The 288358-nt window shown below is 36.3% G+C and overlaps 1 protein-coding gene and 1 non-coding gene across 2 annotated transcripts; one reads left to right on the forward strand and one right to left on the reverse strand.

Annotated features, from left to right (window-relative positions):
• Positions 1–3385: 3385 nt before the first annotated feature.
• On the forward strand, positions 3386–166320 carry LOC150041659 (AF4/FMR2 family member 2-like). The gene is made up of 3 exons (XM_090327182.1): positions 3386–3486; positions 158031–158151; positions 165436–166320. Exons 1-3 carry the CDS (start codon positions 3440–3442, stop codon positions 166318–166320), a joined length of 1053 nt encoding a protein of 350 aa, XP_090183308.1. The 5' UTR covers positions 3386–3439.
• Positions 166321–257018: 90698 nt separating this feature from the next.
• Positions 257019–257146, reverse strand: LOC150041660 (small nucleolar RNA SNORA68). Its single transcript, XR_016533937.1, has one exon. It is a non-coding gene; the product is annotated as a small nucleolar RNA SNORA68 (small nucleolar RNA).
• Positions 257147–288358: the final 31212 nt, after the last annotated feature.

Genomic DNA, 288358 nt, shown 5'->3' on the forward strand with positions numbered 1-288358 from the left:
ACGTGATTGGGTCAGCTTTGAATGTGTTCTATTGGGAAAAAATGGTCCAGTAGATCTCTCAGCAGATTCTTTTCAGTAAAAGTTTGGGAATGCAGGAGATTGGCAGAGGTAGAGAGGGGGTTAGTCAGAATGAGGGAAGAGACAGAGAGGGGATGATTAGGAAGAGAGATAAAAGTCTACACTTTGTAAATATTGGTTTGAAAGGTCAAAATAGTGCTTTTTCGGGCCAAAGGCAGAGCAAGTAGTACAGAGGAGTATTTCACCTTAGGTAAGATGAGCCATGAGCCAGCCGAGGTGTGGAATTAGGTGGGGAAGAACTGCACTTCCTAGAAAATAAAAGGTGTAGTTGCCAATGCCAGTGGGCTGTTTCCAGAAAGCCTTTACACTCCTTGCTACTTGTCTCTGAAACCTACACTCCTTTCTCTTCTGCCAGATTTTGATGGCGGAAACATGGTGTAGATGCAAAATTCTAGTGCATATATCTGAGGACTGTAGTCGAAAGCATCTGTTGCCCTCAGAGGCAGGGGTGGGCAGGAGGAAGGAAGAAAGCTCACTATGGATTAACAAAGAGAAAGCTCCTACCCTGTCCAGTAATAATCGTTACCCCATGAATATGTTGTGGGCCTTGACTGGCTGGCATATGGAACAGTGTGCATTCTTGCATGTGGCCTCTTTCCTGTCAGAGGAGGGTTGCTGGGGGGCAGGCCGCTCATTCCCCATACCCCAGCCTTTCCTGCTTAGTTTTGATCTTAGGTAGGAAAAAACCCCTGCCCCTGTTTGAAGCAGCAGCCTGCACCACTTGCCTCTTCTCTCCTTCCCGCAGGCACTTCTGTTTAGAGTGTGGCCTCTTGCTGGCTCCTTCTGCTTTTGCTCAGTCCTCCTGCTGATTGGGAAGAAAGTGCACCAGTGGCATGACAGGGGTCTGGAACACTTAAAGGAGCAGTTTGATTTCAGTTGAAAGTGTATCACCTAACATTTTCTTATGTCTTTATCCCTAATAAATGTATTCCATGTGAGTAAAGAAAACTACAATTGGAGTGACCAAAATCAGCGTTTAAATGTTAATTGTAGTTGTGCTGGTTTTCTGTGAGGTGTTTTAAGCAGATCTAACAATAACTGTGGTGCTAATCATTATTAGAGATCAAATTTAATTGGAGCATTGTTTATTGAGGGGTCTAATGTTTGAGGGGCCCAGATCTGAGTGAGGCTGTCCTTGTTATCTTAAGGGTTCACAGACTTGCTCTAAAGATAGATAAAGGGAAAGATAATTTGCAAACCACAGTATCATTTTTGCCAATACGTCTTGCAGCAGTGTTTGCTCAGATGAGTTAACAAGTAGGCAAATCGACAAAGCAATTTGAGATTTGGTCTCCTTTTGCCTGCCCATTGGTTGATTTTGTGTCACTCATTTAAGGTCTGTTGAAGACTTTGTCCCATGAAAAATAGTGTTGTGGAAAGCTGTATTAGACACTAGAGTTCCAGGATCTTACAGTCTTTTTCTAGATAGCAATATGTGTTTTCACCATACAAAGAATGAAAAAAGATAGTGGTGTGCCCCTTCTGGTTCAGATTCTCAAGTAAGTTGTTCCTGGCTTTTTCCACTTGGTCATGTTTTCAATGGCTTGCCAAGTTCCAAGTTACAATCTGAATTTACTGTCTAGGGAAAATATTTTATTGAGCAAATTATTCAGCAGAGATGTTAGTCCATTCCTGAGCCAAAAAGTAAAGGAAATGTTAGTTGAATGATTTTGAGAATATGAGGTAATATGAATTTCGAAGATTATTCAGAGTGGGAAATGGTACAGCAGAGAATAGAATGAGCTAGAAGACTGCTGGGTGCTGTGTGGTTTTCCAAAGAAAAAAAGTGAGGTCTATAGAGATCCGTTTTTCCATTGGCATAAGACCCATCAAAGTGCTCTGTCTGTGTTGCATCTACAGTAGATGATATGCACAATGGAGTTCCTGAAGTCTCAGGTATGGCTTCATTTGTTCCTGGAGCCCTCTTTCCTAAGTAGGAGAGGGAAGTTTTTCATTGAGGGAATTCATAGCTTGTGTCTTCCTTGGAGTATAAATACAGGCTTAAAGCGAGTGGGAGTGTATGCTATCCTCTGTGTGCAGATAGATTCACAAACCAGAAAGTAGACAAACATGCTGTGCTGTGGGATTGTGGGTACACTCGCAGAGGATTTTCTTTTTTCTTAGCGGGAAAGCACACACGGATTTTGTCCAAGGTGTTTTGCGGATGGTCAGTGTGTAAGTTTCATTGCCTATCGTATAACTCCAAAGCCAAGGACCACTGAGAGGCTGTTGTTTGTGAGTAATGTGTGAGCTCACTGTGTGCAGGATTCTCAGCTATCTGACCTACTAAGTGCCTGTCGGTTCGTGAGTCCAGTAGGGCATTGCAGTATATAGTTGAGCAGGGATGCAGAGCCGAGCACTGCAGGCACGGTGAAGGTGACCGCCCTGTCCTCCATGCACTCGCGTGTTCTGTGATGCAGAGGAGAGGGAAGCTTAGGACGGAAAAGTTTGCAGGGTGATCACCTTGAGAGAGCATGTGTGAGCAGGGCAGTGCGTGTGCACACTTGGAGTGGACCGTATCCCTGTGTAGTTGTAGAACCTTTTTGGTTGATATATACTTCATTGTCAGTGGTGGGGAGTGAGAAATGGGGACCAATGTTTTTAGTCCCTGTGGTTGATCTTCCTGTCCGCCTCTTGTATTCGTGCAAGTGTGGGTATTTAGCAGGGTGTGTGTGTCTGGCTTGATTGCCATTGCTATCAGCTGGGTTTGAGTGGGCGCAGGGTCGTGGGTGGGCCAGCCATGCGGGGGCGCGTGGCTGCCAGATCCAAGGAAGATAACGTGCCTGCTCCATGTCGCGGCTTTGAGCTGTCCAGGCTCCGCCCCCTGTGAGTGTGTAAGTGTGTGATGCTGCCGCGGCCCCACCACCGCCGCTTGTGCAGCTGCCGCCGCCACTGCCGCCGCCGCTGCTGCCGCCCCGACTGCCGCGCCACGCCGTGCCGCTGTCGTTTCACCGCTCGTCCCCGCCTCCGCTGCAGCCACTCACCTACAGCCAGCCAGGCGGGCGGTCCTGCCGGGGTCCGCGCCGGCCGCTGCCGCCGCCGCAGCCTCAAGGCGCTGGGCGCGCGGGCAGCCAACGACTGAGCGGTCCCAAACCAGCGGGTTTGCCAAGTGCTAGCCCGCCCCGTGCCATCGCCACCACAGTGCACTGGCAATCACCGCAGTCGCCAGCACTCCCGGGCGCGGGATCAGGCACCTCTGCCACTCGCGGTTGCTGCAGATGCGGTCAGGACACTTTTAAGCAGGCGAGAGGGCCGGAGAGCCACGCCAGCCGCCCGGAACAGGGAAGCAGTCGCGCCCGAGAGCAGCGCCAGCCCGCAGCGAACAGGGACGGACGCCGCTCGCCCCAGCCACTCGTTCGCGATGGATCTATTCGAGTTTTTCAGGGACTGGGAGTTGGAACAGCAGTGGTAGGTGTTCAATTTTCCTGTTTCTTTTGCTGAGCGGGTCCCCGGTGGGGTGCGGGCGTTTGGTCTTTGTTAAAGAGAAAGCAAAGCTAGGGTGGCGGACCCCCACATCCCGTGTCATCTCGTCCCCGCAGTGGATGCGGTGACTACTGGCGGGGCGGTCGGGACGGAGCGAGCTGCGGGAAGAGGGAGCGGTGCACGGGGACAGCGTGTGTTGCGGGGCACAGAGAGTTGTCTGTTGCCCCTGGCGGATTCGTTGCCGGCATCGCGGGGCTGCCGCCGTGCCTCTCCTACCCCTCGCGTTTCTCCGCCGCGGCTCCCGGGGTCTCCTGTACTCTTGATGCCCCGAATGCCGCCCTGTTCTAGGGCCCGAACTTTCAGCGCCCACGACGGCAGGATGAAGGCAAAAAAGGCTAGGTACCCCGGCCTAGCCGCCGATTCATCGGTGGCCACAGCACCCCACTTGTACCACTTGCACCCCGCGGTTGTAGCGAGCACACCGTCCGGAACCCCCTGCTCAGCGCAAGTTCCCTGCACGCACGCACACACTCAATGGACACACTCCCATGACGGTGTGCAAGGCGGCCGCTACTGTGGCGCTTGCTTTTCACAACTGGGGTTTTGAAAACTTGCCCTCCCCCCTTGAAGTTGGGTAGTAAGGTATCAATGCATATCTCATGAGGGTTTGCACCCCGCTCGGTCTCCGTGGGAAATCATCATAGCTTTGTGTCATGGACACACAAGTTACATTTCAACCTTTATTACACTCCACACAATATCCAAAAGTCGCACGCACATGCTTGCTCGAAGTGATGTACGAGCGCGCGTGCAGAAATGCAGACACACGTATCGATTAAGTTTGGAAAAACTTCCTCAGTCATTTATCACAAGACTGAAACTCGTTCCTTCATTCCTCCTGCAAACCCAAGGAAGCACATACGCACACAGGGCGCGGCAACGCTGACTTGCACTGGCACTCCTCCTTGATTTCTTAAAAAAAAAAAAAACATTTACACTAATATGCACTGCACACCAACAATTCAAAATATGCAATATTCACCAATCACTGACCGTCGCCTATGAATGCTGTCTATTTCTTCTTACAAGTATTTCTCCTTTTGACGTGATATTTTAGCCGATTTCTTTAAAAAAACACTTATGTACTTAGCGTCATTTACCAATCATGCCTCCTTCACTTCCGTATGCAACATAACCAAAACGTATATTTCATTTCAAAGGAATTCTAAATACATACTTCAAGCACACATCATGTTTTATCAGTATCCACCTGTAAGACGTTTTAGAAAACATGACAAGTTTTATCACCTCTGCAAAAATATACTATGTATTTTCTTTAAAAAAATTTCCTTGCAATTACTTAAAACCAAAAATCACAGTAAAAGTACTTTGCAACCAAACATCATCCTTCCAAAACATCCTTTACTTTCCCTTACTAATTTAATTTGCAGACAAGTGAAAAACACTCCCTACAATGGGCCTGATACGTGATGTGCCTAACATCATTAATTCAATAAATATTCAAACAATTCACATCATGGGCACCCTTCAAATATACAAACACAAAGCATAACATTTCTAAAGTCTATATTACATTTTAATTCTCATTTAATCTTACCAATATGCAAATACATACATTTTAACTTTAATTTCTGATTTTTAAATAAATGTCTTCTCTTCCTTTTAAAAACCTATCTTTTCTTAAAAAAATACAAAATCCATTTTCTTCCACATCCAGAACTGATTCACATCACATAAGCAACATGCCACCTTGATCACTTGGTGTCTATATTCTAAAACAATATGAATTTACCTGACATCCTTGAGTAAACAAACTTACCTTCTTTCTATGGGAACATGATTCAGGAAAACCACTTCTTCCTATACTTCCATCGTTAAGGGGCAAATCTTATATATCTCTGTTAATAAACCTCACCAATATACTGATGCTTCTGTCTAGCCTATACCTTCATAGCAAAAAGCATCACAAATGTGACAGAGACACATTAACTAAAAAATCTCCACATTCTCTTCAATAGCATTCGTACCTATTTAAATTTTCTTTGGATCATAATAAATACCATTTCAATATTCACTGTATATCCACTTTTATTCCTTAACAATCTATATCTATATCTATATCTATATCTATATCTATATCTATATCTATAGCTACTTAAACTGATAGCACACATTTCCCCTAACCACTCAAAAGGACAGAGAAGGGCAAATTTCGTTGCAAACTTAAAGAGCTCATTTACATTGAAACTATTCACTTGTGAAATGGTAAGTTTCCTCCTCTACTGTAAACCAACATATATCCAAAATAGTGGATCTGGACAGCTTGCAAACAAACTGCTTTCTCTAGACATAATAAAGAAATAATGGACACCAGGAAAACTATGCATAATATATATATAATTTATATATACATATATATACATTTGCAAGTATTTGATTATAATAAATAAACAATAAGGGCCAATTTATAAACATACACAAATGCACATGCAAAGGACAGGATATGAATGATGCAGAAAGGTGCTGCACTGTCCACATACCTAATGCAACACATCACTGAATTTTTACAGACTGCAACAATAACTGAGTAGGTCACGCTTTGCACTCCATTAAAGGTACAGATCACAACTGCTTTAAAGATTGCTTGGCATATGAGCATTGTTCACCTGGATTTCAGTTTAATATGAATCCTTCTATGAAGTGAAAGGAAGGCAACTATGTGCACGTGTGCCAAACACACTGCTTTCTATAGAACAAAGCTAAAAATATTTATTGAAAAAATCAAATTCCTTGTTAAAATAATTCCATAGATTAGCCTGTGCTGATCAATTAAGTGAATTGTTGAAGTATCCGTAGGTCACATGGCTAGGTTTGGACTGTTTACTAGCAATGATAAAGTCGTTAATCCCACTTAAAAGGCACAAAAAAGAAATTCAGAAAAGTCTATGAATTATGCAAAGTCCCAGGTCTGGAAGCACCCACACTCACAGAATTCATTAACTATGGTTTTCTAATTGGCCAAGGCTCATTTTGAAACATTTATCTTTTTTATTATAAAACACAGAAATATGAAAGAACAGAAGAAAAATGTCTACAACTATACCTTTTTAAGACTGAAGAAGTAAAAATAAAATAGTTATGGTACAAAACCAAAAGTTTCCAAACTATGGTGAAAATCGTACGTAAGGGGTGTGACACTGGCTTGCTTTTCACGGAAAAGGACTACATCAGTTGTTTGTGGTTTTATGTGCTGTCTCACAAGTAGCCTAATTAGGGGCGAGATTGCTAGTGGGCAGTTATACAGGAAGAGACTAAACTCACTAAACTGTTATATAAATAGAAAGTTCAAAGGTCTCTGTAGAACCTTCAAGGCTGAGAAGGGGCCATGTGCAGGCCAGGCTTCTCCTTCTTGGATGAAGCTGCCCCCAGGGCCTGGCTGAATAGCTTCCACTTTCCCCACTTTTCCTGACCTTGTTGCAACCAGCCAGGAGAGGGTCTGCACTCTAGACAAAAGTGAACTGTTCCAGTTCCAGCTGGGCAGGGCCCATGTACCCCAGAACTCCTGCTGTTTCCATGCATGCATTCCTCATCCCTGTGCATAGGCCTTCTGAGGCTTTCTTAGCTGCGTCCTCCAGTTAAGCTAAACAGCACTGCCCAAGAATGGGAAAGTGTGGAAAATAAAGGAAACATAACCTTTAGCAATTAGGGGCTGTGACTGTTGAGGACAAGTTCTCGTTTTCATTAAAGCTTGGAGATTCCCAGGATTTCTGTTTTCCATATTCTTTCCTTTCTTTCTCTCTAGCTTCGGTGGCTCATTAAAAGGAAAACTTTCTATGGTCTGTACCTTTTCCTCATTCAATATGTATTTTCCAGTGTAATTGAATATTCACTCAGCAAACCATTTTTGTGTAAATTTTCTTTAGGGAATGAACAGGAAGGAGCGATTGAAGACTGGTGAAATTAGCTAGTGATAAGCCTCTCTCTACTGCCTCCCACAACCCACTGCCTATTTTAGTAAATCTTAAAAGGCACAAGGAAAGGGCAAGGAAGAAAATTATCTCATGTTAGAAATCAATTTAATGATACATGAATTGTTTTGCTAATGATTCAGTCAAGCATTTAACAACTTTAAAGTATACAAATCAAGACTGAAAATGACTGCGGCAAAACTGTCATTATGGACATAAATGAGATCCAAAACATTTAAGCATTTTGTAGATGGATAAAAAATATATTGTATTTAAACATGCTAATTCTTACAGAAAAGTGCTTTAATGTGATGAACTTTTATTTCATGCTCAACATTTTTAGCTAAAAGTACTTATTGCACACAAAATCTGCACATATTTAGCATGATTTCAAAATTCTCTAATAAACTGGCAATCTCTGGAAAAAAATCTAGAAGCCTATAAGCCTAAGAGTTTAGAACTGCAGGTCATGTATCTAACAGGGCATGCACTTGATTAGCTTGTCATGTAGACACAACAATTCATGCAGTGATTACATTTTTCAGTTTTAATTTTGTCTTTCTTTTTGTGGTTGCTGTAGAATAAAGGACAAGGGATTGTTTACTGGTAAATGGAAAGCAGTATGCTTGCTGCTGATTAAAAAGTCAAGACCACACATTGGAGAAGGGAGTTTCTGCCTCTTACCTGCAGTATAGCTCATTTTCACCATCACTACTGTAATTTGAGTATTTACGTTCCACTCCTAGCTCTAGACCACATTTGAAAAACATTCAACCTCACTTAGTCATTCAAAAATGTAGAAAACAGGACCTGTTATGATGATTTTCAAAAGATCATTGCTACTTCAATTCCCATTTCAGCCTAGATGGAAGTGACTCCAGAGGCTTTACCATCAAACAAGGACATTTTTGATTGTGAGCCTTTCCAACATGTGGAATATTCTTCCTTCCACATGGCATCTCAATTGATCATTTTGAGTGAGAATGTACAGCTGTTATTGCTATCTTTATAAATGAACATACTGGATCTCACAGAATCCTGTGACATGTCTAAGTACGTACAACCTGTTACACAGCTTGCTCATAAATCCACAGCTTCCAAGTTCCATATTATTTTCCATGAAACCTTACTGAATAAAAATTTATTGTGTGGATATTTAGCTATCTGAAAAATGGGTACACTGTATATTATACTTGTGTAAAATAAGATTCTGGGGCTTGGCATATAATTGGCCAGGCCCAGAAATTAGTTTTTGTCCTTGTAATTAAAAAAGAACAAATTGTGTACTAGTGCAATCTTCTGGCACTTATTTTTCCCTTTTGCTTATCGGTGTATATAAACTTTACAAAATAATGTGTTTTAATATGACATTTTCATGCCAATACCTAGATCATGTTCACCCTTAATTACCACTTTTTATAGATAATCTTTTCATGAGAATGTTTAAATGAACTATGGGCATGCATACAAACAGTATGTACATAGTACATATATTTGTCATCATATCTTTTCCAGAATTGGAGTACTGAAACAGTCAAATTATAGTAGGGATGAAAATCACACACACACCCACACACCCACACACACACACACACACACACGAACAAAGAAAAAGAGTTTGCAAACTTTCCATTTAAATTTGAGTGCTCAGATATTGAAAATTTGGTATTTGACAATAAAAATGACCTTAGTCTACTAGACTTGAAGCCTCAAAGCTGGGGATAGAAAGATTTTTTTTTACCATTTTCTGCTAAATATTTCTTTTGAATTTGCAACATTCATTATTTACTTTGATCTCCATCAGGAGCTTGTGAGCCTCATATTATCTTATAGATAAGAAAACTGAAGTTCAGAGAGGTTACATGACTAAGTTTACACAGTAAATGCCTCGTTTTTGGCTATGTGTTTATTGTTCTTGCTATATGACCATTTGTGCATTAGGATATGTATGGTTAAATACCCACCTTGCTTTGGTAGAACATTATGTGATGACCTCTTACATCATCTAACTAAGACTGTCATATTGCAGGTGCTCAGTTAGCATTCAGCAATTGATCTTAGAGGCACAATTGGTTCAAAAAATGTTTCATGAAAATAACTAGGTCTATCAATTTTTAAATACATCTGATGATAGTACTGGCCCTGTGCCTGTATTTTCATTGTTTTTGTTCCTTTTATGTCTTAGCATTCTAATTTCTTTTGCAGAAAAACGAAAAGAAAAAACAATAGTTTCAAAAGCATCCCAATAGGAAAACACGGAATTACAAGCAATGTTATAGGTGTCATCGAAAATAGAATTTCTATGAATTCTAAACAACATTTAGGAAAAGGAAATGTGAAGTTATAACTTCTAAAGCATTGGGATACCAGAATCAAAGAGTGGTATTGTGTCTCAATCCATACAGAGAATGTTAAAGAAGAATGTGTGACAAAAATCTGTAGAAGAGATGAGTGATCGGAGGGTTGGGATTCCTTCAGCTTTCCTTGAGTTCAACCTTTATGACTTGTATTTCATCATGAGAAAGCCGTTTTTCTACTTAACTGTAGCAGATCCACACCATAAATTATCATGACTATTAAACAAAGGTCCAGCACTGGGTTCTTCTAATGTTAAACTTTTATGTTGCACTTTAATGAAATTTTATATGCATGTTCAAAGCAAGCCACACTACACTGTGGAGAGGTGATACTCTGAATTGGTGAATTTATTTTAAAGTAAATCTTTTCAATGACCTTAGCTGCTAATATCTACCTACTTATTGAGCTAAGAAAAATTATATGAGAGTTTAAATAAAATGGTATGGTTGAAACAGAGCTGACAATAGCACTAGCACTACAGGCAGAACCTGATTTTGATTATGGATTTATTGGTTTATAGAACGCTATTTAAATACACACACACACACACACACACACACACACACACACACACACACACACACACACCCCTGTGCATTTTGCTTCAATTGAAAAAGAAAACCAACTATTGATTTAAGATAATATTTGACTTGATTCTTCAGTCAGCATGGTACATGAGGGTATAAAAGCCATACATTTGGAAATATGTTAAGGAAATGGGCTTTGTTTTCATTACAAAGTCAACATCCCTCATCTGCTTATTTTCTCAATGTTCCTTTAACTGGTAGAAAAGAAAAGAAAAAAGCCCACATTAGTTCCATTTATTGAAGATTGGTTTATTTTCTTAAATGTCCAAATAATCATTCCCAGCATCATCTCTCTTCTTCAGGGAAAGCCAGATCTCAGAAGCAGGCACTGTTTCCCTTGGTGACTTTTATGAAACACTATTTCTGGTATCAGAGTTTTCTAGGCAACATGTATTTTGGAAGTAATATTGAGATGGGTTTTGTTTTTGCATAAATAAATATAACTGTACTGCTTTAAATGCGAGGCAGAAAGTGTATTCTAAGCTTCACCAATCAAAGGAAGATATAGCTGTCTAAGTCTGATAACTTCCGAGTTGGGGGATTTCTAGTTTGCTTTGATCAAATGAACCATTCAGAAGGAGTATATTATTAGGTCAGTTTAACCTTCTGACTGTGGCAACATGTACTTGATGGGCTAACTATCTGTTGAACAATGAAAAGTGCACTCCCATAGGCTTTATTTTCCTCTCCAGGATGTCAGTCAACTAATTTTTGAACAAATTAATTTTCCAAAGGGACCCGTTTTTTTCATTCCAGGTCGGCATAGCCATAGTAACAAAATTAGATTTAACATGATGGATGTCTTTGATGAAGTGTCATGGAGAGGTCTCATCAATTAGCTATTATTTATTTGCTAGCAAAATCCTTGACTCTAGTGTGTAGGCAGTTATCAATTCCTAGAGCACACTGTTTAAAGGCGGGAGGGTCCTTCAAAGTCATCTGGTTTCATGTTCTCATAATACAGATGAGAACACTGAGGTCCAGCATCAGAGGACAACTTGTTTAGAACGTCTAGCCATTTGGTAGTCAATTTTATTTTATTCATTTATTTTTTGCCAGTCCTGGGTTTGAACTCAGGTCCTGAACAATGTCCTTGGACTTTTTCAATGCTACAGCTCTACCACGTGAGCTTCAGGACCACTTCTGGCTTTTTTCTATGTACGTGGTGCTGAGAAATCAAACCCGGATCTTCGTGCATGCTAGGCAAGCACTCTACCACTAGCCCAAACTCCAGGCCCTTGCTAGTCAATTTTAGAAGGATATGAAGACAATATAAAAAATGACCTCTTGCCTCATATACCAGACACTGGAGTATAGATTTAGACTTGTGGAAATAGAGTAAAATAACAGTTCAAGAAAATGGAAGGTCCTTTACATTCTTAGCTAAGCTAATTCCTAGGTACTTTATTTTCTTTGAGGCTATTGCTAAAGGAGTTGCTTTCCTGATTGTTGCCTTAGTCCTCTCACTATTGGCATATAGGAAGGCAGTTGATTTTTGAGGGTTAATTTTATACCCTGCTACCTTTCCAAAGTTTTGAATCAGCTCAAGGAGCTTGGGAGTAGAGTCTATAGGATTCTTTAAATACAGAATCATGTCATCTGCAAAGAGGGAAAGTTTTACTTCCTCTTTCCCTATTTGGATCCCCTTTATGCTTGCTTCTTGCCTTATTGCACTGGCTAGGAATTCTAATACTATGTTAAAGAGGAGTGGAGAGAGTGGGCATCCTTGTCTCATTCCTGATTTTAGAGGGAATGGCTTTAGCTTTTCGCCATTAAGTATAATACTAGCTGTGGGTTTCTCATACACAGCCTTCATTATATTGAGGAATGTTCCATGGATTCCTAGTTTCTCCAGAGCTTTTAACATAAAGGGGTGTTGGATCTTGTCAAAGCCTTTTCCGCATCTATTGAGACAATCATGTGATTTTTGTCCTTGTTCCTGTTGATGTGTTTAATTATATTAATTGATTTGCATATGTATGTTGAACCAGCTTTGCCTCCCCGTGATGAAACCTGTTTGATCATAGTGTATAATTTTTTGATGAGTTGTTGTAGACGGTTGGCCAGTATTTTGTTGAGAAGTTTTGCATCGATGTTCATCAAAGAAATAGGTCTATATAAGTGGGACTGCATTAAATTGCAGAGCTTTGTATGGCAAAAGACATAGCTAGCAAATTAATCAGGAAGCCTACAGAGTGGGAGAAGATCTTCACCAACCAAACAACAGACAAAGGCCTCATATCTAAAATATATCAACAGCTCAAAAAATTGACATGTGAAAGGGTATCAATGTATGTGAATTAATGTACCTTCTATCTGGCAAATATCATGTAACCCTTTTACTAATTACAATAAAAAATGTGAAAAAAATTGAATCACTCCAAACTAATCTCCAAAGTAACAACCATCCCATTAAAAAATGGGCCAAAGACTTAAAGAGAGTCTTCTCTGAAGAAGAAACAAAAATGGCCTATAGACACATGAAGAAATGCTCAACATCTCTGGTCATAAAAGAAATTCAAATCAAAACAACGCTAAGATTCCACCTCACTCCAGTTAGAATGGCCAGTGTCAGGAAAACTAATAACAACAGGTGCTGGAGGGGATATGGCCAGGAGGGATCACTATTACCCTGTTGGTGGGAGTACAAACTCGTTCAACCACTATGGAAAGCAGTGTGGCAGTGCCTCAAAAGACTAAACATACAACTCCCCTATGACCCAGCAATTCCACTACTTGGCATTTACCCAACCACCCAGAAACAAGGACATACTAAATCCTCTAGCACAATAATGTTCATTGCAGCATTATTCACCATAGCAAAGATATGGAACCAACCTAGATGTCCCTCAGTTGATGAGTGGATCAACAAGTTGTGGTATTTGTACACAATGGAATTCTATGCTGCTGTCAGAAAAAACGACATCGACCCATTTGTTAGGAAATGGAAAGAAAGACTTAGAAAAAATCATATTAAGTGAAGTAAGCCAGACTCGAAGGAACTTTGGCTCAATGGTTTCCCTCATTCGTCATAATCTGTAGAAACCTTGTGCTCTACTAGCAGAGATTTGCAATAAAGCAAAACCTTGATATATAAGGCCATTTAGTATGAAGCTAATTGAAAGGACCTCCAGGATATTGAAACAAAAGCCATATAATGAATGATTGTTGTTCTTAATGTAGTATGTTATCTCTCATCTCCTTTGCTGTCCCTTGGTTATCTCATATTGGTATAGTATCTCACTTTGTTATCTGATATATTGAATTTATTTGTATTTGGTTATTTGAAATTTGATAGGGAAGGGGGGAAAACCAAGATGGGTGGGGGGGTGTGGGGGGTAGGGTAATGGGGACCAAGACATGTGAAAGGGTATCAATGTATGTGAATTAATGCACCTTCTATCTGGCAAATATCATGTAACCCTTTTATTAATTACAATAAAAAATATTAAAAAAACAGAAAGATCTGGAGGGCAAGGATTACTATAATTTCATGAAAAAAAAGAAAATGGAAGGAAATTGTGATAGAGGAAGGGACGTAATTGTTCAAGCCCAAGAAACACAATCCAGACAGAAACAGAATTGCAGAAATTTGGAAGACTTGGACCATCCAATAGTCAACCTGAGACAGTTGCCTTTGAGCTGTAAGTTACCTACTTTTACAGTAGTTAATATTCACCATGCAACAACCAGTGTTCCTCTTGCTATGGGAACAGGGTATTATCACCAACACTCACAAAGGTTTGCTGAAGAATGACCACAAAACTCTCAGTGACTGTCCAGACTAACATAAGAAATATTTACTCAAAGTATATTAAAAAAAGTATCAAATTAAAATTTATTTGCCTAAGACAATCACAAGAAACATATAAATTTGCACAGTTATGGGCAAAATAAGTGTATATTGTGGCTCTTCAGACATATCCAAATGTATTGCATCATTCGTTCTTTCTCCTTTTCTAAAAAAGAATCAAGCTTTTTTTTTTGATATGTGTCCATATAATATTGTATGCATTTCTTTTTTTTTCCTGGAAAGTAAGTTGATCCCATCTGATTGGTGTTGACTTCTGTGTTTCAATTACTTATTTGGCTACCAAATAATTATTGATTTGGCTAGATCATCTTTCATAGCATAGCTCTACTTTTGGGAAGCAGCAGTCCTTCAGCTTCCTGTACACATAAAACTCATATATTCCTTTCCACTATAGTCAGACTTGTCATCCTCTGTGCTTGTACACTGCACTGAACACCCATTTATCTAAGGTGGATGATGACTTCTTACTTTCTTAATCCCTGCACCCATCTGTGCTTATGTTAGTAATGAGAATATGTCTATTTCTTTGTTTTTAGACACTGGCCCTGAATAGTAACCTAATGCCACCATGCCAGATTGCAGCCACAATCTATTTATTTAAATTCTTCTGTTCCTATTCAGTTAAGTCCAAAATATTAAGTCAAGGAGAGAGAATGAATTAATAGTAATACTACTATGGCTGCTAATATTACTGTCACTTGTAAGAATAATAAATTAAATATAATAGTAATGATAATTTCCTGTATTCATACTATCACTTATAAGCCTCTAGTAAAAATAATATGAATAATAATTTCCTCTGTGATCTATTCTTCTTTTTTGATGGAATTTTTTTTTCTATTTTGAAGGAATTCATACAAAAGGCTTTAGCATCTTCCACAAGATTTTGTGGGCAATATGTTCTAGAGCTTGAATTAATGTCCAGACTATGTGAATTCTTAGACACTCTGCTCATCCATAATGATAAACTAGGAAACATTAAAAAAAAACGGGACCAGCCCTGCTTTCTTAGAGATTTCACATTGGGTTGACTGAGTCTACTGCCACTCATCTTCAGAGGTTTATAAATCAATGCTAGGTTTAAATTCATAATCATACATTAGGCACAATCAATCAGGTATCTACTCTAATAAGAAACAAACACGTCTGCTCCTCTTTGTTATAAGCAATGTATTCTTTGCTTGGGAGGAGGTTCACTGTCCTATAAACTCGAACTTAACCCATACTTGAGCATTGAGTCCAATGAGAGTAGAGTTTTTAGTTTTATTTATCTAGTGTTGCCTCTTCAGTGCTGGAAAAATTAAGTAATTGTTGAATTGACTTAATTAAGTAATTGTTGCTTGAATAATTAAGTGTTGAATAATTAAGCAATATACAGTAACTTCCTTAATACTTTGTGATCAAATAATTCAAATGTGTAAGACTAAGGTCAAAGAAGTACTAGAATCATTATAGCACAGGTAGGTATAGATTGGTAACTGCCTTTTATCATCATATATTTTCTTGAAATATAGGGCTTACTAAAGTTTTATAAAATGAAATTTACTTAGGTGAAACTCACATGCCAGAAATTCTTCCATTAGTACATTGCTGACAAATAAAATATACCCCAAATATCAGTAAATATATTACATTGTGTGTTTTAGATTTTTATATATAGTATTACCTTGTCATAAGGTATACCTACACTTAGCATGCATCACAATATTGTTAACATAAATTTCAGTCTTCTGTTTAACAAGGGATTCTTAACTTACCATCACTGAACTCAGGCTCTCCTAAAGCACAAAAGGGAAAAAGAACGTAACTTCAACGTTTACTGAGTATTTTTCCTCCACGTTCTTTATGTCTTTATCTCCTCTAAACTAGATGCCTTTTAAAATTATTCCTTCTTTGTAGGATAACCTAGGATTTGAGTTTTCTTACCATATACTTTTAGATGAAACACATCTTCTGTTTATGCTTTTGGAAGGTTCAGATTATAATTTCATCCCAAGGATATTCAGTGTAGAGTTTTAAGAGCTCTATAATATTAAATTGATAGATTAAATTGTGCATATTTACAGAACATCAGGGTGTAGACTACTTACACATCAACTCCTTGAAAAAATACTCTAAAAGTTTATTGCTTTTATCTCATTTTTTCCAACCAGGAATCTGAGTAGAGAAGCACAACTTTAGCCTTCCAAAACTTCCATAGCCAACTGTGAGACCCCAAAGAAAACTCAGGTTTTTGAGAACCAAAACACATTCCGCTAAACATACCCCCCCCACACGTACATATACTCATGTAGTAGTAGTGTTAAAGCAATCTTGACTAAAACGTTAAAATTTATTTATTATTTTTTGCCAGTCCTGAGACTTGAACTCAGGGCCTGGGCACTGTCCTTGGGCTTTCTCAAGGCTAGTACCCTACCACTTGAGCCACAGCACCATGTCTGTCTTTTTCTGTGTGTGTGTGGTAAAAAGGAATCAAACTCTCAGCTTTGTGCATGCTTGGAAAGCACTCTACCAGATAGAAGGTGCATTACTTCATAAACATTGATACCCTTTCTCATGTCTTTGTCCCCATTTCTCTCCCCCCACCCCCTCCCCTCATCTTGTTTTTTCCCCCTTCCCTATCCAATTTCAAATAACGAAGTACGCATATATACAATATATCAGATAACAAGGTGAAATACTGTAACAATATGAGATAACCAAGGGACAGCAAAAGAGATAACATAGTACATTAAGGACAACAATCACTCATTATATGGCTTTTGTATCTATATCCTGGAGGTCCTTTCATTTAGCGTCATACTATATGGCCTTATGTACCTCGGTTTTGCTCTATTGTAAATCTCTGCTACAAGAGCTCTCCAGGCCCTATTTTATTTTATTTTATTTTGCTAGTCCTGGAGCTTGAGTTCAGGGTCTGGGCACTGTCGTTGAGCTTTCTCAAGGCTAGTATTCTACCACTTGAGCCAAATATTACTTTTGGTTTTTACTGTGTATGTGGTACCAAGAAATTGAACCCAGGTCTTTGGGCATGCTAGGCAAGCAGTCTCCTAGGCCCTGTTCGTGTCCTCTATTTTATTATTTTTACAATGTAAAATTAAATGGGCAACAGACATGAAGGTCAGGACATACACAGGAAGAGAACAAATGAAGACATATAAGAAATTTCAGTGGAGGCAGAACATCCAAACTTTGATGAATCAGATGTTATGGTACATATTAAGAGGGCAGACAGCAGATATTTAATTGGTTTTTACTGTTACCTAAAGATCCAGGGAAAGCACAAGAGCCATGATTTTTAAAATGAATTGGTAAATATCGGCTGTTTCCCTTTAGGACAATTAGACATTTTGGTCATTTAGTTTTGAAGTTCTGTAACGCTTTAAACTTCCACAATGCAAACATATTGAGACAGCAAGTGAAAACAAACCTTCCATCAAGAATGATGAAGACCATTTCATTGGACTCTGATTACTATCTTAGCCAGAAATTACAATGAAATGACAATGCATACTTGAGTGGCACTGAAAAATGCATCCATGTCACACTTCTGCCACACAGGCTATAGTAAACAAAGTGATTCATATATCTTAAACAAAAAAATAGAAATTTGATAAAATTGAAAGCCTTTGCAAAGTTAAAGTGAATTCTAAATGTAGATTAGTAGCAAATGATGACAGCTAAACCAGCATTGCCTCAATTGATTAATTTATAAGGGTGCTAGTCAATGATTTTAACCAACAGCTATACACAGTAGAATCCTCATGTGATCTGTCTGTGAAAATTGCATAAAGTAGGGTATATGATTTATTTCAGAGTTTCTCCAAGCTCAATTTTAACTTCATACAAATAATGCATTAGTCACCCAGGATAAATGACACATTGAATAAAGTTGTGATTTTGTCTGCTTCTCATAATGTGATTTAGAAAAGGATTACATCTGTCTTTGTAGCTTATTCCTGTCCCAAGTACTTGTAAGTAGACTGGGATCCTCATATCTCCTGTTTCAATTCCCATTAGATAACATCAAACCATGAAGTCCTTTCTTTGCTTTTAGGATTCTGGGAGGGATGTATAAAGAACTCTGATATTGGTCTAATATTAAAAATTACAGATGTATTAACTGAAATATGATACATTCAAGGGATAACTCAGTGTAATCCTTAGAAAGTCATAGCGATCTTTCAACAAAAAATACCAGGAAGTAGGTGCTTGAATGTTGAGGGAAATAGAGTCAAAGGCACAAGGCTGGATGAATGAAGAGGAGAAGATGGGGTGTGGATGGGAGGTCCGAGAATGAATTCAAGAATCCAATGTACACTTATAGAATTAAGAAGAGTTAAGAAAGGGGTAGGTTGGGATGGATAGGTGTGAATGTTGATATGGGTGAGATCAAGATGCATTCTATTCATAAACTGTTTTGTTAAATAGCAACTCCTTTGTACAACTAGTTATTGATATAAACAATTAAAAAATCTTATCTATAGTAAGCCAGGTGAAGAGATTGAAAGACACTGTTGTGTTTTTTAACCGAGAATGCTTATTATTATAAAACATACAGACTAATTTAACACTAACATTTGAAAAATTCACTAAAACATAGTAAAATGTAGGAGACTACCAAAATTTGCCTAGGCCCACTCTGACCCTCTATTGACAGCAATCATGAACTTGACCCTGGAATAGAAACATTGTCCTTAAGCTGTTGCTTCTTAGGTATGCATTTTTTTGAGCCTAAGAGTTTCAACTCAGGTAGGATTTCAGTGCCAAAACATGGCTATTGTTTACATTGTGATCACATTTATATCAGTTTTTTTTTTATTTTATTCACTTCTTTAATATAAGATGCAAGGGTAAGTTTGCTCAATCAAAACTTAGAAATTTCATGTAGATTTGCATACCAAGGGCAAGAATGACATTCAAGATTAAATAGAAATGTGTGTTCATATATATATATATAAAAATTATGAGTGTGTGTGTGTGTGTGTGTGTGTGTGTGTGTGTGTGTTAGTTTTGGTCTTGGGGCTTGAACTTAAGTCCTGGCCACTGTCCCGGAGCCCCTGAGCTCTTTTGGTCAATGCTAGTGCTCTACCATTTTGAGCCACACCTGTACTTCCTTTTCTGGGACTTTTAGTCTCATGGACTTACCTGCCTGGGGTGGCTTTGAACTGTGACCCTCAGATCTTAGACTCCTGCGTAGCTAGGATTACAGGTGTGAGCCAGTGGTGCCCTGCCCGAGGGTTCCTATTTTTAAGTTTTACAAAATACTATGATTATCAGCACTTATATAGAACTCTCTAGGCATCAAATAACTTTTAAAACTTAAGGTGAATTATGAAGTATGGGATACATTTCCTTAAATTGAACATCATCATAAAAGCAATACATTCTGTAAAATTTATGAGATTTTTTTTCCTGTAGTGGGGTTGAGTTTGCATAACTTGACAACCCCCAGTCATCTGGCTTGGCACATTCCTGGGTGTAATGAGAACCTTATGGAGTACTGGGCCTTGATTTTGTTAGGCAGGACTTGTTTCCCAAGGGTATCGTAAATGATACACAAGTCAGAAACTTCATGGCTCATGGCATTTCTCAGAGATGTTTTAGTTTAACTGCCCCACCCAGCTAAAAGGGGCTAAGATGAGAAGAGAACATGCTCATAAATCTTAACTGAGTTTTAATTATTACTATTTTTGTTGCTTATTGGACTTAAGGGTAAAGACCAACTGAATGAACTTACATGCTATCACAGCCCAGGTGATTGGAGTGGATGTGATTCTTACCACTTAATAGGATATTTACTTACTAATGGTAACAACTAAAACAGCAGAGAAATGTAATTGCCACTAGTGAAGCCTGAAATACACAAAACCTCACTTGAGAATTTGGACCAGCCATTTGAGGATAATCACAGCGGAAGTGGATGGTAGATTATGAAATATGCATTTGTAAATCTGTATTTGCTCAAAAATTCTGGCACCTGAATTTCCTGAATATAATACTGATGTGCTTTTGTTCTCAAAGGAAAGATTTTCAGCAGTGATGGAGTGAAATGAAGGCAGAGAAATTTTTATGCTGAATTGTCTTGGGTAATGTTGATCTTTCCATCTGCCACTGGGTCCTTTGTGAACAGAGCCCAGTGGTCTTCAATAACACTTGGGGACACACCTTGCTGTTACTTCTAAAGACACAACCTTCCCTTTCTATCCCCTACATTCTTTTTTGACTATCTTGTAAATTCCTGCCAATTCATGCTATACGTGACTTGGTAGTTAGTATTTTATTTATTTGGGTAGATGCTACAGGTTTGATAAATGATAGCCCACAACCTCAGTATTATTGTCTTCTTTCATTATCTTCCATTGAATCATATTGGCTACTTCCAATGAGTTTGCTGAGATTTTTCCTAGCCTTTATTTATGATCTAGGATATTTATCTGTATTTTAAGAGGAGAAAAACACTACTGTTGTTTAGGGCCATTTCACTAATTTTTTTTCAGATTAGTATGTGCAGTTTTTGAGGAAAATGTTTCAAAGGTAATGAATGAGGCAGTCTACAGAGTGGTTGAGGAGATTAGAAAGAATGAAACATTATTTAGAAGAAAAGTAGCAATTTTTACTGTCCATAAGTTCATTCTGAAAGGTAATACACAAATTGTTCTGTTTCCTCACTGGTAGAAAATAGAAAATAACATATTCAGGAGACAGAAGCGTTTAATATCTTGCAAGCTGCTACAGTATATTCAAATTGCAGGTCCAAAATTGTTTTGGTTCGTGTTGATTTATGATCCATCAAGTTAGAGTATCCAAGGAAGCATCTTGATTTCAAATTTCTGCATTATTAGAGCTTAATTTTCAAGTAAAGGGAAGATGCTGGATATTCTTGCTGTATCACTTTGGCAAATAAAACCATATTTGTTTATATTTTTTAGTATTTAACAGTAAGGCTGGATTTTAATCAATAGACAAAACACAACCAAGCCTTTTAGGTCTAGTGATATTCGGTCACTTAAGAAGTGACAAGTAGGGGCCGGGAGTTTGGCCTAGTGGTTAAAGTGCTTGCCTAGCATGCATGAAGACCTGGGTTCGATTCCTCGGTACCACATATAGAAAAAAAAAGCCGGAAGTGGTGCTGAGGCTCAAGTGGTAGAGCTCTAGCCTTGAGAAAGTCCAAGGACAGTGCTCAGGCCCTGAGCTCAAGCCCAAGACTGGCAAAAAAAAAAGAAGTGACAAGTAACCATCACAAAAGCTATACAAATATGAGAAGAAATATAATCAATTTCAGTGGTGTTTATTAACAATAATAAATATATGTTCAATTCTCACCTAGAAGTCCCTATTAGTTCTGGAGTGTGTCCCAGAAGTAGTGGAGAATATCAGACTTACCAACTGGAAGATCCTTAAGAGGGATCAGATCTAGTTCTGTACATTCTTCAGTGTCCCCACCAGAACTTGACCACTCAGCTTCGTCCAGTCTAAAGAAACAGGAAGATAACTATAGCTGCCTCTCGAGTCAAGTCATTTCTTTCCATTTAGATACTTCTAAAATAACTTTTGTTTTATGTGGGAAAAAATCCTTAGAGCATTGAGTCCTTGGTTGTAGTTCTGCTCTAAAAACTGTACAGAACACTCTCAGCACTTTACTTCACATTAGTTTCCCTATGTCTATGGGCAGATAACCACCTCCTAGTCACTGTGTTCTCATTGCTCATGGAAAAATGCCCAAGCCTAGAGACACAAAGGCAGCTGTCCCCCACATCTTCAGGTGGGAGATGCCTACACTGCCCTGTATGTTTTCATTCTTCTTTTCTGAATAGATGGAGGACAAAGGGCATCATTAACTCTTCTGTGCAGACTGGTTGTAGTTCAGGGGAACTTGGACTAAGAAGCAGATCCTCAACTTCCTTCTTTTAGAGAACCCTCCTTCAAGAAAGTCTGTCTTTTATTGGCTATATTATGGGAGCTCTAGGAGAAATAAAAACTAATATGTTTTGGGCTCAGAGCATGGCCAAATGATAGAGTACTCACCCAGCATGCATGAAGCCCTGACTTGGATTCCTCAGTACCACATACACAGAAAAAGCCAAAAGTGAGTCTGTGGCTTAAGTGGCAGAGCAGTAGCCTTGGGCAAAAGGTATCCAAGGACAGTGCCCAGGCCCTGAGACTGACAAAACAAAACAAAACAAGAAAAACTAACACATTCTCTAGGAATAATCATATAAGAATATTGAACACTGGTGCTTCTTGGAAAACTATATACATTTCTCAACATTTTTTATATTCGTGTGCACTTGGCAGATGACAGTGTTGCCAAGTTGAACAACTGTAATATTCCAGACATTTGCCTAAACATTTTTCACACCAAAACTCTAGTAAATCTCTTAGAGAGTAGACAAGTTTATTTTCATTTTCTACAGCAAGTAAACTGAGGCCCACAAAAACAGACTCATTTACTTATGATCACATAGGTTTCCTCTGAATAAGCTACTATTTGGATGCTGTGAAAAGCAGGTTTTCTTCTTGCTGTGACCACTGATTTGTACATCAAGATGGAGAATAGGTCTGAGTCTCACATCACTCTGACTATCACCTCAACTAGTCATGGTCACCTGGCAGTCTGTGTGGTAGTCAGATTCACTTATGACATAAAAGGGATCTAAAGTCTGGTCAAAACCCAGCACTGGTGACATTGTGTTACATTGTTCATTACCACAATGTTTCTGTTATTATTCAATAAGTTTTCCTGTATTGCACTACTGAGGAATTATTATAAACCTCTTAATTCAATTGTATGGTATTGAATATCACTTCATTTTTCTCAATGGTACTATTTTATTCTAGAGAGCTACCTTTCTTAGGAGGGTGAATGACAAATGAGGGCCTTTGTGGTGAGAATTTTACTGTGTTTTCTTGGGCACTGGTGTGTTGCATGCATTAGACGTTATTAGCATGTCTTCCTTATGCAAGGGAAGTTGTACACACCATATGTCATGTACTGATTGGTGAACACCTTTAAGAACCAATGTCCTGTAGCAATGATTCCACCTGTGACTTTTTTTGTGGGACATGGGGCTTGAGCTCAGCCTGGGCACTGTCCCACAGCTCTTCAGCTTGAGACTACCACCATGCCCCTTGAGCCATATCACCATTTCCCGTTTTCTAGAGGGTAACTGGAGATAAGAGTCATTGAACCTTGATCCTCAGATCTTAGCTTCCTGAGTAGCTAGGATTACAGGCGTGAGCCACCACGGGCTACACCAGCTAAAGTTGTAGCCCAGACTGGTCTCGATCTCATGATCCTCCTGCCTCATCCTCCTGCTTGATTAGCTAAGTGTACCACCATGGCCAACTGCTTTATTAGGGAATGGAAGGGATGGCTTGAGATTTTCAAGGACCCTCCACATGAATGGAGGTTACCTGCTGAAGTGTAAGGTAGAATGTATATCTTTAAGAAAAGACAAGGTTACTATTAGGCATGCTGTAGATAGGATTCCAGAATTAGATAAAGGTTGAACTAGGTGACCTTTGAGGTTATTTCAGGTGCTAAAGTTTTCTCCCTTAGGAGAAAATCTGCAGTATAGTTCATTTATGGGCTTTACATTTTAAGGTTGATGGTATATTATATATACATTCATTTGTTTATTTGTAGTAGGGAAGGGAAGGGGGAAAACAAGATGATAAGAGGGGTTGGGGGAGGGAAATGGGGACAAAAACATGAGAAGAGTTGTCAATGTGTGAGAAGTAATGCACTTACTACCTGACGAATGTAACTGTAACCCCTCTATACATTATCCCAATAATAAAAAAAAAGATAAACTATACAACTTGGGGGAAAGGGGGTGGGGAAGGGAAACACTGGGAGAATATGAGCGGCGGTGTCACACTGCTTAAAAAGAAATGTACTAAATACCTGACTATACAATTGTAATCCTTTTGTACATTCCCTGTACAATAAAATTATTCAAAATTAAAAAAAATAAATTTCAAGGTTGAAATAGTACAAAAAATACTTCAAGCAAATCATGTTAAATTCACTTGAAGTTTTAGAAATATATGTCTTTAGAAAATGGATTATGGATTATAACTCTTGCCCGAGAGAGATCAGTTTACAGTGGAGAATAAGGGAAACATTATTATAACATAAACTATACCAATGAAAGGAGCATTACATTTACAAAGTAATTTTTCCAAAAGTTATAAATATTAAGAGCTGTTTATCTATATATGGCCTTATTTTCATTATTGGCTTATTTGCAGCTTCAGCAAATTGAGCCTCTTAATATCTATCACTCTTTGTTGCCATGTTAATGACACGTAAAGAGAGATAGTGAACCTATTCACTGTGTTTCCCAGCATCCTCATTTTTGCACCCTTCCTTGCTTATTGGCATTGGTTATTACAAACATAGGCTAACTATTCTTCTCCAGGTCAGAAGTGAGACAATAATATTCTCAAGATGAAGAATATGTTTCTCCTTCTTATCTACTCATTTTCTTTGTGCTTGAAGAATAAAACCTACACATATTATTCTTTGTTCCCAATATCATGAACTAAATATTATAGTTAAACATATTCTCAGTTAAACCTCTTGCAATACTTTCTGGTGCAGTTTCACTTGTAATAAATATCTCTCACTTATAGATGTGAGAATCATACTAGGCAAAGGAAACTAAGGCAAATCAAACCAAACATAATTATAACCAAACCAACCAATCAAATTAAAGAGAGAACTTCTAAATTCATAAGAGAATTAAAATTCTTTCATGTGCCATTCATTATGGCACAAAATATGAATTTGGCCTCATTTAATGATTTTAGAACTGACCAGTGGCCTGAGGAAGTTAGTTGGTAATAATATTAATCTGTTTTTATGTTATGTATGCAAATATATTTATATATGTGTCTGTACTTATATAAACATATATGTACATATATTTATACTCATGCACATATATAAATACATACATATATGATTTATGTTATTTATTGTGGAATTTTGCAAAACTTGTTCTGTTAATGTATAGAGTTCTAATACTTCAACCCAATCTCTCTTCGTGGAATATACAAATAAGCTTTTATACTTTTAGCCTTTCTGGTCTCATTCAGGACTGTTTTGTCTAAACAAATTATGCCATTATTTTTATTTTAACCATCCCTTTTTGGAAAGAAATAATCAATGCCAGCTGCCCTGAACATTTGCACATTTAAAAGGAAAAATAATATAAAATTAGATTGCATCTGAGATGCATCAAAGAAGAGACTTCAAATATCAAACATTTGAAACAACCTATAAAGTGTCTTAATGTCCAAGATGGACACACCCAGCTTTATCCTGGGCCTGGGGCTCCTCTATATCTCCATTCAAGTGCTTTGGGATTCAGGGGGAAAAAAAACAAATGCATATTGCCTCAAGGTCTTTTCCCCTCTTTAATTTTGAGACTCCTGTGTATTTGGAGGGAAATGTAATCCATATGTTTCAGAGTCATTTACACTGAACTCATCAAAATGTTGTTTTGTAAGAACCATTTGATGTTCTAAAAGTTTTCATGCTTAAAAAAATAAGGTCTTAAAAAGTTTCTCCACAAACCCCGTTCCCACTTTCCATCAAAACGTCTGACTTTGCTTAAGCTCACAAATGCCCAACAAAGTTGAGTTCTTAATTGCCTGGGCATTGTGTGCCAGGGTGTCCCAGGTGGCAGGCACCAGGCCCCCAGGTTTCTATGCTGGTCTAGTTGACTAGCTTGGTTAGATATAATTCTCTTGGTTCTGCTTATCTCTGGCCCAGCTGTCTCTGTTTTGCATGCTGACAAATTTCCATATAACAGGAAATTGATTCCTGTTAATCAGAACTTTCATTGAGTGGTTCACAGAAGAGAGACCTTTGTCTGAATTTGTCATTTAGAAGAAAATATCATAAACTGAGAGTAGCATCTGTATTTCAGCCCATGTTTTACTTTAGACATTCCATATCTGATGAAATTACAATGACTCCCTTTTCCCCATTTAATAAAGAATCTGATATACTGTAATCAAGCATAGTTTTGAACTATCTCTTTGATGGTGATTGGTGGCTCCAACCCTTTCCGAAAGTTTTTGTTTATGGATATGATTACAAAGCCCTCTGATAACCCCATTGCATATTAACTGAAATAGTTGCTGTGAGAAGTCTTTAATGGAGGTCAAACTGTACTGAAGCATGAAAGCAGAAGACATTCCTACAGTCTGGACAGCCACTTAGGATTACATGGTCTGCTCTGCACAGAAAATGAACTTCGATAGAAGTTATTCCAGTCCCAGTCTGCTTCCTCCTCACAACGATTTGGCTTGAGAGAAGTAGAATTTTAAAGTCACACTCATGTGTCATTGAATCACTAAGTACTATTGGTAGGGAACCTTAGACGGGGTCATTGTCACTCTTCTTACACCTTGTGACAGTGGAACAGGCTGGCCAATTACTAACTCAGTCTTGCCTCTACTAGATATTTAATTTTTAAGAAATATTTAGATATTACCCCAAATAATTCCATAGTCTGAGAAGAAAACCAAACAAATATTTACCATGCTCTTGCAAAAAGAAAGTCTTCTTCTAAAATAATGCATCTATCTTCTGTAATTAACACTAGAGCTTGTTTTCTATGCTCTTTTTTGGTCATCAAGATACAGTCCTCTTCTGTCTCATAAACTTTAAGGAGACATTGAAACATTACATAGATTATACATTTATTTATCTAGTCATCTGTTCTATGTATTCTGTATAGCAGAATATTGCCAATCACTAGTTTGGTCCTGATGTTAAAACTAGGAACTGATTACCTAGTCTCTCAATTGGGGCCACAGAGAATTGTTCACAAATATTTCAGAACACTTGGGAGCCAATCCTAATCTCATACAATGTGAGTGTGAATTCAGTGTGAAAAGTGAAGAGAGAAATCAAACTAATTGTATCTGGAGCCCTTATATTGAAGGTGTAAAAATAACATTGTTCCATGAATTGGACCTTGTAATCTCCATGGACTCCACCATTGTTACCATTTTCACGCTTTTGTGGAGTTCATGCCATTTCAACCTCAGGGAAATAAACTGGAGTAGAAAGCATCTGATGAAGTATCTACCAGACTGAAATTCTTCATCACCATATTGCTCATGGCTATTCAAGAATATGAATTTTACTATACAAGGCCACAGTGTGTTCCATCTGGCCTTTGAGCTCCTCTTACAAGCTCCATAGTTGTTCTTTTACAGGCTATGACCTGAACATTTTTTCTGATGCAAAATAGTCAAACTAAATCTGTTGCTGGACACCTGTACCCATTACAAGAGGAACATAGGTTGTCTCTGCTGGACCTAAGTCTTCACTTCTTCTTCAAGGACATCAGGTGCACAATGCTATATTTAACTGTGGTGAATGTCACAGAAGCACATAGAAGCAGTTGAGAGAGTTTGCATATGCACTTGTGTGGGACAGTGATCATTGATTGTCTCCAGTCCATCTGGTGACAGGGCCATTTGGCATGATTTGCAATTTCTTGCATATTTTTATTAACAGGGAAGTACAGGTTTTCTGGGTATTACACTTTCATGTTTATGAAGATAGGTATATATTGTGTCTAAAAAGAAGAATGAAGAAAGGGAGTTGGGAGAGGGGAAGGAAGTTCAGTTTCTTCCTGCTTGCAGAATGCACTGCTGGGCCCATGTTGCTCTCATATTTACTGTTTTACTATTTGCTCTGAAACTATATTGGGTGGGAGTTAAATTTTAATCATATCATGTCTTTCCAAATACTTGCTGAAACCATTATCTAATAGGATTGTGAAACTGCACAATAATTACTTAAGATTGATTATTGATGTGTGTTCTGACTCATACTAGTCAGAAGTGGTGCCAACAAACACTGTCTAAATTTAAGAATACCCACAAATCTTATTTTAGTAACATTTCTATCTTGATATTGTCACATTTATACTTCTGTTTATTATAATGTAAACATCCTAGGACATGGTCATTTATAAACCGCCCTAATACTTTCACATAAAGGACTAATTTGTATGATCACTCACTCAGGCATATACATACTAATGAAAGGAGGCCTGTTTTTCATTAAAATTTTTTATTGCAAAGGTGATGTACAGAAGGGTTAGAGTTATGTAAGTAATGTAATGAGTACATTTCTTGTCAAACACTGTTACACATGCTTCCTTTTTTTTCTCTCATTCCCTGCTCCCCTATTCCCCATCTCAAGTTGTGGAGTTCATTTTCAACCTAATGTCTTGTGAGTGTCGTTGTTACATTGGTTCATTTTGTCCCTTGTCTCACCATTTTGTTATTCCCCTTACCGTCCCCAAATCAGATAAACATTTATACAGGGACCACACTTCTAAATGCAAAGGTATATATTTCTGCACGTGCATTACAATCAAAGTGGCAACAATGAATGATAATAATTTTCAATATTAATAACCAAATGGTTAAAATCAGGCATGTAGATAGAAGTTCTATACATGATTAAAATTGTCTTCATTTTTACTGGAAAACCTGATTAGATGATTTTCACTGGATTTGTAAGAGTGACACACATGTCTATGATACCCCAGTCATGTAATTAAATCAGGTACTCAAACATATTGTTAAAAAATCTTGGAAATGTGTGTGATAGAGGGTAAATTAACTCTCAAAAGTTTGTTAGTCTATTTCACTGTGCATACGTTCTTCCATGTATGATTTGTGACAGCATAAGGACAGATGGCTGAGTAATTTACAACGCTTTCAATTATATATCGTGTAGTTCAAGTGAAAATAACTCTCTTGCAGCACAGATAGAGATGTTAGGAACCACTTTTTTAAAAAGACTTTTTGAAATTAGAATCAAAAGTCCTAGGCTATTTTGTTTGATTTCATGTAAAAAGTTGGACGCTTGCTCACCAAAATAATTTCTGAATATTAATCTTGCTTCCTTGGCAAATTTTAAATTGTACATATTGAAAAATGAATTATAACTGCTCTTCGTTTCTCTTTTGAGTGTACGGCAGATGCATCAGGCTTGTCCGTTCTCCAGAAACTCTTTGCATCCAGCTCCTTTAAATTGAAAAGTAATGACATCCTCCTTAGGTCAATCATGTGCGTAGCGATGAGGAAACAGTGTGTGTTTTTACTTGGAAAGACCCTTATCTCATTGTTTTAGTTCAAAGTGTTTCTTTGTTGTTATGCAGTATGATTATTGTTCAAAGCATTGGACACTATAGAAAAAACCTGCCAGTAAAACTTAACTGTCCAACTTCTCTTGAATCCATGGATGTGTGGACATGGTGTTTGTGTGTGTGTGTGTGTGTGTGTGTGTGTGTGTGTGTGTGTGGTGTGTGTGTGTGTGTGTGTGTGTATGTGTTTAGTGATGGTGTTGATAGGTTAAGAATCATCTGTATACTCAGTCTATGAACTTTTAATGTGAACAGAGAGCACACAGATAGATGAGAAAGTAATGTATATTTGACCTTTCTATTTTTAATTCCTTCATTTGAAATTCTGTTCCATTAGGGTTTGCATGAATATGTTTTCCAGAAAATATTCTATATTTGTAGACTAATGGTTCAATTCCCTTCTCATTTCTTCATTGCCTTTCAGATAAGTTCTTCTGCACTTACTTGGCATTAAAATTTGACTTTCCAAATGTACCACATGGAATTCCCAAAGTAAATTATTTTGAAAGTGTCAATCCCACTTATTAATTTGGCTGTAGAGCTGAGTTCTAGCACCACCCTACCCCAATATAAAACATTTTCATAAATAAAGATGCAGAGGGGCTAAAAAATCTCTGGATACTTTATTTCTATTAAGACTTCATGGAAAAAATTTTCAGAATCTCTAAAGGGAGTGTGTGTGTGTGTGTGTGTGTGTGTAAGTGAGTGTGTGTAAAACAGAAAGGGCAAGGAGGAGGAGTAACTTAGGAGAAAGACAGCAGAACTTAGCGGCTGAGAGTTTGGCCTAGTGCTAGAGTGCTTGCCTAGCATGCACGAAGACCCGGGTTCGATTCCTTGGTTGTCACATACATAGAAAAAGTCAGAAATGGTGCTGTGTTTCAAGTGATAGAACACTAGCCTTGAGAAAGCCCAAGGATAGTGCCCAGGCCCTGAGTTCAAGCTCCAGGACTGGCAAAAAAGGAAAAGATATGTCAAAGACAGAGACAGAAATATTGGAGGAAAGTTAGACATTAATCAAGTCTAGAATCATGGCACGTACACAAAGGAGGTAGGAATATGTTAAGTAGCATCACACACACATACACACACACACACACACACACACACACACATGCTGCACACAGTGTGATGTGGCAAAAGAGAGCTTACTGAACCAATTAAGCATGTGATAATTTCCCTTTTTTTTCCCTATCACCAAGCTAAAGACATCAATATAGCTTTGACATAGCATTTAAAGTCTAAACCTCAGCCAAAGTCAATATCATATAGCTAATATTGACTTTAATCAAAAAGGTTTGTGTGATTTGAAAGCTTATAAGAACAAACAAAATTACAACACTTATTCTTGAATTCCCACTCCACAGTGTGATGGTGATAATCTCAGTTCAGTAAATGAACCAACTCTCAACAGATAATGGAATTTTGGTCTTATGACTTTCAACTTTAACATTTTGAAAATATGTATACAGAGGAGGTGGCATTTAACAAAGCAGTTTATTAATACAATGTATCTATATTAGTGCCACCCCTCTCAACAACTCACCCCTTTTGACCTTACTTTCAACTTATTTATGTTACTTGTAAATAGTTTATAGTTTACTAATCAGAATATGACATTACACGAATATATATTAGGCTTGAGATGATAGGTTTCTATCACTATTTATTTATAAAGCTAGAGATAGGTATTAAATGTACTGTTTTCTTTTTTTTTGTCAGTCCTGGGGATTGATCTTGGGCTATCCTCAGGCTCTACCATTGAGCCATAGCACCACTTCTGTTTTTTCTGTGTGGTACCAAGGAATTAAACCCTGGTCTTCATGCATTCTAGGCAAGTACTCTACCACTAGGCCAAATTCCTGGCCCAAATGTACTATTTTCTGAAAGAAATTTTATAACATAAAAAATATCACATCTAGTAATGATTTGTTGTGAATATATGTTGTGAAAAATTAAAATATTAGAGAAGTACTTGAATTGTAAAATCCCTAGAAATGCAACAGGAATATTCCAAATAATGTATCTACTTGTACATAAATTAAGGAATTATCAATGCTATGTTATGTATATATACATATGTATATATGCATGTGCAATCGTGTAATACTTTCTTGGTAGTGGATGTTCTATTAGTGGGCTAAAAAGATATCCAAGAATTTTGCAGATCCTGAGAGTTCTGTGTGCTAAAATCTTCACATGGCTCCAAATTTGTTTAAAACTTTAAATGATTTGAACTAGGCAAGAAAGACCAATCACACATCACAGAAATACATTACCAGGTCTTGATGAAAGGTCCACTTTTTTCCAGAGCTATTTAACTCAATAAAATGGTATCAGTAAGAAGGAGTGGGCACAAATATGAATGGTAGAGTCTACCACTTATACCATGAGAAAGAGCTTTTTCCTTTTAAAACCTACTTACCTAAAGAGTATGTTATTTAGTTTACAATACATTGTCAGCCTATATTATTAATTTTGAAATGACTGTACATTGATGCAGAGTTGCAACATATAAACTGACCATTGTACGCTTTATCAGTTTTTCACAATGATAATATCATTTTATTTTCACAGAAATTGTCCCAGATTTGAGCAACAACGTCTTCAAATTGGCTCCTGAACGTTCTTTTACTTTTATACATCATTAGTTTCTGGTACAAGTTCATCTTGTACTTTCCCTTCCACACTTTTAGAATATTTATTCTTTGAGGTTTTGCTTTCTTTCATTGGAAAATAGTTCTCTGAGAATAAGTTATGCAGGCAATTGACTTTTCACTATCAATGTATCATTGTTTGTAGGGCATCTCATCAGGTAGATCTGGGAAATACACACATATGCATACATAAACATACATCTGTGTCCTTTTGTACACATGGATAGATACATATGTATTCCAAAACTGATGACAAAATTTGAATTATATACCACATTCCAGTCTTTCTCCTCTCTGACAATTCCCTTCTCTGTAATATACAGAAACTAGATCTCATTTTCTACAATATGTCCAATCATTTGCTCAGTCTAAATATCGCAACAACCACTAGTGTGACTAACATTGTTACATACAAGGACCATCATGTGATGCTAAAGTAGGTAATGAAAGTTTGAGGACTAACAGAAGATGATTTTACCTTCCACTCGCACTCTTTCTCCTAACAAACTTCTTAGCGGAACTAGTTACAAAACAAAACCGTACCTTATTGGTGGAGCCACGTGGCTGGCATCACTCTAACTCAGTGATCAAAGTAGCCATTGATGTGATTCAATGACCTTATGCACCTTCTTTATGGCGCATTATGCAAGGGACACAGTATCATTTGCATCTAGTCCAGAGACTAAGATGACACAACAAACGGAATACAAGGTGAAAATCTGCATAACTGAAATTGAATTCTGGACCAATGTTTATTTTGTTAGAAAAGTTTCTGATGCGATCGCTTTAGATTAGAAAACCACACAGCGTCATCAGCACTTTCCAAATTTTGATAGTTGGCTTGTGAATTTACAGAACATTCTTCTTTCAAGCAATATGTAATAGAATATGTAGAGGTGTTGCTATGCACAGTTATATCACCATTCTCTTCTGGCATTTTCTGCACCAAGAATCCAGATTCCTCCAAGGCCTCAGGAGCTCATTTTGCCTGTTTGTCCTAAATCTAGCTTTGTTGGGGACCAGCCTTCCTCCTTGCAGGCTAACCCAAGTCTTTTTGCAATTCCTTTCCTCTCCTGACTGTAATCGAGGGAGAGTGCACACTTTTGTTTTAACCTTTCATTAACTCTATTCCCCAGTCTTCCTTTGACTAGTTCCCCCTAACTGACAAAGATAGTAACTATGCTGTCTACTATATACAACTGGTGTCCCATAATTGCATATTTCAACCTTCTTAATGGGCCCAAGTTGCCTAAGATAAATAATAGTTTATGCCTGAGATAAAAGCTGAGACTATTGCAATTCATTTTTATTCCCAAGTTTACCTATAGAAAAGAAAGGACAAGAAAACAAAAAAAATACTCTACAGGTTCATTAATTTGTTAATTTATTTTATGCCTTTAAATATATACTTTATATATTTTATACATTTTTGGGAAAACTTTATCATATTAGCAAACTGCCATACTACTTTGATTTATCACATTGGACTTCCCAATTGAAGGAGACATGAAATCATTTAAAAATATCACCCTTTCCTACATTTGATAAAATAATTTCAGTTTTCATATGCTTTTAGATGTGAAATGGAAAGATGTTTTCCAGAGATCCTCACGGTGATTTAGTGTGCAGTCTTATATTTTAAATAAACTCTAGTGACATGATTTGAAAGCCAGAAAGTGGTCCTTTGTGCTGGTTATTATATTATGGGAATCAAGTGGACCAGGAAATCTTATAGAACTCGTGAGAGAATGTGCTTTCCCAAATCTTATGTAAGTTTACATTTTGGATTAATTTCAGTTGACTGTTTCCTAAGCAGTAAGATAGTGAAAAATAATAAATGTGTCTGAGGTATTTCCTTCCTCACATAAACCAAAATATTAAAAATGTTACATATTATTTTCATTTGAAAAATTACACTGCTGTGAATAGAATTTGCTTCAACTTCAGCATATTGATTATTCTCAATATTTTCTAGTTATCTGATCACATCCAAATACCTCTAAAAATGCATTGAAATAAAATCACTGTCAAGTTCTGCTATATCCTTTAGGAAATTCCTTTAGGAAATTCTTCAGTGTTCCTTTTTGTTCATAAAGTAAATCATAACATAAATTTATATATTGGTAAAACTTTTAGCCCAGTGCCTACATCTGAAATCTTACTAAAAATGGGCATTTATACAAACCACTAGGAAGAAATTAAGCTGTTGTCTGCTTCAGGGATGTTATTGGAGGGACAGGACCATATCGTGCCAAAAGTATTTTGTGTGTGCTCTTTTAGGGCTGTCTTGGTGGCTTGGATGAATGGCTGGCCACATATGATCTTCTGATTCTAGCTACCCTCCTGCAACTACCTTTCCTTTACCAATGTGCAAGGAGGCAGTGTGCTGTTATTACACAGGCATCCCAAAGAACTGTCACTCAGCTTTTCTGTGTCTCTTAAAGGGGATTTTTAAACACTAGCACAAAGTAGACATAAAGACAGCTACAGCAACTGGCTAATCAGTAAATCAGTATATTGTGCCTTTGTTGACATTTTTGTTCTCAACCTAATCATTTGTGTAACTGGTGGTTGTTAACTTATCAAAACTGAGCTTGAAAAAGTGATACATTGGCTGAATGCTCTTTCTCACGTTGCAAATATAAAATGATTTTCAACAATATCTTTTAATGTGTACAAGTCTCCATGAGGTTCAATGTATCCATAAATTATTCCAAAGGTACAACCAGGTTTCTCAGGTGGCCATAAAAATTATATTTAACTAAAACTGGGAGATTTTTCTTTATGTGTGTTTTTTGGGGGGAGTAGAAAGCCATAATCCCTCAGTTGGAACCACCAGAAAGATGAGGAAGCAGAAACTGGATCCACATTGTCACATTTGTGCCAATTGCAGCTTTACCACATAGCTGTGTCATATTGAACAAGTCATATGTGGTCTTTAAGCCCATCTGCACGTCTGTAAGAAGACTTGTTATGCTTTTCACACAATTTAGTATGTGCAGGGTTGAGAAGAGTACCTGGCAGGTAAAAGTAGCCATACCTGCTTAGGAGGGCCCTCAGGACTAGAGGTATCCATACCCATTAAACACTTAGAATCCTACCTACACTCACATTATGCATTCAGAAAATGACAGCTCTGTCATTATTATCATTCTCAGATCATCTGTTGGCAGATTGGCTACTTTTTATTTCAAGAGTATACAATATATGGTAATTAGTGCTGTGTTGTAATATTTGTATAATACACAATTCATGGTGAATATATATCAGTGTCATTACTATGATTATTATTATACAATGGAAATGATTCAGTATCTTCCATTTGATTGAACCTACAGCGTTTTTCAAGCTTGAGGTCTTAGAGATGCAGCCTTGGGGTGATTGCATGGATTGCTCATAACCTCAATGCATCTGCTCACATCCCATGCTTTTCTTTGGTCACATGAATAGTCCTGTGCTTTGACTTATCCTAGTGGCAGCTCTTGTAAATTAGTTCCTCTTTTTAGCTTACCTGCAAATCTTGCATAATTAAGATGTGATTCCCTATGTCACCAGTAGGTGCTGATAACTAGCTCTATATGTATCAAACTCCAAAATTTTAAGATGAGGAGTTAAGGATTTGGGAATAGTGGGTAATGAGCATGGTGAACATTGTATAAAATAAATTGACCTATAAGAAGTAATGCTTGTAGGTGTGATATTTTGATTGCTCTTGGGAAACAATTTAAAACCCACTTAGACTGAATTACAGTTAGTAAAAGTCAGAGAACCTCTATGAGATTCTCTCACCTGAAGGCTATAGGTAACACTGATGAGGACAAATGTTTAGGTCTTTTCTTTTTTCTATAAGCACATATGTAGAACAATGTTCAAAGAATTTTTCAATGGTACTTCATTCCAAAAAAACCAGATTCTGTCTATTAAACGGACTTATGATACGAAAGGTACACTGGAAAAAATGAACACAAAGCAGTGCATGATAAAAAAAACAACTTTACTGAACAGACCATTATATTTGGGCTGATGAAGGGGAGGCAAATTGAGACACCATGATTTTTCCTGTTTCACATCTGAGATAGTCTTCTAAAACAGAGTGAAGACTAAATACTCAACTTCACACACAGAAAAACTAAATTTAGTAGTGATCTAAATAAAATGAAATGTCATGGTCTAGAAGACAGAATATTTATGTAAGTTACTGAGAAAAGGTCACCTTGGTAAAATATGGTTTGTTTATCATTGTTACTTGGAAAGTACAGTAAGAAAAGAAGAGATCCAGAACTCGAGATTTCGTCTTCTGGGAAATTATCGTGAGTTCTATTGGGACAAGAAAATGTAAGTATGTATTTATGTGTGCATGGTTCAGTTAACGCTCAAATTACAGAGAGGAATGTAAGACTTCTTTGAGCCTCAGTGTCTTCATCTGTGTAATGGAGTTTTTGTAAGGCCCCCAGGGGAAACTGTGGATGGATGGTTGAAAGTTAGTGTTCACAAATGCATTAGCTATACTGTCTGCCCACATAGTAAACCAGAAATATTAGTTTTCACCAGGGATCAAGTATTTAGTTGCTTTTAAATCTACAGAACTAAGTTGGATTTCCTCATTTTAACTTATTTATTTGGAAGAATGTGTTTACAAATGAATATGAATTGTCCTTTTAAAAGACATGTAATATTGGACTAGCATCTGCTCATCCTATTTCTGATATGCTGTTAACACACTTCAATGGTGATTTTTAATCAGTTCATTATTGCCAAAAATACCTCACTGAGATCTAGATTTAGTAACCCAGCAAAGACAGAATATACAAATTAACAGTTGTGTGTTTCCTTGATTCCAGTTTTGTACAAAGCTAACTTAAGATGCCAGTGACTCACAAAGCATATTGTTTAAACATGCTTCGATTGCTAACAGACCATACTGTTATGCCTTTTTGATTCCAATAAACCATATGAAAATGCTAATTATTGAGTCTACATTAATTTGTATAAATTATGTAAATTGAGTAGCAATTAAGCACTACTGTGGTTGAGGTGGATTCCATGCTATTTTTTAACTTAATGTTGGACTGACACAGACTCTGCTCACTAAAATAAATTGTTTTATTGTTGAATGTTTACAAAGCAATTGCTGATGGTAATTGATTATAGATGACACTATTGTGCATTTCAGTAAGATTTATTTAACTGCATGCACACAACCAACACACGCAGAACAGGAAAAATGACTATGATAGTCCATTCAGAAAAATATTGGTATTTTTTATTTATAAAGCAGGCATTCTTTATGAATCTTTAAAGCAGTGAGTGAACAAAAAGTTCAAATCATTGGGAGAGGTGTAGTTAAGGACAAAGTCAAAGAAGAAATAGAATTTAGCAAGCAATAAAGGCATCTTATTTCATCTTCTCTGCTAATAATGGGGAAGTAATTGTAATTTTAGCTGCCTTTTTGGTATTAGGATGAGAAACACAGCTCTATGTTGGTCCTATATGTTGTGTACATTTTACTTTTGCCATGGCACACAAATTGTTGGACTCAAATCACTTGGACATACATAAAGATTTTAACCAGAGAACATTCATGCATGTGTGTGTTTGCCACTCTTCATTTAGCCAAACATTAGCTAAACGATGAAATGTTGGCATCTGGGAAGCAGGTCAGACTATTTCAAGTGGTGCTTCACTGAAGACTAACTCTGGCAGATCTCATCTGAACTGATTTCACTAGAAATCAAAAGGCTGTAATTATGTCTCATCTCCACACAAGAGAGCTCAAGGCCACTCTCTAGCTCGGGGATTAGAATTGGTTTTGTACATATAAAGGTTAAACCAATTAACACAAAAATTATGAAAGGAAAGTAAATCTTTCTTCTCTTAAAAAATAAGTGTGTGCAAGAGTGTGTAAATTATTTTTTTCAAATACAATACCAGCTTTAATGCTGACTGTGAGATAAAAAATATGAGTAGACTGTGTCAGCCCTGTATAATTTATTTCATTTTGGTTTTTTTCTAATTGACAATGAATTTGTGGAATGTTGATTTATAGCAAGTGATTTTCCTCAAAGTTTAAACAAAATAGAATGTGTTACAAAATTACTGCTAAGCTCATATTTATGTCTTTATTCTAATAAGAATTTGAGTAAGACAAATCTAGAAGTTGATTAGTTTTACTGGCTTCATAAATTTACTTTCCATAATCTTAAAACTCATTTTCACTTGCCTTGACTTAAAATATATCATCATCCAGTAAAAAAAAATTTGAGGAGTAAATTATTAACTTCTGTATTTATTATTTAATATCTTAATAATTAATAATAAATCTTCTAAAGGATTTTTCCAGTTTAAACTTAATGGTTTAAAATGCCCATCATAAAATCTTCACTTTCCTTTTACAATCCTTGCTGAATTGCAATTCTCATTGTTACTTTTGCCAGATTTTCATTCCCCTAACAAACCTGTCAAGGAAAAGTGAGATTTTTAAGGAAATTCAGTACTTGGAAATTTTAATTCACTCTGACTCACTAGATCCTACAGTATCAAGGAATTCATATTTAATTGCTCCAGCAAGAGCAGAAAAATAGTGCATAGGGACATATCACAAGCTTCCAATGATACACTTGTACCAATCTTCCACCCAAAAAGCATTTAATAAAGTTGACTTGTTACCACTGGGATATATTATAACAATGATATTTTTTCCTGTGCCAGAGATGTCTTACAAAGGATTGCTTTTTTGTGCATTCCTTAGCTAACTAGAAGTTTAGGTCTTCAAATAAGTCTTCATTGAGTTATCTGGGCTATCCTAAATTTGTCAATACGATTTTCTCAAAATCATATATCTGGCCTTGCTTCCTTAATAGTTGAATGGTTCCAAAAATGATATCCTGAACTATTGAGCAGGGAAATGATAGAATCATTTTATTATCAGAGAGATGTGATTTTTACATGTCCTTAACTTGCCATGTTACTATGTAAAATTTCATTGGCTCTGTTTCTTCATTTATATATTACATATATTCTTAGAACCTAAATCATAGGATACTTAGTTGAGATATAATCTATGCAAAGACTTGGCTTGTTATACCTATTTAACATTATGGTATCTACTCCTTCCATACTGAGAGCATTATTATGGTGAGATAATTATGATTAAGAATTACTTTCATACCTACATTACATCTTCCAGAATATCATCTACTTCTATTTCCTTCCTTACAAAATAATTACCTTACATTGGGCTATTCCCTATCCCAGTGGTGGAATGCCTGGATGCTTCTCACTTGCCCCAGTGCCTCTAGAGTGTTGTTAGCTTTGCTGATAAGTCATCAATGACTGCTAGTTGAAGACTGCTAGACTTGGAGAACCAGAAACATCATGGCTCCTTTCAGTAATTTTCATAATGGCAGAAATAAATGAAGATCTTTTAATACTAAACTAAAAGAATTTGTAACTCCTTGTATTGAAACTTTAACAAGAGACTGACAAATGGATTCATATATAAATGTATTAACTACTGCCAAGGTATGTTTTTTCATTTGTAACCTAGTTTCATAGAGATAGTTTCAAAAGCAAAAGAAGAGTCATTGAAGTGGCATAGTTATTTACTGAGTAGCTGTGTATTTTGGGAATCATAGTTTTTGTATGTGAGTCTTGAATACCCATTGTGATAGTTGCACTTTTGTCTAAAAGATATTAAGCCAATAGATTTGAAAAAAGATCTTTACCCATGTCAGTGAGCAGTGAAATCTGAATCTATAGCTCGCAATTCAGACTACTTTATCCTCAAAGCCTTTGAGAGCTGTTACTCAGTCTGGTGTAGACAATTTATTGTTGAAGTCTCAGAATATTTGCATTTTAATTAAAGAAATTTTTAATTAAATTTGAAACTTTGCTGAGAAAACACAAGTTTGAGCAATAGTACACTTGCTTACTAAGGCATCTATTTGGAGATGATGCATACTTCAGGAACTTTGTCCTCCGTGACATTTAAATAATAAAATAGAATATTAGCTTTTCATGTTAAATTATTTAGTAACCTCTCCTCCATTGAGGACTCTCTCCAGAGGGAGTTGAGGGAGGTTTTTCCTATACATGTGCATATATGTAGATGTCTATATGTATGTATATGGATACTGACCTATATGTAACTCTAATTGCATAATTTTGGTGCAGCGAGGGAAGTTGGGCAGTACAAAAGGAAACAGTTTTTTCCTAGTACTAGGTTTTGAAATCAGGGTCTTGCACTTGTCAGGCAAGTATTCTAACACTTGAGCTGTACCTTTGCTCATCCCCTCCCCTTTTATTCACAGTCCTCCTATTCCTTTCAGTTTAGTTTCATTTTAGATAGGGTCTCATTTTGGTTTTGGTTTACAGGTTTGGCCCCAATTAGTATCCTTCGACATATATCGCTCACATAACAGAGATTGAAAGAATTTAAACAGCATACCTTACATTATTTGCTGAGATGAAATCCCACTAACGTTTTCATTGGGTTGGCCTAAAACTGTAATCCTTTTAAGTTTTATCTTCTGCATAGCTGAAACGAAAAGTGTAAGCCACTGCCAGGTATTAGAAACAATCTTTTTTTTTTCTTTTTTGCCAGTCGTGGGGCTTGAACTCAGTGTCTGAGCACTGTCCTTGGACTTTTCTCAAGGCTAAAGCTTTACCACAGCACCACTTCCAGCTTTTTTCTGTGTATGTGGTACCAAGGAATCAAAGTTGGGTCTTCGTGCATGCTAGGCAAGAACTCTACCACTAGGCCAAACTCCCAGCTCAGAAACAATCTTAATGAAAATACTTTTATGTATTTATGACTATCTGAATATGAGAAATTAGTTAGACACTACTGTGGGTATTTGTTGTTTAATGTGTCCTAGAAGCTTGGAAGTAGCCTCCAGGTAGATCTACAATAAGAAAACTACATTGTGGCTTAGGTCTTGCCCACAGGAAAACTATGAACTTGACAGATCAAAGAGGAAAGATAGTCATGAAAGCATCTTTCTTGACCTGAGGTGACTTTGCAGTCACATGCAAATGATTGCATGTACCTTTTCAACATAGACCATTTCTGATCATTTCCTAACTTTCACATTGCTAATAGTAATATGGTCAATTAACCATAATCTTAACAATAATGTGAAAGATGGTAACTGAGTTGTTGTGAACACAGTCACAAAACTGAAAAAGTTTCCTAATATCCTGAAAGCAAGTACAGTGCAAATTGGAACAGATGTAAACAAAGACATTGCATAGACATGTTTATTGGCTACAAGGATTTCTGGCACACCTTCTAGGTGTTAGGCACTAGGTAAACTTGAGATTTACTTAAGTGCTTCATATGGCCACAGAATAAGTTGTTAAAGTGAGCCTGTTTTGCAATGGTGTAGCTAGCTAGCTGTGGGAATAGAAATGAAAGGAGGAAAAATTTACTTCTAAATTTTGAGTTTTCCCCACAGGTATTCTTCCCCTCTAGCTAATGCTTATATAATTGGAGCCCCTTGGATCCTGCCATTATACTCTAGGGAAAATAACACACCATGTAGGTACGAATCAACAAGAGCTAGTTTCCAGCATTATTTCTTCAGGTCTATTCACTGTCCCTTCCCTGGCTGTGTATGTTACTTTTCCTCCCTGCTGTTTTGCTTCTAGCTTCTGAGAGAGTTCAGCTTCATTTTGCGAGGTCAAAATAAATGAGGGTGCCGTTTTATTCTTTCCTGAAATGAAGCTCTGATAGCAGAGGGTGACAAGCAGTAGTTCAGGGAGAATCCGAGATAGCCCCATCAGTACCAGCAAGATTAAACAATTCTCCCATCTAATGGTAGGAAATGAAGCATTTTCTGTAAGGTGAGCCTTAATAACTGAATCCATGTGGTGCCACACAGGATGTCCATGGATGTAAGTGGTTTGTAAAAAAATAACAAAACAATAAGCAAGTTCAGAAACAGGCCCAGACATGGTGTCTCTCTTACCCACAAAGATGGCCTCCAATGTCATTAGACCAATATCCTTCCTGAATCTCTTACACAAACACACCTACTGATATTTGACTAAATCCAAAAGAATGTACAATTTCAAATCAAGTTACCGAGTCATGGAATTAAATCAAAGCAATAGAATGCCTTGTTAGACAGTTGTTTTCCGCTGAGAGGGGGCACAAAAATGGTGAAGCCCCTAGAAACACAGCTTGCTGGGCCTTGCATCCACAGGTTTAGGAGGCCTTTTTGCTGGTTTCTAGAGTGCACGTGCACTAATGATGTTAAAGGGTATGGTATATATACACAAGTCATCAGGCTAGGGTGAAAATACAGGCTGTGACACACGGATCTGGAAAAGTGCTGGCTGAATCTTCTTGACCAAAATGTGTGTAAAAGGAAAGCTTGTGTACTTGCTAACCTGAAAAATTTGATTTAGAGCTAAAATCTGGTGGCTTACACCTGTAATCCTAGCTACTTAGGAGGCTGAGATCTGAGGATCATGGTTCAAAGCTAGCCCAGGCGGGAAAGTTAACCACCAGAAAGGCTGAAGTGTCAGTGTGTCTCAAAGTAGTACAGAACTAGCCTTGAATACAAAAAGCTTAGGGACAGAGCCCAGATCTTGAGCTCAAGTTCCGTGATTGACAAAAACAAAAAAAAGTAAGAATTGCATTAAGAAAAAGAAAAAGAAAGAAGGTTATTGATTCCAATAACCATAAGTGATGACAATCCTTATTTTCCTCATTTTATCATTGAGAACACAAAGACTCGGAGAGGTCATTCCAGTCACATAGAGACTATAATGGCAGCCTTCTTACCTGAACCAACATATGACTGAGTTTAAAGCTCCATGACTTCTCTTTGAAACTATGCTCTCCTTTAATAACTTCTCACAATATATACCCTGAAGATATTAATTTGTCCTTTATGCTATCTGTCTTCTGTCAGTCATATTCCTTCCTGCTCCATTCTTTGACTTGTTTTACTAACCATTATATTTTTAATCTTCCAATAAACATGGGCTGAACTACAGAGTTGTAATTTCATGTTGAATTTTGGGAAATATTTGAAATTAGTACGTCCTAAGACAGTTACAGGAAGACAAAATAGTGCAACTTATTAAACACTTATGTATGTGGGTGCTTTATGCCTATTGACTTTTGTACACCCCACTTTCCTAAAGGAAACATTTAATTTCCTCACTTTAAAAATGATATTTTGGGACATTTACTAATCTGTAAAGCATTACATAACTCAAATAAGAATTGTGTGTGAAGGATTCCAAAGCTATGCTGAACAATGTAATCAGCTCTAAAATGAAGGGAATAATACCCATTAAACAGATGTGCAACTGTTTTATCATAGGCAAATTATATAGTACATATACACAATGGAGTATCACCCATGCACAAAGAATGAAATTGTTGCTTGCATAAAAATGACACAGATAGCTTGTCTTAGAATTACATTCATGATATGACAATTTTGAGGAGACCAGTGCAAGAAATGAGGTGGGGGTAGCAGATCTAAGTATGTACATCCATTGCATGCGTGTATGGAAGTATCACAATGAAATCCCTTCACATAAATAATATATAAGAATAAAAATATCCATCACATAGAAAACATCATAATGCCTTAGATCAACTACATGTACAATATGGTAACTATTATCTTTAATATTTTGATCATAATCAAGAACTAGAAGCAATATAGCAGCCCCCAAATTCTATCTTCCATCATTTTTCTCTATTCTCTCTCTATTGTCCCTAGTCAAGGGTCTCTAAAATTGAAATGCATCTTACCTAGAATACAGAAATTCTCAGGTTAATACCTTTCACCCTTGCCCTCACAATTTCCAAGAAGGATGCCATTTAGTTCACATTAGTTCAGGTCAAATACTACCTGTCAGTTTGAAACTTTTGGTATTAGAATAGATCTATAGCCCTGGTTTAGATTGACATGATCTAAGTTGTCTGATACAAGGCATCATTTCTTTTCTGCTAGTCTTAAATATCAGCTTGCTTTAATTATAAGTAACCGTAAGGCATCTGCTGAAAATATGTGTACATATTCCTTAATCTGGAGTTACTTAACAGAATGGAAAAGAGGGGTTCTATATTATATTTGCTAATAAAGAGAAATGTTAAATATAAACAGCATTCCAAGATGAGGATGAAAATGAAATCTCTAAACATTTTCCAGGTTCACCTGGCTTACATTTACATTGCCAGAAGGAAAGATTAGGCAAGTACCACAGGTGTACAACACCTTCTACCATCTTAAAATAAAACAGATAAATCGATATCTGAAATGAGCTGCATGCCAGAGGGGAGGACAGAGAACAATATGAGCAGGAACAAAGACTAGTTAAACGTTGACCTTTAAAAAATTGTCTCCAAATCTCAGAGTGGAATCCCATGAAAATGCACTATAAAATAGTAACTGAATATAACAAAGAAATGCAAATGCATCAGAGTTGCAGATGGTAAGCTTATATTCACTACAACAGAGATTGTTCTTTTAAAATCATTCACATCAACCCAGCTTTCCTCTTGCACATACACTTCTTGGGAGTAAATGAAGCATTTTTGGTAGCTGCTTTCCCAGTTGGTCTCAGGCCACTAGGGTCTCATTTAGTGTGATGGTTCCTTGGAACACTTACTGGTTTCCATTGGCCTATAAATGAATGAATGCTGCTCCTAAGAAATCTGAATATCTAGAAGTTGCGTGTGCTGGAGGAAAAGGCAAAATGCATGCAAGAAAATGCTTCTGAAATTTTAAGATATGGTTATGTCAAGTGCAAAGCAGGAAAGGGGCCATTTTTCTCACTTTCCTTAATGAAAAGCATTGACATCCTTGGCAAAAGTAAAATTTCCCACTCACTCTGAGCTTCCCTCTCCCAAAGCCAAGATGAGAGGGAAAAGATGTCTACAAATTGACAATCTGTAGCTATGCCAGATGCTTTTGAAAAGAAACAGCTCACTCATTCCAACAGCCTGATTTTTATGAAGTGACATTTTAGATTATGATATGACATTGTAGGTTTGACACGATTGTGCTAATTGTGAGAAAATATGTTACTTTGATCAAAGTAGAATGAAGGAAATAAAAAGACATTGTGGTTCAACTTGTAATAAAGTGGAGCTCATCTTCTCAGCTTTTGATTGTTGCTATAGTTATCTATTCACTGTAAGATGTACAATAGTTGGCATTTCATTATCAGTAGCCTGTTGCGTACTTACTGTCACCAAAAATTTAACATACATGCTCTCCTGTAGGCTGTTTTCCTACTTCTACTTCCCCATGCTGTCTGCCTTGAGAAAGGAAGCTAGATTGTATTTAACTCATTTTATTGTGACGTGACCATGATGGATGAGACGAGGGCCTCTATTATTCTCTAGGGAGTGTGGCCGTTAATGAAGCCATTAGCTGAGCTAAGGCAAGTGAAGAAAATAGGGAAATTACCATTATTCCAAAGCCATTAAGTTGTAATCCACCACTTTCCCTCCTTACTCAAAAAGGCATCTTCTTTTTAAGGCCTCCGTGACTGTCCTTTAAAGATTCATTAATTCATTAACTTTCCTCGGAGATGGGGGTGGATGACATAGTTGAAATTTTAATCAGTCCAGCGTATCATAGTATTAGCATTATCACTGTGGTGGTGTTCATAGTTGAAGCACATCAGGTTAATTTTAAACAAACCATATTACAGCAGATGGCATTGTGTTTTGTGAGTCACAATCAAATTTGATTTGGAGGATGTTTTGGGTTTTACAATGCTCCCTCATGTTTAGTAGACATATAGAGAGAGCACTGTGTGACCCTACTTTACAGATCACCGAACTGAGGCTAAGGGAAACTAATAACCTGAGGAATGAAGATAAACCAGTTGCTAGAAAGCTTCACATTGAACTTTCGTATTGTGAGCTGTTTTATGTATACGTACATATACATATATGTACACACATATTACACACATACATACACATACAGACAATCACACACACACACATACACACACACACACACACACACACACACACACACACGAAGCAGGCATAGGCATTATCACTTAGCTTTGCAGCTCAAGGCTGATGGTGTACCACCTGAGACAGAGCTTCACTTCTGTTTTTTGCTGGACAACTGAAAATCATAGTCCCATGGACTTTCTAGCCTGAAATAGCTTTGACTCTTGATCCTCAGATCTCAGTCTCCTGGATATCTATGATTATAGGTGTAACTCATCAGTGCCTGGATTCCATGTATATTCTTTGCTGAAAAGTGAAGTGACATCTAGTGAACATAATTCTTTTGAAAGTTCTCCAGAGAGCATGTCAACACTCTTGAAATAGCTGTTTAGACATAGCTAATCAGGGCTTTGCTGATTTGTTTAACAGTAGCACTTCACTGTGTTGGGCATGGTGTGCTGCTTCTGTCATGGTTGTGACAAAAAGCAAATGCTTGTTGTGCAAGTCATATATGTCTTAAGCAGTACCAAAAGCTCAATGTGTGGTTTCAGTCCCCACAAAAAATAGTTAGCTGTGCAAAATTGAGTGAAGTCTACTTCTTTGCAAAGTACAATATTCTAAAAGACAGAAGCATTGGTGTTATGGCCCTTAGAAAACTCAACCTTTCCCAAGCACAACTAAACATAATTTCTCCTTCAGAGGTGTAGTGAGGGAAAGCCCATGCCTGAGCAGCCCTTGATGTTTGAGGGAAATCTTTCTTCAGTCAGTGCTTTAGTTCACTCATCATGGTACATACCCAAATGTATACCTCTTCAGGTATGGCGCAGAAACACTTGTTACATATTTCAGTGTCCAAGTGGGCAGAAAATACAAAGTTAATTTTCTCCTATGATGCCTCCATACAGGTGGGCTAGCCACTGGGTAGACTACTTGGCTTAGTATGCAGTCATGCATGCATTTGACCATAGGCTGGAGGAATGTCAGATTAAGGCCAACATAGGAGAGAAGGCAGTGGAATGAAAAAAATATGTCTTATTTTTATCTGATCAGATGATCTAGGGCTAAAAACACAGGAGAAATCTGATATGTATATTTTTGGCCATTCCTGGGGCTTGAAGTCAGGGCCTGAGCACTGTCCTTGGACTTTCTCAAGCCTAGAGATCTGCCACTGGAGCTACAGCACCACTTCTGGCTTTTTCTATGTATGTGGTACCGAGGAATTGAACCCGGGCCTTCCTGCATGCTAGGTGTGCACTCTAGCACTAGGCCAAACTCCCAGCCCAGTATTTGTTGTTTTTTTTAAGTAGACAAAGAAAAGGGTTGTTTGCACTCTTTGGCACTATCCATAGATGTGGAGCTTTGTCCTCATGTAACTGGTGGGGAGAGCCATACAAAAATCTGCAACAGGTGATCGTTCTTGCCTACAATCTTAGCTACTCAGGGGGCTGATAGCTGAAAACCACCTGCCTGGGAAGGACTGTCCATGATACTTTAATCTCTAATTAGTCACAAAGTGGAGCTCTGGCTAGAGTGGTAGAACACCAGCCTTGAGTAAAATAGCCCATGAATAGCACCCAGGTCCTGAGTCGAGCCCTAGGTCTGACAGTGTATATGGGAGAATAGAGGGGAGGGATCATATGGCCTTGCTGTGTGCCTTAGATCATAGTTCTGTGAGAGCTTCATAACAACAGTTAGTAGTCTGGAAGACAGAGTCAGGGTCATAATGCAGGCTTTCTAAATTGTAGATTTTGACATTCAAAGCGGACCTCATGATCTCTCTTTAGAGCTAGCTTCTTAGAAAATGCCCAATCTCATATCCTAGCCAGAGCTCCTGTATCTAAGTCTGCAGTGTCACAAGAGCCCCATGGGACACAGATACACAATAAGAAGAGACTTGCTAGTATCTGTACAATGCTGACAAGGCTTGGCAGTAAAGATTGTGTATACTTTTGCAAAAGAAGAAGAAGGGCACTGATTTTGATTAAGCTCCTACCCTGTGCCGGTAACTTGCCATGTAATAACATCTGTGCACAGCTATTCAGTAAGATGAACATTGTCTTCCTCATCTGTCACACAAGAATTGAAGGCTGAAAGACAGAATGACTTCTACAAGGTCACAGGGTAATTGTCCAAGCACAGATCTAACTCCCAGATGGTGTGATTTCAAAGGCTTCCCACGACAGCCCACTGGGAGGGTACAAAGAGAACAGATAGGAAGGTATTGGACTTTTCCTGTCCTTCAGACTTCACGAACAATTTTATTTTTGCTATTCAATAACTCTAATTATTATCATGAGAATTTTTTTACACTTCTTCAGCATCTCCTGATAAACATGAAGGAAAGAACTTATATTTATTGTGTGGAAAAATAACATTGAGTTGGAAGATGATTTAAGTTAAGATACTTCCATTGAGTGTGTATCTTTCTTTTGCCTTTTTCCTAAGAGGGTTGAAGTAGGTGAACAAGTCCTTTGCTGCAACTATTCCTGTCACTTATTTATTTTTGTCCCTATGTCTTCCACAAAGGCAGAAGTCTTTTAAGCCACAATAGCTAATTACCTCCCCAGGGAGGAAGCTGAAAAGATGAGAACATGGGAAAGGTCATTTCAGTTTAAGCTAGTGATTTGACACAGTGTGAGATGAGGTGGGAACTTTGAACTTGCAATGAATGGTCAGACTGAGCCCAGGCTCAGAATGGGGGACTTTCCCTCCCCTACCAAGGGACACACAGCTGCATCAAGCATTGGTTCATTTCGTGGCTTCCCTAAGTTCACGAAATAGGTATCTTTTCTCTGTGTAAAACACCAGGGAAAATATAAACAAGTTTAAAGTACTTTGGAATTTACCATTTGAATTACCCACATAACTACTTGTGTGTACATTTATGACTTTCTTAAAAGTTTCACAGGTAGTATCTAAATTGGTGCTCTAAGGTGAAGAAAACAAATAGGTTACCTTCATTCAGACAAATGAACTCTCATGATTTGTGTATGGGTACATGTATGAGTATGTACAGTTGTGTCCCATTTGGTTTCTGTTTTAAGAACTAGTACATGGCAAAACATGGGCCTTTATGCATTCTCTGACCTCAGTCTTCCTGCACGGCCAAGTCAGCAGTTGTCAAGGTTTGATTTCTTATGTGCCAAACATCATAGTTACAATTCACTTGGGAACAGATACTGTAAGGCTAAAAATTCTCTCATGAGCTTTAAATATTTTAGCTACTAACTTTAGCATTCATAGGTAGATGATACCTGCAAAAATTAGAATATTGATGTTTTAATGGTGATATTGTTTCACCGACACCCTCTCATTCTATTTTTATTGTTATTGGAAAGTGATGTGCACAGGGGTTGCAGGACACAGGTCAGGTAATGAGTACATTTCTTTTTGAATGGTGTCACCTCTTCCCTCATTTCCTCTCAGATTTTCCTATCCCCTTCCCCACCCCACACACTGTGTAGTTCATTTTCACCATAGTGTCTAGTGAATATCACTGCTAAATTTCTTCATCCTTTGTCACTTAATTTCTGTCCCTCACTCTTACCCTCCTCAAAACAAGTAAACTTACATACCAAGACAAAAGGGACAAAAGTAAAAAAGAGCAACAAAGGAAGAAAAAAAAACAGAAAGCAAAATAACAAACAACCTCTTGTTTTATTTATTGGAAACAGTAAACATCAATTTTTGTAATATTCTAATATATGTACAGGATATATTTGGTCTAGTAGAAATACCTAGTGAACCAGTAATGAGAGTCTTATAAGGAATTCTGTGGGCAGACTCCACAAACGTCAATTCCTCTTGGTCTGGCCTCTGAGGACAAAGTCAGATAGAGCTTCTGGAAACTTATGGAATCATTTTCTTTCGAATCAATTCTACAATATAGTGATAATTGCGAGTCAGGATCAGCTACTTTCTATGTTTCATACAGTATCCATTTCAGGTTCAAAATAGAATAAGGTTGAATTTCATAAATTTGTCAGAATAAAAACAAAGTCATCCCATCCTACTACCCAACTAATAATGTTCATAAGTTCTATCAGATGCTTAATGCTTGCATATAGGGATAAAGGAACTTTTATTCGTTTATAGAGACGTAGTGGTGATACAAAGGTAAGATAGTAATAATAGCATTCCTGATTATATCTTATAAAAAACTGACTTCAACATTTCCAGGTACAGCTGGGTACTGGTGACTCACACCTGTAATCCTAACTACTCAGGAGATTTGAACTATGAAGACTGTGGTTCCGAGTGAGTCAGGACAGGAAAATCCATGAAACTCTTATTTCCTGTATACCCTGAAAATAAGCTAAAAGTGGAGCTTTGCCTCAAGTGGTAGGGTGCCAGCCTTAAGCAAAGGATCCCAGGGATAGTACCCAGACCCTGAATTCCAGCCTCAGATCCAGAAATATATAGTCTTTAGTATCTGATGTAGCAGCATTTCATTTGAAAATAACATGTAAGCCATGCAAACTTTTCTACTCTATGACCTCTCAAATTGCCAGTAACCTTAACAGTTTTAAATTTAAACACATACAGAGCTTCTAGGAGAGCTAGCCTTTTCCATTCTATGTAACAGTACCTTAAGGGACAGATTAACAGCTGCCCTTCTAGAGGGTCCAGATTATAACCTTTGTATCTGAGGAAATAAAGAAGGCTTTATGCTGTGTTGCTTCTATCAAAAGTACAGAAAACAGATATGTGTATTTTGTTCACATATTGCTAATGAGAGTAAAAATTTAGGCTATGTCTTTCATTTTAGCTTTATCTTGATAGAGGTTACTGTTTATCAATGATATCTCCAGCTTTTAGGTGAATGCCTGATGCTTTCGGCTTCACTCTGTATTACAACAGAGAAATATATATGAACAATATAATGCTGAGTATAATGACACTTGCCTGTAATTATAGCACTTGGAAGGCTAAGGAAGGAAGATCAAGAGTTTAAGGCCTTAGGGTTAGGAGTTTGGCCTAGTGGTAGAGTGCTTGCCTAGCATGCACGAAGACTGGGGTTCGATTCTTCAATACTACATGGAAAAAGCCAGAAGTGGTGCTGAGGCTCAAGTGGTAGAACTCTAGCCCAAGGACAGTACTCAGGCCCTGAGTTCAAGCCCCAGGACTGGCCAAAACACAACAAAAAATACACATATTAAGAGGCACTATACTCATAAACTGACACTTTGGATTAAAACTCCTTTGTACAACAACTTGATATTAGTAATAAATAAATAGAACAAAGAGGAAAAGAAAACAACACAAATGCCGAACTTCAGACTCAGCTTGTATTATTGATTCCTGCTACTTCCATATTGTCATTTCTCTAACATTTCATTACGTTGTTACTGACTCAATAATGTTATAAAGATAAAATATTTCATTTGTCTCCAAAGGAGAGAATTCCTTCAACTGGTGTATTTCCATGGGTTTAATCATATAATCCATAACAATTCAAGACTTGTAAAACTTATAGCTCACTTTTTTTCTTCACAACTCAGGCATATTTCGTATTTTGGTGAGCATATGTGTGAAATTCTTTTGTGCTTGTGAGTATATTGTATTATATATGAAAAGATATTACTGCTTTATCATTGATGAAATCTTGCTCGTGTGATGTTAGGCAGCCATTTATTGACCAGCAACTAAGTGAAATGGGCTATGAGTAATCACCACGTGACTACAATGCTGACTGACCTTGCTCTCCAGGAATTTTTAGTCTTGACAGAGAGATAATACATAGCCACAAAAACCACACGAAGTAGATTTGACTTAGAGTTCTGTGAGCTGCAGAGAACATTATGTGAATTCAAAGGAAAGACTATTTCCTTCCCACTGTGAAGGGTCAAAAAGCGGCCTTGAGATTGATTTTGTACGTGATGGGATGAGAAACGACATCTGAGTGGAAGATATGGGAAAAAGACAAAACAAACAAAAGAATGTCCAAAGATCTGATATGTAGATCTTGTGGGCTGGTTTCAAAACAGGAAATGCTGTAGGAAGCCATGTCAGTGGGGCCAAAAGTACTAGAATGACTGCAAGATAGGCTGCAGCAGAAAATAAGAGCATGGCATGGCCCTGTGGCCCTATTGTTGGCAATTTTGCCTTTGGGCAGGGCATAGCAAATGGGTTCTGCACACATTGAAAGCAAATGAAAGGGGAAAATGCTGTGCTCTAGAATGATAGAGTTGGATGTCTAGGTTTAGAGGAACTAGACCAGGGAATCCAGTTAGGAAGCCAGTAATGGATATATATATATATATTCATATATATATGCAATATTTTTAGTAACCAATTCTAAGCAAGAGTGCAATGTTTGGAATATCCTTGTGCTTTAGTGTGAAACTTTTTTATCAGTGAATATCTTTACTTGAATTTATATTAGTACAGATAGCAGACTAGTACTGTACAAACTATAATTAGTATGTAAATGCTCTTACACAGCACACATACTGCAAAAGATACAAGATCTAGAATAGGAACTTTATATTTGCTTAGGTTTCTTCTAAAATGCATCCTATAGGTTGATTCCCAAACTCTAGTGCGCCTAAGGATTCTCTCTTGAGAGAAATTCAAAGGCTGTGAAGAAAAAGTGAAGCATGGAGAGGTGGTCTAGGCAAATGGTGTGCTTGTCTGTTGACAACATTTACAGAAATATTTTCTGACCATTGTGCTATTACTGAGCTGCTTCCAAATAGGCAGGAGAAATCTGCAATGTAAAACAAGCCATCAGAGCTTTTAAATGTTACATTTATTACACTAGGTATCCAAAACACCTTGTCTATTTAATCCTCAGAACTGTATTCTCACCTGAAGATAGGGACTGTGAATGTTATTTGGAGAAAAGCCTCCAAAGTGTACACAGGAGAATTAAACGAGAGAGCAGTTTCCATGACCAATGTTCCCTATACAATTCAGAAGTTCTCAAAATAATTTCTGAGAAGAAAAGGCTCAACTTCCTGTGTCCACTTGTTAACCACCTTTAAACAAGGAAAAAGCCCTTTGTCATTGAACTCTATTTCAGCTAAAGATGTTGCCTTCTGTTTAGGCCTGAGTACCAAGGAAAAGTTCAAATTGCCTCTTTTTTTTCCTTTTTCTAACATTCTGCATTTCTTAAAGTCTTCCCAATTCTGTCACCCCTGTACTTTTTTTTTTTTTTGCGAGCCCTGGGACCTTAACTAAGGGCCTGAGCACTTGGACATTCCCAAGGCTAGCACTCTACCACTTGAGCCACAGCACCACTTCCGGCTTTTTTTTTCTGTGTATGTGGTACCGAGTAATCAAACACGCGGTCTTTGTGCATGCTAGGCAAGCACTCTACCACTAGAACAAACTCCTGGCCCCACCCCTGTACATTTATTTCTGACTTAGCTAAGGTCATGAACTTGGAAGTGCACTGCAGTCTTGAGTGCACCCTTATACTAAGCCATGTTGGCTGTGGTTTCCTAAAATACTTTTACCCAGCTTTGTGCTGCACTTGTTACACAATTTGGGCTATGGGTAGTAAAGAGATCAACCCTGCTTTACCCACTCACAGCCATTGAACAGTTTTCTGTGCCTAGTGAGTTCTTGCAGGCATTCTGTTCTGGGGATATAGGCAAAAATATTGGAGTTCCCAATGCTTTGCCATACTTAAAGGTCTCCTTATTGAGCAATTGCAAAGTCCATTCACACCTAAGGATTGAGCCGTTGTTTCTTATTTACATTGAAACACACCTTCTAGACTTCTGTGTCCACATTGCCATACACTAGGTATACATTTGATACAATGAATTCTAAGTAATTGGCTCATGGAATTAAAAGGACAAAAATTTAATTTTACAATACACACATGCTGGATGCATCTTTTGTGTTTGTTATGCAAATTACTTTGCATTTTCATATTTACTTTTAAATTTACTTTTTAATTATATTTTATTGTAATTAGTAGAAGGGTTATATACAATCGCCAGATAGAAGGTGCATTACTTCACAAACATTGATACCCTTTCTCTTGTTTTTGTCCTGATTTCCCGCCCCCTTCCCCCTCCCCTCATCTTGTTTTCCCGATTCCTTATCTTATTTCAAATAAACATACATACAATATATCAGATAATAGGGGCCGGGAGTTTGGCCTAGTGGTTAAAGTGCTTGCCTAGCATGCATGGAGACCCGGGTTCGATTCCTCGGTACCACATACATAGAAAAGTCAGAAGTGGTGCTGAGGCTCAAGTGGTAGAGCTCTAGCCTTGAGAAAGTCCAAGGACAGTGCTCAGGCCCTGAGCTCAAGCCCAGGACTGGCAAAAAAAAAAAAAAACAAAAAAAAACAGTATATCAGATAACAAGGTAAGATACTGTAACAATATGACATAACCAAGGGACAACAAAAGAGATGAGAAATAACGTAGTACATAAAGAGCAATCACACATTATATGACTCTTGTTTCTATATCCTGATGTTCATTGCAATACATATTTACTTTTGATGATTTTCTTTGTTTTAGTTACTAAGGACCATATAGCTAAGAAAGACTTTTGGAGCCTTGATAATTTGTTCTAACAATACAGTCAGTAGCCTTTCTAACCTAATGAAATATAGTTTCCAATGATATCCTAAAATAATAATTTTTACAATCCTGAGTGTAGTGTTTTACTGATTATCTAGCTATCATCATAGGTTGCCTAGAAAAAAGTAAAGGCTCAACAAGTACTTTTTGAATGAGTGAAAGAGTCTTTGTTGGAATTTCATTTAATTGGCTACCAAGTAATTTGTGCAGAAAGAGCAGTAGGGAACTTTCTGATGTGGTTATTTTATGTTTGTATGTTCTCATGTTACCAACCGAAATTTGTTTCTTTTTAGGTTGTGAACTATGTGTTCACTCGACAAGTTACTTTTCTCACAATGTTTGAAGGAGGCTATCAACTTTTTTCTCTGTCTACTTTTCCTGTGGTGGAGTAATCACAGCCTCCTTTACCCTTCCTCATAGATTATTTTTTTTGAAGCCTGTAAGTCTCTATGGCTGTCTGATTCCCCAGGAGTATCATACTTGTGGAGCCCAGGCCTTGATATGCCAAAGTAAGATTTACAGAGGCATAGGGAGCATTTTCCATCTAAACCTGGATGATGACAATCACAGACTTCATTAGTGGATAAAGAAAATAATAAGACAATAGAGGTGTTTTTTTTTTGAAATTGTGGTGGTTTTTTCAAAATCTTGGTTGGCCATTCTCTTTCCTACACTTCCTACCACTTGCTATTTCTGGAACTCACAGTAGTGATTCAGCAGAATCAGAAAAGGAAGCCACTCCTTTCACTCTTGATTATTGAAAACAATATGTCTAATTGTTTATTGGGCATTTTCAAATAGTTTCCTCTAAGAAATGGATAAATATTTCACCTTGTGTACAAGTCTGTGGCTCAGAGAATGTCCTCCAGCTTGAAAATATTGATTTGCTATTGTTGAACCACCAAGGGAGTACTTTTTATCTCTAAGACTGAATTTTTGTTACAATGAGAGTTGACAGAATTCAGATTTAGTTAAGTGAAGTATGTCAGGGTTGGTAAAATGTTAAAGAGTATGAACAAATGGGATGTTAACCCAGAAAATCCTATCTGAATTTCGTGAATAAAAGCTATTTCAGGATTCAAGATCTTTGTTGTATACATTTGCAGAGGATAATTGTTAAAATGTCCAAGTCTCCTAGTGCAGAGAAGTGGTTTTCTGTATGTTAGGTTGATTAAATCATGAAGCAAGCCTAAAATATAAAACAGTATGAAGTTCAATATTCAAAGATGAATTATATAACATTTATAATATTCATATATTGAATATATTTTTTCTTATTTTGTACTTTTTTGAAATATTTAATTATGTTTTATAATGACCCTGTGTTATTTTTTATGTCTACATATAATAAAAAAATACTTAAATATATCGAATATGCTCCCAATTGAGTAAAGTCAGAAGTTCATGTATACATACACATGCATGGTAAAACGTAGAAACAAGTACATCAAAATGTAATGTGTTCATGGTTATTGTCAGTTATAATGTCAGTGGGATATTTATTTGTTGTTCTCTATATTTTACAATTTTTTGGAACAATAGATAAATGTGAATCCAAGTTTCTCAACTTTGCCAGTGCTGAAGTTTACACCTGATCTGAAGTCCTGAGCTTTCTGACCTCTACCCACTTAGGCAACCAAAAATATCTTCAGACATTGCCAAATGTTATGTGGAGAGTAAATCAGTTCCAATTGAAAGGTACCTATGGATATAGTTACATTAATTCTTTACAAAGAACCATCAAGCCACATAGAAATGAAATTAAGAAGTATGCTTCCTCTCCCTGCTCTGACATAAGCAATAAGACATAAGCAATATGGCAATGAAGATTTCTTCAATGTGCAGTAATTGAATTATACTTAATGTATGTTTAATAATTACCTCTTAGTGAATTAATAAAGGACTGTGAGTCCTTCTCTTTTACGGTAAATTCTCTTCTGGCTACTGAGAGGTGCTAAGAGAAAGGAAAAAAAGAATTGAGCAGAAGTTCAGGCTCTGAGTCTCTATTGCTGGGAAGTCCAAATCTGTTTCCTTCTGTAGACCACCTCTATTGCAAAGATCCTATTCAAATAGTTCTCCTTTCTGGAACCTCTGTGCAATAAAGGGTTAACACTTATGGATTGGCGTATTTAATTCCTGAATATTTCAATGAAATGTATAGTTCTTGACTGAGTCCTGAAAAGTAACCTTTAAGCCTTTGATAAATTCTAGGTAATAAGGGTGTCTTTGTAATCTGAGGCAATGGGCCATAGAAGATAGTTTATGCAAACAAGGTGGGTTACGATAGAATCCATTAGCCATCTAGATTCCTGTTGACCACTGTAAGGGTTGGGTACTGAATGACTAAGGTCCCTTATTTAGATGTTGCATGCCTATGATTGACTACCAATTAAAGCCTGGAGAGTACACTCAGGAGACTTTTTCTTGTACCTTTTCAGTAGTCAGTGTCTTCATAGGTCAAGTGCATGTTAGACCCCAAGGACATGATTGAGGGAAAGCTGCACAGTATGTCTGGGTCTGCTGATACTGTTGGCCAGTATCTTCTTCCCTTGGAGTTACTCTTGTGGGTGCCCTTGCAAAGCTCTCCTTGACTGAGTAATCATAAGAGGTACACACCTCAATTCTCTTTGGAGCAGTACACCCAAGCTTATTGGTCTTCTCACTTTTCTTTTAAATTTCAAATCACAGATTCCTTTTTGTGAATGAAAATGTTAAATTAAGATAAATGGAAGGGCTTGGTGGCCTTCGTGTTTCTCTAACATGTTTTATTTAAAACTTTTGTATTTCTAGATGTGTATATGGGACCTGGTTTACTTTCTGCCTCTGTAGTTATAATTACTCCTAAGTTATCCATGTGTACAGTTCCATTCTGGTTCTTTATTACTCTGGGATGTGAAACAAAACTATGAGTGACTTAACTCTGGTAGTAAGGAAATTGCACTAAAGACCTGAAGTATGAGAATTTAAACAGTGACCTAGAGGGCTCTTACATTATGCAGAATCTCATTTGTTTTCTTCTTTGAGACAGGTTCTCCTTTTGTAGCTTAGCTTGATCCCAAACTCACTATCCTCCTGCACAGTCTTGTAACTGCTGATATTAACACCATTGCCACTCCCCACACCCAACTCCCCAACACATTCTTTGGTGATGATAAAAAGGAAGACTCATTAATAACTTCTATTTGATGTGTATGTGTGTTACGCATTAGGGTATGTGTACAATTGTTTAAACTATAAGTGATATAAAACAAATGTACAATTCTTAACATTTCATTCAGTTAAAAAACCGCATTCATTCAAGTAGTAAGCCTTTCAAAACGAGATATAGAGCAGTTTTGTCCAATAGCACTACCATTTAAAGAAGCTACAGCTGCAATTCTAAATGTTGTGGTGGCTGTATTACGGAAATAAAATGAAACAGGTAAAATCAACTTTTACACTGTAGTTTTAACCTAGTGTGTGGTGAAGGCACTATAATTTAGAAATGTAATCACTATAGAAATTGTAATAGGAAAATTTTCATTTTGTTTATGACAAATCTTTGTCATAATTTAGTGTATACTTTATAATTACAAACATCTGAATTGAAAACTGGTAAGACACACATAGTATAGCATATTTTTCTGTAGGCATGTGAATTACTGAAGTCAAGACTGAAGAAGAGTCAGCTCAAAGAGTACACTCTCTTGTGGTTACTACTTTCTAGCAATGCTGAGTTCTGGATCATTTTGGCAGATGGTACAATTCTCTTGGAACATGATATGAAGATTGTAGCTACATCGTGCCTCAATCTGTTCCCCTAATCTATTATTTTTGTACATTTTCCCCATCGCTGTCCCATAATTTCCTTCCTATATGACTGAGTGTTTACAATGTACAGAATACTCTACATTGTTATCCCAATAGGAATATAATGATATTGTTCTATACTTTTGGTATCTTACTACTCAGTGGATGAACATACTCCCATATCTCAGAGAATCAAACAGCCCTCAGGTTAGAGAATGCTTCTGAAAGATGAGGCCTAACCTTGAAATATGGTTAAAAACTGAACAGGCAAAGATGGGTCCATTAGAAAGAATAGCAACAGAGAATGAGTAGATTGTGATGTACCAGTCACACAGATGGCTCACCCGTCAATAAGATGTACTATCATGGGTCAATAGATTCTTCACCTCTCTGTATCTTCTCCTTCTCACCTGCAAACCAGGCCAAACAGCACCTAGTTATCAGAGTTATCAAAAGTCAAACACAAAATATTAAGCATTTATTTCTATAACTGCCTCAATCATTCCTTTAGTAAATGAAAAATTGACAATACCAGGTAATAGGATAGATGATAAAAGTATGACAGCAAATGAGTCAGACATGGTTTGTATTATTGTAAAGCTTGATATCCACACGTGGTATTAAATTTCCCAGTAGTGGTTGTGAGGGGAGATTGATTTGAAAAAGGCCTTGGTGCATTTAGGAAAGTTTGTATAATAGTTCTGTGTCCCTGAGGGCAGAGTAGATTGAAGGTTAGCGGAGGGAGATAAAAATGGAGATGACTAAAGCTACTAGCACAAAGATGTTCATTGCAGCACTATTTACAATAGGTAAGTTATGGAACCAGCCCAGATGCCCCTCAGTACATGAATGGATCAAGAAGATGTGGTACTAGAACTCTTCTAGCAGAGGATAAAAATAGCTCAAAAGCTGTGTGCATAAGGTTATACAGGTTGAGTCTAATCAAAATGAACACTAGGTTAATGAAACAAGAGGTTAAATTTGTGATTGTTGTTCTTAATGTACTATGGGAAGTTATTTCTTTTCTTTTTTTTCTTCCACTTATGGGTTAATTTCATGAGGTTACTGTATCTGACTTTGTTACCTGGTATATATACACTTATTTGTTTATTTGAAATAGGGACGTGAAGGGGGAAATCAAGATGACTGGGGAAGGGAAAGGGGGACAACAACACAAAAAGGGGTATCAGGTTTGAGAAGTAATGTACCCACTACCTGACGAATGTAACGGTACCCCATCTAACACTTTATACCAAAAATAAAATGCAATAAAAAATGGAGATGTAGCATGATCCCTATCCACAGTATTATTCCTGCTGAAAATGTTTCTTCAGTATATTTTTCAACACTTTGGATTATTCCAGTATTTAAATGAAACCAAAATTGGAATCCTGTAGGGGATATAAGGGGAGACATTTTGGTTTAATTTACATTTGCTATGTCTCACCATCAAAGTTTTACTCTTTAAGGTTGATGAAGATGGTGTCATCGAAGTTTTCTTTGTGTGCCTCTTTTGTAGCCCAGACTTGTTCCAAACTTGCAATGTAGCGTAAGCTGGCCTTGAACTCATGATTTTCCTAACTCAACCTCCTGAGTGATGAGATTACAAGTATGTGCCACCAAACTCACATTCATCCTGATTCATTGCATGCAGAGCAACAGGCCTGGCACAGCATGACTGTTTCAAAGATAGGAATTGAATGGATGCACTGGTGCCCATGACCATCAGCCTGTTTCTCCTCAGGCTCTCCCATATGTCGCCCCTGCAGAAGAGAGGCATGTGTCCACTTAACAGAAGAATCCCTTATCTACAAGTCAGGGTGTTGAACTGGTTGTCCAATCTGTGCCGTTCCTTTAGCTTGTGATCTTGATCAAGCCACTTAATTCTCCCAGGCATATTGCCCAATCTGAAAAATACTGAATTTTGACTAAGTTCTCTTCACGTTTCATATTCCATGATTGTCTAGTTCCCAAGGTCCATTTTCTCCCCTTCCGCAGTCCCTGACACCTACTCACACTAGCCTGCAGTTTAGGGAACTGAACTCAAACCAATTAAAACAGAGCACACTGCCAAGAGTTTCAGCAGAGATGTCTGATCCCATTGTTGCTACCACGGATAGTGAAGAGGCAGTGAGAGGATTATGGTCTCTGCTGGAACCTGTGTTTAATTCTTTGTTCTTTTTCCTGTCTTTTCATCATCTACCCACTGAGCACTTGATCATTGATGTGTGTTATGAAGGGGAAGAATTAACCCCCAGCTGACCCGCATTTAAAAGATACATCTTAGTATTGACCTAAAGTGATTCTAAGTCCTGCCCTGATAAGACAGCTTCTCCCTCCTTTTTGATCTATAACACATTCTACTAGTGATTTGAGCACTACACTTGAGTTTGTCAAGGCATGGCCCTCAGCGATATTGGCATTTTTTGGACAGTTACTGATTAAGTCGACAGCCTTGAGGACAAGAGCATGGAAAAGTAACCTACCAGCAGGAAACCTGACAGTCAGTGATGATGGTACCTTTCCCAGCCCATTTCATTCAACCTACACAAAACCGAAATCATCATAGAAAGTCTTAGTGCATATGTAAGAGTCTGCGATTTCAACCCTGGAATATTCATTCAGATTTATGCATCAGATTATGCACATACAAATAACCCTCTAATTTATGGACGCTTGCTATTAGGTTTTGTTTAAATGAGCACCTTCCGAAAGAAACCAGCCTTCTGTTCAGAAGAAATGAATAAACCACATGAGGTGAATTTCCCCATAACTGATTTCAAATGTGCAGTATTTAGGGTGTAATTTAGATGTAGCTGTGGCACTTTATGACCACAGAATGTGAAGGTGTGTGGGTAGCAGACTATAAGGATGTGTACATGTAAATAAATGATGGTGGAGCCAGAGGGCAGTGAGAAAGAGGCAGTGGTATGGATTTCAGCTCAGTTTCACATCTCTACCCTCAGGCATTAGATGTTGCTAATTCTTCAAAGGCCAGAGATTTGTTTTACAGAAGAAATTCTGATTTGATTAAGATATTGCTTCCAGACCTAATGTTCCTTTAGCAAATCATGACTACATCCATGATTGGAAATAAACTGCATGTTATCTAAGCATAAAAAAGCCGCATGATTTGGAACCATTCTACAGAAGTAACATTTAGTGTAATTATAGTACATTTAGATTAATTATAGCCCCGGTTCCGGGCGCCACCATACTTAAGGTCGTATCAGCATTTTTGTTATTAACCCTGTATAGAGCAAGTTTCTCTTCTGGGGGAGTACTTTTTCTACCAGAATAGTTTTGAGTTCAACATTGTGCTTAATAAAAACAATTTTGGTTCTATGCTTATAATAACTTTTAAAACTTAATTTCAGAGGGATTCTTGTCTTTAGGATTGCAGTTTGTGTGTAAATGAGACAGAATAATTTTCAAAAAGTGGAAAATGTTGTGATGTTTACTTAGGACCCTAGCTTAGTATGAATGGCTTTAAAAACCTCTATAACATTGACTACAAAATAAAGACTGGCTGATATTTAAGTGCCAGGTCCCAAATTTACCAATCCTGTTTCATATTAGCTCCATTCAACATGGCATCTGGGGATTCCCCTGCCTAATTCGACCAGTGCTGTTGGATATGACTGGTAACCGTTCACAGTTCCATCTTTGTGAGTAGCCTTGGGAAACTGTGGCTGGTTCATGTTTAATATCGTTCATTATAGGTCTCAGATTGCTATCTCATGAAAGCAATGGTAACTTTTTTGTGGAACCTCCAAAAGGTTTTTTAAAGCAGATCATAGGAGTAAAGAGTCTCATAAGATGAAATTTACATTTTCATAAAAGTTGTGCTGTGGCTCTAAAATTAAAAAAAATCATTTTCATGAATGGCTCATAACTGCAGTTCAAGGTAGTTCTCTCAGAGGACTTCCAGACTCTATTCAGCAACACCTATCTCCTTGAAAATGGTGTGATGTTCTGAAGGAATACTTGACATTCATTTCAATGTTGAATTTCTGGGAGCTTATAAGATGAACTCTTAATATGTCTCAGTTCTACTAAATATAAGTTTATATTTATTAAAATAGAAAAGGTTCTATTCTAATAGACTATAGTAGAGCAATCAAAATTCCTACGTTACTGACATTTATTAAATACCTTATGTAAATAAATCTGAACATTCTCAAAAATTCATTTGTGCTAGCTAACAGTTTGCTAAAAGCTAGCTATCATTTGTAGCTATAATTATATTGAGCACTTCTCAGTAATCAGGCAATGTTTTCTGTTATATTATTTCGATAGCTTTGCATTTTATTTCAAATAGTGGAGGTTATATTTACAGCGATGTTCAGAGACTTACATACGATATGCAGCTCATGAAACACTGAGCAGGAATTAGAAGTTTGTTGATCTGACTCACAGGCTGTATATTTCACCAATGCTTTGTTACCTTTGATACATACCTAACAGATAAAGTCACAGTTTACTGTTGCCAATATCCTAGCTGTTTTCTTGGTAGATGGAGGTAAAAAGAAGGTCTGTTCAGCCATATTTTACACAGCAAATTCTATTAAATGAACAAAAGAATCAGGGCAGTGAATTTTTCAAGTTCTCAGTTTTATTTTTCTTTTCCCTTTCTATTTTGCCCCGGAAGGTAATATTTTACCTTTTCCTGGTAGACTCATGCAGGAGAGCGGCTCTTATCAAATGAGGCCATAAATCTAGAGTAAAATCAATGAGGTTCTGAACTCTAATAGTGAAATGCAGTTGGGGGTTGGGGGACAAATGTTTTCCATACTTAACACATTCCACCTGGGTAGTCAAAAGCCAGAGACATGGGTACTGTTCCACTAGAGCTCTCTCATGTTTCAATATACAGACCTGCACATAGCAGTTTCTCACCACTCTGGGTCCCCAATATCCATCTTGTCTTTCTCCAGAAGTACATATGCTCCTCTATCTTCAAATATATAAGAAAAGAAAGAGAAGAGGATGTGCCAAACAAAACCACCTCTTGGTAATAACACTGCAATGTCAAAATTATAGCTTCGAATTCGTGCAAGTGGTTCCACCCCTCAGAGACTGGCACCAACTCTTCAGCTTTACTCAGCTAAAAGGAACTGATTTATTAGTGCCAAGTGCATTAATTTAGTAAAAGTCAGAAAAAATAGCAATGGGTCCCATTCAGCTTTGTTATGGTTGGGCATGGCTATTTTCAGGAATATTAAATTCATTGAGCACACACCAGGTGTTCCAGACAGGAGGTGTGAGTCAGGGAGATGGCGCTTAAGTGCTGTGGCTTCTCTTCTCATTCTGATATGCTAAATAGTTGAAGACCAGGAAGAATGGTCAATTTCAAGGAGGGCTTCCAATTTCAAGGAGAAAAGTTCACCCCCAAGGGCAAAGCTAATTTGATAGTAGAACTTGGTCTGTATTAGGTGACTGGGTGGAAAAATGGGTTTATCTCCTATTCTTTCAAACAGGTTGCGTGACATAGGGAAGGATGACAACTAGGGACACAGTATTTTTAAAATAAAACACCTACTAATCAAGATGAGCAAGAATGTTAGAATGGAATTTAAAACACCCAAAATCAATATGAAATGTACACAATGAACAAAAAATGAATTTTAACATAGAGGATGGATGTACAGCATTAGAATTCTCAACCATGTAGGGGCCTCAGGAAAAGAAAAAAATATAAAAATCGATTATTTTTTTAAACATAGTGCATTAAATTGTATTTATCCTGATGAGGACTTTTTGTCCTTGCAACTCATACTCACTTTCAGTCCTCAGCTGTAAATCCATGTCTGATGTTTACCTGGATTTCTCTCTATACCATGCCCCCATTTCAATGAGAATCAATTTTACCTCTGGATCTCACAGCACTTTCTGTAGATCTTCTTACAGTTATTGCCATAAGAAACCATTGTTATATATTTGGAGTAGTCTCCTTTTAAAGAAAAACATTGTGTTTTTTAACGTAAAACTATGTCTTTTTTGTTTGTGCTTTGTATATAAAATGCTAGTAAGATGTTCTCTGGAAACTCAAAGCATTGCTGTGGTTGTTGAAAACAATAAAGGAATGAATGAATGCATGAATGAATGAATAAAGTGAGAAAATTAATGGTAAATGGTTGTTATTCCAACAGTTGTTTCTAGGTATAATCTCATATGAGTCTGTTTGTCCAGCAATTTGAGAAACGGAGAGCCCATGGAGAGCACTGGGTGTGGAATGTTTTCCATTTCATCCATATAGAAGGGAATCCTGTTTACCAGAGGAAATGCTAAAGTCTACTCCATGCTTCCATCATTGTTGGGGTGGAGGTGTGGGAGAGTTGAGAAATTCAAGGAAAATCCAGCCTCTCTCATGCAATGTCCGAAAACAATGCATGAGGTCAGGTGACAGTGACCAGTTGATTGTCAGTACATCTGAGTCAAGGTGCTTCCTTCCCCAGGGCATGGCCTCAGAATTAGGCTGACCTGGGCTGGATTTACTTCAAGAAGTCTAAGAAGCATTCCTGTGGCCCAGCTCACCACTATGGAACCAGAATCTGTAGGGGATGACTTCTCTACTGGCTTGGACAAAAAAATGTCAGCCTGGAATGCTATACACCAGAAACCTTAAGAATCTCCCTGAGCATTCAATGAGGTTAAGGCCTCATTCTCCAGATTTTTTTGGTATTTATTGTTGGAGGAATGTATACAGGGCTTACAGTTATAGTTGTCAGGTAGTGGGTGTATTACTTCTTCAACATTGATAATGCTTCCCCTGTTTTTCTCCCACTTGCCCTCCCTCCACCCCCTTCCAGTCATCTTGTTTTCCCCTTTACCTTCACTATTTCAAATAAGCAACTTAACATATACACTATATGCTAAGTACCAAAATCAGATACAGTAAAAACATGAGCTGGGGGGAAGAGAAAAGAAAAAACTTTGCATAGGACATTAAGAACAACAATCACAAAGTTTAAATCTCTTGTTTCCATATCCTGGAGTTCATTTCACTTATCCTCATCCTACATGGCCATATGCACATAGCTTTTAAATTACTGTGATCCTCTGCTAGGAGAATAACAGACATGTACTAATTATTACAAATGAGGAAAATCATGGAGCCTATGTTTCATTGGTTCTGGCTTACTTTACTTAATATGATTTTTTCCAATTCTTTCTACTTCCTTATGAATGTTATACTTTCTGTTGGCAGCATAGAATCCCATTGTGTATAAATACCCCCACGCAATGGTGATATGGCCTTAATCACTTTAACAATTTAAACAATCAACAAAAAGCCATGTAATATTAATAACCATCAGCTTGGCTCTGTTCACCTGATGTCAAATGACTGGTCTGACTGATTACATTTTTAATCACATTTAATCAATTGGCAGATTGTTTGGGCCTTATGTAGACATAAACTGAGCCATCCCGTGTATTGATTTAGTGTTAAGAAGCCATTGTTGAGTGGTACATAAAAGTCATGCACTGGCAAAGTAGGAATCCTAGGAAAGAATGGAGGCACATAATCAAAATCATTGTATGTTTCATTTTGCCAAATGTGTTCAGGAAAGCGGCATGTCTTCCTTTGATCCTTTGTTTTCTGCAAGCAGCTCTCAAAAATATGTCAAACTTTCCTCATATCCATATGTCTCAAGCCACCAACAGATCTTAGACCTAACCCCTGGCTTGTGGAGTCGAGCAAACAATCTGCCTAAATATGCTTGTTTTCCTGCCCCCAAGTGTTCTGACCACTGACATAGATCAAGTTAACCTGAAAACAACTGCATTCAGGTTGAAGGTTATTTTATCGTTATTCCCAGGACTAATAGATGTAACACCTATTTCTTCTTCCTTTTTTCCCTTCTCTGCCCATGTAAGGGCCCTGCACAATGCCAGTGCTTTACCCTGCTGAAATCCCATTGACGAGCATGGTGTTTCCTTTCTTACTTTTTTATGTGACTAGAATACAAGAAAATGTCAATAAAATACTACAGTGCAATTTCATATTTTGATAAGTAATTTGAAGAAACTAAAAGAAATGTGATTATGGAAGTGAAAGCAGAAGAGACTGAATTTAGACTGGATGATTTGAGAAGGCTCACTCTGAGTTGTCATTTGAATGGGGAGAAGCCCTTCACAAAGTGAACTTCTCAGGGAGGCATTTCCAGATGATAGTGACACAATTTCAAAAGACCCTGAGGTAGGAACACACCTGACTTAATTTTGGAACAAAGGGGATCTTTGAAATAGGGAGATGGTACCTAGAATGAGATTAGGGAGACAGGCTATGAGAGCTATGGCTACTTTGAAGGCCTGTATGAACTATTTGAATCTTATTCTACTTTAAATGAGAAGTTGGAGATGTTTAATGGGTGACCATGATGGACATTTGGAAAGGACACACAGCTTCTCTGTTTATAACATACGTATAGAGGCTGACAAAAGCCGGATAGGTCAAGCATGAGGCTCTTATAATGGTAAAGCCATGGTCCTAGCTAAGGAGAATGGAAGAGAAAGGAACTACAGGTAGGATGGAGGTGAGTTGGCAGATGTTACTGATAGGTATTGTGCTTGCATGTACATTATTATGTGTACAAATACTAGGGATGGAAAGCTGAGTGAAATGAAAGAATTTGTATCTCCCCTTTTCAGTTTTCAATACCATTTATTGTGCCTTATGTTTATTTGAGTGGAGAGTCCTTTGAGAAGATTCTTTGTCAAACTTTTATCTTGAGTAAGACAGCAATAAAGAAAAAGGAACGGTGACCCAGGAGTTTGGCCTAGTGGTAGAGTGCTTGCCAAGCAGGCATGAAGAGCAAGGTTCAATTCCTTGTTACCGCATACATAGAAAAAAAGCCAAGAGTGGTGCTGTGGCTCAAGTGGTAGAGCTCTAGCCTTGAAGAAAAAGTCCAAGGACAGTGCTCAGGCCCTGAGTTCAAGCCCCAGGAACGGCCAAAAAATGTGAAAGGAAAACAAATGAGATAAAACAGAATAATGCAATACAATAAAATAGAAATATTTATATCACTTCCTTGTAGCATTCATTCGTTCTCCATTCCACACTATCACCAGGAGGAATTCTGAAATCTGGGGGCTCCATTTTAGAGTGGGATTGCCTTGGAAACCATGAACTGTTAAACTGTAAACAAGACTCTGATTCCTCATACTTTTTATGTCATCTATGTCGCTATTTAGCCTATGACATACATTTTGTGAATGCTTTTTCCGTGGAAAGGAGGAAAGAAAAATTCCCATCTCTAAAACTTGTATACCTTTTATATCCTGTGCTCATCCTGCCAAGGAAAATATATACAAAGGGACATACGATAAGATTGTGAATAGAACTTGGATATATCCACCAGTGAAAAATGTGATACAAAATAAAACAACCAAATTTCAGTAATTTTCCATTATGCTGTGTAAATATTCAGTAAATTTAAATCATATTAAGTGAAGTAAGCCAGACTCAAAGGAACATAGGCTCAATGGTTTCCTTCATTTATCATAATCAGTAGAAACCTTGGGCTCTCCTAGCAGAGATTTGCAAGAGAGCAAAACCTTGATACAAAAGGCCATATACTAGGATGCTGAATGAAAGGATCTCTAGGATATAGAAACAAAAGCCATATAATGAGTGATTGTTGTCCTTAATGTACTATGTTATCTCTCATCTCTTTTGCTCTCCCTTGGTTATCTCATATTGTTACAGTATATTTGTATTTGGTTATTTATAATTGGATAGGGAAAGGGGGAAAACAAGATGAGGGGTGGGGATGGAGGGAGGGAAATGGGGATCAAGACATGTGAAAGGGTATCAATGTATGTGAATTAATGTACCTTCTATCTGGCAAATATCATGTAACCCTTGTATTAATTACAATAAAAATGTATGGAAAAAAAGAAAAAAATTCAGTAAATTTTAGAGATTCTCATCTATTTAGTGATATCATAGAATTTAGGATTAAATTTTAATTCAATCTCTTGAATTCAGTCCTAGGCATACTATATATATGTATATATATATATATTTCATTCATGCCTAAGATATTCAGCATGACACATGTAGTATATTTACTCTACAGTCCGTAACTAATGAAAAAATTATTGTGGAGTAGATATCCAAAATGCCTATATAATTATACAGGAGTTGTTTAATTTGTTCAATGCAATAGAATCAGTGAGTTCCTTGGGGTTAAAACTTAATATCGCTTGCATTTTTCCTGATGGTAAGGTTGCAAAGCAAGGTTTTATACTTGCAATACTGGTACTCTACCAATTGATCTTTGTCTGTAGTCGTTTTGTGTTTTAGTTTTTTTTTTTCAGCTAGGTGCTCATATTTTTACTTAGGTTTGGACTGGTTTACAGTTATATCCACACTTCAGCTGTGAGTAAAACTACAGGCTCCTCTTACACAGTCTGTCTTATTTTTTGAGTTGGAGTGTTGGTAACTAGATTGGAGGCTGGCTTTGAACTGAAATCCTTTGAACTTCTGCCTCCTGAGTTGCTGGAACCACCATGCTAGAATCTTTTTTGGAGGTAATCATGACATTCTCTTACTTGTCTTTCCTCTTCTTCTCACCCTCCACTGTGCCATTTTACAGCATTTACCACTCTTAATTGCTTGCTCTTTATCTCTCCCCTGTGTCTTAGATCTCGTTCTTCCAGTGAGCAGAAGAAATCTCCCTCACACTTTTCATTTTTAGTACCCTAATTAGCCTTCAGTGCTCAGCTCAGAAGCAACCTCTTCTAGTCTTTCCTGATTTCCAGAGACTTCATTCACAGTCTTCCTCAGTTTCTCTTTCTGTTATAGGCACGTTTAATGAAACTTTTCCATATCTATAGTCTTGAAATAGTACATTTCATACAATAATACTAAAAATTATACAAAGTGGAATGACATCATTATTATATATATCAAAAGGGGGATGTATAAAGAGTTGCTTTCTTTGTAACTGGCTATTCAAAGCACATCAAAATTAGTCAAAAATTTGACACAGCACATGTAATTGTAATTAAGAGGAAATAAAACTAATCTTTTTATGAATGCTAATATAGGCATATAGGGAAAGGCTGGGTTAAAGGAAGCACTCTTTAACTCATTTTAATTATCTTTAAGTAGTTACATAAAGAAGTTGTCATTTAACAAAGCAGTTTATGAATACAATGCATCTTAATCAGTGTTACCCCTGTTATCATTCTCATCCATCCAGCCCAACCCCACCTTTCCTTCACTCTTATTAATTTTCTAGAACATACATTGGATTCTTTTTTTCATTATGGAGATAATGTATAAAGGGTTTACAGTTACATTTGTCAGATAGTAGGTGCATTACTGCTCAGACATTGATACTCCTTCTTATGATTTTTTCCTCATTTCTCTCCCCCTACCCCTCCCAATCATCTTGGTTGTCCCCTCTTCCTTTCCCTATTTCAAATAAACAAATAAACATATATACAATATACCAGGTAACAAAGTCAGATATAGTAACAATACGAGATTAACCAAAGAGCAACAAAGGAAAAGAGAAATAACATAGTACATTAAGAATAACAGTCACTCAAGGTAAAGTTCTTTTTTTCTATATCCTGGAGATCCTTTCATTTAGTCTCATCCTATATGACCTTATGTATCTAGGATTTGTGCTGTTGTAATCCTCTGCTAGGAGAGTCCTAGATATACATTGGATTCTTGACTGCATTTTCTCCTGTTCTCCTCTTGACCCATCTCCACCTTCCCCCTATATCCCACCCCACTCCTTTCAAGTACCAGCTTCCTGATATTTTATTTTGTTGAACTTTTACCCTCCTCCCTTCCCTCCTTCCTTTCTTTCTCCTTTGTCCATTGTGGAGCTTGAACTCGTCCAGGTAGCTGTCCCTGAGCTCTTCAACTCAAGGCTAGCAGTCTACCACTTAAGCTACAGTGCCACTTCCAGTTTTCTGGTGCCTAATTGAAGAAAAGAGTCTCATGGACTTTTCTACCCGAGCTGCCTTTGAACTATGATCCTCAGATCTCACCCTCCTGAGCTAGTATTACAGTTGTGAGCCACTGGTGTCCTGCGATTTTCTCTTTCTAAGGAATTACACTATTTGAGATGTCCTTAAAGCTATGGCATTTCAGTTAATATATTTGTATATGTTTGCATACCACCCAACAAGTTTACTTATGAAACAAATCCAGCTTCCACATATGAGGGAAAATGGATTCTTTGCCTTTCTTGTCATGACTTACTACATCAACCCAGGAATCTAACAGTTCCTGGCTTTGTGAAAACGACTGAAGATTGTACCAGAGTATGTAGTTCAATAGTTCAATATATTTCTGCATTTGGAAGACTAATTCCTGATTCATGTCTAGATTTTTTAAAATATACTTTTATAAGAAAATATATTATTTTCCTGTATTCTATGTTCTTAGATCAAAAAATTGACTTTCAAGCACTTTATTCAATATTTTCCCCAAAGGCATGAGCAGAAGAAATTCATGAATATTTTCATTGGCGATAATTTGGATTTTATTGCTAGGAAAGAGAACTCGAAAAAGTTTAAGGTATTAGCCATAATAGTCTTAAATACATAGTTGTTTAAATATATTAGGTTTACCTTTTAGGTTCTCTGCTATCTTTAGCATTTCCTATTTTAAATTAATAATGATAAAAATAAATTTTACATTTATTAGCTTTTTCATTGTAAGATATGTAACAAAGTTTAGGAGTGTGATTATATTGTACTATCACCTCTGTTTTCTCATAAATTTATGGCTTGAAGAGCACCATTTGATTACAATAATTTTGATCTCTGCAAAATTTCTCTCAATGAGCAGAAAAATTGTATCCAAGGTCACTGGAATAATACGCTTTAATATGTCTTTAGAAGTACAATTTGTATTTCCAAAATTCTTGGTTTATTCTTTTTCATTCCTTTCAGCAACTATTTGTTGCACAGAAGATAGGTGTTGGGTTCAGAGATCATTACTGGAGGTAAAAAAAGATTAATAAAATTGATATGTATATATGTGTGTATATGAATATATGTGTACATAAGTATTCATATATCAAAAATGTGGAAACATGTAAATATTTGTGTATAGTTAGAAGTACATGTAAATGAGAAATTTTCAGATATGTGTACAATTTCTTATTAATTTTCATTCTCTGAATGCCTGTCTCTGCTAAGGACTGTGCTAAATAGTTTACCTGATTTATCTCATTTAATACTTGCAACAATGCCATGAATTGTCATTATCTTCAAGCTAAAGATAAAAAGAAAGATAGTGTGCATTTTTTGCTCAAATTTACAGTGAATATATGGCATAACTAACCTAAGTCTAATTGCTTTCTATTATTAAACACTCAAGTACCTTTGATCTAGCCAAATATCACTTTTTTCCCTCCAAAAATCCAGATGATTAAAGGGTGACAATGATGAAAACACATTGGTACTCATAAACTGAGATGTTGAGTTGAAACCCCTCTACACAACTACTTAAAGATAATATAAAAGAGGAAGGCGAACAAGAATGAATTGTTTTCAAATGAACAAAAGTATGAAAAGGATTGCTTAATTTCACACTGGTGGGCATGGAAATATTGCATCTCCCTATGTTATAGGATGCATGCTTTGCTGATCCTGAGTATGAGGAGAGTGAGCCCTCAGATTTTGGCTCTCCTTTTTGAGTAGGAACAAGGAAATGTAGCATGACAGAGAAAATCACATGCCGCTTCTCTCCTTAATTGAAGCCTGACCAACTTGCTAATGAATTCCTCTATGGTATATATGTCAGTTGATAAGAAGAAATCTCCAAACTTAGAATATGTTAGGATACCATATGAGCCACCCCTGAAATCTGTGAAGCTCTCATTCGTGAGACTTTCTGGACAGAGCTGCCCTACTGACTTCTTAACATTTCTGGTAGTTTTAGGATTTTTACAATATATATAAAGTTTCAAGCAAATTAATCCCTGTGGGTTTTTTTTGTCAGTCCTAGAACTTGTACTCAGGGCCTGAGCACTGTCCTTGGGCTTTCCCAAGGCTAGCGTTCTGCCACTTGAGCCACAGCAACACTTGTGACTTTTTCTATATATATGTGGTACCAAGGGATTGAACCCAGGTCTTTTGTGCATGGTAGGCAAGCACTCTACCACTAGGCCAAACTCCTGGCCCGATCCTGTGGTTTTTAATTAGACTTCCTATTATGCAGGAGTGATACTTAATATTTTTTAACATGTCTTACTCTTTGTAATACATGAATCACTTTTGTAGTTATTTGTGTGTGTCTGTCTGTCATACTGGATATAAACTCTAGGTACAAAGGAATTCTGTATGCACTGTTCAGTATTGCACATTACATGCCCAGTTTTCAATGGCAGGAAAATAGTAGATTGTCAACAAATATCCATTGAAGGAACAATGCATGAATGGAACAGAAGACTAGATGCATGAACTATGTTGTGAATTTGATATTGAGTTATTCTAGAGATACCTGTTCTTGATTTTTAAGCACAGTCCTAGTTAAATACTTATTTTAGGATCTATCAGCTCTGAGGGTTTATGTGACAGAGGGCAAGGCTGTTTGCTTGTGATTATGAGTACAATATTTACTAGTTTTAACAACTCCTGAGCAAATGTATTCCCTGGAGAAGGCCACACAGTAATAAAAGAGGGCAATCTAGCCCTTGGAGTCAAGCAAGGCCATACAGGCATCAAGACTGTGGCTTGGGTTCTTGTGGTCAGTAGCCCAGAATCTGTCAAGGATAATTTATGGTAACACTGATGTGCCAGAGTTCATTTAAATACTCTAACTGCTGAAGTATTCCAAAGTGAAAAAGTCAACTCATGGTTAAGTAAATACCTTGTTGACCCCTTTTAGATCTTTGATACATGATTGTTTCAAAGATTTTACACTAAAATACAAGAATCTGAAGTCCCAACCTGACCCAGAAGAGAGGAGCTGAACATGTTGCTTCAAAACATGTACGATTTGCTTTCTTAGAATGATGCTTGCACTCTTCTTTACTCAGCCCATTGTTCTTTGATCGGTTAAATGATGCTGTAAATGGAGGACTGTGATAGAAAAAAAAAGTAAATGTTTTATACAGTGCTAAGGAGACAAAAAGCTTTAGGGGAAAATTTTACCAAAAAGAACAGATTCCTTCTGTTTCTATAGAAACCAGTCGTGATTAGGAGGAGCAAGGTGTTCTTTCAAGTGCACATATTAGTAAGGCCAGCTCCACAGGCCCTGGCATACTGGAGAGCTGCAGTAAAAAGCCCACTAGCTGAGGGAGTGCTTCTGTCTGTGTCTTTCTGATCTCAGTGGTGCTGAGGGTAGCAGATATGTGGCTGGATATTCCTGGTTCCTTACAAGCCCAGTAGGGCTAGTCCACAGTTGTCCAGCATCACAGACCCAGAAAGGCTCTGAGCAGGAATCTCCCGCCAAAGGGAGAAAGAAAGATAAACATCAGCAAAGCTCAATATCAAATGTCCACACGCCTTGAAGCTTGTCCCTTGCCTGTGAACAATGAGTGGCCTGCTTATTTCCTACCTAAACACTGGTTAATGGCTGCAAAACAAAACATTTGGACCCTTAGAAGCTATATCAAAATGTTAACCTTTCAAACTGTCTTCTTTGCACAAAACCTGTTTATACTGAAATGTGTGCTAACTACCTGGTATTAGCTTAATATGTAGAGTTGCTGCATTCTTGACTAGTGAGTGATAAGCATGAGTTACAATCAGTTGCCAAGGAATATACTTTTCTAAAGCCTAATCAATACTACAGCTTTAAAATGATTTCTCTAGTCTTTTAAATGAAGTTCAGGTCAAATGTAATGACACAACGAAGCAGATGTGTTTTCCTTCAATTTGACATGTCTCTGAAGGTAAAAGGAATATCTTGTAACTGACAAAAGAATTTTCCCATTGCTTGACATTTTCTTTGTATGTAAACAATCTAGAGTATTGGCATATTAGTTGCTGTTGGAGCAAAGCATGATGTGAATGTAAATAGTATTTCTTCCTTTTCAAAAATACACACACTTGATCAACAAGAGAACATTTATTGCAGACTTGCTTTACAGTTGGCAAAGAGGAATGAATCATTTTGAAATACAAACTTCCTCAAATTTAAAATATATCACAGGAAGACAAGACACAAGGAGAGTTGATTATGAAATAAAAAAGAATATATTTATTATCTATGGATTATAATCATTATGGAATTATAGAGAGATAATAATATGGGATCCCAAATATAGCTGATGACATATTTGTGACTTGATGCTGAAAGCGCTTTGATTTCCTACAAGCTGTCTTTTGGTGTGGCCCCATTTGCTGTGTGTTCTCAGATAAATCACTTCTATCTGACTTCCAGTTCTTTATATCAGTAATAAGGTGATAGTGATGATGATGATGATGATGATGATGATGATGACGATGAGGAGGAGGAGGAGGAGGAGGAGAAGGAAGTGGAGATTTATATGTCTCTTGGGGTGCTATAAGGCGGACACAAGAAAATTCTAGAAAATTCCATGGACAGGAAGTATGCAATGTGAGTTATCAGCCACTCTCTTTTCCCTATGAATAAACCACATTGATATTTACCAATTTTGTTTTTTAGCAAATTATCAGCCATCATCTCTCCTATTAAATGAAAGGTAAAATATACTTTGGCAGAACGGAAAAGAGGCGTCTCTAATGGTGGATCAGTTCACATTTTCTCAATGTATTTTATTCAACTATTTTCTCCCTTGGGAACAAAACATCTTTAAGATCTTTTTAATAATTTAAAATTTAGAAATCTAGAGATTTCCTGTGATAGACTTTCTGGATTTCTGAGAACTGTATGAGTGTGTGTGTGTGTGTGTGTGTGTGTGTGTGTGTGTGTATCTCTGGGATGAGGTCATGATTCATCTGATATTAGTATTTGGAAATTCTTTCTATGCATGAGTGAATTTTCCGTGCCTGGATGAGAATGTGGCCAATAAGAGAGGAGCTACGAATAACTGTTGCATGCATTAATGAAAAGAACAGGTAATGCTTGCCAATCCAATCTGAATAATTTTAAGTGAGTCTCTTCTACCAAATCATGTGAGATATCAGAACATGTGTATTATATGAGAAAGGCATAACCATCAGTGACATGTAAATAATCTTTGTCTCTATTTCACTGCTTGATTGATATATACTAATAGCTAGCATTTTGCAGACATGTTACTTTAAATGATTTGATTAATATTTGACTTAATTTTGGATTGAGATGCAAACTACTTTCAATTTGTACTTACTCAAAGGGCTCAGCATATGTTCGTGTTGATCTGTAAGCTCCAACCTGTCATCATCATCATCCAGCCTAATTTAAACCCCACTATCAACATGCCATCACAATGTCTGCATAGTTACAGATCTTCAATCTGTTTATAATGAAATTTCATATCACTGAAAAAAGCTTTCTTCACATTTATAAAGGTTGAATCAGGGACAAGGAGGTAGTTGTGATTGATTTATTGGCTTATTTAGCTCATCAACTCATGAACTTGACCCAAACAACTATAACTCTTCCTTTATGATACATCATACATGCAATTAGCCAAAGTATTGAAGTCTGTGTAGTTGTGCAGTGAAAATGTACAGCATTAGAGAAGTGTGGGTTATATATTCTGCATTACGCTTTGCTAAAAGCTAGTGCGTCTGATAATGCTAATGATTTGGGCATATCAGTATGACTGCAATGGCCAATCACATTTTGACAACTACTCTACATAGCACAAGGAAATATCCCCTGTACATAATTCTTAAAGATTTAGGGATGAAAACACAAAAAAATCCACAATATTTTGCGGCTTAATCTAATACATTTACTGTTTCTCATTTCTGTGGTTCACAATCAAACAATGCAGAATTTATGAGAGAGCATGTAGTTCTCATATTTTCTGTCTTCGCGTCACTGTTTTTATCCTGTGTCTTCATATTATCTTTCCTGTGTAAGTGCTTGTCTCTATGCTCAAATTTCTCCTTTTAATAAATACCACTGCTCATGTTATATTACCTCATGTGAACCTGACCACCTCTGAAGATCCTATATTCAAATGAGGTTATATTTTAAGATGTTGAAATCAAGAAGGGCTTTACATTTTTATCTTTCTGGTGAGAACAGAATTCAGTCCATAGTGTTCTTCTCAAATTTTGTGTTTTTTATTGTATTGTTGGGGTAACATATAGAGTGGTTACAGTTAGAGTTGTCAGGAAGTACGTCAGGTTGTGGGTGCATTATTTCTTGAACATTGATACCCCTTCCCATGTTTTTCTCCCACTTTCCTTCCACAACCCCTCCCAATCATCAAATTGTATGTTTTTTTTTCCAGTCCTGGGCTTGAGCTCAGGGTCTGAGCACTGTCCTTGGATTTTCTCAAGGCTAGAGCTCTACCACTTGAGCCTCAGCACCATTTCTGGCTTTTTTCTATGTATGTGGTACCAAGGAATCGAACCCGGGTCTTCGTGCATGCTAGGCAAGCACTCTACCACTAGGCCAAACTCCCGGCCCCCAAATTGTATGTTTTGCATACACTTCTAACATTTGTCTGGATAAACACTTTGTTTTTGTGGATACTTAAAGATGACACTTTATTCTCACATCTATGATGGCCATATTCGAATGGTGATGGCATTACTTACCAGCTATTTTAGAACTGGGATTTGTACCGACTTTGCATCACCATCCATACTTTTCTCTTACCATTGTGATTAATCTAGGTCACTTCTTTAAGCAGATATGAAAAACCTAAAATTTAAAGTTCTTGGTAAATTTTAAGTGCAAAACATATTTCAGAACTGTTGGTTAAAGCACAGAATCTAAAATCCTGCAACTAAAATTTTATTAATCTGGAAAAAGCTGCTAAACCAAGCCTTCCTAGCTAAATAATTTGTATTTAAAAAAAAACAACTGCCGAATTCATTGTGTTGATATACAATTGACATCTATCAACCTACAACTTAACAGCATACACTAATCTTATGCTATCATCATTTTAGAAATACTAAAACTTTCTCAGGAGCTTGAGTAGTCTCATCCTAAGGGCAGTTGGACACTAGATAAAATGTTGCCCAATCTGAGAATGAACACCTACCTAACGAGACGGCCAATGATAGATAGTAGGACTAATATATCTATGTTCACCTAGTTACAGGAAGCACTTTCTAGAAATTATGAAGAGCAGATTATTCAGCCTCAAGCATTAGTAATTATTTTGATTAAAGATTGATAGAAGCTTTAGAGGGCATAATCAGGAAGTGAGGAAACATCTTATCAGATGAGAGAAAATACAGTAAGTTCCTAGTATCAATGATAAAGAACAGTTGTAAGTCTTATAATCAGAAATAACAGGTTAAAGTGGACTGCTATTCCTTCAAAGAACATATAGATATGCTAATAAATAGATGAAAAGACGCTTAGCATCTTATTCATCAGGGAAATGTAAATCAGAACCCTAATAGATTATTACTCATTACGATGGCTACTCTTTTCATCACACACACACACACACACACACACACACACATGCACGCACACGCACACACGAACAAGTGTTGGTAAGGATGCAGAGAATTTGGAGCCCTCAACTCCTGCAATTATAAAGTGCAGAAAGGCATTGTGGAAAACAATGTTTCCTCAAAAAATTAAATGAAGCTTTATTACTTTACCCAGGAATTCAACTGAATATATATCCAAAAATACTTAAGCATATAATGCGGTGTTCATATAAACATTGTTTATAATTGCCGAAATGAAAAAGTCCCTGAAAGGTATTTCACTTTATGAATAAGTGCATTTTTTCTATTCACACAAAAATTGAAACAAAGCATTTGTCTCTGCTACAGGTTAGAAAAACCTGGAAAGGGCCAAAAATCCTATATATTGTGTGGTTCCATGCATATACTGTGTATACATTCACTATGCAAATCTGTAGCTGAAAATAATGAGTATATAGAGTCTTCATAGGGCAATACAAATTCTTAGTAATTAAATGGTGATGTGTTAATTGTTCATATATATATGTATATATATATATATATATATATGAAACTACTGAAATACACAATTTACATGGCAGGCACTACTGCATATGTATTATATATCAGTAAGGATATTACACAAAGTTTTACTCACTAGATTTCTCATTCCCTGATGATTCATGGAAGCATCTCAATGAGATCCATGGTTTAAAACAATTATTTTAGGAAGAGATATTTTATCACTGGAATTTAAAAATGCAATTACACAGTGATACTAAAGGGAACTCAGAAAGACCAGTAGAGGGTTTGAATATAATCGAATATGTTATACAAATGCATGAACTAAAACAATGAAATCATATATTGTAAAGTTTGTGTAAAATATTGAAAAACATTGATGAACTTCTGCTAGAATACATGGATCACTTTAACAAATCATCTTGCTTCTTGAAAAGGTAGAAATGTTTCAGTTCAGGACCATGCAGTAGAGATGATCAGCGCATCAGCACTCTCCTTTGCTATTGGCAGCGCAGTCTTCTACTCCTCCTTAGAACCTTTGGGACACCGTGGTCCCCAGTGCCTCCACTACTGGACACGAGAGACACAGTACAAGTGCAGTGAGAACCGTGGACATTTTTTCTGTTGCCATCTTATCAAAAATACTAGAATGTTAGGAACTTGAGACAAATATTTTCCTGCTGTCATGTGTGATTGTAGAAAGTAACGGTAAACATGTATCTTGTTTTCATTAAAACTGATAGATATAATTTTTTATTATCTAGGTAATATATAAAGGGGTTACAGTTGCATTCGCCAAGTGCATTACTTCTCACACATTGATACCCCTTCTCATGCTTATTTCCCCATTTCCCTCCCCCCACCCCCTCCCAATCATCTTGTTTCCCCTCCCCATTCCTTTCCTATTTCAAATAAACAAACAAATGTATATGCCATACACCAGTTAATAAAGTCAGATACAGTAATATGAGATTAAAAAAGAGCAACAAAGGAGAAGAGAAATAACGTAGTACATTACGAAAAACAATCACACAAGGTAAAGCTCTTGTTTCCATATCCTGGAGATCGTTTCATTTAGTCTCATCCTGTATGACCATATGTACCTAGGTTTTGATCTATTGTAATCCTCTGCTAGGAGAGTCCTAGATGTGTACGAATTATTGCAAATGAGGGAAACCATTGAGCCTATGTTCCTTTGAGTCTGGCTTACATCATTTAATATGATTTTTTTCAAGTCTTTCCATTTCCTTACAAATGGCCAATGTCATTCTTTCTGATGGAAGCGTAGAATTCCATTGTGTATAAATACCAATCATCTACTTGCCGGGGCCTACCGGCAGCAAATTGGGGTTCCTGAAATAGGGGGCAGGGACTGGAAAAATTAGAAGAGAGACAAACACATCGGGTCCGGGAGGTCTGCAGCACAGGCAAAAACTGCAGCCCTCGTTTATTCTCAACTCAAAGCTTATATCCCCTCCCCAGACCAGGGCACTCCCAGGTGTTACATCCAGATGGTTAATCAGGGAACTGTTGGGGGTTACATTCATATGGTAAATCTCAGATCAATAGAACAAGAGAAGGCCAAAAAACAATAAGACAATCAAGCAATTATCTGATGCAAATCAAAGTACAGTTTGATTCCACTCTTGCTCCTGACATCTACTGAGGGACATCTGGGTTGGTTCCATGTCTTCGCTATGGTAAATAATTCTGCAATGAACATCACTGTGCTGGTAGCTTCAGTATGTCTTTGTTTGTGGAAGATTGGGTAAAAGCCAAGTAGTGGAATTGCTGGGTCATAGGGGAGCTCTATGTTTAGTCTTTTGAGGAACTGCCATACTGCTTTCCATACTGGTTGAATGAGTTTCCACTCCCACCAAATGTGTAGTAGTGATCCCTCCTGGTCACATCCCAAGCAGCATCTGTTGTTATTAGATTTCTTGATCCTGGCCATTCTAACTGGAATGAGGTGAAATCTCAGAGTTGTATTGATTTGCATTTCCTTTTTTTTTGCCAGTCCTGGGGCTTGAACTCAGGGCCTGACCATTGTCCTTGTGCTTTCCTCAAGGGTCTACCAGTTGAGCACAGCGTTGTTCCTGGCTTTTCTGATACCAAGAAATTGAATCTGGGTCTGGATGCTTGCTGGGCAAGCACTCTACCACTAGGCCAAACTCCTGGACCCAAGCCTTATCAATATTATACTAGTAGTTCATGAAATTAATCGGTCATCTGAAATATTTCATTTTCTCTCACTAATATTAATAATGATCTGATGTATAGATTATTTTTGTTCTCAATCCTACTGAATAGCCCTTTATATGATGTGGGTGTTGAAAAATTTAGTGGTTTCTTCATTATGATTCATGACCCCTTGTGGGCAGAAGAAGTTGGAAGTCTGGTTGCTTTGATCCCACTCAGTGACCAAAAAAAAAATCTCTCTTAATAATAATAGCCCCAGATTCATCCTGTAGTACATCAACTTGTTCATTCCTGTTTGGATTACACTGTTCAAGGCGGAGGATCTAACCGAGCATATTAGACCGTAGAACAGGTGATGGTGGATTGAAGTTGGGGTGTTTACTCCTTGCCATTGTGTTTCAGGAGGCAATTGATATTTTAGTGCTGGGTGGTGTTGGCCTAAGTGTTTAACTCTCTACTAATATTAATAGTTCCTAAAAGCAAGTACCTGTCACTGGGTACTAGACTGTGACTTTCACTTACTTTGTCATTTGATCTTCTGGAAAATGCTAAGTACATATTATTGTTTCTATTTTAGGTATAATGAAATTTGATAACTTTGTAGAAGTAGGACCATTACCTGCCCCTGTTTGGAAAATGTACAAATTCATAAATAGATACATGTTGCTGGTAAAGTATTTGGGATGTGTATGTATATGTACACATGTGTACATGTGTGTTATTGAACGTCATGCTCGGGACATGTGAAGTCCTTAGAAAATGAGAATCATGCATCTTTTGTCTTGCATAGCATTTAGTATATTGCCAATCCCTAACTGGTTCAATACTTAGTGATGAATTAAATTAAAATCTCACTAAATAAATTTTGCAAGTTGACTTTCCTTCTGTAATTAGCTTTCTGACAATTTCAGTGGTAATTGGTAGATGGAAATAATAATTAATAATAAAGGTTGTTTATCTGTGGGGTGAGCATTTATCACTGTTTTTACACTTTTTCACCCAGATTTACTTCACTAAAAGAATTACAAGGTAACTACAGAGAAATATTATTATTTAATATTGGATAGTAATTATAACACATGCTATGTTTTTTCTTTAATTAGCACAGAGAGTATTCATTATGTTTTTAGATAATTGTTATGTATCATTTGATTTTATTTCTTTATCATTTGTGGTAGGTGATTACATTTCTACAGGGTATAATTTTTTATCACATTATTTTGAAATTTGATTGCAAGATTATGCAGTACAGAATTCAGTGTATTCAAATCACTCTGAGTTCTCCCACATGAGCTTTGCTTCTGTAAAATGTACCCTTGGTTCCTAGTCCCACAAGTGCCTGTTAAATAAAGATTCAACATCAGCAAAACCAATAATGATGTCCATTTCGCTTATATCTCAAATTTAGAGATCTTTAAATTTCAGAAGTTCAACTAGGGTCCCATTACAATAAAATATAATATCTTATATGGTTATAATCTAATATTATGTATAACCAACACAGATGTTCTAAGCAACTCTGCATCCTGAAGACACTCAATTGCATGTAGCCTCTAGACTTCTGTCCTGCTTGAATAATTGGGCTGATAATGCCCTTCATTACTGCTTTGGATTGACACTGCAAGTTTAGCTATGACAGGAAATCAGTAATAGTGCACGTGTTTCTTGAACACAGACAGACTTCCTTCCTTGTGCTTTGTAATATTATTTATGGAGAAGGCAAGATCAAAATTATTATGATATGGTACTCTAGCATCAGAGGATGCCCTGTCACAATAGGACTTAAGAAAAAGGATGAATCAGTGTAACAGTGATATTCACAAGACAATATATTGGAAATGAACTTTACAAATTGGGAGGGAGTGGGGGAAGCGAAAGTGGGAGAAAAACATGGGAAGAGGTGACAGGGTTCAAGAAGTAATGTACTTACAAGCTTATGACTGTAACTATAACCCCTCTATCCAACACCATGACAATAAACTAAGATTTAAAAAAGAGACAGAGCTAAAAAAACAGAATTTGATTTTGTGATTTCACTACAAGGTCTTAAATTTCTAAATGGCAGCCTTCGGTGCAAAAGTGTCTTGGAGTGAACATTGATATATGCGAGGCAGCCAACTTGGTTTAAAATATGATCCTATCAGTGAAATGAACAGAGGCTCCAATTACACATAAGGTCTTGCCAAGATTGTGAAGATATTAAATGTGAGCAAAACACTTGCATCCCCTCATTTCATTTTGTTCTGAGTAGTTGAAATTATATTGCTTAATGCTATCCAGGATAATGACAGTACTTCTAGGGAATAACTTTTCTATTTAGATTTGGTCATGCAGTCTGTTTAACAGCTATTCCCTTTATAAAGGCATGTTGCCTTTCCCAGCATTCCTTAGGGCACACAGGGAGAATGGCATGGACCTCTTGAATAATTAATGTTTTTTTTTAGAGCAGTAGTCATGGAAACACAAGCAGTGTCACATATTTGGATTATAAGAACTAGGCACATTTTGAATATTACATTTAACCAAAAGAGGTGGCTATCCCCCAAAGACAAAGCATTCTTATCCAATTCCCCTAGTTTAGTGGGATGAATGTGAGTGTGTGTGTGTGTGTGTGTATGTGTGCATGTGTGTGTGTGTTAGAGAAGAGAGAGAGAGAGAGAGAGAGAGAGAGAGAGAGAGAGAGAGAGAGAAGTGAATACATGCTTCATTATAAAATTTTTTTATAGTTTGTGTTTGAATTGCTTAATTGGTTCCCTTTGCTCTCTATTTGCATTCTCTGTTTAATAGAGATGTTTTCTGCATGAGAGTTAATGTTTTCATGCTTTACACAGTACTGTTCAGTCACAGGTTATTACTTTTTATTTAAGAGAAAATATAGAACTTAATTTACAATAACATATAGACTACTCATTGAGGTATCTCTAAGGTATCCCATCCTTTAGAATGTTGACTCAAAATTTTGACAGCATTAGGATGTAAGATTCCCCAGGGCATTTAGACAATTGTTTGTCACCCAAAAGATGAAGGCATTACCATGAAGTTTCTAGAACTGCTCTGTTAGATCAGTTTTATGGTTCTTTCATTTGTTTCCAAAAGTGCCTGTTGAGAATCAATATTGTCATTACCTTGGAGGGTGTGTGTGTGTGTGTGTGTGTGTGTGTGTGTGTGTGTGTGTGCAAGACATCTACCAGGCAATAGCAAAAAGCTATCATCCACTCTTCAGTAATAGTGTACGTGTAAAGAATAAGAACTGGAAGTTATTTATAGAGTAGAAACCCTCTGGTTTCATAACCATGTTATGCTGTTATTTGCTCACGCTCATTCTTGACAACTGCAGTGTGAGAGTCTCAAGTCTCCCCCTTCCTATGTGAATGAAAGGTAATTAATAATGTCATTTAAAAACAATGGATGAGGATGGAAAAAGGCAAAAAAAGAAAGCAAAAGCTTATGTTTGTTATAATTTCTTCATTTCCTGCCTATTTAAAACAGAGTCATTTGGAAAAAAAATCATCTCATGACGCATGTGTGTTCCCACTTGCCAAGTTGTACTGACATTGGACATCCTCAGTGCTCTAGAGTCTGTTCTTTTGGGGATTTGGGAATCCCTTTTTCGATAGAGACACTTGGTGATTTTCTGTCATACTCATAATGTCTTTCTGACCAGGTCCCTGTGTCTTGTCTGCATCACATCCCAGCTACTCTTTCTCCTATGAGGCTGTGTGTGTGCTTTCATTAGGATTCTGACTGCATCACTGGCCCGGCTTCTCTCCATCTGTTGATAAGCCACAGCAACTGTGAGATGCTTTTTGGAATTACCAGGCAAACACTGGACTGATGGTTCAGCAAAAGCCTCAAATTCTTTCTCCAGCCTTCTAGGTGATGCATTATTTTACCATTTTTACTTGCTCACGTGTCACACTTAATTTAGCTCTTGGCATTTAATTTTCCCCAGAAACTGATTCAGTCTGAAAATTCCAAATACCTGTAATTGGAAGTACCCCTTCAAAATTATGTTGTTTTTGTATGCCAAGGTTTAAGAAATTTGCAATCTTGTACTTATAAAGTTTGCCAGCTTGTAAGAGCTATTCACATATTCCGCTACCTATGTGCTTTATCCTTTAGGCTGTCTGTCTATTTGGCCTTCTCTTGGATTACTTTTTATGTGTCATTTTCAAAGCTTTGTACCATCCTTCTTTCTCCCCATCAATTTTTCTAGCTAATTACTTTGAGAAGTCCATTCAAGGGTCCTGTCTTACCCATTTCTAGTACTGAGATCTCCTGGGCTGACTCAAATGTCCCATGTGTTGAGCACTTCTAACCGCAGCAGATAGGTTCAAAAGCTCTGCTTTCCTGTTTGTGCCTACTACCCCCAAAACTTTGAGGTCCTTCAGGACAATGCATATATGTTATTTATTTTTCCATTCTCAGCCCCTTGTAGGTGTCCAAACATATTCCTGAATAAGTTGATTCCATGTCGAACTGTCTAAAATGGTCAGTCTGTGTTTTTTTCCACTTGAATTATGTTTGTCCATACACATGTTTCATTCAGGGAGAAAGAAAAGGCAGTGTGATACTCGATAACTGTCACCTCAGCAGTGCTCTGAAACTCTGATTTAATAAGTTACATTGCTTTCCAGTCTCTCATGATAGGATGCACATTCATTAAAGAAAGACAAACGTGTGAAGCACATGGGCATGAATGTTAGAATCTGGCCTCTTTGGCAAATATTTTCCAAATATAACTCCACTACCTCCCACATTCATTGCTATCACTTTAACCAACCACAAATAGAAATGTTCACCCCCCAAAAAATTTAAAAAAAGAAATGTTCACCCCTCCAGAGGAGTTCTGGAGCCCCTTTAGTCTGTGCCTGTGTATTTTGTTCCTTCCAAATTTTGTGGGCATCCCCACTTTAGGCATGTCTGGAGCACAATAGCTAAGCTGTAATGAAACATCAGGCAGCAGGGCTCTTATGAACCTATAGAAAATACTTGTAAATTTACAAAGACTCCTTTATGTGATCCAGTCACACATGAAATCCAATAGTAACCTGAAATGAAAGCATTTAAAATTGTATGATTATTCTATATTTTAATTAGAATAACTTGTAATATGAGTTTCATTGTGAAATTTGCTTACATGCACATTTATGTTGAACAAACAAATTTACCTCCTCCTCCATGTTCTTATTCTTTATCTCCTCCACTTCCCTTTACTATTGTTAGTTTCCATATGCTGAACTAACAAACTCAAGTATCTCTGTAACTAAGATGTGAAATGCTTAAAGATGGCGACTGTATTTATCACCACATTGTCTCTGCATTAGCTTGTGTGTAAATCACATTGGAGTGTGCTTGCATCTACACACAGCTAGACTTTACCTGAAATGCACATACACAATTTTCTCTGAGTTCAATGCAAGTCCAAAGACACTTTAGTTGAGTGAATAGCCGATTTTTATCAACATTGTGTGTGTCACCACACATTTGCCATACAAAAAAGCCAATTTCTGTACTAATAGATTTAAATCATACTGTTAGTCATTAATGCTCCCACATAAATGATGTTTCATATTAGCTTTATTAAATACAATAGGATAGCAAACATTCTCTGCCACTCTAATGCCTACATAAAAAATTAACAAAGTAAACTTCAGAAACCATTACTGTATCTAGCATGTGGAAACTAAGTTGGAATAATTTGCTGTTTGTCAACTATGTCTTGAATATGTGTCATGAACCTAACAGCTGGGCATTGTTCCACTCAGTCTGCCAATTGGCCAAAGACACAGGATAAAATATGAAGACTTTTTTTCAAATAAATAATAACATGAAGGAGTGACAGAATTTAGAGTAGAGTTGTGGAGTGTGCTGAGAATGAAAAAGGAAAGCAGGGCAGCATAGTTTTAGTAGTCTCATTAAAACTAATTTCCCTCAGGCTCTGAAGGACTATTTAGAGATAACATGTGACTTTCTATTTTTTTTCCAGTGCAAGTACTGCACTGGAAAAGATTGCAAGGCTACTGCAATCTTCTTTACTGCCAAGTTGGTATGAGCTTAGATACGCAAACTGAGCCGAACATATTTTGCTCTTGATAACCAAAAGACTTCTCCAAGAAGTGCTGTATTTGCCTGGATGCCTTTGCCCATTAGTGTCCAGGGGCTTTGGGCCTAGTGCCTCCTATTTGCCAGATGGTTGCTGCTGGTTATGAGCCAATGAAGCCCGTGGTTATCAAATTTAACTCTGCTTTTGGGAAGCTCCGAAGGAGCTTCACTCTTGGAATCAGCTCATCACCTGTTGAGAAAGATCTACCAAATACAAAACCCACTACACTGACTAGTTCTTTAAAGTTAAAATAGGGATAACAAAATAATAAATATTCTCTTTTTATTGATTGTATAATGGTTTAGTTTCAAATGAAGTTTGAGAAAGCACTAAAGAATTCCATGAAGGTGTGGAAATATGACACGATGTTTGAACTTTGCTTATCCAGTTCCATCCCTTTTCTTGAAACTATCATAATGTCGTTTTTATTTGTTTCTGAGTAATATTATACATACACATATAAATTTATGTTCTATGGGCAATATGCTCAAGACTGGTATGGTAAGGACATAACTTTGGTGTATTTTTTGGTTTTCTGAAGAACTTCCATACTGATTTTCATAATGACTGCACTAGTTTATATTTCCAAAAGCAGAGTGCGTAAGGATTCATTTTCCTAAGCCTTCTCACAAGAGTTTGTTTCCGTGATGATTGCCCTTTTGACTGGGGTGGAATAGAATCCTCGTGTACTTTTCAATTTCATTTCCTTTCTGAAAAGTTCTTCATGTATCTATTCATCATTTTCAAAAGACATTATTTGAAGTCAGCTACTGCACTGAAGAAACAAGCTTCCTCTCTCTCTTCCTCTCTCTCTGTCACACACACATAATCATGTATCTTACGTATCTTATGTCAGAATATTTCAATTGAAGTATTTTACTTTGTAAGATAAATACTAAAGAAGGTCACCTTTATAATCCTTTTAAAGAATTGTTCTTTATTGACATTTTCCCATATTACTTTCTTCTTTGCATTATCTCTGTCTCTCTTATAAATATATCTGTTTATACACACAAACAGAAAAAGTTACATTTATGGTATTACTTTATCTCTAGTTTAATGTGTATTAATTATAAAGAAAGACATTTTACATATGTACAATATATTAAGCAAAAGTATATAGCAAACATTGGTACTAAATATTTTTCATATGATTTTCATTTTTCCCTGTGATGTCCTTTGGAGCAACAAGTAAGAATGCACCAGCATGCAGTCTGTTGTGGCATTATGTCTTTTTAGTCTTTTTCTAAAATTTGGAGTAAAGCCTAAGTCTATTTTTTAATTACTTATCCTGATATGCTTGAATACCACAGCGCAGTTATTTAGTTGTAGTGTCGTTAATTTTGGAATCATTTATTTTTTATGTTTACATTCAGATATGTATTGTTGACAAAAATATGACAAAAGAGATGCAGTGTTCTTCTAAATGTATCATATCAGTAAGAATATAAAGTTTATTTTCCTCATCATTGGCAATGGTGACTTTGATGACTCACTTAAAACAGTTTCAGCTACATGTGTCCCTAAACATTAGTGTTTTCCATTTTGGAATTACCTAGTGTCTTGCGAAAAATTACTTTAAGGGTATGCAAGCTATCTTATTCCTCATCAATGTTTTCCCCTCAAACTAAAAAAACAGAGCATATGAATAGAAGTACAAATGGCCAATAAGCACATGCATAGATGTCAACATTGTCAGATATCAGAGAGATACAGATTAAAATCTCAAACTCAAAAACCTGAGGAAGTACTTCCTTATACCCACTAGGTTGCTGATGTTGCAAATGACATTATACCAAGTATTTTTGAAAGTACAGGGCTAATGAAAATGTAAAGTGTATGTTTGTTCCTGAAAATAATGTTTCCATTTAATTCAGCAATTCCATTGAAGAACCAGGCCCAAGAGACATTATTTTGTGGGTATAAGAGTAATGGGGTACTCTCCTTCAGTTTTTTCCACTCAAGGCTGGTGGTCTATTACTTAAGCCATACTTTAACTTCTGGTTTTTGAGTGGTTAATTGGAAATAAGTGTCTCAGGTTTTTTTTTCTGTGTAGGCTGGCTTAGAACTGTGATCTTCAGCTCTCAAGTACTTGAGTAGGTAGTATTACAGGTATAAGTTTTCAGTTTCTAGTATCAAATTGTTCACACCAAAAATTGTACATGAATATGTATTGCAGTGCTAATTATAAAAGCTGAGAGGTAAAAACAACCCAAATCCCTATCAACAAACATTTAGACAAACTAAATGTGGTTTATTGGTACAGTGGAATATTATCCAGCCATTGAAATTAATGGTGAGCTGATGTATATTTTATATTATAATTTGGATGGGCTACATAGTTTAATTCCATTTACAGAGAATACACCACTAGGTAAAGCTACTTTGACAAAGAGTAGATTAATGGTTGCATGATTCTGTAGGAAGCAGGAATGAGGAATAAATGCTTAATGGAATAATTAACTGTGTTCTAGAATTAATGGTGTTCATTGCATAACCTTGTTTATTTACTAAAACCACACTGAATTACACACCTGAATTGGTGAATTATGTGCCATATGAATTGGATAAATGTAAAAACTGTCACACAAACAAGGTTTCCATCACTAATTTTAATATTCATTGCTGATTCCATCTGTTATTTTGGTGGATACCAAATGGAATTTTTAACTACTACTAAAATGACAGAATTTTTGTTTCAAAACAAAATTTAGCCATGGATACAGAGATTTGCCATATATTGCTTATCCTCACATAGGCAGTCTCCCCATTATCAGTGTCTCCAGTCTCAGTGGTATATCTGCAACAACTGAACATTTGCTATACACATCCTAATGACTCAACGCCCAGAGCTTACACTGGGGCTCATGCTTGATGTTATAGAGTCTGTGGGACTAAACATATTCATAGTGACACACATCTGTTTTTTATATTATCAGAAAGAGTAGTCTCAGTACTCTGGAAAAGTCTTTTCCAGAAAGACTTTTTTAAAAAAGAAATTCCAGGTTTTCTTTGAAAGTTAAGCTAACTTTCTGCAGTAAAGATCAACTTTCTTCTTTCCTTCTAATCTCTCCTCCTTCCTTTCCTATTTCTTCTCTGCCTTCCGTGTTTCTTCTTTCTTTTTCCTCATTGCCTCTTTCCCCTCATTCTTTTCTTCCTTCTTTCCTTCAATTCTTTCTCTCCTCCTTCCCTTTCTTGTTTCTTTTGTTTGTCTAATCTCTTTTGTTATTTAAGTGCTTATGATTTATTACCTTTATTGTATATCTATTATTTTAATTTTAGAACAAAGTTTAATTTCTATCCATTTTATTTTGTAATTGTTTTGTGTAGTTGATATCCAGAGGAATTAGCACTACATGAATCAGGTACAATCAGTACAATTCATTTTGAAACATTTTTCCCCTTCCATCACTCTCTCAATCTTTCCCTCAGGTTTCCACATATAAGGTATGGATTTCATTTTGTATACAGTGTCTGGAGAGTATCACTGTTGTATTTGTTTATCTTTTTCCACCCATTTTGTGCCCTTCCTTACCCTACTAAATACAAAGTAACAAACTATAAAATGAAAAGAAAACAAAAAGAGCAACAATGGCAACTAAAGTAAATCTCTCATTTCCTTTTTGGAGTTCATTTCATAGAATATTATATTTTTTGCCAGTCCTGGGCTTGAGCTCAGGGCCTGAGCACTGTCTTTGGACTTTCTCAAGGCTAGAGCTCTACCACTTGAGCCTCAGCACTATTTCTGGCTTTTTTTCTATGTATATGGTACCGAGGAATCGAACCCGGGTCTTCAGGCATGCTAGGCAAGTACTCTACCACTAGGCCAAATTCCCGGCCCAGAATATTATTTTGTATGATCATCTGTCCATAGCTAGTGACCGTTTGCCCACTACTCCTATACTTAGCCTTCTTTGGCCTCTATATGTTAATTATTATGTTCCTATATAATTTATCATGTCCCGATTTTGTTTACTGTGCACACTTGTAGACTTATAGGAATATTCTAGTTACAGTTACCACAAATGGGAGAAACCATGCCTCTATGTTTCTTTGCTTCTGGCTTACTTTGCTTAACATAATATTTTCCAAATCTTTGAATTTCCTTACAAATGGTGCAATATCACTCTTTCTGATAAATGAGTAGAATTTCATTGTGTGTGTATGTATGTATGTGCATGTATATATCTGTGTGTGTATGTCTTGATCCATTTATCTATTAAGGGACATCTAGGCTGATTCCATAACTTGGCTATATTTCTAAGCTTATTATAATTAAACAAATTTCTAGTAATCGCAAATGATGGATTTCTCTTTTTTATAAGAAAACTCTCATTTTAATTTGAAATTTATTTCCAAATTTTGGGGTATAAGAAACTTTTGTATATGGCAGCAGAAAATCTAAAGGAAACATTAACATCCAAAAGAAAAAAGCAGAGAAATGCCTGATTTAAAAATTGAGGGAAAGGCTTGAAAAAATGGACTTTATTATGTCTGCTTACCAGCTGTGCTAAGTGAGGAACTGAGGTCAGCTTGACCTATCTATTTGTCCCTGGGGTTAAGTCAAATAATCACTTTTTAAAAACCGAATACGTTGTGCCAAGTATTATTTAGGACATGAAAGAAACATGAAATTTTGTCTGCCTCTGACCTTAAGAACATATTTAATTGAAGGATTAAGCCAAATGCTCAAGAAAAGAAATCCAAATCTTTCCGTATTCAAGAAAATAAAGGCACTATTCCAGAAAATTAGATAATTACTTGACTAATGGATTGTTCCCGTTTCCAAGGGGGTCAAGATTACTCTGCAAGTTTCCAAATAATGAGCTCTGAGATTTAAGCTGGACAAGGGTCATCTGAAGATGAATTAGGATTTGATAGGGCTTTTCCATGAAAGGAACCAGGTAGCCAGCTCTTGAAGAATCTTAGAACAGCTAGGGTAAGAATGAGAAAGTTTCATGAGAGTGAATAAACTAATCTGGACATCCTGAGATAGGAGTAGTAGTAAGTAAAGCCTAAAACATACGTTGATATTCAATCATAGATGGTTATCATTAGCAGGAGGATTAAAAGAGTAGTTTGCAGGGACCTTCGTGTAAGCATTGCACTAGTATTACACCAAGAGCTGTGCACTCTTCTGTGTTATTTACATTTATGAACACATTTACTTCCTAGGCAATAGCCATGATTCTTTCCCCCAGTTTCCTGATGTGGACAAATGAAGGCACACAGAAGTTAAGTAAACTGGTCTATAGTCATATACATGCTAAGTGGAGAATTTTGGGAACAAAATAATGAATAATGGGGTGGCTATGTACGGAGGTGAAAATGTATATTCATATGAACTTGCTTTTGTTAAGCAATTATTCAACTAGGGTTTGCTGTTGAGTGGAGAGAGAGAAAGAAAGAGGGCAGGAGGGCAGGATGGAGGGAGGGAGAGGGAGAAGGAAGGGAGAGGGGGGAGGCGGAGGAGGAGGCAGAGAGGGAGAGAGAGAGGCAGAGAGTCACACACTCAGAGAGAGACAGAGAGACAGAGACAGAGACAGATAGAGACAGAGATAGACGGAGAGATCCCTCCCAGTCACGTCTTTTACATGTATAATGGTATATGATGAAGGGTGTCTTGGTGTTAAAATGTGAATATCAAGAACCTAGTTTCAGTAGTTATGCATGTAGATGCAATTAATATGTTTAGAATTTTTCAAAGTGGAGACAATATGATTATTTTTTACAGGTTTCCTAATTTGTTTGATAAAATTTCAGTGAATGTGTAGTAGAACAAATGCTGCATGTGATAATGTAAGCACTAACTAGTCTTCAATTATAGGGTTTATAGACATTTGGAAAAACTTCATTACCATTTTTCCAGGAGAAATTAATGGCAGAAATGGAGAAATTAGTGTCAGGAACATTTTGCATTAGAAGACACTATGATAATCTTTAGGCTTTTAGAGTTTAAAGAAATTGATATTCCATATGTGTTCATTTGAGGTGACATTAGCTTTTTTCTCCTGATAAGTATATGTTATTACAAGAGGATAATACCCAAATTGTTGAACTAGAGTGATGATAAGTGTTTTAGTAGATCTATGAAAACATTTCTAAATCTAAGCTCTTCCTCGGTCTGGGAATTAAGCAAATATGTGCCCAGTTCATCTTCACAGTACAGTTCAAATATTTGAAACAAGTTTTTCCATATTTAGCAAATGGGTCATATATTGGGCTGTGATCTTGGTGTGGTAATTGACCCTCTTCAAACTATTTGATCTAACAGTTGGTGTTGATAAACAGTTCATGTAATTAAATCCCAGCTTTATGAAACAGTCAGGAGTTTTAGAAAATCTTTGCTCCACTCTCTTTTTTGACTCAACTGTTGGATCAAATGGTTTGAAGAGCGTCAATCATCTGGCCCACATCATAGCCCAATATAGCCTTTCTTCCTTACACCCTCCTTTCCTTCCTTCATCTCTCTTCTTTCCTGGATTCTTTATTTTCTTCTAACAAATATCTGTATACTGGATGCTATATGCTAGGGCCTCTTCTCAGTGTTTGGGGATCCAGCAGTGACAAAGTTCAAAGGGTTTCTTTCCCTTACAACCACAGCCTAGTATTGTCAATGCTGGATGTCTCTAGGCTGAAGCTTAAACACTACAAGATCAGTCTGCTAGGGCTTTAATGGCTGACAAATTCTACAGAGGAGATAATTTCTGCATTAAATAAAAAGGTTGTTACATTATATAGACAATTCTTCATGTGTTTTTGGACATATCTACCAAAACGACGATTGATTTTATAGCTATTTTTAAAGCCCAAAACGACCAACCATTCCAAATTTGAATGAGCAGTAGGAAATTACTTTTAAACATATTATTCAAGATAAGAAAGCACGCATTTTAGTGTGTGAATATTTTATTAAGCAAAGTATCTGTGACTAGCTTCGTTATTTTGTAATATTTAGCCGGAAATATGTAATACATTTCATAATTGGAAAAGAAAGGTAATTATGAAAACACAGTTTTAAGGGATAATAACTTCTAGAATGAACACACGAATGCATAACCATTTCGAGTACTATAACTTGAAAAAGGTTTAGAATAAAAATTGAGTTGAACCTTCAAAAGGAAGCACCACACTCAAGTTACCTGCGTGCATGTCTGCTTTGCCCTAAATCCTTAACAAATGGTACAAATAGACCCCAGAATTCTATACACTTCTACTAGAGAGATAGATTTATTGACTTAGAATTATATTTGCTTTCCAGGCCTGCTTAGAGAACTGCTTCCTGTTAGGCATTAGTCCATTCCCTGTGCATTCACATTTTATTATTTCCTGGATCTTATATACTTTCCTGTACTGTGCATGCTTTGTGCATTGTAGATGTCCCAGGAAAGCTTGCTGGTGGCATTGATTTTGTATGAGTTTATGCTTTCCCCCTCAAATTACTTTTTGGAGAACAGAATGTGCTTTTTAACCATAGTGGCTTCCTTCAGCCTCAAAATCATCTTTTTGAAGCTGTTGATGGAAGAGCCTATTCCACTGTTCTGTCGTGCTCAGGTTCTTATAGAGCTCACATACTCTGTTCACAAATATCTAACATTCGCATGAAAATGAAGAAAATGCCAATAGTACTTCAGAAGAAATATTATTTTCATATGTGTAAAACAGTCCTTTCTAGTATAATTATATGAATCTGCTGAACACACTCTGAAATGTTGTGTCCTTAGTGTTGTTGCTTTAAGGGTATCACTCAGAACCAGAGGCTATGGGATTCCAGCTTTCACTGTGGGTACCTCAGCAATTCTCCACATCATTAGTTCTGACAAATCAGAGTGAAATAATTTATACAGGGCTGAGAAGGAATTTTTCTGTGATTCCTGGATTCATTTTCACTAGTAGAGCTCTTTTCCTGTTTTTACAATGACCATGTGGAACATTTGCTTTAAACAGACATTTTTTATCTCAAAATATAAGAATTACATAATTAGCCAGGCAAGGTGGCTTACTACTGTCATCCTAGTTACTCAGGAGGCTGAGATCTGAGGATCACAGTTCCAAGCCAGCCTGGGCACTAAAGACTGTGAGATTCTTTTTTTTTTTGCCAGTCCTGGGCTTGAGCCCAGGGCCTGAGCGCTGTCCTTGGACTTTCTCAAGGCTAGAGCTCTACCACTTGAGCCTCAGCACCACTTCTGGCTTTTTTGTATGTATGTGGCACCAAGGAATCGAACCCGGGTCTTCGTGCATGCTAGGCAAGCACTTTAACCACTAGGCCAAACTCCTGGCCCAACTGTGAAATTCTTATCTCCAATAAATCACTAGAAAACCAGAAGTGGGCCTGGGGCTCCGGGGAAGGGCAATAGCCTTGAGCTGAAGAGCTCAGGGAGAGTGCCCAGGCCCAGAGTTCAAGCCCCACAACTGACAAAAGCAAACAATCAAAGATTCAGATAATTAGTATGCTTTCTTCCCCCTGTGAAAAAGTAGTACTTTATGTAAAGGCAGAAACACCGAAATGAAGGCAGCCTATGTTTTCTAATCAGAGCAGTCATTTCCATATGGTCACCTGCCAAGATGATCGTCTTCTCAATTTTTATAAGCATTTTTCTCGGATTCCTCAAAAGAGTTTGTGCAAGGCTAGGTTAAAATGAGTTACTAGTTTTCCTCTAATGATGTGTCATCATTAGAACTTGTAGGAATTCAAGGACATACTCAAACTGTAGTTGTCCATGGTCACAGTGGCTATCATTTGGGATACTATATGCATTGGAATAAGAGAAACTGAAGTCATGTCATGGCATATGACCAGTTGTGACTGGAATTAGGTTAGCATTCACAGTAGAGGAGATAGATACCTATTCTCTTTAGGCATATTCTCTTTAGGCATATTCTCTTTAGGCATATTCTCTTTAGGCACATCTCAGTGCAGTGACAAGACAATCATTGTGATGAACTTTGAGAACTTTCCTCAGAGGAAGGGGTGGAACATGAAACTAGGAAGAGGTATTTAATTGTGCTGATGTGACTTTTTAAATCCGCTGTCATTGATGCTCTGGATGTTAATTCTGGCAGGGTTAATTATGAGAAATTAAAAAGCTGCTCTGAACAGACTGTACCTTTCGTACTCTGATAAAGTAGGATCTAGCATGAGAACATCTCTTCATTCATATCCATCCCAAAAGGGCTACTACATGCAGTGTTTGGAATATGAATTCTGAACTTGCACAAATGATGTAGGATGCAAGGTGATGGGGTTCAGAGGACAGGAATTAGCTTCTTGAGAGTTTCGGGCAAACACTCCAATCATCTGCCACAGAATCACCTAGCTGGTGACATTTGCAAAGGAGAATTGATTTATTTGTTGGCAAGTGAAGAGCTTGGAAACATGGCTTCAACTATGTTGCATATACTCCGCTGGGCAATGATGCTCTGCGTTGTTCTGCACGATGTTCTATTCCCCCCTTAGCTAGTAACAGGTGGATGTTACAGAAGCCCTGTAATTGCTTACCATTTCGTAGGTCACTTAGTTGCTCCAGGGTAAAGCCTACATTTCCTACTAGTTCCCTAGAATGCAAGCACACATCTACCAGCCTAATAGCAATCTTGTTACCCTAAAATATATTACAAAAAGGTAAACTGTAAAAAAATGTCAATATAAGCAGTACAGCTGAAAGGCAGATAATGGAGGGAGAAGTCAAAGTGCTCCCATTCAATAGTGCTCAATTGATAGTACTGTAAACTGAAAAGGCCATATTAAAGAGAGAACTCACCTAAACAAAAATGTAGGGGAAGATGCTCTAAGACTATCACGAATTTTCAGCAAAACTAAAAAGCTGTTGTTCAGTGGCTTAAGAATCCAAGCCATCACATGGTAGCTTTGCACATGAAGACTTTGTTCCTGTGCATACATATAATTCCCCCTTAGTATGAGCATCTGCTAATCATTACCACCAAAGTCTCCATTGGAAGGAAATGAAAATATATTACCTTCCACAAAGAGCAGAGCTGGCACTGGGAGCACAGACCTATCTATGCTTGGATTTTCAGGCTGTTAGGAGAGCAAAGACAATCATGGGCTCTTAGGGAAAAAAAGAAGAAAAATCATCACTATGTAATTAGCCCTTCTCTTTTGTCTAAAGATCCTATCAGCCAAAGGAATCTACCAAGACACACCACTATTCTGCCTCTCATTGGTCACCTGCTTAGCCCTCTAGATTAAGAACTGACACTTTTTTTTGCCAGTCCTAGGGACTGAACTCAGGGTCTAAGCCCTGTCCTTGAGCTTTCTCAAGGCTAGTGCTCTACCACTTGAGCTACAGCACCACTTTCAGCTTTTGTATGTATGTGGTACCCAAGAATCAAACCCATGTCTTAGTGCATACTAGGCAAGGACTCTTACCACTACAGTAGGCCAAGCTGAGCTGACACTTCTTTATAGATCCATGGTCTCTATATACATTTTTTCCTTTCATCCTTTTTTCCATCTTGATTTCTGGAGCTTCTGATACATCGGTAATTCTCCAACAGATATTAGGAAATATGGACAAATCCTGGAATTTCATTGAATATGCCAACACATCAGGCAGTGATTCAAAAATGCTTATATACATTTCTAGAAGAATATAAGAGCAAGGCCCAAAGGAGCTCAGAAGTTGTTAATATGGAAAATGAGGAATTTCATTTATTCTATTTATTTTGAGCAGAGCAATGTTTCCTATCCACAAGGCACAGTAAAATGAGTGTTTTTCATTAAGTTTTCATAGAGGGGCAGATGTGGATTGGAGAAGGCCCCATATGCACAAAATAACTGAAATATAATGCCAGAGGCTATATGTCATTTTTCTATTTAGAAAATACCTGCACATAGCAACTCAATGGGGGTTTTGTCTCCAATATCCTCACATTTTATATCTATCTATCTATGTATCTATCTGTCTGTCTGTCTGTTTGTCTGTCTATCTATCTATCTAGTTTCTGTTCAAATTATACCAGATGTTATCCTTATAAAAGATAAACTTAACTTTATCCTTATAAAAGATAAAGATAACTGAATTATTAAAAATCTTGATACAAAAGTATTCAGCATAACTTTGCTTTCTTGTGACCTTATTATCCTTCCTATGTGATATCAAAGAGTAATATTGGACGGAATCTACTAAGAAAACAGGTCATCATAATTAGCTTGAGTTAATTTTGGGGGGCAGTATTGGAATGGAGCCAAAATCTTCAGTATATACGGAAGTCTGTCTAATAGCCAATCCTCCAGATTGACTTTATAGCCAAGAATTATGGAGTTCTAATGGTAGGAGAATTGGTAGAAATAGCTCACTTCTGATTATTTTGTGGCTTAGATTAATTAGTCTACAAAAGCCACAATCTTCTTGTACTCTCTTTTTCTGCACTAGAACTAATAAGCATATCTTCCATGTTTTTGTTACCAAGGATCAAATGAAATAATATATAAGGCCTCTAAATACAAAAATATGTAATGCACATGGTGGCCGTTCTCATACCTTACACATTCTTATAAAAATCTTTTAGTTGATGGCTTCTAGCCATGATCTATTCTTTCAAGGCATGGGTCTAATTTACTGCATCATTAGCAATGAAATTTCTTTGTAAGAAATCCAAGTATATATTTTATATGTTTTCTTTCATAGAGGTGACCATTTTCAAGTACTAATTTTACATGTTCCTGAGCATTTAGCCAATGAAGTGGAATTGTGTGTGTGTGTGTGTGTGTGTGTGTGTGTGTGTCCTTTCAGACAATTGTTTCAAAACATGTATATATAATTTCTCATCAGATCTAGGATATGTGCATTGAAAATGTGGCTCATTTACAACTTGTTTCTGCTAAAGGAAAGCACTCAAACCACATTCTCTCATTAGCTGCGCTTAAGACAGTGAAGCTCCAGTGTCACGGCTGATAGAGCCTTTATGAGCTTTTTGCCAAATGACTGATGTTTGTCTGCTTATGTGAGATTGAGGGCACTCCTGACATCTCTCTTTATTCCTTGTCTAACACCATCAGTCGAGCAGCTGCTGTGAACTCATGATGAGGCTGATTATGAAAATGTTCTCAGGGGTCTGACAACACCAATTGTCTCCTAAGCACAAGCTAGACTATGTTGTTCTCCAGAGAGCAGATTCACTTTTAGGATGACAGGTGACAGTCAACCTGAATCCATGGCAGGAAAGGTGTAGGCCATGCAACCTAAGTCTGTTTTATTCTTGAAAAATTGGTTTTGGAAAGTTTACCCATTTTTCTATTCACCTGCTAGAGGCTTCTTTTGATTTTCAATTTTGGTTGTATGTCATGTTCCTCAGAAACTTGGGCAGAACATTAATCATATTCAAGGCTTGCTAAAAGGTAAATTTTTCCTTAATAAGTGTCATATTAAAAATGAAGGTACATTTGTTTCTGGGGTATGGAAAATCCGGGCTGTACCTTCATCCAGTTTTCCTGAATTCTCAGTGTTGGCATTCACTCAGTGCTGAAAATAAAAAGAGACTTGGGACCTGGCAGACTCTTCTGAAAGGGATGGGACTTGGGATTCCTTTACCGGGAGCTTATTCCAGTAAGCAAGCTGGATGGGGTGAAGTGTTGTGGTATATGATTCTGAAGAAACCCCCCCTAAATGCCCTATAGAGAGTACAGTCTGTACTTAGGCAGGGAAACTGGCTTCAAAATGTGCTGAGATTTAAGCAGCCATGTCTTCCTTTAGTCTCATTATTCACGGGAATAAAATATTCCCCTCTCCTCACTTTGGCTCCCCTCCCTTTTTCCTTCCCATTCTCCTCACTTCCCTTCCCCTCTCCTCTCTTTTCTTCCTTCCTGCCTTTCTCTATCCCATCCCTTTTTTCCTCCCTTTCTCCTCCCCTTCTCTCCCATCCCTTCCTTCCCTTTCCTCTCATGTCTCCTCTGTTCTCACCTCCCCTTCCCTCTTCTTCCACTTCCCTTCTCTCCTCTCCGTCCTCTCTTCCCATCCCTTCTCCAAACTCTCCTCTATTTCTTTCCCCTACACTCATCCCCTCCCCTTCCCATCTCCCCTGTCTTCTGTTCCTCAGCTCATCCCTTTCTCCATTCTACTCTCCCACTGGTCCTCTTTTCGTCTCCATTCACTTCCTACCCCCCATTTCTCCCTTTCTTTCTCCCCTCATCTCCTTCCCTTCTCTCTTTCACTCCCGTCTCATCCTCCCTACGCCCCCTTTCCTCCCCTTCTATCCCATTCTCTCATCTTCACTTCCTTCCTTGTGTTTTTTTCTTTTTTCCCTTTTTTCTTTTACTGGGATTTGAACTCAGGGACCTAATACTAGCTTAGCCTGGATGTTCACTGCTACTACTCTTACCAGCTGAACCACATCCACATAGGCTAATAATACAAAGTGAACTCCTACTTATTTTGTAAAACTTGGAAAGACCCTAGCTGAAAATTGACATGCTCATTTCTAGTCATTTTTGCCACTACTGTGACTCTGAATAAGCTGTTTCGAAAGGAGCAAGTTTTATATTTATTAATTTAAGACATTTTTTACATTCCATGATTACATTTTTTATGAGTTAGAAGGAGTCTAGGAATGAATGAGGATAAAATGCATAGTTCAGTGCTAAAACACTGAGCTCAAGATGCTGGATAACCTTGGAATTATATCAGGGGCTTTGAAAGCATATTCATTTTCAGAATCTTCACTCAAATATGTAAATCAGAATATCTGGGGAAGAGCCTTGTTTTAGTCTGTTTTCAAGTTTTCCTCCATGTGATTCAAGTGCTAGCAACTGGCAATGAAAATGGCTTGTGTGGTAGAAACACCATTAAGATTTGAGCTTAGATGGGAGGTTGAAGCCTTGTCTTGTCTCTGTTCCTCAGTGGTTCTGTGAATAAATTTTTTAACAGATCTGAACCGTAAAGTGAAAATCAGAGTAGCAGCTACAACTGTTTCCTCTGTACCTGCCATTGCAGAGTGCATTATACATACTTTTCCAATCTTCACAAAAATCTTAAGAGTTTCAACTCCTATAGCTACCATTATAGTTATACCTTAAACAGAGATAAGATAAATATAATTGTGCTATTTTTCCTCCAAATAATGAGTACATAGAGAGGATTCTTGCCCAGTTGATGACTCTAGACTCCAACCTCTTAACTTTGATTCTATACAATGAGGATAATCCTTTCACAGGAATATCACCTAAGGAATTAATTTGTGTTGTTGTCTTCTGTTAACTGAACATAGCTCTACACACTGAAGTTTTAGTCATAACAGTATTAGGAAAGAATGAGCTAGGTATTACAGCTCCAGAAATATCATCCTCCTTTGAAGAGCTGCAAAGATGGAAATAGAATTGAAAAAGATGTAGCTTAACATCCATGGGCTCTTTTTCCTTGGTTAGAATTACAAGGCAGCACATATAACTGCATGGCCTAAGCCCGTCAGTGTTTACTCAGGTCTGGAATCAATTCAGAAATACATCTGGGATGCCCCCCTTCTGGACCTCTTACCTTATGTTTATGTCTGCTAAATTCCAGATCCTTTCTCAGTTTACATAGAAAACTGTGTAATATTAAGCACATGATTAGTGCTTTTCTTTTTTTAAAAAAAGACAGGTCATTGTGTTTTACGTGAATTAGCTTCTTTGACTTTTTAAATGGTGGATTGATCACACACATCTAATTTTATACATCCCTTGCTCCAAACCACAACAAAACTACAATAAAATAGTTTTTAAAAGAAACTCAGAGGACTGGGATTATGAGAGAGGAAATAACAAGACTTGAAAACCTGGAAAACATTTAGACAAATAGCAACTAGTTTAACAGATTTAGATATTCAAATCCCAAGCCAGTACTACTAAAAGCTAAGAATCAGTCCAGTTCTCATTGTAGAATCTTCACAACTGCAAGGAATTATGGGAAAAAATCCCTTAAAGAAGAAATTATGAACCTGTAAATGTAGACGACTGGGAAAGCTATGAAAGAAGGTAGACCTCCTCATTCTCCTTAGTCCACTATACAATTTCTCTTTATCCACTTCTGCAAAACACTGGGAGTTTTTTCTCTAGAGAAGGGAAAAGTAAGTGTTGCTCTCCTGAAGGATAGTAAGTGACAGCATACAAACCAAACTAGCCAAATGTAGAGACACCAGTCTGCTGCTACCAGAATACAGACAGTGAGGATTTGTAGGGACATTCTTGCAAAAGAAAGTAAAGAAAAAAATCCTACAAGATTTCAGAAAGAGGAAAGACAAAAGGGAAGAGGTAGAGAGGGCACGAGTGAGGGACTAGATCGTATACAAAAGATAGAACAGCTTTAGATTTCATAGCAATACTGTAAGCTAGAAGATTGCTGCCTAGTGAAAAGTTACTGATAGCCTGAGAGGATAGACTAGAATATATTCAGACACTTCACATCTTAACATTTTTACCTCCCTCCCATCTTTCCTAGTAAGATATTGAAGGATATATTTGTTCACCTTGAAGAACTGAGACAAAAACACATTGTGAAATATCTATTCACAATTTTATTAGGAACCTGGAGCTCCAAACTAGGAGACAGGCAAAGAAAGGAAATCTACAGAACAACGGGGAAAAACTGCCGGAATTCAGAGGGTCACTAGCTGAGGTTGGAAATAGTTGACAAATCTCCACATGAAATTCATTGAGTATATACAATAAATACCTGATGTGAATGAATGAATTGGCAGTGTTTATACAATTTATAGAAAGTTTAAATTTGTATTAATGGTAAATGCATAAAAAGCAAACTACGCACTGATGAAAGCCAATTAGGATGAGTAGTTCCAAGGAATTGTCAGGAGAAATATGGTTTAGTATGTGACTTAGCTTTGAATAGTGTCTATAATAAGATGTAAAAACATATTGATTTAATTAAAGTGAAATATTAAAGATAACATGTTCATGTTTCATAAAGGGAACACATTAGGTAATAAATTAAATGAGAAAAATGTTAAGAAATATCAATTTAGTTGAATTCATTAGAAAAGTGGAATGAATTCCCAAAGAATCAACTAAAGAAATCATGGAAGTCCATGAAATCTTAATCATGAAAAAAAAACAAAGAAATTGCTAAAGGGAATCTTTGGGGATGAGAACCCTTCCCCCACCACTTCATGGCCACTTGTGTGTATTGGGAAAAATGTCCAGCCAAGACGCCTCTAGCACAAAAGCCCCTTTATCTAGTGAGATCTCTCCCCTTAATTCCTTGTAAAACCAATAGAACTAACACCATACAATGGGCACTTGAGATCTAGCCTGAAATGTCTGTACTACAGATAAATTCCTAAATTAGGAATCAGGATTTTTTTCATGCATCTTCCGTAAGCCTGAGTCTTTAGTATTTCAGCTCTCTCACTTAGACCAAATAGTACAAGATCATAAATGCCAATTTGCAGGTTTTAATGAAACCCAAGCACTTGGATTATAATCACTGGAAAATCATATTAACAGATATTTGCAACCATTTACTTAATTGACATGACTAAGTAGTTTAACCAGAAGAATATTGAAAAGAGTTGTTACTATTTCCTCTGTTTGCACTGTATGATAAAAATCTGTGGAAACTACTGCATGTCTTCACTGACTCCTCAGGAATCTTGTGATGATAAAAACTTCTTGACAAACTCTCAGCATACTACTCATGAAAGACTCAATAGACCCTGTTAATTCTTCCTGTCTGTCACCTCCAACCACCCAGAAGTGAATGGAGCTGGACTCTCCAGAGGAGGGATTAAACCATCAAATAGTGCTGATGAGGACGGCCGAATTACCTTGTTTCCTATGGAGACACTGCAGTTAGTCAATTGGAAATGGCCTATGTCTCAGTGGAGTTTTCCAGGACACTTTTTTTTGTGTGGTGCTGTAACAAATAAAGACCTTTTCAGCTGAAAAATATTTCCTACCATTTACAACCTCAAGCCCAGCTGCTTTCACATTTTACCCTACAAAAAGCCTTAGAGGGGAATGAGAAATACAGGTGGCTAAAGGCAATGTGGGTAACTTCAAGAGTTTGGTGACAAAGACATGGACTTCTCTCTATACCAGGTAAGATTAGCAGATGAGTACTTACTCGTATGTTGTTCTATGGTACTGCTAACTCGATACATTTTTCATGGCCCACCTGCTAGTGTAACTAATTAACAGCCATTCTCATTAATTACATTGATCAGGATCATAAAATAATTTCAAATTGCTGAACATGATCAGCAGGAGTAAAATGGTTTCACTTTAGCCCCTTAATGATTTTTTCCATGATTAATCAAACAAAATATGTGTAGTTATTTGGTCCACATTTTCATCTCCTAACTGCAACTCAAGGCAATTATAATCGGCATAAAGTTGATGCAAACAGAACTACATATCATGCAGTAGCTAATTAAGCAATAAGGCACAATGGGGTGGGGTATATGATTATCAGGAGATAATCTCCCCCCTGAGGAGTCACAAAGAAAAAGGTACAGTTGAGTACTTCTGCTCCCTCAGGGCTGTGATTACCTTCAGATAACCATGCATCCTGCTAGTGTCTCATTGCCAATCAGCAACTCTGGTCATTTGATACAGAAACAAGTTGAGGTAAAATGACTTTGATCATAGGAAATGGCTCACAATAGTATCAAGGTTTCATCTATGAACAGTGACATTAATGTGTGCTTTGGAATGTTAAATAATCAATCATGCTGCTTTAGCATTTTCTAGGGTACGGGGGTTTTAAATAGATTGTTTACACTTTGAGGTGCACACACATGTGATAGTCTTAGTTTATGAAATTTATTCATGTGGTGGAATAGCTAATAATTTTTGCTTTAATTGGAAAGTTCTCTCTTTTAAGGTACTGGATATTTTAAATTAAATAATAAAGGAATCGTGTAGTAACTTACTTTCTAATTGTAAAGCAAAGGAAAATAATACATCAATTCACTTTTAGCCATATTCTCGTGCCTGCTAGCTGTGAAATTTTTCCTCAATCCAGAACCAGCTACCCATTTGACAATGATGATTTGGGGCCATTGCTGGGGGCATCCATCTGAGCCATAGTTGTCCTCTATTGCTTCCAAAGGAGACAGAGAAAGCATTGTTTCATTGTGTTGCATCGTGTTGCATTGTGTTGCATAGTGTTGCATTGAAGTTCATCTGTCCTTGCTTGTGCATGCATCCTGGGACACTCCGGACTTTAACTATCACACCTAGGTTTATCTTTAGTGGTTAAGACAAAAATCACACAAAACAAATGGAAAGAAGTAAAGGGAGGAGAGATAAAAGAACAGAGAACTGAGAGGAAAAAGAAAAGGAACGGAAATAAAAGCGAAACAAGAAAACCAGTTTCAGTGTCAACTTATAAATAAGAATCATAGGTATCGTGTAGCAGATGAGAAACTGAACTTTGGAGCATTTAATGCTCATATAGTTCTCAAAAAACTATAGGTACTTTAAGTATTTTAAACAAGTAATCTTCTTTAACTACCAAAATCACTGTTTGTTAGATGCCAAATAGCCAGATTGGTTTCATTTCATATTTCTACTTTTTCAGGTAAAAATAATCACAGCTTTCTCAAAAGTATTTTAAGGTTTTTTTAAATTTCTTTTCAATTTTAACTCTAGGACAATAGTGTATTAAAACTTTCTGAGTTCTTGAAGATGTGCATACAAATTTGCCACGATTTAATTTCAAAAGGAGGATTCCTACTTTAGCATCAGTACACTTCCCGAAGGAAATATAGTCTTGTACTTATTGTGACCCTGGGAAATGAAGATAATGTGTACCCTAGCAGGATACATTACTGTCTTTATGAGATACCCAAATTGACAATTGAGTGCAGCCTTTTGATAAAAGCATCCTTCAATCTCTCATATTGTATTTTAAATGTCACTTGGTTAACAGTGTGATCCATTTATATATATATATATATATATATGTATATATATTCTGAGCAAACAATTGAATATCAGACCAAAGATTGGTTTTATTTCCTGTATGTGTTGGTAAGTGCTGGTTAAAAACAGTGTCACTTTAACCATGAAACATTTAACTCAGTTCTTATCACTTTATGTGGCTATGCGTGGTACGGGGTTGTATAGCATGAAGAAATCCATTTTGATCCAAATTTACAATGGGCAAGACTTTATTAAAACACAAAAATTAGCATGAGGTAAAGGCAATTGGTATGGTCTTCAAATACCACATTCTCACTGAGTCTGATAGTCTTTCCAGCTTATCTCAAGTTTACAGAAGTACCCAAGTTTAACATTATGCATTATGAAGAGGAAATGTCAGTTATTAACATTAAGTATATAGCTGTGAATTAGAAAAGGGCTTTTAAAGTGCCAAATACTGAAAATGTAAACTAAATGTGGATATTTATGATAGAGCTTTAGAAATAGTTACATTTGTTCTTGAGAGACCTTAAGTTGAAGTTTTAAATCCTGTTTGGCCTTCAGATTTGCAATATTCACATAAAAATAATATATACATATTCCCTGGTAAACATTTATGCTATATAGATGTTTGCCTAATAATATCCCCTGTATACACTTCAACTATGGCAATGGTTATAAATGTAGTCCTTGTAAAAATGTGACACTTCCTTGTGTCTGGCCAGTTGAAATGAAAATAGGTGAAATTTTATTGACCTATTGGTTAGGATCCATTTTCACTTTGATGCCTGTCACTGATCAACATTTGATGGAAATTGTCTAGAGGGATTGCAGGACCTTTAAACATTACCAGTTAGGCTCAGCAGTGTTGATATGCTGGTTTGGAATTGACCAGCACATGAGGTGTTTGGCTAGAGAGCTCCCTGCTATCAATGAAGGGCCATTCAAGAATTGCTCACTGGACCAAACAAGTTGGGAAACAGCTTGGTGAGACAGATGGAATGGGCTGCTTTAAGAAGGGATCAGAAAAGCCATTGCTCCTCCACCGGCCTAAATCCACTAATCTGATGTTATTATTAGTGATAAGGAGCAGTGGCCAGAAAGAAAATCTCATTCTCTGCAAATGTCATTGAAATAGGACTCTGATATTTTCCGGTCAAGTCCACAAGCTTTAGTCAAATTGTGAGCACTTTATTTGTAAATGCACGAGTGAAAGAAAAGCTTCAGTTCAGCAGTTCTTAGGATGTCAGCTTACCACTATTGATTAATCATTCAGTAGTGGCAGCTGCTTCTTTATTAAATGTGCACTTCACCATACAAAAGATATCAGGTGTAGGAAGTGTTTGTTGACAGCGCATGTTTTCTCACAATGAGAGGAGCCGGCTCTTGCATACTGCTCAATTACTCTTTCTGAGAATCTCCTCTTTCTGTCGTCCCCAAGTCAAATGCCAGCACTCACCACTCCACAGGCACCTGAAAACAGTGAGGTATGGTGGGCATCTGCTTCACATGCAGTGGCTCACACCTGTAATCCTAGCAACTCAGGAGGCTGAGATCTGAGGATCATGGTTCAAATCCAGCACAGGCAGGAAAGCCCATTACATTCTTACCTGCAATTAACCACCAGAAAACCAGAAGTGGTACTGTGGCTCAAAGTAGTGCAGTGCTTGCCTTGTCCACAATGAGGCCCAGGGACAGCACTTAGGTCCTGAGTTCAAACTCCAGGACTGGCAGCCCATCACCACCACCCCAGAACCAGCAGAAAAAGAAAGACAGTGTTGGGCTTCTCTGACAGTAAACCACCACCTGGTCCAGGAGAGTTTATTAGAGAACCAACTGTGGGCCCATTTGCAGTGAGGGTCCACAGAGAAAGGCTGACCCCTGGCAGTGTCTTGGTTTAAGTAGGGAGGGGATAGAAGAGATGTGACCAGGGTGGTCCAGAATGTGACCTCAGAAAATGAAAGGTGCCTGTCTTCAGGTGTACCAGTTACCTAGGCAAAACAAGCACTGGGTAGAGGCTTATACAGGAGGGGGATAAATAGGGGGGGTCTGCCTGAGGGCCTTCTTGAATGGACTTTACAGAAAGTAACCCCTCTAGGAATATTCTCAGGATTTGTTTTTCTTTTTGCCGTTGTTTCATTACGTGGAAAAATCTTGATACTTAAGGGCTAATTATAATTACAGATATAACATTTATATTAATGAATCATGCTCAAAATTGTAAAGATACTTCTTGCTTAGGGAATGAGGCCTCTTAAGAGACTGAAGACACATGTTGACACCACAAGGGGCACTATCTAGGCAAGATCTCTGCCGGGCATTGTGAGAGTGAACCCAAGCTAGGGTGTGAGACATTTTTGTGAAGTTGCCTAAAAGACCTCACAGCTGAGGGTGAATTTCTACTTTAGAGGAGTCTGGCATCAGTAAATCTTCAATGACTTTATCTCAATTTTGCCTTTTATAAACAAAAATCCAAGAAAAATGCTTTATCACTTCTCATACTTCAAGGTCAATTCTGTTGTTCTATCTCTAGTATTCCTTAGCTTGCTTAATTCCCTTGACAGTTCACTTTGTGACCTTCCCTTGGCATTCACCATCAATTACATGCGCAAGCATTCCATAAGCCTCATTTCCCCCTCCAAAAAAAGAAGTAAATTGTTTCAATAATAACTTTGAAATCCATTATCTTGGGAATTCTCAAGGATTTTTATTAAAAATTAAATTCCATAAACTAGTAATATACCTCACAGATTTCAATATTTCAGGATGCCATTGACAAACTTCAGATGCTTTCTGCTTTGGGGAGCATCAAACTATTTTGTTAGCCCCTATGTCTCCATAATTGAATGGAAAATATCGCCAATATACAATCGTTCATTCTTCATTGGAAAAATATTAATATAGTCACTGCTATATGTTACATATATGAAAATACACCAAACAGCAAGACAAAACAAATACTACTGCCATAAATCATGTCAGCATTTGCTACTATGAAAGGGCAGGTTGCAGTGCAATGAGAGAGAAGGGTTATCATATTTGATAGGGTGCTTCCAGAAGGAAGGATATTTAAGTTGACATCTATAGGAAGATACTAAAGGAAAGTCTTCTATGCTGAATATACAGGAACTACTAAGGTTCTAATGTGTGAATGAGCTTAACGAATTGAGGAAATGAACGAATAACACTGGCATGAAGATAGTAATTTAATTTGGAGAGTGCCATGAGATAGTAAAATAAGTCAGCAGGAACAGATATTGTAGGACCTGGTATGCCAATGGACAAAAGGCACTAAAGATGATTTCTGATTGACTGTTGATGTTATATGATGAGAAAAATAAAGATAGGCAAAACAATATTTAAGAGTTCCAATATGATAATAGAGTCGTTTCACTATCCTCACTTATAAAAGTTGATTTTGGTACCTGGTGTTTTCTATACATGTTTGCTAAATGAATTAGGGAAGGGAAGGGGATATACAAGAAGATGAGACAAGGGACAAAGAGTAAACCAGTGTAACAGGGATAGCCACAAGACAATAGGCTGGGAGTTTGGCCTAGTGGTTAAAGTGCTTGCCTAGCATGCATGAAGACCCGGGTTCGATTCCTCAGTACCACATACATAGAAAAAAGCCAGAAGTGGTGGTGAGGCTCAAGTGGTAGAGCTCTAGCCTTGAGAAAGTCCAAGGACAGTGCTCAGGCCCTGTGCTCAAGCCCAGGACTGGCAAAAAAAAAAAAAGACAATAGGCTGGAAATGAACTTGACACTTTGGGAGGGGTTGGGGGAGGTAAAGTGGGAGAAAAACATGGGAAGGGGTAAAATGTTCAAGAAGTAATGTACCCACTACCCTCACAATAATTTTTTAAGTTGAATAATAAACTGCTTTTAAAAATATAGAATCTAAGAATTAACATCGGTAAGTTTTTTTTAACACAGAGTTGACACCACTTACCATGTGTAGTACTTGTTTTTATTTTAGGTGGCCAAGAGCTAACTGGGGATTTAAATTTCTAAGCTCCATTTATATTCTGCTTAGTAGACCCTTGTCAGTTGAAAATTGCTGGCAAATACATTTTCTTATTTTGTAGGTTATCTCGAAGCTTCGAGATAATGTCTATTATGTAGAAGCACTTTCATTTAATGCAATCCCATTTGTCATTTTTTTTTCTATTTGCTGAATTCTACTCAGGAAATTTCTCTCTATACCTGTTTCCTTTACTCATTTCTACAGAGGTTTCAAGATCCAGATTTAATATTAAGGCCTTTGATGCACTTTGATTTGATATTTGGCACAAGATCAGAAAGAGATAGAAGTCCAATTTCTTCTACATGTGATTATCAATCCTCTCAGCACCAGTTGTTGAAAATGATATCTTTTTAAACTATTTTGGAGTACTTTGTAAACAATTAGTTGCCTAAAGATATATGGGTTTATTTACAGATCTGTTAGTCTACTCCATTAGGTTACAGGTCTGGTTATGTCTCAGTACCAAGCTGTTTTGTTATTACAGCATAATCGTATAATTTGAAGACAGGTATTGTGATATCACCCACCTTTTTTTGTTTCTCAAAATAGCTGTGGCTATTCAAGGCCTTTGGGGTTTCAGTATGAATTTTAAAATTGCTTTTCTTATCTTAGTGAAGAATGATACTGGGATTTGATGAGTATTGTATTAAAGTTGTAGATTGAATTTCCCATTATGGACATTTTCACAGTAATGATTCTACTTATCTAAGAACATGGGAGGTCTTTCCAGCTTCACATTCTTTCCATTTTCTTCTGAATTTTATATTTTTTATTATACAGTTTTTTAACCTAATTTATTAGGCTTGTTCCTAGGGTTCCTTTCAGCTGTGGTGAATGAAGTTGCCTTTATTATCATCCTCTCATCCTGCTCATAATTTGTATACAGAAATACTAATGAGTTTTGTACTCTGCTGCCTTGTTATCTTTATCAGCTCTAGATTTGGGGTGTGGAATCTTTAGAGTCTTTTATGTCTTTGGGAATATCATATACAAATAGGGATAGTTGGATTTGTTCCTTTGTTATTGGATTTTTTTCTTACTGCTCTGGCTATAAATATGGCATATATATGTACATATATACTAAAATTTTATTCATCCATTAGAAAGAATGATATTGTAAAGAAATGGAAAAATCTGAAAAGTTATTCTAAGTGAATAAATCTGGCCCAGAGGCAAAGTCTGCATATTTTCTCTCATTTGTGGAAGCTAGATTTAGTACATAAACCCTATGTAAAAAAAGTTAAGTGATATGCAAGTGCACACAAATGTATTAACTGAAATAAAGTAGATTCAAGGAAGAACTCAAATACTCTAATTGCTTCCTTTGAAAAACCTAGTCAAAATTCGTGAAAATAAACACCAGGAAATGAGTACTTGAAAGAGGTGGGGTTGGATCGTGGGGAGAGAGGTAGATGAATGAATAGGGACAGGGGAGGAGAATTCAGTGAAGAATTCAGTATATATCTTACAAAATTTAGAACACTGAGGGAAGGGTCATGTTGGGAAAGAAAGATGAAAATGTTAAAAGGAATGACTGATCAAAATGCATTGTATTCATAAACTGCATTGCTTAATGGAAATTCCCTTGTGCAACTGCTTAAGAACAATAATTTCAATAAACCATGGAATAAATACTTAGGTTTTGTTTCTGTTTTGGAAGAAGATAGTTTCTGATTTTCTCAGTTTAGTATATTGGCAATATTTTTGTCATATATAAATTTCATTGTATTGAAGTAGGTCCTATTCATTTGTAATTTATTGAGAACTAGTAGAATAAGAGGGTGTTGAAATTTGTCAAAGGCCTATCTGTATCAAGTGAGATGATCATTGTTCTTGGTTCTGTTTATGTGCTATATTAGATTGAGTTATGTATCAAATCAATCTGACATAACCTGGCATTAAACCCACTTGATTGTGGTGTACAATTTTTTATTGTCTCATTGTTGAATTATGTTAGCAAGTATTATCCATTATATATGACAAACGAGAGAAAGTTAGCTTATAATACACACTGGATGAGATTTTATACCCTAAGTGAAAAATCTGGAGAAGTTTGATTTAAGCATCACATTTTTAGTTGCTTGTGTTTATTTACTTTGCTTTTTGCTTTTTTAATAGTTCTGATTTTTCTGCTTTTTTTTTTTGCAAGTCCTGCAGCTTGGACTCTGAGCTGCCTTTTTTCCTCATTCCAGCACTCTACCACTAGAGCCACAGTGCCACTTCTTGCTTTTCTGAGTAGTTTATTGGAGATAAGAATCTCAAGGACTCTTCTGCTTCAGTCCTCAGATGGAAGTCTCCTGAGTAGCTAGTATTACAGTCGTGAGCCACTAGTGCCCAGCTCATTTTCTGCTTTTAAAAGAAGTAATTTCATTGAGCATAAGTAAGTTTCCATCATTAAGTATAGATGGATAGATGAAATGCAGGAATTCTCTGTACTATGCTACAACTTTTTCTCAAGTCTCAAAATTTCATCAAATTTATTATCTGTGGGGTGTGTGTGTATGTGTGGGTGTGGGTGTGCACATGCGCGAGCACACATATGCCTGCTTACATGTATTGAGGCTTGAACTAAGGGTTTTGGGCACTGTCCCTCAGAATTTTAGTTCAAGGATAGCACTCTGTCATTTGAGCCAAATCTCCACGTCTTGCTATGTTGTGTTTAATTAGAGGTAAGAGTCTCATAAGTTTTTCTGTCTAGTTTGGCTTTGAACCACAGTCCTCAGATCTCAGTTTCTTGTGTAGCTAGGATTACAGGCATGAGCCATTCACACTTTTCTGAAAATTATTTTTTAAACATCAGATTCATCTTACATGTAGAATCACAGGACTTTGTTAACCAGTCTACAATTTTGTAGGCTGTGTTTTTGTGACTGTCCCAAGACATGAAACATTCAGAATGAGCCACTCTATGTCAGCTTTCTCAGATTCTGTCACACAGGGATTATCAATTTGCAAAAAAAAATGCTTACTACTAAAACTCGTATTTGGATGTAATAAAATCTTTGATTTGAGTAAACACTTCAAGATTTTTCAGTTCTTTTCGATCATGATTAGAGCCATCAAATGAAATGCCAATTAAAAGAGATGTCTGTGACAATGCCAAGTAAGCAAGTTTCTTTTCCATTTAAGCCTGAGTTAGGGCAAGTAAAATAAAGAATTTGTTTTCTCTTTTACAAGTATTAACTCTGAACTCACTTGATCTTGTTTTTGGACTCTGAACAGTAATGCTGCCCTATGGCAATTATATGAAATTGGTTTTGTGTGCTAAGCTTTGTGTTTAAGAACATACACATAAAGTTGAAAAAGAACTTTGGCATTCTACTATGGATTGAGTACACCAACATGAAGAAACAGATTTTTTATTTATTTATTTTTGCCAGTCCTGGGCCTTGAACTCAGGGCCTGACTACTGTCCTTGTCTTTTTCCTCAAAGCTAGCATTCTGCCACTTGAGCCACAGCACCACTTCTAGCTTTTTCTATGTATATGGTACTGAGGAATGGAACCTGGGTCTTTGTGCATGCTAGGCAAGCACTCTCCCAGTAGGCCAAACTCCCGGCCAAGAAACAGATATTTTAATGAAGAAATTATTCCCTATACACTCTCAGCAGATAGTCAGTATATTAAATTTCAGTTAAAAAATTTCCACCTCTCAAATCTCAGTTTGAAAAATCACAAGTTGTCTCTAGAGAGTCGAGAATAGTTTGAGAACATGGCTTGTCTTGACAACAAGGAAACAAAGGTATAGGCATCATTCACTCATAAATCCCAGAAGGATATCCTGTGCTTCGTGTGCATGATCAACTACAAAGTGTTTCTGTCACTGAAGTTAGTATCCATTAGCTTATGACACAAATATGAATTTGCATTTGTGACATCAAAATATGATTTTTTGTTTATGACATAGCAGTATTATTTTGTATTTAATGATAAGGGAACAAATCTCTTTTAAAATGCTGCTAAAATCTTACTTTATGTTCTTTATTCTTAGAAGATCTATATGTTGGTAATGGGCCTAACGGGCCTTTAATGGTTCAGCAAGCCTAAAAGCAGATTTGAACTCCAAATGTTTCCTATTTCTTTGTTCAGTTGGTCAATAGTAATAATAATTTCCCCGAGGAGTTGATAATTCCTTTCCATTTCCGAACTGCTGTAATAAGGAACTATTTAATATACTTTTATAAAGAAGCACCTGAATAATGTGCACTAGAAGTCAATACACAGCTGGAATCGATGCTTGATTACTTTCCTGAGATCCACGATAGAAAATATCCTGTAAGAGTAGGATGGTGTACGTGACAATAGCCTTCTTCTTCTTCTGATATTTCATAGAAAAGTAGAGAGTAAAGCTAAGGTTTCTTATGAGATTATACAGTTAGAAAAAAAAACTTTTCCAGGATGCAGTAGGGGTTGTGACATGCTGTAATGTATGAATACATTTTTCCAGATGGTTTTATGAAATTACCAAGAAGCCTTAAAGGAAATTTAATTAAAATTTATACACACATGTGTGGCCTTTGTAAAAGAATGTAAAGGGGAGCTGGCCATGATGGCTTACACCTGTAATCCTAGCTACACAGGAGGCTGAGATCTCAGGATTCTGGTTCAAAGCCAGCCCAGGAACTAAAGGCTGAAGACCATGAAACTTTTATCTCCAATCAACCTATAGAAAACGAGAAGTTGGGCTTGGCTCAAGGGTAGAGCAGTAGCCTTGAGCTGAGGAGCTCAAGGAAAATGCCCAGGTCTAGGAGTACGATGGTAACCTTGAACTGAAGAGCTTGGAGACAGCACCTAGGCCCAGAGTTCAAGCACCATGACCAGGAGGGGAAAAGGGTACTAGGAAGCCTGAGAAACGCAGTTAAGAAGCTGCATAGTATCTTTGAGACGTTGCATTTACCTGATGACTTTTGTCTATTTACCCAGCTCTGAAGGAACCTAATGCCTTTTTTTTAATGTAGGAGTTTGATGGAATATGTTAAATTGTTCTGCAGAAATCTCCCATGCCTGCATTTTATATTCTTGCCTTGAAATGGATCTTTCTAGGTAATGGCATGGATATGTCAAGGTACTTCTAATGGGAATATTTAGTGTAGTGCAAAGAGTGAGCCCAAACCTGCCCACTAAAGGAGAGTGGCAAGTGAGCTTGCAGGGCCAAGAGTAAATTTTGTATTGGTCTGTAGAATATCAGTTAGAAGCTGGGATATTGAGTTGCACTTTGGTCATACCAAACTTGACTTTCCTCTAGAGAATCACTAGCTTGTAAGATCAAGTTGAGGTGTATGATTTCTGAAAACAATTTTTTTCCTCTAACCAAAATCCAGAGGTACAAATCCAGGGCTTTAGGGTGTTCTCATATAGATTTGTCGTATTCCTGAGGGTTTTTGGGAGCTTAATCACTTTCACATTTTATTTATAAAGCAAATGTTCCATGACATTGAAACATTAAATGGATTATACTCATCCATGTGCAATGTCTAATTTTCTAAAATCTCTGATTAATTTAATATGGGTGATTTTAATTCTTTGATAGGTGGCCTTGGTATAATTTATAACAAGTTATAAATATTTGAAATGCTGTGGAAATGTGGTTTGAGTAATAATGTTAACACCTGAATTCTATGCTAGCTGGGCTATATAAAGCTTTGAGTAGATGTAGATACATTTCTGGGGTATTATTTGATTTGTGTTCTTTCTGAACCTGTGTATGTGGTGACTAACTAGATTATAAAGTGTTCTCACTATTTACTTAATTTTTAAAAATCTGAAACCTAGCAGAATTTGGCAGAGTCTTAGGGAAACACTAATTTTCCCTCCTGAATTTAAAACTTCTTTATAGAAGCAGAAGTTCCAAGTTACTTCCTACATAGCCGTTCTAAGTCACTATATTCATAATAACCAGAAAAAAAATAGAACACAGTCCTTTCCAACACCTAGATACTAAAGCAGACCTCAATTATGATCATGGCAAGTTTGACACTGGCATAGTATGGCTAAGTTGTCCCCCTGAGATCGGCAAGGACAGGGATTGTCATTGAATCAGATATTTCCCTGTTTCTATGAAAAGCAGGAAGAAATGGGGCCTCTAGACCCAGACATGAGACTTTACTCTGAGCTCAACGTCCTCCTCTGTGTCCTTACCACAGCCAAATTGTCCTCTGGATAGAGAATGTTCAAAGTAGAACTTGCAAAAGCTTTTGATTTTTCTCTAAGTACTGCTCAAGCTTCATCATTAAATAATTTGAAACTCAGTGGGCCTCAGTTGTCTTATGGATAAGCAAGGGCTGATATCCATGTCTGATATATAACAGGAGTATATTTACATTGTTATTATTATGACTATTCATAGTCTACATTTTAAATGACTGAGTCACCAAAAGTAAAATGGCAAGTTATGTTAAAGTTCAAACTACTAACCAAATCTAGAATTCTTTCCTACATCATTAGACTTTATCCTACTTGATCAAGGTGTTGTTTGCCTTCTCAATACTTCATATTGTATTGTTATATATTTCCATTCAAAATAACAATAGAAAGATGCTAAATAAAACAAAATGAAAGTTATTGTAAATAACTTACACAGAGTAGGAACAGAAAAATTGGTATTCCTGGGCTTTCCCTCTTTTATTTTTCAATGAACTGAAGTGTTCACTTAAAGTTGGGTATCTGCTTTGTTTTGGTCTATAAGATGAGTAATTTATGGAGTCGGCTGAGAATCAATTCATATACTTGAACTTTTGTGATTTCGGCTGTGTTTTTAGTATGAAATGTGTCTGGGAAAATATCGGGCTTGATGACCAGGCTGTTGATACAATGTAACTTTTGGGAACCGACATCAGATTATAGCAGCCTTTCAAATGTCTTCATTGTATTAGCAAAAGTTAAAAATATTTTAATATACGTATTTCCCCACAGAAACAATACAGTTCCCTTAAAAGTAATTCCAGGTACTTGTTATAAACAAAGGTAAGGAGGAAAGAACACTTTGAATGAATAATGTTAGTGAGCATTGACAGCAGGAAACATTATGAAAATAAGGCTTTGTAATTCTTCTTATCCATACCACTGTTTTTCAGATATTATTCTCTTATTGTTTCAGTGAGAACAGATGAAATAAGCCCATTCATGAACTTCATAATGTAACATTGCTCAGGCACAAAACTGGCCTACATTTTAATTTATGTTGATTTGCCCCCTGGGACACCTATAATCAGGGTCAGCTGCTCATACGTAAAGAAAGCTCTAGGTAAGGAATTGTTGCATGATAGAGTGTGATATTTTTCCATTGTAAGTTCTTGTGATGTGGCTCTCAGATTTATTAATATTGACAGCTCAGGAGTAGTGTGATTTTGGCAGGTGACTATTTTCAGAAGGTGTTTAGATTTTGGAAGATGCTCTCTTTGGGAAAGATAACTTCTGGATGTCAGTGCTTCTGGATGGCTCTCAATATTTGGTTGCTGGAAATTTGTTGAAATTATATATTGAATTGACTATTCAGGTAATATGGTCTAGAGGTCAGAACAGTAATTCTGGGACTATGAAAATTGCATTTCTATAGATGCATAACTCACTGGATTCCTTGGGCTGTAACATATAATCATATGTTTAATAGCTTAATATAGGACTCTTACTGTCTCAGAGGTTAAAATAAAACTAGACTGGTGAGACTACATTTCTTCAGGAGACTCTAGGGGAGAATTCCCTTCTTTAATATGCTAGCTTTAGAGGCAATATGTAATGCTTTGCCATTGATTCTGTATGCTTCTGAGTATTTTGTCTATCACTACCCCATCTCTTTCTCTATCTCTCACTCCTCTCTCATCTTTGGATAGAGACTTGTGATCACATTTGAGCCAACACAGCATAATCCAGAATAATCTCCTCATAGCAAGATTCATTACTTGATATATATGTGGAGTCCATTTTCCTGGTCAGGTAATACATCCACAGCTTTGCAGCATTTAGATTGGCCATCTTCCAGAAGGGCATTATTCAGGATTAATCTTCTTGTGACTCAGTTGCTCCATTTATAAAAACATAAGCTAAAATTCCTCTCTATCTTTCCATTAATATCCCTGTTCTCATGGTTTAGTAAAACCATCCTTCCTCACAGATTTTAAACACCTGTATAGGAAACTCCAAAATTTCTTATTTTATCATATTTTATTAAATGATCTTTCATCTACTTAGTATCTCCCATTATTACTGTCTTCCATTGACCACACATAATTATACCTTTTCGTTTTTGTTGATAATTTTCCTTTAATCCATTTGGCATCCTATCTGTTGGTTGGATCATAATATTTCCTAGCCTAAATCCCTTCTTTTCTAAATTATTTGAAAAAGTTTGAATTTGTGGGCCTTTATCTTACACCTTCTAGGATGCCAGCCTTGCACACACAAATTATTTTCTTTCCCATATTCATGTTCCTTTTATTCCCTCAGGTTATGCATTCTTCAGTCAGGTGGGCTGGTAAACTATGTTTACATAGTATCCACACCACATCTTGCAAGGCTCCATTTTCCATCCCTCTTGAATTCTTGCTTGCCGCTTATGGTCCACATGTCTACCTTTGAGTCCTTTAGATGTTAGAATCAATGCCACTTGTAAGTTGTTTCACTATATTTAATTTGGTTAATTGTTTTTTATGTGACAATAGTACTTACTTCTCCAAATAATTATAATCTTAAAATCAAAGTGCATACCTTTCATACTGTCATGCTCACCAACAAGCAGTTAACACCCAGTAAGCCTTAAATACATATTTCTTGATAACACTGTGTGTGAATAGGGATTAATTTTGCAGACCTTTTGTTCTGAGGTTTATTTGGCTGTGCAATTAATCAGGCACTTTATGCCATTTAAATGTATTGACATTTAATTTCTAAGCTTGTATATAGAAGTCTCCTCTGTCTGCCATAGAAAATGAGGTACTGGCTTTTTTTTTTTGAATGATTGTGAAACAATCTGGAAGCTTATGCAAGTTCTGTGGTAAACCAGACACCTTTTATAGTTTAAAAAATGGGGTTGTGTGTAAATATGGGGATGGGCCTTTTAAAAAAGGAATCCTATTTATAGTGAGATACCCCCACACACTTAATATATGAAACCTCTACTAACAAAGCATCATCCCCTTAATTCACTGCATTTGTAAGGGGATCTTTATAATTTCCTCCAAGGATGTTCTCAAATACAAAGGAATATTCTACCAAAGCTATTGAAAGACATTACTTTCCCAAAAGGATATTTTCCACTGTATGCTATCACGATTGCTTTTGCCAAATTGGAAAGTATATGCAGCTATCCTAGCAAATGAAGATGCTTCTAAAAATAGATAGTGCATATATAGGGAAATATTTTTAGAGTCTTTCAAAGTAAAACAGAGACATGGTCACTTGACTAGTCCTATGTTTGTAGATTATTTAAAACTGAGAGTTTTATTCTGTAAATTGGTTATTCTCCTATGGCAGCCCAGTAAGTGAAAGACACAGAGACAGTCCTAAGTGGAATGGGATATGTTTCCAAAGGAATTTTCTGAGAAGACAACCAATACACAAATATGTATGAATCAATTGGTAAAAATTCCCAGGTTACTTAGAGACCTTGGAAAATGTGGCCTTCAACAAATCATTGTTTGGTTCTTTTGTCTCTTTTAATTGGCTCTTCTAGAGGAGCGGAAGGGAAAAAGAAGGTGGTCAATCTTTCAGAGAAGTTACAAAATACATTGTAATTATGTCAAAGCTGCCTTTGGAGACTTTAAGAATTGTCCCATGGCACATTTTAAGACAGTTTTTCTCTATAGTTTATTTGCTGGAGAGGCTGTTTCCAGGAGACTAGTTGATGACCATAAGGATCATTTTTAATGCTGCATTATAGCCTGCCTACATCTTATCTTCTCTAATATAGTAAGCCATAGAAATCAGAAGTGTGAATTCAGCCTTTCCTTTATCATTGCAGTGCCATACTCATGGTTAAACCTCCAATTCTGAAGGCTCAAGTGGCCTATTGTGTTGGCAATTAGCCAAATGCAGGTGCAAAATCTTGAAGGCATTCATAGGGAGGCCTTGGTGGGAATAGTCTTAAGAAATGGATCCCTTGTTATGTACTAGGGGTGCATAATTTGTAAGGGGATACAGATGCCATCCCTAGAAAGAACTGTCAAAGTGGGTGAAAATGAATATAAAATTCTTATATAAAGATTGGCACCTTCTTTGACTAGGCAAAAGAGACTCTTCATCGTAAGTTTTCAAAGGAATATTTTAGACACAGTGGGGATGGCATTTAGAAGGGGACTGCCTACAGGAATTCAATAATGGTGCAGCGATCTATGACAACACATCCCATTCTAAATCAAGGCCAAGACTTTGAACTTGGAATCTAATATTTGTTTTATACTGCACAGATTCATAATTTTTCGCTGATATACAGTTCCTTCTCTGGGTACCTTATCTGTCCAGATCTAAGCCTTTGATTTTGCTAACGAATCCTTTAGCCAAAAGTAAAATCTTTGTGTGCCACATTCTTTCAGGGTTTGTACCTCTGCTTTCTCACTTACACTTTAATTTGAGTGATGAATATCTTATTCATTTGTATATTCCTATAAAACCTAGTCTGGGGGGTGGGGGGAGGGTAAAAGGTGCCAAGACATGTGAAAGGGTATCAATGTATGTGAATTAATGCACCTTCTATATGGCAAATATCATGTAACCCTTTTATTAATTACAATAAAAAAAACCTAGTCTATTGATTTGGCACTGACTCATTATCTCCGTAATCTAGACATGAAAAAAATCTGACCATAGTCCTTTAAATGAATGTGTAAGTGTTGGCAATTTATTAACAGTTAATGAAGAGGCTGGGAGGCCTTCAGAGACAGAGAACTGAATTTTTGGGACAAATTCACAATTGATGATCAAACGGACATGAATACAAATAATTTAAAAATGGTGTTCACAATAAGAAAGTGTGTGTGTATGTGTGCACACGCACATGCATGTGCACACACACACATGCCTGCGTGTGTGTATTGATGATAGTTTAATTTACATACAACACTGGAAAAATGTACTATGACATACAATGAAATGCGCCTATAGTTACACTGCTTTTAATGTACTATGACTTTTTGACATTCCTCATATTAGTGTAGAACTTGATGGAAAACTGAATTGGCCTTCTGAGTGAGAGCAGTCTGTTAATTCCTTTTATGAAGCTACTGCTAGAGGGCAGGTTAAAGAAATTAGAAATAGTATTCCATTTTTCACCCTCTAAAGAAGTTATCCTTGGTTGGCAAGGAAGCATAGAAGACATGCACTTTTCCCTTATCCTCATCAGAGGGAATTAGAAATAACATTCATTTTTCATGGTCAACAGAATCTAAATTCCTGTAGCAGACTGTATCTTGCTTCTTATCCTCTCTTTTCTCCTTTCTTCTTCTATCCTTTCCTTGTCTCCTTTCCGGCTTCTTTTCCTTTTTACTCTCCATTTTCTTATGTTTTTTTGCTAAAACAAAATTCACTTTTACTTTTATTTTTTAATGGTAGATGGTTTTATTAGAATGTTGTAGTTTATAACTCTTTTTTCATAGATGTTTTTCTTTTTTATTGTACTTAATAGAAGGGTTATATTATATTCACCAGATAGAAGATGCATTTCATTTTTACTTTTCTTATGCAAATAAGGAACTAATTATTTTTTCACAACAGTTGCTCTTTGTAAGAGAAAAGGGGAATATGCACAATGCATTTATATCGTTTTCCCACACTTGACTTGTTTCTTTACTCCAAAAATTAAAAAAAAGTATTTCTGTCAGTTAATGTATTTCTTTTGTTAAGTTTCAAATATTTTGGATTAATTTTTGAATGTCTATAGCAAATTTATATGTCCTTTGTCACTCAGCACAATTAATTCCTGCTCCTTTCTCCTAAAATTACCATTCTCAGATATTTAATCCGATTTTATCCTAATCAGACTAAGTTAAGAGAATAAATATTAAACACTGTGATTCACAAAATGCAATATTCCACTAAGAAGTCAAGAGGTAACTCCCCATAGCTAATGTACTGTTTGGAAGAATCTTTTTTCTACTGGCCTCTTTTTGTATTTGCTGATAATGGGGGTTGGACTTTGGATCTGCACATTGTTCCTTAGCTTTATAGCTTAAGGCTGGAACTCTACTACTTGAACAAAGGCACTGCTTTTGACCTTTTGCTACTTAATTGGAGACAAGAGTCACACAGACTTTCCTGCCTGGGGTTTGGCTTCAAACTGATTCTCAGACCTCAGTCATCTGAGTAGATCACAATTGTGAGCCACTTGTGCCCAGCTAGCCATTGGCCTCCTTGCACATAGGATTTATATCAGAAGTTAAGAAGAGTTCTTTTTTTCTTCCTCTTTAAAAAAAAAATCTTGAGAAAATTACTAATGGAACTTGCCATTGTCAGTATCATTTCTGGGTGGTTTAAAATTTGTATATCTGTTTCAAACCATTATTATGGTTCCACATCATAATCTCTAAAAGAAAAGGACTGTATATGAAATGAAAATAATTTCCCATTTCTTTTTCAGTTGTGCCTATAGGGGATTTTTAGGACTAGAAGGCAGGATATTATGAAAGAAGATATATTTATTCTACTCATGAGAGAGCCCAATGCTCTTGGCTTCACTGCCTGTGAATCATCATGCCTTTCCTCCCTTGAAGGATAAATATGGCATTCATCCCAACCCATTTAGCCCATTATTCTTTTGTATATAAAATAGGCCCAATTAAAACATTCTTGTGTTAATTTCTGCATTCTGTGTATGTCTAAAAAGAGTTTTAAAATATCCATCACAGCAAATATTTCAAAATGCTTCATGCATACTGAACATACTACCCTTGTTCCCTCTGCAACCAAAGGCAATAATTCACCCAATCATGGAGATTTGTAATTTTATGTTTTCCACTTACCTACATTAAGGCTCTGTCTATGGATCCAATATTTAGATGAAAACATGTATTTGTAAATATGTAGGGTTTTATATACTAACTTTCCATTTCTATCCAGATGTCTGGCAGTAGAAAACCAGTCTATGACACTAATTCCTTTTTGCTAGGTATACAAATCCACAAACTGAAGGGAATGTAACTACCTTGTTCTCTTCTTGTCTACCTTTTTCCTGTTTCCCTCTAGATCATAAGAACCTGAGGTGTCTTGCTAAAATTCTGTTATGTCTGTTACAGTGGTCAGGTGGACTCATTAACAAATAGTCTTTGGCCAAGTCAGATTATCTAGACTGTATTCCTACTTGCATAACTTAATGACTGTGTGATTTGGGAGAACCATTAAGCATCTCTTGGGATATCTTTTTTGGGAGAACCATTAAGCATCTCTTGGGATATCTTTTTTATAACTCCTAAGTTGAAAAGAGCCTAGGTTAGAATTGAGATGTCATCTTGAGTAAACCTTTTGGCATCTCAAAGTTCTGTGATTTGAACTCATGAACTGGAACACATGACTTTACTCCCCTAGTTGGCTTTTTTTTGCTCCAGGCTGGCACTCTACCAGTCCAGCTACACCTCCACTTTTTACTCTTTGCTGGTTGATTAGACATAAAGCTCTCATGGTTTTGTCTGTTAGGGCCAGTTTTGATCTACAATGCTCAGATCTCAGCCACTTGATTAGATGGGATTAACTGCATGAGCTACTCGGGGCCCAGCAAATGTTCTGGTAATTCTTTTAGCTTTACTCTGTACAAAAATTTATTTCCAACATATATCATTATGCAACTGTTGTTAGCTATTAGCATGCTTTGAGATAGTTTCAACATTTTGAAAGGCCTTTCTATTTTTAAAATATTTCTGTGATTTAGTCTTCTTACATTTGTTCTTGTAAAGTATTTCCTATGTGTAATTTCTGAATAAAGCAGCATAAAAGAACCATACACAAAATGATTTATCTGCACTTTATCATCATATTGGGTTATTAAAAGCATTACCTACCAGAAGAAATGAAACAAGGTTCCCCTGAATTTTGAAGTAAAGGAGAGAATGTAAGTATTAGTTTTAGCTCATCCAAGAAATACATAAGAAAACTTCCTCTTTCTTACCTTTTCTCTTTTTTTTCTTCTATTTGTCTTTTAACTCTGGGGATTGAAACTTCATTGCACTTTGTGTCTTGTTTCTAGATCCATTTTCTGATGTGTATCAGGATTAAAGACCTAGCAATGCTCCAATGACAACTCGCTGAGTAAGGTTATGCCTGTCAGAGGTCAAAGAACATTATATTGAATACACAAGGACTCATGGACAATTGACACTAATATTCTTGTCTTTTTCTTCTTCAATATATTCTTAAATTGATTTTTTTGTTTCAGATGGCCTGTTTTTTTGCTCTTCAAAAGTCCCACATCCTGGGTGTCTTGGAGGATTCCACAAATAGCCCTGTATACAGTCCCTTAAAGCTTATCACAAGGACCTTGACATTCATCCTTTGTAATTCCCCCCTGTGGTTACTGAGTTCTTTGCAAATGGCTCAGCTGCTAACATCAGCAAACAAAGCTGAGAATGATGAATTCTATGTGTGTGAGTAGTCTTATTGTCTAGGTAGATCTAGACTAAAGACTTCAGGCTAAATATATAACAGGTGCACAGTCCCAAGTGTGAGCATCTACCTAGCCAGCCTCTTTGGAAGCCTCTGACAATTTGAGTATGAGGTCTCAGAACTTGTTCCACTTGGGTGCCATTAAAGTCTACAGAGTAAAAAGAAGTTCTCTGATAAGCTGGCAATTTTATATTCAGAAAGCAATTTTGTAAGTGCCATTTGACAAATTCCACACACTTAATTTAATTCTTAAGATGTTTCGGAACCAGTAGCTGCAGACATTTCAAGTTAATGATAAGTAACATAATATGAGCTTATTTTTGTAAAGTGACCATCTTTAAAATTTCTGATTTGGTGGACAATTTTAAAGTGCTGAGTAATGCATCTTTTACCAGTGAAGCTTTTTGTAATCCTCAAAGGTTCTGTGAGACACATTCACTTCCCTATCGCCACCCTTAAACTTATCACCAGTGTTCTTTATTTTCATTACTTTTTTATGCTGTTGTTGATTTTTGGGCTTGATCTCGGGGCCTTGGTGTTGTCCTTGAGTTCTATAGCTCAAGCCATGTGCTCTACCACTTTGAGCCACAGTGTCACTTCCAGTTTTCTGGTGGTTAATTGGAGATAAAGAGTCTCATGGACTTTCATGCTCAGGCTGGTTTTGAACCACAATCCTCAGATCTCAGCCTCTTGAGTGGCTAAGATTAGAAGCGTGAGCCACTGGGCCCAGCTCCATCACTTCAACAGCCTTTTCATCTTCTACCCACAAGCTAAAAATAGTTTACTTAAAATACATTTCATTACAATATGGTTTTAAATTATTTTCTCAAATAGCCAAGCTTTATTAACACATGTTAACTGTGCATTTTAATAGGATGCATAGAGGGCATACTGATAAACATCCATTGAAAAGTATTTCTCTCACTGTATCAGTTTTTAATGGTGAGTCTTTCTTAAGACATATCATCACAAGCGGGGCATGGTGATTCACACCTGTAATCCTAGCTACTCAGGAGGTTGAGATCTGAGGATTAACATTCAAAGCCAGTCCTGACACAAAAGGACCTGAGACTCTTATCTCCAATTAAAAACTGGAAAATGGGAAGTGGGGCTTGGCTCAAGGGTATGGCAGTAGCCTTGAGGTAAAGAGCTCAGGGATAGTACCCAGGCTGAGTTCAAGAACCCATGACCCCCACACACAAAAAAGAGGTGTCATCACATTTTCCCCTCAGTTTAAAGTAATGTTATCAACATTATTTTACTTTATATCCCTGAAGATCATAGTAACCATGCTGACCACTAGAGCATGACTTCCAACTGACATGTGTATTTTTCATTTGTGTGTTGTTACAGTTGGTAGAGAATGATCAAGGCCGAAGGGTATGGCCCAAGTGGTAGAGCAATTCAAGACCTAGCAAATGCAAGGTCTTGAATTTAAACTTACTACTGTCAAAAAGGAAAAAAAAAAACAGAAGAAAAATTATGACAACTAAGAAAATAAGACTGGATTATTCAAAGTAGATATTATGATGATTATTATTCAATTTTCTTATTGTTTAAATATCAATAACATTTACAATGGCCAAATAATATTCACTTAATTTTTAATATAAGAAAAGAAATTGATGATTGCCCAAAGACAGACTAAGTCCTGACAAAAACTGATATTACTGTTAAATATCTAATTTCCTCCAATATGATGACAGTCCTTTTTACATATATTATTTATTATAATTAATAGAAGGGTTACATTATATTCACCTAATAGAAGGTGCATTATTTCACAAATATTGATACTCTTTCTGCTGTCTTGGTCCCCGATTCCCTCCTCCCACCCCCGCCCCTCATCTTGTTTTCCCCCCTTCCCTATCCTATTTCAAATAACCAAATAAACATATATACAGTATATCAGATAACAAGGTGGAATACTGTAACAATATAAGATAACCAAGGGAAAGCAAAAGAGATGAGAGATAACATAGTACATTAAGGACAACAATCACTCATTACATGGCTTTTGTTTCTATATCCTGGAGGTCCTTTCATTTAGCTTCATAGTGTATGGCCTTATGTATCTAGGTTTTGGTCTATTGTAAATCTCTGCTAGGAGAGCCCAAGGATTCTACTGATTATGACAAATGAGGGAAACCACTGAGCCTATTTTCCTTTGAGTCTGGCTTACTTCACTTAATATGATCTTTTCGAAGTCTTTCCATTTCCTAACAAATGGGGCAATGTCATTCTTTCTGAGAGCAGCATAGAATTCCATTGTATATAAATACCAGATCTTGTTGATCCACTCATCAACGGAGGGACATCTGGGTTGGTTCCATATCTTTGCTATGGTAAATAGTGCTGCAATGAACATTGTTGTGCTAGTGGATTTAGTACGTCCTTGTTTCTGGACGATTGGGTAAATGGATGGCAGTCCTTTTTATATATGAAAATTATCTGTGTCTTAAAATTGTGTTAAAAATGCTGATGTGTCTAAAAATGGAATTATAACTGCTTGAGGATGTCTGAAATTCTGTAGATGCTCAGCCCACAGCATAGTAAAGTGAACATATGAAAACTACTCCCAACATTTTGAATCTCTGATTATGAGCTCCATTTTCTCCATTGTTCTCACTCTTTGCATGCAAATCAGATGCAGTGTCTCTTGTGGTATACCCATCACTGCAGGATTTCTCTGTGCTATTTCCATGCCTTTAGGAAGGACTTGTCACTCCTAACTGCCTTTGTCTTAATAATTAGTGATCTTTGCATGCTTTAATAGATTGTTCAAAAGATGGGAAAACTAACTTAGCTTTCTAAGCTCTGCAGCCAAACTCTAGGCATTTGGCTGAATATTCTTCCAGGTGTATATGATTGAAGTGTTTGTTGCTTGTTTACCATGCTGGCATGTTCTGAGACTAATGTGACTTGTAGAGTTGTTATCTTCTTGGTCACAGATATACTTTGTGTGCTGACTTTTACACACAACCACTTTCAAATTAAAAAAATAAGTCAGTGAAGCAAAAGAAAACTTGAGAGGACAAGGAGAGTGAGTATCCTTTCCAGTTGGAAAGAACATGTACCTCAATCAGTCTCATTATCAGTCACATCTGAGCTCCAACCATTTGGAAGTTACTTCATTTAGTGACCTAGAGTTACCTGACCTTTTCTTCTCTGACTGAATAAACTTCAAAGATTCCACATGCTCGTTTCCTATTTTACTTTTCTCTAGCATTAAAAGTGTGCATATGAAAGAAAAAAATCCATTGCTTTCCTGTCAGAAAAAATTTCTTTGTTTCTAAAGGTAGAAGAGTCTTAGCCTGCTGACTGACTTAGAAGGACAAAAGAGGATGTATGAGTTCAGTTTAGACACTGGCGATCATTATCATCAGTGGACTTGTTTAGGCAGGGCATATCCTGGAGATTAATGACAGACTCAGGGGAGCTGATGACCCACAGTGAAACCAGAGAGCCATTAACCCCCATCAGTCATTTCATTCCTAGAGAAAACCATCCAAAGTAATTATTGCTGTTATAACTTAAAGAAAAAAACAGGTGAATCTGCTATATTAATGAGCTCTGATTATTTTATTTTATGATATTAGTTCAAGAAAAAATAAGTGGATTTAAGTATGTAAGAGTTTTTTTATAAATTAATTATTTGGAAAATATACATGTGGACATATTGGTACTAGTGAGATAAGCCAACCATTTTTTCATACTCTTTTTTAATATTATTCATTTTTAATCCCAGACTTATTAACCTGAGATGTTGATATCAGGTGTTATACTTTCAGACCATCAGTTCTGTGATAATTACTCTTTATGGATTACTTGTTCTCAGAACAGGCAGCTTTATAGCTTGTACCCAATTCACTTCACTATGTTCACACATGCCTATATATCATTTTACCTTCCTTCTCTCCCCAACTGAGCATGTGCCATGTGCCAGGGATTGTGTACTACTGGGAGTGGATGACATGCAGATATAACTGAAATAAGCATCAAGGATGTTCAGTGGTAATATTTGTGAGCTAGAAGGGGTATGAATTACTTTCCTAGGAAAGGTATAACAATTTCCCACAAAACTGGTGTTTTAAATAACTTGTATTTCTCTCTTTTATAATTGGGAAAGCCAAAGTCTAACATCATGGGACACCTGACACATGTAAGGGAGAATTAATTCTTCTTTTTTCTGTTTCTTGTACTGTCACATTGTCCTACTCCCTTGGGTTGCATCAGTCTACTGTCCACCTTCATACTCACATGACTTATGTTTTGTGTCTCCAGTCTCTATTTTTCTTTCATAAAGGTACAAATCATTGTATTTACAACATTCCTAAAACCAACTTGGTTTCAGATCAAGATTCTGAATTGATCGTATATGTACTACAAACAACCTGTCTCTAAGTGACCTCACATTATAGTGTTCAATGTGGACATACCTTTTGGGAATGAGTTTGTAGTATGGTCCAGATAGCAAATTCCAGGCTGGATCACTGAGAAGACTTAAAAGAAGCATTCCCATTTAAATTTAGACATCTACTAGGAAAGACTTTCTGTGCTGACGACAGAAACGGGACTTTAGGAAGATTGGGACCCTTGTTTACTTTAATGAATTAAAACTGTAAAAAGTCAAATATTTGATTAATTGTATCATTAATCTGTTCCTCTTAACTGATTGAAACAAATTATTAATTTCCAGTTTGTAATATGTAACTTTGGAGTTTAATTAAAATCTCATTATGTAATTTTTTCAAGATGAAAGGCACATTGACATATAATTCAGTGCTTAGGCAGTACTGTTTGCATCCTCAACTATGATGATCCATTATCAAACTCTTGGTATAGGAAGAGCTGGGCCTAGTGCTTACCTACTAGACTCTCTCAAAACAGTTGGAAACTGTTCATAGAGTATATAGGAACTCCTACAAGGGAAAGTGGCTCACACTGTCCTTGTCAAGTTTGAAAATCAGAAATTCAGATGTGAGAAATTGCCCAAGATTACTTGGAATTTGTACCACTCTTATAATTCATATTTAAATCAACTGTAGAGATTTTTTGTATAGTGTGCATCTCTCCCCATTTGGACCTTCTCCCCAATATGATTCCTGCTGGGTCATCATCAAACTTCCCTTCAGAAAGTAAAGTTTTCATGTGCCACTTCTTATCTGTTCTAAGGACAAAATGTCCCCAAGTTTTTTAAGTGCTACTAAACTGCATCATGAGCACACTCTGTTTCCCTCGAAGCTGACACATTCTATATTTCTGAGTTTCTTTGAGGGTATACAAATGCCCCTTTCCAGGGTAATTGTCATGGACTCCATGGTCAAGATGACCAATTAACTTGATTTTCCTTTAGACCTTTATGCAAGTTGATGACGTTGTATGAAGAAGGACCAGGTTAGTGCAACGACAACTAGGAAGCTATTTCTCTGATGAATGAAAGCCCATAGTGGGTACACAAGAGTGATTTTGTTTGTAATTTCCTAGGTAAATTGAGAGAGCAGTGACTGGAGAGATTAAAAACAAAAACTTATGCCTTTCTCGTGTAATTGTAAATCAGTGTTTACGGAAATACTTTTCTTTTTGTCAGTCCTGGGGCTTGAGTGCAGGGCCTGGGCACTGTCCATGGACACTTTTTTGCTGAACTCTAGTGCTCTGCCACTGAGCCAGGGCACCACATTCAGCTTTTTTCTGTGTATGTGGTACCGAGGAATCAAACCCAGGTCTTCGTGACTGTTAGGTAAGCACTCGAGCACTAGCTAAGCTCCTGGCCCTGGAAATACTTTCCTACTTTCTTCAAAGATTGTCTTCTTATTGATCATCTGGGTGCAGACTCCAGTGAGTGTCAATGCAGTTAGAATGGCCATGATCAATAAATCTAATAGTGACAGATGCTGGCAGGGATGTAGCCAGGAGGGATCACTACTACACTGTTGGTGGGAGTGCAAACTCGTTCAACCACTATGGAAAAGCAATATGGCAGTTCCTCAAAAGACTAAACATAGAGCTCCCCTATGACCTAGCAGTTTCACTACTTGGCATTTACCCAATCATCCAGAAACAAGGACATACTAAAGCCACTAACACAGTGATCTTCACTGTAGCACTATTTACCATAGCAAAGATATGGAACCGACTCACATGACCCTCAGTTGATGAGTGGAGCAGGAAGATGTGGTATTTATACACAATGGAATTCTATGCTTTCATCAGAAAGAACGACATCACCCCATTTGTAAGGAAATGGAAAGACAGAAAAAAATCATATTAGGGGTGTGTGTGTGTGTGTGTGTGTGTGTGTGTGTGTGTGTGTGTGTGTGTGTGTGTGTGATAGGGCTTGAACTCATCCTGGGCGCTGTTTTTGAGCTCTCCAGCTCAAGGCTACCACCCTACGCTTGAGCCAAGCCCTACTTTCCATTTTGTAGGGGTTAAGTGTTGATAAGAGTCTCAGATCCTTTTGTGCCTGGGGTGACTTTGAACCTTGATCCTCAGATCTCAGCCTCCTGATTAGCTAGGATTACAGGTGTGAGCCACTGCATCGGGCATGGGTGTTTCTGGGTTGCAGGGCAGCTTGCTCTCCCTCCAGTACTACCACCTCCCATGCACAGGATGGTCTAAACATTTCTCATGGATATTTCATTCTACTGGATGACTATACATTGCTAATATAGGACCATTCATGCCATTCCTGTGATAATTGTTGTTTCCAGCAAGCCAGTCAGCCTCGGTGTATAGTTTTTTCACACAAAATAACACAAGAAAAGCTATCAGGAAAGGGCTTCCAAAATAGTCATTCTTGATAACCTTAATGGCCCTTTCCACTACAACTCTCTGATTGAGCCTGACATCTTTCTCACACTGATGAAGTGTCTAGATGAACTGAGATTCTCCTCACATATCTGGAGATCAGAAGAGGATGGGGGCAGCTTGTTCTTTTCAAGGACATTTGACCATTTTGGCATGGGTTTCATGATCATTTCTTTTTTACTTGTCATAGAGGCTCTTAATGTTACCAGCTATCTGTGAATCTCCAGATCTTTTGACATTCCCTATATCGAAGGATGATGTATCCTGTCACCTTCCCAACTTGACACAAGTTTATAAGAATACTGGGATTCTTTTATTTTATATTGAACTTCAAGGTTTCAGGAATGGGGTTTACCACTCAGAAGATATACTCTGGGTGAATCAAAACTCTACTTAGTCTACAAACTTAATGAAATTATATTGTTTAATCTTTTTTTCTGATTCAATCCATGAAAATGATGTCTCCCATTTTTATGTAGCATTACTTTGAGGAATTTTTTCATAGAGAGGCTATCGAATGTTTCCAAGGATGACACAGCAAGACCCTTTTAGATTCAGACAATTCAGTACTGATGTGGAAGATGTAAAGAATAATAATTGAAAGAGGCTGCACACACTGGGCCTGGTATCAAAAACAAGTAAAATAACTGCGCAACTTTGCACCAATTTGTCCGGTTGTTTCTAGTACTAAAGATTTAGTTTTTCAAGGAAATTAAAGCAGAACTGAGGAAATGGAAAAACCTCCCATGCTCATGAATTGGAAGAATTAACATCGTGAAAATGGCACTCTTGCCAAATGCTGTCTACAAATTCAATGTAATACAATCAATATCCCATTACTTATCATTCTTTAAGGAAACAGAAGAAGCAAACCAAAATTTTATATGGAATAATAGAGGACTCCATATAGCAAAAACAATTCTTAGCAGAAAGAACAGCACAGGAGGAATTTCAATACCAAACTTGAGACATTATTACAGAGCTATAGTAACCAAAACAGCTTTGTAGTGCCACAAGAACAGGCCTGAAGACCAATGGAATAAAACTGAAGAACTAGAAATCAACCCACAGACCTATGGCCACTTAATCTTTGATAAGGGAGCCAGAATAATAGACTGGAAAACAGACAGCCTCTTCAACAAGTGGTGCTGGCAGAACTGGTTAAGGACCTGCAGAATCCTTCTATCACCCTACACCAGGATTAATTCCAAATGGATCAAAGACCTCGAGGTAAAAGCAGATACCCAAAAACTTTAAAAGAAGGAATAAGAGATAAACTAGGTCTCTGTGGCACAAGCCAACATTTACTTAATAAAGACCCAGAAACACAACAAATTAAAAAAAAGTTTGGACAAATGGGACTGCATTAAACTGCAGAGCTTCTGTATGACAAAGTATATAGCTAGCAAGTTAAATAGTAAGCCCACAGATTGGGACAAAATCTTCACTAGCCATACAACAGACAAAGGCCTCATATATCAAATATAACTACAGCTAAAAACATTGAATCTCTCCAAAACAAATCTCCAAAGAAACAACCATGTAAAGATGGGCCAAAGACTTAAAGAGAAACTTCTCTGAAGAAGAAATTAGAATGGCCTATAGCCACATGAAGAAATGCTCAACATCTCTGGCCATAAAAGTAATGCAAATCAAAACAACTTTAAGATTCCACCTCATTCCAGTTAGAATGGCCAGGATCAAGAAATCTTACAACAGATGCTGGAGGGGATGTGTCCAGGAGGGATCACTACTACTCTGTTGGTGGGAGTGTAAACTTTTTTGACTACTATGGAAAGCAATATGGCGGTTCCTCAAAAGACTAAATATAGAACTCCCCTATGACCCAGAAATTCCACTAGTGGCATTTACCCAATTGCCCAGAAACAAGGACATACTAAAGCCACTAGCACAATGATGTTCATTGCAATACTATTTACCATTGCAAAAATATGGATCCAACTCAGATGCCCCTCAGTAGATGATTGGATCACAAAGATGTGGTATTTATGTACAATGGAATTCTATGCCTCTATCAGAAAGAATGACTTTGCTCCATTTGTAAGGAAATGGAAAGACTTAGAAAAAATCATATTAAGTGAAGAAAGCCAGACCCAAAGGAACATAGGCTCAATGGTTTCCCTCATTTGTAATAATTACTACATACCTAGGACTCTCCTAGCAGAGGATTACAATAGTGCAAAACCTATATAGGCCATATAGGATGAGGCTAAATGAAAGGATCTCCAGGATATGGAAACAAGAGCTTTATCTTGTGTGATTGTTGTTCTTAATGTACTATATTATTTCTCTTCTCTTTGGTTGCCCATTGGTTAATCTTATATTGTTACTGTATCTAACTTAGTTACCTGGTATATTATATATACGTTTATTTGTTTATTTGAAATACAAAAGGGAAGGAGGAAACCAAGATGATTGGGAGGGATGGGTGGAGGGAAATGGGGATAAAAATGTGAGAAGGGGTATCAATGTGTGAAAAGTAATGCACCTTCTATCTGGTGAATATAACTGTAACTCTACATTACAATACAAAATTAATTTAAATTAAATTAAATACTTGCTTACATAAAAAGAGATTCAGTTTCTCTACTCACAGCACCATTTGTAAGACCAAAGGAGTAGGTAGGAAAAATAGGTATGCCAGCATCTAGGAATTGATGACAGTCTATCTCATTACATATTTTAGAAGTAATGGGAATAGAGTGGTAAATGAGTGGTCCTTAGAACAGCTTCTCACAGGATTCGCCTCTTCTGTGTTTCAGGGGAAAAAAAAATATTCCACCAAGGCTTAGATCCACTATGGTTCAGGTTTGGCTTATGCAGACATATGCAAAGTCATCATAGTAACATGCTAGAGTTACCCCCACTAAGTAAGGAGAGACCAGGCAAGGCACGGATTAATAATGTTGCCTCCTAATGTCGATTAAAAACCTATGTCATGAGAAAAGGGATTGTATATAAATGCAGACATCATTTTGAATTTCATTGCCCCTTGAACCCAATCATTAGAGATCCTAAACTAATTCCTGTTGGATTTGAAAGCTAACTTAAAAATGAAATAAATACCTTCATGTTTAATGCTTAAGCAGAATTTCATTAAAATTTCTTTGACGTTAAGCCAAATTTTGAAGTAAATTGGAACTGGTTTGCATTTCTTAAATTGGTCTTTCTTGGGAAATAATGAAAAAAGTGTTTGAATTCTTGGCAGAATTCCAATGACTGTGACTCAACTTGTCAAAGTTAGAATTTAATATTTACACACCATATAGTATAATATTTATACTAGGCAGCAGATTGGGAATGTAGAATTCAAAATAGGATACACTTTGACTTAGGAGTGCAGTATGGTAGTCATCCCACCAGGAGAATTGGGAATGTATCTCCTAATGATACTGGGCCAGTTAAACCAATAAATGTTTAAACATAATCACTGCTTATGTATTTGCACTTTGGACATGATGTACTTGATGGCAATATACATTTGACATATTGGTTTATCATCAGTTTCGCAACTGGTGAGATACTTAGGGTAAAGCTGACTTATGTAAGCCAATTTCTATTAGCTTGGATAATAATGAAATCAGTAAGTTTGGCAGTGACCTGCTCTGAACATTCCAGGAGCTAGGCTGGCTCTGGGACAGAAGGGAATAGAAATTGCAAAACAATGAATGTAAATCCCATCAAGTAAGAGTTCATGAGAACTCTGGAAAATCTCTAGTGTATACAATCTCCATGCTTTCTATGTGAAGAAACTGAATCTCATAAGGGTTAATTGATCTGGTTGAGGTTATTGACCTAGTTTGTGATACATCTGTGGTGGAAACCATCAGTATAAAGAACAGGAAAATGTATAATGTATGTAACTGGAGATCATCATGTTAAGCAAAATAAGGTAAACTCAAAGACACATCTCTAAAATCTAGGAAGTAAAGAGAGACATGAACATAGAAGATGAACTGTTTAGAGACAAAGGAAGGACAAAAGGAAGTTGGGGGAGAATATGAACAGGTAATGGGGGAAGAGAACAGAGCAACCAACTCTATTTGTTTAAAATGTCACAGTGATATACATCATTTTGTACAATTTATATACAGTCCAAAAACAGAGACATTGTCCAAAGAGTTACGATATTTATTTAGGATAAAATTGCAATAGGAATATGTGTGCCCGAGTGAACTAAAGACATATTCAAAGGAGTTGATGAGAAAAAAAGGATGTTTATTTTTTCATTACAAAATTTAAAACAATAATGTTGGGCCTCACTAATTATTTTAATAAGTGCAGTGTCACTCTGAGGATGACCAGACAATTTCTGAGTAGAAATCCATGGGAAATTACTTTTAGTATGTGTTTACTGTATCTGTGAACAAGCCTCTGATTCTGTGAGCGTTTGTTATAGTAGTTACTATCAGCAACTGTGTCTTAAGAATCCTGTGCTCAGTATTATGTGACCACATTGCTTTGTTGATTTTTGTTGGTGTTGACTGTAGCAATTGCATCTTGATTTTGATAAACTGTTACATTTACTTCAAAAAAATTCCGTCTTCAACTACAATCCAAAGGGTTTTACTGTCCCTAAATAGAACTGTAGAGATGCTTTACCTCAGGTCCATCCATCGGCAAATACATGGAAAAACTCCTGAACCTGACATTTCTTTATGCTTTGGCAATGATATTTTAAAGTGCATTTCTGAGTCACTTTGATGGAACAGTTCAATTAAATATTAGAATTCTTTTCAGGAACTGCAAAGTCAGGACTCTCAGCATTCTACAAAAAGTAATGAAATAGAAAAGCAAAACAAAAGCAGAAAATACAAATCTGAGCATGAGCAATTGTCAGATCTAGAGCAAAGTGTTGGGGGAGTTCTAAAGAGCAAGTCCTTTGCTATCCAATGAGATCTGTACTAAGGAATCATTAGGTCAACTTGTGAGGGTAGTGTGTGCTATGAAGCATTAATGTTGCTGGTTGTCAGAAAGAGGATGTTTACATATTGAATGAAGGACGAAATAATTTAACTTCACGGTACCTGTTGCCTCTTCTACTCTGTGATATTCTAATATAAACCTTTTACCTCCATATATTGCAAATACATATTTGAATGCATTCAGTGCATCTCTATATTCTGCAATATCATTGGTATAATAGGATCAGGTTCTGTCTACAAATAGCATGGTGACCACCAACTACAAAGAAGGCAATCTGTCAGTCATGTGGCCATTTAGTTTCTTCAGCCTTCTTTATTTAATAACTTTCTCTTCCTTATGCCAAGCCATAGGCTTTTCTTGGAGAACTTCCAAGTTATTTCTTTCCTAAACTTATTCTGCAGTCTGGAATATGACAGCTTTTTCGCATAGAGTGGATTGCTTGCAGATGCTACGTCGTATTTGGTTTTTAGTGATTCATGAGCATGTTAAAGGAAACTTTTCAAATTCCATGTATCTGTTTAACGTCCTGTTTAAAACTCACAAGAGTAGAAAAATGCTTTTTCACTTCCTTTTCCCCTTCCATTTATTTGTCTCATGGCACATAAATCTATACTCATGAGGCAGGGGTCAAGAAACACAAATGATGATACAAAGCGGAAAAGCACCAAATGAACAGTCAGATGACCTGGGATCTCGTCCAAGACATGCCACTGCGCAGGTGGACGATGTTGGGAAGCCCACTTCCTCCTTTTAGACTATATCTTCTCCATAAAACAAAATGACAGCTTTCAGCTCAGTGCCTTCTAAAGACCTTTTTATTGAAGCCTGTTTCCCAATCCATGTCTTCCTATTTTCACATTCTTGGTTTGAACTATAATGAAGTGTTTTGCAGGTGTGTGGTACCTTTCTAGACAATTCTGCTTTTGTTGGAAGACATATTGCCATCTCTCTTGTTATAATGTCACTGAATCACATTATTAATCAATAACATGGAGAGCTTAATGTGTAGGGTTTTATTCATTGAGTAACCACAGATTTCGTACTACTGTAATAAGTAAACATGATGAATCTCTGTTTGATTGTTATGTTCAAGGAAAATGTAAGAGGACAAGTGTGGTTCCGTTTATCTTGAGCAATTGAGCATCTAGTTATTTGAGGTAATTTAAATGTCTTGTGTCAGTCTCTTCAACAACTAGACTAGGAATGGAAAACATGCTATGAGGGTCACTTTTGGATGGTTATTTTATTTGGTTTTACTGACCTCATATTTCTAAGGGGAACCCTTTCCCTCTCCTCTCCCATTCTCAAAGATCTATTCTTGCTCTATTTGTACTAACAATGATAATAATAAATTACACGTAAAATTTATCTTATTTGAGGGTCACAGCAATCCCTACATATATTTACTGTTGAGAAAAGTCAGCTATAGAAAGTTGAAACAGCTCCTTTCAGGTCTCCTGGCATTAAATGACAGGGAAGGTACACATAGATTGTCACAGGTCCTTAGGCTTTGCCCTATATCAACCCATTGGGCCCTATTCATGTGTGAAGTGCTTCTCTAAACAGACATTTGAGAGCTTCAAGAGACCATCTTTCATTGACCTCAGTTAGAAGTTTGAAGCCCCAAAATCTTATAGGAGAATAAAAGTGTGTACACTGTTGGCCTATATTAGACAAAAATATGTCTCCTTCAAAGAGGTGTCTGTCTCATTCTTAATACTTCTCATTCTTAAAACGTGTAACTATATTAACTTACAAAGCAAAAGGGACTTGGTCAATGTGATTAAGTTAATGATCTTGAACCAAATTGATTATCCTAGGTTGTGTTGATGGGGCCAGGGTAGTTACTAGGGTCCTAATGAAACAAGAGAAGAGGTTTCAGTCACAGAAGGGAATTTGACACCAGAACTACAAGTAAGAAAAAGGCGAGGAAGGAAGGGAGGGAAGAAATGGGAAGAATAGATGTATGTATGTATGTGTGTGTGTGTGTGTGTGTGTGTGTGTGTGTGTGTGTCAAAGGGAGAGAGAGAGAGAGAGTGAGAGAGAGAGAGAATACATATAAAAGAGAGAAATGATGTGAAAGTGAAGTGACAGGGCCACCAGCCAAGTAAATCTTTTATCTTTTCTTTTTTTTTAGCAGCTGAAAAACAGCAAGAGTAATGGATTCTCCCCTATAGCAAACACAAAAATTGTAAACTTTTTTGTTCTGAAAAGTCCATTTGTATATTTATTACATCATTAGCAGGACATATGAAATTAATATAAGCAGATGACCACAAGCAGATAATGGGAAACATATGAGGAGCATGCATGCTTGTCCCATCATGTACAAAATCATTTTGTGAGTCTTAAATGGCCAACCTCAAAAGGAATATAGTTGTGCTAAGACCTTAATTTTTACCTTAGTGAGAACCATTACAGACTTCCAACATTTAAAACTGAAGAGCATGTTTGGAATAATTTTTTGCAGCACCTCGAGGAAACTGATATACTATGTCTCAATAAATTAGTCATCTGTATGGGAGGAAAACAAGTAAACACTCCCACCAAAATGGAATCAGTGAGACTGAGAATGAGATGCAGGTTGTATTGGTAGATTCAGTGACAATGCCATTCCTTAATGGAGTACAATCCCTGCTGGAGACGTCCAAACCTAAGTATAGCTGCACTTGGATGAAATATGGAGGATCTGGAAAGGTTTCCTCAAAGAGACAACAAAGAACTGCAGGAAATAGCCATTTTTCTGTATATACCTATGCTTAGGTTAGGGCCAATCCAGGAGGAAATGAATAAAAATATTGTGATGATTCCATCTATATTGAAATGGGGAGAAAAGTAGCAGAAGTCCTACCATTCCTCAGCATTCTCTATCATGGCCACAAGTGGGCAAGATCTTTCCATTTCCTTGCACTGAGGCAAGAAAGCCTGTTGGGTGGCTATTAATTATACATCTATATGAAATTTACGTATGTGCAATATATATCGGTGACTAGATATAACTCTCTTAGATCTGTCTAGTGCACTACAGCATAAACTTCCACACAACATTCAACATAGGGACATACTATGGAATTTGAAATAGCTGAAATAAATTATCTCTTTTTTCCCAGTCTGCATTGTGTCACACATGATAAACGGAAGCAATTATAGGAAGATTCAATGACAATACCATCTCTTTTAGAGTATAATCTCTCTATGCGACCTGTGCTCTACATCACAATAAATTTCATTAGATTTCCAGTATTAATTGAGCATGTAAAGGGCTATATGGATCAGTGGGAATATGATACTCAAAAAGCTTTACCCTTCAGTAGTTCATGAAACTGTAATTAGCAAATGAAAGTAAACTTAATCATGGTACAGTATTCATTTGACTAAATTCTTGTTGGTAAGTGCACTGTGCATTGAGGAACAGTGATATGAAGTGCTACAGACTATGGGCCTGTGCTCTTGTCTGTGGAGGTACCTAGCAGCAAATGGATCTATCAGAACATGCAAATGGTATCAGCTCACAGGCTGCTAATTCATCTGGCTTCAACAGTATGTGTTAATCAATGATTATTTTATTCCAAAAGGCACAGTTTCATATTGCTACAGATTGGCTGGCATTTTTTAAGGAAAATATCAGTAAACTGAGGATTTCTACAAGAAATGTGTGAAATAGATATGAGACAGGTAGAAAAACATTGCCAATGGCTTATGTGAATCAAATTAATCAAGTTATTCCCAGTTACTATAAGCACTTTAGGCACAAACAGACATCAAAGACTTCACAAATACAAGGTGTCTCCACTTAAATATGCTGACGTGAATTGTCCCACTAGTTGTGTGATTCGCTTTAGCTTCTATGCCTGTAAAAAGTCTCCATCATATAAAAGGACAATACATTCACTGGAATATGGCTTAAAATCTTTGGTTATTTCAGAAGAAGGCATGCACTAGGTTATATACACCTATGATGGTGTATGTCATACTTGCTCATTGAAATATGAGGTACCATGCTGTTCAGCAACTACTTGGTATAATTCTCTTTACTGGGTTAGTATACACTAGTGAAACTCAATGGAATCTTAGCATTATGTCCATAACATACAATGTACCACCAGATGGTACATTGACTGAAAGTGCACTCAACCTGCTACACAAACTGAGGTCAATTCTTCACATATTATTGACAATACAGAAATCATGCAGATGAACACTGGCATATGTATCCAGATTGAGATGAAACTGAATTTGATGAAATTGGGGCAGAGGATACCAGAGTAAAGGAGATATTAAAACAAGACCACATACTATTACAATAAACCCAAAGGCACAAGCTCGGTGATTATCCAGAGGCACGCACTGAGACCAATATTGTTTAAATTCTGTGACTTAATAAGCATACCTGGAAAACCGCCCTTTTTAAAAATACCTCTACTGAATGCAAATATAAACCACACACACACAAGTCACACACACAGACACACAATATATATTTGTATATATGTATGTTTTTTCTTGGCCACAGTAGAAAAGCAGAATATATGTATATATACATATATCTATGTATATATATGTAAATACACACGTACATATATGTGTACATATGTGTGTAATTAGAACTACTCTGGAAGTGGCAACACAGGTCATAGTGTGAGGCCAACCTAGACAAATATTGCTGAAACCCACATCTCAACATCAATGCAGTGGGTTTAGTGATACATGATTGGACATGTTCTCATCCCAGCGATGCAGGAGGCATAAGTAGGACGAAGCAAGGCCATAAGACCCTACCTGAAAATAACTAAAGCAAAAAGAAGTGAGGGAGGAACTAGTATCTACCTAACAAGCACGAGAAAATTAGTTAAAACTGCAGAAAAAGAAAAAATGAAAAAGAACATGAAAGGACATAAATGAAATAATAACTTTAATCATTATTTTTGCAAATTATTATTTTTACGTGAAGTTTTATATAAAATCCTTAATGCTTTCTTAAATTTTCCTAAGAGAAGTTTACCCTTATAGCATTTCTCTATTTAGAGGAGTCCCTTTTCAAGCATCCTTATTGACTAGTGCCTACCTTATTAGACAATGCCATTTTAGATTACTTTCTTGCCATTTTGTTTCCTCATTGTGGTTTTTTGTGCTTCTTTGGGTAGGGTTTATTTGGAATGCTATGAAAATGGAGGTAAGAATGTAAACTCTGAGTGACAAGGTGACAAAGTGTACCAAGTACTTTCTATGGGTCCCACAAACTGTAAATCTGAGTTCTTTCCACCATACAATCTTCTTTCACAAACTTTTATCATCCATGAGGCCTTCTATTTCATTGTTTTCTAGAAAATCAAAAACTATGATTTATCTTTTAGTCATTTAATAATTATAACCCATAAAATGTCCTCTAAAACATTTTTAAAAGGTTCTTACTCTTATTCTCTTCATGATCTTAACATAATTGGAAAACACATTTTACATAGGACCCAGAGCACTAATAGTAGAAAAGAAATCTCCACTTAGCCACCACAGACCAAGTTGTCTTTTTTGTTTTTATTGGTCGTGGGGCTTGAACTCTGGGCCTGGGTAATGTCCCTGAGTTCTTTAGTTCAAGGCTACCACAGTTCCACTTCCCCAAGTTGTGTTATTATTCTGGTGTAGGCTTTCATTACTTGTATGACAGTAAGAACCACACAACGAATCCTCTAAGTTACAGTGGTTTCATCAGTGAAATCTGAAGACAGGGTACCTGTCTTGCTTCATTTTCAGGGCTATTTCAAGTCTCCTATTAAAGCATATTATAATGTGAGAAGATCATATAACTATGAGTGTCTATTGGTTCTGCACAGTAACAATTTTAAATCCTTGGATGCTCTGGTTTCATCCATTATTTTAGGTTTTAATGAAAAGGGTGATATGTGATTCATTCACCTTCAAAAATATATAACTGAGCATTAGAGAGAAGAGAGTGCCCTGATTTAACTAATCTCCATTGTTCAATGCATTATTGCTTCAATATATAGTCTCCTTGGTATAGGCAGATTTGTCAAGGTGAGAATATATGACTTGCAGCCTCGCTGGATAGGAGGCAACCAGTCAGCATGCCAACACTCTGCAAAGCTGAACTGGTGACCTAGAGTCAACAGAAGTGTCATCTCCTCAGTAGAGTACATTTGCTCCTTTGCTGCCACATATAAAATGTTAAATCGTGTGTGTGTGTGTGTGTGTGTGTGTGTGTGTGTGTGTGTGTGTGTAATGCAAAACCTCCAGAGCAGCTTATGAATTGTTGGGTAAATCCTGCTAAGGCATAGGTCCAAAGTTTTCTGGATTTCTTACTCAATCAGAAAGAAAAGATGCATATATTGTTCTTTTTTTTTCAAAATACTTGGCAGGAATATTGCCTGTTAAAAGTATGGTATCGATATTTCATGTACAGCATTTTCTCTTTATTCAATGAAGAAAAATTAGCCTGCAGACACTCCTATGACCTCTAAAGTAGAGCTAATGCCAATGATTATCATGTTGATATAAACAGGAGCTATTTTCTCTGAATAAAGTTAACTTCTTTTAAAATAAGAAATACTAAAATATTAAATTGTGTGGCATTGGCCATTTTTATTCACTCCTTTTCAGAGATCAAATTCAGAATAACAAAACAATTTTAACCAATATAGCAAGTATGCTTAGAAAAAGCATTGTTAACAAAATCACTATCACTGAGACTATTTCCATGTGTCATGTTTCAAAAAAGAAGTTGTTCTTTGAACATCACAATAGCAGCTCCACACCTTTCAACTCTACAGGACTAATTCATCAGAACAGAGGGAAATGATTGGAATATATTGGTCACAAGTTTCTTGAAAGTATTTCTGACAGCATCACCATTGAAAAGAAAATTGAAAAAATTGCTCTTTATTACCATTTTTAATAAATAAACCTTCTGTCATCCTCCTTTTCCCTTTCCCTCCCTTCTTTTGGCTTCTGTGTGATTGTGTTCAACAAGCATATTTTCAGTGGGACTATTTCTATTACAGAGTGATTGAGTTCTGATTTACACATCAATTACCCACCTTCATGGAGATTTTCATGCTCCCCTAGCTGACATCAATGAAGCATAACTGCGTAAACGCTTTATTTCATACTGGTTTTGGATAACTGAGAATGATAACTAATCATATCAAGAGACAATGCACTGTAATACAAGAAACAATAAACGCTTCTCTTTGAAAATCTCATCTATTCTTTATGAGCTTTGCATTCACATACTTCTCTCTGTCATCCATTTCTTTCTGCAAGGATCTTTCTCTCAAGTGAAGCTAGCATCATGGCTTAGAATATAGACATTTGTGTAAATCTGCTTCATAATTCCTAGCTTTCCCAAAGAGCAAAATCCTTGACTGTTTCCTGCCAGTGTTGTAGACCAATTTTGCCAAACATCTGATGAACAAACCTTGTTTATTCTTCCATTATTCCCATGGGATCTTCTTTAGTGCCACCAGGCTCACATGTATTTAAACTGCCCAAGTGCAGAATATTGCCTCTTCCATGGCTTAAGGCCCAATTGGAATATAACTGCCTGATTTTGCTTTTCATCTCAAATCAATCGAAGAATGTTCCCATGGCAATTTATTCATTTATTACCTTACATTTTAAGTGTTTGGCAATAGATTTTTCTTCCTTCCCATGATATGAATCAAAGCTTGTATATTGTCTTATTTTGTGCTTATATATGTATCCAGTATATGTTTATTTATTAATTATACTGATATATTAATGAATATATTTGTCCTCATTTGTTACTGAACTTGAGCAGGAAAATATATTTCCTTTTATTTGTGCATTCATTTAGTCCAAAAAATATTAGGATGTGCACATTGAGCTTGGCAAATTTCCACATAAATAGGAAACAGAGATGTATTCATTTTCCTTGGTGACAATTTTATTTAACAGCAACAAGTTGCCTCAGACAGCTCAGAAAAGAGAGAAGTTGTAATTCCAAAGGACAGTTTTGCTGCAGTTGAAATTTTAGAAATAGAAACGGGCACTGTGGGGTAACAATATCCTATCGGTTTTGTAGGCTCACCCTGATGAGAGTAACATTTTTATCAAGAGATGGCTCCTAGAGGGATGCATTCATTTGATAGAGTACCTATATCAGTAATCTATTAACTGGCAGGCATCAAGTAGTAGTTAGTCATTGTCTCACTTTTCTGGAGGCTGGAAATCTAAAATCAAGGTGTTGGCATGTTGCTTCCTTTTGATGGTTCTGAGGGACAACGTGTTGTCTTTAAGTTTATAATTGTTTGTTGGCCATCTTTGGCTTGCCTTGGCTTGGCCCAATATCAATATGACCCCTTGTCTTCCCCTTCTCCTTGTGTTTCTGTTATCATCTTCCCCCACCTTATAAGGATATCAATCACTGAGAATTAAAGGACAATCCTACGATATTCTCTTAACTAAAACATATATCAATCCTGTTTCAAAATAGTCATCTTCGGAGGTACAGGGTGTCACAATTGACAATGGACCCTTTAAAGTACAATTTAATAAAAGTGAAGAAAAGAGTTACAATTTGATATGTTGCTTTGTAAGTTCAATGCATTTTCATCAATGTTATACCTCTTTATCATTTTCCCCCATCTCCAACCACCAAACATCCCTTCCATTTTCTGTTTCACTTTTACATATGTAAATTGAATGTGTGGACCATAGTCTCCTGCCCTTCCTCACCTCATTCATCTTTCCCAACTCCCTTTGACCTTGCCTTCTTAAGTCCCTGATCATATAAGTGCCATTTTCTTAGGCTGTAAGTGCCATTTTCTTAGGCTGTAAGTAGTGCCATTGGAATTCTCCCCTGGATATATCACACTTAAGTGAATACGTTTGAATTCACATGCATATGACCCTTTAGATATTCATATGTTTGTTTAATTTGATTCTAGTGAGGCATCTTCTGGAAGAAAGAAAGAAAAGTATAAGACAAGGGAGGCTCATACTCTCATAGGTTTATGTGAGAAAGCAAGCCTGGGCCAGACAACAGAAGTAGGCTTTGCCTGGGGATCTTTGCTATCCTGCTTCCTTGCTCAGGCCAGAGCTCCGTGGGTGTGTAGCAAGGAAAAAGACCTGGGCCAAAAGGTTAAGCCTGTTGGGGTGGGTGGTAAAATTAGGGAGTGCACATGGATCAAAGGGTTTTGTGAGTCTCAAAAACAGACTGAGATTAAAATTGTCAATTATAAAGTGCTTCTTAAGGGCATTAATTTTCTTAGTTTAAAAAGTAATTAAGAATATTATTTCTGAGAAAATATTTTTAAATTAAGTAGTTATTGAAATTGCCTTGCTTATAGTTGACTGAAAATAAAGCAACTTTTAAAAGTATCATTTATGAGAATCCAGGAGGTTACATTAAGACTTGAAATTGGAAAAAAATTCTGGATATGTAATGAACAAATAATATGACATATATAACATATGTAATGAATAAGAAACAATGACTTTTTTCCTAATGTGTAAGATAGAATGATTCTTTGTAGTTCAACTGCAGACAAAACTAGTCTGGCTTTTTGGATTATAAATTGAATAAAGCTAGGACAAATTGCAAGGCCCCAGAAAGACAAGCCAAAGTTATGAAGAAATGGAAGAGTGTGAAACAATGAGAAGGACAACCATGAAGACAACAATGCCTGACCTGTACCATGGATTCCACAAACACTCTTGCTTAGAGCAAGAATTTCAATAAAAAAGCACAGAGTACTTTGGAGCCCTCACAAGCATTCAAAGCCTGTCACTAAGTCCTTTATGCCCTCTCTCTCAGGAATGTGTGCAACCATTTCTTGATTATGGAAAACATATTCACATTTCTTTGAAATAAATCAACATTTAGAACTAGTAGCTCTTTAATGCTCAGCATTAATGTCAATTCTGATTAATTTACAGACAGAATTTTAAATGAGATAACTGCAAGTTGATACAAACAAGTACATGAAGAAATACTGGGAAAATCATAAAGAGACAAGAAAATAAATTTTTACTTCTGATTAACAATGAACAACAGGATGGAATGGATAATGCCAAGAATGGAGGCAAGAAGGGCTTAATACAATTTGATTTTTGTGTACTTTATTTTTGTCACTTGTGGGACTTGACCTCTGGGCCTGGGTGTTGTCCCTTAACTCTTCAGCTCAAGGCATTCTACCCCTTGACGTACAGCGCCACTTCTGTTTTTCTGGTGATTAATTGGAGATAAGAGTTTCATAGACTTTAATGCCTGGGCTGGCTTTGAACTACAATCCTTAGATCTCAGCCTTCTGAGGAACTAGGATTATAGGTGTGAGCCAGTTGTGGCCAGCTTATATTTTGATTTCTTTTTTTTTTTTTGCCAGACCTACGCTTGAGCTCAGGGCCTGAGCACTGTCCTTGGACTTTCTCAAGGCTAGAGCTCGACCACTTGAGCCTCAGCACCACTTCTGGCTTTTTTCTATGTATGTGGTACCAAGGAATTGAACCTGGGTCCTCGTGCATGCTAGGCAAGCACTCTACCACTAGGCTAAACTCCAGGCCCTATACTTTGATTTTTGAACATACTGAAAACCTTCAAACATATAAATCAATATATATATGTATTCTATATTTTCTATGTATCTTGATTTTGCTTTGGGATATCATTTAAGGCCCTTACTTGGCCCTGAGGAAGTATGTTTGTGAGATCCCGGATCATATATTTGTTTGGGGATCTTGTGGCTTAGGAAGCTTGAAGTAAGGCACTTGGAAGGCTTTTGTTTCTGGGATTGATAGGTCAGTGAACCTTTAGGAGTAATAGCAAAGACTTCCATTAATGAATAGGTGAAAAATAAGAGTAGATCAGGTTATTAACATAACAGTATGTTACAAGAAAAGTAAAGGAAGTCCAACAACCTTCAGTATCTATTGTAAAATGGAATGATCTATTATTAGGATATTATTAGGATATATTCACACAGAAGAGAAGGAACCGCATTTGACCTAATGTGGAATGAGAAGAAAGCAGACCTGTAAAGGAATACCTGACAGATCCTGAGGTGCCTAGGATAGGAAGGACGTAACACTTGTGGGAGAAACAGACACCCTTATCTAGCAATGGGTATATTAGATCATCCCTCTTAGAAACCACTTTTGATGAATGCAGAAAAACAAAGAATTTAATTTCACTGGAGACACTGCCTTTAGTGTATGTTCTAAAGACTTCTGGAAAAAAAATTTATGTGCTGAGTACTTCTGTAGTACTCATGGTACCTTTGAGTTATTAGAGTAATTGTTCATGCTATAGGAATATGGCATTTCTATTAAACTAGAATGTCTTAAAATGGAATTCCGATGGTGGAACGAAGGGTGAACCGATTCTACAGTGATACCCATGAGACACTATGTTGGAAATAAACTTCACAACTTGAATGGAGGGATTAAGGGGAAAACTGTGAGAAAATGTGGGAGGGTTAACACTGTTCACAAATAAATGTAGTCATTACCTGACTTACGTAACTGAAACCCCTTCGTACATCACCTTTAAAATAAAATTAAAATAAAAATTAAAGTAAGCATTGCATTACTGTTTAAAATGGAATTTTATTGTAGTCTGATTATATTTTTTGTAATCAATATCTGCATGAGTGTCCACTTGTGCTTGATTTTAGAGAATAGACCATTCTCTAAAAGTCATTTATATGCTAAGATATTCTGCAAGGTATTCAAAATGCCCTTCAATCAATTGTAACATGCCTAATCTGTGAACAGAGCATAAAGGCATGGATGTACCTGTGTATAAGTGCTGTTAGTTTCGGTGAGGAAGACTAGTCTCTTCTGGTGCAGAGGTAGCTTCTGAATGTGATCAGTATTATTCTTGTCATTGCTCTATGTGACAAGTCTATTTTCATAAAACCGTTTCACCTTCATGGCGTTTCTCTCAATATCTATTAGCAATGTAGATTTCTGCATAATAGAATATGTCTGTTCCCCAAACATGCCTGGTCTTTGATTTGCCTCCCTGTAAAGAATGATTGCTTCAAGTTAATTCCAGCAGATTGAGGCATTCCAAAGTCAATCAAATAAAGAAATGTATCCATGAATAATTGCCTCATGTGCACACTGAAGTTTTTGTATATATGGTATTCCTGGGAATTACTCTGGGGCTTTCTAACACAATTTAGAAGTATTTAACTAAAACTTGAATTGTTTTGATACTCAGGTGAATATTTATTTGGAAATTAATTTTGTTGATTATTCAATTAGGTGCCTCTCTCTCAAAGACCATATTTTACTACATGGTCTGTATTTTTCTGAACATTCTCTTTATGTAATTTGGCCTTGGTTTTCTCAGTATATAATGTTTCAATGTTTCAGTATATAATCCATGTTGACTTGAAACTCACTCTGTCACCTATGATAGCCTAGAAGTCACAAACTCTCTTACCTCTACATACTTAGTGGTAGAGTTAAAGATATGAACCACCATAATTAGCTCAGCTTGAATCGTTATTTACTACTTTATTTCTTACTTATAATGGAAGTACTGGGGTTTGAATTCAAGGCATTGTTCTTGTTAGACATATGTTCTACCTTTGTACATATGACATTTTGTGCTTTAGTATTTTTAGATAGAGTCTTACATTCTTTGCCTGAGATCTCAACTTCCCTGTGCCACCATTGGCTGCCCCAATTTTTCATGTTTAAATAGTGATAGTAATCTCAGATTTAGCAACTTCCCAGGTTATACTAAGTGAATATGAGTTAAAAATTTGTGATTCTTAAAGCATGAGAATTCCAATGATCCTATCCATTAATACTGAACAGCCATTATTACTTTACAAGAGTCTTTCTCATGCATTGTCATATTTAACATTTATACTAACTGAAGAGGAAATGCAAATATTCTTCTTTTATGCATGAGGAAACTAAGGCTTATGAACATAAAATAAATGGTTACTGATCAAATAGGTTGAACATGAAAAAGAGTCCTTCCCAGATCTTCTGATTCTGAACACTATTATTTCTGGACAGTCTGAAGAACTTTTTAAAAGTTTATGTCATAGATACAACAAAATAAGCTTCTTCCATTGGCACGAGGTCGTTATTTTGATTCCCTCATTTTTTTTTACCATTCCTAGATGTATGCAGCCATCTTTGCAGCTTGACTAATTGTTTTTTGTTAGAGTACAATTACATTTATAGAGCTCTAATCTCAACAAGTTTGGAGATTGGTAGGTTAGCCAAAATAGTCATACAGGATAATTCCTTACAAATGAAAAAAAATAAGTTCTGCAAAATAAAACACATGGAAATAGGTCCTTGAAAGAAGTGGGTCAGGTCAAGGGGACAGTGGTATGTGAATGAATAGAAGAGGGGGAGAATACAGTCAAAATTCCAATGTAGAGCCTACAAAATTAAACGATGGAACGAGTACATAGGAAAGGGATAATTGTTGGAAGAAGTGACATTGATAAATGCCAAATTCTTTGTATAACTATTCAGACATAAAACTATAATGAAAAGAAAAATAATAAAAAGAAAGAAAAGAAAGAAGAGACCATTGATCATAAGGAGTTGAAAAGGCTAATGAACACAAACAATCCCAGGTAAATCATTAGTAACATAAATAATTATGCTTCATAAACATGGACCAGGCATATCTATATAGGGAACTCTTATTTGGTTCCAAGGAGAAATAATTGCAGCAACATAAATAGGCTTTGAAAATATGAGGTTCAGTATTGGACGACACATGTTGTACCATCAAACATATATGTAGTGTCTCAAATAGGTAAATTTATTCACAGCAAGTAGATTGTTGTTTACCTAGGCTTATCTGGATGTCAGGGAATATCCAGGGTGGGAATGATTCCTGAAGGGTACAAGGCTTTTTTCTAGACAATTAAAAATACTATTCTGCTGATAGATGCATAGTGTATATGCAATGTAAAGCAGACATTGAATTATACACTTGAGATGGGGGAAATTTTATGGAATGTGAATTGTATCTCAATAAAATGATATCATAAAACAAAGAAGACTAGAAGTGCTGGGGAGAAGGTGAGACAGAATTGAGAATGATGACTAGACAAACTTTCTGAATAAGTTGAAACATTGGTATCATTTTTAGAAGCTGTGCCTATACTGGAATCTTCAGGTTTTTTCCAGAAGTATTTCTGAAGGTATTGGAACAAATAGCATTTTACAAAATATACAGTTAAGAGAACTAGAATAGTTAGCACTGGCCCATTTTCCTAAGGCCTATTGAAACTGGAATGGATAGAGTTTTTGGTGGTGGTGGCACTGGAATTTGAACTCCAGGCTTCAAACTTTATAGGTTAGGCTGATAATGCCAATGAACCACAACTACAGGCCTGGTTATATTATATTATTTTTTTCATATATTTTTATTGTAATTAATAGAAGGGTTACATGATATTTGCCAGATAGAAGGTGCATTAATTCCCATACATTGATACCCTTTCACATGTCTTGGTCCCCATTTCCCTCCCCCCACCCCCATCCCTCATCTTGTTTTCCCCTGTTCCCTATTCAATTTCAAATAACCAAATACAAATATATTCAATATGTCAGGTAACAAAGTGAGATACTGTAACAATATGAGATAACCAAGGGACAGCAAAAGAGATGAGAGATAACATAGTACCTTAAGAACAACAATCATTCATTATGTGGCTTTTGTTTCAATATCCTGGAGGTCTTTTCAATTAGTGTCATACTATATGGCCTTTTGTATCAAGGTTTTGCTCTATTGCAAATCTCTGCTAGGAGAGCCCAAGGTTTCTACTGATTATGACAAATGAGGGAAACCATTGAGCCTAAGCTCCTTTGAGTCTGGCTTACTTCACTTAATATGATCTTTTCTAAGTCTTTCCATTTCCTAACAAATGGGGCAATGTCATTCTTTCTGACAGCAGCACAGAATTCCATAGTGTACAAATACCACATCCAAATCCAAGATTCTCATGCTTTTCCCCATATATGTGAGATAAGACGACTGCTTTAAATTTTTCATTGTTTTAGATTCAACATTTATGTGCTTTATGTGCTTTATTAGACAAAATAAGTCTAAAGTTGTAGTTGATTTAGAAGGTATTCATTAGAAAATCATGTGTGTGTGAGTGTGTGTGTGTGTGTGTAATGGTGTTGAATCTCAAGCCATCACACTTACTAGACAGATGCTTTGTCACTTGAGCCATGCTTTGAGACCTTTCCCTCTGATTATGTATAAGATAGAGTCTTGCTTTATTGCCCAGATCATCCTAGACAACAGTCCTCCTGTTTTTATACTTGCCACTGTAGTTGGGAGTCATAACCCTGCCCAGATCAGCTTCCCACAGTGCTGGAACGACAGTTATGTGCAACTGTGCATATCTAATGGTTATGATGGATCTCTTATTTTTTTTTCCTAAATCATTTTGGAACTTCCATCCTCTTGATCTCTGCATCCCAACTAACTAGAATTTCAGGCAGGAGCCACCAATATCCAGTTTAGAATTTTTTTTCCAAGCAATTATTAGCTATATATTTGATCAAAGTTCCAAATTCAAAATAGGACTTGATATTGAGGAAGTATTCCTTATGACTGTGAAACATTAATTATAAAACATCCACTATGTTTTACAGGGCAGAAATTCATTCAGGTGAACCAGAAAGAGTGAGCTATTATTTGTTTGTCTCTTGGTTGGAATAATCTATGTACTTATACTTTTTCAAAGATACTAGGCAGAAGGAGGTTGTTAAATGCAGTTGGACCATAACCCAGTAAATTCCATATTAATTTACAGGATTTTTAAGAAACTTGTAACTTTAAAACATCAGTGTTTTTTGCAATGTTTTCCCAAGTAGCTTTGTAAAATAACCAAAGAATATAAGCAATGATCATTAAGTTACATAAAATATTCAATCCAAATGGACTTATACTGGTTTTTATTCTCCCTACCTTATCCTTTTCCTAAAGATGTAGCTAATTTCATTATCTCTTTAGGATCTGTATATTTTGATGTAAAGAAACATTTTTTCTCTATACTTCAAATTAAATTCTTCAATTTTTTTACCTATTGGCTATTTCTATTAAAACTGTAACCCTTCTGTACATTACTCTGACAACAAAGTAATTATTATATTTTTGGCCAGTCATGGGACCTGAACTCAGGGCCTGGGCACTGTCCTTGAGCTTTTCTTCAAGGCTAGTGCTCTATCATGCGAGCCACAACACCATTTCTGACTTTTTCTGTGTATGTGGTACCAAGGAATGGAACCTAGGGCTTCACACATGGTAGGCAAGCACTCTACCACTAGGCCACACTCCTGGCCAACAAAATTATTTAAAAAATAAAATTGCAATCCTAACAAAAACTGAAAAATGGGTACAAGTAGGACTCATATTCAGGAGGCTAGAAGGTCAAGACTTAGGTATCAGGTGATAAACTAGTTTGGTCACAGGGAAAACTCTGCTCCAGGCTCTTCTTTCTGCCCCAAAGTTGCTGTGAGACCCATTATATTTTCAAGTTCAATTTCCTCATCTATAAAATGAGGACCCCACAGCTAGATGATTGCTGAAGTGTCTTCTTGCTTTCACAGCTTCTGTTCTGAAAGACAAGTCTTCATTGTCAGCCAAGTGAACTACCACTGTGAGCTAATGAAAATGGCATAATTGAACTTTCTAGACCTCAGTAAATATACCTGGTCCCTGAATTTGATTGCCCTCCAAATGTACCCGGGGCTTCTAATGTACAAACCCAAGAGTTACCTACATACAAGTTTGAGGACTCTAATAGGGAACTATAAGAAGAGAAATTTTTTCACACTGAAGATGGAGAAAAAACACATGTTCAAATCTTCCTTTGTCACTCCTATATTAGTTAGGTCATTTTCTCTGTAATTGGAGGGCAAAGATTCGTGCAGAGAAATAAGATCACAGCCGGTATAAAGCCCTTTGAAAGAAAAGCTTCCTGTCAGCATAGCTTGGTTGAACAAGGTGCTTAACAGAATAGTTGCCATCTTTTTCTAACAGTGAGTATAGCATATTCCAAAATTCAACGTATACACACAAAAAACATAGGGCTTTGGTAATTAACCAATGAGTTTGGTTTTGAAAGACCAACAGTTTTAATATTATTGTGATATGACAATTGTCATTACATTCAGGAGAAAAAGTTCAAAAACATCCTAAATTGCTAATGGTGGTGAGTTGACTTTAATTTTATGGTTGTACTTTTCAATGTGAAGATGTTATATCCTGCCAATAGGACTGTGGAGTAAATTCCAATTCTTCAGACTAACAATATCATGATTAATCCATGCTGCTGACTTGAGCATTTGCTTGTGGGCCAGGGGCCATTGTTTCCTTAGGAAAACAAGCCCAGGAATGTACAAAATGCAGTAAATCATCAGGGAACAAAAGATATGTCCCTGTAGCCTCTGCAGGGCTCATGGGTTCAAACACAAACTGCCAGAATCATAAGAACTTTAATTGAGTATACAAAGGGATCCCCATAATTATAAATGGCAGTAGGTACAACAAGAGGCTAAATACATAACTGTAGTTTCAATTAGCTGGTGCTTCAAATTAGGAATGTTGCTTTCAGTCAGAAAGCAGTGATGTTACACGTTGAAAGCCTCATCACCATGTAGTCCGTTCCTCATTAAACCTCACTGTGTGAAGCTTTTGTTACAATGCCATGCTGAACAAGAAAGGAAAAAGTTGGAGCTATGCTCTTGCCTTCCAAGAACAGTGGAAGTCTATGCAGAGTAAAGCCATTCTCACCAGAGATATGAGAATGAACTGTGCTTTGTTAGATGTGTTAAAAAAATACAGCTGGCACTTTTGCTTGCAAGAGATAACATCCGTGTCCACATTCAATCTGCTATTCAAATTTGTGTCTGCAATTTCTTAGGTAATGAACTAATGAAAAATGTAGCCAAGAGGCCTCCAGACAAGGCAAAGCCGGGTCTAAAGTCCTGAAATGCCCTTCCTGCTGGCTGCTTGAAGGGTTGTCAAGCAAGTCGAAACATGTCTTATTTGCTTCTCCTTTATTTTTTACTTCAGGGTTTTAATTATATCTTTCTGACATACGAGAAGGAAGGTAGTTTGCAAAGCCAAGAGACCAAAAGACTTCATGGGAAAATTAAATGTGATCCACAGGCCTGTCATTCTGAGCTGTCAGGTGCATGAAATGAATAGATAGCTAGAAAACTGACATATGTTCACCGTACATGGAAGCAAAAGACTTGGGTTCTTGTCTACCTGTTGAAAATCATCTCCTAATGAAGGCAAAGAAATTTAGTGCCCTCCTCCTTTACAACATCCTTCTTCTGCCACACTACCAAATACTGTTTGAACTTGTTACTCCATTTTGACCCCTCTCATACCCTGTCTTTCTAACATTGGGACCAATGGATAGGCTTGAATTACCTGTGGCTTGATTACCTGTGGTGTTGAGGTACAAATTCATGCGGCACAGTTAATGGACTGAAGGCACTACTAAACCTGTTTGATTCCATATCAGCCCCAAGTACAAAGCCAGTAGGCACATGATAACTATATGGAACTCTGATCTCAACCTGAGAATGAAAATGAAATGTGATACCACTAAATATAATACCTGTGGGGAGCTTCTTAGATGGCAGATAACAGACTAGATTCCATTATTTTGAATGACATCTTTTTGAGCAGGCAGTGTCAAGATATAGAGCTGGGGCTTTGAAGAGGAGTCTGAGGATTTCTCTGCTCTCATAGAGTGATATATTTTCTGAATGTGTACTTGAGGGTGAACCCTTACATGGCTGGAATTATTTGTATTGTCAAAGTATAATGTTCTTTAGAATACCCTAGAAATGTGGCTGCTATTTTGAAATGGAGAAATGTGTGGTTTTGTTTAGAAGATATGACTATCAAAGTCACTTTGATAGTTCAAGGATTTCAATGGAGGAGAGACAGTGATAAGTTTTGTGACATCACATACTATACATATATCAATGTCTTAGATATGAATAGTTTATAGTTCTGTAAAGCCATGATACTCATGAGCAAATTAGCTTATTAATGATGGGCTTTATGGCCTCTGATATATACAAAGTCCACCAACTTTACTTTTGACTCTTTTGGTCACTATCTTCATTTACACGTTAATTATTGCATAAAGTATTAATATGATAATAACAAAGAGAAGGAAATCTATACTTGACAACTGCAAAGCATTTTATATTCATATATAAACTAAAATTTCTTTTTGAATGGCAACTCCTTTGTGCAGTTACTCACATATAAAAATAAAATTTTAGCTGAGCGTGGTAGCTCACCCTTGTAATCCTAGCTACTTTGGAGGCTGAGATATGAGGATTGAGGTTCGAAGCCAGCCCAGGCACTAAACTCCATGAAACTGTTATCTCAAGGCAGGAGCCTTGAGCTGAGGAGCTCAAGGACAATGCATAGTGTGAGTTCAAGCCCCAGTCTGACCATTCATAAGGAAATGGAAAAACTTGGAAAATATCATATTAAGTGAAGTAAGCCAGAACCAAAGGAACGTAGGCTCAGTTGTTTCACTCATTTGTAATAATTAGTACACATCTAGGATTCTCCTACCAGTGGATTACAATAGCACAAAACCTAGGTACATAAGGTCATACAGGATGAGAGGATCTCTAGGATATGGAAACAAGAGCTTTATCTTGTGATTGTTGTTCTTAATGTACTATGTTATTTCTCTTCTCCTTTGTTGCCCTTTGGTTAATCTTATATTGCTACTGTATCTGACTTTGTTTCCTGGTATATTGCATATACGTTTATTTGTTTATTTGAAATAGGAAAGAGAAAGGGGGGAAAGCAAGATGATTCTGAGGGGTGGAGGAAGGGAAATGGGGGCAAAAATATGAGGAGTATCATTGTATGAGAAATAATGTACCTACTACCTGGCAAATGTAACTGTAATCCCTCTCTCTATACATTACATCAATAATAAAAAATAAAATGAAAAACAAATAATTTGAAAAAAATTTTTTCAGCACACTCTCATGACTGTACACATGTACATACTAACAATTTTTTTGCCAGTTCTGGGGCTTGAACTCAGGGCCTGGACACCATCCTTGAGTATTATCAAAGCTAGCACTCTTCCACTTAAGCCACAGCACTTCTTCTGCCTTTTTCTGTGTATGTGGTACTAAGGAATCAAATCAGGGCTTCATGAATGCCAGGCCAGCACTCTATCACTAGGCCACACTCCCAGCCATAGATACTTACTTTGCATAAGGTCAACATCAGGCATGAGAAAGGATATCAATGTTTGTGAAGTAATGCATCTTCTATCTGATGAATATAATGTAACCCTTCTATTAATTACAATAAAAATATATGAAAAAAAGAGTGTATACAGAAAGTCTTCAATGAAATACAGTACAGCCTGATTAGCCCTAATTTGAAATATTTGCAAGGAGATGTAGACTTGAATTAACATCATTTTCTGATTTCAGAATAGTTACAGTGAAATATCTTGGGGATGACCCCAAGTATAAACAGGACACCTATTTGTGTTGTCTGTAACCCTGAGCACTTGAAAGTGATTTTATATACTAGGTATATGTGTGCCTGCATTTTGACTATGACCTGACCAGATGATGTCAGGTGGCATCATGTGAAAAAGTTTAAGAATATTTTGAGTTTCAGATTTTCAAATTAGTGATGCTCAACCTGTACTCTAAGATGTATAGATTACATTAAAGCTGTTGAATATTAGGAGTAGTTAGGATGGGAAAATGAAAGGAAGTAAGATAGTCAATCTTATTAAAAAGCCATAACTATGTATGTCAAATTCCCTAGTGAAATCTTTTTGAACAGTTAGCATGCTGTGAAAAATAATAAATGATAGAATGTGAAACAGATCCTGTGAGCTACTTGTGGTAGGGGAGGAACAAACAAAGGGTAAAGGAGGGAGAATATGGTCCAAACATTTTATATCTTTGAGGAAAAATGAAACAATGAAACTTGTTGGGGTGACTTTTTGAAGCTAGCACAGAGCATGGGAGTGACTGATGGAGAAGCTGAGTCCAATTGAAGTACCTCATGTGCCTATATGGAGAGATATGTACAACTAATGGATGATAATAAAATGTGGAAAAATACTTCAAAATCATAGTTAAATTTATTGTCTTATGTGATAAGGTTTCTTTTTTCTTAATAAGACAGTGTTCTAACCTGGAAGGTTTTAATCCTCTAATGGGAAATCCTAAAACTCAATGAATATCACAGAAGTAGTCTTTGTACAGCATTTGTGCATTAACCTCATTCACGGATTCTGATTCATCCTTTCTTTCATAGCTAGTCATTTCAGCCAAGGGACTTTCCTCCATAATGTTTTTCGCAAAATGTGGGTTTCCCTGTCCCCCCATTGGTTGTGGGGTTGAATTCGGCATGGGCGCTGTCCCTGAGCTCTTCAGATCAAGGCTACCACCCTACCTCTTGAACCATGGAGCTGGGAGTTTGGCCTAGTGGTAGAGTGCTTGCCTGGCATGCACGAAGACCCGGGTTCGATTCCTTGGTACCACATACTTAGAAAAAGCCAGAAGTGGTGCTGAGGCTCAAGTGGTAGAGTTCTAGCCTTGAGAAAAATCCAAGGACAGTGCTCAGGCCCTGTATATGAAAACATATAGGCTTATATGCATATATACATGAGCATTGGATAAATATTGTATCCATAAGCAATGATTACAGTGATGTCACTCCTTCAAATAACAAACTCGGAGTTTAAGAATTTGAATACAAGGAAGCTGAAATATGTTTTGTCAGGAGAAGGTGAAATGAAGAGGAGGGAGAAAAATGAAGAGAAGAGAGGTAGGCAAATGCTGTAATAATATTCAATGTACATGTGTAAAATTGGAAATTTTAAAATGTATAAAAGTTGTTTTATTTTTTCTTTATTGTAAAGAACTAGTCAGGACATTAAATTCAGTAGGAGTAAAGAGAGGGTCTCTGCCATCTGTGAAATATGAATTTGAGTAGTACTGACTTTGCATTTTCTTATTAATAACAAGATAGATCTAAATGACTACATGACTCATTAATCTTTTCCTTTTTGTCTGTTCCTTTACATGTCAGTCACTATGAACAAGATCGTAGTGCACTTAAGAAGAGGGAATGGGAACGGAGGAATCAAGAAGTTCAGCAAGAAGATGGTCTTTTTTCTTCCAGCTTTGATCTTTTCGGGGAGCCCTACAAGGTAGCTGAATATGTATGTAATTTATCTTTCTCAAAAGGCTTGCTTGTTTCAATTTTGAACTCACTAATCAACACTTAATTTATTTTTAAAGCATCTAAATCATGTCTAGGAGAATCAAGTGAAATATATACATTATGGTATAATTGATACAGTTGCAGGGTTCTGAGGAAGTCTTCAGTGATAAAAATCCATTTTCTTTGAGTATCTCAGTAAGATGGAAAGAAGCATGTGAGAATTTCTGTCTTCAAGGAGCTTTTTCTACCCAACCCTTGTTCCAGAATGGAATGCCCTGGCTATACTTTCAGTGCTGTGATTAGCATCTAGATAACCCTGGAGACTTCATCAGAATGTCAGTGCATATGCGTATTTCTCTTTCCAATCTGTGACAGCTATTGCATGGTCAAAGATTTCATTTCCCATATTAGGTTGTTATTGTCAATTGTTCAATATTTTGAATTCTTGAAAATCATTGTCTTTAGATAGAGAAAAAATCCAATCTTTTTACTGGTGACTTATAATCATGGATTACAATCTTGGCTTGACCAGAGGATATAGTAAAGCTAGACTTATTTCTAGTGTTATTTAGGCTATTGTATAGCTCTACTAACAACGGAACAACTCCATCTATCTATCTGTGTATCCATTTACCCATCTAATATCTGTCTGTCTGTCTAGCTAGCTAGCTCGCTACCTATATTGATTTTACAGTGATCACCTCTGAATTTTCTATTTGAGGTGAAGTTTAGGTATAACTAGAAAGAGACTGTAATAGAAGTTTCGGGTTTTTTTTTTTTTGTTGTTCTTTTTGTTCAGAAACTAGGGTTAAACTCAAGGCCTAAGAACTGTCCCTGAGCATTTTGCTAAAGGCTAGTATTCTACACCACTTGAGCCACATCTCCAATTCTGTTTTGTTTTGTTTTGTTTGGTAAATAATTGGAGAAAAGATTCTTATGAACTACGTTGTGTGAGCTGGTTTCAAAGCATGATCCTCAAATCTAGTCTTCTAAGTAGCTAGGATTGTAAGAATAGCTACCAGTGCCTTGGTTTCTGATTGTTTTTATAGAAATTTATTATTAGTAGTATAATTTCTTTAATGAAAGCAAACATGTAAGAAATAAAACAACAGTAGATAAATCTTTCATGGATTAAGATTAATGAAGTCACCATGTAATGAGGAAGAACAAATTCAGAAAAAGGAAAATTCTTAATGAGGACAATTGGTCCTCAGATGACTTTTGGGTTAAGAGCCAGTTGTTTGGATTGATGCCTAGTGAGGTCAAATTCTTGCTACCTTGTTCAGAACAAGTAGAGAGTCTTGATTGAGACATTTGAGTACTTTCCTAGTTTGGTAAGCTTGAAAAGAGACATATCACTTAACTAAGTTGCTAATTTTCAAATTGTCACTATTAGTAGTATGATTTGTAAGAGGTTTTTTTCTAAGCTCAAGTGATCTAATTTATATAATGCATTTGAATATGTATAGTAGCTTTTTTGATTAATAATAGTTAATTAAGGAGTTAATATTAATGCAGCTTTGTGCATGCTGAACTTGAATATCCAGTAGCTATTGGAAAAGACAATAATGAAACCATAAACATATGACCACTCATGAGAGTGGTCAAGAAAGGGATTTTCCTGTTTTGATTATGTAGTAATTGACCATGAAGCTATGAGATAAATAGCACAAAGTCAGCAATCGATTCTAGGTAAGAAATCAGAAATCAGTTGAAAATCAGAGAGGTTAGAAAAGGGAAAGATGGGTGCTAGGTTTGAAAGTTATAATCAAATTGGTGACCTCATGTAAGTCCTTTAATTTGTAGATAATGGTAATCTTTGTGAGAAGTGAAATGCCATGTTTAGAAGAATGAAATGAAAAAACCAACAACAAACAAACAAACAATCAAAAAACAAAAGAAAAGCACTCAATGGCAACTTGATATGCCACAGAGGTTTCATTTGGAGGCAAGAAAGAAGTTAGAAAATAAGGTGAGAAATTATGTGGAGGGAGGTTTTGTTTTTTAAAGAGTAAGGTAAGAAACATGAAATGATTTAGAGATTTATGAGAAAGATCCAATGTCAATGGAGGTAGGAGAGAAAGGTGATTCCGAGTGGAACCAAGTCCCACAGGAGATTCAGTGATATACAGCACAGCAAACCGATTACAGTTCAACAGCCACTGAAAGGAGTAAGGTGTGAATGGAATATTAGACTAACAACAAAATAGGAGGATGAAAGATATATTGGAGAGAGAGCCAGAAGCAGCCTCTGTTTTGCGTGGGAATCTTAAAAGATAATGTACCTCTTGTCCATTTTTGGTAGAGGAGAAACCCAGATGAGTTTTACATCCTATCTTTGGATGGATTGAAGAAATGAGTTCTAGTCAAGGAACTTGTTAAAGTCCAACACACACACCTTCCTTAACTAGTAGCATGTGAAGAGTAACTGGGTTATTTTTAATTAATTTTAAAGAAGTGATCAATGTGCCTCTTAAAAAGGACTACTAAATAGATACATATTTATTATTAGAAGTTCGCCAGGTATCTTTGACAAGGCAGTGAAAAATCTTTGTTCTCAACATGGCTAAAAATTTCCAAAGTAATCTGTCTTCATATTTTAAGGCTATGTTAGATACAGAAAAAAATGGGGATATTTACTCTAATTAGTCCAATTTATATTTAGCTTAATTGAGTCAGTAATTTATTGCCTTTGTGCTTCTTCATGAGGAAGAGCCTTTGTTCCCAACTCACAAACAATGAAGGGAAGGTATCATACTAATAAGTTATGATGTAGTAAGTCCCCTTTCTTTCATTCTTGCTTTGATGATCACTTGGCATGATTTATTATGTCCATGCTCAGTTTTCACTAGAAGCCCACTGAAATCATTCCTCTGTTTACATCATACAATAACATGAAAACTGAGTTGTGCCTCCAGTGGCCTTTCCACACCAAGCCTGTAGGGGATATTTTTGACATTTGTGAATATGTCCATAGCAGAAGAAATTGTAAAGGAAATTCTCATTCCTCTGCTATAAAGGCCTTATGATAGATATTTCTTAGAGTTGGAGTGATGAAACTTTACACACTGAAAATAAAAATTCCTGCTGATAAATTAAGACCTTTGGGAATCTTCAAGTCATACTATAGTCTAAAACATGGTGATTCCTTGTCCAATAATATCAATAGATCATAAACTAGCCAGTGTGAGCAAGCAACTCAAGTACCTACTGTCCTTCTTATTGGTGAAATAAATCTGTGGTCTCTCATGTGATTGGAGGATTTGTTATTCCTGGTTCTATCAGGGGGGAGAATTGCTTTCTGGGGTAGCTTCTATCTTTCAATTTAGACATTGTGCTATGCAATTGAGAGGATACCTGCAAAAGTGCCTATAGAAGTATAAATTCTTTTGACTTGTTTAGGTTAATTATGTTAGATTAGTGAGGAAAACGATTGAATTGTACCTATGGTGTGCTAGGGCATTATATATGCGTATGTATATGTCTTACAAGTCACCTTGTTTATAAAATATTAACTCAGAGAAGTTAGGTGGCTTCTCTGAAGCTTCACAGTTTTGTATGATTGATTTAGAGTTAGTATCAAGTTCTGTGCCATTCTGTATATGTGGCAGGGAGTTGTTTAATCTTCTCACAATTATTTGAAAGACTTGCTAAGGTTTTCTACTGAGGAACTATGGGGGAAAACTTCACTTCTCTGATCCACAGTTTACCTCTTTAAAGTGAATCATGGCTGCACTACTACACCTACTACTTTACAGTGTAGTAAGAATGAGGAAACATAGATGCAGAAAAACTCAAGTGTCTTGTCCAAGGAAATTTATGGTGTGGTAGAGATAACTAAGAGATGAAGGCTAAAGCTATTCCTCTGATGTAAAGATGAAATGAAACAACAAGGAAATCCTTGCTTTCAAATCTGGAAAATGCTCTGAAAATTCAAGTTATTCTAAGAAAGAAATAGCAATCTATAGTTTAGGGAGATTAACTATAAAAATATTAGAGTTAGAAAAAAGAATTATTAAATCACCTACTTTTGTCACCATAAAAGAAAAAAATGAACTTCAGATTTTAGTCATTTTTCTTCTTTTATTAAAAAGTAGCACATTAGTCTAGTAATGAAATTATTGTTGATTTGTAGATAGCATTAGAAGCAAATTGTGGAAAGTTTGCATTTCCTGAAGCAATGAGAAGAAAAAAAAACCCCAAAAGCTTAAATGAAGGAATGTTGTTAGTTATGAGCCACAAACCAGATATGTAATTTATGCCTGAAAATACTTAGAAAATGCATTTCCTTTGATGACAGAGCAATTATGATTACTTAGAAAATAATGGCTACAGAGGTTACCTTTAAGGAATCAACCAATTATCAAGAATGGGAATAAAGGATTTGGCCAAATTGAAAGATGCCTATAATTGGTTGAAAGAACCACATTTTATCTTTGCCATATCTTTTAAAGATTTGATAAGACTTCCCAGAATACCTTGCAACTTAATTATATTGCTGTGAGTATATAGGACAAATACAAAATTTCGTATGAGAGACCAGGATTATGGCCTAGTGGTAGAGTGCTTGCCTAGTATGCATGAAGCCCTGGGTTCAGTTCCTTGGTACCACATACACAGAAAAAGCCAGATGTGGTGCTGTGGCTCAAGTGCAAGAGCTCTAGCCTTGAGAAAGCCTGAGGATAGGGCCCAATAAAGAAAATTTAGTGTGAATCAGAAGTTGTTGTGGTGTATAATGAGAGTAAAGCTCCTTGGTATACAGAAATGTCTTTCAGTCGGCCCTGGGCTTTCTATCTAGTGTCTCCTATATAGATATTTTGAGACATTTAAAGACTGCATAGCAATCGCCTCTCTAAATTGTAGTGAAGACAGGGAATTTAATCTGGCATCTACTTCTGGGCTGTTACTTAGGGTTTATGGAAAGCTGGATTTTTAGAGGCTCTGTGTCTAGCCCTGCCTCATATATATTTTGGAATCATCAGCATCATCATGAGCGTGACGAGAGTAATTTCTACCTTTGGTCACAATCTGCCTGTTATGCAAAGCACATGGACCTTCCTTCATTCAGCAATGCAGAAACTCAATGTCAGAGTAAACTCAAATGGAAACTGTGTGCTATACAGCTGCTGTTCTGAGGAGTTCTGAGGCAATTGTTCTTGGAGAAAACTCGTCTGAAGGCTGATGACAGTTATGACAGTTGTCCATTTCTACAGGTTATCACAGTTTCATTCCTGTCATAAGTGCCTAAGAGAGCCAACACATCTTGATCCTATCAGCTGAAATCTCTAATCTGACATGCAGCCAGGCTACACTTTATTGCCATGCTCTTGGGTTTTTTTTTTACCAAAAGAAAAAAAAATTCTGCATGAGGGATCTCTTTGCATATACTGGAAAATTGGTGCTGAAAATAGTTTATTCTATTGCTTTCAGAATTTTAAGGAAATTAAGCCAATGAGAAAATTTACTATTCATAATGCAATATTAGACAAACCTGGGGAGTTTTATGAAATAGAAGTGATTTCTAATCATCTTTGTCTTTCAAATATGCTTTTCAAATACTGCAAAAGGAATAGGTTTTCAACAGAGGATTTTAAACAATGTTAATCATTGAATCACTACTTCTGTACCACGGTTACATATGATGAAACCCAAGATGTCTTTGAGGATAAGAAAACTTAAAGTGGAATATGTTTTTTCAATTTCTAAAGATCCACAGCTCCTCACACAACTCCTTCAGCATGCATCCTTTCGTCTTTGATATTCATATTTCTCTAACTGTTCTCATTTCTTTGCAAGCATCTTATGATTTAACACATACTTTAGGTTAAAGATTTCCTAAATACATGAAGATCATGGTCATAAATGAGACCAAGTTTTCTGGTTTGCTCCTCTCTGTGATTGCTCCTTTTTGGTATCTTTTGATGGATGCTCCTATTTCCTCAGTCTCTTAAAGGCTGATGTATCCCAGAGTTCGTATTGAGTTCTTCCCTGGGTGACTTCATCCATTTTCAGAACTTCACCCAACATCCATTTCCATATTCTTTGATCTGCACATACATCAAAGAGTACACCCTCATACAACTTACGTATAGACTCAGATTTTACACTTGGATAGGTATGCCCCCTGTATATACTTGGAGATCTAAGTTGAGCATCTGCGAGATCTGTTAGGCATTAAACATCTATCTTCAAGGCAAAACTGCCAGTTGGGAGATGGTCACCCTCTTCTGTACATAGACTTCTGAAACCAAAAGGCTACATGTGGTATCTCCTTGCTTGTCTAATGGTCCACAAGCAAGATGGCTTTAAGGATAACTTTAGCCTTTTTTCCTTGCGGTATCTTGGGCCTAAACATAAAGATGTCCTTTGCCCTTCAGAATTCAATAGTTTCTTTTGATAACCTTTATGATATATAAATAGAATAATAAAAGTCATTTCTGAGGCTGAACAAAAGAACATTGTTCAAATTCCTTCCCAAATCAACAACTACCCACCATGCTTTAGTCATGAAAGCTTTGCCCATGCAGGAACTTAATTATTTTCAAAACGATTAGCATACCCTCCAGGGGATGATGTAGTTGTTTTGTTGATTGTCCATAAATTGATTTGGTTACCTCAGTTATTCCTACACATTAAGCTAGCATCTCTTTGAAAAGATGACTTTGTTTTGATTTACTTAACCAACAGTTTAAATTCTTGCATAAAATTTTCTAAATCACTGAAAAGACACAGGAGAGTTTGAGTCACTGTTGATGAACAATTGCATCATTTCAAAGTAAATGAGTATGAATCATCAATATGTAAACACAGTCGCCTCCAGACTATGTAGGCAGACACCAGTAATTTATACAGTTCTTTGATTAAAAGGAATTGGATTCCCTTTAGTCATAAGTTAGTTCAATTAGATGCTGTTTATTCACATGCCTATTTGAAAATTTGTGTAGTCAGGATAGCACAATTTAACTGATTTTTTATGCAGTCTTTTTCATAGTCTAACAGTACAGACCAATGGTTCCATATATATATATATGTATATATATATATAAGTTGAATATTCCAATTCTAATGATAAGTAAGTGGAAGATGCTAATTATAATGTAAAATCTAAATATTCAGCTCATCTGACCTAAAATAAGTTATTTTATAAATGACATAATTTTAAAACTTGCTTGGTACAAGCCTAAGGGCAGGCAAGGGACTAGAGCAACCGTTAGAAAACACAAACCTATTCATCCTCTCTCCTCCCACCCCCATCTTTTTGTTATTTTAGACAAACAAAGGTGATGCCCTTGCCAACCGCGTCCAGAACACACTTGGAAACTATGATGAAATGAAGGATTTGTTAACTAACCATTCTAGTCAGAATCATCTAGTGGGAATCCCAAAGAATTCTGTGCCCCAGACACCTATCAACAAAAATGAATCAAGCCTTTTTCCAGAACAAAAGAATCGAATGAATCCACCTCATCAGGATAATACCCACTCCTCGGCACCAATGCCTCCACCCTCTGTCGTGATACTCAATTCCACTCTAATACATAGCAACAGAAAACCAAAACCTGAGTGGTCACGAGACAGTCAGAATCCTAGCACTGGAACAACAAGTCAGACCAGCACTCAGCCAAACAAGATGCAGACTTCTACACAGGACCAGTCTCAAGCCAGATTGGAAGACTTCTTTGTCTACCCAGCTGAACAGCCATTGAAGCCACAAATTGGTGCCATTGAAGAGTCAGACCCATCTGCCAAGGAAGACGGAAATCCCAAGTCTGGTGCAGAAGATCCTTTCAAAGAAATTTTTCAATCCAGCTCACCTGAAGAAACTGAATTCACAGTGCAAACACCCGGCTCTCCACTAGTTGCTTCATCTTTACTAGCACCCAGCAGTGGTCTTTCAATCCAGAACTTCCCACCAGGGCTTTACTGCAAAACGAGCATGGGCCAGCAAAAGCCAACTGCGTATGTGAGACCCATGGATGGCCAGGACCAGACACCAGACATCTCTCCCACACTGAAACCTTCCATTGAGTTTGAGAACAGCTTTGGGAATCTGTCATTTGGGTCCCTCTTGGATGGAAAACCCAGTACGGCCAGTTCAAAGACTAAACTGCCCAAGTTCACCATCCTCCAAACAAATGAAGTAAGTAATTTTTAAAGTTTTGTTTCATTTATTTAGTTTTCTTTTCTAAACTCTATTATAACATTATTGAGCTGTATATGAAAACCTTCAAGGTCAGTTTGAGTCTTGATGTTCCATCACTGGTGACATTACTGACTAGCACAAGTCCAGTTAAGTCTGCATAAGTTGGAATATAAAAATGCAAGATTGGAATGTGTGAATGAAACATCTCTATAAAATAGTTTTAGAAAGTACATTTGTAATAATATGATAGACAAATGAATAAGAATTGAGATTTTCATCAGTGTAGAAGTCATGTAACGTTCTTGAAAAGAGTATGAAAACCATAGGTGTTCACTAGCCAATATATGGCTTATTACAAATAGAAAACACAACAAATTCCTTGAGGTACCAGAAGTGAAAGTGTGAATTTTCTGCAACCTGAATTGGAAGGAATTATTTAAGGATCTCAGGTTCCTGAATGTCTACAGGGTAGTGTTGGCAAGATCTTAGTATCATTTCTTCCTACATCTCGTTCTTCCAAAGACAAGTTCTTATATATCCTTCTTATTCTACTTTTAATCCGTTTCAGAGTAAAGTGCATTATGATGAACCAAATCTCACTGGGTTACAGTGACTAAAGTATTCTGCCCCTCTCAGGAGCCAATGCCTTTAAAAAGAGAAACTAAAGAGATAAAGTGTCTCCTAAAGGAACGAATCACTAACCATTGGATTGCAGACCTTGTGGCACTTAGATGGGGTGGGGGGACATACATGGAGATGCCACCATGTAAGCATCTGCCTACTCTGCCTCAAGCAATTAACTGGCAGAAATCATGACCTGAGATTGGATTCATTTTATTGGTGACTAAAGGCTTGAAAAGAGGAAGAAAATAACTTAATATTCTTACTCAATAGCAGTGACAGGTATGTGGTCCGAACTTTTACAGATTCCAAAGTAGTAATGTATGAATTACAGAAGGCTGACTACATGAACCTAGCTCCTCTTCTGTAATTCATGAACGGAAGATATGGTGATGGCAGAATTGGGGGTATTGTTTGATTGTGTGTGTATGTGTGTGTGTGTGTGCACGCGCGCGTGTGTGTGTAAGAATTTTGCACTTAGTCACATCATTCATCGAATGTTGTGAAGTTCACTCCTCAGTCTCTGATTTCTACTCTCCTTTCTTTTAACCAACTGTAAGCATCTCACACCCAGACCTTCCTAACTCAAGTCTCATCTGCTTTCAGCAACTCCTCCATACAGACTGGATTTACATGAAGATTTGCCATGTAATTCCTTGTTTTTGATTTTCAATACTGTCTCATTATTTCCAGAAAAAACATCCAGCTTCTTACTGTATGGCTTTATAGTCCATTTCTGGCTTCATATTTCACTACTCCTCCAAACATAGATGAAATTCCAGTCATATGGAACTACCTGGGATTCCCTGTCATTTCATGCATTCATGCATACCATAGGTTTATCTCATATTAATCTTTATACTTCATTGTTTTGTCTACACTCAGCCCCCTCAATCTACCTCCATATGTATTAAGTCCTGTTTCTCCAGATCTGCTCAGTTGTCACCCTATCTATGAAAGCTTCCCCAATCCTCCTAGCTCAATTGCAAACTGTTTCCTCTGGCTCCTCTAATGCCTTGTTATTTATACTTTGCACAGCATTTACTTCATTGTATTGTAGTTGCTACTGATGTATCTGTCTCCTATACTAGACTGTAAGCTCCTTGGGGCAAGCACTATCTCATTTTTTTCTCTGTATTTCAAGCGCCTTCCAATTACCTGGCACACAATAGATTTTCAATAAATGTTTATTGAATGAGTTTCCAAATGGTTACTGGATTACATTTCAAAGCCTTAATGGTCACCGAAGAACATGATGAAAGCTAAACAAATGCTAGAAAAATTTGTCTTCACCTATGTTTCTTGAATCATGTCCTGTTTGTCGGTATCTTACTTTACATCTGTGTAGTAGTCATGAAAGAATCCTGATCTTAATTTCTACCGGATAACTTAACAATGAGTTTTAATACTTAAAAAATCTCAAAGCAGCCTCTATTCAAAGAGAGGAGGACCATAATGTAGAGATTAGGATATTGTCATTCTTCTTCCTTCTTTGCCCTGGCATCTCCTGTTGTTCTCTCCTTTCACAGCAGTGCCATCACACACAACTGTTTTGCAAATCACCTCTCATGCTTTACTGTATTAGTGGAGTGACTGGTCTAAGACTCAGTGAAACCTATTCCATTGTAATCTTCTCACTTGTATATTCACAAAATGGCTGAACCAGATTCAGAAATGACTTCACGCTTTCATTCAATGCTCTGGCACATTTTCAAAGAGTCTGAATCGTCATCAGCTCTGGAGATGATTATGTAAGGACTACTTTATGCATATGCAGCCCTAGAGTGTTGTAGAAAAAGTGGATCAGCTGCAAGTTAAGAAATAAGTAAAGAGGGCTTATTTCGAAACACAGATTTCAAGGAAGGATTTTAAAGAGAGTGACAAGGAGGATTGGAGCCAGAGAAATAGACAGAATTTAGAGGCAATTTAAAACCAAAAAGAGGAGGAAAGAAAATGAGAGGTTAGAAAGTCCAACAGAGAGAGCTTAGAAGGATGTAGATTAAAATGTGGGCATAAATATAGACAGGATGGAGCTCTATGGAGTTTGGAACCTAATGGAATTTATGTGGCTAAATCTCTGACCATGTCTGAAAATTCACCCTATTAAATGTTGATGCACTCTTCAAAAGCACTTAATGTTAGAATCTAGCCCCAGTTCCTGGCGCCAAGAATTCCAAGCACTGAATTCTGGGTGCTTATTCCATATAGTCATCTTTGATGAGTAGCAAATTACTTTGAGTTATTGCTAAAGACCTTTTGGAGCTATACCAGTATTTCTCAGAACATTCTCCACTGTGTCCCAGGCCCTGGTGACAGGATGCTGACCTGTTGTGTTAGTGTACTTCACAGAATGTTTTTGGCCCAATCAGCAATCCCTGTTTCCTTTTACCCCAAATGAAGATAAGATAAGTTTGTGTAATGAGAGATTACAAAGCATTATTAAAAAATGTTGTGGACCATGTTTATTTATGTATCTACACTTACGTAGTGAGGACATTTTAATTTCTTATTTGTGATGTACTCCAATGTATTTATCACAACACGAATATTAAAATTTTAACCAATATTTCTGCAATGAGCCAAAAGCTTTTCATTTGGGGCATCTCACTTAGCTAAATAATGTATTTGTTAGAAACTTTACAGAATGTATTACATTTTAGACAAGCTAAAGAAAAGAGGCTGTTGAATTCTACAGTTGGTTAGGGCTGGAAAAATTTTCTGAGAACTGCATCTGAAAAGAATAAAACTCCTATTTATATCAGATTAAACCTGAGGTTGCTTGCAGGTGTTGTGTTAATAAATGTAGCTTTATGAGTGGTGTTATTACAGATTTTATTGTTTATTTTTATCTTAGTATAAAAACCTGCTGATATAGTGTTGCTTTTTGATACAATTTGATATTGGTGTTGTTTGACGAGTAAAATCATTACTAACAAAAGGAAAATCTAATGCTTCATATTAGATGTCTCAATACTAAGTCCTGGAAAGTACAGCACTAATGTGTGAGGTATCATCACGCCACAGAATGGCTTGATATTCAGGCTGCACTTGTCTGTCATCTAACGTTAGCTGAGGTTCCAACAGCTTCAAAACAAAAGTTTGGTGGAAGTGACATGGGATGGTTTTAGCTTGTTTCAGTGGTTAGCAGTTGAAAAGTATGACTCAGAGAAAGTCACAATTGTTACTGCCTCTTTGGTTTGTATACTATGAATATTATTAGTTTCATTCATTCTGAAGTGAATAGTAAGCTCAAATCTCTTGGGTGGGGACTACAGGAGCTATTGGTGTCTTATTACTGGTATTCTGGCTGTGTCTCTGCAGTTAACCTTTAAAGAACAAAATGACATTCAGCTACTACATGTAATTCATACTAAGCATTTTCAAATTATAAATATATATACATATATAGATAGGTTTATTTATTCATTCTATGGAAATAAAATTGTATTCAGTTCCAGGCTATAACTGGCCTAATTTCAACCACACCAGGAAGGGAGACACTTATTAATATGCATACTTCCAGAGGGCCAGGGAAGACTCTTATGTTAGCATTTGTACTGTGGACATGTAGAATATAGAATACTTTGTGCTCATTCCATTACAAATAAATCGCCTGGTTGTTCTTTAATTTGTCTAAGTCTTTGGTTTTATTGTTAAGCACATTCATTTGTCCATTTCATGTCTTTCTCCTTATGTTAAATGAAGTAGCTTCACCTAAGCATTTGAAAATGGTCATAATGAAAGGGAAACACCTTATGTTCTGTGTGATGGAGAGATGAGGGATGTTAGTTAAGATTTTCATATTTCAGGGATTATAGAAGCTGCCCTAAGGAGAGGAGGCTGAAGTGGGATTCATTTACATGATGCCTGGAAAGTTTGTTGGAGAATGAATGAGAGATAGACTCTGAACTTGGTGTTAAATACTCAGTAGAATTATCATTCTTGACCAAATATTCCTATCCACATTAATGATTGAGATATAAAATGGTATATCCCAAAGGGGAAATAAGATGAATGCCATGCATATTAATGGAGTAAGGCTAGTTTGTATGAAGCTGAGTGTAAGACTTAAGTGAGAGAGGAATTTTTGTGAGCCAATTGACCTCATCAATTTAGATAGTAAATTCTGACTGTTCTTTTTTTTCTCCTTTTCAAGAAAGCATATCTCATTTCTTCTTGTACAAATATCAGCACTTCCTTGCAAGATTTCCTGAGGGCAATTTTTAAAACTGTTGAAATGCCTGATATATACTATGCTGTCTTTTTATGTGCTTATCTGTCTTTCAAACTCAGCAATAGATCTCAACATTATTGTATAAAACAGGACACAATTGTCGAGTGTGTTTTTCCCTCCTCCTGTTTCTTCAACTACCATTCTTTCACCTATGTGTTGTTGCTTCTTCTAAGATTGAATACAAATGATTGAAGCCATCAGATTTCTGAACCAACAGCAGCAATTTAGGCATCACATTTTTTAAAATCTAGCAGGACATTTGATTTCTGTCTTGGTTTTTGTGTTTAAATACATCATCACTTTTAACATTTTTGCCAAAAAAGAAACTAAAATATTATTTTTATTACATTATATAAATTTAAGTTGTCATTATTATTAATAATATAACTTAAAGCGGCATTATGTTTAAATGATTGTGACTGCCTGGGATAGCTAAAGTACATCTTTATTCGAGGTCTATGTGGAATATGTCACATATAAATTAGATGAGATGTACTAACTTGTGACTTTCACCTGGTTTGCGCTTGGTTCGTGAACTTGAGATTGCAATCTCACCTTCCTAGGCTTCTATGTCACAACAGAAGATCAAACTGGCTCACCTGTGAAATTTTTTTCAATCTCTCTATCTCTGAGGGTGTGTTTCTCTTATACAGTTAAACCCAACACACCAGTATCCACAGTAGAGCAGCATGGAGGTCTTGGCATCTGCGTGCACAGTTCTCATTAGCACCTTTCATACACTTCTTATTACCACATTTCACAGCAGTATGGAATTGTTAAGACTAGGTAAATACGGGCAAACTACAATTGGCTATTTTTAGAAATTGCCTGAAAGTTCAGCCTGGAGCATTAGTATATTTCAATTTCTTTTTTTTTAATAACAGCTGTATGCTGCATTACAGCTGAAAGCAACAAGGTGTGGACTCATCAAATAGCCTTCTAATCCTTTTGTCAAAATACACTAAAATAATGGAAGATGGAGAACTTTTATTTTCACATTATTTCTAGGAAAATATTTGGACACATTCAGTATGGGGTGAAGTGATAAGATTTTTGTTCTGTGTGTTCCAAATCATTCCATTATCATTGAATCTATCGATAGCATTGTACTCTCCAAGACAGTCATAAAAAAAAACACTGCTGTCATTCTTCATTAAAGAAAACGAAAAACTCACAGGCAAATAACCATATTGATTCCACCCAAATAGTAAATGCAAAGGGCTTTAAAAATGAGTTATGAAACTATTTCTGTGTGTTGTGAATCTCTATATTTTTCATTGTCATGAAAGCAAAAAGTCATTAATTAACCATTACTTACAATTAACTATCAAATTGAGCTTAAGATATCTATGAAAATAACCCTAAACCATGACTTATCTACTTTATAATTGCACGTTTTTCATATATGTTTTTATTTTTGTACAATTCACACAGGATTTTAGATGATTATCATTTGCTCTTTATAGCTGTAGTAACTTATTTTCAGAGATACTAAGGGCCAATTGCTAAAACACATGACCAGCTCGTGGCCATTCTGGTGCTAGAATGCAGATGTTCCATTTAATTTGCATGCTGACATATACTAATGCATGCGAGTGTATATGTCTTGGTTAATTTTCTAAAAATAACTTTTCTTGTGGCTGATAAGGAACAGTACACTGAGCTGAATGCACTTTAAGTTAAAATTCTCTGTTTATGTTCATATTTCAAAACTATGTGGCTGAGAAGACCAAAAGAGAATATTTTTCTTGTGGTATTGCAGGTTATACTCATATGCTTTTCATTTATAAATATGGTCAGAAGTAGTGTTTTTGGACTATTTCTAAATGAGTAACATATGACACAAGTTGTTAAAGGACCTTTTCTGGGTTCGTAAGTTTTCCTAGTTTTTAATCGCCTTAGTAAGATGACTTTAACCTACAACTCAGACAACATAGCTTTAAGTCGGAATTTCTGTGACTGAAACCGGATCACTCTCAAGAGAAGTTTTAGACTTCAATGCCAGGTAAAAAAAAAGTGGATATGGAAACAATTGCAATACAGAAGTATAAGACTTCACCCAAAATGTTGGGGCCCTAAAAGTAGATTTGCTTCCAACGTGTTTAGGATTATCAGATAACTGTAAAAGTGTGCAAGGAACAGGCAGAATACTAAGTGATGAGTGTCCCTCACTGTAAATAAACCAAGAAATACTGATGATCCAGAGACCGCCTTCTTCAGAGAGTTACTATGCACAAAAGAGGACTAAAGAATAGTGAAAGGTCTTTGAAAAGTTCAGAAGACTTTGAAAAGGTGAGATGTATTAGTTTCCTACAGATGAACAGAGTACCACAAATTTATTCTATCTTACTGATGGAAACGATGCATAAATAAAGACATTCTGAGGGTCAAGTGCTCTTTGCAAATATCTTACAGGTGAATTTTTTTTCTTTGCCTTTAAATGGTTTCTGGACGTTCCAGCCATTTCATGACCAGCATCACTACAATCTATATTTTCATATAACTTTCTGATGTGGTAGAAAGCATGATACTCTATATATAGTGGGTAATTTTTGAAAAATAACTTCTCTATTGGCCCATAAAGAGCAAGAGAATAATGAGTTAAGTGCACCTTAACTTAAATTCCCTTGCAGGGCTTGTATTTGAAAACAATGGGGCTAAAACACCTAAAGAACAATGTTCTCTGTGTCTTTTTTTCCCTAAGGAAGTCAGATATTCTGCATCCTAGATGATTTTATACTTAGATCCTTCAATAATGTCCTATGCACATATTTTATTTTTAAAATAAGGTCACATTCTGAGGTTCTACATAACCACAACTCCATAAACATTGAGGAAACACTACAACACAATTGCAAGGGAGATCATTCATCCACAATTCATGTAAAGTCTCACAGTGGAGTCAATCTAGGCAGTGTCAATTTTGAGTAAGTTGAATTAGTATTTAGGATGAAGATGAGACATTCCACCTTAGAACTGACTCCAGCTTCAGTCTATTATTGTTCAGGGCCACAATCTGTTTAAGATCTTTAACTTGGCCATGGCTATATGTTTGGCAACCCTAGAGCCCTTTAGAGACTGTGACTGCAGCAGGAAACTGCACTGACGTGTGAATGATACCAGAGAAAACCCCTGGTTGTGTGTGTTAGTGGCTTCCTGCAATAATATTGTCAAAAAGACAGGAGTACTTAGCTCTGTGGTTTTTATTTTAGTACTTCCAGGTGTCTTGTTATCTACCACTTGGAAAGTGCCTTTTTGTTTATTCTCCCATAATTCCCTTAAGAAAGCTAGCTGCAGGTTAATTTGAGCCTAAAAAAGTAGAGGTCATGGAAGTGATCTTCGGTCTGATTATGTCTCTTGGATTATTATTTAATATTAACATTATTAAATATATTATCACGTGGACATTTTTTATCTTTCACCTTGGAATCTGTTGTTGGAACTGGTAGGTGAAAGACAGTTGTTTGTGAACAAACTGTTTAGATAAAATTATGGAGCTCAGATAGACTCAACCTGAACTTCTGGTATTGCCCCACAGTCACAAAACTTAATTTTGAAAACCTTTTATTGTAGCAAGTAGTATGAACTCGCTAATGAAATAGTTGAGAAAAAATATTTTATTGCTGTAGTCTCTTGATTATGAGGTAGAAAAACATTTTCTACCAATAACTATTTCACTGTGTGACCTGATTGGTCTGTTATAAGTACTCAGCTCTGGTGTTGTAGCATGAAAACAATCATAGACAATAGGTAAATAAATCAATGTATCTGCGTCCCAATATAACTTAATATATGGGGACTGAAAGTTGAATATCACATATTTCTGTGTATCATGAAAGATTGCTTTGATCTTTTCCAACAATGTTACAGTGTATGCAGCATTCCTAACCTGCAAGCTATACAAAAACAGACTTACTTTCCTGCTGAATCCTGAGATAAATCGTATAGACAGATTTTATTTTTTGGCCTTGGCAGTTGCACTTGCATTTGAATTCTCAGCCTCATGGCTGCTAGGTAAATCCTCTCCACTTGTGGCACTCTGTCAACTGCTTTGGATATTGGTTATTTTGAAGATAAGGTCTCACTTTATATCTGGGCCAGCATGGAGTGTTATCCTTTTTCTTGTGCTTCCTCATGTTGTTGGATTGACAATGCCAACCATAGTACCCAGACATTGGGTCAAGACTGGCTTTCTCAAACTTATTTTCCACAGACTGACTTCACATAATAACACCTTGATCATTGCCTCTTAAGTAGCTAGGATTACTGACTCGAACCATGTTGCCTGGTTCTAGACCATGTTTTACACAGTGAAATATATTTGGCTTGTTTGTGAATGTTATCAACAGGTAGATAATTGAGTAGAGACAGGAGAAAGCTGAGCTGTAGCTTATAAAGGGAGCAGAATTCACGGATTATGAGAGATACCTGTAGTTAAGGGAGCACTGGCCAGTGCAGTAGAGGCTTTCATTAGACTATGGGCAGGTGCAGGAAAATGCTTTGCAGCCATGATTAGAAATACTCTTCATCTTGGAAAAGTGAGTTGAGTTCCTCTAATTCAGTTATATTTACTGTAAAATCAAGGAGATTCTGTTAATGCTTTTGTACTTTAATTTTATTTAGTCTACTGGCAACTAAGTTCATTTTAGGCTAAAATTTTTATACTGAAAATCATTCAATAGGTACAAGTTTTAAAATACTTTAGTTGATGCTATGTACATAGTCCTCTCTGCTACGTATATTCCACAAAACCTATTGTTCCTTTACATTTTATTGAACAGGTGATGTTCAGTGTGGTTAAAGTTAAACAAGTCAGTTCATGAGTACATTTCTTTTTGAACAAGGTTACGTCTCCCTCATTTTCTCCCACTTTCTCCCTCTGACTTCCCCACCCCCACGATGAAGAGTTCATTTCCTAGAGTCTAGTGAGTATCACTGTTACATTGGTTCCTCTTTTGTTCCACTGTTTTTATGATTCCTCTTCCCTTCCCCAGATAAACTTATAAAGAAGACCATGGGTAAAGAAATAAAATTAGTATCCTATGATTTCTTGGAGTAATACTATGATGACAAGTGATAATTGAATTTTCTACCTGATCAACTGAGAGAGAGAGAGAGAGAGAGAGAGAGAGAGAGAGAGAGAGAGAGAGAGAGAGAGAGAGAGAGAGAGAGAGAGAGAGAGAGAGGAGGGAGGGGGGAGGGAGAGAGATATTCTAATTTATGATCACTTACCTGAGATCTCTCTTTTTAATTGTATTTTATTGTTATTGTCAGGGTTATGTATAGAGGGGTTACAGTTACATTGATCAGGTAGTGGGTACATTGTTTCTTGAACATTGATACACCTTTCCGTGTTTTTCTCCCACTTTCCCTCCATCCATCCCCTCCCAATCATCTTGTTTTCCCTTACCTTCCCTATTGTACGATCTCTTTGTCTCACACAGAGGAGCAAGTAGAAAAAGGTGTGCAGTTATCTGATGAGCCAAATATACAGGGTTGAAATTAGTTGAAAAAAGTAAAAGAAATACTGCTAAAGGGTAGAGAATCATGGCTTTCTTTGTCATTTCTAAAGCTTTTGTCCAGAATTCACGGAAATATCTAGGTTCTGAGGTGACACAGAATAGAGTAGTAGGGGAAAGCTTAACATGTGAGGTGCAGTTGAATTTTAGCTCTGGCAAATATGAGTTGGTGGAAAGGAAAGGAAAGGAGGTCTTTCATTTGAGATGAAATCCAGTGCACAAAGACATGGATGTTGTTTAGATTTTCAGAATCATACTTCCTATTTCATAAGAATAGCATGACTTCTTGATGCTTAGAGTAGGTGTCATAAAGGCACATAATAGTTGTGTGCCATTTTATTGAGAAAGTATCTGAAGAAGTTACTATTGCTTTAAGGATCACTAGACACTGGTTAAGCAAGTGTTCCTGGCTTGGAAATAAATTTGTTCTTTAACCATTGACTGTATGTCAGGATCTTAGTCCAGAATTTGATACAAAGTTACTGGGAAAAGTACTTAACTAGGGAAGAGTTCAAAAATGCTTTCAATGGAATCCTGCTGCTAATGCTTATGAGAATGCTTACCTGAGTTATTATCATCTCTGCTTCCCTGTGAATTGAAGCCTCCAACTTTTGTTTCTGTAGTTGTACTGTTAAATTGAATAAATGAATCTTCCAGACCCTTGGTAAAATGGAAAGGCTCAAATTCCTTTGTTAGTAAAGTTTGATTGGTTATAAGGGTCTATGTTATATATTTTGTCATAAATTCACCTATCATAAATCTAGAAGGAGCTGATGTTATTAAATAAATACTAGAGACCAAAATTTGAATCAAGGACAAATCATAAAAAAGTATTGTAATATATGAGTTGTTGTTCAATTAAGTCTGTTATGGATCATATGAACTTTTGGAAAGATTCCTTGAAAGATAGTAGATACCAATCCCTATATCTTCTTTTAATTTCTTTATCCCTTCATTCAACAGATTGTTTTTTTACTATTTGTCCATTTTATGCAAGTTCTACAGTAGAATCTAGGAAATTGGCATGATGGCATTTCACTATTTCATATTTTAAGTAGTTTAAGTCAAAGGATATGAAAACAAAAACAAAAATCACAATGCTGTCTTTCCTGGAAGAAGATCAATTGGTAAACTGTGTCTGAGATTTCAGGAAGGAGTTTTCAAGTACTTTGTATTTTCTCTCTGAAAGTGTGATCGGAAATTTGCTTGTTGAAAAAGTAATATGGGAATTTCCTAAAACGTACACTCACACCAAAAGGATTGTGAACTGGAGTCCATGTTTGAAGTGTGCTAAAGGCAGTTGTTTGGGGAGGTTGGGAAGAACAGTATAGTCCAGTAAGCTCCTAGTGATGAGCAGTACTTTAAGCCAGTAAAATGTACAAAGAAAACCTAAGTATGGCAGAGGATATTTAAGAAAAGTCACGTTAGCCAGGAAATATGGCAGGGTAGTTGGAAGAGGTGCAATAATTGTGAAAGAGTTGCTAAGAATGGAGGCAGAAACATCATTGAGAAACCTGTTGAACTATTCCAGGACCCTAAATGCTAGCAAATTAAATAGGACTGCTGTTGAGATACATTTTTCAGGTCGATTTGATGAAATTCTGTGATTAATTTGATATACCAAGGAAAGTGAGTCTATGGAAAAAAAATCTAAAAGAGTAGGAATATTTTAGCTTAAGTAAATAGTAGATGGTTACACTTTTGAACAAGATTCATTTCTTTTATACTCAGATCTTTACAAGCAGGTAAATTTCTCCTTTTATCCCTTTTATCGTTATTTTTATGATATTATAGGATTTGAAGGTCATGGTTTTAATTAATGATTGCACAGTGTTTCTCATCTTAAACTTTGTTCAAAACCACGTGATTATTTTCCTATATTTCATTTAATGATTTATTTTACATAAATGGCCTTTTTGATCATCACTCAAAAATTAATCTTATTTTAGAAAGATTTTATAGTACTTTAGAGATTATAGGGAACTACATTGAATATTTATTAGAAATCATAAGAATTGAGATGACAATTTTCTACTAGTTATCCATCTTACTAAATTGTTTTGTAGCTTATAATTCTTAAAGTCCAATAAAAACATATGTAGTTGAATTTCTCTTAGAATGATAGTTGTAGATTCTATGATCCACAAAGAATTTTTCTCTCCTTGAGACTGAAGCTATGTACTAAGGCACTATGTTTGCAATGGACAGTTGGTGGGGCTTTGCTGTCCATACCTGACCCTGTACTTTGACCTTTGGTGGAGTTGTAGGCTTATTTCAATTGTTTGTCTACACAAATTGAAAGATCAAAAACTTGCTCACCTCTACTACTTTTATTTGATATACATAACCATTACTTTTCAGTTAACATCAATGAGTTTCTGGTGGTGAAAGCTTGAGAAAGAACAAGAATTGAGTGTGAAATATTTGTAAACTGCATACTTTCTAGAACTGCAATTGTGTTTTGTAAATATGAAATAAACCATAATGCAATGACTTAACTTTATCTGTTCTTTCTTCTTTCTCCACTATTTGAATTTCTCTCCACAACATCTCTATTTTTTCTTATTTTCAAAACACAGGTGTTTGTAGTTAAAAGTTTCACTTTTTAAAATATAGAATTAGTAAGTCAGGTAGGAATAGATCTCACTACAGCCAATTACAGAGCTTTGAACTTTCAATTTATTTACTATCAAGGAAATAAGTTAAAAGAAAAATGAACTAGTATTGTAAAAGAACATGGTATATTCCATTAATGTACATGTCTAGAAAATGTATGCTGAGAAAGATAAGGCATTATTTCCTTTGTGTATGTACTGTAATGGAGTGTGATGGAAAGTGTGTTGTGAAATAGTAATTTGGTTTAAGGTATTGGAAAATTTTGTTGCGCAATTAGCTCTGAAAAGTGAACCCAGTCCAACTGGATCATGGGAAGAAACACAGTAAACTGCTATTAGTCTATATACCTCACTCAGAAAACTTTTAAATACCACAGATGAAAGTTGTAGACAAGAGCACTTTCCTTAAAAACAATCAAGTAGAATGTGGACCGTGGCTACTTTCCACAACTTACTGATGCAGAAAACAATCCCATATTTTGTACACTCTAGCAAGCATGTTACCCCTATGATAAATAGCAACATATCATATCTGTATTTTGAGTTATGAAGGAAATTTCTCCCTATGATTTTCAGTTTACCTTCAGGAAATGAGGGCCAAAGAATGTGTAGATGAGCCTTCCTGGATTTAGCATCAAGGGTTTTGTAAGAATGGTAACACCTTCCAAACACACACAGAGAAGTGATTCTATGCTCATGTCAGTACTAATTTAACTATGAAACAGAGTTGGTCAAAACCCATGGTGATACTTTTCATGCCTTATATAGGAACATTCAAAAACATTGCATTGGGAATGAATAACTGGAGAATTACCGGATTTAGTTTGTGGGTTTTAATTGCAACATGATTCATTACATTCTTTTCACATGTAGCCATAAATATGTCTTTACAAATCAAAGAACAATATACCTATGAAAGCTATATAATAAACAAGCAAAAACATACTTGCTTTTGATAAGAAATAATTAGTTACTTTGGAAAGGCAATCTGATAGTAAAGTCAAAATGATATAGGCTAAAGGTTTCACTAATAGTTGTTTAAAATCACATCTTCATAAATCGAGAATGTAGTACTTAGAGCTGAAAATAGCAGTGTTCTTCAAAACAGGGTTCCTGTTTTGCACTTTTGTTTTATGTCCTGATTTAATTCAAATGTCATTATTTATTCCAATAATTAGTGTTAACTTTCTTGGCAGTAGGCAGTATAATTACCTTTAAATTTTAAATGGGATAAAAATGCACTGAGAACATGCTTTAGGAAGAATCTTAATATTTACTTTCAATTGCCTTTTTAATTATTCATTTATGTAATATTGAAAAAACATCTTGAACAGATCACTGATGGGATAACTTCCCAGATGAATGATCTGGGTTTTTCAATTGGGTAGTGATATCCTGGACTGGAGAAACTTTCTTTATGCAGAATAGAAGTTCCACTACCTATTTCCCTTGTCAATACACCTATGCAACTGTTAGAATAGTGCTTACTCCTGACTCTGCTGAAGGTAAGCATCCGTCATTGTCCCTGACCTCCTTTATTCCTGGCCCTTCAAAAACCAAGGATGTATGCACTGCCAGCTTTGACACCTTTATTCACCAGGGAAGGAAGAGTATTTATGCATTTTCAGTGCTTCTAGCATGACATCTGGTTTTAATATGTAGGTCATTAGTTTCTTTAATATACAAATAAATTTGAAGCTAGTGAATAATTCTGAATGAGTGTCCTTTTCTCCAAGAATAAGGATGCTTGCTAAAGATGAAAAGAATAAAACTAGTCTGCTTGAGCCTTTATGAAGAACAAAATCTGTCTCCCAGAAAGGTTGATATTCATTCATTTATTATGTATTGAACACATCTACATGCATAATGTAGTTTTAATCTTTATGAGGTATCCAAAAATGTTAAAAAGGATGATTAAACTTTTTTTTTTCCAATTTCAGTCATAGTAAGTAGCAAAAACTAGATGTTCATTAAGCATGTGTTGAATAACTAAATAGATCCCAGGGAGAAATGAAGATTTCTTAATGTATCTGAAGATATAAGATAATGGGAATGGAAAGAAAATGGGAATAGAGTTGTGTGATAACAATCAACAAACCTGAAATTGTAGTATATGCAGAACTTTCTTGAAGATTAAGGCTCAGAATGGCAAGAATCTCATGGGACTTTTAATGGGAGGAGTAAGGTATCTAGGAGTTCGAGAAAGCACCATTGTGCTAATTAATAAGTATTCACTAAATGAATAAATCAGTACCATATAATCGTTGTCAAGATCCCACTATATTAAGAATTTGGGGTAGGACCTCCAAAGAGATAAAGTAGGAATCTACAGTACACTCTTATTAGTAAATATGGCAAGCACGGAGACTGTGATACATACAGAGAGATAAGATCATAGCGTAAATTGTCGGGATTATGGAAGAATGACAAACACTGTGGAGCCAAAAAGTGTGAGGAACACAAACTGGTAAGCATATCCAGGATGATTCAGAAACATATTGTCATGTGTATGCAGCACTACAAAGCATTGAGTCCTACAAAGCATTCATACATGGTTACACTCATTTGGAATCTTTCTGGCCATTGAACTTGTAGGAGAAATGGACAAATTTCTAGCTCATTTCCTCAGAATAATAGGTAATAAAAGTATTCAAACAACACTTCATATAATTATGTGGAGTTACTCAAAATGTAGCTTTCCCAAACAATTCACATATCCACTGTCAAAAACTTTGTTATACGACATAAAAACTAGCTTTGGAAAAGGATAAATCCATATTTAAATTAAAGTTTACTTCCTCTAGTGACTTGCTTTGGGGAAGTTTCTCAACTCCTTAGTCTTAATTTCTTCAACTGTAAAACAATGACAATAACCTTCTTCAGAAGGTTTTGGGATAGAATAAAGTAAATGAAACTGTATGGTCATATTGACAGTAAACAAACATTTTAATTTTCCAATATTTTCTTGGAAAAAAATGGTATCCAGTGCTGGCATTTCTTCATGCTTTCCTAACAATCAACCAATCATTAATGTAGATGCTAACATTATTAGTACATCGGGCAAAATTAACTGACAAATATAAGCTCACACTGAACTCTTAGGAAAAATGAACCAGAAAATAACACTAAATGTTTTTTAATATTCTTTTTTTAAAAAATAGAAGGGTTACATTATATTAGCCAGATAGGATGTGCATTATTCTCATGTTTTTGTCCCCATTTCTCTCCCTCCACCGCTTCCCCTCATCTTGTTTTCCCCTGTTTCCTATCCTATTTCAAATAAACAAATAAACATATATACAATAAACCAGATAACAAGGTAAGATACTGTAATGATATGAAATAACCAAGGGACAACAAAAGAAATGAGAAATAATACAGTACATTAAGAACAACAATCACACATTATATGGCTCTTGTCTCCATATCCTGGAGGTCCTTTCATTTAGCCTTATCCTATATGGCCTTATGTATCTAGGTTTTGCCCTATTGTAAACCTCTGCTAGGAGAGTCCAAGGTTTATACTAATTATGACAAATGAGAAGTCCAAATGTTTAATTATAACAATGTTGATTATAATTGGTTAAAATATACTTGTGTGTTTGTATCACTGTCTCAAATTGAATACCTTTCACACTCCCAGTGCGCAGAAACACCTGAGCCGTGTGTGTGTGTGTGTGTGTGTGTGTGTGTGTGTGTGTGTGTGTTCCTATGGTTTGTTTTGGTTTATTGGTAGATCCCTCAAGATTTTGATATGAGTATTCATACTCATTCAAATACATATATGGGCAGGCACACATTCAAGTATAGCAACAGTAGAGAAGTAGCAGGTGACGCATACTATAGTTGTCCTACGGACTTATAATATGACTTTACAAACATGATATTTGGCAAAGAAATAAAAAAAGGAAGGTAGTGGGTGGTTGGGTTTAAAATCAAAAGTTACTCAGCTGGTTGTTGTACAGTTGATTCAGGTTGGCTTTGTGCACTGTGAGCAATTTCATTGCAGGGCTTAAAATATATAATCCTAATTTTAAAAATATGGTGAGAAGAAAAACTCATTACACAGTAGCCATTCTATTCAGCCTTTCATTGCTTTGTAGTTATTTTCTTCAAAGTAAAATGCATAATTATTTGAAAGTACTTTTAACACACGTAGCATGTGGGCTAAGTTGGTTTCTGACATCACAGTCCTTTGAATGGAAGTGCCAAAGAACTCCTGCTGTCATGGGCTACAAGTTATGGGTAAGTGTTATGTGAACTGGAATCATAGATTGCATAGGAAAGTGAACATCAGACCAGCCTATTCCCAAGACAGATGTGACAATGCCGGAGCCAGAGAACAGCTATGAAGAAGTGTCACCTACAGCTAGACAAAAAGTAGGTATTTCATATATGGCAAGAAGGGTGGATGAGTAGATGGTGGATGGTGGGTATTTCAAGCAAGCTTAATGATACAGAAGGATTAGAATGTGGATCAATGAGAATGCTTTTTCACTTGCATGAAAAATTAATCTCTTCTTCAGAAGAGATTGATTTGTTTACTGACAGTTAAAGGCCTCTATATTTTGTTGTAATCCATAAAAAATTATATGTTCCCATGCCATTGTTTTGGATATTTCTTTCTTTCTTGTTCTTAAATATTTTAAAGTTTATGATTTGGAGAGATAGTAGTTGGTGAGCCTCAAGTGTTTGCTAGAGGATTAAAGATCTTTGCTATAGAGGAAATGGCAGATGGTAGATTCTCAGTCTCATTCTTATTCATCTTCATAGTCTTAGAAAAATAGAGTCCAGGAACTGTTAAATATACTCAGTACTGAGCAGAGAGTTTCACCATTATCTAGGTGCTTTTTACTTCTGGTCTTGAGTCTTGTGTTGGTCACATATACATTGAGAAAATCACACGTACCTTCTGAGATGAGTAATGGTCTGCTTTCTTTTCTTTGCCAAGGACATTAACTGAGTTTTGGATATGCAAGCACTTTGCAAACTGAAAAGTGTCTAATGCATGTCAGATGAAGACTTCATATACCTTCAAAATATCTTCCCACATATTGTTTTCTGTCTGATCAGAATTTATATATACATACATATGTAATTGTGCATGTGTCTACGTGTCATGTTCAATTGCTGTGGTTGTAAGCATCTATGTATCAATCTACATGGTATTCAACTACTGAGAAGCTTGTGATTCTAAGCTGAATATCACATTGAAATGTCATATTTTGAGCTCTACTTTGAATATATACGAAATTCTATATTTTCCAATGTGGAGTTAGCATTTCCTGCCTTATTTTCTTATGAGTGAGGAGGTCTGGAGTGTGTTGGATTACTGTCATTCTTATTTTGCCTACACATAGTTAAATTTTTAGTATTAGATAGACCATCTTTTTAAATGTAGAATAAATACTCTTGGCCTACTTCTCATATTCTAATGGAAGTTTTGTTTACAGGCATTTCAAAAATATTCATCTGACTCACTGTGATTCTTGACAAAACCCAATTAGTAACAACTTACCTATGCCTGGTTAAAGTTCCCTAGGAGTAAGAGACTTACAACTCACTTCTTACTCATTAGAAGACTGCTTTGCTTGAATCACTGACTTCTGTTGGCTTCTGAGACTTGGAGTGCTATATAGAACACTTCTTATGAGGTAACTTTACCAAACAGAAACTTCCTCTTATTTGAGTTTTCACCATTAAAAAGAATTTGTGTCTGAGAGGCATTAATCTTATCTATTCATAATTTTTCAAAAATTACTTTGTGTGAAGGCTTGTGCAAATATACTAAGTGAAAATACGCTAATATATATTCTAATTCAAAAAGGTTCCAAAATTTGAAAGTTACCATCCTTAGAGAGGGAGCTATGGAGAATTTTTAATTAGGGTAGGATTATTACAATTATAAAATAATTAATAGGTGCTTTTGGCCTTCTGTAATCTAAAAATTAAAAAGCAATCTTTCAGATTTTGACTTCTGTTCATTTCAATAATATCCAGAAATTTTAATTTTAAAGAAAGCTTTTGTTTAGCCCTTGAAATCTACGTTCAGTTTCAAATTCAGCATACTCATGCAATAGTATAGGAGAACCTCATTACATTTGCTGAGAGATATAATATTCTTTTATAACACAATTTTAAAATATAATATTATACATTCGATTGAAAAAGGAATCATGGCTAAGTTAATGAAACATAGACCTAATTTCTAACCTGGACTCTCCACTTAAAACAGCATTGCCATACTTAGAACAAATATATCACTGGCAACCCACACACCTATTTGATTTTCTAAATATAAGGGTAGAGCTCCAAAATTTGAAAAAAGACCTTAGCATTCAAGTACCAATTTACAGAATATGTACGCTCATAGCTAACCTGATTAATGCAATTCTAATTTTTTTTGGTGAAATGGAAGTCAGATCATTGCAGTTGCACAATGTTGAACAACAGCAACAACAAAAGCTCAGAAAAGAAATGTCTTCATTTTGACCAAGGTTGCCATCTGTTTAATCTTGGTTTTGTTATAACCTGCTTGCCAGGAGCATTATATGTATTATTCAGGGACTAAAGTAGATCTCAGGCTCCAGTTGCTAAGGGAAAATAAGCATATATGTGCTTTAAAGTTTTAGTAGCGTAATTTAGACATGGGGGGGATAACTCTGTAACACATGTGTGTAGGCACTTAAGGATAAATTAACTGGAATAAAATTAGTGTCAAACCTAGTGTGAGACAGTTCACTCAGAACAACACCTGGTCAATAAGAAGTAATATGCTAGTTCCTTCACTAGCTCAGATCCTGTTGTAGCCTTCTTGAGGAATCGGGATAAAGGAACATTAACCATGGCCATAAACACTGGGTAGTTTTTGAATTGTTTAACCAAGACCAAAAACATATCCAAGATAGTGTCTCTCTCACAACAAGGATGTTAATTAACATGCTAAAGGATTATTCAGGGCCAACTAAAACAATTGCCTAGAGATGTAAAGGTTCAATCCTAGCTGGCACAGATTAACTCATACTGATATTTTTTCCTGTTTGACTTTTAAATATTGAATAATGCAATCAGTATTATAAATACCTAAATAAAAGTCTTAACTTCTTCCATGAGTAGTTGAGTCCCATCAGAGATAGTTATTGTTTTAAATAATGAACACTATTATTTTTTTAATATCATGCTAAAATAAAACCCTGCCAACTGTCTCCCTATTTCTATATAACTCCTCCACAAAATATTACTTAGTTTTTATTTTTTGAACTACAAGTCTATTTAGTACTTTTGTAAACTTTTAGCACTTTGATGTGTGCAAAGCTTATCCCCTTTCTTTAATGCTCTGTATGTAAGCACACATGTGTATATATGTGTGCATACAAACACACACACACACACACACACACACACACAATCACTCACATATGCTTTCTTCTCAGGAGATTTGAGGTCAAAATTGCATGGTTTTTTTCTATTGTGTAAATGACTGACATAGAATTTAGTAGTATATTAGCAGTGGAAATTTTGAAGTGTATCACTTCTAGCAAAATCTAAATGAATCAGTGAAAACTAATAAAAATGATAATAAACTGTTGGATTTCTATAATGGTTTCTATTCTGAGGAGTTCTTGACAGTTTCCTATATATTTGAAGCAATTCAGAAATTGAGGAGTGGTATAAAATTGTGTCAAGTGAAATGCCTAGGAAAGGAGAGATGTCACAGTTCTTCCAACGCTCACATAAATATTCACAGTATTGGGTCGCAAGTTTACTCTACTGGTTAGAGTGCTTGCCTAGAGTACATGAAGACCTGGGTTTGATTTCTCGGTACCACATATATAGAAAAAGCCAGACACGGTGCTGTGGCTCAACTGGTAGAGTGCTACCCTAGAGAAAGACCAACGGCAATACTCTGGCCCTGAGTTCAAGCCCTGACACTGGCAATATATATATGTGTATATATCCACAGTATCATTGACTCTTGTCCTTTGCTCTTTTTATGAAATGATGGGTATAAATAGGCAGGTAAAATAAAACATCATGTTAAATGAAAAGCCAAGATGGCATGCAACTGAAATAGTTTCTGTGATTTCTGTAAGATATAAATTTAATGCAAAAGCAGTGACTGGTGATTATAGGGAATTTTCTGACTGTATGTATACAGCTGTGTGAATCATCGGTTTTGTTTCCAAGGGTAGCATTGGCATTTTCAAAGAAACAGAGAGGGAATACAAGTAATTATTTCTATGTCCCTAGGTTTGCAGCTTTTTAAACATCTTCATATGCATAAAATAATTGCATAAAGAAGTTTCATTGTGATATATACATGCATCATATAATATACTTTGATGAAAGTCATCACTCTATTTCTATGTCTTAACAACCCCTCATCATTGCCCTTCATCTCACATTTCTTACTGATTTCAGTGTGCAATTTTCATACATGCATATACATATGATGTATATTCCATTCTGCTTCCTTCTGCTTTCCTGCTCCCCACACTTGCCTGATCCTGTCCAAGTAGTCCCCCATTTAAAAATTATTCTTACTATTATATTCTGCATATTAGAAAACAACATATATTTGTCTTTTTGCTCTTGGATTGCCTCAGTCAATATGAAGACGTCTAGCTCCATTCATTTTCCTGTAAATGACATTGTTTTATTCTTCTTTATGGCTGAATATTACTTCAGTGAGTAGATATAGCACATCTTCCTTACACACTTAGTTGTTAGGCACAAAAGAAGATTCTGCAGCTTGATTGTTGCATATACTACTGCTTTGAACATGGGAATATATCCCTTTTGTATACTGGCTTATAGGTACAGCAAGATGATAGGGTTTATAGTTTTCTTAAGGATACCTGTGCAGAAACTTCTTATTTTTAGGTAGTCCCATTTATCGAGTCTCTCTAATCTGTTGTGACCCTGGGACTCTGTTCAGAAAGTTTTTGCCTGTGCCTATGAGTTCCAGTGTCTCTCCAACTCTATCACATAGCAGTTCCAACGTTTCTGGTCTGACATTGAGGTCTTTGATCCACTTTGAGTTAATGCTTGTGCATGGCGAAAGGCTAGGGTCAATTTTTCGTTTTCTGCATGTGGCTGCCCAGTTTTGCCAGCACCAATAATTGAATAGGCTGTGTTTGTTCCACTGTATATCTTTGGCTCCTTTGCCAAAGACAAGTTGACTTGTGGTTCTGTTTCTGAGCGATTAGATCCAAACTGTATAATAGCGAGGACTCAGTATTTGTGTACCCAATGCCATGGGCATGGTATTGGAAATATAAACACAACTACATAGACATAAAAATCTATGACTCTATAGACATAATGTTTTATTACATAGATTAATATGTATCCATGACATACAAACCCTCAGCCTAATTTTAATTATGTTCTAAAATCTAAGTACCAGTGATTATATAGAGAGATTCCCTTCTTGAATACTTGGATGTTAAATACGTCATTGGAAATATGATGTAAAAATCAATGTTAATAAATTCTTTACTAAAAATAGATCATATTACCTGATTTCAATATAAACAATTACAAATTCTTGATAAGAGCTACTTTTAAAGACTAATTTTGTCCACTTTGATGTGTGTTTGTTTTTGCTGTGCTTAAAAATTAACTTACAGAGATTGCAAAAATCTTGTTAGCTTACGGAAGTGGCCTCCCATCTTTATTTTTAATTGACATCAATTAGGTGTATATTAGCATGTTGATTTGTTAGCAGCTGAAAATTCAGCACATTTCATATTAGAAAAATGTTAAAAGGCATACTTTCAAATATAATTTAGTTGATGATATTTAGCATTTTCTACGTATTTCATTTGCTCCTTCAGTTGATATTGGTACTTAGGTAAGAGCTTATTATCTTAAGCCTCTGGTTTCCCTTCTGCAGGTTTATTCTATAAAACCAGCAGCTTGTGATTCTCTACTTCCTAATCTCTTTCTCAACAATGTTTTTCCTTTAGGACCTACCAAGGACAAAGGGAGGTAAGCCATCTATTCTAATAGACATTCACGTTTATACATTTCAAATTGTTAAAGAATAGTCGCTGTTAAAGAGTTGGGGAGTCATCTTTTACCCCAATTTCCTTCACAGGGCTCAGGAAATGTTTCTCCATCTTTACTTTGATCCTGTTAACCTAAAATAAACTGCTGCTAAAAACTTCAACAAAAGCAACGAATTTGGACTTCCCTGTGGAATTACTTTCCTCCCTTTCCTTTTTTTTCCTCTATTTTCCACTTCTTGTTGAATTGAGTACCCATTATATGCTAGGTACTTGATATTAAAACAAATTGTTTGTTCTTTACCCAGTATATGTAAAAATGAAACTTTGATGGCACTATCAGTTCCAGGATTCTAGAATCATCTACCATCCCTCCCTTATTATTCATTAGTCAGCATGTCCTATCTTCCTCACTTATGGAAAAACCATAGTTCTAACATTTTAGTCATCAGTTCTATGGAGGAAACCACATTTCCCAGCCTTGTCCACCTGGTTTTCTTACCTCTGGTTCTTCCAACCTGCCCCATGTGTTTTCCATTTTCCATGTCACAATCTGGCTGATCTTTTGCTATTCAATTTCACAAAGAAATAAGGCTAGTCTCTTCCCTAGTATCCTAGAAATGCTTCTCTTAAAGTGTGTAGATTAGTTCAATTGCTGTGGTGACCCCAGCACTCAACAAGAATACATAGCAGTTAGGAAGAAGTCCAGTAAACATTTGTGGCATTTCTTGCTACATGAATTTGATAACTGTACCCTACCAAAGGACAACAGAATGGGGGACTTGAATAAGAGAAACATTTTCTTAGAGTCTGTATATCAGAAGTGAGTGATATAGGTATGAATGGGGTTGTTTTAACAGAGCCTCTCTTCTTGGCTTGTGAATGATGGACTTCTAGTGTAGTCACATGGCTTTTTTGTGTGTGACCATCTCCTTCTTCTCCCCTTCTCCTAGTACCTCCCTGGGGTTATTCCAATGCTTCCATCCATTCAGGTTTGTTGTTATTTTAGAATTGAGTGAATTTATCTGCCAGAGATTGACGCCAACTGCAGGTCCCCAATTTACTATCTACTAAGTAGCTACAAATACAGACATGAAACACCAGCTTCTGTCAAATCTTCTCTTCTTACAAGGATACTAGTCACAATGGATTAGTAATTTCATTTTACTCAGTTATCTTTTTTGAGACCCTATTTTCAAAGCAAGTTATATTCCAAGGACTGAGTGAGGGGCTAAAATTTCAACAGAGAAATTGAAGGCACACAATTCTATGCAGAACACTGTGTTTTACTTATTTGTAGTTGGACTCTAGTAGTTTCCTTCTCAAGACTTTGTTTACTGTGTATATATAGAAAGGCTGCTGTGAAATTCTAACACTAGCCTGTGGAGTATCAAGGAGTCGTTGAGCTTTATACATACGTGCTCACTGTAACACATTAGGTCGCAAGATTTTTCGTTTGGCTTCATCAGTAATGGCAGTAGAGTCGTCAGAGACTAGAGAGGAAAAAGCCTCCTTTGTCATGTCTGTACTGTCAAATCCTGGGCATTTCCTTCACTTTCAGCACCCAGAATTACGATAAGTGTTTAATGCATCACTGTTACCAAAATGCCATGTTGATGTGATAGAATGTAACCATCTATTTTAAGGAAAAATTTTTGGAAACTTTTATCCTCAGGTCATGTGAGTAAATTTACTACTAAATGGCAAATTTAGATGTTCAGAAACTATTTGGCTGTCAATGATACACTTGTCACCTTATAAATGAATGGAACCCATTAGTTATTTGTTTATTCATAAATATATGAATTATCAACAGACTTTTCTCTCCCTAGTGTGTTTGGTTCACTACTATTGTTTATAGTCTCTAAGTATTTCTTCTATATATGAACTCCTAGATTAATGTGCAGTTGAAATATGAAATTAAAATACTACCGAAAGACTCAGTTTTATTTTTCCAGCCAGACTTGACAGCTAATCTAATAGAATGCCTATTTGAATGGATGGGGCCAGAAGTCAGCAGACCCATACTGCTTTGGTCAGGGGAAATGAATTGTCCTGGCTCATAGATCTTTCAGAGGAAAAGGGTTGCTTTTTCAAACTGTACTTTTCAGAGAGGTTTTGTCAGAAAGAGTGGACTTTATGAATTTAGTTGCTGTATCAAATAATTGAGAAAAAAATTCCTCAAACTGTCAGAAGATGTAATTATTTGATGACCAGTGAAGGATAATTTAGTAATCCAGAAAAAAAAACTTTGAGTTTTTGAATTCACTAATTAGTTAGAACCAGCTTGCTGGCAGTTTGGATTATAGAGTCATAAAACCACAGATAATGATAAAACAAGAATCTCTTTAGACATTGGGAAAATAAGATGCTAGCCTTGCCACCATTTAGAGGCATTATAACTTATCACTTAAGTTGGGAATTCATAGAGTTTACTGGTTAAGAACATACCCTAAGAACCAAACTGCTTGCAATCAAACCTCCTACTACCTCCATAGTATTTTGCAAGGCACTTTCTGTATGTATGAGTTTGTTAGAGCTCCAGAACTAAGATTCATAGACCTGGTGGCTTAAACCAGAGAAATTTATTTTCTCACAACCTTGGAGGCTAAATTCTCAATAATATATTGTTAGTGACATAGGTATCTTTTGAGTACCTTTCCCTTTGGGATGTACGTGGCTGTTTTCCTTTACTGTCCTCATGTAGTCTTTGATTTTGTATGTGTGTCTGTTTGAATATCTTGTAATGAGGACACCTGTCACAGTGAATTGGTGCTGGCCCAATGTTCTCCTTTAATCTAAATTACCTCTTTATAAATCATATACTGGAATTCAGTCACTTTCTGAGATACCAGGAAATAGGATCATTTAGATGTTCAGAAAGTATTTGGCTGTCCATAGTACATGTGTCACCTTACAAATGAATAAAATCCATTAGATATAAACTAATAACTATATAAACTATCAACAGACTTTTCTCTACTTAGTGTTTTGGTTGACTGCAATTGTTTATAAGATCCAAGAATTAGATAGGCACACAAAATTCTTTTGTGGGGAGACAGTTCATCTTGTAACAATGTTCCTAGCCCTTCTGGATATCTAAGCAAAAATGACTTCATTCAACATAGATTACATACATAAGACAGAACGTAATCCTCAAGAAACCCTAGCTAATGCTCTAAGCTTTAGAGTAGTTTTGAAGCTGCTTGCTATTGAGTATAAAGATACCTAATATAATCCTAATTTCCATTGGATATATAGACTATCAAAAACAGAATATAAATCCTTTAAGTTGAACTCTTAAACAAAATTTGCTTCAATTTTTAAAATGACATGAATTTATTAAAACAAACTTCTCCAAATAGATCAATATAATTTGAACAGTTGAACCCTTGTTCAGAGAGCTTTGACAGGTAAATGCAACTTGTGCTTAAACGAATAAATCAAGATAATGTCCCTGAATGTTGAACACTACAAAAGAAGAACTTGTGGTTAAATTTGTATTGTATTCCTACCACACTGATTATTGGCTAAAATTGAAAATACATTCTGAATCTTACACCCAAGTAGGTAAAATGAAATATATGAAATACAGTGTATCAAAATATAAATACATTTCCCACTTCATTTAACTATTTGAGAAATATTTATTTTGTATCCATCTATTTATTGTAGTGTAATTAGAAAAACAGAGAGAAGGAGCACATAATTATAATGTAACAAAAGAGGCATGACTGGGGAATGGCTAACAACTTATAGTTTGATCTAAGAGATCAAATCAATTCAAAGAGACTTGACTTAAGAGGATTTAAATCATGAAATATGAAGCAAACTTGCCAACTAACCAAATGTGAGGAAAATTTACACCTACTATATAACAAATATGAAACAATGTGCTGAGAGTTGATCTCACTCTACTTTGGTATAGCTAGAGAATCAGCTACATTAAAGAAAGGTGTATGTAATAAGTGAACATTTTGTGTCATACTCAAAAGGTTAGATTTATATTCTGTAACTTAAAATTAATGTTGCATGGCAGACATTCCTAATGGATTGCAGCACTCATACCCTCTGATAATGACAAAGAGTTCAGAATCCATCTCAGCATGGCCTTTTAAACAGCCATCAGTAGTCAACTGCAGTTAACCTCTATCTCGACTGTAGACCATGACAAAATGGTACAAACATTCATTTCACTTTAAAAACAACTATCTGGGCTGGGAGTTTAGCCTAATTGTAGAGTGCTTGGCTAGTATGCATGAAGGCCTGGCTTTGATTCCTCAGTATCACACATAGAAAAAAGCTGCAAGTGGTGCTGTGGCTCAAGTCGTAGAGCTCTGACCTTGAAAAAGCTCAAGGACAGTGCTCAGGCTCTGAGTTCAAGTCCTAGGACTGGCAAAATCCCAACTATCTGATATATTAAAAATTTTAAATTATATTCTTTTTAGTTTTTAATTTTTTCCTTTTTTGTGTATGTGCGTGGGAGGGTAATGGGGCTTGAACTTGGCCTGGGCACTGTCCCTGAGTTCTTTAGCTCAAGGCTACCCCCCTACCCTTGAGCCAGTCCCCACCTCCTGTTTTCTAGAGGTTAATTGGAGATAAGAGTCTCAGGTCCTTTTGTGCCTGGGATGGCTTTGAACCTTGATCCTCTGATCTCAGCCTTCTGAGTAGCTAGGATTATAGGCGTGAGCCACCACGCCTGACTTCATATCTGCTTTTATGAAACAAATACTTAAGTGTTTATTTTTCACAAATCCAAAGAAAACAAAATGTTTAGGATTATTGTCTCTTATGATATGGTGAGCAAGTAGGACATAGTGTATTGATCAGCATGTAGATTTGTATCAGAAGGTCTTTAAGGTTCATATGGTTTCCTATAAACCTTTTACTGCATTTCTATGTGGTCTTGTTTCAAAGGAAGTTGTTCTTTAAAAGGTCATCTAGTCTTAAGTGGCCCATGTTGATTTTGGTAAGTTTGTATAATTTTTAAGAATTATGTATGCTGAATTACTGGCAAGTCACATTTATTTTCCTTGAATTTCTATAGTTGTACACATATAAAATACTATTTTCATTTTTATGTATGCATTTAGGAATACTATTTGATTAACCAATTGTAGGCAATGTTTTACAAATATATGCTTAATTTTTAAAGATAAACTAATATCTGTTAGGAACTTTAAATGAGACATCATAAAGCACATTCTTTTACATTTTTATTGTATATATTAATTGTACAAGTGAATTTCATTGTGATATCTACAACATGCATACAATTTACTTTGATCAATTTCACCCCATCTATATTATTCTTTCTTAACCATTCTCCCTACTCCTATACTATTTAAACTGTTTTTGGTAGGCTATTTAATGTGTTCACTTGCTTATTGTTTGGGCTTGCATTTACTTCTACTTTCATTAAAACTTTGCAAATAATCTACTGAGTAGTATCTATTAAATATGAACCAGTATGCCATTAGAGATAGGACCCCAAGTACATCCGAGATAATGATACTCCAATCTAACTTGTATATGAAATCTGAACATGGGCCTGATGAATAACAATACCATCTGACAGCAAATAATCAACACAGAAAATTTAGGCCACAACAGCTTGCTTGCTCTTTACACTGTCATGGTTGATTGGTTATTCTCATCACCCTTTGTTTAAAATCATTTCAGAATTAATTGGCGTTCATTAACGAAAGTCTTTGCAGTAGAATTGCAGAAACAGTCATTAATGTAGCTAATAAACATAAAAAAGGAAAAAAAGATCTTATTATTGGGTCCCTACAGGCTGTTAACTAACATTTTGAATAAGAATACATAAACATAAATTAAACATTTTTCAAACTGCTAAGAATGTGGGAATTTCACATGGTGATCTATAAAAATGGTTTCAATTAATTTGTTCCTTTTACAATGTGTACTCTAGAGGAAGTGATTCTGGTTACAAATCAGTACATTTGGTGATTTCTCTCAGAGGCCAAGACAAAGGCCAGATGTAAACCATCCCATCAGGCAGCTGCTTTTCTTTTTGGTCAATTGTGGGACTTAAACTTAGGGCCTGAGTGCTATCCCTGAGCATTTTTTGCTTAAGGATAGTGCTCTACTACTTTGAGCCAAAGCTCCCCTTTCGGTTTCTAGTTGATCAATTGGAGATAAGAGTCCCACAGACTTATATATGTAGGTTTTGTTCCATTGTAAATCTCTGATAAGAGAGCCCAAGGTTTCTACTGATTATGACAAATGAGGGAAATCATTGAGCCTAAGTTCCTTTGAGTCTGGCTTACTTCACTTAATATGATTTTTTCTAAGTCTTTCCATTTCCTTACAAATGGGGCGATGTCATTCTTTCTGACAGCAGAACAGAATTCCATTGTGTATAAATACCACATCTTGTTGATCCGACTTTTCTGCCCAATCTGGCTTTGAACATGATCCTTATAGCTCAGAGTCCTGAGTAGAGTCAGTGTATTTTTACTTTGTGGAGTTCACTAATGTGATGGTGACAAGAGTCTAAACCTAACATAGTATTATTTTATCACTACTAGGTTCCTTATGTAAGAACCTCAATTAAAAAAGCAAAAAACAAAAACAAAAACAAAAACAAAACACTTGGACATGATAAATTAAACAGGACTGCAGACATTCACACAGTGACGCCTCAGGATATTCTTAGAAGAGGATCAAAAAGGCTCAATAGTTATGTGCACATAATCATATAAACTGATGCATTTGTATGTAAGTTTGTTTTATGGAAGGTAAAGAGGAGCACATAAATGGTGGGACAAAGTTAGAGCAAATACAACAGTGATATTCACTAGACACTATGTTCAAAATAAACTATACAAGTTTTAGGGGAGTTGGATAAGGAGGCAAAATCTGGGAGAAAATGAGGGAAAGGGTGACAGTGATAAAAAAGAAATGTACTTAAGGGCAGGGAGTGTAGCCTAGTGGTAAAGTGCTTGTCTAGCAACCTCGGAGCCCTGGGTTTGATTCCTCAGTACCACACACTTAGAAAAAGCCAGAAGTATTACTGTGGCTCAAGTGACAGGGCAGTAACCTTGAGCAAAAAGTGTTCAAGGACAGTGCTCAGGCCCTGAGTTGAAGCCCGAGGACTGACAAAAAAAATTAAAAAATTATCCCCCTCCTCTAAAAGGAGATATAATTTGTTTTATTTATAGTGTCCGATATAAAAGCAGAACCAATTCACATAAATCTATAATTCTTAACCTTGATGATCTTAAGAATCCTCTTTGTTCCTGATCATGTTCGAGGATATGGTCCTTAGAATCTAGAGGAAGTGGTATGTATGTGATGTGGTATATGGGCAATGTAGTGCAGGACCTTAAGCTATATGTAGACTGAAAAATAATTTCAGTGCTCTAGACTGGTTTGAAAAGAGCTCATTTGTAATGCATGTCAAACTTTAGCTTAGAAAAAGTTTGTTAATATTTTGTTAATGCATTTGAACATAAATATCAGGACAGGTAATTTATAATGAGATGTTGTTACACTTTTAATAAGTGGAAAATTCGCTTGTAAGAGCAAATGCTGTGTGTTCGCAACAAAGAATAATTTTATTATGGCAACAAATGTACACGTGTGTGTCTAGAGTACACATGTCAGGGGAGGCATCAAAGTAGAGTGGATTTAATTTTGAACTCTTAGCTCTGACCAAAGTTAGACCTGATGTAATAAAGAAAAATTGTGTTAACCTTTGGTAATTAGAATATAAAACTGTGAACACTAAAAGTTGTTAGTTTAACTTTTGCTTATTGACTAGAACATCTAAATGGCTGTAGGCATCACAAAACAATAAAAAAATGTGCCTTCCTATTGGGTCTTTGATCTATTTTAATTTATTTTTGATGCTGTATGCAGTTTCTGAATATCTTTTGTGGCTTGTAATAAAATAGCCCCACTGCAATTTTGCATGTATGTCAAGCAGCGCGTGACCTGCTATGCAAATTTAATACCAAGGTGCCAAAGCTGAATTCATAATGTTTCCTAGCTACAGAGCTGTTTAAAGCAGTTTAGAAATCAATGAATATGTAATATGAAGGTGATAAGACCTAAATAAAAACCCTATTTATCTACTATGAAAAAGCATTTATACACAGAATACTTAGCACAAGCAGAAAACGGACAGAGTTTCCAATTATATAGTTTGCATAAACAAACGTTCAACTGCGTGCTCTGAATAGACAATAATGTAGACAGTCCCTCTATGTTGTGCTTAAACTTTGAAAATGTTTACAGATATGTCTCCCCTCTAGGATATAAATAAGTTAAATGTGCTACTGAAGCCATGGATCACCTGAGTTCTAGTTTTACTTCTGCATTTTTTATATTAGTCTAGATATTTGTACCTCATGCAGAACTGAGCTTCTTTAATACCAGTATAAGCACATATGTGTTTTTAAATGAAGTATTGTAGTTAATTTTATTGCGAGTAGAAAATAAACATTTGCTAGCAATGGAAGGAAGTTGGAAAAATCTTTTCTCTAGTTTATGTAAGAATGCAGAAAATAATTTGGATCTGAACTTTGGAGGTTTTAGCACTCGGATCACCACAATAGTACTGTTTCTCCTGAGGTAGTTGTGCTATGATTCATGTAATCATGTCATGACTCTGCTGACTGGATCTTGTGTGTCACTGACCCCACTGTGGATTGAGAGGGATGAAGATATACAGCCCTTGATGGATGGCATTCAATGATAGGTTTTTATCATGGGAAAATATTTTTACTTCTCCCCAGAGAGCTATCAAACTAGTGAGCATGTTTATATATATTCACAGTGTGTGCACATACATACATATATGAGTGTGCCCATGTCCACACACAAACACAATCTGCAGTGTTTTATGACACTCCTGTCACTTGTGATCCAGATATGTTTATATACTTTGGCTTAGAGTTAGCTACAACAATAATGACTAATAGTATGTAGAGCAGCCAAGAAAAATGTATGGGTGGGGTTTGCACAAAGGCATGTAGAATTGCCACTAGGGTGGTACTGATATTTAGAAAAGCTTGAATTACACCTTCAGAGGGGTCAAATAATATCACTACAAAGTCAAAAAGTTCATATAAAAGAAGAAATCAGTAATCAGGAGAAAATGATAAACTTGTACATTAAGGGTCATGAATAAATCTTTAAAGGAGGGCTATTAGCTTATAGAAATTTGTTTATCTAAAACCACTTGTCCTTGGGCAACCTGCCAGAATAGATACCCATACAAGAAAACTGGTAGATCTCTGTATTTGAGTTTTCCCCTTGCCATATGCTTCCTTTAGAGAGCAACATATTAGAAGTGTTTTTTTAAACCAGAGAACAATTCCAAGAAAAGTCAAAATAAAGATCAGTTTTAACCAATATAAAGTTAAGTATTTAATATTACATTTGCTTATGTTATGTCTCACCACTGTATTTTCTGTTAATGATTATGTGTACCATAATTTATTTATTTCACCTGAAGATTAATTACATATCTCTTTCTAAATGGGATGGGATGATAGGCACTCTTCATTTTATTTAACAAATTGGAAAAGTGTCAGGGTAAGTGATGAGATTCTCAAAAGATTGGTGACATATTTGGGTTGTGGAGCCTGCATGGTGAAATGAAGATTTGGCAATTATCTGGGTCATTTCATCAACATACGCAGCCAAACTTGATAATTCTGACAAAAAAATAATCTACCTTGGCCAGTTTCATTGAACAGATGAACTGAAAAGTTGCCAAATCTTCACTTCCTGATGCTCTGTTCAAACCAGCCTTCTTTGCAACAGGGCCAACAGAGCAGGCAGAATCCCAGGACAGGCTTTCGTTCTACTTAGCTTAATTAAATGTGCCAGCCACTCCAAGTGGTGCAGTTCCCCAAGGGAGTATTTGAGCCTCACATTGATCCAGAGAAAGAGAAGGATGCTTAAATGGGGCGCGATTGCCATTTGACCTGTCCACCATGCTCCTCAAGGGGCCTGGACCTTGACCCTGAAGAGCCCCATTTCCCACAAGCTACCTTGTTTTCATGTATTCTTTCCAATACGCTCTTTTCTCCTGAGCCCTTTGCTAGTGCTTCTGGGACAAGGAAGCTAATAAAAGGTGCTCAGCATAATAGATGCTGAAAACCATTGACATTTTTGTTTAGAAAGAACATCTGTACCCTTAAATTATTTTTCAAGACTTTAATTTACTTCTGTGTAAACAACAGGCAAAATGATGTTATCTGAATTTAGCCCTGTGTACTCCTGAGGTTTTCATTGGCCAGGAATTGTTTTGTCAAAGGCTTTCTGTAGTTAGAAATCTTTCTAGCTCTTAGGAGATTATGAGGATCCAAATTAACTAAGCCTCAGCTAATAAAATTTCACTTTGTTATTTATAGCCTTTGGATTCTGCAAGAACCTTTACATTTTACATACGATAAGAAGGGGTGTGTGTGTGTGTGTGTGTTCATGTGCACATGTGCCCACACCATTATGGTAAATTACCTTGATGGATTTCACTCAGCTGTGCAAAAATCTGTAATGCTGACAGGAGTAATTATATCATGTCTATAATATTGAAATAGACCTCTAGGCTGAGAAAAAGTGGTCTTTAAATGGGCAAATTTTGTTCTAAGTGACGTTCTAGGAAGCATTTTGATGAACATTAGCTTCTGTGTGGAAAACGTTCGACCTTTCTTTCAGTGCCTGCCTGAACATTCGCGAGTGTTAACATTTAAGATGCTCTTTCTTCAGAAGATTTTTAAAAATCATATAGGACTCTCCATCTGTTCTGACATTCATTCCATCATGGATAAAAAATACTCCTTATTTTATAACATATCCATAATGAGTGACCAAATTGATGATAAATTCATAGTAACTAACAATGATATAAGCTAACTCAGATTCTGAATTTGAATGTGACACATTAATTATTTTCAAATATTAACCATTATCTTATGGTTTCAAAAGTAGCAACAATGTTTTGAAATTATTTGACTGTTATTAGGAATAGTAGCATCTTTCTGAACAAGCAATTTTTCTAAACTCATTGCTTTAGGATGTAGGTTTATTTCATCTTGCTGAGAAACTCTTGTGCTATATTCCTACAATAAGTTTTAACACTGAAGTGTAATTTATTTAGCAGTTAAATTGATTCTATTTGTGGTTGTATGTCTGTACATTAGCCTGTGACTTACTGTGAAATTTGTGATCTTTGCCATGACCAATCCATGAAATTTGTCATCTGTCTCTCTGATTTACATAAAACTCCACTTATATTCATCAAACCTAATTCACAAGTGAAAACTGTTAGACTAAAATCCTCCACAGTGAAGCATTTTGACATTGTATTTGCTGTGCAATGAAAAGGTAAATTACAAGTGTGAACCCTATATAGATATTTTGACATTTATATTTTTAGGTTTCATTTGGTCTTAAGTGTTCCATCATTATGAATTCATTTGCTATTTCAGGAAAGGTACTTAGTATAATGGATTCATTTGGTCACATGTTCTTTTATGAAGCTTCTGCTATAATTTTCCTCCAATTCCAATTTAACTTAGAATTGGTTAATGGATTCTCCCATAAGTGATACTGTTTTTTTTTTCTTGTGATGCTTCTGGGGCTTGAACTCAGTACCTGGATACACTTCCTAAACTTTATCTCAAGGCTAGCACTCTACCACTTGTGCCAGGCCTCCACTTTCAGCTTTTGGTGGTTAATTGGAGATAACAGCCTCTTGAACTTTCCTAACTGGGTTCCCAGGCTTTGAACTTTGATCCTCAGAATCATCCTCCTGATTAGCTAGGATTATAGGCATGAGGCATTGTGCAGAATGCTTTGGTCAATTTTGGATAATAGCAGTTCCCCTAGAATGATATTGAGCTTTGATAACAAGTCAGATGAGATGCAGACTCAAAAATGGTTTTAAAAGAACATTGGCAAAGAGAAAAGACAAATAAAACATTTTCAAGTTAATTGTTTATGCAACTGAACTTATCTGACAAAGCCTGCATAGTCAAGGCCTCATTTGTCCATACTTTCCGTTTTTTGTTGGAAGGGGCAATTATAGAACTTGAATTGAGTGATATCCCTTAGCTTTTTCACTCAAGGCTGTTACTCTACCATTTCAGGCCCAGCTTCTCTTCTAGCCTTTTGGTGATTAAGTATAGTAAGAACTGTCTGAGTGAGCAGGCTTAGAACCTTGACATTCAGATCTCACCCTACTGAACACATAGAATAACATACATGAGCCATCAGCATCTCACACATTTGTACTTTGCTTAATGTGCTGGGTTTTTTTGGATACTTCAGGAGCAGGCAGTTTCTTTCACTAAAAAGGAAATTCTTTTAACACTGTCAGAAGTTTCACATGAAAGGTTTCCTATATTTCCAAATCAGCCGGATTTCTCATTTCATAGTGGGAATTCCTGTCACCTCCATCCTTAAGATTTAATGTAAATAGTAGAATCACCTAATATTGTACTTCAAACTCACTCCATCATTGGTGCATCTTCATAAGGCATTTTAAAGTAAAGTGGATTCCTACACAATTATGGTGTAAACTGTAGTCTGGATCACATCTTTGGACTGCTGAAGAATAAGAACATAAGGTCATAATTTTAGCTTGTTTGCAGAATGACAGTGAACTGTTTAAATGAGATTTTATCTCAGATAAACAAGCCCCCACAGACTTGCTGGGAAAAGCTCTTTGCCTATTAAGCTAAGAAAGAAAAGCAAACCAAATCTGCTAATATTTATACATTATTTGATTCAATTGTTTTATCACATAATAAGAACAGTCAGGGGGAAATATAGAATATGAACTAGAACAGACTAAAAGACCTAAGAAAGTAATCAAGAGAAGACTCCTATAGCCTTCTGTTAGCCTTTTATGTTGCCTTTAACAATGGAGAACTTTTCTACACTAAATATTGACTCTGATCCACCAGGCTAGGAGCAAGTTATGTACAAAAATACTTTTTATTTCACAAGGCCTTTAAGATGAAATGATGCAAGTCTGGGCCCACACAGTTTGTTTTCTTTTTCTCAGTCCTCCCATTCTTAAAGAGAAAGTGTGTCATGCCAAATGATTCCTTTAAAATTATATGCCATATGTGGCTGCTGTGTATGCATCACATGGAAAATGGTTGTCATGATTTGCATAGAGTCCCCAGTATATATTAAACCTAGAAATTAAAACAGTAGGTTTATTCTAGGTGGGACATATAATTGAAAGTTTGCATTTGTCAAAGAGGCAGCATGCCAGTGTTTGACTATAAGGTAACTGAATTTAATAGGGTTGACAATAAGGTTCTCAACGTTTTGCTCCACGTTGTCTCTGTCTCCTTTACTGATGACTCCCAAATCTAATCTCCTATCTGCTCTCAGCTTTCCAAATGCATTTTATGTTTTGATTTGGGTGTTCCACACATACTAAAATACTAATTTATCTTAAATTTTTCCACTCATGAGTGTTTTTCTGTGTGTGTTGGTATGCCAGTCCCATGCCTTGATTTCTAGGTCTGCACAGTGCCTTGCAATTTGTGCATAAAGCTAGTAGTCTCCTATTGGAAGCACAACTCCACTTCTAGGTTTTTAATGACTAATTGTAAATAAGAACTTCATAGACTTTCCTATCCAGGATGGCTTCAACCCCAAATCCTCAAATCTTAGCCTCCTAAGCTGCTAGGATTATAAGCATGAGCCACAGGTGCTCAGCTCATTGTTGAGTTTTAGCTATAGGACCAAACCATTACCTCAATAGCTAATTACAGAATGCCTATCCATCCACCATGAGGGCAGATCTTCCTACTGATTGACGGAGCCTGTTACACTAGTGGAGTGACTCGTGAGTTCTCTGTTCTTTTTTTTGTCTAACTCAATTTCATGTTCTTTAGTTGATTTTTCAAAAGTACTCATCTCATCATTGTGTTTATCTGGTCAAATTCCTTAATCATATGGAATATCTTGCAGAACATTTCCCCAAAACTTTCCATGAAAACTGTTTTCTTCCTTAAGGTCATTCAGAAACCTTTTAGCATCTTAGGTTTTACCCCATTGCCAAGCAGAATTCATGATGGTTTATTCTTTGAACCTTTGCAGTGTCTTATTAAACATTGCATAGAATGTGTATGTTTCTTTCTACAATGCATATTCCATGAAGGTGCTCTGTCATGTACCCAGTGGATCCTTGATCCCTAAAATAGTATTGAGCATGTAGTGAATACATTAGAAATGTCTCAGTCATGTCCGTTGAAATCAAGGGAAACCATGTAATATTTACACAAGAATCAGGGCTAGCAGGCATGACTTCATGCATGAGGAAGTACTTTTCTTAGTGTTCATCATGGGACATGATATTCAAAGCAGCGAACAGGTTCTTCGCCAGGAGGAAGCATACACAGTATGTTACAAAAAGACATCGGGAGGCCATACTCTTTTAGCACCATGCTTTGGAATTTTTATTGAGGGCTGAGATAGAATGAATCAGAAAAATGTGAAGGACTCGGGCTTTATCAATGAAGCCAAGAGAATCACTATTCTCACATATCAGCTTCCTGGTTACCCAGAATTTCAGGTACCAATGCCCAGCCAACCACTACTTTTTTTTGCCAGTCCTGGCTTGAATTCAGGGCCTGAGCATTGTCATTGGACTTTCTCGAGGCTAGAACTCTACCACTTAAGACACAGCACCACTTCCAGCTTGTCTTTTTTGTGTGTATGTGGTACCAAGGAATCGAACCCAGGACTTTGTGCATGTTAGGCAAGCAATTAACCACTAGGCCACACTCCCAGTCCCAACTACTATGATTTTTAATTGTATTAAATTATAAACGAGATTATTGGCTTATCATTGCTATTTATCTTACTTTTCAGATTGTTCACCCATGCCTTAAATATTCTGGCTATTAGATCTGTTTAAAATTTCAGAATATTGCAAATGAATTCATTTATTTATTTTTTATGGATGAGTCTATGTGCTGTGTACTTCAACCAACACATAGAGTTATTCAACCTTCCTTTAAAATTATACCATGAAATAAAGTAGTGTTAAATTGAAGATTTAAGCTGCCTTATGTTACTTTTAGAAAAGCACTCACATATGCCATGTAGATTAAGCAAAATGTAAATTATATAAATAATATTTTTCTCACATTTTGTAACCAGCTTAAATCAGCTGAAACTACATACACAACACAAAAAAATCTCCAGGATATCAACTTGTTTCCTTACCTTTAATCCGCATGAAAATATTTCAGCTACTTTGTTCTGAAGAAGTTGAATACAAATGTGGTCATGTAAAACAGATCATTTAAGACCAAGATTTCATGATTTAACTTGGTTGGTTAAACTTAAGTTACTCAAATTTTGAATTGAGTTGACTTCATTAGCCAAATAGGCTAGTATTATTGAACTGCATTTCTGACTACTGTCATTTCTGAATGAAAAGACAGAATTAGAAAGAATATTTTTGAACACATATTTATATATCCTTGGCACCTAGAAGAGTGACTGGCATTCAAGGAGTGTGTGTTTATTGAATTATAAAGTAGTTTTATTAATGTGAGCTCATGTCATGGGAAAATATATTATACTGTGTGCTACTTGCACCATGGGAATTGAATCTATCTCATCTCATATGGTCATGATACAAGGATAAAATTATATAATCATCATTACATTCTTTGAATAGCATATGTCACATTACAATCTGTTAAGAAATAGTCAAGTACAACATATATAGTGTAGAAATTAACTTTTATAAGTGGTATTTTGTTGTTGACAGTCTGAAGTTCAACACATACATACATGGAGAGTGAATAAAAGAGAAACTAAGGGAGAGAGAGAGGGGAAAGAGGAGAGAGGGGAAAGAGGAGAGAGGGGAGAGAGGAGAGAGAGGAGAGAGAGAGGAGAGAGGGGAGAGAGGGGAGAGAGGGGAGAGAGGAGAGAGAAGAGAGAGAAGAGAGAGGGGAGAGCGGCAAGAGAGGAGAGAGAGAGGAGAGGAGAGAGAGAGAAGAGAGGAGAGAGAGAAGAGAGGAGAGAGAGAAGAGAGGAGAGAGAGGAGAGAGGAGAGAGAGAGAGAAGAGAGGAGAGAGAGAGAGAGAGAGAGAGAGAGAGAGAGAGAGAGAGAGAGAGAGAGAGAGAGAGAGAGAGAGAGGAATGTGTTATAGTAGGAAGAGTAACTTAGAAGAGACTTGTGCCTTGGCCCTAGGAAGCCATCCTTGTCTTGGTAGGTACAATATTTGGCTTGCTTTAAACCACGGTTTTAAAATAACCCATTTTAAAGTGCTTTTCCTAAGGTAGTAAATAAATTTGAATACATCATAAATCAAATATAAATGATAGAATCCTGATATAAGAAAGTGTTTGTGATTTACATATACTTATTCTAAAAATCATCCTTTTTGATGGTGATCAGATATCCTAGAATACTTAGGGATTAATGATATTGGAAGACTATTTCATTTGGTAGATTTGGACATGTAAACTAGATTAAACAAATTGTCCAAGGCCAATCACAATTTCTAAAGTGAAGATTCCAATTAGAAATGAGGCATTCAACTGGTGATGATCTTGATAAAGTTATTCTCACTGCATCACTGACTTGGGTTAAAAAATGGATCCGCAGAACTGAAGACAAATAAGGCCTTTAAGATATACGCTGTGATAAAATGAATTTCTATCAAAATTGATCGTTCTCTGTACTGTTCTTCTCTGCCTTTCTAAATACAAGTTCCCATTCATCATATAGGCACTATAGACGTGATAGAAACATTTATAATTCTTCTAGGCTGCTTCTCTATCTTCCTGCTGAAACAAATGGAAACATTTACATTCTTAGGAGTTTATAAATAACATAGCATTATTTTTTCTTGTTTTCAAAACCTATCAAGCTTACCATATTAGCTGTTTATTAGTGTGCAATTCAATGACACTAACTACATAGAAAATAGTGCATAACCAGTGCTTATTTCCAAAGCTATTTTATCATCAGAAACAGAAAATTTGTACACTTAACATTCAGGGAAATGGACTGCATCTTGATATTTAAGCAATCATATTTCAATTGTACATTATCTCCTCATGGATAATTTACACTGTGGATTTACTTGCTCCTGTTAAATTAAATGTAAACAACAATTTCATTTGTTGTAGGTTTATGTCATATCCCTTGGAGGCAAATTTCAAATATCTGCATGTGTGAAATTATAATAGTTCTATATGAAGGGGTGAGTCATATCTTCAGGTCAATTGCCAGGGTGACCTATAATAATGATCTATCTTGAATATAATATCTACGCTCATTTTAGGACTGTTCACACTGTTTGCTATTTTTATTTGCTGTTTAATTGTTCAGAAACTTCTTTTTTCCCTGTAATGAACCACACCTAATGGAATTACTAGCATTATTGGATATTTAAACATGACAACTATACTCAAATACCATCACTGAAATGCTTAACTTGCTGAGTATAGAAAACATAGTCAAGAGCAACTGAGTAAATAAGGGATGAAGATGTTTTCACTTCATAAAACATTTTTCCTTTTCCTGAATATGCAATGATTATTTTTTCTAAGAACAAAGTCTCTGATTCAGTGCTGGGAAAAAATCATTTTGTGTAAATGCACAAACTACCATTTTCCATACCCAGTAATTCTTAATATATTTCTGACTTCTGATAAGAAATTGTTACAAGTCTTTTCTGTAGCATTATTTGAACATTGACATTATTGTGTATGATAGACCATGTCAAAATAATTGTGTGTGGGACGAGTCTAGGTTAAGGGGAATCATATTTGATGTTACTAATTTTCACATTATTCCATCCATAAAATTCTTCTAGCAGCAAAAGTTTTATTGCCCTGTATTTCAGAGCCTCTAATTTATTCATGGCATAAATGTTTCATATAATGAATTTTCAAGTAAATGTATTCTGAAATTCATGCATAACCATGGATGCTATAAAACTATAAAAACTTGGTTAAAATTAAGGCATTTTCCCATTCCCTTTGGAAAGTATAGTGAGAAACCTGGAAGATTTTATGCTAATGAAGACAATATTGTTCCACTTTTCTTTGTAACCAGTATATCCTTTTTGATTTCAAGCCATTATCCAATTAGTAACTTTAAATGAAACACGGCATCAATTAAACTGAGGTATTACCACTACTTCTACTTAAATTGTAGCATAGCTAGGGGCCTTCTACGTCATTTAACACATGCATCTTGAAAGAAAAATATGTAATATATTGCCTTCTGAATTTATTTGTGATAGTACCTCAAGGATTCTGTAAAATTCACTCTTGCATGTGGCTTTCTCTCCTTACTCACTCCCCACTCCTTGTAAAGTTTGGGAAATTTATGGCTGTTATAATGATGATTGCCAAGTCACCACTGAGGTACAGTAAAGGTACAGGTCTCTGAAAAAATAACAATTAGAAGTGTGGGTTCTCATCAGGAGCAAGAAATGTTAAATAAGAATTTATAACCCTTGAAAGAGTGAACATCAGTCTAATAGAGTAGTTAGGGAAACTCCAGTGATATAACATATAAACAGAGACTTGAGGAAGCTAGGAAGCAAGCCAGGGACTATGTAGGAAGAGCATTGTAGGTAAGGGCAAGAGCATGTGCACAGAATGTCAGAAGTATGAAGTAGACCAAGGAAGCCATGGCATTGACTTGGGTGGAGAAAATGATAGGCAATGAAGCAAGAAAGCAAAGGTTAGTTTGTTTCGAGGTGGCAGGAGTGCCATGTGAAACAGCTTCCAGGGCATTTAATAGGAGCACTAGCTTTAACTCTTGAGTGAGGAGAGTCTCTGGACAGTTTTTTTGTTTTGTTTTAATTTTATTTTATGTTATTGTAAAGGTAATGTTTGTTTACTTTTTGTTTTTGAGGGTAATAGGCGTTGAACTTGTGGCCTGAGAGCTGTCCCTGAACTCTTTTGTTCAAGTCTGGTGCTTCCCCACTTTGAGGCACAGTGCCATTTCCAATTTTCTCATGGTTTATTGAGTCTCATGGACTTTTGTGCCTGGGCTGGCTTCAAACCATGATGTTAGCCAACTGAGTTGCTAATGTGATCCGTTTGAGCCACCAACATCTGGCTTTCTTTGGACAGTTTTGTGCCAATGTGAATTATACTCCTATGTGGCTGGATACAGAAATATATCACATTTAATTCTTTTCCTTGATATGATAGCATAAATGTGCAAATAGGATTTCATAAAAACCATAGGGTCTACGCCTAGGACTTTCACTAATGGAAGAATCTAGCTTTACACAGTTTACCCAACAATAGATTTTACAAGAAATACTTCCAGTATGGAATTTCTAGTGCTTACAATCCTACCCAATAAACAAAGTTTCTGATACTGATAATAAATTCTGTTTCCAGACCACTTGCAGTCAGCCTACTGATAGGTGTCCCAAACATCTCTTTTGCTCAGGGCAGGAATATTAGATACAGCTGTCCAGGTATTGACTCTTGAGTCCAAAAATCAATGTCAGGTAGTGAGTTCTCAAATAGAGATGAATAAGAATAGAGAGTGGACAGAAATATTGACTTTCTCAGAAATGCAGAAAGGGGATTTTATAGTCTTAGGGGACATATTTCCTGTTCGTATGTGTTTGGGGGACTGCATTGAAGTAAAGTGTTCATCTTAATGTGTTAATGACCTTCTGGCATGAAGATTTTTTCAGGGCATGAAAATGTGAAGAAGGGAAATTTGAATGAGCGCATTAAGGAAAGCACATTTCTTTTCTGTAATGTATAGAGGGGTTACAGTTATGTTAGCCAGATATTAGGTGCATTACTTCTCACACATTGATACCCCTTCTCATGTTTTTGACCCCATTTCCCTCTCCCCACACCCTCCCAATCATCTTGTTTTCATCTTGTGACTAGAGTATAATTGATACATGGTGTCATCACTTGTGACCTAGGTAATAGTGCAGTGGAAACAATTTCAAGTGAGTTAAGCTGTCCCTGGAGTCCTTCCTCCAGTGGTATAAAAAAATCTCCCAGAAATGTGTCCTAAGTCTTGTAAATCATGTGAGATTTAACAAAACTTTCCTCAAGAGCATTGCATTTCCTTGACACATTTAATGTCAGTTATTGACATGTTCTGTCTGGATTGAAGAAATATGTAAACTTTTGATTACTTGCTGTAATACTAGAAAGACAAAGAATATGGACCATAATTCTTTCAAATAAGATTCTGGATATGTTTATTCATTAAGCATAATGAATCATACCCTAAGCATTTGAAATATACTATATTTTGTTTTCTCTAACAAAGTAATACATGACAGTTTTGTAGATTTAGTTTATTATATTTATTAAGACAGAAAATTGTTAATTTCGAGGATGAACTGGCCACAGTCATCGTGTTTATTTTTGGTGCTTTGACACATGTGAGTTTCATTTTTTAGAATAGTCTAGCTTAGTTCCATTCTGTCAGATTGAGTGACTAGAGTGTCTACTCTGTGAGTGGAAATCATGAAATGAACCCGTTTCTCTTGAGACTATAACACAAGGAAGCTGAGAAACAATACTTACTTCTGTTGCACGTAGAGTGGCCTCAAAGAGAATCTGTGAAGTTTTAATTGTGGTGAGTAGCATTCTATCTATACAGACATTGTGACCCAGATGGAGAAATTCACTACTTAATAGCCTAGGTGTGAAATTGTTTAATCATCTCCCTAGGAACCACAATACACCATGTGTCTACCTCATTAATTTAGTGGCTCATCTGCTACATAGCTGCCCCTCCCCCAAACGCCTCCATGCACATACACCATGTTGCTTGCATTTTACTATTGCAGTTGTTCATGGGTTGCTTTCTATATAGGCTTTCACCATGGATTTAGACTATTGGTTATTATGCAAAGTCTTTTTTTGTTTTGTTTTCTTTTGTTTATTTTTCATTTTTTGGTCTGCTATGAGGCTTGAGGACTGGGCACCATTTCTGAGCTTTTTCAGACAGGGCTTTGAGTCATAGTACCACTTCTGGTATTCTGGTAGCTCCCTGGGAATGTCTCATGGACTTTCCTGCCTGGGCTGTGTTCGAACTGTGATCCTCAGATCTCAGCCTCCTGAGTAGCTAGATAATAGACATGAGCCACAAACACCCAATTGGGAAAATTTTTGGCAGTGCCTATCCAGTGAGTAATAGATGAAATGCCTTCTTATCTTTTATTTTTTTTCTCTTTTTCTTCTTTTTTTTATTGTAATTAGCAAAAGGGTTACATGATATTTGCCAGATAGAAGGCGCATTAATTCACATACACTGATACCCTTTCACATGTCTTGGTACCCATTTCCCTCCCCCCCCATGTCCCCCACCCGTCTTGGTTTTCCCCCCTTCCCTATCAAATTTCAAATATCCAAATACAAATAAATTCAATATATCAGATAACAAAGTGAGATACTATAACAATATGAGATAACCAAGGGACAGCAAAGGAGATGAGAGACAACATAGTACATTAAGGGCAACAATCATTCATTATATGGCTTTTGTTTCAATATCCTGGAGGTCCTTTCAATTAGCTTCACATTATATGGCCTTATGTATCAAGATTTTGCTCTATTGCAGATCTCTGCTAGTAGAGCCCAAGGTTTCTACTGATTATGACGAATGAGGGAAACCATTGAGCCTAAGTTCCCTTGAGTCTGGCTTACTTCACTTAATATGATTTTTTCTAAGTCTTTCCATTTCCTAACAAATGGGGCGATGTCATTCTTTCTGACAGCAGCATAGAATTCCATTGTGTACAAATACCACAACTTGTTGATCCACTCATCAACTGAGGGACATCTAGGTTGGTTCCAACCATCCAGAAACAAGGACATACTAAATCCACTAGCACAACAATGTTCATTGAAGCACTATTCACCATAGCAAAGATATGGAACCAGCCTTCTTATCTTTTAAAGCATCCTCAGACCACTAATCTTGCTGGCAGAACCCATAGATTAGAGGGTCTTTCTATTTTATAGCTGCAGCCAGTGAATTTCAGAGAGAAGGGAAGGAAAACCACTACAAAGTTCATCAGAAGAAAAGTGGGCTTCATTGTGCCAGTTGTTTTTTCTTTTATTTTGCTATGCTGCAGTATCAGCTCAAGGCTTTGCATTTACCAAGCAGGTATTCTACTACTGAAACAGTCCTCCAGCAAGCACGCTACTTCAAATGCAGCTACTTTGAAGTCTGTATTTCTAAGGCTCCAGAAGTTAGATTGTAATCCCTTTTCTGATTTCGCCATAATAAATTATGAACCCATATATTTAGAAATACTTTGATTACACAGAAAATATAGAAAGACATTATTCCTTAACAAATACTAAAATTAAGCCCAGGTATATTTTTACTTGTGTCTGAAATTCTTGTCTTTCTGCTTATGAAGGTAACAACAGGTATAAATTAGGTTTCTTCCAGATACCATATTTATCTGTCATTGTTTCTCTTCCTATGTGTGTTTGTGCTTGTGTACATATGTGTGTATCCATAAGAAATCTATTGTCCTGATGCATTCTGCATTAACAATTACATATATTTATATATATATATATATACGATACTTCACTAAACCATGTTCTTCAGGTCACTACCTATTTTATTAGTTGGTTAGCTCTAAGTCCATCAAACAGCTGCACAGAACTCAGAATCCCTTGCTATTATAATGCTCTATTTACTGGGAAAAGCTCACATTGATGGACACTGAAGTTATTGCCAGCTTTTTTTCTTCTTCTTGGGAGCAAAGCTGCAGTTACCACATTTCAACAGCCCCGAGAAGAATCTCAAAGGGTTGCTTCTGACCCAAAAGCTTAAATCTAAGCAAATTTCTTCTATGGAATATGTGTCAGCCAGTAGAAGAAGAAACTCTCTGATTCCTTAATTTTTTTATTTCTGATTATATCACAGGCCTTTGTTCATTGTTCTGTTTTATATTTCTATGTAAAGTATTTTGACCATAATCCTCTTTACTCATCCTCTGCATTCGCCCTCCCTTTCTTGTGAGTCCCTACTCCCAAATTGAATATGCTTCACACTTAATTCATTCATTTTCTTACTGTATATTTATTATAAAAAAGGGACACACCATGGTTCATTTTGAGGGAGATCAAGTCCCTCTGTTCTCTGATGCTTTGGAAGAAAACTTAATTATAGGTTATCATAGTCTATTGTGTTCTCCAGTTGCCTCTGCCCCCCCCCCCAATTAAGTGTCATTGTTTCCTATACAGAAATGCTTAGAGAATTAAATGAAACAATGAGTAAACTTGGAAACTGGGTGGAGCTAGGAAGAAGGATGGAATTCAGGGCCACTATTCTACTATTTACATACCCTTGGGCAAGAACTTTCACTTCACAGTTGGTTTCTTTCTGTTCAAGCAAGAGATGATAGTACCTTTACTGTCTTCACTGAAATCAAATCAGAGTCTTAGAAATCAAAGTCGTAATAATACTTGAAAAAATAAAATAGGGTGGCATAAATAGGAATTATTACTATTAGTTATTAAATGTAAAATCTGTTATTCAACAACTTTAATATCCTCTATTCTCTATTACAATGGAATCAGTGTGGTTTTTACAAATTTATAAATAGTTTATATTTTCTGGGTGTCTGTTTCTCTGACACTGAACAGAGTACTTTTCACACTGTAGGGACACAGCCAAGCTTAGTGAAGTGAATGGATAAATCAAGTAATAGTGTTTTCCCTTTTTTTGTTTCTTTGGTGGATAGAAGGTGTGACAGTTTCTTGCTCTGTAGCTCATTCTTGCCTAGAATTTCTAATCCTCTTGCTTTAGACTCTAAGTGTCAGGACTACACGTTTGTGTCACAATTTTTAGCTGAAATTACCTTCATCCAGTCATTTACAGTGTCCTAGGATTCACCAAGGCACCATCTAATTGGGACTTGGAAAGGACTCAAATGTTAAAGAATGAATGGAGGAAGCTTATGAGATTGGAATTCAAGCAATATCATAATTTGCTTCTTTATCATTTCCTACAACAAAGCTAATGGTAAACCACTGTCAAGTAAAGGTTCAATAAGACCACACAATCTAGAACATTACATGGAGTTTTATTTGTAACAACTCAGACAAAGTTGCAGTGACCATTAATTTGTCATAGATGGAAAAAGTGCTTCATTCTTTTGGTTATTCACCTTTTCATGGTAAGTATGAGTAGAGTGTAAGAAGTCAACAATTAGCCAGTGGAATAATGAGACATTGGTCATAATTAAATTTTTCTTTTGGCTTAAAGGTACCTGAATTACTAGTTAAAATTCACTTCCACATAAATGACATGTCGTGAAGGCCCTCCTTAGTAAGTAAGGAAACTGAGGGAATTATCAGTGGCTGTAGGATGGTAAGCATGTTATTTGTGTTGATTTTACTACTAAAAAAATCAATGAAAAAGGAAAGATTTATTTTGACTCACAGTCTCATAGGCTTCATTCCATGATCAGCTGGCACTGTTGTTTCTGGGCCTGTGGTGATGCAGAGAATCACGGCTACAGAGTATGTTAGATCACAACTGCTTACCATATGGCAAGTAGAAATCAGCTCTGGAAGTGGCCAAGCAAGCACATCCCCCTGACCTATTTCCATTAACTAGACTCTACCTATTCATTTCTATCATGTCTAGATATGCCATTAAATTATGAATGATCAGTGAATTAATCCATTCACTTGATTGGAAAACTCATGTTCCAACCACTTCCCAATGTCTAACATTTGACATTGCTACATTAGTAACCAAGTCTTTTTGTTTGTTTGTTTTTTGCCTGTCCTAGTTCTTGAACTCAGGGCCTGAGCACTGTCCTTGGGCTTTCTCAAGGCTAGAGCTCTACCACTTAAGACACAGCACAACTTCCAGCTTTTTTTTTCTATGTATGTGGTACCAAGGAATCGAACCCAGGGCTTCATGCATGCTAAGCAAGCATTCTACCACTAGGCCACACTCTTGGTCCTGGGAACCAAGTCTTCTACACATGAGACTTTTAGTAATCAGTCATTTCTAGAACATAACCCTGTACTTTCTCTCTTATGGAATAAAGGAAAGCAAGAATATAATGAATTGTATCTGGGATCCTCAATTTAGAGAGTAGACAGAAGGAAAGTAATTTTATTCAGACTTCACTAGAGACTCATCTGTTTTGTCATCTACCAAATAAGAATAGTGTGCCTTACCTTGTTTAGTGTTTAGTGATCCAAACAGAAAAACAAAATTGAAACACTCATTTACCTTCTCTTTTAAAACCTCATGGGTCTCACAGTTGATAAAGCAGGCAGGCAACCTCTGATTTGGTCTTCAGTTCATGTTTAGCTTCTTTATTATCATTTAAATCTGTTGCTTTTTAAATAGCAAGAAGCATACCATAAGGCAAGTCCTACTAGAGGCCCAGCACATAGTATGTGGTCATTGAAAGGTGAGAAGCACAGATCAAATCACAAGGAAAAATGATTTCAGTTAGGTAAATTGAATCATGGCCTCCATTTACCTCTTTTCTTCTTACACTCTTGACTATTCTTTCAGTTTTTGCCTTTGTCTTTACTAACTGTTCTCTTCAACTTCTGTATTTATTCCTTCTATATATTTGTCCCTTCTTTGGAAGACCAGTGGTAACAGTACAGTTCAAGCACAATATTTCTCCCAGCTTAAGTGCTTGCTGACTTCTACTTAAAGGAATTACTTTTGGGGGTTTGTTTTTTGTTTTTTTTCTTTCTGTTTATTTTTGGTAGGAGGAGGTTTCTGGACAACTTTCAGAAAGTTAGCTCTTGTTTACCAGAAATATTTTAAGAGACTGAACTTATGTGTCTATCATCTATGTATCTATGTATGCGCCTATCATCTATCATCAGATCTTTTCCTCCTTTCATTGCTTTTTTCTCTTCTTTTTTTCTAAACTTACTCTACCTTTTCTCATTTCTTTCATCGAACATTTTTCAATATGTATCTACCCCCACACACATTTAATCTTTTACTTGAAATTTTGTCAGTTATTTCTTCATTTTTGTCCTTAGACTTACAAGTATTCATGATTATTGTTGACACTTCATATTACAAGTAACAATGAAGATAGTAAAAAGAACAACACAAGTGCTATCCTTCAGTGCTTTTTATCTAATGTGCAAAATTAAACTTAATGTTTCCATCAATTACTCACAAAAAAGGTGGTGGAAGCATATTTGTTAGTAATATTTTGATAATAACTATATAAACAGATATTTGTTATGCTATTCTGACTCCTACATCTTCATTCACACAAGAACATTTTATTTACATTGTCAAGTAATAGGGTGGCAATTTAAGTGAGACTTACAATTTATCACTTGCTTTGCTTTCCAAGGCAAATCCTAGGGGTTACATTTTAAAAAACTATATCTAAGCCTAGTCTTTTCAAATGTATGCTTTCAAGTATGTTCAGAAGGAAATAATATGACTATATAATTATTTAGCTAGGTGGCAGGTTATAAAATATTGCGCTTCTCTCTCTACTCTGCAGTACTTGCTTTAAGAAGCTGAATTGATTCCAACTTACTAGAGTTTGAGACATGTCTGTCCACCTACCTCTCGTGATTATGTCTTAAAATTCATGTACAGGAAATTTACTTTAATGAATGTAGGGTAGATCAAAATGTCTAAGGCTTATTTCTGTTCACTCTTGTTAGTTTTATTTTCAACTTCACTACACTTTCAAAACCACCTCCTTCAAGAAACTTTTCTGAATCTAATTTCTACTCTAAGGTAGGTGCTCATCTTTCCTATGCTGCATGAGTATGGAAGTAGGATTAATTTTCAACCTTGTCATGTAAAGCAATGTTCCACAATCACTGATTAACTGTTTTCCACTCGACCACACAATGAATGCTTGAGAAATCTTAAGCTTCACTGCAGCTCTTCCTGATTTAGGGACCTGGCTCAGGGCCCAAGGCCAAGGCATGGTCCTAGTATGGGGAGTAAAAAGACAGGCTGGCAGGCTGATTGCCTGCCATGGGAATTACCCAGAGATTACTGGCCCTTTAATGTCCTCTGGTAAAAACATCAGTAGGAGTGCTACCTTACCACATATAAACATCTTGACAGAGGAGGAATTGAATGTGACCAAGAGTTAAGATGTGAATTGTTCTACTTGTTTAGCCCATAGTCCCAGAATGTAACAAGGATCTGAGAAAATCATAAAGAAGATGGACTTTTTTTCACCACTTTCCAAAGTCTAATTATGAGTGTATACTAGGTGGAAAATGGAAAGTAAAAAGAAAACAAAAACAAAAAACAGTAGACGATCATCTTGTAAACATCTTGTGACAGAGATGGCTATTAAACAGGAACCTTCAGTACCAACTAAAGCTTGGGTGAGTTTAGCCAAGCAAATCAATGCAAGTTAATCTTTTAGTGTCAGCTGGCTGAGTTTTGGACTAGTGATGAATGCCTTGACTGGAAAGATGAAATGCAGGAATGCCAGCCAGTGCTCTGACAGCTACAGATGGTGCCAATTACTGCCAGTGGAGCCTGTCCTGCTGTGAGCCCAAGATGTCTGATTTGTGGCCACAGGAAAATGAAAAAGAGGATTCCCGGCTGAGCCTGTCACCTGTCCTTTATTGTTCTGTACCCAAAACTGTATTCAGGTGTGGAAACCTTTTTCTAGAGAGGAGATATTGGTTGGCGCATTGAGTGCAGAAAAGGGCTGATGTTATTCATGTTAATTTTATAGCCATGCTAATTGGCAGGAATCCACCTAAGAAGGTAGAGCGAGTCACTACCAAGGTTGGCCACTTCTTCACATTCCATTTTTTGGAAACAAAGGGCTAACTATAAATCATTCTGGAATATGGACCGAGGCAAAGAAACTTATCTCAGATGCTCATAATTTCCATGGAATTTAATGCACAGAGTAGCGTCTAATATGTCACTTAAAGGAGACACTTATAGCTGTTCTGTGTGAGTTAGACTTGAAAACTGAGCTCTTCCCATGTTAAGTCTTGTTAACAGATGAACCTAGTCAATGTGTACACTTTGATTCCTATTATGCGTATAATGTTCCTCAGCTATATTCAGGCCTCTGTTCATTTCTGTTACATATACTTCTCCAGTCTTCCAAGTCTTTTTCTCTTCCCTCTTTCTGTTCCATGTCTTTTTAGTCTAGACTCCAAATATGGGAACCTGGCTTAATTTAACATAATGATAACTAGTTTTCATCCATTTTTAAAAAAATTACGTAGATTTGTTTCTGGAATATATAAAGAGGCAAGCACATACTTCATTTTGTATATATAGTATATTTTCATTTGTTTGATGGTACTGAGCTTTGTGTTTGTTTATTCATGCTCTCTTCGGCTTCAGGTACATTGTCAGTCCTTTTTGTTTTATTTATTTTTCAAGTAGGGTCCAAATCTTTGTCCTATTAACACTTCAGCTGCACTGCAGCTGAAATGAAAGGTGTGTATCAATATGCACAACTTTTTATTTGTTTAGGTGAGAAGTCTCAGGAACTTTTTTCTTTAGCTCACCTTAAACTATGAGGCCCCTAGCTGGGTGTGGTGGCTCACGCCTGTAATCCTAGCTACTCAGGAGACTGAGATCTGAGGATCAAGGTTCAAAGCTAGCCCAGGAACAAAAGGACCCAGGACTCTTAGTTCCAATTATCCCCTGGAAAGCTGGAAGTGGGGCTTGGCTTAAGAGTAGGGTGGTAGCCTTGAGCTGAACAGTTCAGGGACAATGCCCAGCCTGAGTTCAAGCCCCATGACCCACCAAAAAAAAACACAAAAAACACTGTGACACTCGCTCCCTGTCTCACTACTTGACTATCTAGGATTACAGATGTAAGTCAAGGTTGTAGGCATTCTGTATTTCCCTCGCCTCTTAATCCATTGATAGCTTTTAGTATTTAGCTAGGTATTTACCTCTGTTTTGTTAATATTTGTATTAGATTTTCCTGATAGATAATTCTACCCAATTGTCAAATGAAGTCAATATATTATGGATTATTGAAGTCTACAAAATTGACAAGAATTATTATAGAAAGTTGAACATAAAATTACAAACTATAAGAATGAGTATAATCAAGAAAGGAAAAGACTGTCAGTTTCCATGCTATGTAGTCCAGGAGTAAGGTGTACAAATACTGTTAGAACATGAAAAGCTACTAATATTAATCTTAACACTAATTGTGGAAAGTAATAGGAGGTACAGGGCAACTTCAGTGTTGTAATTAATTCATCATTTAAAACGTTAACCAGCACTGATGGTTCACTGCGGTAGCCTAACAGGAGGTAGACCTGGGGAATATTTACATTTCACACCAGACCAAGAGAAAAATTCATGAAACCAACATCTCCAGAGAAAAATCTTAGTGTGTTGGCTCTTGCCCAGTGTTGTCCTACCTATTGTGACAAGTGTAAATCAGATCACAGTCTAGGTTGAGACCCTGTCTCAAAAGTAACCAAAATCAAAAAGTCCAGTGCTTTGGATTAGATATAAAGTACCTGTCATAGGAATAATGATTAAGTAAGTTTGTAGCACTGAGTTCAAACTCAGGGCCCCTCAGTTAAAACTATTTTTGTTAGCCATGTTCTATCAAGTTAACATTAAATATCATATAGTCCTAGATAATGATTAGGCACTGGGGGTAGTTCTAATGCGACTTATGTGACAAAATAGCATTAGCTAATAGCCATGCTTAAGTTGGCAAAGGTAAAGTTTCTGAATCCAGGGTTGTCATTGGACTTTTGTAAAGCATTTCAGAGAAGATATTCTACTCACCTATCAAAGATCTATCAATCTGTAGAAAATCACTCAGAGGCAGAGTAAGGATGAGAGAAGCAAGTTTCAAAGATCTACTCCAAGGAGCATAGAAGCACTATCACCCCCTGTGATTTCTTCTTCATAGCAACTCAACTCTGTACAACCCAGATGTCCTCCATAAAGCATAGTTTTCCTGCATGAAGACGGAGGTTGGACCTTGTACACAAGCAGAAATACACCAGGGATACTTTCCTTACAAAAAAAAAATCTGGGTTCTACAAAACATTTTTATTTTTCAGACACAATGTTTATTTTATTAAAAGAGCATTCAATTAATGTCTTCATTTGTCAACTTTGCCTTTTTCTCTTATTTTCTACTCACTAGAAGTAATCAATTATTGCATTTCCATAGTTCTTTCTGTCGTTGTGATATTTAAGGAGATTCATCTACACATCTTTGAACTTGAATTGATTTTCCTCCAAAAGGCAATTAATTGTAAAAATATAACTCAAGGTTGTAAAATTTCTGAAAGCAGAATATCAGAATACTTGAGTTGACATCACTGAGTTTTCAAGATAGCAAATTTTGAACAACTAACAGCAAATCATAATAAATTTCTTTTTCTAGAAAAAAAGTATAAAACCACAATTTGTGAAAGGTTATTGTTCCATTTTTCTTAGAAATGCACACATAGAAGTTGTCACAGAGCTTTCTGAGACTATGTAGAATTTATTGGCCCACTAGAAATTAGCTCATAGGACTTGCAGAGAAACTTTATTACAGAGACACGTCAAAGATAAATTAGTAAAGGTACGTAGTGAGAATCATAAAGGACAGATGAGTGTGAAGGAATCCATGTTCAGGCTTCCTTTCCCTGCCATGAGATGTCAAACAACATGCTTGCCTTTAGACTGAGAAAATGAAATAGATGTGAAATATTTCTGCCTAAGAAATTCCCCTTGAGACTTAACACCCAGAATTTTTACTAAGGTCTGATCCAAAATACTAAATATGCCTAGAAACTACCAGTGCTTTTGATTGAAAGAGGATAGCCCCACATTCAGCATCCAGCATGGGTAAAACAACCTGATTAGTTACACAAAGTTTCAAACTCTACTTTGTTCATTCTTTTCTACATTTATTTGTCTTAGTCAAGCATCTTTGTAAAATCACTATCAGAATCCATTTGGAATGAGGGACCAACCTATAGGATAATTTCAATAATGTCTTTTTTCATTTTATTTTTTTATTATTGAGGTAATATATAGAACAACAAGGCCCTAGATTTTGCTGCTTAAGAGCATTATCTTGTGTGATTGTTGTTCTCAATGTACTATGTTATTTCTCTTCCCTTCAGTTGCCCTTTGGTTAATCTCAGATTGTCACAGTATCTGACTTTGTTACCTGGCATATTGTATATACTCTTACTAGTTTATTTGAAATTGGAAAGGGAGGGGGGAAAACAACATGATTGGGAGGGGGTGGGGGGAAGACGTGGGGATAAAGACATGGGAATGGATGTCAATGTGTGCGAAGTAAGACACCTACTATCTGGTGAATGTAACTGTCACCCCTCTATACATTACAATAAAAAATTAAAAACAAAAATTCCAATCATTCATATCATTTATAGAAAATGATGGAACTGGAGATTACCATGTTAGAAAAAATAAGTTAGGCTCAGAAAGGGAAGTGTTGCATTTTTGCTGACATGTACAATGTAGGGGAAAGGAAAGATAACATGAAGGTAGAAGGGAGCACATTAGAGAAAAGGAGAAAAGAGAAGAGAGTGGTGGGCTATACCAGTTAATGGAGGGATTGATATAATTCAAGTATATTATATGTATGCATAAAAATACACAATAATATCTATTATTCGTTATCGTTAATATATACCAATAAAAGCAATTATATAGTTATGTATAATGGCATATTTCTGTAATCATAGTTGAGAACAAAGTAATTATTAAAACCAATCTAAAAACAGCCTATATGGTCATATGTGCATAGCTATTGAGCTATTGTGATCCTCTCCTATGGGAATGCTAGACATAAACTAATTAGTACAAATGAGGCAAACAATGGAGCCTATGCTTTTTGGGGATTTGCTTACTTCACTTTATATGATATTTTTTTTCCATAGGACGATGTTAAGTGAACTGGAATTCCAAGAAGTGGTTTTGCTTTATAGTGGTTGTTTTTAATTTACTATGTGACATTATTTCTTTTTTTTTCATTATTCCCCTATGATTTATCCCCTGTTGCCATTGTATTTGATTTTGGCACCCTATGTATTATATGTACATTTATCTGAATTAGGGATGGGAAGAGGAACAAAAAATGATGAAACAAAGGACATTAAAAACATTCAAAAAAACCAACAACCTAATAGGGGAAAGGACAGGTAGTATGGTTCACATGGTAGAGGTGCTCATTTCAATTCTCAGTCAGTACTGTCAGAGAGAAAAAAGCCACAAGAATAACCATGGAACAGTCTATCTAAAAATGGCAAGTAATATCCGTCTTTAGTTTGCATGTAATCTTTTATTAACCTGGACCAGCAAGGCATCACTTTAGACATAACACATCTGTGGTCATGTTAGCAGCTGCACTAAAAACTTTCCATACCGAGGTAGCATTGGGATAGCCATGTCACACTGTCCTTCATTGTTGCCTAGGAAACCAAGAGTTTTTAATTGTTAGAGGGCACCCTCCTCAGGAGAGTTTGAGCTCCAGTGTGGTCTTCTGCTGAAAAAAAAAATGTAGCAGGCATGTACTAAAAGAAAGAGGTAACACTTTCTAATTAGATTGGGATATTTGCTTTTACAGGTTTTTTTTTTACAAAATATAATAATGACTAATAATCATTGACTCTAATACTAATAAAATGGATATTTGTTTCTTTCTATTTGCTATTGTCTGACTGGAATTACTTAATTGCAGACTTGAATTATCTGATTCATAATAGTTTGCAAACTGGGCTGGAGAAACATCATTTTTTCCATTTCATTACATTCATGCCTCAAGGGTTGAGCTACTTCGTCCTCAATAGCAAGCAAACAAATATTTAGCAAACTTCAAAAATCTATGTATCAATAAAAATATATCAATGGACCAATGACCCTGTAAAACAACCATCTTACCATCTGGGGAGCAGGTACACTGGTTCAGATGAGCCTTAGTTTACTCGTTATGCACATGGAATTTCCATTTGCATATTTGAACATTTCTGATCCAAATGACTTTTAAGGCCAAGTTGCATTCTCTTATTTGCTTTTAAAAGAAAACTTTTAGAAATAAAGACGCATGGGAAGAAGAAGCAAAAAACAATCATTAATGTGCTACAAAATACAGTTTACAGAACTGTCTTCCATTGATGCTCTTGACTGTCCTCTGAAGTACGATTCCTTATTCTCACTTCACAAGCCCAAAATAAGCAAACAAATAATACTCAGTTAATAAATGCATGAAGAGCAAGGAAATATGCTGAAATCACTGTGATGAATCAAGCAGCAAATTATGGACTAAAGCGTAGCCACACACTGAGTATTTGTTCTACTCTTACTGTTGACTCTCAGCCTCTCACCATGTTTCAGCAAAGACATGCTTCTGACATTAGAGAAAACCCTTGTGCAGTTGGTAATATCCTTTACAACTTTAGTGTCTCAAAACTGATTTGTCCATTACAGACATTCCTTTCTTCTTTGATTCAATAATAAACAGATCCTTGTTTTGAAAAAAGGAAGGATACTTTGAATATTTTGAGGAACTGATGGTGTTTTTGGTAGGTGAGCACTTTAGAAGAGCTACTGGAACAGGGAGAAGTTTGAGCCATAAACCTTGGACCATTTACCAAATGTTCTTAATGGAGTCTAGGTAGTTAATCACTTGGCAGTACAGAAGTAGCTAAGGTTGAAAGTACCAAGCAGTTCGATTCCACATACAGCAGCTCTCACAGCCTTATCAGGTTAACTCTCCAGTTTTCCTTCTCTTAGGCTATTTAACAACTCTCTGGGCATTTGCCTTCCCTGGAATTGGCTTCTTAAAGGAATCCCTTCCTTCTCCCAATCCCATTCTCATTTCCTGCCCGTAAAACAAAAGGGGATAAAAGTGGTGCAATCTATAGGCCATATGCCCCAAGTGGACAGTTTTCTTCAGGGCTAGAGAGGACGCGTGGATTGTTCATGTAACTTTAAATCCACGTGGGTACTTCCGTACCTTGCCTCTACACAGCATGTCTGCGACTTGGCACAAATTTGTATGTTTGTCTTTCATTCCCCTTTGGCCAGCAGCCAGCAGGGATACTCTATTTTCATTTTGAAATTTTACTTGGCAGATCCTTAAAAGTCACCAGAGAACTTTTCCTGAGTAATAAAAAGCAACTTTTATTAAAAACTAATTATTTTTTTCAGATGACTATGCCAGCTGTTTGAAAATGCTCTTGTCACATTAAAGCATATTTTCAGTGTGCTTACAAATGCAGAGCCAATTGTGAAATGCTTTTGACAGTTACTTATAAGCACCTTATTCCAAAGTGCCTTTAAGCCTAGTTCCATGCAGGCCTAGAAATCTGATAAATTTGTCCAACTAAATGAGTTATTTGGGAATGAACAGGCCTTATTTATTATTTCCTTGGGAGCTAAATCAGACAAAATAAGTAAGACTTTTACTCAATGAGAAGTTTTAAGATTGTACAAGAAAGTCAGGTCTAGTGACTAGACGTCTCAGCCGTTCTGAGTATACTTGGGGTTTTGTGTCTGTCTGTCTCTATCTCTTTTTCTGCCTCTGTCTGTCTGTCTGTCTGTTTCTCCCCATGACAATGAACATGGTAACTGTGTGTCTCTTGTTTTCAAAGCCCCACACTAGCAACTGGGATGTATATGCAACACTATGATGAATTAAACATTGCCTTTGCCTGCCAGAATTTTATAGTCTCATGAGGTGGATCAGAGAAGCAAGAAGAGAAATGTTCTTGTGTTGTTTAACACAGAATTACCTTAGGTAAAGTAGAGTTTTAAGACATATGTAGGGTTAGTGAAAAGCCTATTTAGCATTCTGACTAGGTAACAAAAGCATGCTAGAAAACTAAATATTTGAAGTAGGCCTTGAAGAGTAAAAGTACCATTTAGTAATGGGATATGGGAAAATATTTCTTACTCGCTGAAGAAATAGTAAAAGACAAAAGAAAAGAAAGACAACTACTGGTAGGAATGTAACGAAAAGGAGGTTAGATGGAGTAGACGATGGAAAGTCTAAGTGTCATGCTACAAGCTCTGTTCTCTGTTTAAATTCATGGGAAGGAGACTGACTATATTCATCTTCTGTTGGGCTTGTAAAGGAAAGTAGTATACTTAGGACTTGTAATTCTGATGGAGAGCAGAGAACATATGGGTGGGTCAGGTAGATAGATTAGGAGCTATTGTAATAGTTCACATAAGTAATGACATGAGCTAGAAAGGGACATTTAAACAATTATGTGGGAAATTAATCAGTACAGAAAGTGAACTGGCTATTGTAAAGGGATGGGTGACATACACTTGTGTCTAGATTGCTTGTTTGTATTGGCTTGATTTGGTTATAATGGTTTCAACTTTCCACTTTACATTGCCTGTGTCACAGCCAGTATATGGTTGGACAAATTATTTAGTATCTCCAGGTTTTATTTTCAGCAGCTATAAAATTGGGATAATAATTATTGCCACCAATGGTAATTGCCTCATAGGAATGTTTCGTACTTTTATGTAAGTGATAGCATATTCTTTGCATGAAGTAATCATTAATGAGATTTCTAATACTTCTAGTCTACTCAACATCTTCTGAGAAGTCAACATGCCCTAATGCTAAATATTTTTTCATATATTTTATTGTAATTAATAGGGTTACATTATATTCACCAGATAGAAGGTACATTACTTCACAAATATTGATACCCTTTCTCAAGTCATGGTCCCTATTTCCCTCCCTCCCTCCCTCCCCCCCGCTCAATTTGATTTCCCCCTTCCCAATTAAGCATATATAAAATATATCAGATAACAAGGTAATGCTAAATGTTTTAAATACAAGAAAGTATTCATAGTAATAAAGTGGTAACACCATGTGGTTATTCAATAATCCCCAGTGATCTCAATTACACTTGCAAATCTTCTCTGCTCCATCTTTATTTAACTCACAAAATGTCATTTCATAAAACAAATGCAAAATGTTTTAAACTTTTCAGGCAAACTAAAAATAGATCTACGTTGTGATCTAATATGCCAATATTCTATACACATCTCAAGTTGTCTCAACCAACAGATAAGAGACATATCTACATACCCAGGGATATTGTTGCCCTATTCCTGATAGTCAAACTATATAATTTGCTGAGGGACCCTGAAAGAGATAAGGCTATGGTATAGAATGAAGGAGAATGGCAGAATTAGTAGAAGGTTTATATGCTATTTACTCTGGGGAAGCCAGTATATTCTCCCCTAACCAGAAAAAAGAAAAGTACACATTCATGAGATACTCATACATGTGTTGTGATGCGTTGGAGTGAGACTTATGGTTTGTACAACACATGGGTTTAATTGGTACTGCTTAAATACATAATGAAGTACCCAAATCCAACAAGCCAGGTCAATTCTGCCACCAGCAAGCAAAGAAGTGAGATCATTTCTGGGGCTTTAATTCAGTTCTCCAAAGACTTCTGATCACTTGGAAATTTTCCATTGCAATGGAATGTGGATTTTTGATTGTTATATGGTCTTAGGAAGTCAAGCAGCCAAACAGAGATGCTTGGTATAGGCTACTAACAGACCAAATGTTGAAATATTTTATTCCCAGAAGACATGGTTAGTGGCACAGAGGTTTTAATGCACACACCTCCTGATTTCTCTCTTCTAGATCAGCTTTCTTAGAAACAGTTTGGGTAAGAACATCTTAAGAAATTGACCATCTAGTTGTTGAGTGGCCTAAATCTACAGTAGTGGTTCAATTCCAAGAGATCCTAAAGAATTTTCTTGCATGCTTCACTGGGATCTTCATTTCAGCATATGGAGAACAGTTTCACCGTACTGTATGTGTGTGTGTGTGTGTGTGTGTGTGTGTGTGTGTGTGTGTGTGTGCCTGTGCACGCACATAGGTGTGTCCATACACATGTGCTCAGATCTGCAGTCCTAAACCAAGCTGTATGCATTCTATGCCAGCCAGTGTTGAAGAAGGATCAGTACCAAAGACCTAAACCAAGGTGGTCATATTTGAATGGCTGTAAATGGGTTGCATTTTTTTTTAGGATTGGAGAGATGAGTGTATAAGAATGTGATGCTGGGGCCGGGACTCTGGCCTAGTGGTAGAGTGCTTGCCTAGCATGTATGAAGACCCGGGTTTGATTCCTCGGTACCACATACACAGAAAAAAGCTAGAAGTGGTACTGAGGCTCAAGTGCTAGAGCTCTAGCCTTGAGAAAGTCCAAGGACAGTGCTCAGGCCCCGAGTTCAAGCCCAGGACTGGCAAAATATGTGATACTTAACTCCAGGATATACTGTCCTCAAGCATTTAAGAATCAGCATTTTCCTTCAGAGAACAAGTCACAGAAGAAAGCAAGCATTCTGGACAAATACCTATGCTCTTAAAAGAGTTAAAAATTATATCATTGGAACTCAAAATTATTATAGATATGTTAGATTAAAAATTCTTGATGCATTGGCAATGGCTAGTAATGTTGAGGACCCTCTTGCATTGGACAAAGTAATTCTGCTCCTTGGAATTTATCTACAGAAACTTTCATACTTAGGCACACAGATTCTAAAGTAACAAAAACAATACCATGATGAATCATCATAAAAACATAACTAATCAGGTAAATGGACATATCAGGTCTTGTTCATTCAATTGATGAAGTAAAATGACTTCAATAGAGCTAAGTGAATTAACTTAGAGAAAAATCTCACAGACACAATCTGGAACAAAAAAACCCCCACATTTGTAGGAAATTATATTTACATATAAATTACAAAATAATATTTTGAAGACCTTTTCTTTTTGTTATTAATTGGCACAACATATTATTACAGATTTATGGGACAGACTATTGTATTTGCTACATATATTCAATATGCAACAAAGAAATCAGTATCATTAGAATTGTTATCTACTCAAACATTGACCAGAGACAAAGAATGAATGTTTTCCTCTATATGAGGCAGCTAGATTTAGCTTGTAAACTTCTATGTAAATATTTTGGGTGGTATGCAAGTTTATAAAATTGTTTTAACTTTCATGTATTGCCATCTCATTGACATAAGCGTGGCTACAGGATTTACTTTGGCTAAGAAATGAAAAAATAAAGGATTAACTAAAATACTATATATTCAAGAGAGATCTGAAGAAGTGTAATTCATTACAAAGGCAAAATTAAGGTTTAGGAAAATAAAACATCAGAAGGCACGTACTCAAACTGGTTGGGTAGGGTCAAGGGGAAAGGTGAAAATAAACGAAGAGAAGAGGGGGAGAATGCAGTCAAGAATCCAATGTATACTTATTAAATTAACAGTAAAAGAAGGCGTGGGTTTCCCTTCCCTTCCCCAGATAAATTTTCATACAAGATAAAAGGAGCAGAAATTTTAAAAGAAACAGTGACAAAAGGGGACAAAAAGAAAAAAATCACAAAAAGTAAACTAAAACTCTTTGGTTTCCATCTTCTATGATCATTTGCACCTAGTCATTGAGATGTTGTGATCCTCTCCTAAGAATAACCTCCTTTGGTCTCACTACATGAATATTTAGAGTCCTATGTAATCTATCATGCCCAAGTCTGTTTTTGTCTTTTATCATCCATTGTTTGGAGATTTATAGACATATCCTAATTATTACAAATGAGGTAAATGATGGATGCTATGTTTCTTTGGGTCTGGCTTACTTCACCAGTACAAACATTTTCATTGCAGCATTGTTTACCATAGCTACATATCGATTGAACCCAGATATCCTTCAGTGGCCAAATGGATCAAGAAAATATAGTATATACACAATGGAATTGTATGGTTCCATCAGAAACAATGGCATTGCCCATTCTGAAGTAAATGCAAAGACTTGGAACTATATATATATATATATATATATATATATATATATATATATATGTGTGTGTGTGTGTTAACTGAAGTTTGTTATTTTCCCTGATAATGGCCATTCTAACTGGGATGATATGGAATCTCAGTGTGGTTTTGATTTGCAGTTTTTGTGGCTAGAGATGTTGAACATTTTACAAATAGTAAAATTCTTTAGAGACAAGAAGTCAAAGCATAAAGCAAGTGCCAGAAAATGAGTGGTTGCAAGAGGATGAGTGGGGCCAAGGGAAGGATAGAGGATTGAAGGGGAAATGGAGGAAACACAGGAAAAAGTCATTGTATGTACCACAATATTAAAATAAAATAAGGGAGAGGGTGGATCAAAGGATAGTGAAAAATGCTGAAGGGTTGGCACAGACTAATATGCATTTTGCCCACAAATTGCTTTGTAAAATTGCAAAAACAAAACAATCTAATGTATAATCTACAAAATTAAGAATAATGAAGGAAGGGGTGAGTAGGTAAAGGAATGGATAAGAATATTGAAAGTGGTGACATTGATTAAGACACATTATATTTGTAAACTGCTTTGAAAACTGGCAGCTCCATTGTATAACTACTTAAAGGTAGTAAACTTAAAAATGATATTTTTGATACATATATTTATATATATATTTATATATATGAAAAGTGAATTCCAAATGCTGTAGAGCTAAGGGGAAAAATTTTACCATTTCAAAAATTTTCTGTGATTCCATGTCATTTAAGAGTGCCTCTTCGCATATGGAATGGAAATTTCTAGTACCTTCTCCCTGACTTGTCAGCATTCTGGAAGAGTTGAAAGAGGTGCTACATGTAGTCATTCTCTAAAAACAATACAAGGACACTTATTTGGAACTTTCTATTGAGAATAAGGAATGCAGGACTAGCAAAGGATCCATGGTTGTTCATATTATCTATCATAAGAGGCAGGAAGAATTAGTAACAATACCCCACCCCCTTTTTTTCAACAATGCTCAAAGACATATCTGTGAAATTTTTCCTCTGTATAAATCATACTGGCTTTGAAATAATTTAATATTTGGTCAAGAGGTTATTACTGACTCTGATTTAGACATGCAATTAACTTTCCATCACTGACTATGGTTGATCTGAGACAATTATAATAATTAGCATTTTACCTGCAAGGTTTTATGTGGAGGTGGGGTTCACTATCTTTGCCTATTAATGAACTGCTGAGAATAAAGTAATTAAAATAGTTAATTGTGACTACCTATACAACATATTGCCTGCATGTTTTATGTTATCTATTAAAAGCATTTTGTTATGGATGGACAAAATTGTCAGTCATATATTCATGAAAATATTTATATTTTAAGCCTAATCTGTTCTTCTTTTGCACATTCTCCTATTTATTTTATTCATATATAAAGTCATCTATGATATGTATTCTTTTTTACAAAGCAGTGGATTAATATATATGTATGCATATATTGCATATATTGTGTATATTATAAACCTGTACGGTGTGTGTATGTATTTGTGTAGGGGTTGGAAATATAGGTGTGGGTCATGTGATACAGTGCTGGCTTGAGCAAAAATGCTGAGGTATGGCAGCTACAGGACCGGAATTCATGGCACAATAACAGCAACACAAAAAATACCAAGCAAGTTAAGACACTAGGAGTTTAGCCTGAAGAAAATGTGTGTTTACATGTCTAAATTAGACCAAATCCTTAAACAATCATTCAGATAAAGTTTTAGAGATTTTAGAGAAAGGCAATATGATTTGTGTGGAAATTACACATAGCATAATCATTAAAGCAACAGATAGAATGCCATCTTTAAGGTTGGAAAATACTCATTCATCCAAGAATAGATGTATACATTTTCTCTATAGTCTCTTATATACAATTCTGTTTGAGGGTTTCTGTGCATGTAAATTGCCTTCTTCAGTCATTAGCTCTATCAATCCTTTCTCCATTTGAAGAAATTAGTGTGGTCTCATTGGAGATTTTATTGTAAAAAATGAGCAATTCAAGTAAATATGTAATAGTTTGTATGAGATCAGATTCTATCTTCGCACCTTTTAAATCACTACAGTCAAGACTTGTGCTATCAATCTCTGAAAGATTGATACAGAAATGACTGTTTGTGTTTACAAGAAAATATTCTGTAACAAATCTGTTACTGATTTCTGGATGAAAATTATGCTTGAATGATCATGCCCTTCCCAGGCTCAAACATACCATTGTTAAAATGGGGGAGGAGAAAGGAAGATTTAGGTTTAAAGTATTCCATTTTGTATGAATTTGTAAGACTTATAAATCATGTGTTTTAAGTTAGAAAACAATAATGAACACTTCAAAAATTAGTATAAGCATTTCCTTTTCTGTTTCCTTGCTGATATTCCATGTTTTATTGGGAGTAATTACTGCACTAGAGTCCCAATCCATCAACCTTATAGGTTTTTTCCATAAAATAAAATAGAAATAGCTTATTTTTGTTTAGAATATTTGCAATTCCCACTTCATGCCCTTGCAGAACTCATGTCTGGTTTTTTTTTAATTGGGGAAATTAGAAACTATGAATTGCAGAAATGTGATTTTAGAGTCATTCTTCAGTAATAGAGTGACCAGTTGCTAAATACAGGTGGGCACGCCTGTAATCCTAGCTACTCAGGAGATAGAGACCTGAGAATAGCAGTTCAAAGCCAGCGCGGCACTAAAGATTGAGAGACTCTTATCTCCAATTGACCACTAGAAAACCGGAAGTGGGGCTGTGGCTCAAGGAGTAGGGCAGTAGCTTTGAGTAGAAGAGCTCACTGAGAGTGCCTAGGCCAACAGTTCAAGCCCCATAACCCACATAAGAAATACAAATAAAAAAATAAATACGAGTGGGTCTTGTTCTTTATTCCTACACTTGACCTTTGCCATTTGCTTCATGAACTTGTATCACTCAATTTTTCTGAAATTACACATACAAGTTTGAATGTGTTATCTTATCTTGATTTAAGAAATTTTATTTGGATTTTGTTCTAACCCATACTTCCTTTACTTATTAAATAATTAAAACCATATTTATCATGAAGTAAAATATTTTGCATGAAATTGAAACAACTGTTGCATGAATGAGTTGTTTCCTGCAAGGAGTAACAATATTTGTCAGCAAAAAGAAACTGTCCTTAAGTTATAACAACAGATGAAACTGAGAATGCTACAGCTTAAAGTTTTAATGCTAAGAACAGCAGGGTTTATACATGGTCATTATAAAAAAAATGAACGAATCCTCAGACACCATACAAATATTTTTTGTTATGTGTATAGATCTTTTCTTGTGACTTGGTAAACAATGTACTATTCGGTAATGAATAGTAGGTAAAGGATGAGAATGTTTGTGGAGATGGTGGTGGGTGGGTTCACATAATGATCTTTCTCTTTCTTCTTCTTCTATTTTACTGGAATGTCCTAAAACTTAACATGTCTCTTCACCAAACAACAAGGAGTATTGTTAGCAGAAACATGTGAATAGAAAAGGTAAGAGCTCTAATGAGATCTGTAAAAAGGACCCTGGGGATCAGCGTAAAGAATCGTAGTTATTAGTTTTAAAATGAGGTCCTTAAGGGCTTCTGTCAAAAATAGATTTTTAATTGATTATGGTGTGGTGTTGTGGAAATGAATGGAGAAAACTGTCCTTTATACATCAAATTTGCTTGAAATGACTTTTTTTAAAAAAAGGGGCTCGAAGCATAAGTCTTCATGTATGATGTATATAGAAAGAAATGTGTAAGTCCATATATGTTCTTATTTTCACTGTTATAATTTCTGTATGAAAACAGTGCTAGAAATTGTTTCCAAACTTTCTGCATGCTCTGTGCCCAAAGAAAGATGAAATAATATTGCTCAGAATCCAGGAAGGCCAGGTTTAATATATATGTTCAACTTTGCTCTCTTCTACCTCATCTCATTCAGTGCATGCTATATGATCTGGAGAAGAAAGGTCATGGTTTATTTGGCTTTAAGAGATAGGCTGGGCTTCAAGCATTACCTCATAATCAAGAATCTTATCTATTTTTAACACAATTACATGATTTTAATGATACTTTAGCTAAGAATCTTGAATATCTGTAAACATATGAAGAATGCAAAAGTTAAGACATATCAACAACCAGCAATATGTATCACTAGACTTTTCATTTTCTTACTTACAAAGCATGCAAGTCAGAGTAAAAAAATAAATGAGATTGACATTACAAATCTTATTTTTTTCTCTTGGTAAATGGACTTTTTACATATGATTACATGGTGTTGAAAATTATAATTTAAACTCTCAGTGCATTTAGTTTGGCTGATGTCAAAACCTTTCAGAGCTCATTCAAAATTGGTGAAAGTACAAAAATAGCAAAAGGATGTCTTCAAGCCATATTATCATATGAAGGTGTCATAGTAGAGTTTTAGTGCTTTTTTAATGTGTGTGTTTGGGGGGTGGGTGTGGCAGTGAGTGTGGGTGTAGGTGTTTTCAGGTCCATAGACAGATAACATTGCGTCAATGTAATATACAATTTACAGATTTTAAAGCTCAGGTTTTTTAGTAGCAGCTTTATTCATAATTATCAAAGCTTATAAAACAAAATACATCAGTTTAGTAGATGCATGGAGAACCAATAGTACACCTGGACAGTGGGATTGCCTTACATTATAAAAAAAATGTGTAACTGTCAAGAGCCCTTGGCTCATGACTGCAATCCCTGTTATTCAGGAGGCCCAAATATGAGAATCAAGTTCAAAGAGTCAAGGTAGGAAAGTCCATGAGACTTTGATCTCCAATTAAATACTCCCCCAAAAAGTCAGATGTAGAACTGTGTCCAAAATGGTAGAACACTAGCCTTGAACACAACAACTCAGGGATAGCACTCGGGCACTGAGCTCAAACTCTGGAACCAGCACACACACACACACACACACACACACACACACACACACACACACACACCCCATAACTATACAAAGTGTGGTAGGCAGGCTTGTAATTACAGCTACAGGAAGGCAAAAGTAAGATCAGGAATTTGAGGCCAGCTTGGATTGCCTAGTAAGTGAATGAATCCATGAGTTAATCAGCTATCCAGCCATGAAAAGAAATGCGGGGACTTACATGTTAACTTTATCTTACGATAATTAAAATCTAGAGGTTTTTGTTGATTCCTTGGGATTTTGTCTGATCTTGTTCCTCTGATTTCTTCCGTGTAAAGTTAAAATACCATGTACCGAAGAGGAGAAAATTAAAGAAACCTCAATATGTAGTACATAGGCCAAGGACATGAGAACAAACTATTTCAGTAAGTATGCTGACAGATTTTGTGCCTGGATCCCTACTTTCTTTTGGTGAACCAGGTGACCTCCTGCTCCTATGAATATCAGCTTCTCTAAATCTAGTAAATTAACTGGTGCTCAGTGCTCCACAGTGTCCACATACTTCGGTTCTCCAAGTGTATGACTGTAAGTCAGTAACTAGGATTTCATCTGTAAAATGAAGAGGTTGGACTAGCCGATCTCCTCAATCCTACAAGGTCCAAAATTGATCCATAGTTCCTATATTCTGTTCACTAAATGGATGATTACACATGAGCTTTTCTGCACACATCCAGAGGCAGTCACATGCAAGTGGGAAATATTTTCTAATGTCCAAAAACATTTTCTCCTGCCTACCTTGGCATTTCCTTTAAAGCCAAGTACTTCTTACAAAACAGTATTTTGATGAGTTCATTTCAAATGGATCAGTGCAACATATGGACTTCATTTTTTTGGAATATGCATTGGGTTATAAATGAAACAAATAATTGGCAATGTTTATAAAGTATCTGTAAACTTAACCCAGACTTCCTCTGCCTGTACCTTTATATAAATGTGATAATTATTGTTCTAGTCTCTTTAAATCCTGAGGGCTGAAGTGCCTACTACAATTACATGCACACCAAGAAAGGACCAATAGCTATGAACCGATGATTATACTGCATTATTGGAATGTAAGTGAAAAAAAAAGTGTGCAAAAGCAAGCTGTAAACCTAAACTTTATCTATCATAATCAGATTTCTAAGAGTGGTTAAAAGATAGGAAAAATGGAGCTCTTTTTAGGGAAAAATTTCTTCTACCTCAGATTTGACACTGTCCAAAGGATTATTAAGGAATGTTAAATTACTTAAGACTTTTCAAAAATGAGTCAAGATCGAAAGAGTAAGTCCTGCTGGAAAAGATATGATAGGTTTGTACTTCTGCAAAGTAAGTAATCTATGAAGTGAAACTTGATTTTACTATAATAAATAAAAATTACTAAGTTCCATAAGGTGCTGCAACTGCAGCTCGTGCATACGAATGACACCCCCCTTATCCAGTGAGCAAAGGAAACATGTACCACACGGCTGATCCCGTTTCTTTCTGATCATGATGCACATGGATGATAGTGCACACCAAATACACAAAAGCTGGGATTCAAATATGTCCTTAAAAAAAGACAAATTGATTATGGGTATTTCAACTGGTTTCATAAACTTTTATAATTTTCTGGGGGAAATAAAGCATGTGTAGAAAAGGCAATGTTTCTATGCTACAGGTATCGAGTCTAGATTTTTTAAAAATAAATATCATTTTTAGATCATTAACTATACGGAAGATTATTAATGGCAGTAAGGGAGCCATTTTCTTGGAGTGGTTGTTGGTTGTGAATAATAAAACCTTGCTATTTTCCCTTGAAAGCATGGGGTTACTGTTGTTGATAAGAAGGTATGGTTAAAAATGTGAAAGATCACTTAAACCAAAGCCAGTTATAAGGAGTATTCTCTCCTGTTGGTTTACCTTCACCTCAGAACTACAAGAATATCAAAGTAGACAGTGAATAGCTGTCTGTAACATTTTTACCAGTTGTGTCAATAGCATATTAGTCTTGACATGTCTTGGCACTGTGGTTCTGGTTTTTGTTTTTTTTTTGTGGTATCTTAATTTGTAAGTTTTTTTGTTGTTGTTTAAGTAACTAAATGGACTATAAATGTAGATAGATATGTGTCAGCACCAAGAAGTTCTCTTCTCAAATCCCTAAATTTCTGATTTCCAACTTCTAATAACTTCTGAGTAGCAAAAACTTTTATTTTCAATTTTCCTGTACACCTATAAAGTATGAATACAGTGGTTCAATGGACTTATTGCGTAGTTTTTGCGAAATTCTTTTCTGTAAACACAATTGCCTTGTTCAGTTTTGTTGTAAACTGACTTAAAATAAGATGCACTGCTGATATGCTTTCGAATGTGTGTTTGATAAGAGTGATAAAATAAAGCTTAAAGATACAAAAAAAAAGCAAGCTGTAGTTTGTCAATTAGAAAAGAAGCCAGCCAAGGCTAAATAAGACAACATCAGGAGAATGCCTGATTTTGTTAGTATCATTTCACAATGCTATAAGTAAACAAGGAACAGTAATGTTCTACTCATCTATTCTTAATTAGCCTTGAACCCTTACCAGGCATTTCATTGAACATACCTTTCGCTTTCTTTGGATACCAGCCCTTATTTGAAAGATGCTACACAGCTTTTTCCTAAGTATGGCCTAACCTTTTGTCTCTAATGATTTAAAGCAATGACTATTTCATTGCATCATTGGCCTTCTTTTTATACCCAGGGTTTTGGAACACTATAAATAAGAAAACACGGGTTGTAAATCTAGGTAGAATCATTCCTCTTATGTTTATTGTATCAATCAGACTATTGAGTTTTACATAAAGGAACAATATTGTTTATCTTTCAAAAGACAATAAACGCTGCTTAAAGCATTTGAGCAAGTATTTTCTCTTCCAGAAAAGAACTCCCACAACCATACAAATTAAGGTCACATTAAAGGGTTTTCATTCATTAACTCATTCATTGAACTTTACCTGCTTTTTCTTAGATTCTAGAGGAAAGGGAAAAATAAGTGGGAGATGGCAATAACTTGCAAGTAGTAGGTGAACAGCATGTTGTGGGAGCTTGAACCAAGGGAGACACTTATAGCCAATGAGGCTTGCATCTAAATGAATCATCTTTTGAAGATTTAGTGCCTCTGGTTGGGAGTGTCATCCCAGGAGCTAGGAACTGTCAGTTCCAAAGCATAGAAATAAGATTGTGATGATCCCACTTTGAAAACAGTCTTGCCTATATAGGCAAAGATGTAGTAGGATTGAGGACACCGTTCATAGACTCGAGAAGCACTGGACATTGTGTTACTTCCTTGGAAATTATCAGTCTTCAAGGACATTGTGCAGTATTGAAATACTTCTAATCACATACCTAAGATAAGTCTCAGTAAAGGTGTCAGTAACTAGGACATACAGTACTCCTCACAAACTCCTACTCACCCTTCAATACCCAGCTTAAATGATACTGTTTCAAGGAAGCTTTCTGGCCTTCTGATTTTATGTTCTTTCTCAGAGTATTGCACACTTATTTTCCACATTGCTTTTTATATTACCTATTTTCTGCACTTAGCTGGGCTATCTATATTAGACACAAGGCTCAATATATATATATATATATTTAATTCCCTAAGAGTTTGAGAAACAATTTTTGAATGGAAAAAGGATATACATTGTGACCATTAAATGCTATAAAAAAGATACCATTTTCATCACATATGTGGAAACAATTCTTAGTTTAAGAAGTAAATGAAAGGACTACAATCTGAACCCTTTCATGAGGCATTTAAGAGAGTCATGCATCAAGTTGAAAGCTTCATTTTATGTATATATATTATATAATATACATATGTATTTGATATTAGTATATATATTATCCTATAGATATGATATGCATATATGCTAGTATATTTTATTGGTATATAATATATACTTGCCAAACCTTTTTTAAAATTTATTCTTTTCTTCAAGTAGTTTAGAGGGGTTTTAATTCAACATGTCGATTTTGGGGTAAATGCACTTTAATCAGTGTCCCTCCTAGCATTTTCCAACTCAACCCATCCATCCTCTGTATATTGACATTTGTACATTGACTATTTGAACCGCATTTGTCTATTCTTTGTCTTTCCATTTGTTAGCTCCCCTTCCCCTTGATTTGCCTTCACCCCTAACAACAATATTTCAGCTTCCTGGTACCCATGATGTTCAGCTGTAAGTCAGTTGTTCAAAGGAGTTAGCCCACTGGAATTATCCCCTGCATATACCATGTGGTAGGTAATGTGCTTCCATCATATGATATATGACCTTGTATGTGTTCACCTATATATTTAGAATTTATATACAATGTAATTTTATTTACCCATCAGGAATTTGTAAGCCTTTATAAAAGTTCACCATTTGACTTTTAGAAGCCAGTGTTATTTTCCAAAGAAAAGATTCTGCCTGGTACTAGTTTGTTGTCTATAAAGTATTTTCTGTTGTTTTCATTACTAGCACATACTTTAATATGATGCTAAACTGAGCTATATTAGATCAGCTAGAAATCTTTTAGTCTCTCGAAGCATGGGCATTATATATTCAAAACAGGACCTAATGTTTCAGGGCTTCATATTCTACTGTAATTATATGGTTCAATGCTAGTGATTATATCTCTTCTTCAGTAACGGGCTGAAAAGTTTTGGTTTGCTGGTTTCCTCATAATTTACTGCCTAGGTATAATAGGCCAGTCTTGTGGAAAAAAGATGATAAATGATGCTGGCTAGGATTCATAGATTTATTAAATTTCTATCAAACAGTGCAACAAAAAAATCTGCTTAAGTTAGAAATGGGTTCAAATTTTTTAATCAAAATTCATGAGTCCTGATGCTTGGTTCAGTAGGTCCAAGGAAGGCTTGAATTGAAGACTGATTAAAGAAAATAAAAGGCTTATTTGAAGTAATTTTTCAATGACGGCTTTTAATTGGATGTTAAATCAAATTCTTATCTGCCTTTCTGCAGATAGCACATTATATAAAATACAGTTAGTGGCACTACCACTGTAACGGATACACTGAATAACAAGTGACTTCTCACTTTACACTGAGAGGGTAGAAGGGTGATGGTTGTCAGCCTGTCAGAAATTAACTGTATAAATTAATGCTTAAGTATATGAATATGAACATGATTTGCAAGAGGCTTGGAGTGTTGTTGGAGAAAATATAGAGATTTTTCTTCCCCCCTTTAAGGTTAACAAGTGCTTAGTGACCTTTCCAGGTTGTGTGCAGGCATGGATGTGTTAGTGTGTGTACCCATGTGTGCATTTTGCCACTGAGCTTTTGCTGTGAGCTTAAAGACTCCTGAAGAGCAAATACCAGACTCATTTCTAATGGCCCTTTCTGCCATCCATGAATGTCAGCCCATAAAAGCAATTTCATTAGCATTTCCTCATTTTCCAATATAAGCAGTTAGTGCACTATGAATCATGGGTCCTTGGTCATCCTCTGCAAAGAATGGGCACTGTTGCTTGGTAGTGGGGGAGCTACAAATTCATTTTTACAGCTGACTGAAATGAGGTTGGTTTGCAAGAGTTAATGGAACTTTTCTCAGTGCTGACTTAATTCTTAAGGTCGTGTTTACTCGTTGAGGAAACAGCGTTTGCATAGGCACGCTTTCTTATACACATTTGTAATGGTACATGTCCAGTAGACAGTTCATTCATTTCATGATTGTTTATTGCCAAGAACAATATTCTTTAAGCTTGGGGAAAGTTTCGCTCATGTTTGTTGTAATAGTCCAAGGATATGGCAAAGGCTGTGCTTCAGAGAATCTCATAAAGGGAAAATCCTAGTATATTGCTCAGATACAAACACATCTTCCTTTCCTTCTTACCCTAGATTTGCATCTGTACTGGCTTTTCTTATTTGAAATTACATACAGTAGAGTCACTTTGTTAATTATGCATAATTCACACTCTTGAAATTCATGTGGCCTTTCTGGATTGTGTGTCTTACGTATTTTCTTGATCCTATTTTAGAGTAGACATTAATCAACAACTTTTAAATATTTGTATCTACTATATGATGAGTTATGCTTTGTGCCATGTTAGATACTATATACTGATGATAAATACACATGGAGACTGCTGGAGTACCTGACAATGACCTTAGGCCACATGGCACAGAAATCTCACTTGGACTCATCCAAGTGCAGCATATTTCTCTCTGGTCTTCACAGTGCCTTCAAGACTCAGGAGGATTAAGCAAGAACACAGCAATTCAGGATTCCTATGGAATTTGAGCCAACATATTTCCTTTTTTCCCCTCTCCTTACATTACCCATACTTTCTCCACTAAACATGGATCAACTCTCCATGTTTTTATTACGTTTTATTAGGGAGTAAACGGATAGCATTTAACAGTATTCTAAACCCTTTTGAAGACTCTTTCCATGACAGTATATCCCACTGATTGTCAGGAATGGCTCCCTACCTGTCGCTTACTGTCTTTCTCTTCTACCCCACAGCATATGAGGTTTGTTTTATTTGTTCATTTTGAGTCCCATACATAAACATATTTATTCATTCTCAAAGCTTGAATTACTTCTCTAAGTATTTCTACCTAAGTAATCTCTTCAAGAATTTTCTCTTGCCCTTCCAGTAATTTTCACTTTTGCCCCATCCAGAATTGGTTTATATCTGGATTCCAGAGAGTATTTGCTGTATAAACTTGGGAAAACTAATGAAAATTTCTAAGATATTGTTTTCTTATTCATATATTGTGAATATATATGGATTTAAAAAAATGAAATACTAGGGGCTGGGAGTTTGGCCTAGTGGTAGAGTGCTTGCCTAGCATGCGCAAAGACCCAGGTTTGATTTCTCCATATCACATACATAGAAAAAGCCAGAAATGGTACTGATTCTCAAGTGGTAGGGCTCTAGCCTTGAGAAAGCTGAAGGACAGTGCTTAGGCCCTAAGTTCAAGACACAGGACTACCAAAACAAATGAAATATGAGAGTGTTGGTACATAATAAGCACTAAGGAATATAGCTGTTATCATTCTTAGCACTTATTGTTTAAGGAACATGTTCCAAGGTACTTTGTATTATTATTCTTGTGTAATAAAAGTTTATTGTTACTATTACTATATTGTAAAGAAGGTTTACTCTTTCATAATGTACTGACATTCTTAATGGCCATATCTTGTCTCCATGAGAGACTTGAAGCTGCAGATATCTACATTTCAATATGATTAGTCAAAAGGCATAATCTTGACCTGCATGCATGGCTCAGCAGTAGAGCACCTGTCCAGAAATCATGAGACCCTGAGGTGAAAATATAGTAGCACCAAAGGAAAAGAATCACACACAAATCAAACTCATATACTCTTGACACCACATTTAATGGAAAGCATTTATAGTAGTTTGGTTTCAATCCAAGAGCTAAATATACCAATTATTGTCACTTCCAATTTTCATCTCAGCCAATAGTTTCATTACGATGTATGCAAGAGACACATCATGCTGTCTATGCCTTTGCGATCATTTTCCAAATTAATGGACTTGTCTTGGAAATGAAAGGGTGTGTGTAGGATTTCTAGATTAGGGAAGATAATTCTATACAATTTTCTTAATATGCTGTTGACTGTAGCAGTGAACATGTGGCTGTATTGGCTTTCTTGGAGGAAAAAGCACATTAGAGTGTAAGAAGTGTTCAGTAAGCCCTGGTAGTAGACAGAGTATATCCCCTAAACAAACCTGCTCTGAGTTTCATATATGACAGATATTAGACATAGGGATTTTTAAGGAGAATCCTCATATTTTTGGGTGGTCAAATACAAGGTACATAAACATGATAATTCTGATAAACATATCTTAACTGATAGCTGATATTCCTGGATTCTGCCTACTTAATCTAGGTGGTTGCTTTACTATATTTAGCATAGATCACTTTCATTTTTCATGTAAGTCTTTTTTTAACACAGCAAAATACCTTAGAAGGAAACATTTAAACAATCAAATTTATTTGTCACAGTTTTAGACGTCAAATAGGGAAATACTGGGAATGATAGTTAAATTCCTTTTTCAAGATGGAGCCTTTACAGTGTATCTTTATATGGTGCTTCTTTTCACTGCTAATTAATAGCCATCTCTACCCCTGAAAGCAGAGCAATCAAGTTATAATATGAAGTGTTAAGTCTTTATGTTTTATCTCCTTCTAGGCTCTCCTCCTGTTTCTATATGTTCTTTATTCAGCAGAATGTCATGAAACTACCCTAAGCTTTTAATGCATATAGGGAGAAGGGAGGAATTGAAGATGAGAAGAAAGGTAGCAAGATACCCAAATCACTGGGGAACCAAACACCTCGTTAATAATCCAACGATGGAGTTTGCACATCCAGTTTTATTTCGGAATAGCATCCCAATTAAAAAAAATTGGATTTCAAGTGAGAGAATTTCATGATCATATTAGTATTGAACGAGCCACAGCACATCCCTGATTTAATTACGTTATGTGAAAATCTGAGTAGTGATGTAAGAACATATCCCTTTTGGGCCATTACTGTTTTTTAATTTAACCTTTGTGGCAGCTAATAACATGGCCTCAATAAAGTAGTAATATCTAGTGAAGACTCTTAATAAATGTTGGCAGAAACTCATGTTTTCTTTTAAGAGCATGCAAGAAAAATAGTATGGTTCTTGCACAGATATCTTTCTGATTATAGCTTTTGCACTGTGCTGTTTTAATTCTCTTTTTAAATGTACTATTTGACATTCTTCCAGGAACTTCTCAATGATTTCTTCATTAAGCAGAGGAATTTGAGATTATTAACTACATTTAAGACTACATTTGAACATTCGAATCCTCTTTCCTATCAGTCACATTGTAGCTTTTCCTCCCCCAGTCTCAGGACACATCATCCTATGATGCATATACATGGAGGTGAAGGTAGGGAGAATTTGAACAGCCATTTGTAAAACTCACTTGTTTGTAAGCTTTAAGACCTTGGGGATGTTGTGATGAGGTAGCTGTTTGTCTGTGGGGGAGGAAATGAAATGAAATGAAACCATACCAGAATCACTCAACTCCACATTTTTATAGTATGCATAATCTATTTTTTTTCTGGAAGTCATGAAAGATGTTCTTTACTTCTTGTTTTTGAGAAATAGTTGCCTCTGGGTGTTGATAATACTAGTTTAAATTCTTCAAAAGAATCTGTGAATTGTAACAGCTCTGATAGTTCTGCAGCTATTTTTAACTTTGTGTTTTGCTGGGAAAATTATACACCATAGAGTAAAATTTAAGAGCAATTATGTATCACTGGAGACAATAGCATAAATGGACTTATGGTACAACCTCATGGTAATGCAGCCCAGCTGATACCAAAACATATGCATCCAGTCTTATGTGCTTTGTCACAGCCTCATTAATCTTATTAAACTTCTTCTGACACATGCTTTATGTAATAGATTTTCTGATCTCTTCAACTGACAAAACATCAATATTGCATCTTTTAAGGGAAGATAATGCTTGAACAAGTCTTTCTTTTGGTCTCTTGTTGCTCTGATTTATATCTCAAACCTTATTGAGTGGCAGAAGTAAACTTGTCATTATTCAGTTTGACATGACAGGTTGATGCTAAGATTCTAGCCAATGTCTTTATTGGAAAAGTTTACTATAGAGAACAACAGAAAATAGAATTTGCTATTTCTTCTATGCAGTTTTATTTCCACATTATACAAAGTCACTGCCACTTGAACTGTTGTTCTGGTTTCCAAATATCTTTCTCCAGTGCTCCTACATGTGTGTAGCTAAGATGTGCATAATAAAAAATCCAGAATATCATCCTGTTTAAACACTATTATTTTGCATATGATGGAACAATATGATATGATTTGTTTCTGAGCAAGATATACTGATGGAATAATTACAGCTGTGATCCGCAGAAGATACATCAGTTTCCTAAACCTAGTAATACTATATTTTCAGTCCTATTAAAAGAGCATTATCCCAGCATAGTGATGGGTCCCCATCTGTAATCCTACTTACTGGGACATAGGATTGCAGTTCAAGCCCAGCTGGGGAAAATGGTATCATATTTCTGTTTCAACATCTACCCAGGTTTTATGGCAAGGTTTGAGGGAGTTAAGAAACACAGGTGAAAGATCATGGTACATGGTCACCCTAGTCAAAGTAACTATGTCTGAAAAACATGCTAAACCCCAAAGGCTTGGGGAGCATGGCTCCGGTGGAAGAATATTTGTCTAGCAAGAAGGAAGGAAATCTTGTATTCATTCCTCAGTTCTATATAAAAGAAAGCACTACCATATGAAATTACACTCGCTACATAATATACTCTACCATGCTACACATAATTTGTAACATACAGAAACCCCACAAAGTATCAGTTATGATTATTATTTACCCACTATGCTAGTTCTAACAAGCATTCATTCAACACCTAATTACTGATAAGTGAGATTACCTCTTTAGAATCCTAAGAAACTTTGAGGATTGATTTAGGCTTCCACATGTCATTTTTAAAAAAGCATTTCTGTTCTGGGAAATGTGAATTGATTAACCTTTTTCAGTCAGTTTGTTTCCCTATAGCAATGATTTCATGATTATGCCTTTTTGCTTTGGGTGTACTGATATGTGTACTCATTCTTCAGAAATAGCTAATGAATAATTCATACCTGTGGAAATCCAACAAGAAAATTCATAACACAAATTCAGGCATTCTTGGTCATTATTTTCTGTTCTTTTTTTTTTACTTTTCACTCAAACCAATAAGAATAACAGAATCAAACACCCTTTAGACATCAGAATCAGGTATATCTTTGAAAGAAACCATATATCACAAAACGTCAAATGATTGTGGTAGAGTAAAATAGTGTAACAAGGAGGAAGAAGATTTATTTCTTTGATTTCAGGGCCCTAGGGCTTTGGATGAACTTCTTCTAAGAATCCAAATCTCTGACCTTTCTTAATCACAACTAGAGGTATGAGTCCCTTTTTACCTGTTCTTTTATTGGTGACCCCATTGTCTCTCCCCATTGTAGCAGGAGACAATCTGACATAGAATCTAACTTCAGGTATTGGTCATACATTGCTGAAGAAACAGTTGTCTATTGTTGAAAGGGGAGGTATGAAGTACGGAGAAATAAGGACTTCTTGTGATTAGATATCCTTTTTCTGTTAAAGGACTGTTTGATTCAAATGTACTATTAATTTAAAATGAATAATACACAAAACTCCTGTCTTCTCAAAGCACAAAATCTATGAGGAGGCTAAAGGAAATACACAAAGAATTAATGAAATAAATAACAAGACTCTTCTCCACAGCATCATTGTGGCCCTTGGAATGCTAAAATAGAGGCATGAGTCTGTAGATTGCGTTTATGCTCATATGAGTGGCCCTTACATATGGGTTATAGCAGGGATTATATTTTCTAATTGTCATAGCAATATTCAGAGTTCAATATGGATTAGTGTTAGGAACTTCCTTTCCATATTGCTTATCTATTGTCTTGATATAAAGTTATTAGTTCGCATGCACTCTCACCAGAAACTTTTATCTCTGATCAGTTCTTTTCATATTATACAACCATTCCTATCTTGATCAGGTTGATCAAAATGTTGATTTAAATTATTGTGATACTGAAATAGTTCATTACTTTGTCTGTGTTTAATTATGATATTCAAGTTTACAAAAATACTTCTTATTTTCCCAATCTTCCTTAATCTAATACTTGGATCTGACATTTTAGTTCTGGTTAAGGTTGTATTTACTCCACAAGTAAATCTTAGAATAGTCCCTCTTCAAATTACACTAACTCACCAAAATTCATGAGTGGTGACAGGTTTACCAATATGTTGGAATGACATAGTATTAGATTTTTGTGTGTAGAGACCAAATTTGGGCAGGAATGAAAAGAAAAATGAGAGGTCATTTTATATATCCAGATACTTTGAAATGTGATCATGGAAGAATTATGCTACCATGGCAGTTTCTTATGCTCCAGACAAGGGATAAATACACACACACACACACACACACACACACACACACACACACACACACACACACACAGAATTTTATAACTAAATCTGAAGTACCAAATATTGACAATTTCCATACTGTAAGATTTCCAATGACAACCATTATCTGTCTGTCTGTCTGTCTGTCTCTTCTTCATTCTGCTAAGTGATCATGAGAGGCTTTCTAAGTTATGCTTGGAACATCCAAATACTTTCCTGGTTGGCTACCTGAATTCTTTGATCCTTGAAGGGAAAGCAGTAAGGCAGAACTGGAGTTAAAACTTTGGGTAGTAGAGGGGCACAGTGGTTCACACTTGTAATCCTAGCTACTCAAGAGGCTGAGATCTGAGGATCATGGTTCAAAGCCAGGCCGGGCACTAAAGACCTTGGGACTCTTGTTTCCAATTAATCACCAGAAAATGGGGAGTGGGGTTGTGGCTCAATGGGTAGGGTGGTAGCCTTGAGCTAATGAGCTCAGGGACAGCGTCCAAGACAGAGTTCAAGCCCCATGACCCACAAAAAAAGAAACTTTGGATAGTTTAAGTACTTATATTTTTACAGCTTTATAGGATAATGCTCATAAGAGAGAAAAAGGGAGAGCCAGCCAGCCTGTATTACTGAGGAGAAATAAAGGATAGATGAATATACTACAATAAGTTTTACAAAATTATAGTCTGCCTTTATGATTTTATATCCAGTAATCCTCTCAGTTCAATATGCAAGATATTTAACTAGATGAGTTAATTTTCAAAATTAACTCTAACCAGGAAATACATTTTATAACATACCTAAAAAGTTAAAGCCTTCTCATTGGGAAAATTAAAATGCTTGCCAACTTTACCTTTTTTTTCTTTTTTATTGTAATTAGTAAAAGGGTTACATGATATTTGCCAGATAGAAGGTGCATTAATTCACATACATTGATACCCTTTCATGTGTCTTGGTACCCATTACCCTCCCCCCCACACCCCCCACCTGTCTTGGTTTTCCCCCCTTCCCTATCAAATGTCAAATACCCAAATACAAATAAATTCAATATATCAGATAACAAAGTGAGATACTGTAACAATATGAGATAGCCAAGGGACAGCAAAGGAGATGAGAGACAACATAGTACATTAAGGACAACAGTCATTCATTATATGGCTTTTGTTTCAATATCCTGGAGGTCCTTTCAATTAGCTTCATACTATATGGCCTTATGTATCAAAATTTTGCTCTATTGCAGATCTCTGCTAGTAGAGTTCAAGGTTTCTACTGATTATGACGAATGAGGGAAACCATTGAACCTAAGTTCCTTTGAGTCTGGCTTACTTCACTTAATATGATTTTTTCTAAGTCTTTCTATTTCCTAACAAATGGGGCGATGTCATTCTTTCTGACAGCAGCATAGAATTCCATTGTGTACAAATACCACAACTTGTTGATCCACTCATCAACTGAGGGACATCTAGGTTGGTTCCATATCTTTGCTATGGTGAATAGTGCTGCAATGAACATTGTTGTGCTAGTGGATTTAGTATGCCCTTGTTTCTGGATAGTTGGGTAAATGCCAAGTAGTGGAATTGCTGGGTCATAGGGGAGTTCTATGTTTAGCCTTTTGAGGCACTGCCACACTGCTTTCTATAGTGGTTGAACGAGTTTGCACTCCCACCAACAGTGTAGTAGTGATCCCTCCTGGCCACATCCCCTCCAGCATCTGTTATTATTCGTTTTCCTGATCCTGGCCATTCTAACTGGAGTGAGGTGGAATCTTAGAGTTGTTTTGATTTGCATTTCTTTTATGACCAGAGATGTTGAGCATTTCTTCATGTGTCTATAGGCCATTTTTGTTTCTTCTTCAGAGAAGACTCTCTTTAAGTCTTTGGCCCATTTTTTAATGGGATGCCATCTTTATCTTTTATTCAAACTGAACACAGCCTCTGACTTAATAATGTTTACAAATTCTAGGTATGGTAGCTTACACCTGTTACTACAGGTGTGTGGAAAGATTATAAAGATTACAGTTTCAGGCCACAATATTCCACCTCAACAGAAATATCTAGATACAGTGTATCTTACATCCCAGCTATGCTTGGATATATACATAGAAATATCATGGATAAAGCGAAGCCAAGCAAACCTCAAGACTCTCTCAAAAGTAAACAGAGCAAAACAGTATAGAGGGAAGGCACATGGGATAGAATTTTGCTTACTAAGTGTGAACCTCTTTGTTCTTACCCCAGTGCCACTATTTGAAAAATATTTCTGTCATACATTCTTTCTCCTCATATTTAATTATGTTGAAATGTAATCTTTTAGGCATAATTTTCAATGCATATCTTACAAAACTAGGAAAATTGAGAGAATGGGTTAGGTTGGAAATAGTGGAGGAGAATGTTAAAAGGAATGACATCAATACAGATGCATTGTTTTTATAAAGTAGTTTGGGAATTACTGAACATTACACTTAATAAACACATAATTAAAAATTTAAGCTTTCACGGATGTATTTATTGGTTGGAATGGGACCAACACTATTGGTAACCAAAAGTCTGCTTTCAGATAACTCCTTTTTGAAAAGGCATATGTTTAATTGAGATTAGTCAATACTTGTAACTATCTGGAAAATCCATTTGAGATTAGGAGGGGTATTATTTAAAAGAATATATTTGTACTATTTTTTGCCAGTCCTGAGGCTTGAACTCAGTGCCTGCGCACTATTCTTCACTTTTGTGTGTGGTAGGCAAGAAATCTACCACTAGACCACACTCACAGCCATTAAAAGTATGTATTGGTATTATTAATATCATTTTCGTAGAACAAGGTCTAATATTAAACTATGTGGTTGATACCCTTATTTTCAATTTGATCAAAGGCCAAGATGGTAAGGGGAGAATATGTGGCTAATGAGACTAATGTATATGACAAGATTTTCATAGGTCAAATGTTAGTCTAAACAAACTCAGAGAATAATTTTAAGGAAATTCTTTCAAACAGCATTATTCTTAAAACACAACTTCTTAGAAATTTAATAACTGTGTTTGTGATCTTTATGTTTGGTTTTAAAGTTGATCCTCTACCAACAGAGTTCCAATAACTTCTACTTAAAATGTGATAGAAAATTGCTGTAGAAGCTGGACAGGTGTGGTGGCTCACACCTGTTATCCTAGCAACTCAGGAGGCTGAGATCTGAGGATCAAGGTTCAAAGCCAACTGGAGCACAAAAGGACCTGAGATTCTTGTCTCAAATTAACCTCTAGAAAATGGGAAGTGGGGCTTTGCTCCAGGGTTGGGTGGCAGCCTTGAGCTAAAGAGCTCAGAGACAGTGCCCAGGCCCAGGTGTAGGGTGGTAGACTTGAGCTGAAGGGTTCGGGGACAGCAACCAGATCAAGATCAAACCCCATGACCTACAAAAAATTACTGTAGAAACTTGAGGCAGTGATATCAGCCTCTACATCTGGTCATTTGTCTTACCCCCAAAAATCATACTGGGAATAAAATTTTCTGTCATGCTTTTTTGAACATCCTCACTTATCATTGATTTTTAAATCTTGGTTTTAAAGCCTCATAATAGAATATTATGCACTATGATTACATCAAATTTGACTTAACCATTTATCCCTTATGGAACATTTATAGTGTTTCCCTCCATTGCCATTTTAAATAGAACTGCAGTAAACATTACTTTGCAGAAACCATTTCATATACTCTTTTTCTTTATAACATCCTGAACACAGAATTATTCAATCAGAAGATGTTAACATTTTGAAGAATATTGATGCATATTTCCCAACTATCCTCCAGAAAGGCAGTGCCTTTGTGACAAAATTCTAGCACAAAGATGGTGGTACATGGCATCACTTCCACACATTTGCTTTCATTTCAGTTCACATGTGTTATTGGGTGCTGGTGGCTCACACTCGTAATCTTAGCTACTCAGGAGGGTGTGATCTGAAGATCGCAGTTCAAACCCTAGCTGGGCATGAAAATCCATAAGACTCTTATCTCCAAATAACTACCAGAAAAAGAGAATTGGGCTGTGATTCAATTGGTAGAGAGCTAGGCTTGAGCTGAAGAGCTCAGGGACAGTGCCCAGGCCAGGGTTCAAGTCCGATGAGGAAGAAGGAGAAGGAGAAGCAGGAGGAGGAGGAGGAGGAGGAGGAGGAAGAGGAGGAGGAGGACGAGGAGGAGGGGGAGGGGGAGGGGGGAGGGGGAGGGGGAGGAAGGGGGAGGAGGAGGAGAATTTTAAATGTGGCGTTTCAAATGTTTCTTACAAAATATTTTCCTTTGCCTCTCTATTATCACTGACCCCCAGAATATTATACAGTAGAAAATGTAAGATAATAATTTTGCATTCTTCTGTTCTTGGTTCTTGAAGCTCAGACCCATATTCATCCATCACTGTCAGGGAAAGAGTATTTTAGATAGGGAGACTCTCAGTCCTATACCTGAAGTGTCACGCTGAGAGTCGTGGGAAATGGGCTCATTGTACTTTGATTTGTATCATGTATACTTGCAACTTGACTCTGGGAAATGTCAAACCTTAATTTTGGAATTTGGGAGAGTCTATAAAGAAAGCCACGTATCTGTGAAAAAGCCATTCAAATTTGGTTCATAGGGGGCTGGAAATTTGGCCTAGTGGTACATTGCTTGCCTAGCATGCACAAAAACCCGGGTTTGATTGCTCAGTACCACATACATAGAAAAAAAGCCAAAAGTGGTGCTGTGGCTCAAGTGGTAGAGCACTAGCCTTGAGAAAACCCAAGGACAGTGCCCAGGCCCTGAGTTCAAGTCCCAGGCCTGTCAAAAAATTTTGGTTTGTATGTTCCTTGAAAATATAATTTCATAAACAATTATTTTATAGTTTGGATAACATTTTTGTTATTATACTTCATTATTTGTATTTATTCAATTATATTTATTTAATGTATTTAATTTAATTAATTTAATAATATATAAACTATATTTATTTGTATGACTGTATGAGTTCTGGAATATTTTATTTGTTTTTAACTATGGGAAAACATGTTTAAACCAAAACAAGAAAAAAATGAGGGTTTTGCTACTCAAAATATTTGCAAAGCAAGTTCTAGAATTGTTTCTTAGATAAGAAGATATATGAGAGCCCAATGTATTCAAAAAACCAAAGTGCTTCAGAAAGGGACATTTTCTGATATAGTTGTGTCAGCTCACATTACTATAACCACATTATGTATTGTGAAAAAATAATGTTGATTCCAAATCACAGTAAGAAAAATAGGTGACAGTGACAGGAGCATCGTCTTATCCTAGGGAGAGCTGGGGAATGAAAATGCTTCTGATTGCCCTGGATCCAGCCTAAACAGATTTCAATAATTTCAGGTACATTGAGCAGGTGACTCACTTCTCTCCACTAATAAACTATGATTATGAGAATATCTGAACTGTGTCTTATAAATTCAAGTCACACCCAAGCTGAAATGAAAAATCAGTTTCCCATGAAGGGAATTCAGTAATGTTATCAACTTCTCAGGCAACGTACAGAAGACAATTTAGGTAATGACACTCTATGTATTTATTAAATAGGCATTCTTGACACTTTTGCTTTGAGTCACAGAGAACAGATTAGAACATTTATCTGAAACAGCTTAGGTACTTTTCTAAGAAACATTTCTGCCCCACAGCTATTTTTACCCTTTTCATAATAATAAATAAGCTTTAAATTTAAAACAACATTGAAAGAAATTCATTTGTTATTTTCTTCATTCCAATATACCACACTGAGGATTTGCATCAGATTCAAGAAAGGAATCACTCCAATCTAAGTACTAAAATCCCAGATTTGACACCCAAGCATCGAATTCATCCACAGTAGAGTTCCGAATGAAAACAATGATACAACTCTCAAAGGCTAAGAACAACATTGAGAAAGAATGTCAAACAAAAGTCAGAGTGCTACTAACTATGGCCCTATTTTCAAAGCACTGTGTGTGATTCCTGTCTGTATTCCCTGATTACAGAAACCACTGAAAGTAATGAATAAGAGATAACACCTCTCTTCTTTCTTTCCTGACCGAATCCACAAAAATTTCCCCAAGCTTCCAGCAGTTTTACTCGCAGTGGCTCTTCAGGAATAAAAGATGGCTTCCAGGCATTGTCAAACAACTACAGAAAAAAAGGGCTTTAAAAAAATTGTAATGCTAAGTGCATGCTTGAAACTGGACTGACTCGATAGATTACGAGACAATGAAATGGCAAGCTGTTAGCTTTATGAAGAAGAAGTGAAGTCACTAAAACGAAATAGAAAATTTTCTGGATGTAAAAGAACAAGTACTCAGAAACAGAGAAGTGCATGCCCAGAGTTTGTGTCTTCCATCTTGAACGTTTTGAGCACTTCCACAATGCCTTTAGTGAGGAATGATTGAATAGTTTGCTAGTCTATTAAACAGTATACACAGCCTTTGTTGAACTATGGAGCCACTTTTTTTTCAGTATATTTAAACTGGGAGAGCTTTAAAATATCCCTGCACTGAATGCCACATCTCCAAGTGTGGAATAACAGTACATCTATTTGCCAATAGATTTCACTATAAGTCTTTTTCATCAAACTTTTCCCATGTTGCCTTTCCCATTTTAGTTATTCTCACAAGGAATTTGTGATGTAAGAATAACTTAGAAAAAATCATATTAAGTGAAGTAAGCCAGACTCAAAGGAACTTAGGCTCAATGGTTTCCCTCATTCGTCATAATCAGTAGAAACCTTGGGCTCTACTAGCAGAGATCTGCAATAGAGCAAAATCTTGATACATAAGGCCATATAGTATGAAGCTAATTGAAAGGACCTCCAGGATATCGAAACAAAAGCCATATAACGAATGATTGTTGTCCTTAATGTACTATGTTGTCTCTCATCTCCTTTGCTGTCCCTTGGTTATCTCATATTGTTATAGTATCTCACTTTGTTATCTGATATATTGAATTTATTTGTATTTGGTTATTTGAAATTTGATAGGGAAGGGGGGAAAACCAAGACAGGTAGGGGGTGTGTGTGGGGGAAATGAGTACCAAGACATGTGAAAGGGTATTAATGTACGTGAATTAATGCACCTTCTATCTGGCAAATATCATGTAACCCTTTTACTAATTACAATAAAAAATGCAAAAAAGAATAGTCTTCTATTTAGCAATATTGTTATTGTGTTGTCTTCTTTCTATGTAAATGAGCTTGATGTCTCCCTTTTCCTTCAAGGATTTGGTTTGATTATCAAGAACAATATTGTGTCTGCTGAAGAAAACTGTAGATTGACAAGAGTTAAATAGTTATGTAGAAATCATCTATGGAATAAGTTTTTTTAATACTTTGAATTATCTGATAGTTTACAGACAGTAATTTGAGAACTAAAATCTTTATACTTAACACTAAAACCTGTATATATGCTGATGGACATATAAAAACAGAGTAGTTGAGGGAGCATACCACTATGATCCTAGTTATTTTGAAGGGGAAGATTAGGAAGATTTTCGCATGAGGCCAGACCCACACAAAAAGTTCAAGACAATATGTGAAAATTAAGTAAAAGCAAACAGGTGCTGTAACTGAGGCTCAGTTGCTCCAAGAAAAGAGAGGCTCTGAATTCATACCACTGTACTGCCAACAAGAAGGCAAATGATTTTAAAACCTGAATGCTTGTGAGGGTATATCACTCAACTGTCCTTTGGAATTTAAAAAAAATACCAGCTGGATTATCTTTCCAAATAAATTCATTAAAGCTCAGTCCACATCTATTTCCTATGCACTTTAATCCCTGACACTGAATTGATTATCTACAAGAAATGGACTCTTTAGACTGCAATTTTATTCCTTTATTTATTCAGTAAGCAGTTATTGAATCCTGACCGTGCCAGCGATGCATCTGGATTCAGGTCACATAGCAGTATAGAAAGCATCCACTGCCCCTGCTCCCCTGGCATTTGAACCTGTCTCTTCCACTGTGGCTGTTTCAAAGCCTGTCACAGTGTCTTCTGCAAAACGATTTTTGTGACGTTTCAGGTGATACTGAATGATCAAGTGAATTGGTGTATTACTGAGAAAGAGAGCAACAGAAGTTCTCTGCAATTTTTTATTTCCCTAGCTCCATGTGCCTTTTTCTGCAATGATGATGTCACTATATGCTGTCATGATATAGCTTGGCCATGTGTAGCATCCCACTATGAAGATGAAGAAGGGTAACTAACTACCCTCAGATCTCTGACTAAGGGACAGTGCACTTTAACTTAACATCTACTTGACTCATTCTGATTCCATACTTCAGTTCCATTTGATAATATCTCAAAAGCCCCCTTCTTGCTCTGGCCCTTAGGAAACTAAATGCTTTTTATGTGAGTTTTTTGGACTATGCATCTGGAATTAAAAACAAACAAACACTAGTGTTACTTTAATCTTAGCCTAATCCCACCATCCTCATTTCTTCCATTTGTATGGCCCTACATTGTTTATTTCTATGAGCTACCTCACATATATTTTATGACAAAGCAGTATTGGTCATGTAAACTATACAAAAGTGCAGTTGACACAAGATCACTATAACCTTCGTGGTCCAGCTAATAAGGATTTTTTTTACGTCAATTAACTTGTTTTAACTCCTTGTGTGTTTTGCAAAGTGATTTTATATGTAAAAAGAAATATATCATGAGTGTTGTCAAAACAACATATATTGATTAAAACGTAGTATTGAGACTCTCAGTACATTTTATAAGCTAAAGACATCTAAACTTGAACACAATCTCCTCAAAATATAGAACTTAGAATTGTGTTGGTCACATAGAAAATGTTGGCTTTTTCAGGGGGTTAAAATCACAATCAAAATATTTTCATCTATTAGACATAAGTCAATAATGTTAATCAAATGTTAAATATCAGCCTGGCTTGACAGAATGAGTATGTATCTGTGGTGTCATGTCCTAAGCACTTTTTACTTTTAATTGAAGAGGAAAAATTATTATAAAGCAAATTTGCAATCATTCACTTCTTTCCAACTACTGCTTTTTACAAAACAGCCAGCTCGGATTTTAGGAAGATCAATTGAGCGCTCAACTTCTAGACCTCTGGATAGATAATGGCTCAATTCTCAGCCAATTAATTTTTTATTCTTAGTACTTATGGCAGTTAGAAAGGTAGCCTACAAGTGTCACCAAGAAAATAATTTCTCAGGAAATAAACTAAAAATGATAATATTTTCCTGGGAATAGAGGGAATCATACAGTAATTAGAATATTATCTTTCAGAGGCTTTAATTTTTAAGTTCATGCATTAAATAGATGAATAATAATTACATTGACCTGTAGATTATTCAGCTGAAATATTGAGCCATTTGGCACAGACTTAATGAAATTGTCCTAAATGGTAGCCAAAAGAAATTTTATAGTGGCTTTTTAAATACTAAAGAATTTCCTTACTGTTGTGATAAAATACACATGTGCCTTGGAAAGAAACTTGCATAGTGAGCAGAAATAGAATATATAATTAGAACAAAGAGGGCTTAAATCAAATTAATCTTCATCTGACAGGAACAGTTACATTTACATCACTGAGTGCAAAGTCATAGCCAAAATTGAAATTAGAATCAGATAATTATGATAAGAGAGGACACTTATGCTGACTTTTCTCATGCATAATTGGAAAGCAGACAAAATGCAATGCTTGTTCTAATTAGAATTAGCATTAAAACATGCCACTTCTGATGAATTCTGGGATTTACCATAAAATAAGTTGTTTAAGTAATTAAACTCTGGGCATGGAAATTTGTTTGATTGTTTGTTCAAGACCAGAACAGTAAATGAGTTTAGGAACATTGTAAAACTTTTATAATATCAACAATAGGAATGATATTAATTTCTTCTGTCAATAGCTATAATTCTGCTGCATTTGCTTTGTTCTTTTTTTGAATCTGATTTTATTCTTAAATCATATATTCATTTCTGCCTGCATTTTCTCTTTGTAGGTTTTCTTACATACATGCATGATTTAGAAAAACACAGGATTTAGTTGTACACTTGGCATAATACAATGTGTTCATGATGATTTTAGAAATACAGACACCAGAAGACTTCGTGGTATACTTCTGTTATTTTACCTTGGAGATTAAATTTACTGTTTCTGAATGATACTCAAAGGGAAATTTTGCTTCCTATTCACAGATCCTTTTGATCTATTTGTTGTAAAACCCATAACTCCATCTTTGATAGAAACATACATGTTTTTGGAAATTTGTGTAATTTTTATTTCTTGATCATAAAGAGTTTTTTTCTACATAAAATATAACTTAGTTACAGAGCATTCAGGACTTCTGTTTAGATAACACTGAATGGCTTGCCATATGGGGCTCTTTAAAATGTTGTAAAAAGTTACTCTGAGGAGTTGTGCATATCCTTCCCATGAAAGTATTTATAATCAAGGAAGATTCTGATCTGTCAAGGATTATTTAAGGTAGTGCTGCGGAGGTTTCTTTAATTCTATGATCCTTACCAGCTTTTCTCTTGGCTTAGTGTTCTCTCAAAATTTCTCAAGCCAAGCCCCAGAAGTGCCAAAGTACTGAAGTGTGAATTGTCCTTTCAATGTGGATGGTGGCATTTTTCTTTATCCTTCACATTTCAGTTTGAGTTTTGAATCTGCTTGGTTGGTTTTGATCTAAAAGCAGAAAATAACTAGCATTAAACTTTAAGGACCAGAGTAATATACTAGAAATGTTTTGTGAAACTAATTTCTTGCATGGTTGTATAACCAGTATGAATTATAGAACTGGGAACTCCTCTACTGTGCAGTGTTTAAAATGGGCAATCCAATTGGAAAGAAAATACTCAATGCACAGATGAATTTACTAATTAACCATATTTCCAATGTTAGCATTAATATGGTGAACATTATGGCTGACATGCGACCATAGCATTCATGGAAGGAAATACACTTGTGACCTGACAGGCAGTTGTCACTATGACAATTTAGAGCTAAAGATTTCTGGTTTTAAGAAGCCAACAAAGCTGAGAACTGGTGGCTCACATTTGTAATCCTAGGTACTAAGGAGGCTGAGATTTGGACATCTTAGTTGAAAACAAAAGTAGGCAGAAAATTTTATGAGATTCTTCTCTCTCATCAACCAGGAAAACCCCACAGAAGTTCAGATATGGCTCAGGTAATAGAGTGGAAAAGTCAAGCAAGAGTGTAAGACCCTAAGTTCAAGCTTCCATACTGACACAAGAAAAACAAGGCCAACAACACATCCCCAGTGATGGACTCTAAAGACCTTTCTTAGTTGAAAGCTTTTGTTATGCAAGCTGACTTACTTCCATCTAACCTCAAGGTTTGTTAGGATATTTACCCTTAACACATCCAGCAACCTAAAAGTATTCCTAATACACAAGACATTCTAAACCATGTGACTTCATAATAACCTTGCAACCACATGCTGAACTAATTTGCTAAGAATTTTAAAGGGGTGACACTATCCTGATGGAAGGTGTTTACTGGCATTGTCAACTTAGTTATCTTTAATGAAGTAAGACAGCTTTATTTCTACAACATGGCTGGTAATGTAGATGAAGGATATTTAATGTTTTTAATGAGCAATATTACACAGTTCTATAGCTATTTACATTTACAGATATCGTTGAAATCCATTTTCTTCCTTCTTTTTCTGCTTTTGCTGTGAGTTGATTGGACATCCCCAGGAGAGCCAGAAAACTGTCTTCTTGGTGATGACACATAGCTTATGCTGGTAATACAGGACACAGTAGGACAGCAGAACTTTAATTTTGGAGTCCTGGAACTGCTTGATTGCCAGCCAACAAGATTTGCTAGCCTGGATTTCTTCCACATTCATGATTTAGATGGAATGTGCAAGATCGCTGTGCCCATATCATGGTGTTTAGAAAGAGGCAAGGCAGCATCAGGCCTGGAAACTTCCCAAATTACAGCCTCAAGCCCCACTGGGCCCTGAGTACAGGGGAATAAAACCTCTAAATTTGACTTTAAAGGTACAGTCATAGCCCTTAAAAAGCAATGAGATCCATTTTTCTGTCTGCACTTCTGTTTAAACTACCTCTACAGAAGCGTATTAGGTTGATGAGTATTTCCTTTTTCCTTCCAATATTTCTATGAAGAAGGTCAGGACAGCCATGTCCACTATATACAAAGAATTATAATGTGTGGCTCCAAGAAGACTTGGGAGGCCAGATGAATTTTTACAAAGTATGGCTATTTGGGGACATATTCTCTCTCTCTGGTATTCCTTTGTGTTCTTTGAAGTATTTAAATCTGCCCACTTTCTTGGCCTAATGAACTCTTTTCACCCTTTAAGGGTATAGTCAGATGTAACATGTTATTTTATGAGATATATTTGTGGTGGCAGAAAGTTATGGAACAATAAATATTTTGTAATGCAACTAACAATTAAGAAATGGTATATGGTTCCTCTTAGCCAACTAACTTATCTGCCCCTTGGATGGCATAAAGTTCATAGTTCAAGATCAAGTTCAAGAGAAGATCAAAATCATGATCAATAATCGGGTTTTGTTGTCATAGTCATTTTTCATCTCTGAATTTCTCCCTTAATTTGCTTCTATAGCCTTTTGAAGTAGATAATATTCTGTCTTATGTCGAAGTGAAAAAATTAAGAAGCCAAGGAGCTTAGCATCTGTAGAGTTAGTATATATACTTGTATTGGAAAGAGCCCCCAAGCTATGTACACAGAGACTGAGTGGCTTGCCATCTCTCCCAACAGAATGGAGTGGGACTTTGTTGGAGGAAGCTTGATAGATGAAAACTCATATTATAAAGTAGATGCATTTGAATTTTTATCGTAAAACACTTACTATAAAAGTCTTTACAATTGAACTTGCTTTGTGAAGAGCAAAACGTATCTTCCGTATGATGGGGCTATTTTGAATATATTGGATAAAAGGCAGCTAAGCAGCATGAAGGCTGCCAAGAAGCATGAAGTGTGAGTGGTTTTCACAAATGGCTAGAATACAAACCTGTGACAGAAGAAACTAAGGTGACAGGGTAACAAGCAGCACTGACAGTGATGTATTTTTGTTCCTTGTTGATAAACTGTTGAACAGTTTTAGAATGCACTGTGCTTTATGTAGCTCTAAGTATGTCATTGAGTAACTGCACTGGAAATACTGAGAAATTCCTTAGTTCCTAGAGGACTAAGATGTGGGTCCTGCTCTTGCATTTAGTTCTTGTTTACCCATGATGGTTAGAACCTCAGTGTGAATCCCTAGCAGACATTCTGAACATGTGGGGAGAGAGGCAGAATTGTTGGGGTAAATTGAAAAATGATACTCTTTAGACTTAGGACTTGGGATTGACAGGCTTTCCTTCACTGTGACAAATACCTAAGAGAAACAATGAAAAAGGATGATAGATTTAGTTTTGGCACATAGTATCTGAGCATGACGGTACAGAGAATGTAGAAGAGCAAAGCAGCTCTCCTTTTGAAAGACACAAAGCAGACAGGGACAAGAGTAACGGGGCAGCGACAAAGTATAGTCACAAAAACACATTCCTCAGATATAGCTCCTCCACTTAAGATGCCACTTTTGAAGGTTTCCAACTTCTCCCAATACAACCATTAAACCATGAAATTGTTAAACCACTAATGAATGCATAGCCCTCAGGAGTCTATCACTCCTCCAAAGCCAACCCACTGTCAACTAAGACCCAAACATGAGGATTTTTTTTTTGGTGTGTGGTCATCCTATTTAAACCATTAAAGGACTCTAAATTAATTAAACGTATTCTAAACCCAGATCTTCCTCTTATTGACTTGATATTAACTATGACTGTCTCTAAGGAAATTTTTTGCCATATTTCCAGCTGTCCAAGTGTGAAATTATGAACAAAAATTTAATTTTGCAAAGTCAGATGGCACTGTAACATTGTGATCTCTGCTCTGCCAACACAACTTTGATGGAAAATGTGCAACCGTCTTGTTATGTATGACCAGTTTTGAGCACAATTCTCAAGGGCCTACTCAATACTTTTGTATATTAGTCAGTCATCTCTCAATCTGACATACATTTCACCAGTGCCTACCATGATAAGGACTGTGCTAGATAACAGTAGTGTGTGATGAAAGACCCATAGAAAGTGCAAAATTTCTTTCTGTTTGGACTGTCTTGCACTTCATGGAAATTTTATATTTGGAGAGAAAAGTCTTATGTATGCCTGGGAGCTACAGATTAATTCCAATCAATATTACTGGGAAAGCAAAAGATGATATTTGAGCTGAACTTGAAATTTTGGGTAATATTTATGATTGTGGGTTTGGACGTATGCTTTTAAGAGAAGTAGACAAATGAGTGGAAATTGATATATGTATATATATTGAAACTATGCCATAGGTGTTGTTGCAAGGTAATCCAGGACCTAATAGATAACCAAAATGGATTGCCAAGACTTCTACCATTGGAAAGACATGTGTTGGAAAGAACATGGAAGAGCATGAATGGAGAAAGTCCCTTGAATTTCCACATAGATCATAAATATGTTTAAACTAAATTTTCCTAACGTGTTTATGATTAGTTCTCCATTACATGCTATTATTTGCATTTTAATAAAGCAATGATGTATTTCACAATGGATGTGTTTGTACCAAAAAAAAGAGTTAATCTTGCTATGTTGAAATTGCAGTAGTTTTTGAAGACCCTGTTAGTAAGGTCATCCTTTAACTGTCCTCTCGGAATTTGATTTAAACACATCCCCCTATGAAAAGATTGCTGTATTTTACCTATGCTCTTTGTATGAACACCATAGATATGCGTGTCTTTTTCTGTGATCCTGTTGTGATCTCTTTGCTGTCATAAGCCTTAGCCATGAGTCAACTCTGTGCTGAGTTTTGGCAGTCCTTCTAGTAGTTCTTCAAAATTTGTGTCTTTTTTGGTTCCTATCAAAATGTTTCTTCTTTGTGTTTTGTGAGATAAGTGATCAGTCTTCAATCCAAGTTTAGGAAACCCTTCTGATTTTCAGAAGCAGAAACATGGGCTGCATATCCTCTTCATTAGAATGTCCTTCTTCTCATTTCTTTCTTGATATGTGAAAAGGTACCTTTTATTTCTACATTGAGCTGGCTAGTAATTAGCCTCTTCCAGTGTACCCAATGTACCCAATTCCTAGAAGGGGGGCCACATTTTGGTCAGCCCACTACCTTATCTGTGTAGTCACTGGCTGTACTATTATGGTAATAGTAACTATTTTTGCCCCCTTACACTAGGAAATCTGTGATCAGTTTGACCATTCACTCATTTGCTTTCTAGTCATAATAGATGCTGCATTTGGAGATGGAAATCAATGTTACAATAATATTAACAAGATGAGAAATAATACAAAGTGAACCTAAATGGCTCTCTGCTGATTTAATATAGACAGATCTTGGCTGTTGTTATGTCCAGTCTTGCCAATAGATTTCAAAGGATGTAATTTTAAGTAGGAAATGAACTCTGTGAAATGTGTATATGCATTGCTGATAGCTAGGAGTAGTACAGATAGGCAGACAGGACTCAATTTTGAAATAAAAAGACAGGTAGAAAATATACTTATGAAAGACACCTGCAGAATTCATGCAAGAGTGGATATAGGCAGGAGACTGCTGGCCCTACAAATGTGGTTTTTGACCCATAATAGGTTACAGCCTGATTTAATAGGTCACATTTCACTGCCTTTATGGGCTTACTTACATCTTCTTTTCAGGGTAATTATCTCAACGCACATCTGATGTGGCAATGTAATTGATTCTTACTTTTGTACAGTTAGAGGTTAATGAACCCAGACTGACTTTTTAGACCAAATCACTCATGTTTTGTTTTTGAAATGCAATAGAAATGTATTTAGAACTGATGTTTGATACATTAAAATTCTCATATAGCTGGCAACTTTGATTTCTCTTCCTTTATGGAGCACAGTGTGCAGCCATGAACAAAGGATAATACAAGTATCTGAAGTCAGCCTGGTTATTTGAAATTTAGAAAGAATAGCAAAATGATATTTTTTCATGAGTTTAAGCCTGGCTGTTCAAAACACTATATGATTATTGTAGATGTGTGCCTTACACATTTGTTTCTACAACCAAGTATAAAATTGGATTACTTTCCATTTTCAATTAAAATTTTTAATATGTAATACTTTTACTCTCCAAATGAAAGTCATGTGACGATCTATTACAAATTTCCAAATAGAGAACATAAAGAAAAATTATATTTAGCCTAGAATTAAGACTGAGAAAAAGGATTCTCTGTCATTTATGTTGTCATAATGCCATAGCCCTGTGGGATCAAAACCAAAAAGAATTGGGAAAACTATGGTAATTGTCCATCCATTTATTAAGAAGCAACTGTTTATGTATCATAAAATCCACATAAAAACTGTATATACACGTAACACATATAGCATACGCATGTAATAAGAAGTTAAATCTACAAATTTCTAGTTATGAAAACTATAGAATATTCTTTTTTAAAATCTATATTTTTGTTGTGGTGGTTGTTGTTGTTCATGGGGCCTAAACTTTGGGCCTGAGTGAGGTCTTCAACTCAAGGCTATTGCCCTACATCTGGAGCCACAGGGCCCCTTCCGGTTTCCTAGAAATTAATTGAAGACAAGAGTCTCAGGAAATATAGTGCCGGAGATAGCTTTGACCACAATCCTTAGATCTCAGTTTCCTGAGTAGCTAGGATAACAGGGTGAGCCACCAGTAAATCTATATTTCTTAAATTTTAAATTATCATAACGTACATTCTCGTTATAAAAGTATATGTCTTTGTAAAAGTAACAATGTATACATGATAAAAGCAATAGTGACTACTCATTTGATTATAGTTACATTGTTTCCCTCAAATCTTTATAAAGACAAAATAACCCTCCATGGAAGACTGTTTCCAACACTTAACTATCCTATTACAACAAAATTGAAAACCAAAGAAATTTCACAGGCACTTGTAAGGAGCATGGCCTCCTGAGTCGTAAACGAGAGGCATCTTAGAAACTGACGAGAAAAATCACAGTAAAAATGCAAATGATGAATATTCTATAGAAATTAAAACTGCTATTCAAAACCATTGCCAAATGTTTGGTGAAACTCGCACTAATTTCAGGAGTCCTTAAACCAGTGTAATACAGGGCCAGGAGTTTGGCCTAGCGGTAGAGTGCTTGCCTAGCATGCACGAAGACCCGGGTTCGATTCCTCGGTACCACATGCATAGAGAAAAAAAAAAGCTGGAAGTGGTGCTAAGGCTCAAGTGGTAGAGCTCTAGCCTTGAGAAAGTCCAAGGACAGGGCTCAGGCCCTGAGGTCAAGCCCAGGACTGGCAAAAAAAACCCAAAAATCAAAAAAAAAAAACAATGTAATACTAGAATAGAATATGGAAGTGATATTTGAAACATCCATTTACTCTCCTCTTTGTATTATAAAAACATAGAAAACTGTAAATGGGATTTACATTAAAAACTCAGAAGTATAAGCTGATCATTTTGTGAAGGACTGGAATCTAGGCGCTGTGTGACTACCAGGCTCTGATGAGTGAAATTATATAGACATTCTTGAGCTTTTAATAAAACACCATCATTTCTGAGCATTGTCTTTGAATGAAGAACTTTTGATAAATGTGCATATTTATGAAGACAGCCAGCAGCACGTAGTGACCACAAATGACATGCCATAAGTCACAACCTACAAAGCTGTCATTTTAAAACTCACCATTATTGGTTAATAATGCATCTTTTCGAAAAGTAAGTAAAATCAATAAAAAAGAAAATTACTAGTGTCTTAACATGGACAATTTAAGTAATAATACCAAGTTATACAATGATTTGGAAAACAGATATAATAGAAATCATGCTTATGATCACCATCTGCAATTGACCTCTCAATTCAACTCTAGTAATTATATTTTCAAAATGAGATAGATACCATATTCTTCGTGTATAGGCAAACATCGAGAAAACTTAAATCTTGAAAGAGTTATGTATAGACTCCTGTTGGCCCACATGTTTTCCATTGAAGAGACACTTTAACAATCCTATCTCTTCCTTCCCACTTTACTTACCTCATCTTCTACATTGCTGTTCTATTTAGATGTCTTTCTTCAATTTTCACCCAATATTTCAATAATTTAATTACTTCTATTGTAATATAATTAGTGCTTTAAAATATCCAGTTAGGTACCAGTGGTGCATGTCTCTAATCCTGACTACTTAGGGAACTTATCTGAGGATTTCAGTTCAAAGCCAGCCTGGACGGTAAAGCTGGGAGCCTACGTGGAGTCATGGATCGCATGGTAGAGTACTATTCTTTCTTTTTCTTTTTTTTTGCAAGTCCTGGGGCTTAAACTCAGGGCCTAGGCACTACCCTTGGGCTTTCTCAAGGCTAGTGCACTACCACTTGAGCCTCAGCACCACTTCTGGTTTATTCTGTGTATGTGGTACTGAGGAATTAAATCCAGAATTTCATGCATGCTAGGCAAGCACTCTACCACTAGGCCATGCTCCCGGCCCCATAGAGCACTATTCTTTAGCAAAAATATCAAACAATTAGATGGTCTGAAAATATCAAAAAATAGATGGTCTGAGTTTAAGCCCCAGTATTGGAACAAACAAAGAAATCTTAAGAGTAGCACATAAATTTCTGCAAATTTCCTCCTTTTCACACATGTTTTACTAAATGTATTGGTCAATAACTGTAGGGCCCAGTGACATTGATTTTTGCCAGCTGAATGACAGAAAATGAAAAATCAGTGAAAGTTTCATCATGTAATGAACTTTTGGGGTGTTTAGAGTGACCAAAGCAAGTGAGGGAAACTTTATTTGACTGGGACATAATAGTTCTAGTAATATTCTGTTGATTGCAGAGTTCAGCTCTTGTACTTCATTCTTTATAATTGTGCACAATCAATACATCCTTACTTTGAATGATTATTAATGCAAATGGATGCTTTCGTGAATAGCCCTACAGCATTGTGTAGTCCTGTGTTCATGCAAATGTTTCATTAGATGGCCAGCAAAGATTCATGCATTTCTTTTGGTTGATAATTTCTATTCAGTTATGCATATATGTTCTATATGAGGTGGACATTCTGACATCCTCTTTTGATTTATAGCAGCATCATTCCTGTCTCTGACTTCATCATCTCATATGTGTACACTCCCTGTATGTACTCTTTTATTTGTGGATACTTGATTCCCTCCACCTGTTTTTATATATAAAAATATGCCCAGTGATATTTAGAACTATTCATATAATCTAGGACAAAGTTATTTTCTCAAGATCTTTCACTTAGCAATGTATTATCATGCAAATAATAGACACTTTTTCATGTAATTTAGTATTCAGATTCCATGGAATTTTTCTGTCCAAGTCTTTGGTGATCATTTTTTGTCTACCAAAATAGTTCTTCAACTAATAATAGAAGTGAGAGTGACTGGAATCGGAGTACCTTGATATGAAAGGCTGTGCTCTTTCTAATACTGTAGTTAACTGTATCATAGCTCTGGAATGAATTTGGAGATCATTCAATGTTACTTGTACCTTTTAGAGACTAGGAAACTGAGTTTCTAAGAAAGCTGATACTTTGAAACTTTCATGGAAAAATCATAATAACACACAAGAACAAACATTACCCTAATTTTCTACAAGAAAATAAAGGTTTTTCTTTGTGTATTTTATTTTAAAGTCTTTTGGATATGATTTGGACTAAACTAGGCTAAAAAGAATATTTTTATTATGTATTTTAGTGAGCTTATTATAAGTAAAATGTTTAGCATAAAATTTATAAGTGGCATGCCCTTTGATATAGTTTGTCTAATTGGTGCTAATTTAGTTTGCATTAAATTATACTATTTAATGTAGCTATACGTGGGTCAAGAAATCTATTTGAATAAGTGAGGGAGTTTTCCATGCAGCTGAACAATGAAATCATAGTACAAAGGTGGCTGAAAACTATAATATTCCATAATAATGGTTTCATGGAGTCTTATTAGAAATGCACAGAGAGCTTTCCTTTTATTTTAATCATTTTCCTAGTTTTAAAAATTTAGCCAATATACAAATTACAAAAAAAGGATCAATGCGTAAGGATACTAGAATCTCAGTTAACAGATACTTCTGATATAAAGATTTCTGGTCTTAGTTGTTAGGGGGAAAATTACATTAAAATGCAAACAAATAAACTTGTATCCTGTTTTGATCTTTATGTGTTTCTATTTGAGTTTTATTGGTCAAATGACAAAAAGTGCTTGCCATTGTCCCATTAGTGTATAAAGAAAAAGAAACAATTGCCATTCAAAGTGTTGCACAAGCCTTCTCTGTGATACTGAGTGATTAGAGTCTGAAGAGCAGGCTCCAGGTATATATTGTCTACCTCACATGTTACCCACTCACACCTCTTATTTCTCGGAACTCTGCCACTTAGTATGCATATCACAATCTCCCCGACATAACTAAATGGATGACATAACATGACTGCAGTTCATTCCATAATACAGTAATGATTCCAAGATGTGATTTTTTTTTCCTTGGGGCTTAGCTCTTGAAGTAAGAATCACCTTGGTCTTTGGGGGAAGCTGTCATTATTCTAATTACAACCATAGGTATCTTATTTCCCGCTACTCTTTCAGATAGCTGCAAAATGAGGGTTGATTAGTGGCAGTGAAAACAGATCTCATGGAGACTGACTACTTCTCTTCCTTGGGCCTATGACATCATAGATGCACTAGGACAGTTATGTTGCCCTAGGCCTTGTTGGACTTACAGAGTACTGTACCAGGTAGTAGTAGCAGCCCTAGCCATCTCCAGGTCTTCCAGAACAAATTAAGCCTGTGTCTTTCTGCCTTACCACTCTCCACTACACTCCAGGGAGCAAATGTGTCACAGGCCAGTTGGTTTTTTTCTACTGTGTACATTTGAAAGTTAATCATCAGCAAATGTTCTTACCAGTGGTAGACAACACAGTGATAGCCCTGGGGTGACAAAAATGGAGAGTATATTAAAGCAAGCTCTCTAATGCCATATAAGTAGGGAAGTGTGTGAGCCAGTGCTGTTCATAATCAACAGTGATGGGCCTCCTGACTTTGCAGCCTCTCCCCCACCGTTGTTCTGAGCAGCATCTGGTCCCTGCCATGGCCTATTGGGTGTCCTCTTTGCAGGAGAAAGCTGACAGGATGTTCAGCCTCTCGTGCACCTATCTTGTGTTGCTAAGCCAATGAAAGAGAAAAGGTGCTTCATTTGGAAGAACGTCAAGGAGCCCAGAAGCAAACACATTTTTAGCAGTATTAGGGAAGAGATGCAAGATCAAGATGGGAGGACAAAACGAAGTATGCAGCTATGCTAGCCAGCAGCAATCTGGTGGCCTGTGTTGGGTCAGCTCTAGAACTGAAAAACCTTGATGAGATGATGCATTCCTTACTACCTAACATGCTTAAGTATTTGATAGTTCTTGCTGAGTACCATTCCTTCTAATAATAAAATTAATTTGACCGTTTGGAACAAGATCTAGTAATGGGCCTCATCCAAGCCTCTAAATATGCATATTCCACTTTGGAACTCTACATAATTGCTCAATTGCACCTGCAAATCATGTTGTTAGCTCACTAATTATTCAAATAGTGGGGGCAATTCCACAATTGTGTGTGTAATTGTGTTAATTGTTAATGCAGTTAGGTACAGGTGCACCGTGACTAATTACATATGCAGGAGCAGCTCCCGAAAGGCCCACTGTCTCTAGGCATAGGCCGCCCCTCTCAGAGACAAGCATAAGTGGGTGACACACACAAAGCCATAGGCCATCGGTGGGGGATCCATCTGGCAGAGACTTTCGCTTAGGAACCACACATACATTTGGGAAATAATCAGGTCTTTGACTGAATTCAGCTGTCTAGGCTTTTGCATGTCTTGATCTCTCCCATCCCTTCTAGACAGAATGTGAATGTGTATGAATATGCAAATGAATTTATATGTGTTTGGATGTGCACATGAGCATACACGTGCAATCACCCGAAGAATCTCCCAGGAGTAGTGTGTGAGGCAGCTCTTGTCATGTTTCCAATGAGGATTCCATACCTGAAGAGATTAGCTTTTGTCAGGGATTTTATTGTCATTTGTGTGCCTTTCAGGAACCCCAGTCACCAACACACAGCTCAGGATATTTAGTCCATTTCCATAATAATACCCAGGCTGAAAGGTGAAATTTAGGTGATTTCTGGAACATTGTTGTATTTTATGTTGATGAGATCACTATAGGGACCCATTCATGTTTTACTTTTCCCACATCTCTTCACTCAATTTAGTTTCACATCATCTGAAATTTTGTTAAACACATGTAAATACCTTCCTAGCTACAAGTGTGATAACTGCTAAAGTTGACTGTATCTGTGGGTCAGGAACTGGTTGTCTCTCTCATGTTATGAAGTATACATCTTTAACTTTTCAATAAGAATCAAAATGGATTGTATGTTCATATTGAAATGTTGACTTGAAACATTTTTGTACAATTAAAGAAAATAGCAAGCACACAAAACATTTTCAGGATTAATTTCAAATATTATGATCAATTGCCTTAACTATTGAATGACACCAGGACACTTGATATTTTGATCAAAATCGTGGCTTCCCTTGCCAAAGAATACACGTCAAAAAACATGCAAAATATTCATGTGATTTCAGACTCCCTGAAACCCATACATGGATCCCAATTTGTGAATTCCTTCCACAAATACTTTAGTGCCTAACGTTGCTATTATTGTATGGCATACAATGATATACATTGTATGATATACGATGGTATGCAATTATTGTATGCTATACAATTCCTTCATATGTTATGTGATACCAACATGTAAAGGGATTTTCATTTAAGGTATATAATTGAGTTCAAGTTTAAGCTACAACATATGAACTGAGAGAGGATACAGATAAACACCCACTGATGACTATTAGCACAATTATCTATGCTTCCTTTTTGAATCCCTGGTCGAATTGTCTAGATCAGTACTACAACTGGAAAAGAAAAGTCAGTAGGTCTGATGTGGAAGCCAATAAGCTGTGTTCCAATGTCATTTTTCTTTTCCCATGTACAGTTTTAGTAGTCCAAGTGTAACTTCCCATCTAAATGCATTACTGATTACTACTTTGACACTAGTTATGAGCATTACATTGTATAATATATGCAAATTATGTGAACATAACATACTTAGTAAATGATGATTATAACAAGAATTTTTATAGTGGATGAAAATATATGGAAGACTTTAAAATGTGACTAGTTGTGTTGTCTAGATATACATTTTAACTTTTTGTTAATTAGCTACATTTTCATTTCATTTTATACTTTTATATCCAATCCATGTGCAATGGTAAGCAATTAATACATGAATTTGGGATGGCCACTTTTAGTATTAATTTTTAAAAGTCATCAACATCATGGCTGTGTGTATGTTTAAAAATCCAAGTTGCCTCCTGGAGTTGTGACATTTAATTTATGGGTGGCAAAAGCTGGTTGGTTAGTACAAATGGAAATTTTAGGCAATTATGTCATTGTTAAGGGGAAAAAAATCTCCCAGTGAAAAGTGTATCATAGGTAAAACACAATGTCTAGCACTTAGGAAACAGTAACAGTTACATATCCAGAGGCAAGGAAAATTTAAAATTCATATTGATGTTTTATATTGCTGAGCTTTGCTTTTGCCTGTATAAGGAATTATATTCCAAAGGGGAAGAGGTGGGACGGTGGAAGGAGTAAGGAATGAAGAGAAGAGGGTGAGAATGAAGAAAATAATCCAATATATATATATATATATACTAAAACATTAAGAAGAGTGAGGAAGGGGTGGGTAGGTGTGGGAGGAGTGAGACTGTTCTGAAGCGCTGAAATCGATCATCAGGTATTGTATTCATGAATGGATTTTTTTCTACAACTACTTAAAGATAAAAAGAAAAAGGAAAAAATCACAACGGCACCCTTCTTCATTAGAATTTCAGTTCATTAGCATGAAAGTATCAAAATGAAATTCAGCTGTCCCCCGTCTGATTGTTTTGCCACTTTAGCAGTGGCTTGACATGCATTATCTGCTATTTCATTGACGTAGACTGAAAAATCAGTAACGCCAAAAAGCCAGCCTCATAACTGATTTTCAGAGTGTCAATTGCTGTAAATCAGAGATATAGATACATATAGTTGTCATGTTGAATGTGGTTAAAAGATGTTGAATCTCTAATCACAACAATGAAAAAGATTGTCATCAATAAAGAGACTCTGGAACTAGGGAGTTATATTGATCTGAACACAGGAATTCACAAACACTTTCTCAATCATCTTGTCCCTCCAGAACTGTAAAAGATATAGTAGTGCATTTGATAGAAGAAGAAGGTCCATATTTCAATTAAAGGTACTTTGCTCATTTTCAAGTCCTAATGTGAGCCTTTTCAGTGGAAGGCTAAATTGTCACTCATGTTATCTCAAAGTTGATGGATATCTCTGTACTAACTGCAGCGCCAATGCCTTTGGCAGCACATATAACTGTTTAATCATTCTGGGGGAGAGGGAACCTTAGAGTCTGTATATCTTTTTTTTTTTTTACCACAAATTATCCTCAGGCTACAATTGGTCTCATATACTAAAGCAGTGCAGAACTCGGAGTAAAAACTGCATACGAAACGACTTAATGCAATAAAAATGAAGCATGAATATCGTGCCTCCATTAAGCCTTCTAGTTGTCACAGTTTCACATAACTGTGTCTGTGTGAATCCCTTATAATAAAGCTGGCATGACTGTAGGTCAGAAGGCCATTGCCTATGTGCCGAGTTGGCCCACCTTGCTATTGTCGTGCCCCTGTGCTGAGCACACTCTCCTTTATGCTTGGGTGGTCATATTTTGAAATTTGCCCAGGACTGGTTTGTCATTCCGTCACGTTTCTCATCACATCTGAAGGATGCTGTGCTTCGCATGGTAATGAGGCCCTCTTTGTTTCAGCTGCTACACTGCTTTCAGTAACTCCCATCCGCTTCTGTATTCTGAGGGCTACTGCCATTTCGATAGTGTATAGAGACCTCGCAGAGAAAACAGCTCACCTATTACTTGGTTTGGTTTGTAAAAACTAATTTACATCCGTTTCAGGTTTTAAGCTGTTATGTTTACTCTGGCTTTTATTACTGCATGAAAACTATGAGCACTGGATGCTTGTGTGGTATGGGTATGTTTGGCTCAATTATTGTGCCCATTTACACAAGTTACAGTATATATTCAAAAATAGGTGAACTAATTTAGTGGTGCCCACTTGAATATTTTCTAAAGAGAGAAATGACACTCATGAAAGGCATTGATTTCTTTATGCATTCAGTAGCTGGGATACTATGTTTCCCATCAGAACTGCTGAAGAATATTATTTTCTGTCTTCTCCTAGAATGATTGCTATTTGGTTTCAAACTGCTTTAAATTGTATCCTAAGAATATGTTGCCTCTATAGAGATGCAATTCATCACTTTAATAAAATATGTGTTCATTGCTTATCTTAGTCAATTAAGAATCTCATCTTACAATCTGTATCTAAACCCTGGGAAATTAATGGAAACTTGATGCAGTCAAAAGGTGGTGAGACAGAGCTTTCTTTAGCTCCATTTGTTTTCTTGCTAGCTGATCATATCCACATTCTAATAGAATCTCTGTTCTATGAATGGGCGGAAATACTAGTTCATGCCAAAGGTGATTATATCACCAGAAAACTTCCTGAAGGAGCAGTTATATATGCATGAAACATTATGACCATAAGAAATAACTAGATCATTGAGAGAATTAGATCCATTCATTTCACAGTGGGGAGATTTTAGCCCAGACCTTTTACCAGTGACTTTCCAGTAGATTAATGAAAGCTGATGAAAAATGAGGCCCAAAATAAATATGGAATAATGATTCACATAATGTATTTTTAGGCAATTGGAAAAAACATGAAATTCCAGCATTCACAATGCTTAGGCAGGAGAATTATGAGTTCAACAACAGACTGGACTACAAAAAAAGAATCTTGTTTCAAAGTATGGACCAAAGCAATGGTTTGATGAAATGAAGAACATCTGACAATCCAGTTCTGAATGTAACTGTAACACATCCTCCAAACTGGACAGATCAACTGTGCAAGATTATACAATTGCTTACTCTCAGCTTCTATGTACCAGTCCAATAAATTCATTTCATCATCAGTCATACTCCTATGTTTTTGGAAAATGTGCAGCATGTATGATACTCCTTTTCCACTCTTAATTTCACAGATGTATGACATGGAGAGAAGGAGGTAAGGAGAGAGAGGTGAAGTAAAAAGAGAGTGAGAAAATGATAGAAGAGAGAGAGATAAAGAAACACAGTCTAGAGAAACGGAAGTAGGACCTTGTTTTTTATATTTCATCCGTATTACTGGTCTATTATAATCTCATAATAAGGCAGACCCATGCTGACATTTATTGTCCAACTAAGAGCTCTGTCAACACTCTGTTGATGTGCTGAGTTTTCCAGATAATGGGTCTAGCTCTAAAACGGTTGACTTAGTTGAAGGAATACTTTAAGGAGAACTAGATCCCACACTGCATTTGAAAGCCTTTTGAGAAAAGATTGATGGTAGACCTGGAAAGAGGTTTTTGCTCTCATTAGAACCAAGTATATCCAACCAACTAGCCATGGGCATATTAGAAGTTGTGAGAAATTCAGCATTTGAAAAATCATGCTTTGAAATTTCTGAAAGGAGGTGATTCCTGTTACCATTAGATGGTCAATAGTGAATCAATTTGCATGTGTTAGCTCTCTCTCTCTCCCTCCCTCTCCTCCCTCCCTCTCCCCCTGTCTCTTTCTCTGACAGACACACCACACACACACACACACACACACACACACACACACACCTTATATTTGATAGGAGGAACACCAAATTTTCAAATATAGAAATCCACAGTGGGCCAATTAACATTTTAAACTTGAATTCCTGAATTGTTTGTCTTCATTTACTAGCCTCAGCATAATCTTGCCTTCTAATTTCATTCAATTTTTTATATGCAAAGGAAAATAGCACCAAGTGCTTTCATGGCTATTTCAGTCTCACTGAGATCTTATGAAATAGCTCATTGAGTTCCACATTTACATTTTGTATGGGTTTATTTGAAGATATTGTATTTAGCTGTAGTGGTTATTGATGCAAGGAAATAATCATGCTATCATGCTTATACTAAAGAGCCGGATATATATCATTTATGCTCATCAGAACAATGGACAAATTGGACTTACTGAACTATATCTTGTATTGTCATGTTCACTGAATTATGATATATAGCTATAAGAAAGAAGTTTTGCAGAATGAAAGTAATGATGCAATGCAGCTTGTATATCTAATAGCAGCTACTAGATTTACTATGGGCATAAAATTATATAAACATTGGTTTTATCTTGGCTTTAACACATAACAACGGTGTGACTTTGGGCAATTTACTGTACCTTTATGGACCTCACTTCTATCATCTGTTTACTGGGCATAATAATAGCCTATCTTACAGAGTTGTCATTGAGAGTAGTTAGGATTAAGGGCAGACCTGTTACAATGTAAATACATAGAATATTCACACATAATAGTCATTTAGCTGAGAGCTTTAACATAGAAGCTATTATGACAATGGACCTTTTGGATTAAATAGATTCCACTCTGTGCCTTACTCTGAATTCTTTCTACTATTGAACATTCAGCTCTAAAAAGAATTATCTAAAATGCCAGTGTTGTGATGGTTTTCATGTAGAATTATATGTACCTTGAAGGCATCTACTACCAGTTACTCCTTATTCTAAATGGACAGTGCCTTTCTCCAGGTCACTGTTAGGCCTTGATTTGGATGTCGAGTTAGAACACAGTGAATGGGATCATTTTCCCCTTAGTGGGTTCCTACCATTTCAATGTTGAGCATTAGGCCTATGTTTGTCAAACTATGTAGACAAAAATAAGAAAGATAGGAAATAGCCTAAAACGTTGGAAATTTTAACTCAGGAACACCAATTGAACATAAACACTGATGGACTTTTTACAGGAATGTGGAACAGGAGTACTATTATTTTTCGCACTTTGAATAGAAAACAAATTTTGCGATCGAAACTCTTCTCTGTATATCCAATAGCATTATATATCCTCATCCCCTTACAAAGCTACAGGATCCAAGGCAATGACATAATTTTCCTGTCTGTATACCAGCTAATTTTTAGTTCTACAGTAAAGATTTTAAGGAGAATCTAAAACCCAGCTCTGTGCAAAGGTTGATTCTGATTGCTCAGTGCTCCACCTTTTGGTAATATTGATGTGGTAGGGAGGGTATGACCTATGCTCATGAGTGTGTGACAAGCGCTATTTTTTTCTTTTTTTTTTCTGATGCTTTGTTTTATTTTGCTTCACATTGCTTTTAAAGATGCCATTTTATTACAATTAACAACCACCATCATTACCACGCCATTTCATTCTTTTGGGAAACATATTAGAGTTGAATCCATGAAAATAAATCATTAACATTTCTGTTGTTTGTATGAATGATGATCCATTAATTATTAGGGTTATTTCACTGATGATTTGTTCTTAGTATTCCATCAGATTTAGTAGCTCTAACTCAGAGCTTTAATATTGTGATCCAGAAAAAAAAATGTGCCTGTAATACCTGGCTGTTAGAAACAGTCTTTTTTTTCCAGAATTGTTGTTAATGTTAGTAACCAGAATTTAAAGATGGAAAGGAACTAGATACCAGTATCTCATGCCTGTAATCCTAGATATTTGACTGATATTTGGAGGATTGAAATTCATGGACAGCCCAACCAAAAAGTTCCCAAGAATTCTTCTCAAAGGAGTGCTCACTTGTTCACATCCAGTCAAATAAAAATCAAAATGACTTAGGTGTAAGAACATTTGCCTACAAGTGCATGGCCATGTCAAACTCCAGAGAGAGGGTGAGAGGAGGGGAGGGGAGGGAAGGGAAGGGGAGAGGAGAGAGGGAGGGAGGGAGGGAGGAAGGGAAGGAAGGAAGGAAGGAAGGAAGGAAGGAAGGAAGGAAGGAAGGAAGGAAGGAAGGAAGGAAGGAAGGAAGGGACAGAGGGAGGGAGGGATGGGAGGAAGGAAGGAAGAAGAAAGGGCGGGAGGAAGGGAGGAAGAGAGGGAGGAAAGATGAAAGGAAGGGAAGGAAAAAGGAGAAAAATGAAAAAAGAGCTTTCACTCAACAAAGTACCTTATAAATACAATCTATGTTGATCAATATCACTACTTTGAAGATTCTCACCCAAATCCACCCTCCCCTTCATTCTTCCTAATTTTGTAGGCTATACATTCACTGAATTCTCTCTTCTGCTTTTTAATTTGTGTATCCTTTTCCCCTTGGCCCCATCATACCGCTTTGAGAACACATTTCTTGATATTTTTTTAATTTGACTTTGCCTTTCCAAGGGATTACACTATATGAGTTCTCTGTATTTCAATTAAACTATTTGTATATACTTGTATACTACCCAACATATTTATTTACAAGTTCACAAGCTAAATCTTTGTCTCTCTAGGCCTTAGTTACAGTCACTTAATATACTTTTTCCAAGTCTTTTCATTTCTTTACAATTCTTTGTAATGGATGAGTAAAATTTCATAGAATGTGCATATAACACTTTCTTGACCCATTCATCCTTTGAGGGCATTTCAGCTGTTTCTATACCTTGGCTATGGTGAATAGTGTGGTAATAAATATGGTGGTGCTAATGGCTTTACTTTAATCTTTTGGGTAAATTCCCAGGAGTGTAATTGCTAGATCCTAGGATAGTTAGTTCTATGTTTAATTTTGGAGGAACCTGCACACTGTTTTCCAGAGTGTTTTAACAAGTTTACATTCCACCCAACAGTTTATTAGGAACCACTTTTGGCTACATCCTCACAAGCATCTCTTATCATTTATTTTCTTGATAAGAGATGACATTGAATAAGATACATGTATTCATAAACTGCTTTTTTTTAATGGCAGTTCCTTTGTACAACTTAAAGGTAATAAAATGAAATAAAGAAAGACCTACATGTTTCATCATCAGTAAGTTCATTTGACCACAAAAATCACCATTGACTGTGGATGTTGACCAGAGAGTACTTTTCAGGATATATTTGTCAGTGGACCTATAGAGATTTCCTTCAATTGGAAAACAAAACCCAGAAGCTAAGGAAAGAGTTAAGGTCCAGAATATCAAATTCAATACTCAGCACTGAGGCCTAGCTGGAGGGGGGAAAATGGTCTGTTAGTAACAATACCAGGTGATTTTTAAGTCTTTGAGTCAGTTCTGTACAGGCAATGCTCCCTCATTTCTCTCATCTTTTACTTGCAAGTTTCTAATATGGCATTTTATAGATCTCATCTTAGGGTATCAGCACGTTTCCTTTGATGATGATAGTTTAGAAAAATAATGTGAACCTTGGGATAACATCTCTTACGCTATAACAGCCCTAGTATAACCTATCTTAGAGAGGCTTGGGGCTTCATTACTGCTCACCATCAGTTTGGCTCCTAGATTAGTATGGCTCTACTTCAACTGCTTTGGAAAATCTATTTTAAGTTCTAGCAGCATGCACATGCAATGGTCAATGAAACACTGTACTCAGTATCTAAACACTCAAGGCAAGTATTTATCAGTGATTATAAAACCCCAGACAAGTTATGTCACCTTGGGTCTTTGTGCATGCTAGGTGAGCACTCTACTACTAGGCCAAACTCCCAGTCCATTCTTATGAATTTTTATTTGAAGGGTTCATTGTGTTCACATAAGAGTTTTTGGAGATTTCTGTTGGTCTTAGATTACCATTTATAGAGAATAGAAACTGTGAATCTAGACAATGTTAATTGGAAATAATATTATATAGTAGGTGTTGCATGATGCTTTAAAACATTACAGCATCTTGATAAAGTGTTTTACTTCCCTTTGGAGCACAGATAGTAAAGCAAAGTCAAAACATGTAGGAATCAAGGAAACACTTGAGTTGATCTACGTACCAGGTTGCATAATTTCAAATTAAGTGTGATCATAAGTTAAATTATAGTATGCTTATCACAGTGCTTTTTGGAAACTTTAACCAAAAACGTGTTGGGTATTACACCATTTAAGTTCCTGTATATTCTAGAATTTAAAAGTCCCATTTCTTGAGCTAGGGATGCAACTTGGTGGTTGAATGCTTGCCTAGGATTCACAAGTCCCTGGATTTTATCCCTAATGCCACTAAAAGGCTCACTTCTTTATGATAATTCATTTTAATAAAGACTTTAATTCCAAAAAATCTTCAAATAAGACCAGGAGTATGGGCTATTGGTAGAGTGGTTGCCTAGCATGCACAAAGCCCTGGGTGAAGACCTTGGTACCACATACACAGAAAAAAAATTGGAAGTAGTGCTGTGGTTCAAGTGGTAGAACACTAGACTTGAGAAAGCTGAAAGACATTGCCCAAGTCCTGAGTTCAGGCTCCAGGACCGGCAAAAAAATTCTTCAGAGACTACTTTGTACTATTGTACATAAAAATAAGCTTAATTATCTGAAGTTGGGAGATTTTATAGATTCCAGTTATGTTTCTTCATCACAAGTCTTGTTTTGTGTGTTTTTGTATGTGTGTTTGCGACATCAGTTAAGAATAAATGGAAGTTGTTGAATCTGTGAAGACAGGCCTCTAAAGGAGTTTGCCATCTCCTGATCTCTTTCTGTTTCTGATGAGCTCCCAAACCAGGCTCAACATCCTTAAGTAAATAAAATATTTCTAAGAGTGAGCAGCAGTCGTTCAAAGTAACTTAATGAAATCCAGCATCTGTTGGTCCCTTTGACATAGAGGGACATTTTTCTACCAATGCTCAGGAACCACTGGAAGCCACGTTTTGACTCTCTACCATGGACTGCCAAAAATATGGCAGTAGAAAATGTGAAAGTAAATTGAACTTTGAATTGTAATTTCAATGACTGTCTAGTGAAATAGATTCATGCTTTAGCTCTGCACTTTTGAAGCCTTGGGTTGATTTGCTTAAGAGAAAAATCTGTCTGGTCTGACAGCTGAAAAGGTTGCAAGCATACTTGATGCCTGGTAGTCTCATCATACTCCCAAATCTTGATTAAAATTGAATATTTAGAGATCATTATGGGCTTTATTCAAAATATATTTTAACGGAGACATTTTTACATGATTTGGCTTCAATTTTACTAGCTTAGCAATGTGTACATAATATTTTACTATCTTTCAGCAATAGCATATAACTCAATCAGAACCTCTCACATGACTAAACACTTAGGATATTTAGTTCACATGTTACTTTTCAAAATGAAACCTAATTGACATTGTGGTATTCTTGGTAGTAAAATTTAACCTGCTATATATAAATGATCCTACCGCAGTTCTAATGCAAACTGTCCTTTCCCATTATGAAAAAAAATGCTTGACATATTTATTTTGTTAGATCATACAAAATTTCATAGGCTCTGTGCATATGAAATATGTAGCTTTTAATTTATTTAAATTGCCTTTTATTTTATTTCTTGGCAGAACTAAGTTTGAACTGACAGCCTACTACTTGCTTACTTGCTTGTTCAACTGATGCTCTACTGTTTGAGCCATGCCCCCTGCCAAATTTTTGGTAGTGTTTTTGAAGGTGGCATCTCACAACCTTTTTGGCCCACACTGGCTGTAAGATGTCATCCTTTAGCTCTCAGCATACTGGGTACATAGGGTTCTAGACATGATCCATAGGCACTTGGCTTGTAGCTTTTAATTTTAGTTTGGAGACTTTTACAAATTAAAGATCAGATAAGACAAGGTGCATCTTTAAAGTTCATCTTCTTGGAAATGGAAAGACTTGGAAAAAGTCATATTAAGTGAAGTAAGTCAGACCCAAAGGAACATAGGCTCAATGGTTTCCCTCATTTGTAATGATCAGTACACATCTAGGACTCACTCAGCCGAGGATTACAATAGCTCAAAAGCTTTTGTACATATGCTCATAGAGGATGAGACTAAACAAAATGAACTCTAGGATATGGAAACAAGAGATTTACTCTTGTGGTTGTTGTTTTTAATGTGCTATATGAAGTTATTTCTTTACTCTTTTGCTTTTCTTCTGTTGTTTTTCCCCCTGTGGTTTATCCCCTGTTGTTGTATCTGATTTTGGTACCTGGTGTACTTTGTATACATTTATTTGTTTATTTGAATCAGGATAGGGAAGGGGCAAAACAAGATGATGAGACAAAGGAGAAAGGATGAACCAGTGTAATAGTGATATTCACAAGACAGTATGCTGGAAATTAACTTTAAAACTTGAAAGGTGGTGGGGGGGAAATCGGAGAAAAATATAAGGGATAAGAATGTTCAAGAAGTAATGTACTTATTACCTTATGAGTGGAACTGTAACTCCTCTATATATCACCCTGACAATAAAATAAAATTAGAAAAAGATCTTCTTTTGAATCACAGATTAATAGCTTTCTTTTTCTTACAGCTGAGAGTCCAGACCAATTCTTTACATCTGGAGAAACTGACTTGGCTCAAGGTTATATGTTTTGGCAGTGGACTGACATAGTCTTCAAGACAGTTGTATAAAGAAATTGAACTAAGATCTCATGAAATACTAAAGAAATTGTGAAAGCAAAGGCAGTATTTTATATACTATGCTAGAACTTTCATTGTTTCTTTTTCTCAGAACGTTAGTTTTTTTGGGGAGGTGGGGGGTCATGGGCTTGAATACTGGGCCTGGGCACTGCCCCTGAGCTCTTCAGCTCAAGGCTACCACCCTCCCCCCTCACAGCCCGACTTCCCATTTTCTAGTGATTAATTGGAGTTTCACATTCTTTCATCTTTAGTGCCAGGGCTGGCTTTGAAACTCAATCTTTAGATCTCAGCCTACTTAGTAGCTAGGATTATAGTCCAGTGTTTGCTAGTTACTTGTTATCTTAATCCTTTCCATTGGTCCCTTACTGGATGACTTACATCCATGAATGACCCTAGATCAATGGAAAGGGTTTTTTTTAATATTTTTATTGTGATTATTAGAAGGGTTACATTATATTCACCAGATAGTGGAAAGTGTTTTTTTAAGTTTTGAACTACAGAATGAATTCAGTGCCTGGTACTTGCTGGGCAAACACTTCTATCCATTTTACTTTTCAATTCATTTTTTCAGATAAATTTTCTTGCTGTGACTTCAACTGTGATCCTCCTATAGCTACATCCCCCCCAAAAAAATGGGTTTACAGAAGTGAATATCCTGCTCATACTGTCAGTTTACTTTCTTCAAATTCCTATTCCAGTTGCTCTCAGTCATGCATCTGACCTTGTAGTAAGACCATCATTTAGGATTTGTAGAATAGTTCAGATTTCAATGAATCCCTTTGTTCTCATCATAACTAGATTCTCATATTTGGCCATCTGATCAATGTTGTGCAAATTGTTCCTGGTACACAAAGATGAATCTTTCTTTTACTCATGTGCCTGATTCAGAAATCAAAGACATTATTCTCAATGGCATTGCTCTTGCTTGTTTGAGGTGTGTGGGTCTTGTGTATTCATTCAGACTATGTGATGTGCTTTGTATGGCTGTAGCAGAATATCGAGGCTGAGTTGTTTATATTGAACCCAAATCCATTTGCTCACAATGGTGGTGTCTGAAAGTCTAACATCAAGGTTCAGACATCTGTTGAAGGCCTTGCTCATCATGACATGGTGGAATGCATCAAATGGTGGGAAAGAATAGGATGGCCATAATCAACTTTTCATAAGGCACTCACTCCAAGAATAGAAAGCCTGCAGTGTTAATATTTGCATTAATTAAAGATCGCATGTGATCTACTTAATTTAGCTTCTTTACAATTGCAATTAGATTTCAAATGTGGTTCTTCATTTTTGCTTTTGTTGTAATTTTTAGTGTGTGTGTGTGTTTGTGTGTGTGTGTGTGTGTGAGTGTGTGTGTGTGTGTGTGTGTGTGTGTGTGTGATGCTGGGAATAAAACACAAGACAAGGGCCTCATGTATGGTAGGCAAATGTACTTCCACAGATCCATTTCCTCAGGGAAACATGAGTTTTTCAGGGCAATACAATATCAATGTAATAGCACACATTTTCGAATTCCATGGTGTATCATCTATGAGTTTTCCATAATGATTATTAGCTCAATGCATTAAGCATATATCTCAGTTCCTTGGTATCATTTCTGTAACAGGAACAACTTTTCTATACCATGTTCAGAAGTATACAATGCACAGACCCTGTTCCATAATGAGTTTGCTTATTTCATTGTGCTTGGTTTATTTGAGTGAGCAATGTAACCTGCTTTTATAAGCAATAACTAATGCTGCAAAGGATGAACTTATTATTCCTACACCCACAGCTCTCGAATAATCAATACCTAAGACAAACTAGGATTATGAGTACATGAGCCATTAGGCTCCACAAGCCATGGTATATCATATAATATCAAAAAGATATCATACATCATTTTGGCCTTCAGTGTCTAATGCAATGCTCTGCAAACTGCTGACTTATAATTAACAACACACACCTTTACTTTTGACATTCGCAGTATGAAAGGGCTATGATACACAGAGTGATTTTTTTTCTGGAAGAGTGTTATGCCCTTCTAATGAGTCAACATGTTCAAAGTGTCTATCAGTGTTGAGCAGACATGCCCTGGAGACTGTCTCTTAAGCTAGTAGAAGGTACTAAGAAAGGCCCATGAGAAAGTGAAGAAACAGGAACTTTTTTTTTTTGGATTTGTTGTGATTCTGGATCTTTTTTTTTTGCATTTTTTATTGTAATTAGTAAAAGGGTTACATGATATTTGCCAGATAGAAGGTGCATTAATTCACATACATTGATACCTTTCACATGTTTTGGTACCAATTCCCCTCCCCCCAGTGGAGGAAAAATGTGTAAAAAAAACATAATGTTTGGAAATCAAAGCATCAGGATGAAACTCCATTTTTTCAAACTGATTTCTTGCTTTTTAAGGGAGAGTACATTTAACTGTAGTAGAAACTACAGTGAGAAAGCCTTAAGTCATTTAACAAAGCAGGAAGAATCAGAGATGCAAATCATTATCAATAACTGAGCAAAGTATTAACTTTTCCAACAATCCTTCTCAAATATGACAATACATTCATGGCAATCAAACTATTACTCCATTGCAGTTTACAAATCAGGAGACGAATGAATGATTGATGACCTGAAAATGAAGATTGTCTTTCAATTCATTTGCAATGCAAACAAAGTTGACAACCTATAGCTACCATGGCATATTTTTAAACAAAATCAGGCACCTACATTGACCTCCTATTTACATTTCTTTGAGAAGAAAAAAAAATCACATAAAAGCTATCAAGAAACACATTTCACAGCAGGCAAATTAATTGGTTTTACAGTATTTGAATGGAGTGTATGTCAAATAAAACATGCCGTGACAGTTAATAGTGTCATTTAGAGCCAGAAAATTATTGGCTTATTTGTTATTGGATAAAAGGAAGGCAAACATTTAGTATTAGGAAGTTTTAATGTGTTTAAAATCCTCATTAGGGATTAATGGACATGCTTGCTTAGCATAGCGCCTCATTAATTTGAGGCTAAACAGTTACTTCTGTGTTTCAATCTCAGTGTTGTTTCTTAACATTTTTTAACTTCTCTTTAATTAGATCTTGTATTTGAGTTTGGTTTTTACACCACTGGAGATGTAGAATTAATTAATGAGATTTATAAATCTAATGGAAGTGAGTTATTCTTAGCTATTGTTACATATATATATATATATATATATATATATATATATATATATATATAGTGAGCAGTTAAACCATGTGTTTAACTGGGCACAGATCTAAGAGGGTTTAGAAGTATAGAAAAAAGTCAACTTCCTAGAATATATTTAGCAGTGTCACTTGGCATTTATAGATAAAAGTGTTTTAATTAGGGTTATAAAAATAGGGAAGCTGGCAAGGTTTTGGTGCCCATGTACATGGCTTGTTCTTTAAGATTATCACAGTCAACATAATGCAATTTTAATCCTGTTTCTGTGGGATCAATGTCATCCTCTGGCAATTAAGACAATCCTAACTGCAGGGCGGATAGAGTTAATAAGGTGGCAAGTTCGTTAGGGGTTACTCCAAAAGTGGAGCAACTTTCTATCAACTGCATTCTGTTGTCACTTTCTTATTGAGGGCATGTGTGGATACAGTTCTTTAAATCTATTCTATTTCTATAGCTGCAAGGGAAATTTAGGCAAAAGGAAATCAAACAGAAGTCTGGGTCCCTCATTTTATAAAATGCATCAAAATCATTAGCCATGTATTTAGAAGAAGCTATACTGATTTATTTAGGCTAAGGAATCATGATTTCAAAGACAGACCTTTCTTTTCTAAAAGATATCTTTTTATAGCCATACTAGCTTCTGAACCTATTTTCAAACTTCTTTTATAACTGAGATTATAACACTTAATTTTAAGACCTCATGAAATATCAGAGACAATATATTCAGAAATTTCTAGATCTGAACTCCTGCTTCAATTTCAATAATAAATAAGTCTTTGTCTTAGGACCATAAATACTATTTAAATCCATCATATTATAAAATATATTCGTATTTTAAAATGTTCAATGCTAACAATTACGTTAAATGTGATGGTTTATAAAAGTTTGTCTACGTGTAAAATATCTGTGATTGAGAAGAGCTCTTGTTGAATAATTCAGTATTTCCTTCCAATTTTGTATAGGAATTCTTTCTCCCAGGAGGATATGAGTTCTCTAAACTTCCCTAGAGAAAAAGTTTTCCTTTTTGCCCTAGAGGCCATTCTCAAGCCTTGGGGCTACATATGGCCCTAGGCTTAATTTGACTTGGCCTTTTATTTAATACTACTAGATTTTCAACTGTGAGTCCCAATGAATCTTTTATTTTATTCACGGCATTTTTGCATTTCCAATTCAAAATGAAGCATTTTATGCATGAGAACAGTTGGAAAACTATTGTCACTCCTTGACCTCTAATGTCCTTATTTCTCCCACATCTTCTTCCTTTTTCTCCTAATACCAGGTTTATAGAGTACAGGTTCAAACTGTACCTCTCTCCATTTTAACAGTGCTAGATTAGTGTACAGCAATTCTTTAGCAATTTTTGTTCTATATTCCATATTCCAATCTCAATGCCTTCCTGATACAATGGAAGGAGTAGCCACGTTCTGTTTTCAAGACTCCCTCTCCAGTTGAGCCTCGATCTATTTTCACCTTCTTACACACTTTGGTTTTTATTTCTTGTTTGTCGTGGGGCTTGAACACTGGGCCTGAGTTCTGTCCCTGGGCTCTTCAGCTTAAGGCTAGCACTCTACTACCATTTCTGGTTTTCTGGAGGTTAATTGGAGATAAAGAGTATCACAGACTTTTGTGTCCAGGCTGGCTTTGAACTGTGATCCTCAAATCTCAGCCTCCTGAGTAGCTAGGATTATAGGCGTAAGCCACCAACACGCAGGTTTGGTTGGTTTTATAAGTATCCACTTTCTATTCTGCAATACTTCCCCATTATCCCATGTCTACTCACCTGTACTGTGGAAATCGTTCCCTTGCTGTCTCCATTCCTATTCCTTCCTCAACACTAAATCAATTTTTTCATAAGAAAAATCATCCTCCCTGGCCACCAGCACAAAGGGAAGGTATAAGTTTTATTTAATCAAAATAGGAAATTTTTGGGGTGCATGCGCTCAAGTGTTTTATGTTGTAATAAGATGCCTAACTGGCCTATATTGTGAAGAAACCTTTATTCTGAAATTATATCTACTTGGATGTTTTAACTTAAAAATGTGGCAGTTATATTTTCATTCCATAATGTTTTTATTTATATTTGTACTGTAATGTGATATACAAAACATTGGAAATTTGTAATATATTCCCATAGCTTCACTGTATATTCTGTAGAGTGATTTTACCATATCACACAACTAGTGATTATCTTGAGCAAGAAGCTGTGATTTCCCAACTGACAGTATGGTTTTCTTTTAACTAATTTATAAGGTACTTTGAAACAAACAAATAACTTTTCCTATTATACCATTAAAATATTTCCTTTTTTCCCAAAGTAGCGATTTGCAATTTATAAGCTGCTTCATGCTATTAGAATCTGCCAGGATATTGGAGAGGTTAGAATCATATGACAACTCTAAATACACTACTTTCTAATTTACAGAATTCAAAAGTAAGCTCATTTCTTGATACAACTTTTTGTATATTTAGATTATGTATTAGTTCAGAAATTGCCCTACTTTACTCAAATTTGTACATCTGTGTTTTCATATTTGCCTCTTCTGCTAGAAGAAATTATAGGCCTGAGTATCACATAGCCATGAAAGTTAGAATCCAGATTTTAAGCCTAAATGATCTATTTTAGTATGAGGGCTTGGACAAGACTGAAATGATGGATATCCCTTTTACTCTGGGCTGTGAGATGCATATCTAAGAATTTGAGGAATAAATGTGACATAAGCCATGCCTGTGAGGATAAGGATGGGCTCCCATGCAAGCATGGATAGGGACTTTATGGCTGGGATAAAATCCTTGCCACTTATATATTTATTCTGCAGATGATTCTTCCAAGCATCGCCATGAAGCATCTCTCAAATACAGAATGTGTATTTTAGCATGCTGCTCAGATGATTCACTGTCAACTTACATTGTTGGAGGTCCTGGGGTAGAAAATGGATTCATTTACTCCCTTCGCTTACTTCTCTTGTTCCATGTTTTCTACAAGAGAACTGTTTACTTTTCTATTTTGAGTTGGAAAATGTCTCTTAAGTGGCAAATGTGGAATTTTTCCTAAGATACTGTCCTTTTCTTTGGTCCCAGCACTTAAGGAAATGCCAAGCAATGGCCAGGCCATGCTTTATAGATTGGTCTGTGTTTTCAATGGGAACACAACTATTATAATTACTTTTGTTCTTCAGAAACATCCACAGACAAGGCCTTGTGGATGTGACAAATACTTGGTTGTCACAGTTTTTGCCATGCCCCTCAAAGTCCCATCTCCAATCTTCTTTTACAACTTCAATTAGAGTCAACATTTGCAGCAGTCAGTATGACACTCTAAACACAGGGTGTCTAAAGAGGATTTATTAGGACATTCTTATACTGGCACAAGAGCCAGTTTATAAGGTGAATAGTCTTTGCAGCAGTCACTACGCTTTGGATAGTAATGTCTTTGTAATGGTCTTTGAAGGGACTTAGAATAAAAGGTGTTGATGGAGACTTTGCATATACCTACATGACTGGACAAAATATGGTACTCTGATACACTTCACTGTGTTTCAATCTCACATAAACCACAGAGACAGAATTTTTTATTGTAGTGCATAGATGGGGAATCTGGGTCCCAGGAAGTTCAAGTTGTTTGCTGAACATTGGAAAAGTTAGTCAAATTTGAAAACAAATCTGCTGAAGTTCAAAGACCCCTTAGAGACTCCATAAAATAAATTGTCTCATTTACTCACACAAATCAAATAAAATTTATTGCTATGTCTTTCATTTTAGCTTTATTGCCATGTATGATTCTACACAGTCATTTTCAGTATTTATCTTTTTTTTGCCAGTTGTGGGGCTTGAACTCAGGGACTGAGCACTATCCTTGAGCTTTCCTTAAGGCTAGCACTCTACCACTTGAGCCACAGTACTACTTCCAGCTTTTCTGTATTTGGAACTGAGGAACTGAACCCAAATCTTCGTGCATGCTAGGCAAGCACTCTACCAGTAGGCCAAACTCCTGGTCCCTCAGTATTGATCTTAAGTGGCTTGTGTCGAATTCCTTTGAACTTCAAGTTCTGCTGTTCTTTCTTGCCTAGGAGGTATATTATATATTGCATTGATTACGTGGGGTATTTTGACCATGTGGTTTCCTTAAAAGTTGGCTAAAAGTCCTAAAAACTAACTCTTTGGACACCCAAGAATTTTGGTATATTAAAATGAAATTAGAAGATGAGTTTCTTTGACAGTACCTTGTAAGTGTTGTGAAATATTTTTGTTTTGATTAAAGTTACATTACCATATTATCTAAGGAATTTTGTCTATAGGTTATGAAATATTAACTGTCCTCATTTAATCATAGACTCATGAATACAAACTAGGCTGGGGACACATTAAAATGAGCCAGGAAGCAACTGACAGACAGATACTAATGGGAACAGAGTTTGTATCTTTCCAAATTTGTTTTGGAAGAGGGACTTCTTGGATAGGAGAATAAAGGGATATCTCAACACATGCAAATAAGAACTTAAGAGGCTTCTGTTCCCCATAGTTACAAATGTTCAATGATGGAGATTAAAATTTTGAAAATGCTGAAAACACATTTGAGAGTACATTATTATAACCTGAGTTTTCCTTTCTTTTTTTTTTGAACTGAGAGGAAACAAAAATAGTATGTTTATTTCACACTTATTACACATTAATTACAAATACTTAAGGTTTCATCAACTGCCCATTGACCTGAGTTTTCCTTTCGTTAGTAATATCATACCATATCAGGGAGCACTAGAGCCCACAAATCAATTCCAGGGGATCAATGTGATGATTTGTTAATGAATATACAAATGGAATTAATTTGGAAGCTGCCATCAGTGTCAGTTGTGGATATTGTTTAATTGGCCCAACTAATTTGGAACTAAACTTGTAATTGTTAAGTTGTACTTTGAAAGTCTTTGTCAAGGTGTAATTTGCCTAGGATAGTGGGGTTTAATTGTAGAACAACTTCGATATGATTTTCGTGAAAAAATGAGCTCTCTTCTACCGTAGCCTTCTCTAGAAATAATGTACCTAGGCAGGCATTGAGCTCCTCTGGGTTAACCATATGATGGTCATTATTCTTTTGAATGTTTTATACTAATTTTTATGTTTTCTAACAGTTCTGGCTGCTGCTTATGTCTCTCAATGCCACAATCAGGGTATTTTTGATATCTTGTGTTAATAACTTGATCACCAAGAAGTATGTTCAAACTGACAAAATCCAGAATTCTTAAAATATCCTATGCAATTCGTTTACTGTTGTTGTAGTCAATTGAATATTCAATGATTTAAAGTACGCTGGTTTTTTTATAAGCTACATATTCATCAGCAGGTAGATGATCTGTGCATGATCTTTACAACTACAACTGTGCTGTCACATGCAGACAGCAGGCACTTATGAGCATTCTACATCAACTGTCTACCTGCCCCATCATGTACACTTCCCTTCTCTGCCCCTCAAAGCACTAAATCCCTGCCAAAACAAGAGGTTTGTCTGGATCCAGGAGTAAGAACAGTCTCCCCTGTGATTCATCCTTGTGTAATTTACTTTCTGCTCTCAGAAGATGGGATGGAGAGGGGGAATAATTAAAGACACGGAGGCTCTGAGTGGCAAATTTGTGCTTTGTGGGCTATCTGAATACACCACAGTGGATTTAAAACCAAGAGGAGGTGGCTCCGGAAAAAAAAAGTGCAGTGTGGCTACTTGACAAGTATCAGTTCTAATCCCAGGGCCACCTCTGATTCTCTTCCTCAGTCTTTCTTTTACACCTGTGTGAGTGACTCCTTCAGAATTACTGGACGAGGTGAAGAGGGTGTGCGAGGACAGAAATCCTGCCCTGGTCTTAGGTGTTCTTCAGTGTGCAAAGTGACTGTGGAGAGGGGCTGCTGGGCACTTGGAGACATATGTGGCCTCAGGTGACCCCACCACTTCTCAGCCATGTCAAATACGTGGCCTCTCATTCTCCTATGGAGTGAGGACTTGAGTGAAACCCTTAGCTGCTGGGAGCTTCTGTACAATTTGGCTTTGTCTGCGAACCCGGTAGGTACCCTTCCCCCTGGCCTTTCAAGGAGATGCCATATTCCTTATTATCTGTTTCCCCTCTGTAATTCATCACCTCCATTTTCTGGGAGCAGAAGTGATGGTGTCTCCCCTTTGGCACCATCCTGAGACAGTGTGAGCTCCATCAGGGTTTGTTGTCTGAAGAAGTAAAGGGGAGATCTGATGAATTGGCAGACTGTGAATGAATAAGATCCTATCACCATTGTCAAGGCTGCCTTACAATGTGTGTCCCAGTGGGACTCTCATTTGTTTTCTTGTCCCATCTAGACATTTAATTTGGAGAGAAAGAGACCATGACTCCTTCTTATTCATCTTACCATCCCCTGACCAGCACTGTTCTAGGCATGTAGGAAATGTTTGCTACTTAATTACGGAGCACTTGCACCTCCAATTGAATTGTCTGCAGAGAAACCAGCTGTAGGACTAGGCTAGATGAACTCATG

This window comes from Megascapheus bottae, chromosome X, assembly GCF_031878675.1.
Source record: "Megascapheus bottae isolate mThoBot1 chromosome X, mThoBot2.hap1, whole genome shotgun sequence".
NCBI classification, from domain to species: domain Eukaryota; kingdom Metazoa; phylum Chordata; class Mammalia; order Rodentia; family Geomyidae; genus Megascapheus; species Megascapheus bottae.

What these genes read in the sequence shown, in the direction of transcription:
- LOC150041659 (XM_090327182.1), top strand. Translation starts at nt 3,440, where the DNA reads ATGGATCTATTCGAGTTTTTCAGGGACTGGGAGTTGGAACAGCAGTG. An exon ending in TGGGAGTTGGAACAGCAGTG is followed by an intron (nt 3,487 to 158,030) that starts GTAGGTGTTCAA and finishes TTTACATGTCAG; the next exon opens with TCACTATGAACAAGATCGTA. An exon ending in TTTTCGGGGAGCCCTACAAG is followed by an intron (nt 158,152 to 165,435) that starts GTAGCTGAATAT and finishes TTGTTATTTTAG; the next exon opens with ACAAACAAAGGTGATGCCCT.